Here is a 259999-nt window from a genome sequence, read left to right on the forward strand (position 1 = left end):
ACTTGTTTGTCTATTTCCCCACCCGACCGCACTAATTTTGGATCATCTGCTCTTTTGCAGGACCGTCACAAGACTTCATGCAACAAAAACCAGAGGGCAATAGTCCAGACATTTAAGGAAGTTAAGAAAAGAAAGGAGATGAAAGCTACAGATCCACCTTACAGCCAGTTCTTTGCGTTCACGCCCACTGGGTGCATCTCACGTGCTCTGGAAAAGGTCGGCAGATGACACGATGCCATCGTTGCTCTTTTTTTTATATACAGAAATCATAAACACACACAAACACACAAATCCCAATCTGTACTTCTCAAACAAAAGGAGGGGGAAAATACCCACCGCTACTTAACGGAACGCATTCTCTTGTGCAAAATGTTCCCCTGGCCACTGCTACTCATGTGCATTTCCACTTGCTGACGGTCTCTGTACATACACGCTTGTGCGCACACACACGCACACATACAAATATTCATAAAGGCTTCCTTCCGACAGCTAAGCTGGTGAGAAAGTCCAACCTATGTACAGTGAATCAGAGAGATGCTGGATCCAGTGCCGGCAAGAGACAGCCACGGTAGTCGCCTCTATCTTGACGTGTCCATATTCTCGTCCATAAAATTATTGCAATGTTCTATGACTTTCCTAGAAAGGAATCAAGAAAGAGTTGCAGGACATGGCAAAGGTGGGGTTCCTTACAACAAGAGAGGCTATAGATGGGAGAGAAAGGGCGGGGTGCCATTTATTTTAAAAATGGACAACCAGTTTTGTAGCACCCCATCCTCTAGGTCAGTGATGGCGAACCTATGGCACGGGTGCCAGAGGTGGCACTCGGAGCCCTCTCTGTGGGCACGCGCACACAGAGTTCGTCATGTGGGGGGCGCAAAATCACCCTCACACACACACACACACCTAGGCTGGCCTGGGCCACTGAGCACGACGGGCCTGGTGCCTGTGCTCCAGATGGCTGCTGCCCGAGGGGGGAGGGGGCGCGGAGAGGAGGCAGAGATGCTAGAGAGGCACAGAGCGGTGCGCGCAGGACTTGCTGGAGGCTAGAGCAGGCTGGGCCTTGCTCGAGCGGATGGGGCGGAGGAAGAGGGAGCCAACCAGTTTTTTCTAAACTAAAACCTCGGCATTCAGGTTAAATTGCTGGGTTGGCACTTTGAGATAAATAAGTGGGTTTTGGGTTGCAATTTGGGCACTCGGTCTCAAATAGGTTTGCCATCACTGCTCTAGGTTACTTACAAAATAAAGTTTACGGGACATTACAAGATATAAACAGAGAAGGCAGCAAAGAGCTATGGGAGCAACAAGGATACTAAAAAGTTTCAAAAAATTTCAACACATGAAAAAGAAGAAAGCCAGCTCCAGATACGGGGGTGGGGAAGAGTCCTCCTTCAGATGCTGTCCTCTTGCTTCGAGATACAGAGGAGGACAATAACCTGAATTGGCGGAGGTCTTCACACCCTTCTCTGGTTCCCCTTCACCACCAAAAGAAACCTTTTATCAAGGAACCCCGCATTTGATTCAAACAGTGAACTAAGTGTAAGAAACAGAACTGTGCTTATTTTGCAAAGTTGTGAACATTATATGTCCGGTGCTCCAAATTAGGAATGTGTCATGCTTAGTCTTACGTCGGCCTGACCATAATTCTCCCCCTGATGGAAGGTGGGCACGGTTGTCTGTCTCTTCCCCCACCCACCACCACCCCTCTTTCAAAAGCTGTCCTGGGAATCTACATTCCATTGTTGCTGTGAGACACCTGGGGTTGTTTCCTGTGTGGGCTGGCATAGAGAACCTTCCTAAGACGGGAGGCTGCAGCGTTTGGGACTCTTTAGTTTGGAGAGGAGACGTCTGAGGGGGGATATGGTTGAAGTCTATAAAATTATGCATGGGGTACAAAATGTCGACAGAGAGAAATTTTTCTCTCTTTCTCACAATACTAGAACCAGGGGGCATCCATTGAAAATGCTGGGGGGAAGAATTAGGTCTAATAAAAGGAAACACTTCTTCACGCAACGTGTGATTGGTGTTTGGAATATGCTGCCACAGGAGGTGGTGATGGCCACTAACCGGGATAGCTTTAAAAGGGGCTTGGACAGATTTATGGAGGAGAAGTCGATCTATGGCTACCAATCTTGATCCTCCTTGATCTGAGATTGCAAAGGCCTTAGCAGACCAGGTGCTCGGGAGAAGCAGCAACAAAAGGCCACTGCAATCACATCCTGCAGGTGAGCTCCCAGAAAGCACCTGGTGGGCCACTGCGAGTAGCAGAGTGCTGGACTAGATGGACTCTGGTCTGATCCAGCAGGCTTGTTCTTACATTCTTAGGGTAGAGATAAGGGACCCCAGCCGCATTCCTTTCTAGCTGAGAGGGAAGAGTTGCATTCCTCTGAGAAGGGGTGTGTGGCTTGGAGTGGGGCGGCTAGTCATTGCTTTCTATACCCTGTTTCCCCGCGAATAAGCCCTACCCCAAAAATAAGCTCTAGCATGATTTTTCGGGATTTTTGGAGGATGCTTGAAATATAAGCCCTACTCCAAAAATAAGCCCTAGTTACAGATTCCCTGGCGCAGCTAATCTGATCATGTGGGGGGCCCAAAATCATGGAAAAAAATAAGACATCCCCTGAAAATAAGCCTTAACACATCTTTGGGAGCAAAAATTAATATAAGACCCTGTCTTATTTTCGGGGAAACAGGGGTATTTGTAGAGGGATTTTGGAAAGGTTTTCTCAATGTCCGATGGCTTATTTTACCTGAACTGCTGTTTCTGAATAGGGGCTTTTGCAAAACAGAAGTACTTTTGTATCGTCGAAGGCTTTCATGGTTGAATTCAACTGGTTGTGGTGGGTTTTCCGGGCCGTGTGGCCGTGGTCTGGTAGATCTTGTTCCTAATGTTTTGCCTGCATCTGTGACTGGCATCTTCAGAGGTGTATCACAGAGGGAAGTCTGTTACACACTGTGTCTCTGTGATGCACCTCTGAAGATGCCAGCCACAGATGCAGGCGAAAAGGTAGGAACAAGATCTACCAGACCGCAGCCACACAGCCCGGAAAACCCACCAGAACCAGAAGAGCTTTGTTTGAACAGTCCCGGGGTCCTAACAGACTGCCATCTAATTGTGGGGCTTTGCTTCTGCAGTGTAGTATTCTGCAATCCAAAGCAGCTTTCATGACATCTATGCTGCTCCTGTTCACCTTACTGGGAAAACACCATGCCATGATGGCTACTAAAGCCCTGGTTGTCTTGGCGTTTGTGCATATCCCCTGCAGGCACACTACATCAGCCACATGGGCAGTACAGCCTCAGCTCAGAACACGAAGCCAGGCTTCGGAGCATAAGTCACACGGGGCGGTACAACTATGACCGCAAAGACTTCTCCAACCTCACCAATGTGTGCTTTCAGGGTGCAGGATGGCGACAGACGCGCAGTCCCAAGGAGTGTTATCAGAGGCCCTAATCACTGGAGGTTTCTGACAGTGAACACACAGAACAGCTGCACTTCCACTGATTATGTTCCTCCCTGTATTCAATAAAACCAAATAAATAAATGGAGTGCCAGACTTGTCCTAAGAGAGCCTACCTTCCCATTTCCTTGGTTTCTGGTCGTGCCGAAGTCATTTTAATCATGTCCCGCAGGAGGAGGAGCCCACCCTCTTTGATCAGTAGAGGGCAGTATTTGTCTGCTGTAAAACGGGGGAGGGAAAAAAAGATGGTTGGATGTATTGTCGAAGGCTTTCACAGCACCCAGATGGTTGGATTTTCATTTGCTCCTAATCCTGTTAGGTTTTAACCACCACCACCACCACCACCTGATGTTGTTTGGGCCTGAAAGGGGGAAGGAGTGTGTGGTACCGTATATACTTGAGTATAAGCCGACCCGATTATAAGCCGAGGCACCTAATTTTACCACAAAAAACTGGGAAGCTTATTGAGTATAAGCCTAGGGTGGGAAATGAAGCAGCTACTGGTAAATGTCAAAAATAAAAATAGATACCAATAAAATTACATTAATTGAGGCATCAGTAGGTTAAATGTTTTTGAATATTTATTTCAAAGAAAAACAGTAAACTGGCTTTGTAAGAGGAAAAGAGGGTCAACAAGAACAATATGGCGTCAACAATGACTTTAAAAGTACAAAAACCTTAGCTCAATCAGCAACCAAGCTAAAACACAAGAGTTAAAATCCTTCAAAACGTTTGCCAAACTTTGTAAAGACACCCTACCTGTTGCTAGGCCCTGAAACACACGACTGAGCATACTAAATTCCATTTAGAAACTACCGTATATACTGGAGTATAAGCCAACCCAAATATAAGCAGAGAGGGGCCTTTTCAGCATTAAAATGTGCTGAAAAGGTTGGCTTATACTCGAGTGTGCACGGTAATCTCCATGCACCAGGTCTGATTTTTGGAGCTCCACGAGAAGGAGCTCTGTGCAGGAGTCAAGAAAAAGAGCCAGGGCAGTGCAGTGGTTGGAGCGTCAGGTTAGGATCTGAGAGACTCAGGTTCGAATCCCTGCTCTGCCATGGAAGCTGGCCTGGGTGACTGAGGGATGGTCACACAGTCTCACCCTAATATAACTCACAACAAAACGTGACAATGAAACGGATGACAAGAGAATGGTGCAAGCCACTCTGGGTCTCTACGGTGAGAATGGCGAAAAATAAAGAAAGCAAATTGATAAATACGAAGAGAAGCAGATGGAAGAACCACCACTTGACTATTATTATTGTTGTTGCTATTATTCATCCTCCTCCTCAGCTTCAGAAGGTTCACAGTATACGTTACCTTGTTGCAATCCTGACAACAACTCTATAGGGAAGTCCAGTATTATTACATACTGTTAAAGCTGAGAGAAATGGGCTTTCCCAAAGCTACCTGGTGAGTTTGTAGCAGAGGCGAGATTCAACCCGGGGATTTCCTTACTCTTCCATCAAGTACTCTAAACAGAAACATGAGCTGGCTAAACAGCAAATGGATCTCTCTCCTGCCATTTCCTCCCATGTCAGAGCACACATGACAGTGAGGATTAATATTGGGATAAATAATGATTTAATGTTCATGGGTGTAATGGAGGATAGGAGGGTAGATAAAAAATATAGCTACAGGTATAAAATAATGATCAAAGCAGCACAAGCAACAATAGCTTTAGGCTGGAAAGAAGAAAAAAATGGACAATCCAGAAACGGTTGGAATACATCTGGGAACAAGGGACACTGGACATTTTCGACATAATAACGAAGAATAAACTGCGGCAAGATAAACAGAGCGAAATCGTGAAGATATGGACCATATACGCGGACTGGATGAAAGAAGCTGGAGTCAATGAGGAGAAATGGGAGGAGAAATTACAAAGAACGAACCTACTGTGGTTTGATGGACAAAACTATGAAAAAAATATAGGGGGCGGGGAAAAAAGGGGAAAAATGTATTGTTTGAAAACGAATGAAGAAGTGTGTTAATATAAAATGGAATATTCAAATGATACAATAAAAAATTAAAAAAAGAAAAGAGCACACATGACAAGGAACACAGCGTTGCTGCTGTCAGACTACTGAGATGTCTAATTCAATACTGTGCCAGTCTGCTCACAGTTGCCCTGGGCACAACCCTGGGTAGGTGTGATAATGTCATGTCATGTCATCGTCCTTAAGCAGAAGTTACTGGGGAGTGAATAGGAAGCGGCAGGGGTCTGCAACCTGCGGCTCTCCAGATGTTCATGGACTACAAATCCAATTGGCCATGCTGGCAGGGGCTGATGGGATTTGTAGTCCGTGAACATCTGGAGAGCCGCAGGTTGCAGACCCCTGCAGTAGACGGTGTATTTGGGAGGGGAGGAGACCAGGGGGCGTCCCTCCTCAGAGACACGTTTAACAATCCTGGTTCTAAAGAGGGCCACCACAAGAAAGCTCTCTCTGTACAGACTTACGGTAGACAGAGACAAGGTTGTAGAGCGCCCACGTTGCCCAGTGCTGGCTCACTGGAGAGATACCTTGAGGAATGAGTCGAAGGATTGGCTCGAAGGACCTGCACAGACAAGAATTCACGCACCAATGAACCACAAAAGACGCACCTTGAATTGGGGGACACCATCATGTGGGGAGGGAGGGTGGGCAGAGCACACCTGCCGCATCTCAACAAGGACGAAAAGGGTTAACGATGACACTTTTCAGGCACATTCTTTATCCCACCACGTTCAAAACTATCTTTGGTTTCAGAGACATCTGTCTCAGGCGGTTTCCGCACAGCCAAGGGAGAGACCCTGCATCGGCATTAATCGTGCCGATGCAGGGTCTGGGGCCGTTCGCACAAACGGCCCCATGGGATGCGCAGATGTGAGCAAGCTCCGCACAGCCGCGTATTCCCCTCCCCTCCCCAGCCCCAAACACCTCGTTACCTTCTGCTGGCAGCCGCGTCGCTCTGCCGTCGCTCTGAGGAGGGAAGGTGACACCCCCCCAATGGCCACAGCGACAGCTGAAGCACCGGAGACCAGGGGGCGTCCCTCCTCAGAGCGACGATAGAGTGACGCGGCTGCCAGCAGAAGGTAACGAGGCGTTTGGGGCCGGGGAGGGGAGGGGAAAACACTAGCTTCCACCCACTGCCGTTCGCATGGCAGTGGATGGAAGCCGGCGTTTGCAGGAAAACTCGCTCCCCAAACGAGTTTTGAATACACCGTTTTGGCGGGCACAGAGCGCTGCTGCATTGATTTGGCAGCGGCGCCTGTGCGAAGGGTCCCTGCCCAAATGCCGTTTTACCGGGCTGAAGCCGTTGCTTTCAGCCCGTGCAGAAACCGCCTCAGAGTTTATCACAATTGGTGGAGTTAATGAATTGTTTCTGGTGTACCTTCTTTGTGAGTTTCCCAGACGGATCTGGTGTACTTGTTTTAAGCAAGAGCGAGTATTCAAGCCCACTTAACACAGGTCAGGGATTGAACTGTGGCTTGGTGGGAAGGACATACGCTTTGCGCGCTGTAGGTCCCACACTCATTCATCAGCATCCCAAGGAGCAGGTGATCCCCCAGTACTCTGAGAAGCAGTGGCGTAGTGGTTAAGAGCAGGTGTACTCTAATCTGGAGGAACCGGGTTTGATTTCCCGCTGCGCTGCTTGAGCTGTGGAGGCTTATCAGGGGAATTCAGATTAGCCTGTACACTCTGAGACACGCCAGCTGGGTGTCAGGCCTGTGCCATTCCAGGCCTGGCCATTCGCAAGTCCGCAGTCCAGCTACAGATGGCCCGGCCATTATCATCGCTCAAGGCTACGGGGGCCTCCCTCTTTTGCTTGCTGCACCTAGTGCAATAGAGCTTAACCGTTTCTCCTTATCTGCATTCTTGGAGGAGTAAACTGTCTGTACCAAACAATGCTGCTATTCTCACTGTCCTTTCACATGCTGAAATTATGGGAATGCGAGGTTGGGGGGGACACCAGGGGTTGAACTAAACTGTAAAGTATATACCAGGGGTCAGGGAGCCAAACCCCTCAGTTTCGGCTACCTGAACCTGGGATGACACAGTGCCAATAAAGCTCTCGAAATCTTCCTGAGTCTTGTTGATGACTGGAGTAACAGACCCTTGCTTTGGGTGACCTTGGGCTAGTCACAGTTCTTCGGAGCTCTCTCAGCCCCACCTACTTCACAAGGTGTTTGTTGTGAGAGGGGAAGGGAAAGGAATTTGTAAGCCCCTTTGAGTCTCCTTACAGGAGGGAAAGGGGAGATATAAATCCAAAATCTTCTTCTAAGCAATACTGTCTTTAATAGACCAACAGCCTGACAACTTGAGCCGGCTACCTGAAACCAACTTCCGCCGGGATCGAACTCAGGTCATGAGCAGAACCTTGACTGGAATACTGCAGCTTACTATGCTGTCCCACAGGACTCGTGACTTACTGGAAGGCAGTTTTAATTACTTGTGCCATACTTGTGACAAGATGCAAGACAGACTCCAATGCTTTGAAAATAAAAAAAAATCAGAGGACTATGGAGGTACTAATATTATTTTTTTGTAAAAAAAGAAGAGGCTGCAGAAGTCAGCCTGCCCCTGACAAAAATTCAGTGGTAGAAAGATTCACTCTTAGGAGCTAGATCCCACAGCAGCTAAACAGACTCCCTTTTCACAGCGGTGACCCAATTCCTGTTCACCTGTAATTAATGTTTCTTCTGGAGTCCACGTCCCAGCGTTGAATTGCTGCCCACATCCTGTCTACAACTTCCTCTCTGCGTGGCTCAGCAATCGCCCAGGCATCCGGTCCATCGAACATGATGTGGGAGAGGACCCCGCAGGCGTTGTAGGACACCTCGATCCCGTCCGCTTCGCTGTCCAACAGGTTGCTGTCACAAAACATGCCACCAAAAGTCAACAACTGCTTGGGTTAGGCAGGACCCCACCCTGTACCGGTAAATGTGAGATGCATGTATCCCAGGGCTCTTACAGGGAGAGATTCAGGTGGGTCTTGGTCTGAAGGAGCAGAAAAACATTTGGGTCCAGTAGCACCAAGTTATATTCAGGTTCGGTTCTGTCGTTCCCCCCTGCAATACCCACCCTCGGGTGCAGAGATCTGTTTATTGAACACAATCAAGAGGGTACAGCAACCAGCAATTTATTGCTGGAACTAAAGTTCAAAACAGCAGGTTGTATCTGGTCAGGTTGCACGGGGTCAATTTCAATTGTAATGACCCAAGGACATGGACAAGTTGCTTGTGGGGTTGCGCCTGACCGCCTGACCTTTGAATCATTGCCCACTGTGGCTAATTACATCTAGCCGGGGAGGATTGGCTGGGTGGGTCCAGGAGGTGGTGAATGCCTCCCTGGGGCATGGGAAGATGCGCTGCATCAACCGCTTGTATTATCAGTATGCCAACAAACATTAAAGTGCAAACAGTGAAAAAGTGCAAAAAACAACTGTGCAATATTCTCATGCAACTCTATACGATATGGCACATCAATAACAATAGCAGCTCTTTGGTGTCGTCTTCAAACAGTCCTTTTAATTAGTCCGTATACATACTAGGACGAAACCTTTCTCTTGAAGACTATCAACCGATTCAACATACTGCGTTCCCTGTATTCCGTCAAACTGACTTGCTTTACGTATTATAGATAAGCGGACTGGTCTTGGCCAAGTCCGATAGTCACAATTAATGGATTGCGCTACTGTCACCGTTTTCGGTTCAATCTTCTTTAAGGTGATATTCTCACACCCATTCTTTTTCCATTCAATATCCCCTTAAAGAATTATCCCAACCAAGACTGACGAATTAATCATAATCTGAAGAAGATTGAATCGAAAACGGTGACAGTAGCGCAATCCGTTAATTGTGACTATCGGACTTGGCCAAGACCAGTCCGCTTATCTTCATGCAACAAAATCAGTTGTGACGGAATACTAACGCAGCATGTTGCTCGGTTGATAGTCTTCAACCGAAAGATTAGATCACAAATGCGTACTCTGGACTAATTAAAAGGACTGTTTGAAGACGACACCAAAGAGCTGCTAACAAACCAGTCTGATAATGTCATATCTACTAGAAGTAGCTACTGAGAATATTACACAATTTTGCAACTATTTAAATGTTTGCACTTCAATGTTTGCTGGCATACTGATAATACAAGCGGTTGATGCAGCGTGTTTGTTTCTTGAGTAATTGTGTACGTTGCATCCATTGAGAAATTGATGCTATGAATGGGAAGATGCCTCAGACCTTGCAGGGGACAGTGGTGGGCACCCTCCTGAAGAGGTCAACAACTACCACCAAGTAGCCAACATCTGCTTTTGGGGGAAGGTCCTGGATGGGGGGTAGCAGCACAGTTGCAGGCACACTTGGAGGAAACTGATTTTCTAGATCCATGACAGTTGGGGTTCAGGCAGGGATTCGAGACAAAAACAGCCTTGGTAGCCCGGACAGATGAACCTCCTCAGGGAAAAGGACAGAGCGGTCACTTGTCCCTGTTGGTGCTTCTAGAACTTTCAATGGCCTTTGATACTTTTGACCACAGTATCGTTCCGGAGCGGCTGCAGGGGTTAGGACTGGGGTACTGCAGTGGTTCTCATCCTACCTCAGTGGCAGGCTCCAGAAAGTAGAAATGGGGGGCAGGTGCTCAGGGCCCTGGGAACTCTCTTGTGGAGTCCTCAGGGCTTGGACTAGTCTCCTATGTTATTCAACATTCATTCATTCATTCATTCATTCATTCATTCAACTTAAAGGCCGCCTCATTCCCGAAGGGCTCGAGGCGGCTCACAACACAGCTGTTCTTCAAGACAGCAAATCAAAACAACATAAAAACTTAAACCTATTAAACCTATTAAACCACATAAAAACTTAAACCTATTAACCAATTAACCAATTAAAACATCTACATGAAGCCACTGGGGAAGGTTTACAGCAGCTAGTTTTCGGACCATAACAGCCTTCCACAATAAAATGAGCCAAGTAACTTAATGCAAAGGGGAGAGAGATGGAAGAGGAGGAAATAAATGTGGCCGGGAATTGCATCAACCCAGAGATGGCCGTCCTAGGAGCCAACCATTGGGGTCCTGACCAGTGGCTGAGAGGAAGAAGGGCCACGTTGGCAATGTCTGGAGCACCACGGATCTGAATGGAGAGAGCGCTTTCTGCAACCATCTCCCGATGTTTGATGTCAGATATGGAGCTTATAAGACTTAACACGCCGCTGCCATCAGATCAGAGGAGAACACAATTCAAGCAACCAACGCATGTAAAAACGTCAGCAGAGGCTGCTTTCAGTTCTTTACGCTCCATAAGGGATGCACCCACCTGAACACACTGATGAACTGTGAGGTCATCAGCTGGGGGCGGAGTTCTTGCACCTCCGCCACATTCCCCAGAAGGCCCAGCATATTGCGGTGCAGCTCCTGTTTGTTTGGGAACTCCTGAGAAAAGACAACAGAGGACACACGTTTGGCTACAGAAAAAGGGGCAGCAGGATGAACAGCTGGTGTTGCGTAACAGCTCAGAGAAGCCTTGACGGGGGAGTAGAGTCTAGGTCAGTGATGGCGAACCTATGGCACGGGTGCCAGAGGTGGCACTCGGAGCCCTCTCTGTGGGCACGCGCACAGAGAGTTCGTCATGTGGGGGGTGGAAAATCACTCCCCCCCACACACACACACATCTAGGCTGGCCTGGGCCACTGAGCACAACGTGTGGGCACCGCAGTGAGCAGGGAGGACTCGGCTGGCGGGCCTGGTGCTTGGTGCCTGTGCTCCGGGTGGCTGTTGCCTGAAAGGGGGGCGCAGAGGAGGCAGAGATGCTAGAGAGGCACAGAGTGGTGCACGCGGGACTTGCTGCAGGCTAGAGCAGGCTGGTCCCTGCTCGAGCGGGTGGGGCAGAGGAAGAGGGAGACAACCGTTTTTTTCTAAACTAAAACCTCAGCATTCAGGTTAAATTGCCAGGTTGGCACTTTGCGATAAATAAGTGGGGTTTGGGTTGCAATTTGGGCAGGCGGTCTCAAATAGGTTCGCCATCACTGGTCTATGTCTTGCATGTGGGACGTTTCTGCTTAGGGCTGAGGCTCATTAGGAGAGCATCCACTTGGCAAACGGAAGGCCCCCAGGTTCAATCCCCAACATCTCCGGTTGAAAGGATCAGGTGAGATGAAAGACTCGCACCAGAGACCTGAAGACTTACTCCCTGACCGTTTCCGCACGGATGGAAAACAGCACCCTAGGGATGGTCAAAACACCGTCCCTGGGGTGCTGTTTGCACAGCTGGTGCTCGCTCCCCACAACTGGCGCAAAGACGCCACTTTTGAACTTCGCTCCCTGAGCGAGGTTTTTCAAAAGTGGTGTCTTTCCGCCGGCACAGTGTGAAGCACGCCGGCATGAGGGTGCTGCTTTTGGCCCCTCTGGTTGCCCGTTTACTTACCTCTCCTCCCTGCGCAGCTCTGGATGGCTGGAGGGACACGCCCACGCTGCCCTCCGGCCCCCAGAGGACAGAGGGAAGTGTGGGCATGTCCCTCCAGCCGTCCAGAGATGCACAGGGAGGAGAGGTGAGTAAACGGGACGACCCATGGACGACTCCATGTGGAGCCACCTCTGCGAGTCGCCGCAGCTTCGGGGCCACCCACATGTTATCGTGCGAGCAGTCCCGAAGCTCCACCGGCATGAATTATGCCGGCAGAGAGCCGTTTCCTGCCGCTGTGCAGAAACGGCCCCAGTCTCAGTAGTCATCTCTGATCTTGATGGATTGCAAAGCCTGGATCGGTATAAGGCAGCTTCCTGACCTTCCTGGTCCAATCCCTGGCATTTCCAGCTGGGACCACCAGAACAACAACAACAACCACCTTTATTTGGCATTTAAAAATAGGTTCTAGAGTGTTGCCAGACATTTTTTAAATACAATTCAAGAGTACATTCAAAGCACAGACAGGAAGACTATATAGCAGTATACATTACTTAGAAAGTTCTGACACTTGTAAAAGAAATTTTGCTACTTTTTCCAAGAGCACGACATCTGTGTTGCTTAACAGAAGCTCCACAACAGAGCAGTCAGAGTCTCCTTCAGATTTGTCTACGGCCAGCCTGGGAGAGAAATTCCTGATGCCCACATATCTCGGACAGTCAAAAATAATGTGAGCAAGAGTCTCCACTTGGTTTTTACAGTGTGGACAAACCCGATCCTGGAGAGGGATGGATAAGTAGCGATGGGAAGGTATTGGATCTGGCCCTTGTGAGCACCAGAACCTGCTTGTGCTTCAGGGTCATTGTGTGAGGCTCCTTACCCTCCATACGACTCCTTTCTCAGCAGTGAGGTCTTACTGAACTCACTAGATGTCCCATCTGCCACCATCCTAACCCATTTGCAAAAAACAAGGAAATTAAGAATAGGGGGTTGCCATAACATAAAGAAGCACAAATAAGCCTACAAACATTTGAAAACACCTCATAACTGCAGCATACTGTTACCATTTTGGCTTTGTGCCTCAGAAAGAATGCTTTAGCAAAGGGCTATTCTACCTTAAGCTGCAGGTTTTGGACAAGATGGCCAGTTTCGATTCCCTGCCCTGGGAAGGGCACACCTGTTCTCCAGCCCACAAAGGATATGCAAAAGCCAGCCAATTAGCCAGCCAATCAGGAGTCCTATTCTCCCCAGCTAATGCCTCCCTGTTCCACTACCGGAGAACTATCCAACCTTAATCGGAATTGGAATACCCTGGAGTTGTAAATTCATCAACTCCACCTAAATCTAATCAAAAACTGGATGCTCCCTGACTCTGACTTATCAAACCATCATCAACTGTATTGATTTCTCTCGAGAACTGAAACTCTGTTTTGTCCAGGAAAATTGGCTCTGTAAACATTGCCAGAGGGTCAAATTTTCCTATATCTGGCCTAGCCAAACGTAAGCCCCTGGCCCAACATTTTCTGGACTACCTTCGGTTCAGTAACTCTGCACCTGACGTCAACTTTTTCTGCATTTGACGCAGGTGTTAGACCAGTGGTGGCGAACCTATGGCACGGGTGCCAGAGGTGGCACTCAGAGCCCTCTCTGTGGGCACGCGCAAACAGAGGCCCCCCCCCCCCCCCCCCCCGGCCACATCTAGGCTGGCCTGGGCCGCTGGGCTCGATTATTAGCATTAAACCTAAGACCTAGTTTTGGGGAAGCAGTGTAGGTAACCCTGTTAAGTGCTATTAAATCCCACTGATTTTCATGCGAAGAACTAAAGCATGATCCTTTTCCTGGGAGTAAGCTCGGTTGCTGGCAATGGGGCTTGCTTCTGAGAAAACCCTCCTAGGGTCGTGATTCACCCATTGGAAGAGTTGCACGGCTGCTTCAAAGCAAAGCCACCAACTACCACCAAGCCTACTCCTGAGTAATGCACGCCTCGGAGCCCACCGTTTTTTCTAAACTAAAACCTCAGAATTCAGGTTAAATTGCCGTGTGGGCCCTTTGCGATAAATAAGTGGGTTTTGGGTTGCAGTTTGGGCACTCCGTCTCGAAAAGGTTCACCATCACTGTGTTAGACCCTTCCTCCTTGGACCTTTCTCTTCTGGATCTGGTAAATAATCACTTTAACCTCTGCTACTCCCATGCCTCCTTCACCTCTATCAAAATCTTAGGCTCCTTAGAATTCTCTGTGTATGTGTGTGTCCTTGCCAAATTGTGTGTATAAATTCATTGTTTTATTGTATAAACTTTGTTGGAGATCCCATAGCCTGTCCTTTCACAGCGTTAAGGTCTGATACTGCTAATGCCCTAAGCTAAAACGGGACAGACCCCCCACCCCACTAATTTGGGTGAGAATATGCTCACTTTTTTTACCCACAATAAGAACTACTAGCCCGCAAACTTCACGCACCTTCAAGCACTCCAAGAACAGTTTCATGCCGCTATAGTTGAGAAACATTTCACAGTTGTCGGGGGTCTCGTCTGTGATGTTCCACAAGGCGCTCCAGGAGAATTCCATCACCTGATCGCACTGCCAGAGCAGAGGAAAGGAAACATTAGGAACAAGCCACAGATGCCACAGATGCAGGTGAAACGTTAGGAACAAGATCTACCAGACCCTGACCACAGCCTTGAAACTCACAACAACCAGTTAAAACCTGAAGTTTGAAGTTCGGGAGGCCAGCAAGATGGACTGGACATGTGGGTTGCCTCAACCAAAAGCCAGGTGGAACAGGCCCTGGTCCCTGCTGACAGAGAGGACCACCAGGCTGGAGCCAGGGCCGAGAAAGTGCTGGCTCTGGTTGAGGCTAGTCAAATGTCATGGCTCAGTTGAATCTCTGGCCCACCAATTACTACACTGTCTCAGATTCAAGGAAATCAGATCCAAGTATGTGAATCTTACTCCTTTACATTTACCTGAACTCCCCGATTTAATTAGATTATACTGCTTGTTGGACAATCCTGATCCTTCTCTTCTCTGTATGACTTTCTTCTGTATGACTTCCAGACTTTCTTCTGGAAATTACTAAACGCCAGTAGATTTCCTTCAACCTAACATTTATTTCCTGTATTGTATATGCTTTTTAATCCGTTTTTTATTATTGTTGTACTGTTGTCTATGCCAATAAAGGCTTGCTAAAGGATAGTCAAATGTCCTTGGGGTCAGGGACCACCAAGAGGTTACTTTAAGGATGTCTTGGACTCAAATTCCATTTGACTGCTACATAAGAACCTAAGAAAGAGCCTGTTGGATCAAACCAGAGTCCATCTAGTCCAGCTCTCTGCTACTCGCAGTGGCCCACCAGGTGCCTTTGGGAGCTCACGTGCAGGATGGGAATGCAAGGGCCTTCTGCAGGCTAACATGGCTACTCCACGGGACACAGAATGCCACTACTTGCCCACCCAGTCACAAAACAAGCCACAACCTTCCTTCATCTCACCCTAAACAGAGATGGGCCTGAACCAGCTACCAGCCTCTGAGCCACAGCGGGCCAGATGCCTGGATTCTACTCCGAGCCCTTTGGGGGAGGGAGACCGTCTTACCGTTTTGTCCACCAACTTCTTCTGAATCAGCTTCAGCATCGTCTGTTGGCAAGAGAGAAGCAAAAACAACATGAGAGTTCACAAAGGGTAGCAGAGAAAATGAAGGTCACTTGGCAGTCACCAAGGAAACAGCACAGGACATCATGGACACTGCTTTGACCAGAGGGTTCTTTGAAGTGAAGCTACACAAACCAACGGTGTCCTTTGAACAAACACTCCAAATCCAAATCCAAAACCTTTATTAGGCATAAAACCGGAGTGTGTCATGAGTTCCAAATACAATAAAAAGATCATTATTTCACAACTTGCAGTACACAGAGTAAAAATGTAGCAACAGCTTCAGAGATTTCAGCATTAGAGTTATTTAGAAGCTTAGCCATTTTTATCTTATCAGAAAGGAGCATAAATCCTGTTGGTAATACAGTTCTCAAATCAGTTCTGATGTTGTTGTATTTTGAACAGTGAAGTAGAATATGAGAAAGTGAATCAGTTGTATTAGGACAGAAACGACGGCAACGCTCATTTTGTGGGATATTAGAGAAGCGACCTTGAAGATGTACTGACAGAAAAGAGTTGCACCTTGCTCTAGTCATGACCCATCTGCAATTGTAATTAACAAGATGTTCCAGGTATCTAGCAGGGCTAGATTTCTGAGGGATAATCCCAAAGAATATTGGAGAGCAAGAGCTTTGCGCTTTGCTCAGGAGAAATTGATATTCTTGATCGAATAATCTAGACTTTAAGCGATGGTAAATCTCCGGAGCAGTGAGCATTTGTAGGGCCTCCCAAGAGAACAAACACTCAACGCAGTTCAATTCACTCTAATGCTGTTCACAGAACCTCCAGTTCACTTTCAGTGGCACAATCAACAGAACGAGATGATTTCTTGTTCTTAACAAAGAGAGATCTCTGGAGATATCTTAATAGCACAAAAGGAGCAGTAAATGCAAATAGGGCCTGATTGTGGTTTCCAACAGCTGCTGGATTATGTGTGCGACAAAAACCCTATACCAGGGGTGGCCAACCTACGGCGCTCCAGATGTTCATGGACTACAATTCCCACCATCCCCTGCCAGCCCTGCCCTATACAAACCACGCCAAAATGTAGCGATCGTTTGAGCTGCTGCCTCTGGATCAACACTAACCATGACAAAGCCCATCTTGCCGACCATTTCCTTATGGTCATTGTCCACCTGGCACACCAGGGCGTTGCAAAGGTGCACAGCGATGCGCTGGATGGACTCGTCCTGCCGGGTCGGGTTGAGGATATTCAAGAGCAGGTCATTGACGCGACGGTACTGGAATTCCAACTCCTCCGGGATGCTGAAGTTGCAGAGGGTCAAGCAGCAGTTGCGTTGCACCTGGGAAAGGGAACCAAAGGCGACTGATGCCTGGGTTGGCCAAAAGGATCATCCTATTGACACTGATGCTTTCTGTCAGGGTCCCGTGGGCCCTACAATCCCAGCAGCGCCTACCACACAAGCGCAGGAATTGGTAGAAATCATTTAATGTAATCATTTCATCAGTAGAACTCATTTAATCAGTAATTAATCTAAAGGAGATCAAAAGGAGCCCAGGGCAGCTGTTGGCTGCCGATGGTTCTGCCTACCTAGGGCTTAAAATAATATTACTTAGGTACAGGTTGGAAAACATAGGGGCTAAAACATCCCTGTTTTATCCCCCACAAATCAAATCAAGTCCCTTTATTGGAATGAACTGGATTCCCACAATAAGGGAACTTCCTTTGTTAAAGAGCCTGTCCAGCCCACTCTGGCCTGAGCACAAACTGCGGTTTCAGCAAGCTTCAGCCAAAGTCAATCCCTGTCCCCAGAATCAAAGGCTGCAGACAGGCCCACAAAGGCCACACATATAGGGCCTCTGGTGCTTTTGAAGGCTCAGGTTTCCTCTGAGCAGGTAAGGCTCTCATAAGCAGCCTAGCTCGGTCATGGCTGGCAACATCCAACCACTGTACTGCGCTCTAGGCCAGGGGTCTGCAACCTGCGGCTCTCCAGATGTTCATGGACTACAATTCCCATCAGCCCCTGCCACCATGGTTGCAGACCCCTGCAGGCGAAGCTGTCTTAGGGATTTGCAATGAGTTCAAAATGCTGCTGCCGCATCACTTCCTGGAGATGTGTGCAGCTCAAGTCACAGCTGACCTCTGGCAACCCCCTAGGTCAGTGGTGGTGAACCTATGGCACTCCAGATGTTCATGGACTACAATTCCCATCAGCCCCTGCCAGCATGGCCAATTGGTAGGGGCTAATGGGAATTGTAGTCCATGAACATCTGACGTGCCGTAGGTTCGCCACCACGGCCCTAGGTCTTTCAAGGCAAGAGACATACAAACCCACTGTCTACCTCTGAATAGTGAGCCCGGATTCCTTGGGGGTCTCCCATCCAAGTACTAACCAGGGCCGATTCTGCTTAGCTTCCATAACCTGACTACACTGGGCTAGCCTGGGCCATCCAGGTGAGGGCGGCGTTACGTAAATGGACACCTGGGTAGGTTTTACGTGTTTGGAGATATGTTGTGAGCCACCCTGAGCCCAAAAGGAGTGGGCAGATTAAATCTAATCTGATAAAATAAAATAAATACAAATACAAATAAAATGTGTGTGTAAGTGTTGCAACCTTCACACAGGTTTCCACTTTGGGCTCTGGGCCTAATTCAAAGTGCTGCTTTTAAAGCCTGAAACCACAGGTGTCAAACTCGCAGCCCTCCAGATGTTCATGAACTACAATTCCCATCGGCCCTTGCCAGTATAGCCAATGCTCATTTGGGAGGGACTAAGGGGAATTGTAGTTCGTGAACATCTGGAGGGCCATGAGTGTGACACTCCTGCCTTAAACAATGGGGGTCCAGGATACACCAAAGGTTGCCTTTTGCCATGCAAACCGACCAGACTTTTAAGCTCTTCCTCAGGGGTTTGGCTTTGTGGGCCTCCCTTATGTGAGATGCACTGGGTGACGACACAGGCTCCTTTGGAAGTCCCTCCCCAGGGAGGCCCCGTGGCCCTTTCCATGACAGCCTCCGGGCAGCTGATGAAAATACTATTCCAGAGGGCATTTGGTTGTAACGCCCGCCTGGAACTGCTCTTGAATTTTTTTACATCATTGTTGCCTCTGGGGATTTTTTTGCTCTTGGTTCTGGTGGTTCTTATTTTATCGGTCAAGATCTATCACAACTGCCCAAAGAATTGGCCGTTGCGAGACTAACGGAAGGTTGTCGCAAGATCACACCCAAAGTTTCGTATTTTAACGGCGCAGGACTGCATCGGATGTAGGGTTGAGATTCCAGAAGGGAACGTCCCCTCCCGGAAGAACGTGGCACCGTTCAGCGGCGCGCTCACCGTCACTTCCTGGTACGACTCCATGCCGTTCAGCACCACTTGGATGACTTGCCGCCGCAATTTGATGCTCTGCTCCGTGCGGTATTCTGCGCTGGTGAGGTAGAAGAGGGCGGCGCTTCCTGTCACCTGGATGTTTTTGTCGTATTTGTGACACTTGAGGGCAGTGATCACCAACTGCAAAAAAAAAGGCACAATGCTCTACTAAGGGTGTGCACTTTAAACAACCAAATGCACCCAAAGTCTAAACAAAAGTTATGCCTTGATTAAATCAGACCAGCGTCCACATTGTCCAGTATTCTTTTTCCAACAGTGGCCAGCCAGATGTTTCTGGGAGGGCCTTTAAGAAAGAGCTGTTTCACCAGGCTTATTGTTGAGGGAAGCAATGGTATCCATCTGTCGGCCTTCTTTCTCCTTCTCCCTCTCCTCTTCTCTTCCCTTTTCCCCTCCATAATATGAGTGTGAATGCTGTGTTTTTGAGGGGGGGTACTCTTTTAAATTTTAATTGTTATCCCCTTAGAAGAGATTATTGCGCCGGATACAAGGGTCTGCAACCTGCGGCTCTCCAGATGTTCATGGACTACAAATCCCATCAGCCCCTGCCAGCATGGCCAATTGGCTGATGGGATTTGTAGTCCATGAACATCTTCCCCCCCCCCACCCCCCCCCCCCCCCACCCCCCCCCCCCCCCACCCCCCCCCCCCCCCACCCCCCCCCCCCCCCACCCCCCCCCCCCCCCACCCCCCCCCCCCCCCACCCCCCCCCCCCCCCACCCCCCCCCCCCCCCACCCCCCCCCCCCCCCACCCCCCCCCCCCCCCACCCCCCCCCCCCCCCACCCCCCCCCCCCCCCACCCCCCCCCCCCCCCACCCCCCCCCCCCCCCACCCCCCCCCCCCCCCACCCCCCCCCCCCCCCACCCCCCCCCCCCCCCACCCCCCCCCCCCCCCACCCCCCCCCCCCCCCACCCCCCCCCCCCCCCACCCCCCCCCCCCCCCACCCCCCCCCCCCCCCACCCCCCCCCCCCCCCACCCCCCCCCCCCCCCACCCCCCCCCCCCCCCACCCCCCCCCCCCCCCACCCCCCCCCCCCCCCACCCCCCCCCCCCCCCACCCCCCCCCCCCCCCACCCCCCCCCCCCCCCACCCCCCCCCCCCCCCACCCCCCCCCCCCCCCACCCCCCCCCCCCCCCACCCCCCCCCCCCCCCACCCCCCCCCCCCCCCACCCCCCCCCCCCCCCACCCCCCCCCCCCCCCACCCCCCCCCCCCCCCACCCCCCCCCCCCCCCACCCCCCCCCCCCCCCACCCCCCCCCCCCCCCACCCCCCCCCCCCCCCACCCCCCCCCCCCCCCACCCCCCCCCCCCCCCACCCCCCCCCCCCCCCACCCCCCCCCCCCCCCACCCCCCCCCCCCCCCACCCCCCCCCCCCCCCACCCCCCCCCCCCCCCACCCCCCCCCCCCCCCACCCCCCCCCCCCCCCACCCCCCCCCCCCCCCACCCCCCCCCCCCCCCACCCCCCCCCCCCCCCACCCCCCCCCCCCCCCACCCCCCCCCCCCCCCACCCCCCCCCCCCCCCACCCCCCCCCCCCCCCACCCCCCCCCCCCCCCACCCCCCCCCCCCCCCACCCCCCCCCCCCCCCACCCCCCCCCCCCCCCACCCCCCCCCCCCCCCACCCCCCCCCCCCCCCACCCCCCCCCCCCCCCACCCCCCCCCCCCCCCACCCCCCCCCCCCCCCACCCCCCCCCCCCCCCACCCCCCCCCCCCCCCACCCCCCCCCCCCCCCACCCCCCCCCCCCCCCACCCCCCCCCCCCCCCACCCCCCCCCCCCCCCACCCCCCCCCCCCCCCACCCCCCCCCCCCCCCACCCCCCCCCCCCCCCACCCCCCCCCCCCCCCACCCCCCCCCCCCCCCACCCCCCCCCCCCCCCACCCCCCCCCCCCCCCACCCCCCCCCCCCCCCACCCCCCCCCCCCCCCACCCCCCCCCCCCCCCACCCCCCCCCCCCCCCACCCCCCCCCCCCCCCACCCCCCCCCCCCCCCACCCCCCCCCCCCCCCACCCCCCCCCCCCCCCACCCCCCCCCCCCCCCACCCCCCCCCCCCCCCACCCCCCCCCCCCCCCACCCCCCCCCCCCCCCACCCCCCCCCCCCCCCACCCCCCCCCCCCCCCACCCCCCCCCCCCCCCACCCCCCCCCCCCCCCACCCCCCCCCCCCCCCACCCCCCCCCCCCCCCACCCCCCCCCCCCCCCACCCCCCCCCCCCCCCACCCCCCCCCCCCCCCACCCCCCCCCCCCCCCACCCCCCCCCCCCCCCACCCCCCCCCCCCCCCACCCCCCCCCCCCCCCACCCCCCCCCCCCCCCACCCCCCCCCCCCCCCACCCCCCCCCCCCCCCACCCCCCCCCCCCCCCACCCCCCCCCCCCCCCACCCCCCCCCCCCCCCACCCCCCCCCCCCCCCACCCCCCCCCCCCCCCACCCCCCCCCCCCCCCACCCCCCCCCCCCCCCACCCCCCCCCCCCCCCACCCCCCCCCCCCCCCACCCCCCCCCCCCCCCACCCCCCCCCCCCCCCACCCCCCCCCCCCCCCACCCCCCCCCCCCCCCACCCCCCCCCCCCCCCACCCCCCCCCCCCCCCACCCCCCCCCCCCCCCACCCCCCCCCCCCCCCACCCCCCCCCCCCCCCACCCCCCCCCCCCCCCACCCCCCCCCCCCCCCACCCCCCCCCCCCCCCACCCCCCCCCCCCCCCACCCCCCCCCCCCCCCACCCCCCCCCCCCCCCACCCCCCCCCCCCCCCACCCCCCCCCCCCCCCACCCCCCCCCCCCCCCACCCCCCCCCCCCCCCACCCCCCCCCCCCCCCACCCCCCCCCCCCCCCACCCCCCCCCCCCCCCACCCCCCCCCCCCCCCACCCCCCCCCCCCCCCACCCCCCCCCCCCCCCACCCCCCCCCCCCCCCACCCCCCCCCCCCCCCACCCCCCCCCCCCCCCACCCCCCCCCCCCCCCACCCCCCCCCCCCCCCACCCCCCCCCCCCCCCACCCCCCCCCCCCCCCACCCCCCCCCCCCCCCACCCCCCCCCCCCCCCACCCCCCCCCCCCCCCACCCCCCCCCCCCCCCACCCCCCCCCCCCCCCACCCCCCCCCCCCCCCACCCCCCCCCCCCCCCACCCCCCCCCCCCCCCACCCCCCCCCCCCCCCACCCCCCCCCCCCCCCACCCCCCCCCCCCCCCACCCCCCCCCCCCCCCACCCCCCCCCCCCCCCACCCCCCCCCCCCCCCACCCCCCCCCCCCCCCACCCCCCCCCCCCCCCACCCCCCCCCCCCCCCACCCCCCCCCCCCCCCACCCCCCCCCCCCCCCACCCCCCCCCCCCCCCACCCCCCCCCCCCCCCACCCCCCCCCCCCCCCACCCCCCCCCCCCCCCACCCCCCCCCCCCCCCACCCCCCCCCCCCCCCACCCCCCCCCCCCCCCACCCCCCCCCCCCCCCACCCCCCCCCCCCCCCACCCCCCCCCCCCCCCACCCCCCCCCCCCCCCACCCCCCCCCCCCCCCACCCCCCCCCCCCCCCACCCCCCCCCCCCCCCACCCCCCCCCCCCCCCACCCCCCCCCCCCCCCACCCCCCCCCCCCCCCACCCCCCCCCCCCCCCACCCCCCCCCCCCCCCACCCCCCCCCCCCCCCACCCCCCCCCCCCCCCACCCCCCCCCCCCCCCACCCCCCCCCCCCCCCACCCCCCCCCCCCCCCACCCCCCCCCCCCCCCACCCCCCCCCCCCCCCACCCCCCCCCCCCCCCACCCCCCCCCCCCCCCACCCCCCCCCCCCCCCACCCCCCCCCCCCCCCACCCCCCCCCCCCCCCACCCCCCCCCCCCCCCACCCCCCCCCCCCCCCACCCCCCCCCCCCCCCACCCCCCCCCCCCCCCACCCCCCCCCCCCCCCACCCCCCCCCCCCCCCACCCCCCCCCCCCCCCACCCCCCCCCCCCCCCACCCCCCCCCCCCCCCACCCCCCCCCCCCCCCACCCCCCCCCCCCCCCACCCCCCCCCCCCCCCACCCCCCCCCCCCCCCACCCCCCCCCCCCCCCACCCCCCCCCCCCCCCACCCCCCCCCCCCCCCACCCCCCCCCCCCCCCACCCCCCCCCCCCCCCACCCCCCCCCCCCCCCACCCCCCCCCCCCCCCACCCCCCCCCCCCCCCACCCCCCCCCCCCCCCACCCCCCCCCCCCCCCACCCCCCCCCCCCCCCACCCCCCCCCCCCCCCACCCCCCCCCCCCCCCACCCCCCCCCCCCCCCACCCCCCCCCCCCCCCACCCCCCCCCCCCCCCACCCCCCCCCCCCCCCACCCCCCCCCCCCCCCACCCCCCCCCCCCCCCACCCCCCCCCCCCCCCACCCCCCCCCCCCCCCACCCCCCCCCCCCCCCACCCCCCCCCCCCCCCACCCCCCCCCCCCCCCACCCCCCCCCCCCCCCACCCCCCCCCCCCCCCACCCCCCCCCCCCCCCACCCCCCCCCCCCCCCACCCCCCCCCCCCCCCACCCCCCCCCCCCCCCACCCCCCCCCCCCCCCACCCCCCCCCCCCCCCACCCCCCCCCCCCCCCACCCCCCCCCCCCCCCACCCCCCCCCCCCCCCACCCCCCCCCCCCCCCACCCCCCCCCCCCCCCACCCCCCCCCCCCCCCACCCCCCCCCCCCCCCACCCCCCCCCCCCCCCACCCCCCCCCCCCCCCACCCCCCCCCCCCCCCACCCCCCCCCCCCCCCACCCCCCCCCCCCCCCACCCCCCCCCCCCCCCACCCCCCCCCCCCCCCACCCCCCCCCCCCCCCACCCCCCCCCCCCCCCACCCCCCCCCCCCCCCACCCCCCCCCCCCCCCACCCCCCCCCCCCCCCACCCCCCCCCCCCCCCACCCCCCCCCCCCCCCACCCCCCCCCCCCCCCACCCCCCCCCCCCCCCACCCCCCCCCCCCCCCACCCCCCCCCCCCCCCACCCCCCCCCCCCCCCACCCCCCCCCCCCCCCACCCCCCCCCCCCCCCACCCCCCCCCCCCCCCACCCCCCCCCCCCCCCACCCCCCCCCCCCCCCACCCCCCCCCCCCCCCACCCCCCCCCCCCCCCACCCCCCCCCCCCCCCACCCCCCCCCCCCCCCACCCCCCCCCCCCCCCACCCCCCCCCCCCCCCACCCCCCCCCCCCCCCACCCCCCCCCCCCCCCACCCCCCCCCCCCCCCACCCCCCCCCCCCCCCACCCCCCCCCCCCCCCACCCCCCCCCCCCCCCACCCCCCCCCCCCCCCACCCCCCCCCCCCCCCACCCCCCCCCCCCCCCACCCCCCCCCCCCCCCACCCCCCCCCCCCCCCACCCCCCCCCCCCCCCACCCCCCCCCCCCCCCACCCCCCCCCCCCCCCACCCCCCCCCCCCCCCACCCCCCCCCCCCCCCACCCCCCCCCCCCCCCACCCCCCCCCCCCCCCACCCCCCCCCCCCCCCACCCCCCCCCCCCCCCACCCCCCCCCCCCCCCACCCCCCCCCCCCCCCACCCCCCCCCCCCCCCACCCCCCCCCCCCCCCACCCCCCCCCCCCCCCACCCCCCCCCCCCCCCACCCCCCCCCCCCCCCACCCCCCCCCCCCCCCACCCCCCCCCCCCCCCACCCCCCCCCCCCCCCACCCCCCCCCCCCCCCACCCCCCCCCCCCCCCACCCCCCCCCCCCCCCACCCCCCCCCCCCCCCACCCCCCCCCCCCCCCACCCCCCCCCCCCCCCACCCCCCCCCCCCCCCACCCCCCCCCCCCCCCACCCCCCCCCCCCCCCACCCCCCCCCCCCCCCACCCCCCCCCCCCCCCACCCCCCCCCCCCCCCACCCCCCCCCCCCCCCACCCCCCCCCCCCCCCACCCCCCCCCCCCCCCACCCCCCCCCCCCCCCACCCCCCCCCCCCCCCACCCCCCCCCCCCCCCACCCCCCCCCCCCCCCACCCCCCCCCCCCCCCACCCCCCCCCCCCCCCACCCCCCCCCCCCCCCACCCCCCCCCCCCCCCACCCCCCCCCCCCCCCACCCCCCCCCCCCCCCACCCCCCCCCCCCCCCACCCCCCCCCCCCCCCACCCCCCCCCCCCCCCACCCCCCCCCCCCCCCACCCCCCCCCCCCCCCACCCCCCCCCCCCCCCACCCCCCCCCCCCCCCACCCCCCCCCCCCCCCACCCCCCCCCCCCCCCACCCCCCCCCCCCCCCACCCCCCCCCCCCCCCACCCCCCCCCCCCCCCACCCCCCCCCCCCCCCACCCCCCCCCCCCCCCACCCCCCCCCCCCCCCACCCCCCCCCCCCCCCACCCCCCCCCCCCCCCACCCCCCCCCCCCCCCACCCCCCCCCCCCCCCACCCCCCCCCCCCCCCACCCCCCCCCCCCCCCACCCCCCCCCCCCCCCACCCCCCCCCCCCCCCACCCCCCCCCCCCCCCACCCCCCCCCCCCCCCACCCCCCCCCCCCCCCACCCCCCCCCCCCCCCACCCCCCCCCCCCCCCACCCCCCCCCCCCCCCACCCCCCCCCCCCCCCACCCCCCCCCCCCCCCACCCCCCCCCCCCCCCACCCCCCCCCCCCCCCACCCCCCCCCCCCCCCACCCCCCCCCCCCCCCACCCCCCCCCCCCCCCACCCCCCCCCCCCCCCACCCCCCCCCCCCCCCACCCCCCCCCCCCCCCACCCCCCCCCCCCCCCACCCCCCCCCCCCCCCACCCCCCCCCCCCCCCACCCCCCCCCCCCCCCACCCCCCCCCCCCCCCACCCCCCCCCCCCCCCACCCCCCCCCCCCCCCACCCCCCCCCCCCCCCACCCCCCCCCCCCCCCACCCCCCCCCCCCCCCACCCCCCCCCCCCCCCACCCCCCCCCCCCCCCACCCCCCCCCCCCCCCACCCCCCCCCCCCCCCACCCCCCCCCCCCCCCACCCCCCCCCCCCCCCACCCCCCCCCCCCCCCACCCCCCCCCCCCCCCACCCCCCCCCCCCCCCACCCCCCCCCCCCCCCACCCCCCCCCCCCCCCACCCCCCCCCCCCCCCACCCCCCCCCCCCCCCACCCCCCCCCCCCCCCACCCCCCCCCCCCCCCACCCCCCCCCCCCCCCACCCCCCCCCCCCCCCACCCCCCCCCCCCCCCACCCCCCCCCCCCCCCACCCCCCCCCCCCCCCACCCCCCCCCCCCCCCACCCCCCCCCCCCCCCACCCCCCCCCCCCCCCACCCCCCCCCCCCCCCACCCCCCCCCCCCCCCACCCCCCCCCCCCCCCACCCCCCCCCCCCCCCACCCCCCCCCCCCCCCACCCCCCCCCCCCCCCACCCCCCCCCCCCCCCACCCCCCCCCCCCCCCACCCCCCCCCCCCCCCACCCCCCCCCCCCCCCACCCCCCCCCCCCCCCACCCCCCCCCCCCCCCACCCCCCCCCCCCCCCACCCCCCCCCCCCCCCACCCCCCCCCCCCCCCACCCCCCCCCCCCCCCACCCCCCCCCCCCCCCACCCCCCCCCCCCCCCACCCCCCCCCCCCCCCACCCCCCCCCCCCCCCACCCCCCCCCCCCCCCACCCCCCCCCCCCCCCACCCCCCCCCCCCCCCACCCCCCCCCCCCCCCACCCCCCCCCCCCCCCACCCCCCCCCCCCCCCACCCCCCCCCCCCCCCACCCCCCCCCCCCCCCACCCCCCCCCCCCCCCACCCCCCCCCCCCCCCACCCCCCCCCCCCCCCACCCCCCCCCCCCCCCACCCCCCCCCCCCCCCACCCCCCCCCCCCCCCACCCCCCCCCCCCCCCACCCCCCCCCCCCCCCACCCCCCCCCCCCCCCACCCCCCCCCCCCCCCACCCCCCCCCCCCCCCACCCCCCCCCCCCCCCACCCCCCCCCCCCCCCACCCCCCCCCCCCCCCACCCCCCCCCCCCCCCACCCCCCCCCCCCCCCACCCCCCCCCCCCCCCACCCCCCCCCCCCCCCACCCCCCCCCCCCCCCACCCCCCCCCCCCCCCACCCCCCCCCCCCCCCACCCCCCCCCCCCCCCACCCCCCCCCCCCCCCACCCCCCCCCCCCCCCACCCCCCCCCCCCCCCACCCCCCCCCCCCCCCACCCCCCCCCCCCCCCACCCCCCCCCCCCCCCACCCCCCCCCCCCCCCACCCCCCCCCCCCCCCACCCCCCCCCCCCCCCACCCCCCCCCCCCCCCACCCCCCCCCCCCCCCACCCCCCCCCCCCCCCACCCCCCCCCCCCCCCACCCCCCCCCCCCCCCACCCCCCCCCCCCCCCACCCCCCCCCCCCCCCACCCCCCCCCCCCCCCACCCCCCCCCCCCCCCACCCCCCCCCCCCCCCACCCCCCCCCCCCCCCACCCCCCCCCCCCCCCACCCCCCCCCCCCCCCACCCCCCCCCCCCCCCACCCCCCCCCCCCCCCACCCCCCCCCCCCCCCACCCCCCCCCCCCCCCACCCCCCCCCCCCCCCACCCCCCCCCCCCCCCACCCCCCCCCCCCCCCACCCCCCCCCCCCCCCACCCCCCCCCCCCCCCACCCCCCCCCCCCCCCACCCCCCCCCCCCCCCACCCCCCCCCCCCCCCACCCCCCCCCCCCCCCACCCCCCCCCCCCCCCACCCCCCCCCCCCCCCACCCCCCCCCCCCCCCACCCCCCCCCCCCCCCACCCCCCCCCCCCCCCACCCCCCCCCCCCCCCACCCCCCCCCCCCCCCACCCCCCCCCCCCCCCACCCCCCCCCCCCCCCACCCCCCCCCCCCCCCACCCCCCCCCCCCCCCACCCCCCCCCCCCCCCACCCCCCCCCCCCCCCACCCCCCCCCCCCCCCACCCCCCCCCCCCCCCACCCCCCCCCCCCCCCACCCCCCCCCCCCCCCACCCCCCCCCCCCCCCACCCCCCCCCCCCCCCACCCCCCCCCCCCCCCACCCCCCCCCCCCCCCACCCCCCCCCCCCCCCACCCCCCCCCCCCCCCACCCCCCCCCCCCCCCACCCCCCCCCCCCCCCACCCCCCCCCCCCCCCACCCCCCCCCCCCCCCACCCCCCCCCCCCCCCACCCCCCCCCCCCCCCACCCCCCCCCCCCCCCACCCCCCCCCCCCCCCACCCCCCCCCCCCCCCACCCCCCCCCCCCCCCACCCCCCCCCCCCCCCACCCCCCCCCCCCCCCACCCCCCCCCCCCCCCACCCCCCCCCCCCCCCACCCCCCCCCCCCCCCACCCCCCCCCCCCCCCACCCCCCCCCCCCCCCACCCCCCCCCCCCCCCACCCCCCCCCCCCCCCACCCCCCCCCCCCCCCACCCCCCCCCCCCCCCACCCCCCCCCCCCCCCACCCCCCCCCCCCCCCACCCCCCCCCCCCCCCACCCCCCCCCCCCCCCACCCCCCCCCCCCCCCACCCCCCCCCCCCCCCACCCCCCCCCCCCCCCACCCCCCCCCCCCCCCACCCCCCCCCCCCCCCACCCCCCCCCCCCCCCACCCCCCCCCCCCCCCACCCCCCCCCCCCCCCACCCCCCCCCCCCCCCACCCCCCCCCCCCCCCACCCCCCCCCCCCCCCACCCCCCCCCCCCCCCACCCCCCCCCCCCCCCACCCCCCCCCCCCCCCACCCCCCCCCCCCCCCACCCCCCCCCCCCCCCACCCCCCCCCCCCCCCACCCCCCCCCCCCCCCACCCCCCCCCCCCCCCACCCCCCCCCCCCCCCACCCCCCCCCCCCCCCACCCCCCCCCCCCCCCACCCCCCCCCCCCCCCACCCCCCCCCCCCCCCACCCCCCCCCCCCCCCACCCCCCCCCCCCCCCACCCCCCCCCCCCCCCACCCCCCCCCCCCCCCACCCCCCCCCCCCCCCACCCCCCCCCCCCCCCACCCCCCCCCCCCCCCACCCCCCCCCCCCCCCACCCCCCCCCCCCCCCACCCCCCCCCCCCCCCACCCCCCCCCCCCCCCACCCCCCCCCCCCCCCACCCCCCCCCCCCCCCACCCCCCCCCCCCCCCACCCCCCCCCCCCCCCACCCCCCCCCCCCCCCACCCCCCCCCCCCCCCACCCCCCCCCCCCCCCACCCCCCCCCCCCCCCACCCCCCCCCCCCCCCACCCCCCCCCCCCCCCACCCCCCCCCCCCCCCACCCCCCCCCCCCCCCACCCCCCCCCCCCCCCACCCCCCCCCCCCCCCACCCCCCCCCCCCCCCACCCCCCCCCCCCCCCACCCCCCCCCCCCCCCACCCCCCCCCCCCCCCACCCCCCCCCCCCCCCACCCCCCCCCCCCCCCACCCCCCCCCCCCCCCACCCCCCCCCCCCCCCACCCCCCCCCCCCCCCACCCCCCCCCCCCCCCACCCCCCCCCCCCCCCACCCCCCCCCCCCCCCACCCCCCCCCCCCCCCACCCCCCCCCCCCCCCACCCCCCCCCCCCCCCACCCCCCCCCCCCCCCACCCCCCCCCCCCCCCACCCCCCCCCCCCCCCACCCCCCCCCCCCCCCACCCCCCCCCCCCCCCACCCCCCCCCCCCCCCACCCCCCCCCCCCCCCACCCCCCCCCCCCCCCACCCCCCCCCCCCCCCACCCCCCCCCCCCCCCACCCCCCCCCCCCCCCACCCCCCCCCCCCCCCACCCCCCCCCCCCCCCACCCCCCCCCCCCCCCACCCCCCCCCCCCCCCACCCCCCCCCCCCCCCACCCCCCCCCCCCCCCACCCCCCCCCCCCCCCACCCCCCCCCCCCCCCACCCCCCCCCCCCCCCACCCCCCCCCCCCCCCACCCCCCCCCCCCCCCACCCCCCCCCCCCCCCACCCCCCCCCCCCCCCACCCCCCCCCCCCCCCACCCCCCCCCCCCCCCACCCCCCCCCCCCCCCACCCCCCCCCCCCCCCACCCCCCCCCCCCCCCACCCCCCCCCCCCCCCACCCCCCCCCCCCCCCACCCCCCCCCCCCCCCACCCCCCCCCCCCCCCACCCCCCCCCCCCCCCACCCCCCCCCCCCCCCACCCCCCCCCCCCCCCACCCCCCCCCCCCCCCACCCCCCCCCCCCCCCACCCCCCCCCCCCCCCACCCCCCCCCCCCCCCACCCCCCCCCCCCCCCACCCCCCCCCCCCCCCACCCCCCCCCCCCCCCACCCCCCCCCCCCCCCACCCCCCCCCCCCCCCACCCCCCCCCCCCCCCACCCCCCCCCCCCCCCACCCCCCCCCCCCCCCACCCCCCCCCCCCCCCACCCCCCCCCCCCCCCACCCCCCCCCCCCCCCACCCCCCCCCCCCCCCACCCCCCCCCCCCCCCACCCCCCCCCCCCCCCACCCCCCCCCCCCCCCACCCCCCCCCCCCCCCACCCCCCCCCCCCCCCACCCCCCCCCCCCCCCACCCCCCCCCCCCCCCACCCCCCCCCCCCCCCACCCCCCCCCCCCCCCACCCCCCCCCCCCCCCACCCCCCCCCCCCCCCACCCCCCCCCCCCCCCACCCCCCCCCCCCCCCACCCCCCCCCCCCCCCACCCCCCCCCCCCCCCACCCCCCCCCCCCCCCACCCCCCCCCCCCCCCACCCCCCCCCCCCCCCACCCCCCCCCCCCCCCACCCCCCCCCCCCCCCACCCCCCCCCCCCCCCACCCCCCCCCCCCCCCACCCCCCCCCCCCCCCACCCCCCCCCCCCCCCACCCCCCCCCCCCCCCACCCCCCCCCCCCCCCACCCCCCCCCCCCCCCACCCCCCCCCCCCCCCACCCCCCCCCCCCCCCACCCCCCCCCCCCCCCACCCCCCCCCCCCCCCACCCCCCCCCCCCCCCACCCCCCCCCCCCCCCACCCCCCCCCCCCCCCACCCCCCCCCCCCCCCACCCCCCCCCCCCCCCACCCCCCCCCCCCCCCACCCCCCCCCCCCCCCACCCCCCCCCCCCCCCACCCCCCCCCCCCCCCACCCCCCCCCCCCCCCACCCCCCCCCCCCCCCACCCCCCCCCCCCCCCACCCCCCCCCCCCCCCACCCCCCCCCCCCCCCACCCCCCCCCCCCCCCACCCCCCCCCCCCCCCACCCCCCCCCCCCCCCACCCCCCCCCCCCCCCACCCCCCCCCCCCCCCACCCCCCCCCCCCCCCACCCCCCCCCCCCCCCACCCCCCCCCCCCCCCACCCCCCCCCCCCCCCACCCCCCCCCCCCCCCACCCCCCCCCCCCCCCACCCCCCCCCCCCCCCACCCCCCCCCCCCCCCACCCCCCCCCCCCCCCACCCCCCCCCCCCCCCACCCCCCCCCCCCCCCACCCCCCCCCCCCCCCACCCCCCCCCCCCCCCACCCCCCCCCCCCCCCACCCCCCCCCCCCCCCACCCCCCCCCCCCCCCACCCCCCCCCCCCCCCACCCCCCCCCCCCCCCACCCCCCCCCCCCCCCACCCCCCCCCCCCCCCACCCCCCCCCCCCCCCACCCCCCCCCCCCCCCACCCCCCCCCCCCCCCACCCCCCCCCCCCCCCACCCCCCCCCCCCCCCACCCCCCCCCCCCCCCACCCCCCCCCCCCCCCACCCCCCCCCCCCCCCACCCCCCCCCCCCCCCACCCCCCCCCCCCCCCACCCCCCCCCCCCCCCACCCCCCCCCCCCCCCACCCCCCCCCCCCCCCACCCCCCCCCCCCCCCACCCCCCCCCCCCCCCACCCCCCCCCCCCCCCACCCCCCCCCCCCCCCACCCCCCCCCCCCCCCACCCCCCCCCCCCCCCACCCCCCCCCCCCCCCACCCCCCCCCCCCCCCACCCCCCCCCCCCCCCACCCCCCCCCCCCCCCACCCCCCCCCCCCCCCACCCCCCCCCCCCCCCACCCCCCCCCCCCCCCACCCCCCCCCCCCCCCACCCCCCCCCCCCCCCACCCCCCCCCCCCCCCACCCCCCCCCCCCCCCACCCCCCCCCCCCCCCACCCCCCCCCCCCCCCACCCCCCCCCCCCCCCACCCCCCCCCCCCCCCACCCCCCCCCCCCCCCACCCCCCCCCCCCCCCACCCCCCCCCCCCCCCACCCCCCCCCCCCCCCACCCCCCCCCCCCCCCACCCCCCCCCCCCCCCACCCCCCCCCCCCCCCACCCCCCCCCCCCCCCACCCCCCCCCCCCCCCACCCCCCCCCCCCCCCACCCCCCCCCCCCCCCACCCCCCCCCCCCCCCACCCCCCCCCCCCCCCACCCCCCCCCCCCCCCACCCCCCCCCCCCCCCACCCCCCCCCCCCCCCACCCCCCCCCCCCCCCACCCCCCCCCCCCCCCACCCCCCCCCCCCCCCACCCCCCCCCCCCCCCACCCCCCCCCCCCCCCACCCCCCCCCCCCCCCACCCCCCCCCCCCCCCACCCCCCCCCCCCCCCACCCCCCCCCCCCCCCACCCCCCCCCCCCCCCACCCCCCCCCCCCCCCACCCCCCCCCCCCCCCACCCCCCCCCCCCCCCACCCCCCCCCCCCCCCACCCCCCCCCCCCCCCACCCCCCCCCCCCCCCACCCCCCCCCCCCCCCACCCCCCCCCCCCCCCACCCCCCCCCCCCCCCACCCCCCCCCCCCCCCACCCCCCCCCCCCCCCACCCCCCCCCCCCCCCACCCCCCCCCCCCCCCACCCCCCCCCCCCCCCACCCCCCCCCCCCCCCACCCCCCCCCCCCCCCACCCCCCCCCCCCCCCACCCCCCCCCCCCCCCACCCCCCCCCCCCCCCACCCCCCCCCCCCCCCACCCCCCCCCCCCCCCACCCCCCCCCCCCCCCACCCCCCCCCCCCCCCACCCCCCCCCCCCCCCACCCCCCCCCCCCCCCACCCCCCCCCCCCCCCACCCCCCCCCCCCCCCACCCCCCCCCCCCCCCACCCCCCCCCCCCCCCACCCCCCCCCCCCCCCACCCCCCCCCCCCCCCACCCCCCCCCCCCCCCACCCCCCCCCCCCCCCACCCCCCCCCCCCCCCACCCCCCCCCCCCCCCACCCCCCCCCCCCCCCACCCCCCCCCCCCCCCACCCCCCCCCCCCCCCACCCCCCCCCCCCCCCACCCCCCCCCCCCCCCACCCCCCCCCCCCCCCACCCCCCCCCCCCCCCACCCCCCCCCCCCCCCACCCCCCCCCCCCCCCACCCCCCCCCCCCCCCACCCCCCCCCCCCCCCACCCCCCCCCCCCCCCACCCCCCCCCCCCCCCACCCCCCCCCCCCCCCACCCCCCCCCCCCCCCACCCCCCCCCCCCCCCACCCCCCCCCCCCCCCACCCCCCCCCCCCCCCACCCCCCCCCCCCCCCACCCCCCCCCCCCCCCACCCCCCCCCCCCCCCACCCCCCCCCCCCCCCACCCCCCCCCCCCCCCACCCCCCCCCCCCCCCACCCCCCCCCCCCCCCACCCCCCCCCCCCCCCACCCCCCCCCCCCCCCACCCCCCCCCCCCCCCACCCCCCCCCCCCCCCACCCCCCCCCCCCCCCACCCCCCCCCCCCCCCACCCCCCCCCCCCCCCACCCCCCCCCCCCCCCACCCCCCCCCCCCCCCACCCCCCCCCCCCCCCACCCCCCCCCCCCCCCACCCCCCCCCCCCCCCACCCCCCCCCCCCCCCACCCCCCCCCCCCCCCACCCCCCCCCCCCCCCACCCCCCCCCCCCCCCACCCCCCCCCCCCCCCACCCCCCCCCCCCCCCACCCCCCCCCCCCCCCACCCCCCCCCCCCCCCACCCCCCCCCCCCCCCACCCCCCCCCCCCCCCACCCCCCCCCCCCCCCACCCCCCCCCCCCCCCACCCCCCCCCCCCCCCACCCCCCCCCCCCCCCACCCCCCCCCCCCCCCACCCCCCCCCCCCCCCACCCCCCCCCCCCCCCACCCCCCCCCCCCCCCACCCCCCCCCCCCCCCACCCCCCCCCCCCCCCACCCCCCCCCCCCCCCACCCCCCCCCCCCCCCACCCCCCCCCCCCCCCACCCCCCCCCCCCCCCACCCCCCCCCCCCCCCACCCCCCCCCCCCCCCACCCCCCCCCCCCCCCACCCCCCCCCCCCCCCACCCCCCCCCCCCCCCACCCCCCCCCCCCCCCACCCCCCCCCCCCCCCACCCCCCCCCCCCCCCACCCCCCCCCCCCCCCACCCCCCCCCCCCCCCACCCCCCCCCCCCCCCACCCCCCCCCCCCCCCACCCCCCCCCCCCCCCACCCCCCCCCCCCCCCACCCCCCCCCCCCCCCACCCCCCCCCCCCCCCACCCCCCCCCCCCCCCACCCCCCCCCCCCCCCACCCCCCCCCCCCCCCACCCCCCCCCCCCCCCACCCCCCCCCCCCCCCACCCCCCCCCCCCCCCACCCCCCCCCCCCCCCACCCCCCCCCCCCCCCACCCCCCCCCCCCCCCACCCCCCCCCCCCCCCACCCCCCCCCCCCCCCACCCCCCCCCCCCCCCACCCCCCCCCCCCCCCACCCCCCCCCCCCCCCACCCCCCCCCCCCCCCACCCCCCCCCCCCCCCACCCCCCCCCCCCCCCACCCCCCCCCCCCCCCACCCCCCCCCCCCCCCACCCCCCCCCCCCCCCACCCCCCCCCCCCCCCACCCCCCCCCCCCCCCACCCCCCCCCCCCCCCACCCCCCCCCCCCCCCACCCCCCCCCCCCCCCACCCCCCCCCCCCCCCACCCCCCCCCCCCCCCACCCCCCCCCCCCCCCACCCCCCCCCCCCCCCACCCCCCCCCCCCCCCACCCCCCCCCCCCCCCACCCCCCCCCCCCCCCACCCCCCCCCCCCCCCACCCCCCCCCCCCCCCACCCCCCCCCCCCCCCACCCCCCCCCCCCCCCACCCCCCCCCCCCCCCACCCCCCCCCCCCCCCACCCCCCCCCCCCCCCACCCCCCCCCCCCCCCACCCCCCCCCCCCCCCACCCCCCCCCCCCCCCACCCCCCCCCCCCCCCACCCCCCCCCCCCCCCACCCCCCCCCCCCCCCACCCCCCCCCCCCCCCACCCCCCCCCCCCCCCACCCCCCCCCCCCCCCACCCCCCCCCCCCCCCACCCCCCCCCCCCCCCACCCCCCCCCCCCCCCACCCCCCCCCCCCCCCACCCCCCCCCCCCCCCACCCCCCCCCCCCCCCACCCCCCCCCCCCCCCACCCCCCCCCCCCCCCACCCCCCCCCCCCCCCACCCCCCCCCCCCCCCACCCCCCCCCCCCCCCACCCCCCCCCCCCCCCACCCCCCCCCCCCCCCACCCCCCCCCCCCCCCACCCCCCCCCCCCCCCACCCCCCCCCCCCCCCACCCCCCCCCCCCCCCACCCCCCCCCCCCCCCACCCCCCCCCCCCCCCACCCCCCCCCCCCCCCACCCCCCCCCCCCCCCACCCCCCCCCCCCCCCACCCCCCCCCCCCCCCACCCCCCCCCCCCCCCACCCCCCCCCCCCCCCACCCCCCCCCCCCCCCACCCCCCCCCCCCCCCACCCCCCCCCCCCCCCACCCCCCCCCCCCCCCACCCCCCCCCCCCCCCACCCCCCCCCCCCCCCACCCCCCCCCCCCCCCACCCCCCCCCCCCCCCACCCCCCCCCCCCCCCACCCCCCCCCCCCCCCACCCCCCCCCCCCCCCACCCCCCCCCCCCCCCACCCCCCCCCCCCCCCACCCCCCCCCCCCCCCACCCCCCCCCCCCCCCACCCCCCCCCCCCCCCACCCCCCCCCCCCCCCACCCCCCCCCCCCCCCACCCCCCCCCCCCCCCACCCCCCCCCCCCCCCACCCCCCCCCCCCCCCACCCCCCCCCCCCCCCACCCCCCCCCCCCCCCACCCCCCCCCCCCCCCACCCCCCCCCCCCCCCACCCCCCCCCCCCCCCACCCCCCCCCCCCCCCACCCCCCCCCCCCCCCACCCCCCCCCCCCCCCACCCCCCCCCCCCCCCACCCCCCCCCCCCCCCACCCCCCCCCCCCCCCACCCCCCCCCCCCCCCACCCCCCCCCCCCCCCACCCCCCCCCCCCCCCACCCCCCCCCCCCCCCACCCCCCCCCCCCCCCACCCCCCCCCCCCCCCACCCCCCCCCCCCCCCACCCCCCCCCCCCCCCACCCCCCCCCCCCCCCACCCCCCCCCCCCCCCACCCCCCCCCCCCCCCACCCCCCCCCCCCCCCACCCCCCCCCCCCCCCACCCCCCCCCCCCCCCACCCCCCCCCCCCCCCACCCCCCCCCCCCCCCACCCCCCCCCCCCCCCACCCCCCCCCCCCCCCACCCCCCCCCCCCCCCACCCCCCCCCCCCCCCACCCCCCCCCCCCCCCACCCCCCCCCCCCCCCACCCCCCCCCCCCCCCACCCCCCCCCCCCCCCACCCCCCCCCCCCCCCACCCCCCCCCCCCCCCACCCCCCCCCCCCCCCACCCCCCCCCCCCCCCACCCCCCCCCCCCCCCACCCCCCCCCCCCCCCACCCCCCCCCCCCCCCACCCCCCCCCCCCCCCACCCCCCCCCCCCCCCACCCCCCCCCCCCCCCACCCCCCCCCCCCCCCACCCCCCCCCCCCCCCACCCCCCCCCCCCCCCACCCCCCCCCCCCCCCACCCCCCCCCCCCCCCACCCCCCCCCCCCCCCACCCCCCCCCCCCCCCACCCCCCCCCCCCCCCACCCCCCCCCCCCCCCACCCCCCCCCCCCCCCACCCCCCCCCCCCCCCACCCCCCCCCCCCCCCACCCCCCCCCCCCCCCACCCCCCCCCCCCCCCACCCCCCCCCCCCCCCACCCCCCCCCCCCCCCACCCCCCCCCCCCCCCACCCCCCCCCCCCCCCACCCCCCCCCCCCCCCACCCCCCCCCCCCCCCACCCCCCCCCCCCCCCACCCCCCCCCCCCCCCACCCCCCCCCCCCCCCACCCCCCCCCCCCCCCACCCCCCCCCCCCCCCACCCCCCCCCCCCCCCACCCCCCCCCCCCCCCACCCCCCCCCCCCCCCACCCCCCCCCCCCCCCACCCCCCCCCCCCCCCACCCCCCCCCCCCCCCACCCCCCCCCCCCCCCACCCCCCCCCCCCCCCACCCCCCCCCCCCCCCACCCCCCCCCCCCCCCACCCCCCCCCCCCCCCACCCCCCCCCCCCCCCACCCCCCCCCCCCCCCACCCCCCCCCCCCCCCACCCCCCCCCCCCCCCACCCCCCCCCCCCCCCACCCCCCCCCCCCCCCACCCCCCCCCCCCCCCACCCCCCCCCCCCCCCACCCCCCCCCCCCCCCACCCCCCCCCCCCCCCACCCCCCCCCCCCCCCACCCCCCCCCCCCCCCACCCCCCCCCCCCCCCACCCCCCCCCCCCCCCACCCCCCCCCCCCCCCACCCCCCCCCCCCCCCACCCCCCCCCCCCCCCACCCCCCCCCCCCCCCACCCCCCCCCCCCCCCACCCCCCCCCCCCCCCACCCCCCCCCCCCCCCACCCCCCCCCCCCCCCACCCCCCCCCCCCCCCACCCCCCCCCCCCCCCACCCCCCCCCCCCCCCACCCCCCCCCCCCCCCACCCCCCCCCCCCCCCACCCCCCCCCCCCCCCACCCCCCCCCCCCCCCACCCCCCCCCCCCCCCACCCCCCCCCCCCCCCACCCCCCCCCCCCCCCACCCCCCCCCCCCCCCACCCCCCCCCCCCCCCACCCCCCCCCCCCCCCACCCCCCCCCCCCCCCACCCCCCCCCCCCCCCACCCCCCCCCCCCCCCACCCCCCCCCCCCCCCACCCCCCCCCCCCCCCACCCCCCCCCCCCCCCACCCCCCCCCCCCCCCACCCCCCCCCCCCCCCACCCCCCCCCCCCCCCACCCCCCCCCCCCCCCACCCCCCCCCCCCCCCACCCCCCCCCCCCCCCACCCCCCCCCCCCCCCACCCCCCCCCCCCCCCACCCCCCCCCCCCCCCACCCCCCCCCCCCCCCACCCCCCCCCCCCCCCACCCCCCCCCCCCCCCACCCCCCCCCCCCCCCACCCCCCCCCCCCCCCACCCCCCCCCCCCCCCACCCCCCCCCCCCCCCACCCCCCCCCCCCCCCACCCCCCCCCCCCCCCACCCCCCCCCCCCCCCACCCCCCCCCCCCCCCACCCCCCCCCCCCCCCACCCCCCCCCCCCCCCACCCCCCCCCCCCCCCACCCCCCCCCCCCCCCACCCCCCCCCCCCCCCACCCCCCCCCCCCCCCACCCCCCCCCCCCCCCACCCCCCCCCCCCCCCACCCCCCCCCCCCCCCACCCCCCCCCCCCCCCACCCCCCCCCCCCCCCACCCCCCCCCCCCCCCACCCCCCCCCCCCCCCACCCCCCCCCCCCCCCACCCCCCCCCCCCCCCACCCCCCCCCCCCCCCACCCCCCCCCCCCCCCACCCCCCCCCCCCCCCACCCCCCCCCCCCCCCACCCCCCCCCCCCCCCACCCCCCCCCCCCCCCACCCCCCCCCCCCCCCACCCCCCCCCCCCCCCACCCCCCCCCCCCCCCACCCCCCCCCCCCCCCACCCCCCCCCCCCCCCACCCCCCCCCCCCCCCACCCCCCCCCCCCCCCACCCCCCCCCCCCCCCACCCCCCCCCCCCCCCACCCCCCCCCCCCCCCACCCCCCCCCCCCCCCACCCCCCCCCCCCCCCACCCCCCCCCCCCCCCACCCCCCCCCCCCCCCACCCCCCCCCCCCCCCACCCCCCCCCCCCCCCACCCCCCCCCCCCCCCACCCCCCCCCCCCCCCACCCCCCCCCCCCCCCACCCCCCCCCCCCCCCACCCCCCCCCCCCCCCACCCCCCCCCCCCCCCACCCCCCCCCCCCCCCACCCCCCCCCCCCCCCACCCCCCCCCCCCCCCACCCCCCCCCCCCCCCACCCCCCCCCCCCCCCACCCCCCCCCCCCCCCACCCCCCCCCCCCCCCACCCCCCCCCCCCCCCACCCCCCCCCCCCCCCACCCCCCCCCCCCCCCACCCCCCCCCCCCCCCACCCCCCCCCCCCCCCACCCCCCCCCCCCCCCACCCCCCCCCCCCCCCACCCCCCCCCCCCCCCACCCCCCCCCCCCCCCACCCCCCCCCCCCCCCACCCCCCCCCCCCCCCACCCCCCCCCCCCCCCACCCCCCCCCCCCCCCACCCCCCCCCCCCCCCACCCCCCCCCCCCCCCACCCCCCCCCCCCCCCACCCCCCCCCCCCCCCACCCCCCCCCCCCCCCACCCCCCCCCCCCCCCACCCCCCCCCCCCCCCACCCCCCCCCCCCCCCACCCCCCCCCCCCCCCACCCCCCCCCCCCCCCACCCCCCCCCCCCCCCACCCCCCCCCCCCCCCACCCCCCCCCCCCCCCACCCCCCCCCCCCCCCACCCCCCCCCCCCCCCACCCCCCCCCCCCCCCACCCCCCCCCCCCCCCACCCCCCCCCCCCCCCACCCCCCCCCCCCCCCACCCCCCCCCCCCCCCACCCCCCCCCCCCCCCACCCCCCCCCCCCCCCACCCCCCCCCCCCCCCACCCCCCCCCCCCCCCACCCCCCCCCCCCCCCACCCCCCCCCCCCCCCACCCCCCCCCCCCCCCACCCCCCCCCCCCCCCACCCCCCCCCCCCCCCACCCCCCCCCCCCCCCACCCCCCCCCCCCCCCACCCCCCCCCCCCCCCACCCCCCCCCCCCCCCACCCCCCCCCCCCCCCACCCCCCCCCCCCCCCACCCCCCCCCCCCCCCACCCCCCCCCCCCCCCACCCCCCCCCCCCCCCACCCCCCCCCCCCCCCACCCCCCCCCCCCCCCACCCCCCCCCCCCCCCACCCCCCCCCCCCCCCACCCCCCCCCCCCCCCACCCCCCCCCCCCCCCACCCCCCCCCCCCCCCACCCCCCCCCCCCCCCACCCCCCCCCCCCCCCACCCCCCCCCCCCCCCACCCCCCCCCCCCCCCACCCCCCCCCCCCCCCACCCCCCCCCCCCCCCACCCCCCCCCCCCCCCACCCCCCCCCCCCCCCACCCCCCCCCCCCCCCACCCCCCCCCCCCCCCACCCCCCCCCCCCCCCACCCCCCCCCCCCCCCACCCCCCCCCCCCCCCACCCCCCCCCCCCCCCACCCCCCCCCCCCCCCACCCCCCCCCCCCCCCACCCCCCCCCCCCCCCACCCCCCCCCCCCCCCACCCCCCCCCCCCCCCACCCCCCCCCCCCCCCACCCCCCCCCCCCCCCACCCCCCCCCCCCCCCACCCCCCCCCCCCCCCACCCCCCCCCCCCCCCACCCCCCCCCCCCCCCACCCCCCCCCCCCCCCACCCCCCCCCCCCCCCACCCCCCCCCCCCCCCACCCCCCCCCCCCCCCACCCCCCCCCCCCCCCACCCCCCCCCCCCCCCACCCCCCCCCCCCCCCACCCCCCCCCCCCCCCACCCCCCCCCCCCCCCACCCCCCCCCCCCCCCACCCCCCCCCCCCCCCACCCCCCCCCCCCCCCACCCCCCCCCCCCCCCACCCCCCCCCCCCCCCACCCCCCCCCCCCCCCACCCCCCCCCCCCCCCACCCCCCCCCCCCCCCACCCCCCCCCCCCCCCACCCCCCCCCCCCCCCACCCCCCCCCCCCCCCACCCCCCCCCCCCCCCACCCCCCCCCCCCCCCACCCCCCCCCCCCCCCACCCCCCCCCCCCCCCACCCCCCCCCCCCCCCACCCCCCCCCCCCCCCACCCCCCCCCCCCCCCACCCCCCCCCCCCCCCACCCCCCCCCCCCCCCACCCCCCCCCCCCCCCACCCCCCCCCCCCCCCACCCCCCCCCCCCCCCACCCCCCCCCCCCCCCACCCCCCCCCCCCCCCACCCCCCCCCCCCCCCACCCCCCCCCCCCCCCACCCCCCCCCCCCCCCACCCCCCCCCCCCCCCACCCCCCCCCCCCCCCACCCCCCCCCCCCCCCACCCCCCCCCCCCCCCACCCCCCCCCCCCCCCACCCCCCCCCCCCCCCACCCCCCCCCCCCCCCACCCCCCCCCCCCCCCACCCCCCCCCCCCCCCACCCCCCCCCCCCCCCACCCCCCCCCCCCCCCACCCCCCCCCCCCCCCACCCCCCCCCCCCCCCACCCCCCCCCCCCCCCACCCCCCCCCCCCCCCACCCCCCCCCCCCCCCACCCCCCCCCCCCCCCACCCCCCCCCCCCCCCACCCCCCCCCCCCCCCACCCCCCCCCCCCCCCACCCCCCCCCCCCCCCACCCCCCCCCCCCCCCACCCCCCCCCCCCCCCACCCCCCCCCCCCCCCACCCCCCCCCCCCCCCACCCCCCCCCCCCCCCACCCCCCCCCCCCCCCACCCCCCCCCCCCCCCACCCCCCCCCCCCCCCACCCCCCCCCCCCCCCACCCCCCCCCCCCCCCACCCCCCCCCCCCCCCACCCCCCCCCCCCCCCACCCCCCCCCCCCCCCACCCCCCCCCCCCCCCACCCCCCCCCCCCCCCACCCCCCCCCCCCCCCACCCCCCCCCCCCCCCACCCCCCCCCCCCCCCACCCCCCCCCCCCCCCACCCCCCCCCCCCCCCACCCCCCCCCCCCCCCACCCCCCCCCCCCCCCACCCCCCCCCCCCCCCACCCCCCCCCCCCCCCACCCCCCCCCCCCCCCACCCCCCCCCCCCCCCACCCCCCCCCCCCCCCACCCCCCCCCCCCCCCACCCCCCCCCCCCCCCACCCCCCCCCCCCCCCACCCCCCCCCCCCCCCACCCCCCCCCCCCCCCACCCCCCCCCCCCCCCACCCCCCCCCCCCCCCACCCCCCCCCCCCCCCACCCCCCCCCCCCCCCACCCCCCCCCCCCCCCACCCCCCCCCCCCCCCACCCCCCCCCCCCCCCACCCCCCCCCCCCCCCACCCCCCCCCCCCCCCACCCCCCCCCCCCCCCACCCCCCCCCCCCCCCACCCCCCCCCCCCCCCACCCCCCCCCCCCCCCACCCCCCCCCCCCCCCACCCCCCCCCCCCCCCACCCCCCCCCCCCCCCACCCCCCCCCCCCCCCACCCCCCCCCCCCCCCACCCCCCCCCCCCCCCACCCCCCCCCCCCCCCACCCCCCCCCCCCCCCACCCCCCCCCCCCCCCACCCCCCCCCCCCCCCACCCCCCCCCCCCCCCACCCCCCCCCCCCCCCACCCCCCCCCCCCCCCACCCCCCCCCCCCCCCACCCCCCCCCCCCCCCACCCCCCCCCCCCCCCACCCCCCCCCCCCCCCACCCCCCCCCCCCCCCACCCCCCCCCCCCCCCACCCCCCCCCCCCCCCACCCCCCCCCCCCCCCACCCCCCCCCCCCCCCACCCCCCCCCCCCCCCACCCCCCCCCCCCCCCACCCCCCCCCCCCCCCACCCCCCCCCCCCCCCACCCCCCCCCCCCCCCACCCCCCCCCCCCCCCACCCCCCCCCCCCCCCACCCCCCCCCCCCCCCACCCCCCCCCCCCCCCACCCCCCCCCCCCCCCACCCCCCCCCCCCCCCACCCCCCCCCCCCCCCACCCCCCCCCCCCCCCACCCCCCCCCCCCCCCACCCCCCCCCCCCCCCACCCCCCCCCCCCCCCACCCCCCCCCCCCCCCACCCCCCCCCCCCCCCACCCCCCCCCCCCCCCACCCCCCCCCCCCCCCACCCCCCCCCCCCCCCACCCCCCCCCCCCCCCACCCCCCCCCCCCCCCACCCCCCCCCCCCCCCACCCCCCCCCCCCCCCACCCCCCCCCCCCCCCACCCCCCCCCCCCCCCACCCCCCCCCCCCCCCACCCCCCCCCCCCCCCACCCCCCCCCCCCCCCACCCCCCCCCCCCCCCACCCCCCCCCCCCCCCACCCCCCCCCCCCCCCACCCCCCCCCCCCCCCACCCCCCCCCCCCCCCACCCCCCCCCCCCCCCACCCCCCCCCCCCCCCACCCCCCCCCCCCCCCACCCCCCCCCCCCCCCACCCCCCCCCCCCCCCACCCCCCCCCCCCCCCACCCCCCCCCCCCCCCACCCCCCCCCCCCCCCACCCCCCCCCCCCCCCACCCCCCCCCCCCCCCACCCCCCCCCCCCCCCACCCCCCCCCCCCCCCACCCCCCCCCCCCCCCACCCCCCCCCCCCCCCACCCCCCCCCCCCCCCACCCCCCCCCCCCCCCACCCCCCCCCCCCCCCACCCCCCCCCCCCCCCACCCCCCCCCCCCCCCACCCCCCCCCCCCCCCACCCCCCCCCCCCCCCACCCCCCCCCCCCCCCACCCCCCCCCCCCCCCACCCCCCCCCCCCCCCACCCCCCCCCCCCCCCACCCCCCCCCCCCCCCACCCCCCCCCCCCCCCACCCCCCCCCCCCCCCACCCCCCCCCCCCCCCACCCCCCCCCCCCCCCACCCCCCCCCCCCCCCACCCCCCCCCCCCCCCACCCCCCCCCCCCCCCACCCCCCCCCCCCCCCACCCCCCCCCCCCCCCACCCCCCCCCCCCCCCACCCCCCCCCCCCCCCACCCCCCCCCCCCCCCACCCCCCCCCCCCCCCACCCCCCCCCCCCCCCACCCCCCCCCCCCCCCACCCCCCCCCCCCCCCACCCCCCCCCCCCCCCACCCCCCCCCCCCCCCACCCCCCCCCCCCCCCACCCCCCCCCCCCCCCACCCCCCCCCCCCCCCACCCCCCCCCCCCCCCACCCCCCCCCCCCCCCACCCCCCCCCCCCCCCACCCCCCCCCCCCCCCACCCCCCCCCCCCCCCACCCCCCCCCCCCCCCACCCCCCCCCCCCCCCACCCCCCCCCCCCCCCACCCCCCCCCCCCCCCACCCCCCCCCCCCCCCACCCCCCCCCCCCCCCACCCCCCCCCCCCCCCACCCCCCCCCCCCCCCACCCCCCCCCCCCCCCACCCCCCCCCCCCCCCACCCCCCCCCCCCCCCACCCCCCCCCCCCCCCACCCCCCCCCCCCCCCACCCCCCCCCCCCCCCACCCCCCCCCCCCCCCACCCCCCCCCCCCCCCACCCCCCCCCCCCCCCACCCCCCCCCCCCCCCACCCCCCCCCCCCCCCACCCCCCCCCCCCCCCACCCCCCCCCCCCCCCACCCCCCCCCCCCCCCACCCCCCCCCCCCCCCACCCCCCCCCCCCCCCACCCCCCCCCCCCCCCACCCCCCCCCCCCCCCACCCCCCCCCCCCCCCACCCCCCCCCCCCCCCACCCCCCCCCCCCCCCACCCCCCCCCCCCCCCACCCCCCCCCCCCCCCACCCCCCCCCCCCCCCACCCCCCCCCCCCCCCACCCCCCCCCCCCCCCACCCCCCCCCCCCCCCACCCCCCCCCCCCCCCACCCCCCCCCCCCCCCACCCCCCCCCCCCCCCACCCCCCCCCCCCCCCACCCCCCCCCCCCCCCACCCCCCCCCCCCCCCACCCCCCCCCCCCCCCACCCCCCCCCCCCCCCACCCCCCCCCCCCCCCACCCCCCCCCCCCCCCACCCCCCCCCCCCCCCACCCCCCCCCCCCCCCACCCCCCCCCCCCCCCACCCCCCCCCCCCCCCACCCCCCCCCCCCCCCACCCCCCCCCCCCCCCACCCCCCCCCCCCCCCACCCCCCCCCCCCCCCACCCCCCCCCCCCCCCACCCCCCCCCCCCCCCACCCCCCCCCCCCCCCACCCCCCCCCCCCCCCACCCCCCCCCCCCCCCACCCCCCCCCCCCCCCACCCCCCCCCCCCCCCACCCCCCCCCCCCCCCACCCCCCCCCCCCCCCACCCCCCCCCCCCCCCACCCCCCCCCCCCCCCACCCCCCCCCCCCCCCACCCCCCCCCCCCCCCACCCCCCCCCCCCCCCACCCCCCCCCCCCCCCACCCCCCCCCCCCCCCACCCCCCCCCCCCCCCACCCCCCCCCCCCCCCACCCCCCCCCCCCCCCACCCCCCCCCCCCCCCACCCCCCCCCCCCCCCACCCCCCCCCCCCCCCACCCCCCCCCCCCCCCACCCCCCCCCCCCCCCACCCCCCCCCCCCCCCACCCCCCCCCCCCCCCACCCCCCCCCCCCCCCACCCCCCCCCCCCCCCACCCCCCCCCCCCCCCACCCCCCCCCCCCCCCACCCCCCCCCCCCCCCACCCCCCCCCCCCCCCACCCCCCCCCCCCCCCACCCCCCCCCCCCCCCACCCCCCCCCCCCCCCACCCCCCCCCCCCCCCACCCCCCCCCCCCCCCACCCCCCCCCCCCCCCACCCCCCCCCCCCCCCACCCCCCCCCCCCCCCACCCCCCCCCCCCCCCACCCCCCCCCCCCCCCACCCCCCCCCCCCCCCACCCCCCCCCCCCCCCACCCCCCCCCCCCCCCACCCCCCCCCCCCCCCACCCCCCCCCCCCCCCACCCCCCCCCCCCCCCACCCCCCCCCCCCCCCACCCCCCCCCCCCCCCACCCCCCCCCCCCCCCACCCCCCCCCCCCCCCACCCCCCCCCCCCCCCACCCCCCCCCCCCCCCACCCCCCCCCCCCCCCACCCCCCCCCCCCCCCACCCCCCCCCCCCCCCACCCCCCCCCCCCCCCACCCCCCCCCCCCCCCACCCCCCCCCCCCCCCACCCCCCCCCCCCCCCACCCCCCCCCCCCCCCACCCCCCCCCCCCCCCACCCCCCCCCCCCCCCACCCCCCCCCCCCCCCACCCCCCCCCCCCCCCACCCCCCCCCCCCCCCACCCCCCCCCCCCCCCACCCCCCCCCCCCCCCACCCCCCCCCCCCCCCACCCCCCCCCCCCCCCACCCCCCCCCCCCCCCACCCCCCCCCCCCCCCACCCCCCCCCCCCCCCACCCCCCCCCCCCCCCACCCCCCCCCCCCCCCACCCCCCCCCCCCCCCACCCCCCCCCCCCCCCACCCCCCCCCCCCCCCACCCCCCCCCCCCCCCACCCCCCCCCCCCCCCACCCCCCCCCCCCCCCACCCCCCCCCCCCCCCACCCCCCCCCCCCCCCACCCCCCCCCCCCCCCACCCCCCCCCCCCCCCACCCCCCCCCCCCCCCACCCCCCCCCCCCCCCACCCCCCCCCCCCCCCACCCCCCCCCCCCCCCACCCCCCCCCCCCCCCACCCCCCCCCCCCCCCACCCCCCCCCCCCCCCACCCCCCCCCCCCCCCACCCCCCCCCCCCCCCACCCCCCCCCCCCCCCACCCCCCCCCCCCCCCACCCCCCCCCCCCCCCACCCCCCCCCCCCCCCACCCCCCCCCCCCCCCACCCCCCCCCCCCCCCACCCCCCCCCCCCCCCACCCCCCCCCCCCCCCACCCCCCCCCCCCCCCACCCCCCCCCCCCCCCACCCCCCCCCCCCCCCACCCCCCCCCCCCCCCACCCCCCCCCCCCCCCACCCCCCCCCCCCCCCACCCCCCCCCCCCCCCACCCCCCCCCCCCCCCACCCCCCCCCCCCCCCACCCCCCCCCCCCCCCACCCCCCCCCCCCCCCACCCCCCCCCCCCCCCACCCCCCCCCCCCCCCACCCCCCCCCCCCCCCACCCCCCCCCCCCCCCACCCCCCCCCCCCCCCACCCCCCCCCCCCCCCACCCCCCCCCCCCCCCACCCCCCCCCCCCCCCACCCCCCCCCCCCCCCACCCCCCCCCCCCCCCACCCCCCCCCCCCCCCACCCCCCCCCCCCCCCACCCCCCCCCCCCCCCACCCCCCCCCCCCCCCACCCCCCCCCCCCCCCACCCCCCCCCCCCCCCACCCCCCCCCCCCCCCACCCCCCCCCCCCCCCACCCCCCCCCCCCCCCACCCCCCCCCCCCCCCACCCCCCCCCCCCCCCACCCCCCCCCCCCCCCACCCCCCCCCCCCCCCACCCCCCCCCCCCCCCACCCCCCCCCCCCCCCACCCCCCCCCCCCCCCACCCCCCCCCCCCCCCACCCCCCCCCCCCCCCACCCCCCCCCCCCCCCACCCCCCCCCCCCCCCACCCCCCCCCCCCCCCACCCCCCCCCCCCCCCACCCCCCCCCCCCCCCACCCCCCCCCCCCCCCACCCCCCCCCCCCCCCACCCCCCCCCCCCCCCACCCCCCCCCCCCCCCACCCCCCCCCCCCCCCACCCCCCCCCCCCCCCACCCCCCCCCCCCCCCACCCCCCCCCCCCCCCACCCCCCCCCCCCCCCACCCCCCCCCCCCCCCACCCCCCCCCCCCCCCACCCCCCCCCCCCCCCACCCCCCCCCCCCCCCACCCCCCCCCCCCCCCACCCCCCCCCCCCCCCACCCCCCCCCCCCCCCACCCCCCCCCCCCCCCACCCCCCCCCCCCCCCACCCCCCCCCCCCCCCACCCCCCCCCCCCCCCACCCCCCCCCCCCCCCACCCCCCCCCCCCCCCACCCCCCCCCCCCCCCACCCCCCCCCCCCCCCACCCCCCCCCCCCCCCACCCCCCCCCCCCCCCACCCCCCCCCCCCCCCACCCCCCCCCCCCCCCACCCCCCCCCCCCCCCACCCCCCCCCCCCCCCACCCCCCCCCCCCCCCACCCCCCCCCCCCCCCACCCCCCCCCCCCCCCACCCCCCCCCCCCCCCACCCCCCCCCCCCCCCACCCCCCCCCCCCCCCACCCCCCCCCCCCCCCACCCCCCCCCCCCCCCACCCCCCCCCCCCCCCACCCCCCCCCCCCCCCACCCCCCCCCCCCCCCACCCCCCCCCCCCCCCACCCCCCCCCCCCCCCACCCCCCCCCCCCCCCACCCCCCCCCCCCCCCACCCCCCCCCCCCCCCACCCCCCCCCCCCCCCACCCCCCCCCCCCCCCACCCCCCCCCCCCCCCACCCCCCCCCCCCCCCACCCCCCCCCCCCCCCACCCCCCCCCCCCCCCACCCCCCCCCCCCCCCACCCCCCCCCCCCCCCACCCCCCCCCCCCCCCACCCCCCCCCCCCCCCACCCCCCCCCCCCCCCACCCCCCCCCCCCCCCACCCCCCCCCCCCCCCACCCCCCCCCCCCCCCACCCCCCCCCCCCCCCACCCCCCCCCCCCCCCACCCCCCCCCCCCCCCACCCCCCCCCCCCCCCACCCCCCCCCCCCCCCACCCCCCCCCCCCCCCACCCCCCCCCCCCCCCACCCCCCCCCCCCCCCACCCCCCCCCCCCCCCACCCCCCCCCCCCCCCACCCCCCCCCCCCCCCACCCCCCCCCCCCCCCACCCCCCCCCCCCCCCACCCCCCCCCCCCCCCACCCCCCCCCCCCCCCACCCCCCCCCCCCCCCACCCCCCCCCCCCCCCACCCCCCCCCCCCCCCACCCCCCCCCCCCCCCACCCCCCCCCCCCCCCACCCCCCCCCCCCCCCACCCCCCCCCCCCCCCACCCCCCCCCCCCCCCACCCCCCCCCCCCCCCACCCCCCCCCCCCCCCACCCCCCCCCCCCCCCACCCCCCCCCCCCCCCACCCCCCCCCCCCCCCACCCCCCCCCCCCCCCACCCCCCCCCCCCCCCACCCCCCCCCCCCCCCACCCCCCCCCCCCCCCACCCCCCCCCCCCCCCACCCCCCCCCCCCCCCACCCCCCCCCCCCCCCACCCCCCCCCCCCCCCACCCCCCCCCCCCCCCACCCCCCCCCCCCCCCACCCCCCCCCCCCCCCACCCCCCCCCCCCCCCACCCCCCCCCCCCCCCACCCCCCCCCCCCCCCACCCCCCCCCCCCCCCACCCCCCCCCCCCCCCACCCCCCCCCCCCCCCACCCCCCCCCCCCCCCACCCCCCCCCCCCCCCACCCCCCCCCCCCCCCACCCCCCCCCCCCCCCACCCCCCCCCCCCCCCACCCCCCCCCCCCCCCACCCCCCCCCCCCCCCACCCCCCCCCCCCCCCACCCCCCCCCCCCCCCACCCCCCCCCCCCCCCACCCCCCCCCCCCCCCACCCCCCCCCCCCCCCACCCCCCCCCCCCCCCACCCCCCCCCCCCCCCACCCCCCCCCCCCCCCACCCCCCCCCCCCCCCACCCCCCCCCCCCCCCACCCCCCCCCCCCCCCACCCCCCCCCCCCCCCACCCCCCCCCCCCCCCACCCCCCCCCCCCCCCACCCCCCCCCCCCCCCACCCCCCCCCCCCCCCACCCCCCCCCCCCCCCACCCCCCCCCCCCCCCACCCCCCCCCCCCCCCACCCCCCCCCCCCCCCACCCCCCCCCCCCCCCACCCCCCCCCCCCCCCACCCCCCCCCCCCCCCACCCCCCCCCCCCCCCACCCCCCCCCCCCCCCACCCCCCCCCCCCCCCACCCCCCCCCCCCCCCACCCCCCCCCCCCCCCACCCCCCCCCCCCCCCACCCCCCCCCCCCCCCACCCCCCCCCCCCCCCACCCCCCCCCCCCCCCACCCCCCCCCCCCCCCACCCCCCCCCCCCCCCACCCCCCCCCCCCCCCACCCCCCCCCCCCCCCACCCCCCCCCCCCCCCACCCCCCCCCCCCCCCACCCCCCCCCCCCCCCACCCCCCCCCCCCCCCACCCCCCCCCCCCCCCACCCCCCCCCCCCCCCACCCCCCCCCCCCCCCACCCCCCCCCCCCCCCACCCCCCCCCCCCCCCACCCCCCCCCCCCCCCACCCCCCCCCCCCCCCACCCCCCCCCCCCCCCACCCCCCCCCCCCCCCACCCCCCCCCCCCCCCACCCCCCCCCCCCCCCACCCCCCCCCCCCCCCACCCCCCCCCCCCCCCACCCCCCCCCCCCCCCACCCCCCCCCCCCCCCACCCCCCCCCCCCCCCACCCCCCCCCCCCCCCACCCCCCCCCCCCCCCACCCCCCCCCCCCCCCACCCCCCCCCCCCCCCACCCCCCCCCCCCCCCACCCCCCCCCCCCCCCACCCCCCCCCCCCCCCACCCCCCCCCCCCCCCACCCCCCCCCCCCCCCACCCCCCCCCCCCCCCACCCCCCCCCCCCCCCACCCCCCCCCCCCCCCACCCCCCCCCCCCCCCACCCCCCCCCCCCCCCACCCCCCCCCCCCCCCACCCCCCCCCCCCCCCACCCCCCCCCCCCCCCACCCCCCCCCCCCCCCACCCCCCCCCCCCCCCACCCCCCCCCCCCCCCACCCCCCCCCCCCCCCACCCCCCCCCCCCCCCACCCCCCCCCCCCCCCACCCCCCCCCCCCCCCACCCCCCCCCCCCCCCACCCCCCCCCCCCCCCACCCCATTCTTTCTTTCTTTCTTTCTTTCTTTCTTTCTTTCTTTCTTTCTTTCCAGCAATCTCCTGGGATCCTGAAAGCTCTGATTCCACCTCCCAATCCACCCCTTCCAAGTGGCTGCTGAGCACCTCCTTTTGTGCTTGCTGTTTTAGACTCAGCCTAACAATCACACTTGCAAAAAAAGAGCTTTGCACAAAACCCTGTCTGTCCACACACACACAAATTTGTTTTGCATGAACTGCATTCGATAGCTTTGAAAACGGTGTGCAGAATTTTCAGCAGGAGCTCAAGCACTGCCTGAACAGCACGACTGGAAATGTGGAATACAAATATCTTCCATGAATCAAGTGAACAGGTCTCAGGGAAAGGGATTTGCCAGTACAGTCCTTTCCAGGGAGTTTGATTTAGAGCTGCCTGGACTCACTCCCTCACAACCCGCTCAGCGGCAATTAGTAGATCTCATATTCCCACATGCAGCAGGTGGAATCCCTGAGATCAGGTTACCAGCCCGACCTTGCAAGTGATTCCAAGACTGGGACATATTCTGATTCATGAGTAGATTCCAGTGTGTGGCTGGAGCCCCTCCCCCTAAGCAGGTCGCTTAGATCCAGCTTCAGCATCCTTGCAAAGGGCCTGGGGGATGTCAGTGCCCACCTGTCTCAGCAGGTGAATTCCAACGTTGAGGAGCCAGAGGACATTTTCAACAGATTTTACCATAGATGGTCAACGCACCTTTGCAACTGCCGGGTCCCAGGAAGGGGGTATCAATAATCTCCCCCTCCCCTGAGAGCGCAGCAGAGTGGATCTTGCTGGATCCCAGGTTGCACCAACGATCTCTTGCCTTCCCGTACACCAAACATGCACATTCTCCCACCCCACCACATCAGTCACTCACCTGGCTACCCTCCTCCCTGGCTGAGAAGAAAAGTGTCCGGGTTGGAGTTGGTTCCGGTTCCGGGAGGAGTCCCCAGTTTCCACCGGGATTCGTTCCCCCCCTCTTTCGCACGCCAGCATCAGCTTCAACAGAATCAGCAGCCGCTGTCAACAAATCAAGACGTCACTTCCGGCAGCCGGCCACCCATCGAGACACACGGAACCAAATTAGTCCGACTTCCCCTGGGAAACGAGAGCTGCGACACGAGAGTTCCGGTGTCTGGGGAAGGCCCCTGATTCACCCCTCTCCCCACCCCATACCCTCCTCCCCCGGATTGTAAAGGGCTTCTATGTTGCCCCAGCACCGAGGATCATGAAGCTGCTCAATCCTTGCATGTAGGAAATGAGAAATATAATGCAAACATCTTCATTACCACACATGGCACTTTTTATTTTACAAAAAAAAAGAAGACAAAACTGTTTTCGGCCATGGTTTCAAAGCAGTTACTGGAAATTCTTTTAAAAAGCAAAAGCGCAGGCAAATGGCTGATCATGTTTAAACTATACAATTGTATACAAAGTATACAATATCTTTGAAAAGGAAGATTATAACTGCAGCCACCTATGAGTATTGCATGCTTCACTTTCCTTATTTATGAGGACACCCACCCATCCCTACTTTTGACCTTTGGTTGGGGGCGGGGGTGTGCGCGTGTGTGCTTTTGTTACCGCCAGGAAAATAAACAACATATTTTCCTGAGTCAAGTTGCCTGACTACACTGGCTCCATGCCCGGATGTGGAGACTTGTGTAGTTCAGAGGCCTCTATAAGGCTCACAGAAAACGTATATGTATGATGTATTGTCGAAGGCTTTCACGGCCGGAATCACTTGGGTGCTGTGTGGTTTCCGGGCTGTATGGCCGTGTTCTAGCAGCATTCTCTCCTGACGTTTCGCCTGCATCTGTGCCAGCCACACGTCAGCGAAACGTCAGGAGAGAATGCTGCTAGAACACGGCCATACAGCCCGGAAACCACACAGCACCCAAACGTATATGTATGGTTGTGCCAATGCTATATGGTTTCCCTCTTGCTTACGCCCTTTCTAGATGTAATAAAAGCCCCTCTTTAGTTGAATTTATGACGTGCCTGCTGTTTAGGATTTTAGTTTGACCAAGTTCTCCAGTTAGTTTAAGGTTCTGTTATTGTTAACTTAGGAAAGTCTTGCCTATAAGTATATGTATTTATCCCTTAAGGTTTCCCTAAAGTTTAAGTTTAGAAATGTTATTTTTGAAATTTGTGTCTGTTAGCAAAAGCAATAACCTGTAAAGTCTGATATTAAGGGACAAGAAAGTTGGCTCTGGAATACAGTTTAGACCAATGCCCAGCCGACTCTTTGACAAGGACAAAGACCCTCTGTGGACTTGCAAATCGAATCTGTTGCTAGCACCCAAAGGTTCCCAGTCGTTGGAGGACGTGCAGGGACCACCATTGGACAGTTTGAACTCTTCTTTGTTGCAACGATGTGAGGCGGGAGCCTCAGGGTATTACTAAAGGAAACAGCCATCTGATAAAGGAAATAGCTGGGTGCGGTAGGGAGCCCACCTGGATTTTCTGAATGGACTTTATCTGCTCTCCCTTCAGCACCATTGCGAGATCTCGCGGGAAGACAGCTGGCAGCGGGATTTTGTAATCCCATTCAGAAGTTGGAACTGTATCTTGCTTTTGTGTTGTTTGTTTTCTTATTGATGTTTGGTGAGGGACTTGCCCCCTCACCTCCCCTTTTCCCTGCCCCTCTGCCCCTTTTGAAGTTTGGGAATAAAAGTTCTTGCACTGGGTTGCAAGAGCGCGATTCTCCTGACCGAGCTGTGACCATCACCTGCAAATAAAATCCTTTTGCTTTGAAGAACATCGGCTTCCTGCGCCTCATTACGTTGCTGAGCTGAAATCACTTATTGTTACCCGAGCAGCAGCGGTAACACTTTGTTAGTGTGAATTTCTGCACTTCTGATTGTTCACCCGGTTCTGTTTTTACCAGAGCCTCCAGAAACCAAATCTCAGATCTGGGTAAAAGATGCATATTGTTTTCAGCACATCACAGTTGAAAAAGACACCTCAGGCAGTTATAGCGTGTGAAGTAGAAAAGTTTTAATGGGGCTTGCCTCAAAAGGGAAAAATTGAGATAGAGATTTAGCAGGGGCAGGAGCCATAAAATAGGAGGGAGTGAAAAGTAGGGAGAGTTGGAAGGAATATATGTATCTGCGTTACAAAGGTTTTTAAGGCTTCTTAGACTTATTGTGGTTTGTAGCTTGGTTTGTACTATACACAGATAACGGTAAGCCACCTCTTTGTGGTATGCTGGTACTGTTACTTTAAGGACAATTTCCAGAGATTCTTTAGACAGCAGATTGAGGTCTTGTGACCATAATTGGAGGAGGAGTTAGAGTTACTGAAGCCTATTGGCTGTTGTGTTCCAATAAATTATTTACTTCCTAAAGACATAACACTCTTGCCTTAAATCAGACTAGGTCTGGGACATCCAGGTCCAATCTTCATTCTGCCATAAAAGCTTGCTGGTTTCCTTTGAGCCAGATGCACATTTGCGGTTTAACCTACCTCACAGGGTTGTTGTCAAGATAAAACAGTGAAGATGAAAACCATGTCAGTGGTTCTGGCCCCTCATTAATTTATTCAATTCATTCATTCAAATGCTTAACTTTCTTAGAATGGCATACCCAATTAATCAAGTAGTGGCCTTTAAAAATAATACCTTACTTTGAGTTCTTAGAAAACCCTCAGATGACAAGCACCATCCTAAATGAAGCATTCTTTCCTGTATGGATAGATATGGGGGATGCTTCTTCTAAAAAGAGAGATATTAAACCAGTGGTTCTCAACCTGGGGGTCGGGATCCCTTTGGGGGTCAAACGACCCTTTCACAGGGGTTGCCTAAGACTCTCTGCATCAGTGTTCTCCATCTGTAAAATGGATGAATGTTAGGGTTGGAGGTCACCACAACATGAGGAACTGTATTAAAGGGTCGCGGCATTAGGAAGGTTGAGAGATGCTGCCTATCGCTTGCATACATCTTTTTAAAACAAAAGAATACCTTTTTGCTTTAAATGCATAATTGTGTGATTAACCAACCAATTCATATACCAGCCAGTGTGCGGCAGGGGTGAAAATGTTAGTCCAAGGAGTCTTTGCTGGAAAACTCCCCTAATCCAAGGGTTTCCTGGAAAACACCCTGGCACCCTTGGAACCAGTTGCCACTACTCAGGATCTTCTGATAATATCTAGACCAGCTATTCCCAACCAGGGTTCTGTGGTACCCTGGGGTGCCGTGAGCATGTCCCAGGGGTACCGGGCAACGCTACCGGCCCCCCTCACTTTTGCAGCATCTCCCACCTGCACCAGCAAGGATATGGAGCTGGCCCAGGGGGCAGGGCCTGCCGCAAGGTCAGCAGCCCCTTCCCACCCTCCCCCGTGCTTCCCTTCACGCTGGGAGGGGAAGGTGTGGGGTGGCAAGCAGGAGAACTGGAAGGGGAAGGTGCAGGGGGAGGACGGCATGGGTACCATGAGATATGAAGAGTGAGGTCAAGGGTACCGTGATGTCGAAAAGGTTGGAAAACACTGATCTAGACTGACTCTGTGACCTCCTGTCCATAAGGTCCAGCTGCTCAGAACTAGAGCAGCAAGCAATGATAGACGGCTGTTTCTTGATCAGCGAGGTTATTTATTCAAGCCAAAAAGCAGAATACATGTGATCACATGTGGTGTCTGAAGATCTGGGTTCAGAGGCACTTGATCAGAGCTTGCATACACTTTTTCTAATTGATTATTGAAGGCGTATCTTTGCAGTTTCATCCTACCTTCTACTCCTTCCCGCCCCTATCTTATTTGGCACACAGTTTCCGAGTCTGCAGAAGCCAAATAGCATCATAATACTTATTTTGCCAATAATTTTAGCATAGTAACTTATTGGAAGTGAAACAAACAAAATGTGCTCATTAAAAAGCTTTGCAGAGGAAATGGCAAAAGGGAGGAAACCTTGATAAGGCCACTTGGAATACGAAGCCAGCTGCATATCAAATCTTGGAAGATTGTCAAAGTAACTTAACAAAGATCCTTGGCTTCTCTCCTGAGAAGGCTGAGACATGAAACTGAGATTAAGGCCACTTTTATATGTACCTGGGGGACCAGGGTTGCTAGGAGATCCAGGAAGGTATTCAGGCTGCTTTTATAAGCCAATCCAGAGGACCCAAAAAAGCACCCTTGGAACCAGTAAGGACCTTGTGTACTAGAAGAGCCAAGGACTTCATATCAGAAAACATATTGTAGCCAAGACTATTTTCAGACAGGATAGGAGTAACTATTCTCCCTTCTATAAGCAGCTGCAACATGTAACAGTCTTTCCTTTAAGCGTGTCAGGATAACCGAGTTAATAATATTTTAAAGCTAAAAATATATGAGCTCCACAACTCTTCAATTTAACTATTTGAGTCCATGTTATCAACTACTAGAGCATAAAGGAAGGGAGTGGGTAGAAACCCTAGAATATACCTTATAAACTAAACCAGTAGTACCTGCGTGTCTACATGTGGGCAAGGAAGGAAGATAAATATCCCAGAGAAATAAATTGTACTAAGCAAACCCCACTCCCACAAAATCTGTATTAAAAGGTTTCTTATAAAAGAGGAGAATGTGGCAGAAAAGGATGTTTCACTGGTTAGATTTTTTTAAATGGTGGGAAAAGGACAAGAACAAAATGCAGGAAAGGCACAAAACAACAGCACAGAGAGATTCAAATCAAAAACAGTACAGTAGAACTAAGCCAAGCACACAGAGGTTCCTCATAGCATGTGCAGAGTTTATTGGAGCAACAAGTCATTGTAGGAACCCAATCTCCTGCTGAAGGCTAAAAACTGAAGACAAGGGGAAATCTCTCATGCTATTAAATTTATGATAAATAGAATTGGACCCAAGCCTTTCCAACAGTGCCAAGGTGCTTCAGCAAATCTCAAGCAAAGCTGCATCGCTGATGTCACAGGCTGCTTTTACAAATCACAGGTGTATAAAATACTGTCCCACCTCCATCAAGCACCAGGCTCTGAACTTCCATGACAAATATGTGGTCTTATCCAGACTGGATTGTCCTTAGTTCAAAAGGGGTTAAGTCTGCCAGGATGATCCAATGTGGAATGAAAATGAATGGGTCACTCTAATGGAACTTCCAAATGGTCCAAGATCCTGGTCTCTTTAGATAGCACTCTCGCCCTGGTAAGGTATTAGGGTTTTTGTCACAAACTCTTCCCAGTTATCATCTAGCTGAGAACAGCAAAGCACCCTTCCAACCTGGCTGGATCAATAGATCACTGGTCATTCCATCCCTGATAAACTGTTAAATTATATGTTCTTACTGACTTTTAATTGCTATCTATTGCTTGTGGGGGGTGATGTCTGATAAGCAGAACAAAATACAACTCACCACTTACTTGAGAATAAAACCCACTGAGCAAATTGGGTTATTTCTGAATAAAGTTCCTATAGCATGGGATGATTGACATACTTTGTCCTCAGACACTATTAAGGAAAAACAATAGAGTTCGTAGCCATTTTGTTCTGTAGCTGAACTGGTCTGCAAAACAGCTGCAGAAACATTTCCTACCTTCTCACCTTTTATTATTAATTTTTTTGTGCTGACCTTCCAGGGGATGAGTTCTGGAGAACGTGAAAGCAGTTGGTCTCAGTCAAGGGGTATCTACATAACTTTTGTTATTGTTTTCTGTGTATGCAGCTGGAATTGTCTGTTTTATACAGTGTGACGTACTCTGTTATTTCTTTTAATCTGTGGAATTGAATTAACCCGATGATGGCTGTCTAAAGACCTGTGTAAAGATTCTAGGGCAACAGCTTTATACCCTTTGTTTGAGCCTGAGCCTTTTCAAGTGTTATGTATGCCTAAGATCACTAAGACAAGATCACTAAGATCACTAAGAATTGGCCTATCAGTTAATCTCTTTTCTGCAGAGCTGAGGTCGTTTCAAGATCGGCGCTTATCGAGCGGCCTGGGGACGGCAAAAACGCCATTCCCAGGCCGACATTCATTAATAGGGCGCAGCTGTTGCGCAGTCACATTTCCCTCGCGCCGCCCGCCCGTCCCCACGCCGGCGTTTCCCCAGTGCGCTCGGAAGCGCACTTGTTGGGGAAACGCCGGCTGGAAGCCGTTGCTGTGCGAACGGCAGCGGCTTCCCAGCGCTTCCCCCCCCCTTGCTCCCTGCTTACCTTGTCCACTGGAGCAGGCGCGCAGGGCCAGGGGGGCATGTCCCCAGGCCTCGGCGACGCGCTGGAGGCCTGGGGACACGCCGGTCGGCCAGGTGCCGGCGCTCCGCGGGGCCGGCTGCCCGACTCTTTCTAGGACCGTCCGTGCGGACGGTCCTAGCGTCGTCGGGTCGGCGTCGAGTATGCCGACCCGGCCGCTTCCGCATTCGTGCGGAAACGGCCTGAGATTCTTGCAAAGCTGATTGCTTGATTTGGAAGCATTACATTCTGTCTCTCTCTGATAAATAATACTCAAAATAGTCTAATACAAACATCTAAAATGCAAATCAACAGCCAGAAGTTGCTTAAGACTTTACCTGTCAAAAACTTGAAATCTATTTTGTTACATCATATGTACTTATGTAAAAGAAGAGTTTGGGTTTATACCCTGCCAGATAAGAGTCTACTGGCTGCTCATGTGGACGGGTGGGGAATCAAACCTAGTTCTCCCAATTAGAGTTCACTGCTCTTAACTACTGCGCCACACTGGCTCTTATCCCTAACATTTGCAAATAGTCCTGCCCTCCTACAAAATTACTCAGGCAGTATACAAATTAAAAACTGTAAATGTGTAAAGAACAAATGGATGCAAATTACCAACAACAGCACCATATTTAGAGGGTATTGGATGCAACGAGGTGAATTCATTTGTTGTGGTTTTAATGGTTTTAAAGTCTGTTATTGTTATGTATTGTTGAAGGCTTTCATGGCCGGAATTATGTTATTATTATGTCTGTGTTTTCTGTTAGCCATCCTGTGGCCTACTAGACAGGGGCAAAATAGAACTATAAATAATAAGACAAACAAACAAACAAATAAATAAATAAACATTGATCTGACCTGGGGATACACCCAGGAAATTTTCATTGTGTAATTGGGCCCTCGCTAGGTAACTTTGAGGTAGTTCCTCTCTTAGGCTAAGCTACCTGACAAGATTGTTGTGAGAATAAAATGTAGAAGGAAGAACCATGCATACCTAAGAGCATAAGAACATAAGAACAAGCCTGGTGGATCAGACCAGAGTCCATCTAGTCCAGCTCTCTGCTACTCGCAGTGGCCCACCAGGTGCCTTTGGGAGCTCACATGCAGGATGTGAAAGCAATGGCCTTAAGAACATAAGAACAAGCCAGCTGGATCAGACCAGAGTCCATCTAGTCCAGCGCTCTGCTACTCGCAGTGGCCCACCAGGTGCCTTTGGGAGCTCACATGCAGGATGTGAAAGCAATGGCCTTAAGAACATAAGAACAAGCCAGCTGGATCAGACCAGAGTCCATCTAGTCCAGCTCTCTGCTACTCGCAGTGGCCCACCAGGTGCCTTTGGGAGCTCACATGCAGGATGTGAAAGCAATGGCCTTAAGAACATAAGAACAAGCCAGCTGGATCAGACCAGAGTCCATCTAGTCCGGCTCTCAGCTACTCGCAGTGGCCCACCAGGTGCCTTTGGGAGCTCACGTGCAGGATGTGAAAGCAATGGCCTTAAGAACATAAGAACAAGCCAGCTGGATCAGACCAGAGTCCATCTAGTCCAGCTCTCTGCTACTCACAGTGGCCCAACAGGTGCCTTTGGGAGTTCACATCCTTGAGTTCCCTGATGAAAAGGAAACATAAAAATATAATATGGATAACGTTCATATTTCAAGTGCCACAAGTCATGGGTGTATCAGACTAAAATTGTTACCCGCTGCCAGGGTAACAATTAATGCTGCTGAACTGAAGCAGTACCAACGGGGCGGCCGCGAAACCCGGCCCGGCAAGAAGAGAGGGATTCCCAATGGAAATAAGGACAGACACAAGAATCTTGAAGCAGGAACACTTTACTAAAAACGAACACCCCCCAAAGGCACATGCAACACAATTTATAGGGGAAAAATTCAAACCTATAGGGCCATGGTGGCAAACCACGGCCAATTGGCCATGCTGGCAGGGACTGATGGGAATTGTAGTCCATAACATCTGGAGTGCCAAAGGTTCGCCACCACCGCTTATAGGAGGAGGAAAAATAATAAAAAAGTTCAATTTTCTCATTGATGGGAGGCAGATGCAGGGGTGGAGCCGGGGTCATCTCCGCTGTGGGTGATCTCATAGGTGGCCCAAGGCTTGGACCTTATCAGTTTGATCCCATCAGGAAACAAAAGGTGGTAGCCACTGCTAAAGGTGTTCTTCCTGGGTGTGGTTGGTAAAAGCAGTCACAAGTCCTGCACTCTTTTGTGATGTTTCATGAGTCTTTTGTGTTCAAACTGCAGGGCCATTAAAGCGGAGGGTTTAGCTCCATGAGCCAAGCCTGGATGCCCCCATAGTCATGTACACAATGGGGACCTTAAGGAAATTAAAAAAAAAACCCCTAACTACACTACCTAAGTAAATATGGCTAAATAAAATAATAATAAAAGTTAATATAAAATCAATAAAATAAAGGTGTGAAATAAACTCTTCAGGAATGTTGGTTAGCTTGTATTTTGGCCCTATGAATGTTTTGGTACTTTTCTTCAGCTTTATTCGAATTTGTTTTATATTAACAATGCATGGCTTGTACCACGGTCGGCTGCTGGCCTTGTTTTAGCAGAGCAAATCCAGCTTCTGCATCTTCTGCTTCTGTTGGTCGCCTGAGATGTGTTTGCAATTAACAAATGGTTGTCTTCTCGGGATTCTGTAAGTTGCTCTACTGCTTCATTTTGTTCCGATAATATTTGATACTGCTTTCCCCCCCTACTTTTGTTTTCCAGTGACTTATGATTATCAGCACATCTTGTTTTGGTGTGTGTGTGTGTTCTGCTGATTTTGCTGTGGATCTCTGAAGAGGGTGGGTACATTTTAGTCTGGTGTCTGAGCTGTGACCATTCCCTCTTGACCATTCCTATGTTTAGCTTCTTGACGGAGTTTAGACCCTTGGGGATGGGGCGGTCTACAAATCTAAACAATAGATAGATAGATAGATAGACGGACGGACGGACGGACGGACAGAAGATAAGATGATAGATAGATAGATAGATAGATAGATAGATAGATAGGAACATAAGAACAAGCCAGCTGGATCAGACCAGGGTCCATCTAGTGCGGCTCTCAGCTACTCGCAGTGGCCCACCAGGTGCCTTTGGGAGCTCACGTGCAGGATGTGAAAGCAATGGCCTTTAAGAACATAAGCAAGAACAAGCCAGCTGGATCAGACCAGAGTCCATCTAGTCCAGCTCTCTGCTACTCACAGTGGCCCAACAGGTGCCTTTGGGAGTTCACATCCTTGAGTTCCCTGATGAAAAGGAAACATAAAAATATGGCCATGGATAACGCTCATATTTCAAGCGCCACAAGTCGCGGTGGTGAGTCAGACTAAAATTGTTACCCGCTGCCAGGGTAACAATTAATGCTGCTGAACTGAAGCAGTACCAACGGGGCGGCCGCGAAACCCGGCCCGGCAAGAAGAGAGGGATTCCCAATGGAAATAAGGACAGACACAAGAATCTTGAAGCAGGAACACTTTACTAAAAACGAACACCCCCCAAAGGCACATGCAACACAATTTATAGGGGAAAAATTCAAACCTATAGGGCCATGGTGGCAAACCACGGCCAATTGGCCATGCTGGCAGGGACTGATGGGAATTGTAGTCCATAACATCTGGAGTGCCAAAGGTTCGCCACCATGGGCCGATGTGTGTGTGTGTGGGGGGGGGGTGATTTCCCTCCCACATGATGAACTCTGTGCATGCCCAGAGGGCTCTGAGTGCCACCTCTGGCACCCGTGCCACAGCTTCGCTATCACTGTCCTAGAGAGCATGAAATGAACATGTCGGAGAGGGCGGGCGCGTGAGGGACTCTCCTCACAGGCCGAGGCGGGCGGGCCTGCGACTGCCTCAGGCGGCGAAACGTTACCGCTTCCTCCCCCAACCCCCCCTGGAGGCGCCGTCGGCCTCTCCCCGGTCCCCTCAGGGCGGGCCTGGAAGCGCGGCCTGTGAGGCTGTAGGCACAGAAGGAAAAGAGTGAAAGTAAGAAGGAAATAGAAAGTGGTAGAAAGTGAGAGAAAGTGAGAGAAAGAGAAAGAGAAAAAGGAAATTGTCTATTGTCTCTTCCCAGCCGCTATTGTCTCTTCCCACATTCCAAAGAAAAGATACTTTTACTTAGCAATGAGCTGAGAAAGTGTGTGTGTAGAAAAATAACTGACAAAGCAGAATTAAAGCAAAGAAAGAGAGTCAAGCCATGTGAGAAACTATATTCTTAAGAATGCTATTTAACAATGTAGCGCCATGATGGGAATATTGAAACGTCATGAATTGACAGGGTTTGGCTTTGCAACATTTATGATGCATCAGCTGTCTTTATCCTATAAGAACTGTGACTTTTGTATACTCAGGGCGACTCCTCTGATTCCATAACAGACCCTCTGAGGGTTTGGAATAAAAATTATTTATTTAATTAGCCCTTGTCGGCTCAAGCTTATTAGCTAACTATTAGTAAACACGTTACTCTGTGGTAACAAGGCCAGGCCAGGCCAGGCCAGGCAGCCGGGCTCCTCCTCCTCCTCCTCCTCCCGCTTTATCTCACTGATCGACTCCCTTCAGCCAGGCAGGGTTTCCGCCCGCGGCCCTATTCGAGGGCTCCTGTCGGGCTGGGCGCCGCCAGGGGAGGAGGAGGAGGAGGAGGAAGAAGAAGAAGAAGAGGCGGCCGCTCCTGCCTCAGGAGGAGGAGGAGGAGGAGGATCCATCATGTCGAGTCTCCACAAGAGCAGGTGGGGCGGGCGAGGAAGGGGCGAAGGGTTTGTTGGGGTCCCCCCCCCACACAGCCCCTTCCCTTTATGGCGGGGGGAGGGGGCGTCCAGGGGGGGGGGGAAATAGGCCCTTCTTTCTCACGAGGAGTCCCACCCTGTTTTCTGGAGAAAACAAGACCCCCCCCCCCGCTATGTTTCTTCTCCTTTTTATGGAGGGTTTTTTTTTCTTTCCTGGCATTTCTCCCTCCTTCCTTCGTGGGCCCCGATCCTCCCCCCCCCCCTCGGCTGCTTCTCGTTTCCCTTTGAAAATCGATTTGCTTCTGACCCTGAAGCCCCCCCCCTTTTTTTTTTTATTTAACAGCTTCCCCTGTCCTTGATTCTCTTTACTCTGCTGCTCCTCTCCCTGGCTGATTCCGCATGGGCCAACAACAGCAGTGCGAAAACGGCGTGAAAACGGTGTAACAGGGGTTTGAACTGGTGTAAAAGGGTTTACGCTGTTTTCACACTGTTTTTGGCCCATGTGGGATCAGCCCCTGCTTCCCTTCATTCTTTCCCTCTCGCTGTGTCCCTTAACTCTTTCCCTTCCTCTATATCAGGGGTAGGGAACCTGCGGCTCTCAAGATGTTCAGGAACTACAATTCCCATCAGCCTCTGTCAGCATGGCCAATTGGCCATGCTGGTAGGGGCTGATGGGAATTGTAGTTCCTGAACATCTGGAGAGCCACAGGTTCCCTACCCCTGCTCTATATCCATTCACTGTTTTCTTCTTCATATTTGCACCCTCACTTCTATTACCCCCCCCCCCGAGCCCTTCGGGGGTAGGGTGGTCTATCAAATTGAATTAATAATAATAATAATAATAATAATAATAATAATAATAATAATACCATTGCAACGATTGCAATGAATGGTAGCTTCTGCCAACCGCAACTTTCCCATTTAAAAATGGTTTTCATTGCTGATCTGGTTTCATCCCTCCTCCCCCGCACCCCATCTACTTTCTGCCCTCTGTTTTTGTACCTGCAGCTCCGCCTCCCCCACATTTTCATGTGAAGGGGCACTTGTTTTCTGTGTGTGGGGGGGTCCTCCTTAAGAGGAAGGTAAAAAGATCTCATCATCAAATGAAACTTCGGATCACCCCCAACTAGGACACTCTATATCAATCTATCTTTCGCAGGATATAAGGTTGCCAGTTCTGGGTTGGGGAATTACTGGAGATTTGGAGGTAAATTCCGGGGGGTTGGGGAGGAGAGCGATCTCAGTGGGGTACAATGGCATGGAATCCACCCTCCAGTGCACCCGTTTTCTGGTGGGGTTTTGATCCCTGTAGTCTGCAGATCAGTTGTAATTCCCAGGGATTTCCTCAGCTGGAAGCGGGCAACTCTAGCAAAACTCTAGTAAAATATGATGAAAGCCCCCCACACACACACAATTGGCCATGCTGGAAGGGGCTGATGGGAATTGTAGTCCATAACATCTGGAGTGCCAAAGGTTCGCCACCAATCCTTTTTGTCCCACTTCTCTATTTGAGAGGGTTTCTCTTGATTTGAATGAGCTTTTCATAATGGCCTTTTCTCTCATTATGGAGTGCACAGGTTGAGTTTGGAGTCCCCAACCTGTGTCCAATATTGAGAGCCCCCATGTATCTCCGAGGCTGCAGTTCCCTTGGCTGCAGTGCCCAGTGTGGTTTGTACATGCTGAAGGAGGGACTTCAGTCTTCTGGCCCTGCACCATTTTTCATCCCAACCCGTAGTGGTCCGGGGGGGGGGGGGGGGGGGGGCGTTGTTTGGTCACTTGCGATAACTCACACAGGCGCTGAAAAATTTTCCCAACCGGCTAAACAACACCAGGATAATTTCTGGTCAGGAAATGGTGTGGCAAATGCAGGACCCTCTTCTGCAGTGGCGTAGGAGCAGCAGTGGCGTAGGAGGTTAAGAGCTCGTGTATCTAATCTGGAGGAACCGGGTTTGATTCCCAGCTCTGCCACCTGAGCTGTGGAGGCTTATCTGGGGAATTCAGATTAGCCTGTACACTCCAAAACACACCAGCTGGGTGACCTTGGGCTAGTCACAGCTTCTGGGAGCTCCCTCAGCCCCACCTACCTCACAGGGTGTTTGTTGTGAGGGGGGAAGGGCAAGGAGATTGTCAGCCCCTTTGAGTCTCCTGCAGGAGAGAAAGGGGGGATATAAATCCAAACTCTTCCTCTCCTCCTCCTCCCCCTTCTTCTTCTTCTTCGGTACTTCAGTTGTGATTCGAATGGGCACCGCGTGCAAGGAAATTGAGCAGTACCCATCTTGGATCTTGTAAGGTTTGGGAGAACAGTTTGAGTATAAAAATGTTCCAAGTCGCATGTGATTGTTACACAGGACATAAAGTGGGGACCATCCTGGGTCCTCTGTAATATGTGAAGAGGTGTGTGTGGGGTGGGGGGATTGAATCTGTTTTGCTTAGACTCTAGCCACATTCTAGACAGCAAAATATTCTCCCTCTTTTATCACACAGGAAATCTCTGTACATAGGCAGCCCCCCTCCCCCCAATTGTTTTTAACTGCTTTCTGAATAAAACAGTTTCCCTGTTCTGTAACTCCTCCCATAAACTTGTGACTCTTTGCAAAAGCATGATTAAATCTCTCCTTTCTTGCCCCATCGTGAAACTGGTGGAAGTTTGCACAAGTGGACACGCACTCCTGTACATTGCTGAGCCTCTTTTTGGCCACTCACCAGTGTTAAACCACACAGTGGTGGCGAATTGGCCATGCTGGCAAGGGCTGATGGGAATTGTAGTCCATGAACATCTGGAGTGACATAGGTTCGCCACCATGGTCCTAAGGTCTGAGGAGTCTCTTCTACTTCTTTCCCCGTTCCCTTCCATAACAAAGGTTAAAGCAAAAGTTGAGGGGCACAAGTGACAAACCCCCAATTCTCTTGCAAAGTCTAAAGGGATTATCATACATCTAACAGCACTGGTTTGGTCCCTTTCCCTCACCTGTTTTCACATCTGTATCACACCCGTCCTGCATCTAGCTCGTGATGGTGGGCATCAGCGTTCTCCCGGGCTATCCTGGTGATATCTGTGAGGTAGTTGAATGGAACGATTGTGATGGGTCCAGGATCCAGTCAGCTCTGAGGCTGATGAGTCCAGCGAGTTTTGAGATTGAGTAGGGATTTTGAACCCTGGTCCCTCTGATCATGATTGAACATGTCACCTGCGACAATGACTGTATTGCTCTTTGCTACAGGAGATAAACCAATTTGGGACTCTTTGGTTGACTGTCAGGTCCAGGATTTTCTCTCTCACTGCTGGTGCTGAAGTAACCTAACAAATCATGAAAGATAGCTTTATCACCAGTTGCTGCTCATGTTAGTGGTCACTGTGCTGCTTTTGAATACATTTGAACTGCGCATGGAGTTGTTTTAGACTGGACCGCTTGCATTTTTTGGCATAGGAGGTTAAGAGCTCATGTATCTAATCTGGAGGAACCGGGTTTGATTCCCCGCTCTGCCACCTGAGCTGTGGTGGCTTATCAGGGGAATTCAGATTAGCCTGTGCACTCCCACACATACCAGCTGGGTGACCTTGGGCTAGTCACAACTTCTGAAGCTCTCTCAGCCCCACCTACCTCACAGGGTGTTTGTTGTGAGGGGGGAAGGGCAAGGAAATTGTAAGCCCCTTTGAGTCTCCTGCAGGAGAGAAAGGGGGGATATAAATCCAAACTCTTCTTCTTTTGTCTCTCTTGTTTGTTTATTATATTTGTATGGCGCCCTTCCCCTTGCGTGCTCTGGGCGGCTTCCAACAGATAAAATGCAATAAATAACAAAAATTAAAAACTATTAAACATCCTAGCCCTAAAGTAGATGGCGACTAAAATCTCAACTTATTAGGATCTGCTCTCATAGCATAACTGTGCGGGGGAGAGGGCAGGAGAGAGAGAGAGGTTAAAATTGGTGGGAATCGTTGTTAAACCGCTGCTGCCTCTGAGCATAGAAAAACAGCTCCCTCTTTCCAGCCCTGCAGAACTGCATCAAGTCCCACAGGGTCTGGGACTCATCAGACAGATCATTCCATCAGGCTGGGGCCAGGGCTGAGATCTCCCTGGCCCTGGTTGAAGCCAACCAGACCTCTTTTGGGCCAGAGACCACCAGCAGACTGTTATTCACTTATAGGTTATTTCTCTGTATGCTTGTGTAGAGTGAGGCTAACACTTCAGGCATCTGACAAAATGCCAACACAGAACTGATTTGCTGGCTGGCCCCTGGTGAACCTTAACCTTTAGTTTTATAACCTGTTCCCATAAAACTGTTTCATCCACAGACAGCTCTCCCTGCAGATTTCTAAAATAGCTATTTGTGTTTCTCCCTCCCCCCCCCCCCTTATTCTACAATGCCATTTGCTAGTCTGTTGAACTGTAACTTTTTAACCTTCTCTGTGCTTACTATTACTGACTAGAAGTGTGTCTGGGGTTGAAATCCCCTTTTAGTTTCTACACTGTAGGAAGATTCCAGGGGGAGAGAACTGTTGGTATCATGCAGCAAAAATTCCGGCAGTGTATTTAGCATGCCCCTGTCGGCTGGAGTTGATGTTATTGTTGAAGGTTTGTTAGCGACTTCCGTATCTAAAATGTTGTGGAACGGAGGAAACAACAGAAGGAGGGGGAATCTCTCCTCAAATTCCAATGAACCTTCCTTCCTGTTCTATGAAGACATGCTTTCTCCACGGCAACTGATTGACCACTGTGTGAAGCAGTATGTTGGACTACATGGACTGTGGGTCCGATCCAGCAGATTTCACTCATGATTTTAGGTGCTGAATTTGCTGGTGCTGAAACACTTTGGAGATGCTTCCCAGTGTTTGATAAGAGCTCAGAGCGTTTCTGGTGCTAAATGCTGCGCTAAGCAAATTCAGTGTGACTACCCAGAGAAAACAAAGGTCACGGTGGGTAACCATGTTAGTCTGGGAGAGCCAGCGTGGTATAGCGGTTAAGAGCAGTGCACTCTAAACTGGAGAACTGGGTTTGATTTCCTGGTCTTCCATGTGAGTGGTGGTTTCTTATCTGGTAAACTGGGTTTGTTTCTCTGCTCCTATACATGGTGGGTTCTTATCTGGTAAACTGGGTTTTTTTCTCTGCTCCTATACATGGTGGGTTCTTGTCTGGTAAACTGGGTTTGTTTCTCTGCTCTTATACATGGTGGGTTCTTATCTGGTAAACTGGGTTTGTTTCTCTGCTCCTATACATGGTAGGAGTTCTTATCTGGTAAACTGGGTTTTTTTCTCTGCTCCTATACATGGTGGGTTGCTTGCCCGAGTAAACTTCGGGTTTTGTTTCTCCGTTCTTTCCTATACATGGTGGGTTCTTATCTGGTAAACTGGGTTTGTTTCTCTGCTCTTATACATGGTGGGTTCTTATCTGGTAAACTGGGTTTGTTTCTCTGCTCCTATACATGGTGGGTTCTTATCTGGTAAACTGGGTTTTTTTCTCTGCTCCTATACATGGTGGGTTCTTGTCTGGTAAACTGGGTTTGTTTCTCTGCTCTTATACATGGTGGGTTCTTATCTGGTAAACTGGGTTTGTTTCTCTGCTCTTATACATGGTGGGTTCTTATCTGGTAAACTGGGTTTGTTTCTCTGCTCCTATACATGGTGGGTTCTTGTCTGGTAAACTGGGTTTGTTTCTCTCTTGCCATGGTGGACCTCTGGTAAAACTTTGGAACACATAGTGGAGTTCTTATCTAGTAAGCTTTGGAACGTTTCTCTGCTCTTATACATGGTGGGTTCTTATCTGGTAAACTGGGTTTGTTTCTCTGCTCTTATACATGGTGGGTTCTTATCTGGTAAACTGGGTTTGTTTCTCTGCTCTTATACATGGTGGGTTCTTATCTGGTAAACTGGGTTTGTTTCTCTGCTCCTATACATGGTGGGTTCTTATCTGGTAAACTGGGTTTGTTTCTCTGCTCCTGTACATGAAACCTGCTGGGTTCTCTTGTGCCAGCCCTTGCAAGGTGTCTGTTGTGGGGAGAGGAAGGGTTTGCACTTTAAGACTTCTTACAGGAGAGAAAAGCAGGGTATGGATCCAAACTCTTCTCTCTGTAGCTGCAGAAAAGAGCAAGAGTCTGATGGCACCTTAAAGACTAACAACATTTCTAGTAAAGTTTAATCTCCCTTCTTCAGATAAGACAGAGTGTGAATCTACCTATTTTTAAGCAGAGAAGAGTGAATTCAGACATCCAATAGCAATAGCACATAAATGTCAATAGCAGAAGTCTGTTTCACACAGAAATAGTCTTTCCTCTGCGATACACCTCTGAAGATGCCAGCCACAGATGCAGGCAAAACATTAGGAACAAGATCCACCAGACCACGGCCACACAGCCCAGAAAACCCACCAGAACCAGTTGAATCCGGCTGTGAAAGCCTTCGACAATACAATAGCAGGCATGTTTGGGTTAGGTGTGATATGCAAAGGGATGGTAGGCATGGAGAAATCAGCATTGCTAATGAGGGGAATCCTAAGTCTCCATTCAGTTCAGGATTCTGCAATCTTGTAATTCTGCAATCTGCAGGCTTGTAATTCTGCAACCTGTCTTTCTAATCTCCCTTTGTAATCCCTTTGTAAGAGAACTGCTATTCTTGAAAGGTTAACTCTCCCCCCCACCCCCCCGGCTTTTTTTAATGTTTTGGTTCTTGATGTCAGACTTGTGTCCATTAAATTTTTGTTGTAGGGACTGGCCTTTGTGTCCAGTGGAAGGGCGTTGCTGACATGTGATGGTATGAATCACATTAGAACAGGGGTCTGCAACCTGCGGCTCTCCAGATGTTCATGGACTACAATTCCCATCAGCTGCATCAGGCTGATGGGATTTGTAGTCCATGAACCTCTGGAGAGCTGCAGGTTGCAGACCCCTGCATTAGAAGATGAGCAGGAGTGTGAGCCTGAGATAGTATGGCTGGGGCCAGGGAAGATGTTGCAAGGATCTATAAAGAGCAAAGGTGGCACCTTGGTGTCATGAGTAGCCCCTGTTTCACCTTCTGCTCAGGACCTGGGCACCTGTTTCTGTTCAGAACCCCACCCCCTTTCCTTTTCTCAAACCCATTATCAGCTTGTTTGCTACCTGCTATTTCAGTTCTCTCAGTAGTGTGGAATGTAAGTTGTTTTGACCTTAGCTGGGGAAGGCGGTTTCTCCTTCCAGCAGACCGTGGGACTGGAGGGGTGCCATCCCCCCTTGGAAATTGGTCAGTGGGGTGAGGTGACAGGATGTAGAGGTGACATGGGGTGAGTGCAATATTGGCTATGCTTAGTTCTGGCTTAGTTCTGTCAATAGAAGTCTAAATGCTAATTTCCTGATGCTGTTTCATAATAAAGAAATCAACTGGTACCAGAGTCTTTTATTGAACAGTCCAGGGTGTGATGCCTGGTTTGTTGGTACCAAACTCCGCATGAGGTCCATGTACAAAAGAGGACAAGTGGTAGTTGCTCGTGGGTCAGGCTTCCCTCAGCTCCTTGTTCATATATGTTGCTACAATTACTCTTCAGTGATTCCATGACGGAGGAGGAATTGCTGCATTTCATGAGAACTAAATCTCTCTCTTGGTCCCAAAGCAAGGGGTCATTGCAGACTTCTTCTCCTAAATCCTTTCAGATGGGTGTTTCACCCCCTTGTTAGTCTTCAAGAAAATTAAGAAAGATCTGGTGAGAACTTGAGATGTTGAAGCTGACCTTGTACTTGTGTCTATTTCATTTTTTCATTTCATAACCTTTATTGGCATAAGGCTTGTGTCTATTTGTTCCCGTGGTCTGCCTAGTACTTGCCTTTGTTCTGATCAAAGCCCTGATATGAGCTACATGTTTACAATAAGTTTGACTCTGTTTCGAATGTCCTTGATGGTGTGTGTAAGTGGGAGGGATTAATCTTTGAGCACCATCCAAGTCTGGGTTTTATCCTGGGAAGATAGGTAGACATGAAAGAAGGCTTACGTGTTTTTTGCCAAAAGCATAAACATGCCGAATAATGGTGACTGGTAATTTAAAGCTTCCAGTGAAGAATGTTGTTGGATTTTTTTGCCCAAATGTTCACCTATTGACTTGGCAATTCATGCTTCTGTTCTTTACATTTTTATTTGTGATCCCTTTCCTGTAGGATTGCAGAATTTCAGGAGATCCTTCGTGAGCCCAAGATTGTGCTTCAGAAGCTCCGCAAACTATGCTTTAGCGGTAAGTGACTTTGGCAAATTCTTGTTCTTCCGGGCAGCGGCACAGCTCAGGTTTCAGTGCTTGCTCTAAGGCTGGGTTGATCACTTGCCAGGAGATATGAGTTGCAACTGTTTTATCTTCACAAAGATGAATAATTTAATCAGAACGAAACAGCTTTTCTGGGGAAGCTAGCATTTCACCAACCCCCCAAAAAAGCCCCAACCTCTCAAAGGTTTGGAGATAAGTAACTGTAGTTTGCCTTGGCCAATACAGATGTGGGTGAGATGCATTGGCATGTATAGAAAACAGTTATCTGATGGCTTTACAGTTATCTGATGGCAGGTCTTTTTTTCCCCTCTGAAAAGGCCCTTTGCCCACCACTGTGGGTTTCTCCCCTCTCCAGAATATACAAAACATATGCGAGATAATTGGCCTGACTTATTCTTTAGAAACACAGTAATGTAAGAGCTAAAAGGGCACCCCAAGAGCATGCAGCTAATTGTAAGATCAGCAAGCAGGAGTGTTGTGTCAGACAAACTGCTTAAATAAATAAATGAATAGGGTGTGCCTGGCATCCATTAAAAAGGTGAATCTGGGACATCTGTGTAGCAGCATGCCACAATCGATGCCAGGGAGAGTGACTATTTGCATTGTTTCCATTGCCAAACCTGATTAGTGGGAAAGATTCACCTGGTGAAATGTGGGCATCTGATTCTATTGTTCCTTAGAAGACATTATTTCAATAACCAGGGAATTGGTGTCTGTACCCTTATTATTTCTCCCCCCACCCCCGCCCCTCATTTACTCTGCAAAGATAAAACACCAATCTGTTCTCAAGCCTTTACTTAATCTGAATAATACATTTTGAGAAGGGAATTATAGGCTGACTAAATACTTTGCTCGCCTTGCTGTAAAAACTATTGCAAGTAGTAAATATTTCGATATTGACCTTATGAATAACTGTTTCACTTACTTCCCCCACCTCCAGCACACACATGTAGAAGAGTGTTAATAGGGAATCTTGAACTAATCTGTGCAGGGTGCCAGCATTCCCCAGAGGCCGTCCTTGCTATCACCGAGTTACTACTTCTATAAATATTTAACCCCCAAACTTATAAGCGTAAGGCCTTACACCAAATTTAATCTCTGTTTCTCATGGTTCTTTGCAGATGTGAATGTGTTCCTTACTCTGCTGAGTTTACATCTGAGAGCAAGCCAGGGTGATGACATGGCTAGTTTTCTGGACTTAGGCTCATTCTGCACATGCAGAATAATGCACTTTGAAACTGCTTTCAGTGCTCTTTGAAGCTGTTCGGAATGGCAAAATCCACTTGCAAACAGTTGTGAAAGTGGTTTGAAAACGCATTATTTTGCGTGTGCGGAAGGGGCCATAGATCAGTACGGCTGTTGTTTTACTGCCTTGTTCAGCCATGAAACTGGCTCGGTGGCCTCTTTCCTCATAAACTACTTCAATGTGTTTCTATGAGGATAAAAAATGAGGTATCAGTGTATGCTGCCCTGAGTTCCTTGGTTGTAGGGTGCGACCGCACTTGGAGTCCTGTGTCCAGTTCTGGTCGCCACATCTCAAAAAGGATATCGAAGAGATAGAAAAAGTGCAGAGAAGGGCAACGTGGATGATTGAGGGACTGGAGCACCTTCCTTATGAGGAGAGGCTGCAGCGTTTGGGACTCTTTAGTTTGGAGAGGAGACGTCTGAGGGGGGATATGATTGAAGTCTATAAAATTATGCCTGGGGTAGAAAATGTTGACAGAGAGAAATTTTTCTCTCTTTCTCACAATACTAGAACCAGGGGGCATTCATTGAAAATGCTGGGGGGGAAGAATTAGGACTAATAAAAGGAAACACTTCTTCACGCAACGTGTGATTGGTGTTCGCTGTTTTCAGTTTTTCGCTGACCGTCACCGGACAGATTACCAGTGAACACCGAAGTACCACTGTATATTGCTAAGCATGTCAACAGATTATTATCATAACCTCCTTCTAAAAGGATTGTTAACCTACTGAAACTTTTCATCCCTATTAGTCATGGCAGTTGTTGCGCAGTGGTGCTTGAAAAGGCCAGGTGTACCCATCCCTAATTGACTCCATTTTGTTTGTATCCCAGGGATCCCTTTTGAGGGTGGATTGCGCTGTCTCTGCTGGAAGGTGAGTCTCAGTGGGGAGTGTTGCTTTGTTCTCTTTGAATTTTTGAAAGCTTGGTGATGGGGGTGGGGTCCCCCTGATTTCTGAGTGATTTACGAAGTTCTGAACTGATCCTCAGAACCAATCCCATTTTATAGGTGAGGCGGCCAGAGGAGTGCCTGGCCCGAACGGCCTATGCTTGGATGCCTAGAATCTGCATGCAACTCTGTATTACTCATCTAGAAAACCAGATTTGTTGCCCTTCAGCATCCATCTGATGAACATGATTGCAGTCAGATATTTCAGTGCCATGATTTATAAACTGTGGTCTGATCAATTGTTGAGGTACTTCTTCTGACATCTGAATGTGGACAGCCCTACTAAACGGGGGTTGTTGGTTGGCACCAAACCAGGATTTTACACTAGAGTTTTTAGCTGGAATTTTAATCACTTTCTACAGACTGTGGTTTGTTGTGACAAGTTAACTTCATAAACTCCAGTTTGTTGAGTAGCACCATGCTTTCTGGTGACAGACACAGAAGGGTAATGAAGATCTTTCCTGCTGGGAGGCAGGGGAAAGGGCGGAAGCAGACAAACTAGAGTTTGCAAAACAAATCATGTTTGGTTATGCCCAATTGTTGTGATAAACTAGGTTGTGCAAACCGTGGTGCGTTGTGATAGTTGCATTTAGTTCTTGTGTGTGTGGTTCTCCCTGCACAGATCCTCTTGAACTACCTCCCTGTGGAGAGCACCTTATGGAGTTCCCTACTGAAAAAGCAGAGGTGAGTTGTTGCTTTCTGCAGGCTCCATTCTCTTTTTGCATACAAAAGTCCTTTCCGCACGGGCGGATTATGGCGCCCTGGGGACGGCAAAAACGCCGTCCCCAGGGAGCCATTCGCACAGGGGGCACAGCTGCTTCGCAGCCGCACCACCCTCACCCCGCCCGAGCGGCGCAAAGCCGCCGTTTCCCAACCTCGCTTGGGAAGCGAGGTTTATGGGGCCCTCCCCCCCTTCCGCCCTCTACCTACTGTGTCTGTGGCCGTGCGGCGTGTCGCTGAGGCCTGGGGACACGCCCCCCTGCCCTGCGACACCGGAGCACTCACGCAGGGCAAGGGGGGCGTGTCCCCAGGCCTCGGTGATGCGCCGGACGGCCATGGACACGGTAGGTCGGCCGGGTGACAGCGCTCCGTGGCGCTGTCTTCCCGGCTGTTTCTGGGGCCGTTCGTGCGAACGGTCCCAGGGGGGTTAAGTCAGCATGGAATACGCTGACCCAACCCCCATCGTCGCTGTGCAGAAACGGCCAAATTGTCAACTTTTCTTCTTGGAGCTCAGTACTGAGGATATCACACCAGATTCTTAAGTAAAACCTCTGCCACAGTGTTAATTTTGTCCTTAACCCCAGATGTTGAGCAGTAAACTTCAGGGCATCTTTTAGAATTTCTAGTTTATTCTTTTAATCTGTTAATGAAATGTAAACCTAAAACTTCAGTAAAGCGTTGTGGGTTTTTTAAAAAAAGAATTAGGCTGTGTGGCTTGAGGAAAGTTAACATAAAAATAGTTAGAAGGAAAGGTCATTTTGTAGCATTTTGTTTGAACAACATCAGATACTAGAAATCTGAAGTACAGCTGATTGCCCAAAGTATAGGGGTCCACTCTGAGCCAGCAGTATACCAGGACATCGAAGAGCAACTCTTCGTCCTAAATCCTCCTTTGCTGTAGCCGCACAGGATGTCATAGGAATGGAGAGCAAATGATAATGAAGGGGGGGCAGCAATTGGTGTAATTGCTCGGGTACTTCATTCCGCACATGCAGAATAATGCACTTTCAAACTGCTTTCAGTGCTCTTTGAAGCTGTGCGGAATGGTAAAATCCACTTGCAAACAGTTGTGAAAGTGGTTTGAAAACGCATTATTTTGCGTGTGCGGAAGGGGCCCCAGAGATGTACAATGGCATGAGCAAAAGGACACTTGGCCTGTGGGCCTGCATGAAGTCACGCCAACATTATATCTGCCACGGGTCAGTATATCTGAAAACAAAATGGCCTGCTGTTTGCACACCACGATGAATGTTGTACGCCCTTCTTTTGAACTTACTGACAGCTGTGCTTTTGGGGGCTAATGGATCTAGGCCAGAATGTTGGCCACAAAGAACATAAGCCTCGACTCTCCATCTGTCAGCCCGCTAAACTGCAGGTGGTTTTAGTTTCTTATTTGTATCGGGTTCCTTTAGTGCTCTTGTTTCAAGTAGGTTCTGACCAGTTTCTAAGCTTAGTACAGCATATGGTACAGAGTGTGGTACCCCGAGTATTTTGTAGAGGAAGCCAGATTGTATTCTTTCAACTGAGTTGTTCCATGCAGCTATCCATAGGGGAACTCCATAGAGAAGTTGCTGAACTACCTTGGCGTTGAAAACCTTTACAGCTGCAGGGACATATCCCCTTCCCCTGGAATGAAAAAAACTTACCACCGCTGAAGCAGTGTGATAGCTTCCTTTTATAGCAGTGTCTCTGTGTCTGGCCCAAGTGGCTTTGTGATGAAAGGTTAGGCCTAAATATTTAAAGGACTTGGAGTGTTCAACCTTAATCCCATTGATAAGCCATCTGGAAGGCTTAAACACATTGGAAAAAATGACAATTTTTGATTTTTCTGGGTTTAAGGATAGGAAGTTAGATGTACAGTACTCCATAGTTTTTCTGAAAAGTCTTTTAAGACCCATTTGAGACCTAGAGCTCAGTATCACGTCATCAGCGTAAAGTAGGAGTGGTATGGGTTTGTTTGAAAGAACTGGGCTATGTGAGTTAACATCTGACAATGCGTGTACCAGATCATTAATAAATAAGTTAAACAAGACTGGAGCCAATACACAGCCCTGCTTAACACCTTTCACAATGGGAATCCTTGAGGCAGTGCTCTTGGAAAAAGTAGCAAAATTTCTTTTACAAGTGTCAGAACTTTCTAAGTAATGTCCAATGCTAGATACAGTTTATCTGTCTGTGTTTTGAATGTACTTTTGATTTGTACTTCAGAAATGTCTGTAACGCTCTGGAGCCTATTTTAATATGCCTAATAAAGGTTGTTGTATTGTGGGTTCCTTTAGAAGCCTTTGGGTCATGGTCCTACATAATCTGCTTTGAGTTTGCCGCTCCGTCATGAGATGTGGTGTGGGCATGTCAGTCTAATGACACTGCTTTCTTGCTTTCAGGATGAATTTATATTGTACTGTCGTTCTTAATTCCTGTTTCTAAGGCCAATCTGCATCTGTGATGCCCCTAAGGCAGTGGTGGTGAACCTTTGGCACTCCAGATGTTATGGACTACAATTCCTATCAGCCCCTGCCAGCATAGCCAATTGGCCATGCTGGCAGGGGCTAATGGGAATTGTAATCCATAACATCTGGAGTGCCAAAGGTTCGCCACCACGGCCCTAAGGCATTTGTCTTCGCTGTAGTACAAACTGTTCTGCTAATGCAAAGCTTTGGAGTGGCTCTTGACCATCTTGTTGGCAGTTAAAGCAGTTTCAGGAAGGATATGGAAATCAGTTAATGCTGCTCAGTATTTAGAGTGATTGTGGGTGAGTTAACACAATCTTCTTCAAGAGAAGGGAGTCAGTGGCTTTGACCAGTAGAAATGACTGTGAAACAAAGGCAGTATAGTTACACCAGGCATTTTGAACTGTGGCCGCCAGATTCCAGTCCAGAAAAAGCAGTGTGCAGTCCTTTGGCACACCCTGTACAAGTGATGAGAGGGCCTCTCTTTACATTATCTCTTGCAAGATGCTGCACTGTAAAGAGATAGCCCCCCCACCCCCCGTGGTATGATAGGGCAGAATGGAAAAAGTAGTTTGAGCATGTGTGACCCAGACAACTCCCCCTTCCAGCAACCCAGTATTTTGAATCAGCCTGGAGAATAATTAGAAGAAGAAGAAGAGTTTGGATTTATATCCCCCCTTTCTCTCCTGTAGGAGACTCAAAGGGGCTTACAATCTCCTTGCCCTTTTCCCCTCACAACAAACACCCTGTGAGGTAGGTGGGGTTGAGAGAGCTCAGAAGAACTGTGACTACTACTCCAAGGGCACAAAGCTGGCATGTGTGGGAGTGCACAAGTTAATCTGATTTCCCCAGATAAACCTCCACAGCTCAAGCAGCAGAGCGGGGAATCAAACCCGGTTCTGCCAGATTAGAATGCACCTGCTCTTAACCGCTATGCCACTGCTGTTCCTGGCAATTACCAGTTTATATTGGTGCATTGGCCAGCTCACTTCCAACATGGCACCTTGCTTCATTTAAACAGTGTGGAGTTTCAACCATTGTGTCAGGACTGAGCTGTTCTGTGCTTGGCAGACTGACTTGGAGAGAACTATTGATAATGGATTCTGTCATGGAAGATGCTATCGCTACAGTAAAGGGAAGTCACATATGACTGTGAAAAGCATCTTTGCCTTTTGATCTCCTGAAGGGAGGACAGGAAGCCATACAAAGGTGCCAGGATGAAACTTCAAAGGCCTAAGTTACCTCGTGGCCTGAACAGAGTTTTCCTGAGAAGGCGAAAACAAAGGATTTTGAATTCCATCTTGAGACGTGGTTAGAGAAGCATCCCGGAATGGGGACAAAAAACCAAAAGGAATGTAACCAGCTGAGCAACCTCCGTGCATTTAAGTTTTATTTCTTTTATTTCTGTTTTTCAATAAAAAATCGTTGAGACCTCAGCTGGTTGGAGTTATTGGAGAAAAGAACCCAGGTCTTTACTGAAACAAGCATTGGCTCTCCCAGGCTTGCTTTCATGATAGATTCAAATGTGTTATGTGTTGTCGTTCCTCCTGCCCACCCCCACACTTCTGCTTTCTGTTTTGTTTTCTCTCTAAAGAGAGCTGTATGCCCAGTTCTTGAAGGAAATGATCATACAGCCTGGGATCGCCAAAGCCAACCTTGGGGTCTCCAGGGAGGATGTAACCTTAGAAGACCATGTAAGTTATGATCCCGTTCACTTTAGTTTAATGTAGGACTCAATTTTACAATTAATTCTATGATACTGATATGGCACCCGGTTGAAGCATATAGAATGTAATGTCATTTTAATTTTTTTGCACTTGGGAAGATTAGAGACCCAAATGTCACTCTTATTAGTTTTTTATTAGTTTTTTCCCCCCTTAAAACAGTACAAAATTGCTGCTCGATCGTGTCTGTCTTGTGCACAGTGCTAGTGTAGAATCGTACAGATTAAAAGTATACCTTTTGGCTTCTCATCTTGGGACGGTTCACGCAGTCAAGAGTTTCTTCTACAGAGAGCGCCAAGGAGATGGTGAGGTGGAGAAAAGCTGGGTTCAGATTTCCCCTTGGCTTGCTGGGGAGACCTTGGGCCAGCCACCGTGTCTTGACCTAACCTAGAAGAAGAAGAAGAGTTTGGATTTATATCCCTCGTTTCTCTCCTTGTAGGAGACTCAAAGGGGCTGACAATCTCCTTGCCCTTCCCCCCCTCACAACAAACACCCTGTGAGGTGGGTGGAGCTGAGAGAGCTCCGAGAAGCTGTGACTAGCCCAAGGTCACCCAGCTGGCGTGTGTGGGAGTGTACAGGCTAATCTGAATTCCCCAGATAAACCTCTACAACTCAGGCGGCAGAGCTGGAAATCAAACCCGGTTCCTCCAGATTAGATACATGAGCTCTTAACCTCCTACTCCACTGCTGCTCCTACCTCACAGGGCTATTGTAAAAGGGGGAAGATAAGCTAATTTCCTAACTTCAGCTTGAGGTATCTTGCTGTCTGGTTGCAAACTTTGAAGAAAGTGACTTCCTACTTGTCCCTTGCTTTCTTATTGACAGCAGCAAGTCTCTTCCTTTCTCTTCTTGCACTGCAAAGGCCACTGCAACTCTGGCCCTATATGAATGAGCAAGTCTGTATTATATTGAGAGCCAGGCATAATCATATGTCTGGCAGGGCTCTCCCAGATGCAGGTACAACTCCCTGACCACCATGTCTTCAGTGCTAGCGGCATCCTTTTCCCTCCGCTTTGAACAGCTGCTGAGGGGCTGCGGCAATCTGGGTGACTCACCTAGTGACAGGTTGACACTCAGGAAAGAGTTCCTGGGAGTGATCGGGATGCAGGATGCATATTTGCTGCTGAAGCCTTTCCTTGCTGTAAGGCAGGGGTCTGAAACCTGTGGCTCTCCAGATGTTCATGTGGCAGCAGTGGCGTAGTGGCTAAGAGCAGGTGCACTCTGATCTGGAGGAACCGGGTTTGATTCCCAGCTCTGCCGCTTGAGTTGTGGAGGCTTCTCTGGGGAATTCAGATTAGCCTGTGCACTCTCACACATGCCAGCTGGGTGACCTTGGGCTAGTCACAGCTTCTCGGAGCTCTCTCAGCCCCACTCACCTCACAGGGTGTTTGTTGTGAGGGGGGAAGGGCAAGGAGATTGTCAGCCCCTTTGAGTCTCCTTACAGGAGAGAAAGGGGGGATATAAATCCAAACTCTTCTTCTTCTTCTTCTTCATGGACTACAAATCCCTGCTGGCAGGGGCTGATGGGATTTTAGTCCATGAACATCTGGAGAGCCACAGGTTGCAGACCTGTAAGGGCACTGATGATGTTTACAGACCCAGAGTCTGACTCAGGGTGAGGCAGCTTCCCATGACAATCTTCTCTGCATTGTGCCTCTTTGAAACGCTCTTGTGCAGCCACTGAACCCGAATCCAGACAGCCGGTGGAACACTTACTTCAAAGACAACGAAGTGCTGCTGCAGATAGACAAGGATGTCAGGTGAGTGGGAAAAAGACCTGGGGATCAATGGCAGGGTGCGGGACTTTTCTGCCACCTGCAGCCTCAGAATATTGAATCCCACTGTCAGAATTTGTCTGGCTATAAACAACCCGACTGAGTACTCTAGGCCCCTTCCGCACATGCAAAATAATGCATTTTCAAACCACTTTCACAACTGTTTGCAAGTGGATTTTGCCATTCCACACAGCTTCAAAGAGCACTGAAAGCAGTTTGAAAGTGCATTATTCTGCATGTGCGGAATGAGCCTAGTTCTGGCATCCACTGTTCTTTTTTTAAAACAGGAGGCTCTACCCTGATATGGCGTTCTTCCAACGCCCAACCGAATACCCCTGCCTGTTGATCCTGGACCCTCAGAATGAGTTTGAGACCCTTCGCAAGCGAGTGGAGCAGACCACACTCAAGTCGCAGACCGTGGCACGAAACCGGAGCGGCGTTACCAACGTAAGAAGCACCTTCAGTTGCAGACAGCTGCGCAGCAGTAAGGTGGATGAAGGGGCAGAGAGATGAGTTCTGTTTTGGAAAACTGGCCAGGGGGTACTTGGATGGCTGGTTTCCTCATGTGCAGTTTCTCCTCATTGCCCCAGAACTGAGAGAATTCAGTGCAAGGCCATCTTGGGGGCGGGGTCCTACCTAGGCAAACACATGCAAAACTTGAGCCTTCCAGGAGGAGTGCTTTTTGTGCTTCAAATGTGTCACTATATATGAAAAAGGAAAATCAGGGAGTTGAAACGAAGTACAAAGCAGAAACGTAAAAGTTTTGGCTTTTTGGGATGGCAAACATGAGAGATGCTGAACCTACCTGAGGTAGCAGGTAATGATTTGAGAAATTTGTGCTCTAATTTGTTCCTCTTGAGCAGCAGGGGCATGGCTGGTATGTGTCGCCGTATTGTCTAAAACCCACAAACATCACCTTCTCAACAACAAGTTTCATATGGAAATTCTGTATTTTTGATATAATCTTATTTTATTTGTTTTATTTATTCATTCATTCATTTTTGAGTTTTTTATACCGCCATACCCCCGAAGGGCTCTGGGTGGTGAACAACAAATTAAACAACATACAATTAAAATCCATTTAAAATAAACGCAGCGGTTATCTGGGGAACCAGATTAGCATGCGCACTCCAACACGCGTCAGCGGGGTGACCTTGGGCTACTCGCAGTTCTTCAGAGCTCTCTCAGCCCCACCCACCTCACAGGGTGTTTGTTGGGGGTGCAGGAGAAGGGAAAGGAGATTATAAGCCCCTTTGAGTCTCCTTACAGGAGAGAAAGGAGGGATATAAGTCTTCCTCTTTCTCCTCTTCCTCCTCCTCCTGTAAATGTACCAATTTATGCCAAATAAAGGCTAAAGAAAGAATGTTCTTTCAAGCAGGCATTTGCAAATTTCATATGGTTCGATAGGCCACGTCTTTCAAACAGAGGAGTGTTTTTTTGTCTTGTTAACAAACATAGCCCACACAGTCTTGTAACTGCTTAAAGAATTCACATGTCTATTGTGATGTGAAAATACCAGGGCCTAAAAACTCATTGTTGCATACTCTTCTCCTGCCCCCTTTGCTTTCCTAGGTGAGTTCCCCTCATAAAACATCTGCGCCTCATTCACTGAATGAGTACGAAGTTCTGCCCAATGGCTGTGAGGCTCACTGGGAAGTGGTGGAGCGAATCCTGTTCATCTATGCTAAGCTGAATCCAGGGATAGCCTATGTCCAAGGGATGAACGAAATAGTCGGCCCGCTGTACTACACTTTTGCTACAGACTCCAACAGCGACTGGAAAGGTAAGAGGACCAACTTCCTGCTTGGCATGTTTTTGAATAAGGTGCTTCCAGATTTGATAACATTAGATCTAAATACACCAGTGTACATTTTTTCTTCCAATCTGGGCTGCCTGATCTGACCAGGCTATCTCTATTGTTAAACAACTCAGACCCCGGTCTTTGTGAAGAGATCGCCAGTTTCATTGCGGAGATAGTTGAGAGTTCTCAGTAGAACGTACTTGTTGTGCTCCCCGTGGGGCCTTTTATTTACTATGAATATATCAAGACTGCTGGCCACATTATTTAATGACTACTGGTATTCTGTGTCTACTAATTGAGCTTAGGAACTGAAGATTTATGGTTTAGCTCACTGTGTATTTTTTCCTAACTAGTAGTATTATTTATCCCATGCTAGATTTGGAAATCTATAACACCTTACAATCAGTCCACTTCCTCAATATGTCGGGAAACAGTTCTTTTAGAAACCAACCTAAGACCCCTGATAACCAAACCCAAGCAAGTGCGGAGGACTTATAGAAAAATGTTGCAGTCTCATTATCAGGTGTCACTTTTTATATGAACTTTAAAAAAATAAGCACTTGAGGATTGTAGCTTTTGGTGATCACGTTTGGACTTTATATTGATAAGAGCTGGAATTACAAACATATGGGAACAACTTGTATGTGTATATATTTGATGCGTTCTAGTTTTTTAAATTGATAAATGTTTTACTGTAATTTACAATGCCAATAAAGGCTTTACTACTACTACTACTGAATAAGGTGCTTGCATCTGAAAACTGACAGTGTCCCTTTATTATTGAAATATATTATTTATTAAAGCACAGTTATTTACCTTTCCTCCAAGTACGCTGGAAGTACCCTGTTTCCCCTAATATAAGACATCCCCGAAAAATAAGACATAGTAGAGGTTTTGCTGAAGTGCGAAATATAAGGCATCCCCCGAAAGTAAGACGTAGCAGAGTTTTTGTTTGGAAGCATGTCCGACAAACAGAACACAGGAAAAATAAGACATCCCCTGAAAATAAGACATAGCACATCTTTGGGAGCAAAAATTAATATAAGACACTGTCTTATATTCGGGGAAACACGGTAAATGTATACACCTTCAATGGATAAAGATTAAAATAAGTGAAAAACGACCTGGGAAAGAAGATGCGCACACTTATGCCTACAGATTATAATCCCATGTGTTATTTACAGAGCACCAAAATAATAAGAAGAGTTGGGATTTATATCCCCCTTTACTCTCCTGTAAGGAAACTCAAAGGGGCTAACAATCTCCTTTCCCTTTCCTCCACCCACAACAAACACCCTGTGAAGTAGGTGGGCTGAGAGATCTCTGAGAAGCTGTGACTAGCCCAAGGTTACCCAGCTGGCGTGTGTGGGAGTGCACAGGCTAATCTGAATTCCCCAGATAAGCCTCCACAGCTCAAGCGGCAGAGCGGGGAATCAAACCCGGTTCCTCCAGATTAGAGTGCACCTGCTCTTAACCACTTCGCCACTGCTGCTCCTAAGTTACAATTGTCCACTTCTTTTTGGCAAAAAGCCCTTTGAAAAAGTACTACCCCACAGTAGTTTGTGAATGCTGGGTAAGGGGAAAATACTCTTCCCCGTTTCTCTGGCTTTCTGGGCCACAGAATCAGTTCTTCAACCAAATAGATGCATAAGTAGCCTGTAAATTAATGAGCCTCTCTAAGAGCAAAACCGATTGGAGAAACTCAAATGTCATGTGGGATTGTATGTGGGAGAGCCAGTCCTTCAGGTAGGTAGGTTCCAAATTGCAAAGGGCTTTAAAGGTAATAACCAGCAACTTAAATTGAGCCCAGAAACAAACCATTGAAGCAGTTTTAGAATGAGAATAATCTGTTTGTAGATGATTTTCCTGATCTGGAAACGAATAACTTCCTTTTGCACTGGAGGAAGTTACCAAACAGTCATTAAGGGCAGCCCCGTGAAGAATACATTATAGTAGTCTGAAAAGGAAGTTGTAGGATGAATTGGCATGGCTAGGCAAGTCCAGACGAGGCAGTGTCCATTTCATCTATCGTGTAAGTCACAGAATACTACTCTTTGTTTCCTGCACAGAACATGCAGAAGCGGATACCTTCTTCTGTTTTACCAACCTCATGTCTGAGATCAGGGACAACTTCATCAAAAGCCTGGATGACTCTCAGTGCGGCATCACATACAAAATGGAGAAGGTCTACTCCACTTTGAAGGAGAAAGATATGGAGCTTTACATGAAATTGGTAAGGAGTTATGCCAACACCTCCCTCTGTGGTTTTCACACTTCAGTTCAGATGTTACACCATTTGCAGGCCACTATTTGCATTATGTCTACACCAGATTTTTGATTGCTTCTCTCAGTTAAGGGTCAGGGGACGTGCCTTTGCTGTCTCAGAAGACTGTCGGGACATTCTCCAATTCTCACTGCGCTGTCAGTGTTTGGAGGATCCTCTACTGCAGTGGTGGCGAACCTTTGGCACGGGTGCCAGAAGTGGCACTCACCTGCTCTGTGGGCACGCACAGAGTGCCCCCCCCCCCACATCTAGACTGGCCTGGGCCACTGGGCTCGGTTATTAGCATTAAACCTAAGAGCTAGTTTTGGGGAAGCAGTGTAGGCAACCCTGTTAAGTGTTGTTAAACCCCACTGATTTTCATGTGAAGAACTAAAGTGCGATCCTTTACCTGGGAGTAAGCTCGGTTGCTGGCAATGGGGCTTGTTTTTGAGTAAACCTTCCTAGGGTCGTGATTCACTCGTTGGAAGAGTTGCATGGTTGCTTCAAAGCAAAGCCACCGACTACCACCAAGCTTACTCCCGAGTAACGCACACCTCTGAGCCAACCATTTTTTCTAAACTAAAACCTCAGTATTCAGGTTAAATTGCTGTGTTGGCACTTTGCGACACATAAGTGGGTTTTGGGTTGCAATTTGGGCACTCGGTCTCGAAAAGGTTCACCATCACTGCTCTACTGGAATGCTTTTTTAAAAGTATCTGAGCTTATGCGCAATTGAAAATTGACTGCTCATTCCGTTCTGCCTGATAAAAAGAGTTCTGAGCCACTTTAAAACTTCGCATCCTCCAAGATGCGTTCTACGAAAAGCATTCTTGTCCTCTTGGGTTTCTTCCTGACTGCGCAGAACTATTCTCCGCAAGCTATTCTGGAAGCCGTTAAACCAAGTTTCCATTTAGCCACTGCACCGCTTGAGAGGAAGCTTGCGGTTTTCAACCAGCAGCATTTCCTTCCCCTCAAGCTTTGAGAGAATAGTTTTGCAGATCGCCGTACTCTTCTCAGCGTGGCAAAAAACCAGCCTGGGGGTCAATTCAAATGACATTTGCGTCTTTAGAGCATAGAGAAAGCCTGCAGCCACACGCTTTGGGTGGAAGCCCTTCAGTGCAAACTCTGCACATTCCATTGTTCGTTAGGTTAAACTTGCCATCTCGATTGTGGAGCTTCCCCTTAGCTAGAAGGGAGCATCGATGAGCACTGCATTGCACATGCAGTAAGGGGGGGGGGGCGAATAGATTGCACCACTTCAGACAGCAGGTGGAGGACCACATGCTGGAATAGCTGATGGATGAGACAGATGGAGCTCCGAGGGGATACCAAGGCTAGGAAGAAAACCTACCCTGCCAGATAACCCTTGGAAGACATGGTGTCCTTTGCAACGTGAATGCATCTTGATTGGCTAAACAGGAGCAGCAGTGGTGTAGGAGGTTAAGAGCTCGTGTATCTAATCGGGAGGAACCGGGTTTGATTCCCAGCTCCGCCGCCTGAGCTGTGGAGGCTTATCTGGGGAATTCAGATTAGCCTGGGCACTCCCACACACGCCAGCTGGGTGACCTTGGGCTAGTCACAGCTTCTCGGAGCTCTTTCAGCCCCACCTACCTCACAGGGTGTTTGTTGTGGTGGGGGGGGGGGAAGGGCAAGGAGATTGTCAGCCCCTTTGAGTCTCCTGCAGGAGAGAAAGGGGGGGATATAAATCCAAACTCCTCCTCTTCTCCTTCTCCTTCTCTGCTAAGCTGCTTGTTTCAGACCCCGAGGTTTGAATGTGTTGAGGCCTTTTTACACGCATTGTAGAGGGAGACCTAAGAAGAAGCAGTCCCTTCTGTGTGTACTTGTGTGTGAGTGAGTGAGATAGAGAGAGAGATGAAGGAAGATAGCATCTTTTGTACTCATACACTCATCTGATTCTCCCTTTCCATGTTTCCTTTTCTTAGTCTGCATCCTAGTCCTTTAAACTGTAGTCAAAGACTAGCAATAAAATTATATTAGTTAACTAGAACCCATTGCCTGGGTTCCTGCCCAGTTTGCCTTGCTGGGGGCATGCGACGAAAACACACCCCTAGTTTGCTGTACTTCCTGGCAGCAGACTAGAGAAGAAGGGGGTCAGTGATCGGGGGGGGGGGGCAAACTACCTGAGGGAAGGCTCTCAATCCTGCTGGACGGGGAGTTGGGGAGTGTGAGGAGTTTCTTCATGGATGAGCAGATCTCCTCCCCCCAAGTTGACTTCTGTCCTGGCCTCCGTGCAGGACAGCCTCTCTCTTTCTGGAGGCCATTTGCCTGAATGGCGAGTGAGAGTAGCCTGCTGGGTTGCTGGGGCTGAAGTGACACACTCCCTGCAGGTAGAAATCCAGCACAGCAAGGAAAACGGGTTTAAACTTTCTTCATGCTTTGCTGGGTTTGTTTTGTTGGTGTTTGATTGTCTTAATGCAAAGGAACGTTCACATCTGGAATACATTCCCCCTGGTCCATTTCCGGCACTTGATCCTCCTGTATGATCCTCGGCCTCACATAATCTTGTGGCCAAACTGAATAAGTGGAGCTCCCCTCAGAGACAGTTCCTGGGATTTGAAACACAAAAGCGACCTTACAGAGAAATCCCCCCCAGTGTTTTGTTGTATATTAAACACACTGAAAACCCTTAAAAGATAAAAGCAGCAAGATAACCAATATACGTATTATATATATAGGCCCAGCAAAAAAAGAAATACATACATACACACATACACACACACACACATACATACACACACACATACATACATACATATACACATACATACATACACATACACATACATACATATACACATACATACATATACACATACATACAAATACACATACATACACATACATACATACATACATACATACATACACACATACATACACATACACACATACATACATACACACATACATACATACACACATACACACACATACATACACATACACACATACATACATACATACATATACACATACATACATACATATATATACACATACACATACATATACACATACACATACATACATATACACATACATACATACATATATATACACATACCTACATACACACATACATACATACATACATACATATACACACATACACATACATACATATACACATACATACATACACACATACACACACACACATACACATACATACATATACACTCTCTCTCTCTCTCTCTCTCTCTCTCTATATATATATATATATATATATATAGAGAGAGAGAGAGAGAGAGAGAGAGAGAGCTGTCAAATCACAGCTGACTTATGGCAACCTCTTGGTGTTTTCAAGATAAGAAAGGTTCAGAATTTGTTTGCCAGGCCTGCCCCTGTATGGGCTGAGAGCGTTCCTTGAAAGCTGTGATTGGCCCAGGGTCACCCAGCAGGCTTCATTTGGAGGAATGGGGAGTCAAACCCGGTTCTTCAGATTAGAGTCTGCATCTCTTAACCAGTACACCACACAGCAAGATAACAAAGAGATCTTAAATACGTTATAAGAGCAAGAATGATCTGCATCCAGTGCCTAAGCACTAGCAATGGTGGCACCAGGCAAAATGGCTAGGCCCAGAGGGGAGAGTGCGAAAAAGCTTCTCCTTGAAATCGTGTGTGTGTTGTGTTCCCTCGCCCCTGTTTTAAGCAAACTGACTCAGTGACTTAGAACATAAGAACCTAAGAAAGAGCCAGCTGGATCAGACCAGAGTCCATCTCGTCCAGCACTCTGCTACTCTCAGTGGCCCCCCAGGTGCCTTTGGGAGCTCACATGCAGGATGTGGAAGCAAGGGCCTTCCGTTGCTGCTGCTGCTGCTCCCGAGCACCTGGTTTGCTAAGGCATTTGCAATTTCAGATCAAGGAGGATCAATATTGGCAGCCATAGATCGACTTCTCCTCCATAAATCTGTCCAAGCCCCTTTTAAAGCTATCCAGCTTAGTGGCCATCAGCACTTCCTGTGGCAGCATATTCCGAACACCAATCACACGTTGCGTGAAGAAGTGTTTCCTTTTATTAGTCCTAATTCTTCCCCCCAGCATTTTCAGTGTATGCTCCCGGTTTGATCTTTCTGTCTGCTGCTTCTCTCTCCAACAGCAAGAACAGAACATCAAGCCACAGTTCTTCGCCTTCCGCTGGCTGACGCTGCTGCTGTCCCAGGAGTTTCTGCTGCCAGACGTCATCCGCATCTGGGATTCCCTCTTTGCCGATGACAGCCGTTTCGACTTCCTGCTGCTAGTCTGCTGCGCCATGTTGATGTGAGCAGTTGCGGGCTTTGTGTGGATGGCACTTTAGCCTTCTGGGGGCAGTTAAGGGTACAATTCTTAGCTGAATAACTCCGAAGGCTAGAAGTGCTCATCGTCATGGTTAGCTTGGGAATGTCTGGAGACTTCTGGCTTGCTGCTTCGGGAAATTCAGAGCTAGACTCAGTGGATTTTGATCTGGTCCAACGGGGCGATTTTGACGCAGAGTGCATTAAAAGCTGTCTTAATCTGAATCGGACCATTGGTCCAGCTAGCTTAGCACTGTCTCCTCTAACAGGCCACAGCTCTCCAAAGCATCGGGTCTTCCCCAGCACCTGCATCTCTGAAAACAGAAGGTACCAGGCTGCTTTGCTGTGAGCCACAGCCCTTAGCACCTTTCTTATTAGCTTCTCTTGCACTGAGCTGTGTACGTGTGTGTGAGTTTTGAGCACTGTCCTCCTCTGATGTTGGCAGCTAGCGGCCTTAGGCTCTCTGTTTCTTGGGCTAATAAAGGAGAAGAAGAAGAAGAGTTGGGATTTATCTCCCCACTTTCTCTCCTGTAAGGAGACTCAAAGGGACAGACAAACTCCTTTCCCTTCCCCCCTCAACGATATTCAGATTCTAAATAGTGCCAGCATCCAGCTGCGCTCTTTGCCTTCTATGGAAAAGCATTAAAAAACACAAACAATTTGTTGATCCTATTAAGGTTGATACTTGTTGATACTACTAAGGTTGATGCTACTAAGGTTGATCAAGTGTCTTGACAGTGTATCTCAGTGTCCCATCTGGTGTATTTGCTTAGTGGAAAATTACCAGTGGATCCAGCCTTCCTGGTGTAACCCTCTTTGCAGGGTGGTTGTGAATAAAATGTGGGAAAGAATCACACATGTGCTATTTGGAGGGATGGTGGAATAAAAGGGGAACTCCATTTCATAATTAAGAAGAGAAGAAAAGTTGAATTTATATCCCCCCCTTTCTCTCCTGTAAGGAGACTCAAAGGGGCTTACAAACTCCTTCCCCCTCACAACAGACACCCCATGAGGTGGAGTGGGGCGCAGAGAGAGGAACTCAGAAGAACTCGTGATCTAAAAGCCCAAGGTCACTTAACCAGCATGTATTGGAGGTGCACAAGCTTTTAATCTAGTTCACCAGATAAGCTCTCCACGCATCAAGTGGCGGGCAGGGAACCAAACCCGGTTCTCCAGATTAGAGTGCACCTGCTCTTCACCACTACACCATGCTGGCTAAAGGAGACAGATGGCAGAAGAAAGTACTGATGCTCTTCCTTGGAGCAGCATGTTTTGGAAGTGTGGGAGATGCTTGAATCTTAAAAAAAGGAAGTAGAGAGCTAACACAGTGGAGTGTTAATGCAGTGGAGTGCTAACATAGCCGAAGTCTTTTTTTTCACTCCCGATTTCACCGTATGGCCGCTTCTCAATACGCACTGTTACCATGCTGGGAAGTCAGTCGGTAAATGCATGGCGCCCGATTGACTCCTGAGACCGTTCGCCGCGAATGGTCCTGGAAACTACCCGAGGAAGACAGCGCCATGCGTTAGCGCCCGTCGCCCCGATCGACCTACCTTCCCTCTGCGACCGTCCAGGCATCGCCCGAGAGCCAGGAGACCATCGCCCTGCCCTGGCGTGACGCTGCAGGAGATCACAGGCGGGGGGGAGGCGTGGATCCCCAGGCTCCATGGCGTGCCGGACGGTGCTTGGGGAAGGTAGGTCGGTGGGAAGAGGGAGGGGATAGGCAGTAGCTTCCGGCGCTGCCCGTGCCGCATAACGGCAGCAGTTGAAAGTTCCAGCTGTTTCCCAAAACCTAAACCGAGGGGCGAGGGTTGGGAAAGGAGCAGAGTGACGCCCGGGCTGCCAATGTGGAACAGCTCCCCTGGGGATGGCATTTGTCAGCCGTCCCAGGCGTAATGTTTACACAGCCCGTCTTGCGGAAAGGGCCTATGTTATCCTGATCTGGATAGCCCCAGGCCAGTTTGATCTTAGCAGATCTCAGAATCTAAGCATCCCTGGTTAATATTTGGATGGGCAGCCTCCAAGGAATACCAGGGCCCTGACTCAGAGGCAGGCAATGATAAAACCACCTCTGAATGTCACCTGCCTTGAAAACCTCAAGGGTCTCCATATGTCACCTGCGACTTGATGGAACAACCACCCCTCACCCAAATCCCATGTTCCACATGTTGCTTTTTCTCTAAGCCATCCTTTTTGGTATTGAAGAAGCAAAAATATTTTGCTTTGATATAATAATGTAAGTTTTTTCCCCCCTTCTCTGTCCCCTTAGGCTCATTCGAGACCAATTACTGGAAGGAGATTTTACTCTGAATATGCGGCTTCTACAGGTAAAACACAGCTGGTTTAGCAAAGAGTAGGTCACTCTTAAATGGTCACCTGCGTTGGGTACAGCCATCCTGGGATAGTTGGCCTTGCTACGAAGCAGATCGAAATTACTTTGGGCAGTGAATTCCAGAGCTTGTATCGTTTTTGAACTTCATGCCTTTTTTTTATGGATAATAAATTTTATTAAAGTTTCAGATAGTATATTTGCAATGAACAATCTGTATAGTTTACATTGGTAAAAACATACAAAAGACATACTGAAGGACAAACCAGGACAAATCAGACAAAACATAATGAATCAACATAAAAGACTAATAGCGGTCTCTTTGACCTAGCTATTAGTCTCTATAATGGGTGTATATCCACCCTTCTATATTCTCTTTCCAAAATCCTAGACTTCATGCCTTTTTTTTAAGGAGGCTGTTCTGTCTCTTCGCTTCAGTCCAGTCACCTAAAAATGTCTCCCAGCATGAGTTACCTGATAACTGCCAGCTGTTTCACACTGTTAGTATCAGAAGATAGGCAGTGGTCAAGTCAGCGATCATAACGATGACCGAAAACTGCAGAGGAAAGACTAGCAACTGAGTATAAAAGGCAAATGGTGGGATCCAAAAAGTTTTAAAAACAGGGTCCGGTGGTGGTGGGATTCAGAAACAAGGCGCATACGCCACATACATCCTCCAGTCCCTATTGGGCAGGGGCGGTTTGCTGTAAGTAACCCCTTCGGCACTCAGAAAAAATTAGTAACCACTTCTAGAGAAGTGGTGAGAACTGGTTGGATCCCACCTCTGATATAAAGGCTGGAAGGACAGGAGGAACACTTGCAAAATTGGGAATGCTTATATTGAAGATTTGAGGAGAGAGTGTTTACATTGTATTGTTGAAGGCTTTCACAGCCGGAATCACTGGGGTGCTGTGTGGTTTCCGGGCTGTATGGCCGTGTTCTAGCAGCATTCTCTCCTGATGTTTTGCCTGCATCTGTGGCTGGCAGCCACAGATGCAGACAAAATGTCAGGAGAGAATGCTGATAGAACACGGCCATACAGCCCAGAAACCACACAGCACCCATAAGAACATAAGAACAAGCCAGCTGGATCAGACCAGAGTCCATCTAGCCCTAGAAATTGCCTTGCTAACGAAAAGAGGTTCCAACCTCCCACGCATACAGACGGGAGGTTGAACAACTAACTTCGATGGTGCCACTGGAACAATCTAGAACTGAACACACTTTAAAACCCGGTGAAATGGTGGTAGATTTCAGGAGAAACCCTCCCATCCTACCTCCCTCTCACAATACTAGACAAACACAGTATCCAACTTGAGTAAGAGACCTTTAAATTTCCTAGGCTCCATCATCATCTCATGACCCTAAAATGGTCACCTAACATCAAAAAATGTCATCAAAAAAAGCACAACAAAGAATGTTCTTTCTAAGCTTCAACTCAGGAAGCTCAAGACTACCCAAGGAGCTGCTGACACAGTTCTTGTAGAGGGAATCATTGAGTCTGTCATCTGCACCTCTATAACTGTATTGGTTTGGTTCCCTCTAATTTGCCACAACCCAACAAGATGCGACATACAGAGACTTTCAGAGAAGGGAATAATCAGAGACTACCGGAAAAGCAATTAAGCTGCCTAACCTGGCCTTCCATTGAGGAGGACCTGTATACTGCTTGGTCCAAAAAAAAGGGCTGTGAAAATATTTCACTGACCCATCGTGATCCTGGACATAAACTGTTCCCAACTCTTACTTACCCTCTAAACGTCATTTCACAGAGCACACTGCACACCAAGACAACTAGACATAAAGACAGTTTTTCTCCCGAATGCCAGCCAGCTTCTGCTAAACAAATGAATTCCCCTAGCAATAATGTCAGAACTATTTATTATATATTTATTATATAATTACTGCACTACTTTTTTTTTTTCATCATTCCTATTACCCATCTCCCTCCTCCACTCCTATGACTGTATGATGACTATAACCTTGTGCTGACATTTCATTTCATTTTATTTTTTATGATTTTACGTTTTATGTTTCGACATATTATTGATTGTTTCCTGATTGCTTACTAATAGACCTATATGACAATCCTTTAAGTGTTGTACCATACGATTCTTGACAAATGTATTTTTCTTTTATGTACACTGAGAGCATATGCACCGGGGACAAATTCCTTGTGTGTCCAATCACACTTGGCCAATAAAGATTCTATTCTATTCTATTCTATTCTATTCTATTCTATTCTATTCATGTGAGTCCTCATTGTGTGTCCTTTGTTTTAAATGCAGGATTACCCGATCTCAGACGTCCATCTGATTTTGAAGAAGGCAAAAGACCTTCAAGATTCCAAGTAGTTCCTCGTTCCCCAGGATTTGTGTTACGTTGAAGAGAGACTGCATGACAGTTGGGCGGTATAGATGGAAACTGCTGATGCATCTGTGGAGTGCCTGGCATTGAGTTCCGGCTGTCTGCCACGGGGAAAAGACTTCTCCTGCTCAATTAATTCGTGAAAGGTTGACCTTCTGTTTCGTCAAGCTCTGCGCTCTGGATTTCTTAGCTCTCATCTGTTGAAATGACTCCCATGTTGAGCGAAAGATTTTTTTCCCCCCAAGTCTCTAGGTGTGGAGACATCAAGAGAAAGCTACATATTTCTCAGTCTTATGTGGAATCAACAGCAGCAAACAGTGTTATGGGAGTCAGCTCACAGGCGCAACGTGTTCTGGAACATCCATGGGATAGGCCAGGAGCCAGTGGCTTTTGACTGGCTGAGTGGGCATCTTCTGTCTGAGGAGCTGCAGGAAATCACGCCCTTGTAAAACATTTTGATGCAGAGATCTTGCTGCCCCTGAGCTTTAGAAGCAGAGGCTGACCAGGACTGGATTCCCCCAAGCAAAACTGTTGCCCTTTATTGCCTTTGATGTATCTTGTCTTCTGTTTCATCGTTGGCTCTTCTTGGAAGGCAGTTGTGGGCCAAATGGATCTGGACCAGCCTTATCACTCACTGCCTTAGAGCAAAAAACACCGTACCGTTGAGAATGTTTGAGCTACCTGTTGCCTGTAGCGTTGGCCCTGTGGATCACTCACCAGAATGGCAGCTTTAAAGGGAAGGCCGGAGATCGGATTGATGTAACTATGTTGTCTTTTATTTCGATGCCACACGGAGTGGGCAGAGAATCAATCACCTTTTCAAAAAGTTACTCCTGTGCCTCAGATTTGCAGGGCATTAGTCCAAGATTCTTTCATGTTTTTCTGTTAAGATGATGGCCAGGTGACGGTCATAAATGCAGATTCTGTCTCTCCAGAACCTCCTCTTGAGGGCGTTTGGGAGTACAGCCATCACCTAGAGGGTAGGCCTAGAACCTAGATTGTACGCTGAGCTTAAATGGGCTGGTGTTAGAGCTGCTATGCAGCATGTGGATGTCTCAAAACACTAGCACATAGTAGTACCTCTCCCCCTAAACCCAAAAAGCCTAGGAGAAATTCTGTGGTGTTTAAAAAACTTCCTTGACATACACCTGTCAGGGTCCTTGGCAGCCATTCCACATCATTTCTCTTGTTATCTGTTAATCGAAGTAATTTCCAAGAATCGGTAAAAAGCACTAAATCTATTTATATAAAGAGCAGGTGTTTTGAGACGATGACCATCAGTTTAGAGCAGCCCTGTTTCCTTTTGCCCGACTTCATTTCTGTGTCATTGTCTGAGACAGCCTGAACCTTTTATGTCTTAATATGTTGATCTAAGAGATCACACCTGTTGTGTCGTCTTCCAGACTTGCTTTCCTGCTTCCAATGTTTCTCTCCTCGGATAAAGGTTGGAAAAGCTTAAGGAAATTATTGAAGATCAAGGGCTTGATTCACACCCTGACCTTGTGCGTGGAGTTATTGAGAGCTTAGCCTCTGCTCGCTCTGACAAGCCTTCGGCTGCAGACAAGATGGCAGCTCTTTTCAGAGAGGTGAAGGTTTAAGGATCAGAGGCACTCTGACGTTTCAGAAATACTGTTTACCCTGTCAGAATAGTGGAACAAGAGAAAATAATTTCTATACCAAGGGAAGTGAGACCTCTCTTTGCAGTGTGGGGCATAGGGATTTCTATGTGTCCAGCCACCAATAGTGGGCTCTGTTACCAAAGCTCTGCTATTCCTATGTAGTTAAAAGACACCAAGCGGGGGTTTCTTGGTGGGTTAAAATCCCTGCAGATACTGGCTATCCCTTCAGTTTGTAAGTGTGGAGGGAGTCAGAATTAACAGTTGTAGCCACAGAGATTGTCAGCATGAGTTCTGAAGCATTTGATTTATGGGAGAAACGTTCAGTAGACAGAATGATTGATCAGGAATGACTTTCTAGATCTCTAACGGCCTGTTCTTTGTTGAAAGTGCAAAGAGGACCCTTTTTGAGAGAAGTTGGGAGGGCCGGATGGCTCTCAGCCAGGTGCCTGAATTTGGAGTTTTCCCTAGGCTGACAAGGCATGGAGACCAATCACCCGCCTGCAGACATTAATCAGTCTGGAGCTGCCTATATTCTGAGAGTGTCAACCGGAGTCTCGGATATGTGCCTTATATCCTGGATGCTTTCCCATGGGAGGAAAAAATAAAACTTTGCATCATGAACACTAGTTTGTAAAGGGGAATGGCTGTAGCGTAGCACTTTCTCCCTGACGTGCTAGTTCTTTGTCAGGATGGAGTTTTGTGTAGGGGAGAGCTCTGTGTTGTGAGCCACCACCTGCAGCCTCCAGCGGTACAGCTCAGCCTCTATTGACAACTAGGTCAGTTGGGAGAGTGTTGGTGCTTCACCTTGTTATTCTCAGAGTGTGATGATACCTACGAGAAAATGAGCAGCTAGCGAGATCTCTTGGTGATCTCAGCAAAGGTAGTGAACCCGTTTCCTCTTTCTGCTGAAATCCGATTTCTGCTAGAAATATTTCAAGTTCCCGGATAGGAGATCCATGCCCTATTCCACTTTATGCTTCTCTTCCACTGCATTCTTTCAGTTATTAAATTCCCTGAATCAGGGAGAATTTCCTACTTTGCTTCTAAGTCTGTGGCTGAAGAGTGGATCTGGTAAAATCATGTCATTAGAACTTTTGCTTTGCACCCCCAAATTCTGAGATGCCATGGCAAAACCTGTTGTAGAAATGCTTGCGGTGATGCTCTTGTGCAGGTTGTCTGTGTCGAAGCTCAGTTCCTCCTCATGGCATCCCATTCCAATTTTGCAGCCAAGTTATTTGCGACACGGACCTGAGGCTGTGTCCTGGCGAAACGTCAGGGGCCATAAATGAAATGGTCTTTCTGACTTGTTGCACAGCAAGCCTTCATTCAGAAGACAATCCTTAACCACAATAGCTGGAATGGATCTCTAAGCGCACAACTCTCAGTAGGAAACAAAACTTACAAACGGGGCCTGCACAGAAGTCATATTTGGTTCCAATCACAAGGCACAGGAACTACTTTGGTGGTTTAAGAAACGTGTGTTTACAGAGAGCAAAGGGAAGGAAAGCGGGCAAATTCAGAAGATGGATTCAGAAGAAACCTTGGCCCCAACTAAATAGCCGACTCCGACCTTTGAATGGCTGCTAAGGAGACGAGGAGCAGCTACCAAGAAAGGGTTTCCTCTTCATTTTGGATTAGAAATGTAGGGAATGACTTGGCCCAGCTGAGTGGAGAGATTTTTGCACTAGCCCCTTCAGCATTTGGTTTTGGGTTGAGGACAAATTCCAGAGGGTGTCTGAAGGCTAATCGTATTTCATTTTAAAATCTTTGTTCTGTTGGGTAGCTGCTTTGGGTTGGGTTGTGAGAAGCTGGAGGGTGTATTTTCAACATTTAGAGACATCATTCGATGACTTTAATGTCACCAGAAAACGGCAGGGCAATAAGAGTGGGAAATGACTAAATTATTTGAATCTGGTCAAGTGGTTTCTAAAAGGATATGTTTTAAATAACAGAAGTGTCTGCTTTTTACTTCAGGAGGCTATTGTTGGAGTTCTCTAAGCTTGTGAAAGGGTTAGGTTTGTGTGTCCCCCTTCAGATATTGCTTTGAGATTCCCCATGGGTGTGTTTGTACAGTGGCTTGACACACCTTGTCTCGTGGAAAGACAGAAGCTCAGTTGTGACCAAAAATGGCCCTCTTCTTGCTGTGGAATGCTCACTTGTAGGTCTGCTCCCAAAGAACCACTCCCACAGTGGGGCATTCCACGAGAGAAGGGTAACAGTGCAGTTAATTTTCTGTCTTTTGAAGACAGACATAGTCCACTTCAGATGGGGAAACACTCAGAGCACACAAGCATTTTTCATCTGTTTGCAAATCTTCCTGGCTTTGCTTTGTTTATGTCTTTTCTTAAAAACCACCAGTGCTAACTAACTGGGACGTAAGATGCTTTAGTAATCATGGCTGATGTAAAATCTGACGCAACTCCAGAACTTGCTTTGCTGTGGGAACAGGTGTGGTGAGCAAGCATTCAAGAAGAACCAAATTATTCTTGCCTTCACTGTCCCCTGTTTAGCTAGTATTGCACAGTGCCTTGTGAAGTTTCTGGCTGGGAAGAGGCCAAAGGCTGACATTTCTGGGCCTCTTGATCCACTCGCTTTGCCCTTCCGGCTCTGACAAAACGTGATCACTGCCGCTGTTACAGACTTTCCCCCCTGCCTTCTCCCCTGGGAGGAGATGAAATTTAAACCCAAAGAGAAAGGAGAGTGAATTTGCTGCCTTCTGAATCAAGGAAGAATTACCTTAAATCTGTTGCTGCCACTGCTGCCCATCTTTGGCTGGTGGGAACACTTGGACACTGATACTAGAGCCATTAAGATCAGTTGGTACCCGATAGTCACAGGGTGGGGAAGGGGCTGCAAGTGCTGATGGCAACCCGATTAAACAGGAACATGGAGCCTTTGGCTGCCTTGATAGGAGGAAGGAGACCTTGGGACTGCCACCCTCTAGCTCCGTGGTGGTGAACCTATGGCACCCCAGATGTTCATGGACTACAATTCCATGTGTACCTACCAGCATGGCAGGGGCTGATAGAATGTAATAATCTAGTATAAATTCCTCCCTAGAAGAACTGTCCAGGATTCAATCACCGAATGGAATAAAAACTCAGGTGTTTCTGCAAGACACGGATGAGGTATCCAAGAATAATGTTCAGTCCATCAGGACTTCTTTTCTGAAATGCTGTGGGAGGGAATTATGGGTCTCCCTGGACAGTTTTTCCCCCCCAAAATGTTTTTTTCTTCTGCTTGAAGAACAAGGATTCTGTTGTTCACAGTACAAGTTCAGCAAATATCTTTCAGGGTTGCTTCTACAGCAGGCCTGCTTTCCATCGCTTCAGCCTATCTGATTGCACTTCCCAATTTGGAGTTTGTAAAAGGTGCTACTGTGAACATTTTAAGAAGTCTTAATAACTGTCACATCTGGAACAGAAAGAAATGTAGTTAGAGCATTTAAGGTCAATGGTGACGCCAGACTTGTGGTGTGTGCTCGTTGCATCTAATTTGTGTGTGGTTACATTGGTGGGGGAAAGGGTAATAGGAACAGCCGAACTTATTTATTTTATAGAAGGATGTGAAGCCTGGCGTGGAAACATTGGCTCAGGTGTGAGCTCTCAGGCATTGTAATTTGTGTGAGAAACATTCCACAAGCAGAATTACTGATCAGGAATGATGTTTCCAGGTCGCCAACTCTCGCCTCTTTGTTTAAGGTGTAATGAAAGGGTGTAAAGGGAAACGGTTTTGAGAGAAACCAGGGGAGCCTGCTGGGTGTCAGCCGGGTGCATGGATCTGAGTTTTTCCTTGAGTAACAAGGCACGGGGACAAATCACCCACCTTTAGAAGTTAACGAATTGTGTGTCTCAGGGAGGTGGCAATTTGCAGTCCGTAGGAGTAACAAGATAACAGTGCATTTTATTGAGTAAAGATATTTTGCAGGCAATAGTTTGGGCTGTTTAGATGCTCACCGGCGGGGCTGAAGGGTGAATCCTTTTATACGACAGAAGTTGTTCTGGGGTGTGTGTTTTGTGTTTGCTAAACTTGTAGCTTTTGTTTCTGTTATTGATGAACCACAATACTGTCAGGAATTCTGCTTTATCCTTGCAGCCTCCCTTCTTTTTGTTTGAAATAAACATCTTCCTTTATAAGTGGCGTTTTCTTTTTTTTTTTTTTTTTGGGGGGGGGGGGGAGCTTCTGTCCAATACATGAGCAGTGGACAGAACAGTAGAATTCCTACGCCAGGTGTTGCTTTGGGAAGGAGGAAATAGCAACACCGGCTTCCTTTTCCTGGAGTAGGAAATATGTCTGCAAGGGGAGAAGAAGAGGAGGACCACCTCCCCCCAAAAGTACATAAGAACATAAGAACAAGCCAGCTGGATCAGACCAGAGTCCATCTAGTCCAACTCTTTGCTACTCGCAGTGGCCCACCAGGTGCCTTTGGGAGCTCACGTGCAGGATGTGAAAGCAAGGGCCTTCTGCTGCTGCTGCCCCTGAGCACCTGGTCAAGTACCACAGGCTGGAATTCTCAGAAAGGCCCATTACAGCAATGCCAATTGTGGCTGCTAAAAAATGGGATTAGCAACATAAATAGAAAAGAGAGCATAAACCAGGAAAGCCCTCATTAGGTGTGTGCACCTTTCAAGCTGTTTTATCTGTGCTTGCTTTGGTATAACTGTTCCAGCAGCAAAGCAAGCGTTGGACTTGCAATGGAGGGGAAGTCTTTTTGAGCTGCCTTGGGAAGCTGTAGGGGTTAGGAGGTTCCTGGGCACTTTTAACTGTTTACACAGAAATTAGAGACACTTGTCTGTCCAGAGGAGGAAAAAAATCTCCAATTGCTAGTCATGTGTATGCACACGCTGTTAAATCAGAGCTGATTTGTGGTGACCCTGTAGGATTCTCAAGGCAGGAAACATTGGGCGGTACTTTACTGTTGCCTGGCTTCATGTGGCAGAATGGGGAATCGAACCCAGTTCTCCAGACTTGCCATTCCTAACTGCTACACCACACTGGCTCCTGCTAGCAATGTAGAGCTTCATTATTTGAAACAATCAGAATAACAAGTTTGGAGCACGATTTGCTGGACACTGACTCTTTTGGAGTTTTGATGTCTGGTGTAGACCAGCCTCTTCACTGGTCTTCCCTACTGGGAATAATATAATAAAACATGGTTAATATGTGTTTTCCAATTAGAAATATTTAAAATTTAGTATAGTATTTATTTATTTATGTGTTGACAGCCAGTCATAACATACATAGATTAGCATGGATACCATATGATTGTAGGGCCCCAGGGCAACTGCCCAGCGTGCCCATGTTAAAACAGACTTCTTGTAACCTGCGCTGAGACTATTGTAAAGGGCAGGAAATAAATATAATAATTATATTATTTATATAATAAATTATCATTATTAATATATTTGTATAATATTTATTGTATCAATAAAATAATAGTAATAAATATTATTGTATTTGTATAAGTTAATATCATCATTAATATAATCGTTAATATTTATTACTTTTATTTAAATAATTATACAAATATATTGTTGAAGGCTTTCGGCGGAATCCTTGGGTGCTATTATTGGACTTTTCGGGCTGTATGTACGATGTTCTAGCATTCTCTCCTGACGTTTCACCTGCATCTGTGGCTGGCATCTTCAGAGGATCTTCTGAAGATGCCAGCCTGGGCTCTGACAACGTCAGGAGAAATGCTAAATTCTCAACCATATACAACTGGCTCCACAACTTCATCCAAATTATACAAATAGTTAAATAATATGTATATACATAAGAGTAAATACTATACATACTATATTGCATAGTATATAATTATAGTATTATTTGTATAATAAATTATCATTATTATATATTTATTGATATAGATCAATAACTATAATATAATAACAAATATAAATTGTTATTTGTTATATTAAAGGGCAGGAAATAAATATAATAATTATATTATGTATATAATAAATTATCATTATTAATATATTTGTATAATATTTATTGTATCAATAAAATAAATTAACAGTAATAAATATTGTATTTGTATAAGTTAATATCATCAATACAGTCATTAATATTTATTACTTTTATTTAAATAATTATACAAATAGTTAAATAATATTTATATACATAATAGTAAATACTATGCATACTATATAGCATACTATATGATTATTATAGTACTATTTATATAATAAATTATCATTATATATTTATTGATATAGATCAATAACTATAATATAATAACAAATATAATAACACATAACAAATTTTATATTAAGAAATATTAACAAATAACAGTATATTACTTGTACAATAAACTTACTGCTAGTGTTATTATTAGCCATTCCCGGCCCCGCGGTTTCTCCCTGAGCTCCGAGGGAGGCCCCACCAGAGAGAGACTTGCTCGCTCCTGGGAGCCGTCGCCCTTTTAAGGCGGCCCGGGGACGAGGCCGGCGAACGTTCCAAGGTGGTCTCCTTTTGCCCGGAAGGCGGAAGGTGGCTTCGGGGGCGGCGGCCGGGATGGCGCGGCGCTTGTGGGGGAGCCGCTGGGGGGCGGCGGCGGCCTCGCTGGCCGTGGGGCTGGGGCTGGGCGCGGGGCTGGCCGGGAGCAGCCGGAGGCCGGAGAGGTGGCCGCTGCCGCTGCCGGGGGTGCCGGTGGCCTCCGCTGCTGCGGCTCCGCTGCTGCCCCCTGTGCCGGCGGCGGCGGGGGCTGAGCAGCCGTGGCCGGTGGCCAAGTACGGGCTGCCGGGGGTGGCGCAGGTGCGGGCGCGGGGCTCCTACGTGCTCTGCTACGACCCGCGCAGCCGGAGCGCCCTGTGGGTGCTGGAGCGGCTCAGCGCGGCCGGCTCCCGCGCCGCCTCCTCCTCCTCCTCCCCCACCGCCGACCGCGCCGCTTGCGACTTCCGCGAGGACGAGTCCGTGCACGAGTACCACCGCGCCAGCAACGCCGACTACCGCGGCAGCGGCTTCGACCGGGGCCACCTGGCCGCCGCCGCCAACCACAAGGGCAGCCAGCAGGCCATGAGCGACACCTTCTACCTGAGCAACGTCGCCCCCCAGGTAAGGAAAGAAGCCCCGCCCCACGCCCTGCAAAAGCAACCAGGCATTCGGTGGTGCAGCTGCAAGCCGTAACAGCGTTGCATAAAACCGTATTACCCCAGGCTCCATTCCCTGCAGCCCAGGACCACTGCAATATATAGGAACCCAACAATTAAAATAGGCCAACATGAGCAATATACAGCAATTGAAATTCTGTCTAAGAACAGTAAAAGAACTGTAGCATCCTGCTGAGCTAAATCACCTTATTATTATTAAACACATTAATACAGTTATTAGTAATACAGTTATTAGTAAACAAATTAACCACAAGCCTTAACAACACAGCATAAACCTGCATTAACACTTGTTTTTATTTATTTATTTTTTTCGATTTATAGACCGCACCATCCCCAAGGGGCTCTGGGCGGTGAACAACATCAATATATATACAGATAAATAGAGGTCCACAATAGTTTTGTTCTCTGCAGCCAAGGGGCATTGCAACATGGGACCCCAATAATTTAAATACACCAACATAAGCACTACACAGAAATTAAAAGTTTATATAAGAATAGTAAATCAGCCATAACATCCTACTGAGCTATATCACCTGCAGGCCCAGTTATTATTTAACAAATCAATGCATTCGTTCATTGTAGAAGTACATTTGGAGCGGGGATTTTTTGCAACCCAAGCAAAGAAAGACATTTTGTAAGTGATTATGGCGCCAGTGTCCCATAGCAGAAAAGCGAGTTTGTCAGAAACGGATGGTAAATTTTGACCCATAAGCCATTTCATTATGGATTCGATCCTTGGTTCAGGGTACAGCTCCCTCTTCCCCTTTCTCCTCCATCAGACTAAAAACTCTGCACATTTAATGCAGTATAAAAGTAAATATTTATCCAGTGTTTTAGCCACAGGCCTTAAGAACAGAGCATAAAACCATATTACTGTATGCTTTATTATCTGCACCCAAAGGCCATTACAATACAGAACCCTAGCAATTAAAATAAACTAATGTAAGCATTAAACAGCAATTAAAACTCTATATAAGAACAATAAAACCGCTGTAACATTCCACTGAGCTATATGACCTGCAGGCCCAGTTATTATTTGACAAATTAATACATACCATAATTGCTTATTTACGGTCAACAACCAGTATATAAAACCCCGTCTTACCATAATATACCAGCAACAGAGGAATAAAATACATTGATTAGTACATACATTAAAAATTAAACACCATTATAAGAAGTACATATGGAGCCCTACTTAAAACTCTGACTTTCAGCAAATTAATCTAAGCATTAAAACCAGTGGTGGGATCCAGAAATTTTAGTAACAGGTTCCCATGGTGGTGGGATTCAAACTGTGGCGTAGCGCCAGTGGGGCTGGGTGGGGCACGACGGGGGCGTGGCCGGGCATTCCGGGTGAGGGCATTCCCTGAAGTGAGGGCTGTGGCAAGGAGAAGCGCGCCAGCCGCTGCATGCCGGAATCCTTAGGCGGGGGAAAACGAATGCACGCAGGCGCAGGCTGCCACACATGCCGGTGCACCTCCTGCTAGACTGCTTCCAGTTCTGCGCGCTACTGCTGAGAGGAGGGGTGTAACTAAGGCAAAAATCATGTGGCAAAATCACCCATTAGTAACCCCCTCTCGGCACACACCGATAATTAGTAACCTACTCTCGGGAACCTGTGAGAACCTGCTGGATCCCACCTCTGATTAAAACTGTATCGTATTTTAAAATTTCCCATCCCTTACCGTTCGACCGCCAGGTGACTCTTTTTATCTTTACAAATTAAGGAACAAAAGCGAGCCCTTGCACCTGTTATTCTTTGATCCCGACCCATGCTAATATCTTTGTCATTCAAGCCAAGCGGGCCCGCCAGGACTGCACTGAGGATTTCCTTGCGAAACTTTTCATAAATAGGACATCTAAAAAAATATTTGATCTAGGGAATCTATTTCACCAAGAGGACAGGGGCAAAGCCTCTTTTTATAGGGAATTTTCTTATATTTACCCTCTAGATATGGGAAATTCCTGGAGATTTGGGGATGGGACCTGAGGAAGAAGAACTGACCTTGGTAGTCTCCCTCTACAGAGCAACCCTGGACTTTCTTGGTGATCTCCCATTCAACATTACCTTGCCGGCAGCTGGAAAGTTTCCTCTGCTTGGAGCATGAACAATTTTAAATATTTTGAAACTTATCACAAACTCGATACAACAAATCTTTTAGTAACTTTGGAAGTGGGCTTAGAAGAGGAGAGATCCTTAAGACACTTGGGAAGAGGAGCGATCCTATTCTCTGCTCCTTCGTAGCCTCATCCCTGCAAGGACATCAGGGAAAGAACCTCTGGAGTAATTTGAGCCCCATAAGAACATAAGAACAAGCCAGCTGGATCAGACCAGAGTCCATCTAGTCCAGCTCTCTGCTACTCGCAGTGGCCCACCAGGTGCCTTTGGGAGCTCACCTGCAGGAGGTGAAAGCAATGGCCTTCTGCTGCTGCTGCTCCTGAGCACCTGGACTGTTAAGGCATTTGCAATCTCAGATCAAAGAGGATCAAGATTGGTAGCCAGAGATCGACTTCTCCTCTATAAATCTGTCCAAGCCCCTTTGAAAGCTATCCTGGTTAGCAGCCATCACTACCTCCTGTGGCAGCCTATTCCAAACACCAATCACACGTTGCGTGAAGAAGTGTTTCCTTTTATTAGTCCTAATTCTTCCCCCCAGCATTTTCAATGAATTCCCCCTGGTTCTAGTATTGTGAGAAAGAGAGAAAAATGTCTCTCTGTCAACATTTTCTACCCCCTGCATAATTTTATAGACTTCAATCATATCCCCTCTCAGACGTCTCCTCTCCAAACTAAAAAGTTCCAAACGCTGCAGCCTCTCCTCATAGGGAAGGTGTTCCAGTCCCTCAATCATCCTCGTTGCCCTTCTCTGCACTTTTTCTATCTCTTCAATATCCTTTTTGAGATGTGGCGACCAGAACTGGACACAGGACTCCAAGTGCTTTATATAAGGGCATGACAATCTTTGCAGTTTTATTCTCCATTCCTTTCCTAATTATAGCTGAGCTATCTTTTATGTTTATTGCTACTTTTTTGTTTATTACTATACCACCTGCAGTGGTATCGTCCATTTCATCCTCTAAGCCAGTGTTTCCCAACCTTTTCGACGTCGCGGTACCCGTGACCTCGCCCTTCATATCTCAGGCTACCCTTGAAGTTCATTTGATTTTGGGTTTTTTGCATTTTTAGGGGTTTTTTTTTGTTTTTTGGCCTGCAGGTGGGGAGAGTGGCAAGCAGGGGGAGGGGAGGCAGCGTTGACAGCCGTGTTGTTTGTTTGCCTAAATTTGGCATGGATTGGGGGGATTTAGAGGAAGCGCTCCCTTTAAATAAGTCGCCATCTGCAAATTTTAAATTGTTTACATTCTATGAATTTAATATTGTTATAGATTGTTTTTACATTTGTATTTATATGCTGTTGATGTACACCGCCCTGAGCCCTCCGGGGGAGGGCGGTTTAAAAATGGAAATCAATCAATCAATCAATCAATCTACACCCCCCCAATCCACGCCGAATTTAGGCAAATAAAACAATGCTGTTTTTCAGTGTTGTTTAAAAAGAACCCATGAGGCTTCCAACCCCCCCCCCCTTCAAAATCCATTTGATTCCAGTTGGGGGGGGGTAGGCGGTAGCATTGTCATGGTACCCCTGGGATGGCTCATGGCACCCCAGGGTACCGCAGAACCCTGGTTGGGAATCACTGCTCTAATCCTTCCACACCTTGTAGACTAGCTCTATATCTTTACCTTCTCTTAAGCCATATTGCACTTTTGATGCTCAGCCAGACTGTTTGGGAATTTATTTTGCTTCTAGAATCCTCATCTGAATCAGAACGCTTGGAATAATCTGGAGAAATACTGCAGGAGTTTAACCAAATATAACGAGAATGTCTACGTCTGCACTGGACCACTATTTCTACCCAGGTAAAATTGACTTAAATTGACAAGAGCAGCAGTGGCGTAGGAGGTTAAGAGCTCTTGTATCTAATCTGGAGGAACCAGGTTTGATTCCCAGCTCTGCCGCCTGAGCTGTGGAGGCTTATCTGGGGAATTCAGATTAGCCTGGGCACTCCCACACACGCCAGCTGGGTGACCTTGGGCTAGTCACAGCTTCTCGGAGCTCTCTCAGCCCCACCTGCCTCACAGGGGGTTTGTTGTGAGGTGGGGAGGGGTAAGGAGACTGTCAGCCCCTTTGAGTCTCCTGCAGGAGAGAAAGGGGGGATATAAATCCAAACTCTTCTTCTTCTTCTTCTTCTTCTTAAAACTCATAATTTATAAAGGGATCGCATCAGTTGCAGTCTTGTAGAATTGCCCACAATGCAAAAGCTTCAGCAGACCCAGGAAATCTTCTTTTGCACCTGATAAGGCAGATAGCTGAGGTTAATGAACAAGCTTAAAACTGTACCTTATCAAATAACTCATTTTAAAAAATTACTTCATTTATTACTTTACCCCAGTGGAGACCGCAGTTAGTTTGGATTATTCTTCTCTTTTCCGTTTTATCCTCACAACAACTATGTCAGGTAGGTTAGGCTGAGAGCGTGACTGGCCCAAGTTCACTAAGCAAGTTTCCATGGCAGAGTAGAGATTCGAACTTGGGTCACCCAGATGCTACTTCCAAATTCTAACCTCTGCACCCCAATGGCTTTCAAAGCTGCTCGGAGGTTCCTGAAAACATTTGCAGAGGCGAACTTGAAGTCTTGTTCTATAGGGTCAGTGATTATGACTCTGCCTCATACATCCGAGGGCAAAGCATAATTGTTCAGCTGCAAGAGAAACTTTGCATAGGGGAGAAACATGTTATCTGGGAACATGTGTTATCTGGGAACATGAGAAACATGTTATCTGGGAACATGAGAAACATGTTATCTGGGAACACTTCATCGTAAAATTGTTGTCTTTGTCTATAACGATTTGAAATAAATAAATATTTGTTCAGTGGAATTACCATGAAGGATTTCTGTGTTTCACTGTTCCTGTGCGTGAAAAAGGGACTTGTGTTCTGATTAGTACTAGATGGATTCCAAATTACTGCTGGCTTTTACATCATTGAAGCATCATTGAAACTGAAATCCTCTTTGCACTGAACACCGTCTAATTTAAGAAGCAAGCCTTTATTGGCATAGACAACAGTACAACAATAATAAAAAACAGATTAAAAAGCATATACAATACAGGAAATACATGTTAGGTCGAAGGAAATCTACTGGCATTTAGTAATTTCCAGGAGAAAGTCGGCCACTATCATACAGAGAGAAGGATCAGGATTGTCCAACAAGTAGTGTAATCTAAATAAATTGGGGAGATGGGGTAAATGTAAAGGAGTAAGATTCACATTCTGGTACTTGGATCTGATTTCCTTGAATCTGAGACAGTGTAGTAATTGGTGGGCCAGAGATTCAACTGAGCCATCGTTACATGGGCACAATCTTTTAGCCTTTTCTTGCTTATTAAATCTGCCATGTAACAAGGCAGAAGGCATAACATTAAACCTGGCGAGCAAACACCGTCTAATTGATTTTGTCTACACAACACCTTTTGTATTCTGGTTCATGACTGTTTCAGACAGCAAACTCTGGGGATTGTGTATTGGGCTTTGAGACCTCTTTTTCTTTAATGCCACCTTCTGTGTCTTTCTCTCTCTTTTTTTTAACTGAAAGTCCAGAAGGAGTCTGGGGAATGTGAACACTACAGTTATCGCTTCCACATTGCACACACACACCCCGCCCCAAGTCATCTGGAAATCTGTGTAAATGTTTTTGGCATTTCCTTTGTACCAAAGAATAAGTCTGATTTTTTTCTTTTTCTTTTCTTATAAATTAAAAAAAAGAAATTATTATTTGTGGTATTAAAAGATAAAATATGTTGATAACACACAACACTATACCTACATTTTATGCATTTCTGAGTTTCTAAACTTTTTCTGTGTCGCCTGAAGCTTCCACAAAATTCCCATTTAATTTCTTAGGCCGGCTCGTAATAGATCAAAACCGCGATGGGGAAAGTTGCGCTGCGGAAGCGATAACCGTACTTTGGTGACAAGTGACGGGGCTGGAATGCACACCCGTGGATTTTAGAACAGGTTGGCAGTTGGATCTAGAAGATTCGTAGTTCTCGCTGTCATCACATCTCTTGCCTTCTGCTCCCGGTCCATATTTGCAACCATCTTGCCCACTGCACTGCAAATGCAACTTCCCCACTTTCCTTTGAATCCCATTTATAGTTAATGGGTCTAAAAGGAACCCCCAAGAATTGTTGTGAGGGGCTTTGAGTAGGGGACTCACTGGGAAGGCGCAGACCCCTTTGTCTTTCTCTGTCTCCAGAAGTGCTTCCTGTTGGGAAACTGATCCAGCCTTTCCTGGCAGGAGTGGCCCCTTCATTAGGCTACGGCAGGGGCCTGCAACCTGCGGCTCTCCAGATGTTCATGGACTACAATTCCCATCAGCCCCTGCCAGCTGATGGGATTTGTAGTCCATGAACATCTGGAGAACCACAGGTTGCAGACCCCTGGGTTACGGGGCTCATCAGGTGTCTGGTCAAGGGACCCTTCCATTTGAGCTATAATATTTTTGATTAAAAAACACCTCTGTTCAGAATTACAATCATATACAGGCTGTTTACGGGGGGGCTTTGAAATTAGATGAGTCCATCCCTCTCACTCAGGGGTGCTAGAACCATATTCTGACAGCTGTGAGAATTCTGCGCATGTGACTTCTCACCTGCTTTTGTCCGTGCAGGATGGAGGCCGATGGGAAGATGTATGTGAAGTACCAGGTGATCGGCAAAAACCACGTGGCCGTCCCTACTCACTTTTTCAAAGTGCTGATCCTGGAGAAACCCAGCGGAGAGCTTGAGCTGCGCTCTTACGTCATGCCCAACTGCCCCGTGGACGAGAAGCTCCCGCTGGAGCGATTTCTGGTGCCCATCGAGAGCATCGAGCGGGCGTCGGGGCTGCTTTTCGTCCCCAACATCCTGAAGAGGACGAGCAACCTGAAAGCTATCACAGCCGGAAGCAAGACCTAATCTTCCTCGTGGTTTTGACAGGAGTCTGCCTGCCGTTGCTGCGGAACTAAAAAGTTTGCTATCGCACTTCCTTGGAATTAATTTTCTGTCCAGCTGCCCTTCAGGGAGGCCTTGTGACACAGCCTGATTGCTGGTCCCAGATCTGCTTGGGACCAGTTTGGGCGCCAGCAGGGATCTTCCTTCTGGCCTACGACAGTCGAGTCAGTTGCTGGGATTCCCTATCAGGGAGGTGTCCAGGGTTTTATGATTGTAGAGGCTGTACCCTGGCTGGATCCACCACATAACAGCCAGTAGCTCTTTCTCACTGGAAGGTGGCTGAAAACAAGCTAGCTTTTAGTGGCCAACAGCAGGGCAGAACCAGATGCCATGAGAGACGTGCACAGTTCTTAATCTCCATTGGGTTTTTCTTGAAAGACAAACTGAAGTTAATCCCAAAACCACATATGTTTAGAAAGTTGCCCGTTTTATTAAAATAACTCTACAATATCATATTTTATCATGCCAGACATTCATTTTTTAAAATTCCATCTTCCTTGGAAGTCTGCAGGGTAGACCATAGAATTATTAATGTTGTTCCTGCTTTACATATGTAGACATGTTCAGAACTGGAATTTTCTCCTAAGACTCCACAGCCTCCGCCAACCTTGCAGCTCACCCAATTCCTCCTCTGCGTTTGGGTGCTCCAAATGAAGTTGTTTTCACCCTACAAGTCCATTTTGTTCTGCTTCTTGACCCTTATCAGGCGGTGGGAATCATGTTCAAGCAATTTGGGGGATTTAAGTCCCCCAGTCACCTTTTTTAGTTTAGTCACCAAGAGCAATTGGGGGGCCAGTCGAGAAGTGTTCAGTTTGTTACATCTGGTTGGTGCCTTTTATTCAGCTGCTGCTGCTTTTCTTTGCTTTTCTCGTCAATCCGGGGTCTCAGCGCTGATAGAGAGATGAGTATTGCTTCCTAAAAGGGAACACAAAACAGCAGCCTTAAGACATTCATCAGTATGACAGACATGCCTAGTGCTTGTCCCCAGCTAAGACCCAGAAGAAGAAGAGTTTGGATTTATATCCCCCTTTCTCTCCTGCAGGAGACTCAAAGGGGCTGACAATCTCCTTGCCCTTCCCCCCTCACAACAAACACCCTGTGAGGTAGGTGGGGCTGAGAGAGCTCCAAGAAGCTGTGACTAGCCCAAGGTCACCCAGCTGGCGTGTGGGGGTGTACAGGCTAATCTGAATTCCCCACATAAGCCACCACAGCTCAGGCGGCAGAGCTGGGAATCAAACCCGGTTCCTCCAGATTAGATACACGAGCTCTTAACCTCCTACGCCACTGCTGCTCTTGGCATTTAAAGCAAACAGCTGCCAAACATCTTGAAGGTTGCTTGGAAGGGGGGAGGGTCTCCTCACCATGCAGAAATCTGAGTTACATGGTCTGTCTCTGTCTCCCCCTCCCCCCAAATCATGGGAAATATAGCCAAATACGCACTCTTTCAAGGAAGGAGAAACACAATACATCTAGTTTGTGCAGCATAAAAGACATGGGTCGAACCATAGCCAGTATTGAGAGTTAGGTGGGGGTGTCTTTTGCCTTTAAGAAGCAACCAATGCAGTCGATGGACAGTTGCTTCTGGGCAGAACAGTTCTAGACTTGATAGGGAATAAATTTTGGACTTTGCCGCCGGTGGATGTAATAATGGCCACAGCTGTGGGTGGCTTTTCATGAAAGCCAGCCTTATCTGCAGCTATCAGCTGGGAGGCACAGGAAGGCGGTTTAGAGCAGCCTGGTAGGAATTGAGGTCAAGCCCACAATGCGTACTGAGGAATGGGCCAAAATCCTCCAGCTTCGTGGTGAGATCTGCAACCTGTGGCTCTCCAGATGTTCATGGACTACAGTTCCCATCACAGGGTGTTTGTTGGCCATGCTGGCAGGGGCTGATGGGAACTGTAGTCCATGAACATCTGGAGAGCCACAGGTTGCAGACCCCTGATTCTCCAGATCTGTCTCAGGGGAAGGCTTACGGATGTTCTTTAAGCCAGAGTGCGCCGCTCGGAGCCCCAAGGAAGAACTCCACCCTTGCAGATAACACTTTAGCCCACCTCCACTGAAGAAGAAGAAGAAGAGTTTGGATTTATATCCCCCCCTTTCTCTCCTGCAGGAGACTCAAAGGGGCTTACAATCTCCTTGCCCTTCCCCCCTCACAACAACCACCCTGTGAGGTGGGTGGGGCTGAGAGAGCTCCGAGAAGCTGTGACTAGCCCAAGGTCACCCAGCTGGCATGTGTGGGAGTGTACAGGCTAATCTGAATTCCCCAGATAAGCCTCCACAGCTCAGGTGGCAGAGCTGGGAATCAAACCCGGTTCCTCCAGATTAGATACACGAGCTCTTAACCTCCCACGCCACTGCTGCTCAGAAGTCAGCAGAGTGGTGTTACACGAATTAATGTCTCTCCCTCTGTTCCCTCACTTGCACTATGGGACTATGATCCCATCCTGTTTTTTTAACAGCTATAATAAAGCTCATTGAGGGAAACAATATTGCAGAAGCACAGAATATCAACAAGATGCTTTGAACACTGCCAAAGCAATCAGTGCCTCCAAAGCATTTATGAATAAATGCTTGCTAAGTATCTGTTGCCCTGACATAGATTGCCCCAGGCTAACCAGATCTCAGAAGCTAAGCAGGGTGGACTCTGGCAAGTATTTGGATGGGAGACCACCAAGGAAGACAAGGTCATGCTGTGAAGCCAGGCAATGGCAAAACCACCTCTGAATGCCTCTTTGACTTGAAAAGGCCACCAGATGTCACCATAAATCAGATGTGACTAGATAGCATCATCTATTTTTTTTAAAAGCATTTGCTAAGACTATCCAAATGGCCCACTCTATACAGCAGTGAAGGCGAACCTTTTCGAGACCGAGTGCCCAAACTGCAACCAAAAACCCACTTATTTATCGCAAAGTGCCAACACGGCAATTTAGCCTGAATACTGAGGTTTTAGTTAAGAAAAAATGGTTGGCTCCAAGGCATGCGTTACTTGAGAGTAAGCTTGATGGTAGTTGTTGGCTTTGCTTTGAAGCAACCATGCAACTCTTCGAATGGGTGAATCACGACCCTAGGAGGGTTTACTCAGAAGCTAGCCCCATTGCCAGCAACCGAGCTTACTCCCAGGTAAAGGATTGTGCTTTAGTTCTTTGCATGAAAATCAGTGGGGCTTAACAGGGTTACCTACACTGCTTCCCCAAAACTAGGTCTTAGGTTTAATGCTAATAATCGAGCCCAGCAGCCCAGGCCAGCCTAGATGTGTGTGTGTGGGGGAGTGATTTTCCACCCCCCACATGATGAACTCTGTGCGTGCCCACAGAGAGGGCTCTGAGTGCCACCTCTGGCACCCGTGCCATAGGTTCGCCATCACTGCTATACAGCCTCACAACATCAAGTTTTATCACGAGCCCTTCTGGAGACAGAGATGAAATTCTTCCACGTCCATCCCAAGTCCGTGAGCGAGAGTAGGACAGACAACGCCATACCTCAGTCCTGATGGTGCGGCTCCCTTGCCCCGGACAGGTGTTCAGATACAGGTCAAACACCGTGCTTGGATCTGAGACCTCCAAGTTTGGGTCAGCATCCACACCGGCTTCTAGGCCTTGCAGGCCGCCAAAAACGATCAGAGCGTGGCTGGGAAACAGAAGAAACCTGGGCTCACTGTGGTTCCCGGCTTGGGTTGCCAAGTCCTCCTAGGCCACCAGTGTGTGTGTGTGGGGGGGGGGCGGGGGGGCGGATGAGGGGTTACAGTTGCCAAACTCAGGTTGGGAAACTCCTGGAGATTGGGGAGGTGGACAATGCCATAGACCCCGCCCTCCAAAGCAGCCCTTTTCTCCAGGGGATCTCTACTGTAAGGAATCAGCAAGGTCCAGTCCAAAAGTAACCTTAATAGTTCTTTAATGAGCTGGCTTTCATGATCAACTCTACAGGCAATGCAGAATCTAACCCCCCCCCCCCCTTGTCGGGCAGCTGCTTTTACGGGCCTCTCTTCCTGCCAAGAACTGGACATAAACAATTACTCATTCCCACAAACCAGCTGTCAGGAGGCCTGTATTTAGGGATTTTGCTTGTGCTGCACTGTGTATCATTGGAGGGTGGTTGGTAGGGGTTAATACTGTTTCTAACTGTCTCTTTCTAGCTACTGAAGAATGTATGCTGAGGCCAGGTGGCGTCAAGGTCACTGGCTACTCATCCTACTGTTATCTCTATGCACTTACTCTTGGCGGTCTTTCCCAGGCTGGGGGGGGGGGGGGGGGAACTGCCAGTTCTTTTGTTATTGCTGTTTGAGCGGGAATCTCCAGTCTTGGCTTTGCCAAGGTAGACCCCGGATCAATAAAGCTGCTGTTTTTCAACAAGAGTCTTTGTGGATTTATTGGGGTTCTGACACCAGCAGAAGTTTCACACAGACAGAAAGCAAGGTTAAGCAAGCGATAACACCTGCGCTGGGCAAGCAGCCCAACCCGCTGGAGGAATCTCCTCCAAGGCCGAACCAACAACTCTAACTAAATCACAACCTTACATCTACAGTTTGGAGATGAGCTTTAATTTCAGGAGATCCCTAGATCCCACCTGAAGGCTGACGTCCCTATTCCGAGCACATGGCAGAGGACCCCCCTCCCGCCCCCTGGGATGGTGGGCTTTTGACTAGAGGCAGTGGAGAAAACAGGCCACAAGGGAAACCACCTTCGCTGCCCCCTCTAGGCACCCATTTGCCCAGAGCAGTGGTGGGATCCAAAAATTTGAGTAACAGGTTCCCATGGTGGTGGGATTCAAACTGTGGCATAGCGCCAATGGGGCTGGGCGGGGCACGACGGGGGCGTGGCCGGGCATTCCGGGGGCAAGGCATTCCTGGGAGTGGCTGTGGCAAGGACGCAGCCGCTGCGCCGGTCCTTGGGCGGGAAACGAATGCACGCAGGCGCAGGCTGCCACGCACGCCGGTGCACCTCCTGCTAGACGGCTTCAAGTTCTGCGCGCTACTGCTGAGAGGAGGGGCGTAGCTAAGGCAAAAATCACGGGGCAAAATCACCAATTAGTGACCCGCTCTTGGCATACACAAATAATTAGTAACCTACTCTCGGGAACCTGCTGGATCCCACCTCTGGCCCAGAGGCTTTCTTGCTCATTTCAGCTCTGCTGGTCCCAAAAGGGTGAAAAAACTGTGAGGGAAATTTTGCTCCCTGATGTGGTAGTTCTGAGATTGGGTGGACAGAACAGAGCCACAATTGGGAGGGAGGGAGGGTGGGAAATGCATCTTTGGTCTTGGGACGGAGCCATGAGGGAAGGGTTCACATATGGTTTGTGCCTCATAAAACTCTACAGCCGGCACTGGAGGAAAGGAGGCTCGCTGGACATATGGAGGCTTCTGCTCTGCTTGGAGACAGTATGTGAAACACCATCGAAAACCAATGAGCCCAGCTGGTTACCTGAAAGGAGGCAGGGGGGCCTGGTCCACTGAGATCCCCCGCTCAGACGTCCCGATGGAGAGATCGTAGCCTTCTTTGAAAGGGCATTCCGCGAACACGGCACCTGCAGAAAAGGGACAGAAGCCATCAAATCCTTTATCAATCATCTTATGCGCCTGAGGTAGCAGCTCGAGAGTCACTGAAGCTGGAGTAAAGCTTCTTAGTGTTGGGGGGCACAGCGCCCGGGAGGCTCCCAAGTACGGCAGCCATTCTGCTTGGAAAAGGGTCTCCCACGTGCAACTGACCTTTCCTTCCCAAATGTGGTTTCGGAGAAAACTGCTGACATTGCAGACCCTCTGGCTCCAATGTGTGTACGTGCAAATACCAAATCCTCTGCTCAGACCCCCGTGCTCTTTGCCCTGTCCATTGTATTGTGTTTCCCCTGCCTGCCTGCCTGCCTTGTTTGTTTTTCCTCTTGTAAACTGTCAATAAAAGGGCTTGGGGGGAAACGGGATGGCAGAGTTGCCCCCTGCATCTCTCACTTGCCGAAACGACATGCTGTCTCCGTTGCTGTGAGACAACATCTTAGGATGGAGAAAGGCTTCAATACACAACCATGTCAGCTTCCCCTAAAAATATCTGGGTGTTTTCCCCCGCTGGGGAAGTAAAGAAAGGTGGTGTGTGTGTGCATGCCCAAAGTCACTACCCCACACTTCAGGAACCTTGACATTGCTTAGCCGGCTCACACCTTCTTATTATGACACATACTGTAATTTGGAAGAAAGCAGCAAGTGAAACAAAGACGTGCACTTACTCAAACAGGAAGCTAAGCGAACGCTGTAGCCCCAGTAAAGGCCCGAAACGGTTCGGGGCTTGTGTGACGACACTACTGTGCCCTTCCATGTTCTGCTGTCTGGAACAAGAAGTGAGTGGATCAGTGCTAAAAAAAACCCACCAGAACATGTCCCCAGAGACCCACCAGCACCACCTCTTCCCCAACAGAGTTCATGGTGCATTTATTGTTATTTATTACAATATATATATATATGTAAACCTTTATTAGGCATAGAATCCATATAACAGCCAACATTGTCCAAACAAGTATCCCATACATGAGAACCATCGCAGGTAATCATTTCAAAGTTTCTATAAGGAACCTCGCTACAAAAGTTAAAATCTCGGAGGCGGAATTGTTTAGTAGAAACGTAATCTTCCCCACAGCAGAGTATTCATTAAAGATTACAGGACAAAGAGCAAAAAGTCTGGTCCTAGATCCCTCGTATTTGGGGCAGTTGAGCAATATATGTTCCATGGTTTGAATCGCTGTGATACAATGAGGACATTTCCGCTCCTGCACGTCGATTTTTTGGAACCTTCCTTGTAGCACAGAGCAAGGGAAGGAGTTACATCGAGCCCTAGTGATTATCCATCTATGCTTGGGCTCCTGAAGTAAACTCAAATAATCTGCCATGTGATTGATTTTAAATTTGATATTAAAAAAGAGGGGGGAGCAATTGCTTCTCGCCTTGTCCTGCAGAACTTGAAACTCTTGATCTAGCAGTCGCCTTTTTAATTGAGAGAAGATTTCAGAAGCAGGCAGCATTTGCAAGGCTTCCTTATTACAATATTTATATCCTGCTTTTCAGTACAGGAAATACTGTCAAAGTGGTTTTAATGGTCAAACTCTCAGTTGCGATCCATTTTAAAAAATCACATAAAAACCAACAGAGCAGCAATCCAGCCCTCAAAAGACATGAGGAATCCAGACAATCCAGTCAGCTATTGGGAGCGTGTGACCCTGACAGCAATTTAACTGGCTACCAATCAGCTCTCTAGCCCAATTCGGAGTGTTGATTTTGACATTTAAAGGCCTATGTGAATTGGAATTGGGTTTGTCGAAGGCTTTCGCGGCCGGAATCACTGGGGTGCTGTCTGGTTTCCGGGCTGTATGGCCGTGTTCTAGCAGCATTCTCTCCTGACGTTTCGCCTGCATCTGTGGCTGGCATCTTCAGAGGATCTGATGGTAGGCCCCCCCCCACCCCCCGCCTCCCCCCCCCCCCCACCCCACCCCCCGCTCCCCCCCCCCCCCCCCCCCCCCCCCCCCCCCCCCCCCCCACCCCCCCCCCCCCCAACCCCCCCACCCCACCCACCCCCCCCCCCCCCCACCCCCCCCCCCCCCCACCCCCCCCCCCCCCCACCCCCCCCCCCCCCCACCCCCCCCCCCCCCCACCCCCCCCCCCCCCCACCCCCCCCCCCCCCCACCCCCCCCCCCCCCCACCCCCCCCCCCCCCCACCCCCCCCCCCCCCCACCCCCCCCCCCCCCCACCCCCCCCCCCCCCCACCCCCCCCCCCCCCCACCCCCCCCCCCCCCCACCCCCCCCCCCCCCCACCCCCCCCCCCCCCCACCCCCCCCCCCCCCCACCCCCCCCCCCCCCCACCCCCCCCCCCCCCCACCCCCCCCCCCCCCCACCCCCCCCCCCCCCCACCCCCCCCCCCCCCCACCCCCCCCCCCCCCCACCCCCCCCCCCCCCCACCCCCCCCCCCCCCCACCCCCCCCCCCCCCCACCCCCCCCCCCCCCCACCCCCCCCCCCCCCCACCCCCCCCCCCCCCCACCCCCCCCCCCCCCCACCCCCCCCCCCCCCCACCCCCCCCCCCCCCCACCCCCCCCCCCCCCCACCCCCCCCCCCCCCCACCCCCCCCCCCCCCCACCCCCCCCCCCCCCCACCCCCCCCCCCCCCCACCCCCCCCCCCCCCCACCCCCCCCCCCCCCCACCCCCCCCCCCCCCCACCCCCCCCCCCCCCCACCCCCCCCCCCCCCCACCCCCCCCCCCCCCCACCCCCCCCCCCCCCCACCCCCCCCCCCCCCCACCCCCCCCCCCCCCCACCCCCCCCCCCCCCCACCCCCCCCCCCCCCCACCCCCCCCCCCCCCCACCCCCCCCCCCCCCCACCCCCCCCCCCCCCCACCCCCCCCCCCCCCCACCCCCCCCCCCCCCCACCCCCCCCCCCCCCCACCCCCCCCCCCCCCCACCCCCCCCCCCCCCCACCCCCCCCCCCCCCCACCCCCCCCCCCCCCCACCCCCCCCCCCCCCCACCCCCCCCCCCCCCCACCCCCCCCCCCCCCCACCCCCCCCCCCCCCCACCCCCCCCCCCCCCCACCCCCCCCCCCCCCCACCCCCCCCCCCCCCCACCCCCCCCCCCCCCCACCCCCCCCCCCCCCCACCCCCCCCCCCCCCCACCCCCCCCCCCCCCCACCCCCCCCCCCCCCCACCCCCCCCCCCCCCCACCCCCCCCCCCCCCCACCCCCCCCCCCCCCCACCCCCCCCCCCCCCCACCCCCCCCCCCCCCCACCCCCCCCCCCCCCCACCCCCCCCCCCCCCCACCCCCCCCCCCCCCCACCCCCCCCCCCCCCCACCCCCCCCCCCCCCCACCCCCCCCCCCCCCCACCCCCCCCCCCCCCCACCCCCCCCCCCCCCCACCCCCCCCCCCCCCCACCCCCCCCCCCCCCCACCCCCCCCCCCCCCCACCCCCCCCCCCCCCCACCCCCCCCCCCCCCCACCCCCCCCCCCCCCCACCCCCCCCCCCCCCCACCCCCCCCCCCCCCCACCCCCCCCCCCCCCCACCCCCCCCCCCCCCCACCCCCCCCCCCCCCCACCCCCCCCCCCCCCCACCCCCCCCCCCCCCCACCCCCCCCCCCCCCCACCCCCCCCCCCCCCCACCCCCCCCCCCCCCCACCCCCCCCCCCCCCCACCCCCCCCCCCCCCCACCCCCCCCCCCCCCCACCCCCCCCCCCCCCCACCCCCCCCCCCCCCCACCCCCCCCCCCCCCCACCCCCCCCCCCCCCCACCCCCCCCCCCCCCCACCCCCCCCCCCCCCCACCCCCCCCCCCCCCCACCCCCCCCCCCCCCCACCCCCCCCCCCCCCCACCCCCCCCCCCCCCCACCCCCCCCCCCCCCCACCCCCCCCCCCCCCCACCCCCCCCCCCCCCCACCCCCCCCCCCCCCCACCCCCCCCCCCCCCCACCCCCCCCCCCCCCCACCCCCCCCCCCCCCCACCCCCCCCCCCCCCCACCCCCCCCCCCCCCCACCCCCCCCCCCCCCCACCCCCCCCCCCCCCCACCCCCCCCCCCCCCCACCCCCCCCCCCCCCCACCCCCCCCCCCCCCCACCCCCCCCCCCCCCCACCCCCCCCCCCCCCCACCCCCCCCCCCCCCCACCCCCCCCCCCCCCCACCCCCCCCCCCCCCCACCCCCCCCCCCCCCCACCCCCCCCCCCCCCCACCCCCCCCCCCCCCCACCCCCCCCCCCCCCCACCCCCCCCCCCCCCCACCCCCCCCCCCCCCCACCCCCCCCCCCCCCCACCCCCCCCCCCCCCCACCCCCCCCCCCCCCCACCCCCCCCCCCCCCCACCCCCCCCCCCCCCCACCCCCCCCCCCCCCCACCCCCCCCCCCCCCCACCCCCCCCCCCCCCCACCCCCCCCCCCCCCCACCCCCCCCCCCCCCCACCCCCCCCCCCCCCCACCCCCCCCCCCCCCCACCCCCCCCCCCCCCCACCCCCCCCCCCCCCCACCCCCCCCCCCCCCCACCCCCCCCCCCCCCCACCCCCCCCCCCCCCCACCCCCCCCCCCCCCCACCCCCCCCCCCCCCCACCCCCCCCCCCCCCCACCCCCCCCCCCCCCCACCCCCCCCCCCCCCCACCCCCCCCCCCCCCCACCCCCCCCCCCCCCCACCCCCCCCCCCCCCCACCCCCCCCCCCCCCCACCCCCCCCCCCCCCCACCCCCCCCCCCCCCCACCCCCCCCCCCCCCCACCCCCCCCCCCCCCCACCCCCCCCCCCCCCCACCCCCCCCCCCCCCCACCCCCCCCCCCCCCCACCCCCCCCCCCCCCCACCCCCCCCCCCCCCCACCCCCCCCCCCCCCCACCCCCCCCCCCCCCCACCCCCCCCCCCCCCCACCCCCCCCCCCCCCCACCCCCCCCCCCCCCCACCCCCCCCCCCCCCCACCCCCCCCCCCCCCCACCCCCCCCCCCCCCCACCCCCCCCCCCCCCCACCCCCCCCCCCCCCCACCCCCCCCCCCCCCCACCCCCCCCCCCCCCCACCCCCCCCCCCCCCCACCCCCCCCCCCCCCCACCCCCCCCCCCCCCCACCCCCCCCCCCCCCCACCCCCCCCCCCCCCCACCCCCCCCCCCCCCCACCCCCCCCCCCCCCCACCCCCCCCCCCCCCCACCCCCCCCCCCCCCCACCCCCCCCCCCCCCCACCCCCCCCCCCCCCCACCCCCCCCCCCCCCCACCCCCCCCCCCCCCCACCCCCCCCCCCCCCCACCCCCCCCCCCCCCCACCCCCCCCCCCCCCCACCCCCCCCCCCCCCCACCCCCCCCCCCCCCCACCCCCCCCCCCCCCCACCCCCCCCCCCCCCCACCCCCCCCCCCCCCCACCCCCCCCCCCCCCCACCCCCCCCCCCCCCCACCCCCCCCCCCCCCCACCCCCCCCCCCCCCCACCCCCCCCCCCCCCCACCCCCCCCCCCCCCCACCCCCCCCCCCCCCCACCCCCCCCCCCCCCCACCCCCCCCCCCCCCCACCCCCCCCCCCCCCCACCCCCCCCCCCCCCCACCCCCCCCCCCCCCCACCCCCCCCCCCCCCCACCCCCCCCCCCCCCCACCCCCCCCCCCCCCCACCCCCCCCCCCCCCCACCCCCCCCCCCCCCCACCCCCCCCCCCCCCCACCCCCCCCCCCCCCCACCCCCCCCCCCCCCCACCCCCCCCCCCCCCCACCCCCCCCCCCCCCCACCCCCCCCCCCCCCCACCCCCCCCCCCCCCCACCCCCCCCCCCCCCCACCCCCCCCCCCCCCCACCCCCCCCCCCCCCCACCCCCCCCCCCCCCCACCCCCCCCCCCCCCCACCCCCCCCCCCCCCCACCCCCCCCCCCCCCCACCCCCCCCCCCCCCCACCCCCCCCCCCCCCCACCCCCCCCCCCCCCCACCCCCCCCCCCCCCCACCCCCCCCCCCCCCCACCCCCCCCCCCCCCCACCCCCCCCCCCCCCCACCCCCCCCCCCCCCCACCCCCCCCCCCCCCCACCCCCCCCCCCCCCCACCCCCCCCCCCCCCCACCCCCCCCCCCCCCCACCCCCCCCCCCCCCCACCCCCCCCCCCCCCCACCCCCCCCCCCCCCCACCCCCCCCCCCCCCCACCCCCCCCCCCCCCCACCCCCCCCCCCCCCCACCCCCCCCCCCCCCCACCCCCCCCCCCCCCCACCCCCCCCCCCCCCCACCCCCCCCCCCCCCCACCCCCCCCCCCCCCCACCCCCCCCCCCCCCCACCCCCCCCCCCCCCCACCCCCCCCCCCCCCCACCCCCCCCCCCCCCCACCCCCCCCCCCCCCCACCCCCCCCCCCCCCCACCCCCCCCCCCCCCCACCCCCCCCCCCCCCCACCCCCCCCCCCCCCCACCCCCCCCCCCCCCCACCCCCCCCCCCCCCCACCCCCCCCCCCCCCCACCCCCCCCCCCCCCCACCCCCCCCCCCCCCCACCCCCCCCCCCCCCCACCCCCCCCCCCCCCCACCCCCCCCCCCCCCCACCCCCCCCCCCCCCCACCCCCCCCCCCCCCCACCCCCCCCCCCCCCCACCCCCCCCCCCCCCCACCCCCCCCCCCCCCCACCCCCCCCCCCCCCCACCCCCCCCCCCCCCCACCCCCCCCCCCCCCCACCCCCCCCCCCCCCCACCCCCCCCCCCCCCCACCCCCCCCCCCCCCCACCCCCCCCCCCCCCCACCCCCCCCCCCCCCCACCCCCCCCCCCCCCCACCCCCCCCCCCCCCCACCCCCCCCCCCCCCCACCCCCCCCCCCCCCCACCCCCCCCCCCCCCCACCCCCCCCCCCCCCCACCCCCCCCCCCCCCCCCCCCCCCCCCCCCCCACCCCCCCCCCCCCCCCCCCCCCCCCCCCCCCACCCGACCCCCCCCCCCCCACCCCCCCCCCCCCCCACCCCCCACCCCCCCCACCCCCCCCCCCCCCCGACACCCCCCCCCCCCCCCACCCCCCCCCCCCCCAATTAACTGGAAGGAAGAGAATTTATGGCGGGGGTCCCCAACCTTTTTGAGCCTGTGGGCCCCTCAGGAATTCTGACATAGGGTGGTTGGTGGTCACAACCACAAAATGGCCGCCTAGAGAGGCGGAGCCAGTCCAAAATGGCCACCCTGGGAGGTGGAGCCAGGATTGCCAGGCCTCCTGCTATGATAAGAAACCTTCTGCCAGCAAGCCCTGCTGCCCACCTGCTGCTCTGAGTGGTGGTGAGAGAAAAATAAAGAACAATAACATTAGTACATCACCTCTGGGTTAAACCAGGACTGTGGTGACAGGGCAGCTCCAACAATCAGAGGAAACTCTATGGTTTTACCAGGGGCGTAATGCCCATTGGGCAAGGTGGGCAGCTGCCCAGGGCACCACCTTGTGGAGGGCATCAAAATGCAGGGTTCGTTTTTGGGTATTTTAGTAGTTTTCCATTTTTGGCCTGCAGGGGGTGCAGTTTGTAGGCTAGCGATACCAAAATTTCAGAGTATCATCAGGAGACTGTCCTTATGCCACCCCCCAAGTTTGGTGCAGTTTGGTTCAGGGGGGCCAAAGTTATGGGCCATCATAACTGTTGCCCCCATCTCCTATTAGCTCCCATTGGAAACAATAGGGGATGGGGCACCCCCTTTGGGAGTCCATAACTTTGGACTCCTTGAACCAAACCTCACTAAACTTGGGGGGTAGCATAAGGACAGTCTCCTGAGGACACGCTGAAATTGTGGTGTTGATATGTCTAAAAATGCACCCTCTGCATGCATCAATGTCCTGGTGCAAAAAAAATTTGGTCATGGTGGAGTGGCTGCCCATGGGGGGGTGGGGGGATCCAACTCAGGTTTTGCCCAGAGCTACAGTTTGCCTCGTTACGCCCCTGGGTTTTACCATGGTCTGGTGATTCGTGGAGCCTCCGTTGTCACTTCTGGGTTTTACCAGGAGGTGACCTAGCAATGTCACTCCCCCGTGTCCAGGTCCCAGCTCTCCTACCCGTTGCCAGGCTCAGCAAAACTCAGCAGAGCCAACTACATAAACAAAGGAAGTCCAAGTGCCGCAGGGGATAAGACTAATCTACTGGGAAAGAGGAGTGAGGGAGAATAAAGCCAACACTGTAGTGGCAGCTGCCCAAAAACAAAGTTATTTTAATCTGCAGATCTCCAACAGCCAATCAGAAGCCCTCCCCCACTTTTTCTACAAACAAGTGCTTGGAAAGGTATGGTTGGGTGCCACTATGCCCATGGTGGCGAACCTATGGCACTCCAGATGTTCATGGACTACAATTCCCATCAGCCCCTGCCAGCATGGCCAATTGACCGTGCCATAGGTTCGCCACCACTGCACTATGCGGACCCATGATTTTTGGCACAGCGAGGAACCAGAGGTTGCTTTCTGGCACGAGGTGATCTCTAAGGAATTATTACGGCCAATTTCTGCTACAAAACATGGCATCCTTGCAGTTTCCCAACGGCAGTGCCCATACCCCAAAACAACCCCGTGTCTGCCCAGTGAGATAGCAGCCTTCCGCACAACTAGGATACAGGTGGTGGTAGACAGTCACGGATCAGCAAATGGGCAGAGGGGATAGGAAGGGAGAATCACAAGCAAGAGACAGCAGGCAAGTTGGGCCACGGATGAAAGAATGTATGAAATAACTGAAAAGGAACGAGCCTAGAGAAGGGACCTCAGCTGACCATCAGGAGGAGCTCCAAACTGGGAGGGGCTCGCAACAGGGCCACTTGGGCGGAAGCAAAAGCAGGGAGGAGGCCAGGGTCGGAGAAAGCTCCTTATGCCCATGGAGCAAAACAGGAGCACAAACCCGAACTGCTGGCATTGTGCCCACTGTCCATGGTGGAGACCGGGTAAAGTCTAGGACAGTGGTGGCGAACCTTTGGCACTCCAGATGTTATCGACTACAATTCCCGTCAGTCCTTGCCAGCATAGCCAATTGGCCATGCTGGCAGGGGCTGATGGGAATTGTAGTCCATAACATCTGGAGTGCCAAAGGTTCGCCACCACTGGTCTAGGACAGGGGTAGGGAACCTTTCTCACCCAAAGAGCCATTTGGACCCGTTTTCCACAGAAAAGAAAACACTTGGGAGCCGCAAATACTTTTTTGACATTTAAAATGGTGCAGTGAACGTGATTCAAAATGCAGACTGGGTGTGCAGCAGAAATCCCAGTATTGTTTATCTCTGATATTTAAAAAAACAAAACAAAAAAAACTTTTTTGCAGGGATTCCCTAGTCTGCAACCCTCAGTAGATCCATTTGGTATCGTGACTCTGTTCAAAGGTGATTGCAGCAGTTTACAAACAGAGAATCAACTTGACCCACAAATTCGCCTACATTTCCCATCCCCCTTCTTCTCTCTGCTTCCAAGCCCCATATGTCCTCTCCTCCCAGCTTCCCTGTCACTCCTTCTCCATCGCTTAGCCTGGATATGCCTGGGGCCCAGTTTCACATCATACCCCCGGGACCCACATTTCTGGACCTATTCACTAAATCCTTAAGATCTCCACCTCACCAGGTAGGGCCTCAGTGCCCCAAACCTGCCCCATCTTTGGTGGAAGAGACCAGCTGCTTTGATCCAAACACCTAATAGACAAATTTGGGGGAGGAGGAAAGGCGATTCTGGGTCTTTAGACATGGGGGGAGCTGGAACGGAAGGCTGAGATTTCCCACCGTTTGACTCCTCGCCGCTTCGCTTTAAATGCCAGCACAGCTATTGTCCAGAATCTCCTTGATTTTTATTTCACTTTTTTGTCAAAGGCGCCATGCCAAAGCCTCCCGGACCGCCCCTCCTTTCTCCTTCTCTCTTCCCCGGATCTTCCACCTTTAGCCTTCCGCCTCTCGACGCTTCTGCTGGTAGGTCGCCTCACCCTGCCTGCGGCTCGAATAACTCCAGATCCTAAGTGGGCCAGCATGCGTTGCTGCGGGCGGTGCCCCCCCTCTAGGCTCCCACTTAATCTCTATGCCACGCAGCCTCCCGGCTCTGGGGCTCCTGGGGCCACCGGGGCTTTTCTCTGGAGCGGGGCCTCGGCTCCTCCCCGAGTCGGGTTGCTTACTGTAGTCGACGGGGAAGCGCCGCCGCCAGTCTATCTTTGCAGCCGCCCCTCACCCGGGCACGCACGGCTCCTCCTGGCAGATCGCAGCAGCAGCGGTAGCAACAGGTGCGCGCCAGGCCTGGGCTCAACAACCAAACTGCGCCCACCTCCGCTGGCCCGTTTTATCTCCTCCTCCCCGCACCAGACTGGTGAAGGTTGGTCCGGACGGGGGACTGTCCAGAACCTGGTGATTGGCAGCGGCCGCGGCTCCCCCCACTCCTCATTGGCTGACCAGCCACGGAGCCGCGGTACAACGACAAAAGAGCCGCATGCGGCTCTGGAGCCGCAGGTTGCCGACCCCTGGTCTAGGACAATGGGTAAAGTCTAGGACAATTGCTGACGCCATCTTTATTAAATTTACCGCTGTGTTTTACATTTAATTTTAATGGGGTTTTGTTTGTATATGCTGTATGAGGAAATTATGTTGTGCACCGCCCAGAGCCCTTCAGGGATAGGGCGGTATACAAAACCCATGAATGAATGAATGAATGAATGAATGAATGAATGAATGAATGAATGAATGAATGAATGAATGAATGAATGAATGAATGAATGAATGAATGAATGAATGACGGCTTTAAGCCTTACCTGCAAACTGCAGATCCTGGTGTTTGGGGAAAAAAGATTTCCTTAGGTATCTGTTCATAAAGAAAACAAGAAAGCCACATTCTGTTCATTTGGGGCAATCAAAACAAGGAAAGGACTGGAGTAGCATTCTTTCAGAACTGAAAGATTTGGGACTTTTAGTTTGAAGAGAAGACCACTGGAAAGAGGGAGGAGATTTGATACAGGTGTATAAAATTATGCACGGCATGGAGGATTTTCCCTCCCTGTCCTGTATAACAGGAAATTAAAACCAACAAATGCAATTGATGGGCAGTCAGTTCACGACCAACAATCCATGTACCATGGAACAGATGGAACTCACTGCCACAAGATGCATTTGCAGCTGCTAGCTTAGATGGCGTTGAAAAGAGATGAGACAACTTCATGGAGGACAGATCCACTAAGTGGCTATCAGCCATGATTGCTAGATGAAACCTCCATGTTCAGAGGCAGTATTTGCTAGGAAAAGTATTTGCTAGGAAACGGACTGCATCAAGGACTATTATTTTCATGCCCCACCTGCAGACTTCCAGAGGCATCTAGCTGAGCACCACAGCAAAAAGACCAGATGAACCGTTAATCTGGACCAGATTATGTGAATAGGCATAGCTACCAAGATCATCCGGTAAACCAACCAAACCTTTGAAACAGCATCAATTCCGTGAGTTCTGCAGGGCCTGTAAGACGGAGCTGTTCCGCCGGGCCTTTGGAGGGACCGGCCGCTGATGGTGCTCCCCCCCCCCCCATTTCCTTTGGCTTTTTACACCTGGGCCTCTTATCATCTTATGGGACTCGCCGCCCCTCCCTCTTAGGAGAGGATTTTTTAAAAATGGGGTTGTCGGACGCCACTTATAATTTTTATATCTTTTCTATCTAGTTTTCATTGTTTTATCGCTGCTTTTATAGGTTTTAGCTATTTTATGATTGTCCTATGACTGTACTACAACTGTATGTTGTGCACCGCCCGGAGCCCTTCGGGGATATGGCGGTATGAAAGTCTAAAGAATAAATAAATAAATAAATTCTCCGTCCCTTTCCAAGATGCTGATTTCTTACTCTTTTCGCCCTGAACAATCTGCACAAGATCCCTCAGCAATATTGAAACTATTCAGATTTTTTCACAGCTCTCCTGTGAGACTCACTGTGGACACTCCAGATACTGCAAAATCCGGGCCAGTTGAACACAGGCATGCCCTCTCTTCTTGATCCCCTCAAATTCTCCTTCGACAGTCCTGAAAGGAAAAAAAACAGAACAAACCTTTCAAACCGTGAGCCGTTTACACACTTGTGGCCTCCTTCTCATTCAGCGTACATTCCCTTTGGGTTGGATCCTCAGTTCTGCACACATTTTCCCCTCTTCAGAACTTCAGAACTTACTGCTCTTCAGATCAGACTCTCCATGCAGTTTTCCAAACCAGTTAAAGTGTGACTTTTTGGTCGATTCCGCACTTGCGTTATCGACCTAAGTTCGAGCTGCGTTCGACCTATGCGTGTCTCGCGCACAACCCCCTGGATCAACTCTGAGCCTTGTACCAGCTTCACTCGCGTGTAACCGTCAAATTTCCAACTCCAGTTGGGAACTACTCCTTTTTCAGGGAACGATGCTCGAACTTAGCTCGATTCCAGTAAAGTGCAGAATCTCTGGTGCCAGGAGTCCCCCATTCAGCCTATCACAGCTGAGTGTTTCGGGCATGCGTACAGCTGGCCAATCAAAAAACGCCACCTTCGTCCCTCCATTCCTGTGGCAGTTTTTTTTATAACGTGTGTGGGGATAGACGGAACATGGCCGTAGACCAGTAGCCAATCAGAACGAAGTGGCGAAGAGGCACAGGATGATTCCGCCCTCTGAGTTGGGATCAAGCTGGTGGCAGTGGGGAACAACAATGGCTTCGACCTAGGTTAGTACCCTTCTCAGGGAACTGGGTCGAACCTATTTTACTCGTGTGCGGAATCGCCCTTTGTCTCCCTCTGCAGGGAGAGCAGAGCTTCCTTTGGGTTTCCTGCTCCTCCCCCCTGTCCCCAATGACAAAACACCAGTTGGCATTTCAGAAGGAGCAGTGTGGGTTCTTTATGATTCTTTTAATTGTAATCAACGTAGGTCTCATGCGGGAGTGCTAAACCACTGAAATGCCCCTCCCCCCCCCCAAAAAAAAGGGGGTAAGCAATCTCCCCCATTGAAAGTTGCAGAAACAAGGAAGAATGCCAGGAAGGCAAAATGGTGGCTTGGCAGGAATATGGTGTAAATGAAAAGAAACGCTGGAAAACCCCACTGTGGAGCAAACAACCCCGGTGCAAGTTCTGCACGCACAAAGATCCACAGGTTCTCTGTTCCACCCAAAGGCTTCTGGATTGCTTCCCTCTGTGGAGACCATTGTATGAGAAAACACCTAGCTCCACATTTTATCTGGCACAGGACCAAATGTGACTGATTTGGTAGAGAAATATTGTTATTATTTAATCTTAATTATACAACATGCTTTCATGATTAAAGAACTACGTGTATATTACACTGAAATACTTTCAACAATCAGATAAGATGGGGTATTATTACCATCACTGGGGCAGGGTGAAGAGAAACAGCTGGTCCCAGGTTATCCAGTTCGTGGCAGAGATTATGTTCAAACCTAAGACTTGCTAATTATTTTTTTATTTGTAGGGAATGCGATAGAAAAATATAGGCCCAGTTCATCCAGAAGTCACCATCTGACTGTAGTGGCTATCAGTTCTAACAAGTCAGGCCCCGGGCCCATTCCAGCCCAGCCTCTCTGCATGCTCTCTCTCCCCATTTCCAACCGATGGGAATTCTTCTTATATCACAAGAATCAACGAAGTTGTACAGCAATGATTACAATGATATACTCATAGATAAGTCGACCAAGATATAAGTCGAGGCACCTAATTTTACCACAAAAAACTGGGAAAACTTATTGACTCGCATATAAGTCGAGGGTGGGAAATGCAGCAGCTACTGGTAAATTTCAAAAATAGAAATAGATACCAATAAAATTACATTAATTGAAGCTTCAGTAGGTTAAATGTTTTTGAATATTTATTTCAAAGAAAAACACTAAACTAGCTCTGTAAGTGGAAAAGAGGGTCAACAAAAACAATATGGTCTCAACAATAACTTTAAAAGTACAAAAAATGTAGTCCCATCTACTTTTAGCTCCCATTGGAAACAATGGGGGTTGGGGCACCCATTTTGGGGATCCATAACTTTGGACCCCCTGAACCAAACATCACCAAACCTGGCTGGTATCAGCAAGAGATTATCCTGATGATACCACCCAGGTCTGGTGAAGTTTGGTTCAAGGGGTCCAAAGTTATGGACCCTCAAAATGTAGCCCCATCTACTATTAGCTCCCATTGGGGCACCCCTTTTGGAGGTCCATAACTTTGGACCCCCTGAACCAAACTTTACCAAACTTGGCAGGTATCATCAGAAGTGTCACCTGATAATATTCTGAAATTGTGGTGCTACTAGCCTAAAAACTGCGCCCCCTGGAGGCTGACAAAGTAAAAACCCTAAAAAAATTTAACAGCTGACTCGTGTATAAGTCGAGGGGGGCTTTTTCAGCACAAAAAAATGTGCTGAAAAACTCGACTTATACACGAGTATATATGGTAACTTATTCTCCTGATGTTGCAAGAAAAAACTCCCACACTGCCAGAAAAAGAGCAAGTCACCAGAAGTGAAAAAAGAGGGTGTGAAACAGTGTTTTCTGATCATTGCATCACATTGCCAGGAACCAGCAGATGTTATGGTCAGCTGGAGAGTTCTGTCCACGCAGAGCCTCTTTTCAGGCCTGCTCTATACCATGGGCAACAGATCCTGTTTCCACTCTTGTGTTCCACGCAAAAACAACCTAACGGAAGTGAAAACTGGTACAGGGGCTGGGGCCGAGGGTCACCTCAGTAACCAAACACAGCGAGTTCTCACTTTGGATCTTCTCCTTGTTCATCGAACACCACAATCTCGTCCACGCAGAAGATGGTGCAGGCCCTGGCAATCTGGCCAGCGAGGTAAGTTCGTAGCTCTGGTGACTGCGCGTTGTTGAGAATGGAGCCCGGAAGGGCAACACTGACCGTATAGTGACGCCCTAAAAAAAGAAAGAAAAGGCATTAAGATTGCAAAGGCAGAATCTGCCAAAAATGATTCCTAGACTCTAGTACATAAACAGCCGTTTGGATCAGTCACCCGAACATCATTCAGTCTAGCAGTCCATTCTAGGCTATTATTTAATTATTTGGAAAAATATATTGAAGCACAATGTTATCTCGCTACATACGTCATTAGATGTGTTGCGTGTTTTGGCTGTTTTCTCTTTCATTTATCTGTTACATGAGGTTTTTTATTTTTTTAAAAAAAGTGCATGTTTATATTTTGAAATCTTTGGGGAGACCCACTTTGGAGGGGGGTTTTTTTGTGAAGAAGAAGAGTTTGGATTTATATCCCCTCTTTCTCTCCTGCAGGAGACTCAAAGGGGCTGACAATCTCCTTGCCCTTCCCCCCTCACAACGAACACCCTGTGAGGTGGGTGGGGCTGAGAGAGCTCCAAAGAACTGGGCTAGCCCAAGGTCACCCAGCTGGCGTTTGTGGGAGTGCACAGGCTAACCTGAATTCCCCAGAGAAGCCTCCACAGCTCAGGCAGCAGAGCTGGGAATCAAACCCGGTTCCTCCAGATTAGATACACGAGCTCTTAACCTCCTATGCCACTGCTGCTCCCTGCCTCAAGGAGCATCTATATATTTAATTCCAGGGCTGGGGCGAGGGGGAACCATGCCTGGGGCACGCGTGCACCCTGTGCCCCTGCCACACCCCCGCACCAGCGCACGCCCGGTGCATTGCGTGCCCCCCTGGCGCTACGCCACTGTCTAATTCCCATATGTATCCTGTCTGTGGATACTTAAATCTGCAGATAGGGAGCATACTCGCTCCAACAGAAAAATTTGCTGACCCAATCTCTCTCTCAATATTTCTCATATCATGTATCACCTGACCCCCTGCTTTTCTTTGCTGGCAATGCAAGCGATTGAATCCAGGACCATCTGCACGCACAACATCTTCCTCTGAGCTGCCGCCCCTTCCCTAAACAATCTGGTACTCGATCCAACTTCTACCACGTTCACAGAAAGAGCTACCTTTGTCTTCCTCGGGCTTCGCCTCTTCTTTCTGTTTCTCCACCAGCTCCTGCATTCTCTTCTTTTCCAATTTTCTCAGCAGCTTTATCTCCTTCCATTTTTTCTTCTCCTCCTTTTCTGGAACAGGTAAAGAAAGGATGCAGGAAACATGTCAAGGTAAAAAGGGCAGGTACCACTGCTGGGATTTAAACATTACTCAAAAGGTAGAGGATGCTGGAATTATTGGGAATCAAGAAATCAAAGACTGCTTTTTTTCCCCAAAGGTCAAATGCTCTCGCTAAGCACATCCAACCTCCCACAAATCTGTCATCCATGGTTCTGCATAATCCCCATTTGCCAGCAGCCGTCTGTGCTACCGTGTTTCCCCGAATATAAGACAGTGTCTTATATTAATTTTTGCTCCCAATGATGCGCTATGTCTTATTTTCAGGGGATGTCTTATATTTCTGTATTCAGTTCGTCAGGCATGCTTCCAAACAAAAACTTTGCTACGTCTTACTTTTGGGGGATGCCTTATATTTCGCACTTCAGCAAAACCTCGACTACGTCTTATTTTCCGGGGATGTCTTATATTCAGGGAAACAGGGTAGCACCTATGCAAGCAGCCATCTCCCGCATTATGTAGCAGTGAGTTGCACAAGTTATTTCTGCACTGAACAAACCATGTTTTTGCCTGCCTACCAATTTCATGGGAAGCCTTTCCCCATAAGTTTGGCAGTTTGAGAAAAGGAAAACAAGTTCTCTTCAACCACTTTCTCCACATCATCTATTGTTTTATACGCCCTGACCATGTTCCCCATTTGTCTTATTATCAAACCAAGAATCCCCAAACTCTTTCGCTTCTCCTTACTGGGAAGGAGAAAATAATTCAACCACTGGAATATTTGGAATGCCTTTTTCTGCATCTCTTCCCATTCTCTCCCACACTAGCACCACAGCACATTCAACATTTTTTTCTCTCTTTCTCACAATACTAGAACCAGGGGGCATCCATTGAAAATGCTGGGGGGAAGAATTAGGACTAATAAAAGGAAACACTTCTTCACACAACGTGTGATTGGTGTTTGGAATATGCTGCCACAGGAGGTGGTGATGGCCACTAACCTGGATAGCTTTAAAAGGGGCTTGGACAGATTTATGGAGGAGAAGTCGATCTATGGCTACCAATCTTGATCTTCCTTGATCTCAGATTGCAAATGCCTTAGCAGTCCAGGTGCTCGGGAGCAGCAGCAGCAGCAGCAGCAGCAGAAGGCCATTGCTTTCACATCCTGCACGTGAGCTCCCAAAGGCACCTGGTGGGCCACTGCGAGTAGCAGAGTGCTGGACTAGATGGACTCTGGTCTGATCCAGCCGGCTTGTTCTTATGTTCTTAACAGCAGGTGTTTTCCAAAACTTTAGTAAAAATATACTCAAAAGCAGAGATGTGGAGCAAAAAATTTCCCAATTCTAAAGAGTCACTGATAAAATTAACAACAATGAATAAGTATCACAGCCAAGAGAAGGTTAGGAAAGTCTGGCAGTTTCATAGCTGCAATGAAAGTATTACATGATAAGCCCTAGGAACTGTGAGAGAACTTGTCTGTTCTATTGCTCCGTAAATGGCCGTTGGGAAGAATAAAACCACAAAGACACGTAACAATCCCAATTTAAAAAAAACCCAGTTATTCACGTAGGCTGCACAGATCAGAACAAACCCAAAGCTAACATTCCCTCACATGGTAGAACGGATATTACAAGATACAGTATAAGTCTTCCAACACTTATAACTAAACATAAACAACCACATAGTCCATTCTTTCTTGAACTCATCCAGGAGGATATGCCAGGAACATCCTTGTGTACACTAGTTGACATTTTATTTACAAGGAGAAACGAAAGGCAGAGATGGGAGCGGGCAACTCATAATAGAGAGCCAATACACCCATTAGAAGCCTCAAAGAATTGTTGGAACTGTGATTGAACATACTAACAGTCCATACTGAGGAAGACGCACGAAAAACGTTCTCTACGCACGAAACGTTTTTATGTAGAACCTACAGAAGTGGAATATGGACAATATGAAACTGAAGCTTTGTCTCTGAAAAAAGAATCGGCAGGAATTGAATGGACTAAGTGGTTGTTTATGTTTAGAAGAAGAAGAAGAAGAGTTTGGATTTATATCCCCCCTTTCTCTCCTGCAGGAGACTCAAAGGGGCTGACAATCTCCTTGCCCTTCCCCCCTCACAACAAACACCCTGTGAGGTGGGTGGGGCTGAGAGAGCTCCGAGAAGCTGTGACTAGCCCAAGGTCACCCAGCTGGCGTGTGGGAGTGTACAGGCTAATCTGAATTCCCCAGATAAGCCTCCACAGCTCAGGCAGCAGAGCTGGGAATCAAACCCGGTTCCTCCAGATTAGATACACGAGCTCTTAACCTCCTACGCCACTGCTGCTCTCCTTAGTTATAAGTGTTTAGTTATAAGTGTTGGAAGGCTTATACTGTATCTTGAAGAACTCTGTCAGAGAAATGGAGGAAATGTAAATACAAATAGAAGTGTTAAGTTGATTAATTATATGTCAGATCAATATATAAGATTGGATACAGTCAGAGTGCAATGTGTGGATTTCTTAGTATTTAGGCTAGTGTTGACATTGCACTCTTAGAGATAGTGGGAACGGATATTACAGTCACCAATCTGATATGGAACTAACCAGTAAAGAAAATGACGCCATGGAAAGTGAAGGTCCCCAGCTCCTCCAGAGATACATTATATAGACAGGTGGACAACTCCCTCCAAGGAATACCAAGCATAATTCTTGGGCTGCGCTAAAATTAAGCATGTCAACATTTTTCTATGCCTTTGTTTCCCCCCTTAAATTAATGTAAGGGAACAACAGTAATTATTAAAATAAAATGTAATCAAGTCACAGCCATCTCATGGCAAGGCAAGAGACATTTGCCATTACTCGCCTCTGCGTAGCAACCTTGGACTTCTTTGGTGGTCTCTCACTCAAGTACTAACTTTGGCTGACCCTGCTCTGTTTGAATGGAACATTTAAACCACAATTGATTTGGTTTTTTTCCCAGATATTTCAGAGCATGCATTGGTTATGACCGGGACTCAAAATTAAACATTGGGTACACTGACATTTTATTTACAAAATATAAACATGTTCAATTAATTCATGCTCCATTTATCAGAAGATTTTCAGGAATATTTTCTGATGTCATTCTTCTGGAAAACCCCCATCACTGCCCAAAAGGATGTTTCCGGGTTTTGAACGTGCCAAATGGTGGAATTACCACCTTGAACCAAAGAGGCTTGCTTTTGACAAATTCAGGTGGCCGTTTTAGGAAGATTTACGAGGCAGAAGATATCCAGGGCCCCCAAAAGCTGCCTTACTTCCTTGCTTCCATTTCCGCCAGTCAATCTTCCTTTCTTCACCCTAGAGAAGAAAGATGGAGTTAGAAATTGCAGCAACTAGTGTACACAAGGGGATTCCTGGCATATCCTCCTGGATGAGTTCAAGAAAGAACGTCCACTGCAAAGCTCTACAACCCTCGGCATTGAAGCCACCTTTGCAGGGATCCATCAAGCGTGTTGGTTGTAGACAGAGATGGGATCCAGCAGGTTCTCACAGGTTCCCGAGAGTAGGTTACTAATTATTTGTGTGCCGAGAGGGGGTTACTAATTGGTGATTTTGCCATGTGATTTTTGCCTTAGTTACACCCCTCCTCTCAGCAGTAGCGCGCAGAACTGGAAGCAGTCTAGCAGGAGGTGCACCGGCGTGCGTGGCAGCCTGCGCCTGCGTGCATTCGTTTCCCGCCCAAGGACCGGCACAGCGGCTGCGTCCTTGCCACAGCCCCACCCAGGAATGCCCCGCCCCCGGAATGCTCGGCCACGCCCCCGTCGTGCCCCGCCCAGCCCCAGTGGCGCTAAGCCACAGTTTGAATCCCACCACCATGGGAACCTGCTACTAAAAATTTTGGATCCCACCACTGGTTGTAGAGTTTTGCTGTGGATTATCTTTCTTGAACACTTCTCAGTGGCTTAGCACCCGCTCTGAATGCAGAACATTCCCAGTTCAGTCCTTGGCATCCCCAGTAGATGGAACTGGCAAAGATCTTTTGGACTCAGTTCCTGGAGCCTCAGCCAGTCAGAGAAAACAATCTTGAGGGGTATACATTAGTGGAAGCTTCACACAAAACACACACCTTCCTCCACATGGCATGGTCTCCCATTATTCAAAGTTTTTTGCACATGGAAGTTATCTATCTTAGTCAGATTCATACTCTGTCTGCAACCCTGATCTTATAAAGGATCTGGTATTCTGAGTATCCTTGGATAAGATCCTGTGTCCACATTCAATCTTTGGCAGTGGTCATAGAATTAAGAGCAGTGGTGCAGCAGTTGGAGCAGCAGTGGCATAGTGGTTAAGGGCAGGGGTACTCTAATCTGGAGGAACTGGGTTTGATTCCCAGCTCTGCCGCTTAAGCTGTGGAGGCTTATCTGGGGAATTCAGAGTAGCCTGTGCACTCCAACACGCATCAGCTGGATGACCTTGGGCTAGTCACAGCTTCTGGGAGCTCTCTCAGCCCCACCTACCTCCCAGGGTGTTTGTTGTGAGGGGGAAAGGAGTTTGTAAGCCCCTTTGAGTCTCCTTACAGGAGAGAAAGGGGGGATATAAATCCAACTTTTCTGCTCTTCTTAATTATGAAATGGAGTTCCCCTTTTATTCCACTGTCCCTCCAAATAGCACATGTGTGATTCTTTCCCACATTTTATTCACAACCACCCTGCAAAGAGGGTTACACCAGGAAGGCTGGGTCCACTGGTAATTTTCCACTAAGCAAATACACCAGATGGGACACTGAGATACACTGTCAAGACACTTGATCAACCTTAGTAGCATCAACCTTACCGTGTTTCCCCGAAAATAAGATAGTGTCTTATATTAATTTTTTCTCCCAAAGATGCGCTATGTCTTATTTTCGGGGGATATTTCTGTGTTCTGTTCGTCAGGCATGCTTCCAAACAAAAACTTACTTTTAGGGAATGCCTTATATTTCCCACTTCAGCAAAACCTCTACTACGTCTTATTTTTCGGGGATGTCTTATATTCGGGGAAACAGGGTAGTATCAACAAATTGTTTGTGTTTTTTAATGCTTTTCCATAGAAGGCAAAGAGCGCAGCTGGATGCTGGCACTATTTAGAATCTGAATATTTGGCCTACCCTTCACACAAGATGCTTATAAGGAAAGGTCTTAAGATCATGGCCTGAAACACCTAATTTTGCCTCTCCTCTCTCAATACCAGCTGCTATTGGGTAGACAAGAACGTGAAAAGTTGCTGCATTCAACCCTGCTTGTGGGCTTCTCCAAAGGTACCTTGCTGGACGCTGTTAGAAGAAGAGTTTGGATTTACATCCCCCCTTTCTCTCCTGCAGGAGACTCAAAGGGGCTGAAAATCTCCTTGCCCTTCCCCCCTCACAACAAACACCCTGTGAGGTAGGTGGGGCTGAGAGAGCTCCAAGAAGCTGTGACTAGCCCAAGGTCACCCAGCTGGCGTGGGTGGGAGTGCACAGGCTAATCTGAATTCCCCAGATAAGCCTCCACAGCTCAGGCGGCAGAGCGGGGAATCAGACCCGGTTCCTCCAGATTAGATACACGAGCTTTTAACCTCCCACGCCACCGCTGCTCCCTGGAGAAAACAGAACACTGGGTATGGCTGCCAGGACTCCACTGGCCACCAGCAAGGGGACTGGGGGGTAGAGTTGCCAGTTCCTAGAGATTTGGAGGGATGAAGGCTGGGGAAGGGTACAATGTCACAGAGCCCACCTTCTAAAGCATTCATTTCCTCCAAGGCAACAGATCTCCGTAGTCTGGAGATCAGTTGCAATTCTGTGGGATCCCTAGGTCCCACCTGGAGGCTGACAGCCCTAACACTGGGCCTTGAGGGGCACCTTGATCTCTTAAGAACATAAGAACGAGACTGCTGGATCAGACCAGAGTCAATCTAATCCAGCACTCTGCTACTCGCAGTGGCCCACCAGGTGCCTTTGGGAGCTCACCTGCAGGATGTGAAAGCAAGGGCCTGCTGCTGCTCCCGAGCACCTGGTCTGCACATAGGTGTCAAACTCGGGGCCCTCCAGATGTTATGGACTACAGTTCCCATCATCCCCTGCCAGCATGATGCTGGCAGGGGATGATGGGAACTGTAGTCCATAACATCTGGAGGGCCGCGAGTTTGACACCTGTGTGCTAAGGCATTTGCAATCTCAGATCAAGATTGGTAGCCAGAGATTGACTTCTCCTCCATAAATCTGTCCAAGCCCCTTTTAAAGCTATCCAGGTGAGTGGCCATCACCACCTCCTGTGGCAGCATATTCCAAACACCAATCACACGTGGCGTGAAGAAGTGTTTCCTTTTATTAGTCCTGATTCTTCCGCCCAGCATTTTCAACGGATGCCCCCTGGTTCTAGTATTGTGAGAAAGAGAGAAAAATTTCTCTCTGTCCACATTTTCTACCCCATGCATAATTTTATAGACTTCAATCATATCCCCCCTCAGACGTCTCCTCTCCAAACTAAAGAGTCCCAAACGCTGCAGCCTCTCCTCATAAGGAAGGTGCTCCAGTCCCTCAATCGTCCTCGTTGCCCTTCTCTGCACTTTTTTCTATCTCTTCGATATCCTTTTTTGAGATGTGGCGACCAGAAGTGAACACAGGACTCCAAGTGCGGTCACACCACGGCTTTATCTTCAGGTCCCTCAGCTGGTCCCCCCCCCCCCTTCATTTCCACGTTAGTTCACCTTTGCAAAGCAGAAACGGGAAAGGGGGCGCGTCCAGCCTGCTTGTGCAGCTCTCGCAAGCAAAGGGGTTCTCGCCTCTTCTGGTCTTAAGAACATTTCTGAACTCGTTCAAGGCGCCCAGCTGAGAGTAAAGCCACATCTGGTCGCCACATCTGAGAGTAAAGCCTCCATGTCCCAGGCCAGTCTACCTCGGAAGACCGACCAAGCAGAAGCCAGGCTGTGAGCCCACTGGAGACTAGCCTGGCGATGCACCCCTTTGACCCAGCCAGGGCGACATTCCCACGTGCCAGCCGCAGCGCTTCCCCCTGACCCAGCCGCCCTTGGGATCCGTTAACCCCTCGCCCGCCGGCTTCCTCCCCTCCTCCCCGACCCACGTGTACCTCCCGCGCGCGCCTCTCGCCGCTCCTCTCCGCCATGTTCCCCGGGCAACTTCCGCCTCGCTCGCCTGACTGCTTCTGATTGGACCAAAAGACCTGGGCGGAGCCACAGCGGGGAGGACAGGGGAGGGGGGCGTGTCCTCTTTGGCAAGCTTCTGTTTGCGCAGCTCTTGCAAGCAAAGGGGTTCTTGCTGCTTGGCTGGGTCTGCGTAAGGGGGGGGGGGCAGGGCCCCTTTCCCCCCCCCCCCCATCACCCATGAATTCTATTTATTGCATTCATTTATTATCAGGACATTTCAACCTTGCAGGATGTCTTCTGCTCCACATAGAAAAAAAGAACCAAAAAAAAAAAGGGTAACGAGGATGGTTGAAGGATTGGAGCACCTTCCTTAGGAGGAGAGGCTGCAGCGTTTGGGACTCTTTAGTTTGGAGAGGAGACGGCTGAGGGGGGATATGATTGAAGTCTATAAAATTATGCATGGGGTAGAAAACGTTGACAGAGAGACATTTTTTCTCTCTTTCTCACAATACTAGAACCAGGGGGCATTCATTGAAAATGCTGCGGGGGAGAATTAGGACTAATAAAAGGAAACACTTCTTCACGCAACGTGTGATTGGTGTTTGGAAGATGCTGCCACAGGAGGGGGTGATGGCCACTGACCTGGATAGCTTTAAAAGGAGCTTGGACAGATTTATGAAGTCGATGTATGGTTACCAAGCTTGATCCTCTTTGATCTGAGATTGTAAATGCCTTAGCAGACCAGGTGATCGGGAGCAACAGGCGCAGAAGGCCCTTGCTTTCACCTCCTGCACGTGAGCTCCCAAAGGCACCTGGTGGGCCACTGCGAGTAGCAGAGAGCTGGACCAGATGGACTCTGCTCTGATCCAGCTGGCTTGTTCTTATGCTCTTATGCACTTTCCCCTCTCCTCCTGCCTTTATCCAGGCATTGATAGAAGAAATATAGCAGCCCCAAAAGAGGAGTCAAGGCTTCCAGAGATTGGGTCACTGGGACAGGCTTGGACAGATTTATGGAGGCGAAGTCGCTCTATGGCTGCCAATCTTGATCCTCCTTGATCTGAGTCTGGAGGTGACGGTTGCATGTTTAGGGGTGCCACCATAATCCAGAACCACATAGTCACACACACACAGAGGCTGTTACTAGATAATTCCACACAATATGTTTCTATAAAATGTTTCTATAAAATGTTTTACGATGACATCTGCTTTTCAGTTTATGTATCTCTCAGGCTCAAGCATACCAAGTTTTACATAGGATTATAACTCAAGAGCAAAAAATACACAAACTAGGTTCCTCTTTGGGTTCTCATGCAACTGTAGTGCAGCAATCATCCCTGGAATAAGTAAAGCTCGTCTGCCTTTGCTGGCCCTGATGGGGCTCAAAGACTGAATCTTCTGAATAAATCGGACCATCCCACTGGCTGTGTTAGGTCCCACCAGCTGCCTGAATGGGCTGAAACAGACGACAGGGGACCGAATGCATCTCATAGCCAAATGTGCAGACTTGCACAGTCTCAAAGCCCGCCTTGATTCTGTTTTTCTATGTCCTATGACAATGATGGCGAACCTATGGCATGGGTGCCAGAGGTGGCACTCAGAGACCTCTCTGTGGTCACACACAAACAGAGTCCCCCCCGCCCCCACACACATCTAGGCTGGCCTGGGCTGCTGGGTTCTATTATTAGCATTAAACCTAAGACCTAGTTTTGGGGAAGCAGTGTAGGTAACCCTGTTAAGCGCTGTTAAACCCTACTGATTTTCATGCGAAGAACAAAAGTGCAGTCCTTTACCTGGGAGTAAGCTCTGTTGCTGGCAATGGGTCTTGCTTCTGAGTAAACTCTCCCAGGGTTGTGATTCACCCGTTGGAACAGTTGCACGGTTGCTTCAAAGCAAAGCCACCAACTACCACCAAGCTTACTCCTGAGTAACACACACCTCGGAGCAAACCATTTTTTCTAAACTAAAACCTCAGCATTCAGGTTAAATTGCCGTGTTGACACTTTGCGATAAATAAGTGGGTTTTGGGTTGCAATTTGGGCCCTTGGTCCCAAAAAGATTCACCATCACTGTCCTATAGAGAGCAGCAGTGGTGTAGGAGGTTAAGAGCTCGTGTATCTAATCTGGAGGAACCGGGTTTGATTCCCAGCTCTGCCGCCTGAGCTGTGGAGGCTTCTCTGGGGAATTCAGATTAGCCTGTACACTCCCACCCACGCCAGCTGGGTGACCTTGGGCTAGTCACAGTTCTTCGGAGCTCTCTCAGCCCCACCTAACTCACAGGGTGTTTGTTGGGAAGGGGGGAAAGGCAAGGAGATTGTCAGCCCCTTTGAGTCTCCTGCAGGAGAGAAAGGGGGGATATAAATCCAAACTCCTCCTCCTCCTCCTCTTCTTCTTCTTCTATGAATACACAAGACAAATCCACCTTTTTGAAATAACGCTTCCTTTATTGGCAATCAGTGCTACAGTTTTCTTGACTTCTTTCCTAGAGTGCAGCATCATCAAATCAGGAGGACCACAGGACCGACAGGAGTCCCCCGTGCACTTAACCCTGAGCCGGCAACGTGGAGGACAGGATCACCTTCATCAGGACTCCCTGGTCCAAACGCATTCCTCCCAACACAGGCACTCAAACTGCGCAACACAGCTCTCCTAGAGCTCCCGGAAGGAGTCTGTGCGTGTGCAAACTGCGTGTGCGTGTGTAGGAAGGGTGAGACTCGGAGGCCTGGCCCTATTTCTCCTGCTTTGCCAAGTCTTGTGTGGAAAGCTAACGTCCATCCTACCCTTTAGGGACAGGGGACAAATGACACTAAGAAGCAAAGAGGGTGACCCTCCTCGCCTATGATGGGGAAGCTCGTATCTGACCACAGGGCCAAAAAAAAAAGGACTCAGCAGCATAGAATAATTACAAGGCCACTTCCAGGACGGTTCATAAAAGAATGTGGGGGGAGGTGGGGGGACACACACTGCTCTGATTGAAGCAGGCCCAAGGAAGGCTCTGTAAGGACTTCCTCCTGTAAGAGAGCCGAACATTAAAAGAGGCTATTTCACACCTCTTTCACAACTGCACGAAGGAAGTCCAATGAGGTGCATCGAGCCCTCTGCTTGAAACCCTCCCCACTGAAAGCGATGCCCTGAAATCAAAACAAGAACAACAAATTCTTCTCAACGGGCCTGAGAGTTTCACAATTCTGGAGAACCGGAAGGAAAGAATCGCCCGTCAAATCAGTTCTCGGGGATGATTTCTCCCACGCGGACAGGAGGGCAGAGCCCTTGGATATCCCGTGGCGCAGTTCGGCAGTGGGAAACTTTGCCGAGAGCTCTCCGACTCGTGCCAAAGCTCCAGCGACAAAGACTGCGGAAAAGGAGCCACTTTATTGACCAGGTTTCTCCTGACTCCACTTTTGCAAGATGTCGGCTGCGGCGTCTAGAGTGGCGTCCTCCTAAGAAGGAAGCAAAAGTCATAACATGACCCATTCATTGGAATCCCTGAGATCCTGAACCCAGTACTTTTTGCATGAGAAGGTTTTTGTCCCGCCAAAGATACAGCAGCAGCAGCTGTGCAAGTAGTGCGTATGTGTGCGCATACACACTGATGTCCATGATGTGAACAAGGCCAGGAGAAACATGCAAGAAGTTATATGGCAGGATATTTGATTGTACATTTCTGTGTACATTGTTCTCTTGAACAAGATGCCTGGACTCAGCCCTGGGCCCCTGCAATGCACACCATCAACAAACATTTTCTCCCTGAAAGCGTTACACAGAATGTCACATCCCTATGTAGGCATATGAAGAAGAAGAAGAAGAGGAAGAAGAAGAAGAAGAAGAAGAAGAAGAAGAAGAAGAAGAAGAAGAAGAAGAAGAAGAAGAAGAAGAAGAAGAAGAAGAAGAAGAAGAAGAACAACAACAACAACAACAACAACAACAACAACAACAACAACAACAGGAAGAGGGACTGAGGAGAGAGGAGAGAGGGAAGAGGAAGAGGAAGAAGAGGAGGAGGAGGAGTTTGGATTTATATCCCCCCTTTCTCTCCTGCAGGAGACTCAAATGGGCTGACAATATCCTTGCCCTTCCCCCCTCACAACAAACACCCTGTGAGGTGGGTGGGGCTGAGAGAGCTCAGAGGAACTGTGACTAGCCCAAGGTCACCCAGCTGGCGTGTGTGGGAGTATACAGGCTAATCTGAATTCCCCAGATAAACCTCCACAGCTCAGGCGGCAGAGCTGGGAATCAAACCCGGTTCCTCCAGATTAGATACACGAGCTCTTAACCTCCTACGCCACTGCTTTATATCTCCCCTTTTTCTCCTGCAAGGAGACTCAAAGGGGCTGACAATCTCCTTGCCCTTCCCCCCTCACAACAAACACCCTGTGAGGTAGGTGGGGCTGAGAGAGCTCCGTAGAGCTGTGACTAGCCCAAGGTCACCCAGCTGACGTGTGTGGGAGTGCCCAGGCTAATCTGAATTCCCCAGAGAAGCCTCCACAGCTCAGGCGGCAGAGCTGGGAATCAAACCCGGTTCCTCCAGATTAGAATGCACCTGCTCTTAACCACAACGCCACTGCTGCTCTTAAACTATTAAGCTGGCAGGTGCCGTTAAGTGCTGTTAAACCAGTCAAATTATGGCTACCGGTTAAACTACCCTTCATGAAATTTGTCTAATCCCTTTTTAAGGCCATCTAAAGCAAGCGACAATCAGATAAATTACGCATTCTATAAAGCATTTGCTTTTGTCTGTCCTGAATCTACTGCCTATTAACTTCTTCGCCCCTCCCCCTCCCCAGTCCTACCATTTTAGGAGAAGGGGGGGGCAATTGCTCGCTAACCACTTTCTGCACACTGTTTATTCTTTATGGCTCCCCACCATGTGTGCGTGTGTGTTTGCGTGCGTGCGTGTGTGTGTGTAAGGTGCATCAAACCTGGAGGGCTTCCAAGGTTAGAGACCATCAGAGGTGGGTTGCCTTTGCCTTCCTCCACGGAGCCTTCCTTGCTGTTCCCCCATCGAAATACTTCCGAGATTAGACGGGATTGGACTTATTGGAGCAGCAGTGGCGTAGGAGGTGAAGAGCTCGTGTCTCTCATCTGGAGGAACCGGGTTTGATTCCCAGCTCTGCCGCCTGAGCTGTGGAGGCTTCTCTGGGGAATTCAGATTAGCCTGGGCACTCCCACACACGCCAGCTGGGTGACCTTGGGCTAGTCACAGCTCTACGGAGCTCTCTCAGCCCCACCTACCTCACAGGGTGTTTGTTGTGAGGGGGGAAGGGCAAGGAGATTGTCAGCCCCTTTGAGTCTCCTTGCAGGAGAAAAAAGGGGAGATATAAAGCAGTGGCGTAGGAGGTGAAGAGCTCGTGTATCTAATCTGGAGGAACCGGGTTTGATTCCCAGCTCTGCCGCCTGAGCTGTGGAGGTTTATCTGGGGAATTCCGATTAGCCTGTGCACTCCCACACACGCCAGCTGGGTGACCTTGGGCTAGTCACAGCTTCTGAGACTCTCTCAGTACCCTCACAGGAGTTGATGGGGAAGGGCAAGGAGATTGTCAGCCCCTTTGAGTCTCCTGCAGGAGAGAAAGGGGGGATATAAACCCAAACTCTTCTTCTTCTTCTCTTATTTAACAGGGGTCTGCAGCCTGCGGCTCTCCAGATGTTCATGAACTACAATTCCCATCAGCCCCTGCCAGCAATTGGCCATGCTGGTAGGGACTGATGGGAATTGTAGTTCATGAACATCTGGAGAGCTGCAGGTTGCAGACCCCTGGAGTACATCGTGCTGCTGCCCTTACCTATCCTTATGTAATGCTCACAAAATGGCCGCTCATATCGAGCCAGGATGGCCTGTGGCGTGGCTGCCTCTGGATCAGCCCAAGGTTACCTCAAATATGACCACTGGGGAGATGTTGTGCCTCGGTAGGAGCCTCTGCTTTGCACGCAGAAGACCCCCTGGGATCTCCTGTCAAAAGAGGTTGGTATGATGGGAGAGGCCTTCTGTCCCAGAGGCCCCTGCCAGTCAGAGTAAACAGTACCAAAAAAGATGGCCTAGCTTGGCATAAGGCAGCTTTGGATAAGGCAGCTGCAGCGTTTGGGACTCTTTAGTTTGGAGAGGAGACGTCTGAGGGGGGATATGATTGAAGTCTATAAAATTATGCATGGGGCAGAAAATGTTGGCAGAGAGAAATTTTTCTCTCTTCCTCACAATACTAGAAAATTCCTCACAATCCATTGAAAATGCTGGGGGGGGAAGAATTAGGACTAATAAAAGGAAACACTTCTTCACGCAACGTGTGATTGGTGTTTGGAATATGCTGCCACAGGAGGTGGTGATGGCCACTAACCTGGATAGCTTTAAAAGGGGCTGGGACAGATTGATGGAGGAGAAGTCGATTTATGGCTCCCAATCTCGATCCTCCTTGATCTGAGATTGCAAATGCCTTAGCAGACCAGGTGCTCGGGAGCAACAGCCGCAGAAGGCCATTGCTTTCACCTTCATGTGAGCTCCCAAAGGCACCTGTTGGGCCACTGCGAGTAGCAGAGTGCTGGACTAGATGCACTCTGGTCTGATCCAGCAGGCGCTTTCTGATGGTCTCATGTTCTTATGTACTTTCCCCCCTCCTCCTGCCTTTATGCTGGCATTGATAGAAGAAATATAGCAGCCCCAAAGGAGGAGTCAAGGCTTCGAAGGACTGGGTCACTGGGACAGGATGTCCCTCCTTCCCTCTTCAGGTCCCTCAGCTGGTCCCCAACCCCCCTCTTCTTGAATTTTCCCCTGTTAGTTCACCTTTGCAAAGCAGAAACGGATGTAATGATCAAAGTTCTTCTTTTGTGGAGGGCTGTAGAAGGCAGAGACCGGGATGGCTGCTAGACCCTGCGGAGGTGGAAAGTGAGATGTGAGGAGAGATTCCACTTCCCCCTCTCTTCCTTCTGGCCTCCCACCTCCACTGCCGCCTCTTGCTTGGCACGCGCCCCTTCCTGGGCCAGCTCTCGCAGGCTTTGCAGGAGGAGGAGGCGGCAGTGCACAACCCTGCTCACTTTGCTGCTGCCAGAGTCTCTAGCCTCATGGACAGAACCAGCTGGGTCGGCCGGGGACCTTGCGTGACTCTTGAAAGGAGGAGGCGGCGGCAGCACCTGGCTTGCCTCGCTGCTGCTGGAGTCTCTTGCCTGCCTACTGTAAGGGTGGGGGCTAGTGCGCTCACCCAGACGTCTCGTCCTTGGCACCTTTCTTGTACTGGGCTCACTGCCCGGAGTATTGACCTTGCTATGCTTATGTTTATCATGTATGTTTGAAGCTTACTTTTGCTTTTCCTGTGTGAAACTTTGCTTGGGAATGGGGCAAGGGGGAGGGGCAGTATCTTCGTCTGTAAAAAAGACAGTTCTAGCCGAGGGGGGCCAGTTCTCGCATGGCGTGTACTGAGACCGTTGAAGCTTTGGAATAAATGAACTGATTTAAGTTGCTTTGTTTCAAGTTCTTTGAAGTTCCTTACACCTACCTGCTGGAGTCCTGCCTTTGAAATGTTTACAAATGGTCTGCACTTCTCTCCTGAAGAATGTGCCCTTGGCTAAGCGTAGCCACCCGCCATCTTGACCCTGCAGAATTTGGCTTACAGTCAGTGGTGGGATCCAAAAAATTTAGTAACAGGTTCCCATGGTGGTGGGAGTCAAACTGTGGTGTAGCGCCAATGGGCCTGGGCAGGGCACGACGGGGGCGTGGCCGGGCATTCCGGGGGCGTGGCTTTCCTGGGCGGGGCTGTGTCAAGGACGCAGCCGCTGCGCCGGTCCTTGGGTGGGAAACGAATGCACGCAGGCGCAGGCTGCCATGCATGCCAGTGCACCTCCTGCTAGACTGCTTCACGTTCTGCATGCTACTGCTGAGAGGAGGGGCGTAACTAAGGCAAAAATCACGTGGCAAAATCACCCATTAGTAACCCCCTCTCGGCACACACAAATAATTAGTAGCCTACTCTCGGGAACCTGTGAGAACCTGCTGGATCCCACCTCTGCTTACAGTCCTGTCACTGTCATTTACCAACTCAGTGGCAAAACACAAGAGTAAGGCCTTACTCCTCCAGCATCTCAGGAAATGAAGGTGAGAAGAGACCCCACGTGACTGTCAGCATCTTGCTTGCAACTTCGTACTTGGAACTGAACACAGAGAGATGCTTGGTGGAGCCAAGAAGAGGAGCTCTAGCTCAGTTGGAATACACCCATTTTGCATCCAGGAGGCCTCAGGTTCAAGCCCCGACATCGCCAACTGTGGGGCTGGACAAGATTCCAAGACCCCCAGAGCCACAAAGATAATATCACCGAGCTGGATAGACCGGTGGTCCCACTAGCAGGAGTCGGCTTCGTTCTGGTGCTCACCGAAAAATCAAAATGGCATAGACTTCCCTCAGTATGGGGCAATAACTGAAATGTATTTGTTTGTTTGTTATATTTTTAGAGCACCCTCCTCGGGAGGCTCAGAGCAGTATACATCAGTATAAATCTCTCAATAAAACAGCATAATAATAGTTAAAATTAGCAACCTAACACATTAGTAACTACTATTGATAGTGACTTCTCCTCCCCAAAACTTTTAGTAACAGGTTCCCATGGTGGTGGGATTTCAAACTGTGGCGTAGCGCCAATGGGGCTGGGTGGGGCACCACGGAGTTATTGGCGGCGGCGGGCATTCTGGGGGCCGGAACGCATTTGCTGGGCGGGGCACAAACGGCAAGGGATGCAGCAGCTGCTTGTCGGTCCTTGGGCGGGAAACGAATGCACGCAGGGGCAGGCTGCCACGCACGCCGGTGCACCTCCTGCTAGACTGCTTCAAGTTCTGTGCACCACTGCTGAGAGGAGGGGCGTAACGAAGGCAAAAATCATGTGGCAAAATCACCAATTAGTAACCCCCTCTCGGCACACACAAATAATTAGTAACCTACTCTCGGGAACCTGTGAGAACCTGCTGGATCCCACCTCTGGCCCAATGCCATTTATGGCCTTAAAGGTCAAAACCAATACTTTGAAAATGGCCTGGAACTCGATAAGCAGCCACTGCATGTGGTATAGAACCGGAGTAATCCAGTCCCAACTAGATGTTCCCGTAAGCAATCTGGCCGCCGCACGCTGTACGAGTTTTAGTTTCCGGATCACCGTCAAAGGTTCACCAGGCTTTCATGTCGGCCAGCATCTCAGGCAGGGCCGATCCTAATCATGGGCACTGACCTTGTTCTTGATCATCCACTTCACAAAGCGAAAGTCATAGGGTTCCTCGGAGTCCTGAAGGTCAGGCACCGGAGCTTCTAAAAGAAAGCATGAAAACTCTCAGCAACAAAGTCGGTCGTGATGCAGACTCAGGTTCGAATCCTCACTCTGCCGCACAAGGTTGCCGGGTGACCTTGCGGCTGTCGCACAATGCCAGCCTTGCCTCCTTCACAGGATGGTGGCTGTGAGGATGAAGCGAATCAAGGGGAAAAGACAGTGTGAGCCACTTGGCACCCACAAGGGGGAGTAAAGCAAAGTATAAGTAGCTGGATAAAGGAAGCAAATTTCTTCATGCAAGGTTTATTGCCTCTCTGTAGACCAGAAGTGGACTTTCTAATGGAGGCCAAGAAAGATGGTTTTGTCAGGGTAGAGCATAGGTGTCAAACTCGCAGCCCTCCAGATGTTATGGACTACGGTTCCCATCATCCCCTGCCAGCATCATGCCTCAAGTGTAAGGTGACCAGATTTTCACCTTTTTAAAGCAGGAAGCGCACGCCTGAAACAGGAGCGCCCCAGAAGGCACCCCCCCCCCCCCCCACCCCCCCCCCCCCCCCCCCCCCCCCCCCCCCCCCCCCCCCCACCCCCACCCCCCCCCCCCCCCACCCCCCCCCCCCCCCACCCCCCCCCCCCCCCACCCCCCCCCCCCCCCACCCCCCCCCACACACCCCCCACCCCCCCCCCCCCCCACCCCCCCCCCCCCCCACCCCCCCCCCCCCCCACCCCCCCCCCCCCCCCCCCCCCCCCCCCCCCACCCCCCCCCCCCCCCACCCCCCCCCCCCCCCACCCCCCCCCCCCCCCACCCCCCCCCCCCCCCACCCCCCCCCCCCCCCACCCCCCCCCCCCCCCACCCCCCCCCCCCCCCACCCCCCCCCCCCCCCACCCCCCCCCCCCCCCACCCCCCCCCCCCCCCACCCCCCCCCCCCCCCACCCCCCCCCCCCCCCACCCCCCCCCCCCCCCACCCCCCCCCCCCCCCACCCCCCCCCCCCCCCACCCCCCCCCCCCCCCACCCCCCCCCCCCCCCACCCCCCCCCCCCCCCACCCCCCCCCCCCCCCACCCCCCCCCCCCCCCACCCCCCCCCCCCCCCACCCCCCCCCCCCCCCACCCCCCCCCCCCCCCACCCCCCCCCCCCCCCACCCCCCCCCCCCCCCACCCCCCCCCCCCCCCACCCCCCCCCCCCCCCACCCCCCCCCCCCCCCACCCCCCCCCCCCCCCACCCCCCCCCCCCCCCACCCCCCCCCCCCCCCACCCCCCCCCCCCCCCACCCCCCCCCCCCCCCACCCCCCCCCCCCCCCACCCCCCCCCCCCCCCACCCCCCCCCCCCCCCACCCCCCCCCCCCCCCACCCCCCCCCCCCCCCACCCCCCCCCCCCCCCACCCCCCCCCCCCCCCACCCCCCCCCCCCCCCACCCCCCCCCCCCCCCACCCCCCCCCCCCCCCACCCCCCCCCCCCCCCACCCCCCCCCCCCCCCACCCCCCCCCCCCCCCACCCCCCCCCCCCCCCACCCCCCCCCCCCCCCACCCCCCCCCCCCCCCACCCCCCCCCCCCCCCACCCCCCCCCCCCCCCACCCCCCCCCCCCCCCACCCCCCCCCCCCCCCACCCCCCCCCCCCCCCACCCCCCCCCCCCCCCACCCCCCCCCCCCCCCACCCCCCCCCCCCCCCACCCCCCCCCCCCCCCACCCCCCCCCCCCCCCACCCCCCCCCCCCCCCACCCCCCCCCCCCCCCACCCCCCCCCCCCCCCACCCCCCCCCCCCCCCACCCCCCCCCCCCCCCACCCCCCCCCCCCCCCACCCCCCCCCCCCCCCACCCCCCCCCCCCCCCACCCCCCCCCCCCCCCACCCCCCCCCCCCCCCACCCCCCCCCCCCCCCACCCCCCCCCCCCCCCACCCCCCCCCCCCCCCACCCCCCCCCCCCCCCACCCCCCCCCCCCCCCACCCCCCCCCCCCCCCACCCCCCCCCCCCCCCACCCCCCCCCCCCCCCACCCCCCCCCCCCCCCACCCCCCCCCCCCCCCACCCCCCCCCCCCCCCACCCCCCCCCCCCCCCACCCCCCCCCCCCCCCACCCCCCCCCCCCCCCACCCCCCCCCCCCCCCACCCCCCCCCCCCCCCACCCCCCCCCCCCCCCACCCCCCCCCCCCCCCACCCCCCCCCCCCCCCACCCCCCCCCCCCCCCACCCCCCCCCCCCCCCACCCCCCCCCCCCCCCACCCCCCCCCCCCCCCACCCCCCCCCCCCCCCACCCCCCCCCCCCCCCACCCCCCCCCCCCCCCACCCCCCCCCCCCCCCACCCCCCCCCCCCCCCACCCCCCCCCCCCCCCACCCCCCCCCCCCCCCACCCCCCCCCCCCCCCACCCCCCCCCCCCCCCACCCCCCCCCCCCCCCACCCCCCCCCCCCCCCACCCCCCCCCCCCCCCACCCCCCCCCCCCCCCACCCCCCCCCCCCCCCACCCCCCCCCCCCCCCACCCCCCCCCCCCCCCACCCCCCCCCCCCCCCACCCCCCCCCCCCCCCACCCCCCCCCCCCCCCACCCCCCCCCCCCCCCACCCCCCCCCCCCCCCACCCCCCCCCCCCCCCACCCCCCCCCCCCCCCACCCCCCCCCCCCCCCACCCCCCCCCCCCCCCACCCCCCCCCCCCCCCACCCCCCCCCCCCCCCACCCCCCCCCCCCCCCACCCCCCCCCCCCCCCACCCCCCCCCCCCCCCACCCCCCCCCCCCCCCACCCCCCCCCCCCCCCACCCCCCCCCCCCCCCACCCCCCCCCCCCCCCACCCCCCCCCCCCCCCACCCCCCCCCCCCCCCACCCCCCCCCCCCCCCACCCCCCCCCCCCCCCACCCCCCCCCCCCCCCACCCCCCCCCCCCCCCACCCCCCCCCCCCCCCACCCCCCCCCCCCCCCACCCCCCCCCCCCCCCACCCCCCCCCCCCCCCACCCCCCCCCCCCCCCACCCCCCCCCCCCCCCACCCCCCCCCCCCCCCACCCCCCCCCCCCCCCACCCCCCCCCCCCCCCACCCCCCCCCCCCCCCACCCCCCCCCCCCCCCACCCCCCCCCCCCCCCACCCCCCCCCCCCCCCACCCCCCCCCCCCCCCACCCCCCCCCCCCCCCACCCCCCCCCCCCCCCACCCCCCCCCCCCCCCACCCCCCCCCCCCCCCACCCCCCCCCCCCCCCACCCCCCCCCCCCCCCACCCCCCCCCCCCCCCACCCCCCCCCCCCCCCACCCCCCCCCCCCCCCACCCCCCCCCCCCCCCACCCCCCCCCCCCCCCACCCCCCCCCCCCCCCACCCCCCCCCCCCCCCACCCCCCCCCCCCCCCACCCCCCCCCCCCCCCACCCCCCCCCCCCCCCACCCCCCCCCCCCCCCACCCCCCCCCCCCCCCACCCCCCCCCCCCCCCACCCCCCCCCCCCCCCACCCCCCCCCCCCCCCACCCCCCCCCCCCCCCACCCCCCCCCCCCCCCACCCCCCCCCCCCCCCACCCCCCCCCCCCCCCACCCCCCCCCCCCCCCACCCCCCCCCCCCCCCACCCCCCCCCCCCCCCACCCCCCCCCCCCCCCACCCCCCCCCCCCCCCACCCCCCCCCCCCCCCACCCCCCCCCCCCCCCACCCCCCCCCCCCCCCACCCCCCCCCCCCCCCACCCCCCCCCCCCCCCACCCCCCCCCCCCCCCACCCCCCCCCCCCCCCACCCCCCCCCCCCCCCACCCCCCCCCCCCCCCACCCCCCCCCCCCCCCACCCCCCCCCCCCCCCACCCCCCCCCCCCCCCACCCCCCCCCCCCCCCACCCCCCCCCCCCCCCACCCCCCCCCCCCCCCACCCCCCCCCCCCCCCACCCCCCCCCCCCCCCACCCCCCCCCCCCCCCACCCCCCCCCCCCCCCACCCCCCCCCCCCCCCACCCCCCCCCCCCCCCACCCCCCCCCCCCCCCACCCCCCCCCCCCCCCACCCCCCCCCCCCCCCACCCCCCCCCCCCCCCACCCCCCCCCCCCCCCACCCCCCCCCCCCCCCACCCCCCCCCCCCCCCACCCCCCCCCCCCCCCACCCCCCCCCCCCCCCACCCCCCCCCCCCCCCACCCCCCCCCCCCCCCACCCCCCCCCCCCCCCACCCCCCCCCCCCCCCACCCCCCCCCCCCCCCACCCCCCCCCCCCCCCACCCCCCCCCCCCCCCACCCCCCCCCCCCCCCACCCCCCCCCCCCCCCACCCCCCCCCCCCCCCACCCCCCCCCCCCCCCACCCCCCCCCCCCCCCACCCCCCCCCCCCCCCACCCCCCCCCCCCCCCACCCCCCCCCCCCCCCACCCCCCCCCCCCCCCACCCCCCCCCCCCCCCACCCCCCCCCCCCCCCACCCCCCCCCCCCCCCACCCCCCCCCCCCCCCACCCCCCCCCCCCCCCACCCCCCCCCCCCCCCACCCCCCCCCCCCCCCACCCCCCCCCCCCCCCACCCCCCCCCCCCCCCACCCCCCCCCCCCCCCACCCCCCCCCCCCCCCACCCCCCCCCCCCCCCACCCCCCCCCCCCCCCACCCCCCCCCCCCCCCACCCCCCCCCCCCCCCACCCCCCCCCCCCCCCACCCCCCCCCCCCCCCACCCCCCCCCCCCCCCACCCCCCCCCCCCCCCACCCCCCCCCCCCCCCACCCCCCCCCCCCCCCACCCCCCCCCCCCCCCACCCCCCCCCCCCCCCACCCCCCCCCCCCCCCACCCCCCCCCCCCCCCACCCCCCCCCCCCCCCACCCCCCCCCCCCCCCACCCCCCCCCCCCCCCACCCCCCCCCCCCCCCACCCCCCCCCCCCCCCACCCCCCCCCCCCCCCACCCCCCCCCCCCCCCACCCCCCCCCCCCCCCACCCCCCCCCCCCCCCACCCCCCCCCCCCCCCACCCCCCCCCCCCCCCACCCCCCCCCCCCCCCACCCCCCCCCCCCCCCACCCCCCCCCCCCCCCACCCCCCCCCCCCCCCACCCCCCCCCCCCCCCACCCCCCCCCCCCCCCACCCCCCCCCCCCCCCACCCCCCCCCCCCCCCACCCCCCCCCCCCCCCACCCCCCCCCCCCCCCACCCCCCCCCCCCCCCACCCCCCCCCCCCCCCACCCCCCCCCCCCCCCACCCCCCCCCCCCCCCACCCCCCCCCCCCCCCACCCCCCCCCCCCCCCACCCCCCCCCCCCCCCACCCCCCCCCCCCCCCACCCCCCCCCCCCCCCACCCCCCCCCCCCCCCACCCCCCCCCCCCCCCACCCCCCCCCCCCCCCACCCCCCCCCCCCCCCACCCCCCCCCCCCCCCACCCCCCCCCCCCCCCACCCCCCCCCCCCCCCACCCCCCCCCCCCCCCACCCCCCCCCCCCCCCACCCCCCCCCCCCCCCACCCCCCCCCCCCCCCACCCCCCCCCCCCCCCACCCCCCCCCCCCCCCACCCCCCCCCCCCCCCACCCCCCCCCCCCCCCACCCCCCCCCCCCCCCACCCCCCCCCCCCCCCACCCCCCCCCCCCCCCACCCCCCCCCCCCCCCACCCCCCCCCCCCCCCACCCCCCCCCCCCCCCACCCCCCCCCCCCCCCACCCCCCCCCCCCCCCACCCCCCCCCCCCCCCACCCCCCCCCCCCCCCACCCCCCCCCCCCCCCACCCCCCCCCCCCCCCACCCCCCCCCCCCCCCACCCCCCCCCCCCCCCACCCCCCCCCCCCCCCACCCCCCCCCCCCCCCACCCCCCCCCCCCCCCACCCCCCCCCCCCCCCACCCCCCCCCCCCCCCACCCCCCCCCCCCCCCACCCCCCCCCCCCCCCACCCCCCCCCCCCCCCACCCCCCCCCCCCCCCACCCCCCCCCCCCCCCACCCCCCCCCCCCCCCACCCCCCCCCCCCCCCACCCCCCCCCCCCCCCACCCCCCCCCCCCCCCACCCCCCCCCCCCCCCACCCCCCCCCCCCCCCACCCCCCCCCCCCCCCACCCCCCCCCCCCCCCACCCCCCCCCCCCCCCACCCCCCCCCCCCCCCACCCCCCCCCCCCCCCACCCCCCCCCCCCCCCACCCCCCCCCCCCCCCACCCCCCCCCCCCCCCACCCCCCCCCCCCCCCACCCCCCCCCCCCCCCACCCCCCCCCCCCCCCACCCCCCCCCCCCCCCACCCCCCCCCCCCCCCACCCCCCCCCCCCCCCACCCCCCCCCCCCCCCACCCCCCCCCCCCCCCACCCCCCCCCCCCCCCACCCCCCCCCCCCCCCACCCCCCCCCCCCCCCACCCCCCCCCCCCCCCACCCCCCCCCCCCCCCACCCCCCCCCCCCCCCACCCCCCCCCCCCCCCACCCCCCCCCCCCCCCACCCCCCCCCCCCCCCACCCCCCCCCCCCCCCACCCCCCCCCCCCCCCACCCCCCCCCCCCCCCACCCCCCCCCCCCCCCACCCCCCCCCCCCCCCACCCCCCCCCCCCCCCACCCCCCCCCCCCCCCACCCCCCCCCCCCCCCACCCCCCCCCCCCCCCACCCCCCCCCCCCCCCACCCCCCCCCCCCCCCACCCCCCCCCCCCCCCACCCCCCCCCCCCCCCACCCCCCCCCCCCCCCACCCCCCCCCCCCCCCACCCCCCCCCCCCCCCACCCCCCCCCCCCCCCACCCCCCCCCCCCCCCACCCCCCCCCCCCCCCACCCCCCCCCCCCCCCACCCCCCCCCCCCCCCACCCCCCCCCCCCCCCACCCCCCCCCCCCCCCACCCCCCCCCCCCCCCACCCCCCCCCCCCCCCACCCCCCCCCCCCCCCACCCCCCCCCCCCCCCACCCCCCCCCCCCCCCACCCCCCCCCCCCCCCACCCCCCCCCCCCCCCACCCCCCCCCCCCCCCACCCCCCCCCCCCCCCACCCCCCCCCCCCCCCACCCCCCCCCCCCCCCACCCCCCCCCCCCCCCACCCCCCCCCCCCCCCACCCCCCCCCCCCCCCACCCCCCCCCCCCCCCACCCCCCCCCCCCCCCACCCCCCCCCCCCCCCACCCCCCCCCCCCCCCACCCCCCCCCCCCCCCACCCCCCCCCCCCCCCACCCCCCCCCCCCCCCACCCCCCCCCCCCCCCACCCCCCCCCCCCCCCACCCCCCCCCCCCCCCACCCCCCCCCCCCCCCACCCCCCCCCCCCCCCACCCCCCCCCCCCCCCACCCCCCCCCCCCCCCACCCCCCCCCCCCCCCACCCCCCCCCCCCCCCACCCCCCCCCCCCCCCACCCCCCCCCCCCCCCACCCCCCCCCCCCCCCACCCCCCCCCCCCCCCACCCCCCCCCCCCCCCACCCCCCCCCCCCCCCACCCCCCCCCCCCCCCACCCCCCCCCCCCCCCACCCCCCCCCCCCCCCACCCCCCCCCCCCCCCACCCCCCCCCCCCCCCACCCCCCCCCCCCCCCACCCCCCCCCCCCCCCACCCCCCCCCCCCCCCACCCCCCCCCCCCCCCACCCCCCCCCCCCCCCACCCCCCCCCCCCCCCACCCCCCCCCCCCCCCACCCCCCCCCCCCCCCACCCCCCCCCCCCCCCACCCCCCCCCCCCCCCACCCCCCCCCCCCCCCACCCCCCCCCCCCCCCACCCCCCCCCCCCCCCACCCCCCCCCCCCCCCACCCCCCCCCCCCCCCACCCCCCCCCCCCCCCACCCCCCCCCCCCCCCACCCCCCCCCCCCCCCACCCCCCCCCCCCCCCACCCCCCCCCCCCCCCACCCCCCCCCCCCCCCACCCCCCCCCCCCCCCACCCCCCCCCCCCCCCACCCCCCCCCCCCCCCACCCCCCCCCCCCCCCACCCCCCCCCCCCCCCACCCCCCCCCCCCCCCACCCCCCCCCCCCCCCACCCCCCCCCCCCCCCACCCCCCCCCCCCCCCACCCCCCCCCCCCCCCACCCCCCCCCCCCCCCACCCCCCCCCCCCCCCACCCCCCCCCCCCCCCACCCCCCCCCCCCCCCACCCCCCCCCCCCCCCACCCCCCCCCCCCCCCACCCCCCCCCCCCCCCACCCCCCCCCCCCCCCACCCCCCCCCCCCCCCACCCCCCCCCCCCCCCACCCCCCCCCCCCCCCACCCCCCCCCCCCCCCACCCCCCCCCCCCCCCACCCCCCCCCCCCCCCACCCCCCCCCCCCCCCACCCCCCCCCCCCCCCACCCCCCCCCCCCCCCACCCCCCCCCCCCCCCACCCCCCCCCCCCCCCACCCCCCCCCCCCCCCACCCCCCCCCCCCCCCACCCCCCCCCCCCCCCACCCCCCCCCCCCCCCACCCCCCCCCCCCCCCACCCCCCCCCCCCCCCACCCCCCCCCCCCCCCACCCCCCCCCCCCCCCACCCCCCCCCCCCCCCACCCCCCCCCCCCCCCACCCCCCCCCCCCCCCACCCCCCCCCCCCCCCACCCCCCCCCCCCCCCACCCCCCCCCCCCCCCACCCCCCCCCCCCCCCACCCCCCCCCCCCCCCACCCCCCCCCCCCCCCACCCCCCCCCCCCCCCACCCCCCCCCCCCCCCACCCCCCCCCCCCCCCACCCCCCCCCCCCCCCACCCCCCCCCCCCCCCACCCCCCCCCCCCCCCACCCCCCCCCCCCCCCACCCCCCCCCCCCCCCACCCCCCCCCCCCCCCACCCCCCCCCCCCCCCACCCCCCCCCCCCCCCACCCCCCCCCCCCCCCACCCCCCCCCCCCCCCACCCCCCCCCCCCCCCACCCCCCCCCCCCCCCACCCCCCCCCCCCCCCACCCCCCCCCCCCCCCACCCCCCCCCCCCCCCACCCCCCCCCCCCCCCACCCCCCCCCCCCCCCACCCCCCCCCCCCCCCACCCCCCCCCCCCCCCACCCCCCCCCCCCCCCACCCCCCCCCCCCCCCACCCCCCCCCCCCCCCACCCCCCCCCCCCCCCACCCCCCCCCCCCCCCACCCCCCCCCCCCCCCACCCCCCCCCCCCCCCACCCCCCCCCCCCCCCACCCCCCCCCCCCCCCACCCCCCCCCCCCCCCACCCCCCCCCCCCCCCACCCCCCCCCCCCCCCACCCCCCCCCCCCCCCACCCCCCCCCCCCCCCACCCCCCCCCCCCCCCACCCCCCCCCCCCCCCACCCCCCCCCCCCCCCACCCCCCCCCCCCCCCACCCCCCCCCCCCCCCACCCCCCCCCCCCCCCACCCCCCCCCCCCCCCACCCCCCCCCCCCCCCACCCCCCCCCCCCCCCACCCCCCCCCCCCCCCACCCCCCCCCCCCCCCACCCCCCCCCCCCCCCACCCCCCCCCCCCCCCACCCCCCCCCCCCCCCACCCCCCCCCCCCCCCACCCCCCCCCCCCCCCACCCCCCCCCCCCCCCACCCCCCCCCCCCCCCACCCCCCCCCCCCCCCACCCCCCCCCCCCCCCACCCCCCCCCCCCCCCACCCCCCCCCCCCCCCACCCCCCCCCCCCCCCACCCCCCCCCCCCCCCACCCCCCCCCCCCCCCACCCCCCCCCCCCCCCACCCCCCCCCCCCCCCACCCCCCCCCCCCCCCACCCCCCCCCCCCCCCACCCCCCCCCCCCCCCACCCCCCCCCCCCCCCACCCCCCCCCCCCCCCACCCCCCCCCCCCCCCACCCCCCCCCCCCCCCACCCCCCCCCCCCCCCACCCCCCCCCCCCCCCACCCCCCCCCCCCCCCACCCCCCCCCCCCCCCACCCCCCCCCCCCCCCACCCCCCCCCCCCCCCACCCCCCCCCCCCCCCACCCCCCCCCCCCCCCACCCCCCCCCCCCCCCACCCCCCCCCCCCCCCACCCCCCCCCCCCCCCACCCCCCCCCCCCCCCACCCCCCCCCCCCCCCACCCCCCCCCCCCCCCACCCCCCCCCCCCCCCACCCCCCCCCCCCCCCACCCCCCCCCCCCCCCACCCCCCCCCCCCCCCACCCCCCCCCCCCCCCACCCCCCCCCCCCCCCACCCCCCCCCCCCCCCACCCCCCCCCCCCCCCACCCCCCCCCCCCCCCACCCCCCCCCCCCCCCACCCCCCCCCCCCCCCACCCCCCCCCCCCCCCACCCCCCCCCCCCCCCACCCCCCCCCCCCCCCACCCCCCCCCCCCCCCACCCCCCCCCCCCCCCACCCCCCCCCCCCCCCACCCCCCCCCCCCCCCACCCCCCCCCCCCCCCACCCCCCCCCCCCCCCACCCCCCCCCCCCCCCACCCCCCCCCCCCCCCACCCCCCCCCCCCCCCACCCCCCCCCCCCCCCACCCCCCCCCCCCCCCACCCCCCCCCCCCCCCACCCCCCCCCCCCCCCACCCCCCCCCCCCCCCACCCCCCCCCCCCCCCACCCCCCCCCCCCCCCACCCCCCCCCCCCCCCACCCCCCCCCCCCCCCACCCCCCCCCCCCCCCACCCCCCCCCCCCCCCACCCCCCCCCCCCCCCACCCCCCCCCCCCCCCACCCCCCCCCCCCCCCACCCCCCCCCGCCCCCACCCCCCCCCCCCCCCACCCCCCCCCCCCCCCCCCCCCCCCCCCCCCCACCCCCCCCCCCCCCAACCCCCCACCCCACCCCCACTCCCCCCCCACACATCCCACACCCCCACCCCCACCCACCCCACCCCCCCCCCTACCCCCCACACCCCCCCCCTCCCCCCCCCCCCCCCAACCCCCCCCCCCCCACCTGGCTAAGCCTTAAATAGAGATATATGTTGGTATCAATAAAGAATGTGCGAAGTTTATGATTCTCCTCCTTATCCCCCCTCAAACATTGTGAACCCCTTTAGAATAAAGATTGTGTTAACTCTTAAATATAAACCCCTGCATGTAACCTAGATAGAGCTTTCATCCCATTTCTATGATGTGTGATATAGCTTGAAAGTTATGTTGTAGATTCCTTGATATTATACTGAAATTGTTTTGCTTGTTACCCATGTGTGTATGTAGTAAAAATGTATTGCTGGTGTTATCTCTCCCCAATATATAAGCATGTTGTTATAAGGTTAAGAGATTCTATGGAGTTACTTTAAGTGATAGACAAGAAAAGAAATGGATTAGAAATATTCTTCTTACTTTATTGTATGAATAGAAGAAGCCTCTTAGGATTTTAGTTGTAACAAGGAAGTAGGTCAGAAAATGCAAAGTAAGGACAACTCCTCCTTACAATCTGATAAGTTTGTCAACCTCAACAAAAGACCTTTTGGACTTACAAGGTGTGCCTTGGCCGTTTGGAGGACATCACCCTACTTCCCATTGGACTATTTGAATTTTCACTGAAGAGGGTCTCAAGACCCATTGGACTATTGACTTTTCCACTTCTAGGATCTCAAGATTCATTGGCAGCCTTTTCTTTAAGGACTTGTCCCATCAATAAAAAAAACAAAGACTGTCTTCCTGCTCTTTGTTTTTTAGATTGTCTGTGATATTATGTAGCAGGGGACTGCCCCCTTCCCCCTCTGATTGGGTGAAAGAACTGTATAAAAAGGGCTGTGTTTCGTTCTGTACTGGGCAGTCTGGCCTGGAAAGAGCTTGAAATCACAATAAAGAACCTCTGCTCTGAAGGCAGCCTGCCTCTGCATCTGCTCACTGCTGCCAAAGCTGAAATCACCCTGAAATCACTATCACTCATTGCTGACAAAGCAGAAATTACTCTGAAATCACTTTCTAGTTACCCCTGGCAGTGGGTAACAACATTGCTAAGGACCAGGGCCTAGGACAGTGGTGGCGAACCTATGGCACGGGTGCCAGAGGTGGCACTCAGAGCCCTCTCTGTGGGCACGCGCAAACAGAGTTCCCCCCCCTCATCTAGGCTGGCCTGGGCTGCTGGGCTCCATTATTAGCATTAAACCTGGTCAAGTTTGGGAAACGGTGTGGAAGTAACCCTGTTGGCTGTAAGTACTGATTTTCATGCAAAGAACCAAAGCATAATCCCTTTACCTGGGAGTAAGCTCAGTTGCTGGCAATGGGGCTTGCTTCTGAGTAAACCCTCCTAGGGTCGTGATTCACATGTTGGAAGAGATGCACGGTTGCTTCAAAGCAAACCCACCGACTACCACCAAGCTTACTCCTGAGTAACGCACGCCTCAGAACCAACCGGTTTTTCTAAATTAAAACCACAGTATTCAGATTAAATTGCCGTGTTGGCACTTTGTGATAAATAAGTGGGTTTTGGGTTGCAATTTGGGCACTCGGTCTCAAAAAGGTTCGCCATCACTGGCCTAGGAGCCTGGCCGGCTACTGCTGTCTTCATCTGAAGACCCACTCTGTTTTCTGAAATAAGGAGCTCACACAGACCACAATGTGGAAAACCCACAACAGCCAAGGAGGTGGCCATTCAAGATGGCGCCTTTCCTGTGGTGTCATTGTTGATGACCATAAGCAGAGATTCATCTGGGGTGAAATGTGCTGAGTTTCTGACGACTCTAAAAACGTGTCAGAAGATGACGATGCTTCTTCCAACTTTTCCAAGCAGTCTTCTCTGGAACGTTTTTCCTCCTGAGGACAATCCTCCATCTCCTCGGGAGAAAACAGTGTGGCCTGCCTAGTCATACGTTCCAGCCTTCTCATTGGCATCATTGCCACTATGATATTTTGTTGGATTTTTCTACCGCTGGCTTAAAAAAAATACCTTATCGCCTTATCATTAAAAACAGTATGGCGGCTTCTTCCCTTGCTTGGAGCTTTACCCTAACCTTTCCCAGTGGGATCCAAAAATTTTAGTAACAGGTTCCCATGGTGGTGGGATTCAAACAGTGGCGTAGCGCCAATTATTATTATTATTTATTCGATTTGGTAAACCGCCCTACCCCCAAAGGGCTCAAATTTATTCGATTTGGTAAACCGCCCTACCCCCAATGGGGCTGGGTGGGGCACGACAGGGGCGTGGCCGGGCATGACGGGGGTGGGGCGTTAATAATTTCTCTGTTACTGTAAAAAACTCTTACTGTAAAAAAAAAAAGTTCCTAATTTCCAGCTGGTATCTTTCTCTCCATAATTTAAACTCATTATAGCAGGTCCTATCGTCTACTGCCAACAGAAACAACGACTTCTCCTCTAATTGACTGCCTGTCAAATACTTCATACTTTCAAATACTTAATTTTGTTTCTAGAAATCAAAAGGAGGATACTTTCCTTACACGAGGAACTTTACCATATTTCTAAAACATGTTTTGAAAACTGCCCAACAGGGAGAATTATCCCGTTTTCTACCTTCGCTAACCAGCCACATAGGAAACAACAGGACTTTATGGTTTTTGGACCTAATGGAATTTCTAATGGAAAAGCAGACCCCATTAGTTACCCCCTCTTGGCACACACAAATAATTAGTAACCCACTCTCGGGAACTGTTGAGAACCGGCTGGATCCCACCTCTGCCTTTCCCCTGTCCTGTTGTCAGGTGAGCAAGCCCTTGCCCACTCTCTGTGGGCACTGTTTTCACAGCAGGAAGAACCCATCACTATGTAATGAAATACCAGCCACAGATGTCCTAATACCGGTAATAAATACAATATTTTAATGAAGTTTACGAAAGCAAGCTGAGTCTGTTGCTTTGAACGATGGCATTACTGATTTGATTTTCTTTCTCCTTTGTTCCTGTGCCTGTGTTTGGGTGGGAACAGTTTGACTGCCAGCCGGTGCCCGAGGGGCATGCTTCGGAGATCTGGGCTGTCTTTATCGTGCAAGCTTCTGAAAAGAAATAACCCTCTTGGATTCGGCTTGTGCTATTCGAAGGTACTGAATTTTTGTTATTCATTTAATTCATTTATCCCAGTAGTACGATCCAAAAATTTTAGTAACAGGTTCCCATGGTGGTGGGATTCAAACTGTGGCATAGCCAGTGGTGGGATCCAAAATTTTAGTAACAGGTTCCCATGGGGGTGGGATTCAAACAGTGGCGTAGCCAGTGGTGGGATCCAAAATTTCAGTAACAGGTTCCCATGGTGGTGGGATTCAAACTGTGGCGTAGCCAGTGGTGGGATCCAAAATTTTAGTAACAGGTTCCCATGGGGGTGGGATTCAAACTGTGGCGTAGCCAGTGGTGGGATCCAAAAATGTTAGTAACAGGTTCCCATGGGGGTGGGATTCAAACAGTGGCATAGCCAGTGGTGGGATCCAAAATTTCAGTAACAGGTTCCCATGGTGGTGGGATTCAAACTGTGGCGTAGCGCCAATGCGGCTGGGCGGGGCACGACAGGGGCGTGGCCGGGCATTCCGGGGGCGGGGCATTAATAATTTCTCTGTTACTGTAAAAAACTCTTACTGTAAAAGAAAAGTTCCTAATTTCCAGCTGGTATCTTTCTGTCCATCATTTAAACTTATTATGGCAAGTCCTATCGTCTGCTGCCAACAGAAACAACGACTTCTCCTCTAATTGACTGCCTGTCAAATACTTAATGCTTTCAAATACTTAATTTTGTTTCTAGAAATCTAAAGAAGGAGACTTTCCTTACACGAGGAACTTGACCCTATTTCTAAAACATGTTTTTAAAACAGCCCAACAGGGAGAATTATCTCCCGTTTTCTACCTTCTCTAACCGGCCACATAGGAAACAACAGGACTTCATGATTTTTGGACCTAATGGAATTTCTAACGGAAAAGCGGACCCAATTAGTAACCCCCTCTCGGCACACACAGATAATTAGTAACCCATTCTCGGGAACTGGTGAGAACCTGCTGGATCCCACCTCTGGTCTGGGGAGAGACTTAAATGGGGTATAATGTCGTAATGTCTTATCTTCGAAAGCAGCCATGTTCTCCAGGTGAAGTGATCTTTGTTGCCTGGAGATCGGTTGTAATTCCAGATAATCTCCAGCCACCACTTGGAAATTGCCAGCCCTAATTATGCCCCACTGAACTCCCTTCTTTTCCCACACCCTGCCTTCCCCAGGTTCCAGGCCCCAAGCCTCCAGGGATTTCCCAAACTGGAGCTGGCAACTCTACCTATGAGCAAAGTTAGGCTGAGTGTATGACAGGCCCAAAGTCACCCAGCCTTCCGTGGCTGTGTGGGGATTTGAACCCGGGTCTCCCAGATCCCAGCCGGACATTCTCACTCAGCGCTCCTCACACTTTTCCTGGCACATTTGCCAGGATGTGGCCAGGTGGGGCTTCCGATTGGCCAATAAAAATTTGGTTGGGGCGGGGTGTGTTTACCGGTGAAAGGAGCCTTGATTCTCAAGCTCAGGGGGAGGGAACCTGCAGCTCGAGAGCCGCATGCGGCTCTTCTGCCTATACACTCTTGGCTCCCGCAGGCAGACAGCTAGCCCCATCCTTGCCTGCATACCTGCAGGTAGCAGGGCTGAGGTGCACCTCTTCTCCCGTGGCCACCCGGCGCCCTTGGATTTTCCCTCTTGCCTGCCCCATTGGAGTGAGGCGAGGTGCTTTGAGTGGCCGACAGGAATGAAGCCATGGCCCATCCCCTTCTCCATGCTTACACAGGCAGCAGGTAGGCGCATCCATATGCTTCTCAGAATGGTGAGTAAAAAAAACCAATATATATAGTGTTATGTTTGTTTTAAAGGGCAAAAATTATTTGCGGCTCCAAGTGTTTTCTTTTCCTGTGGAAAACGGGTCCAAATGGCTCTTTGAGTGTTAAAGGTTCCCTACCCCTGCTCAAGCTGATACCCTTAAGGTCTTGTTGGTCTTTAAGATCCTGCTGGACTCAAATCCGGCTGTTCCGGGGGTGGCAGAGGGGGGGCATTTTGTATGGTGCACTGGAAACCTGCCTTGCCCATACCCTTAATGGGAATCTTTGCTGAAAACCCCAGAGGCGCCGGGAAGAGCGTTTCCACCAACAGGTGACTAAAGTCTCCGAATAATAAAAGCCCCTCTGAATGCTGGCAAGCACCGTGCCAAGTGCAGAAGTGGGAGATCAATAAAGCGGATTTGAAGGCCCTGACCTTAGAACAGCTATTGATCGTTTTTCTCCCTTCTCTCTCTCCCTTCCTTCCTTTTTCTAGACAAAAATGTCGACCGTGTCGAAAGCTCGAAGGCTGGAAGGCGTGGACAAGAACATATGGTACAGTCTTGCTGAAGTTTGCTCCTCGGGTAGTGCAGAGTTTGCTGCCGGGCATGGCTCTTGCATCACCAGTGCTGTTCCAGGCTTCTCCAGTCCACACACACACCCCGCCCACCCCCACCCCCCAGCACTGGCCTGTTCCCTCACATTGGCCAAAGATTTTGCCTTGTGCTTTTCAGAAAAAACCTTGTGGTTTTTCCCTGCATGAACAGTGTGGCTTGGGGCCAATTCCTTGGGGCTTGGGGCCAAGGAGCAGCAGTGGCGTAGGAGGTTAAGAGCTCGTGTATTTAATCTGGAGGAACCGGGTTTGATTCTCCGCTCTGCCGCCTGAGCTGTGGAGGCTTCTCTGGGGAATTCAGATTAGCCTGTACACTCCCACACACGTCAGCTGGGTGACCTTGGGCTAGTCACAGCTTCTCGGAACTCTCTCAGCCCCACCTACCTCACAGGGTGTTTGTTGTGAGGGGGGAAGGGCAAGGAGATTGTCAGCCCCTTTGAGTCTCCTGCAGGAGAGAAAGGGAGGATATAAATCCAAACTCTTCTTCTTCTTCTTCCTGATGTTAGCTCTTCACTCTTGCCCTTCCAGCTGTGGTGGTGTCGGCAGGCCTGAACATGAGGTGGGGGCGGGGGAAAGGTATATTCTACCAGGAACCGGGAAGTTCAAGGGTCACAGTCTTCCCTCTGTGATACACCTCTGAAGATGCCAGCCACAGATGCAGGCGAAACGTTAGGAACAATGTGACCCACTGCCATGGGGCAACTTGAATAGCGATTTCAGTGATTTCAGCTTAGCAGCCAATGAAATTGAAGCCACAAAATTCAAGTTGAAAAAATAAAATAAAGTTTTAATGCGGTCGAACAGAGTTTCGTTCAGCAAGAAGCGCCTCCGCCTCCCGCAGTGCTTGGGACAAGCTGTCCCGGATGTCCCCGTGGGCGCTACGCCTCTGCATGGAGGATAGGGTATCAGTGGGTATTAGCTGTGGTGACTAACGGGAACCTCCACATTCAGATGCGGTCAGCCTTTGAATTCCAGGGCCAGGAGGCAACATCAAAGGAAAATCTTGACTTGTATGCCTTTGTATGTATGTAGTTGGCCCCCTAGAGCAGTGATGACGAACCTTTTCGAGACCGAGTGCCCAAACTGCAACCCAAAACCCACTTATTTATCGCAAAGTGCCGACACAGCAATTTAACCTGAATACTGAGATTTTAGTTTAGAAAAAACGGTTGGCTCCGAGGCGTGCTTTACTCAGGAGTAAGCTTGGTGCTAGTTGGTAGATTTGCTTTTAAGCAACCGTGCAACTCTTCCAATGGGTGAATCACGACCCTAGGAGGGTTTACTCAGAAGCAAGCCCCATTGCCAGCAACTGAGCTTACTCCCAGGTAAAGGGTCGCACTTTAGTTCTTTGCATGAAAATCAGTGGGGTTTAACAGCGCTTAACACTGTTTCCCCAAAACTAGGTCCTAGGTTTAATGCTAATAATCGAGCCCAGCGGCCCAGGCCAGCCTAGATGTGTGAAGGGGGCACTCCGTTTGTGCGTGCCCACAGAGAGGGCTCTGAGTGGCACCCGTGCCATAGGTTCGCCACCACTGCCCTAGAGTAATTTGCTGACCGCTGTATGAGATGGTATGATGAACTAGATGGATCACTGGTCTGATCCACAGGGCTGTACTTAGGTTCTTTTGTGCTACTTTGACCTTATGTGCTACTTTGGCCTGGCCTTCAATTCTAGGTGTAAAGAATTCTGCCTTGTCCTTATGGCCAGTATAGTTGAGTACTCAGTCACTTCTGATAAAATGCAACAGAATTGGATGTCTTTGGATGAGGCCTTCTGTTGTCTCTGCATGAGTTACTGCCTCCTTCCCATCAAGAGGTTTACCCACAAACTGATGTATAGAAAACACAGGAACCCCCTCCTATGTTGGGGGGCATAGAGTCCAGAAGGCCATGGAAGGCCAAAAGGCCATGGAAATTTACCCAGGACAGGAAGATGCCCAAATAAGGCACTTCAAACGTTGTGGGGACCGCATGGCAAGGAGGGAAGTTTTCTTGGAGACTAAGAACAAAGACCTAGGTGATTCACAACACAACACACACAAGCCTTTATTGGCATATAAAACGGGACAAAGTTTTAAAACAAAACAAGGTTAAGAAATACAGTTAAAATTGCTAAAATTACTAATTTCCAGTATAAAATTTGCAACAGTTTCACAAAAGAGCACATCAGAGCTGTTCAGGAGATTGGGTATCTTATAACACTCATGCCACTGAGAACATTTCAAGAAAATGGAATTCATGTATTTCATGCGTATCTTATTGTATTTGCAGGGCATAGAAACAAAGAGATGTGGTCAAGGTTTCGAACAAGCTAGCTAGTCCATATCACATGAACAAACTCGTTTTGAGAACGCTCCACATTCTCCCTAAATCTTCCCTCCAGGCAGAGGCTGATGGCAGCACATTACATCTTGCAGTAGCCAAGGCTCTCCTCTGGGCGGGATTTATCAGCAGATCTAAGATATGCTGCCATAATTCCACACTCGCATGGGATTAATAATGTAGTTCCGGAGCAACAGGTTGTCTTGGCAGCAAGGAGTCAAATTCATAGAAAAATCAAGATCCAAAGAGCCTATTCTTAACTAGTCTGAAGGCTTCCACCTTTGTGAGCATAAGAAGTGATTCCAGGGGGAAACCAGTAGCTTCAACCTTTCTAAAGATCAAAGTATACCATTCTGAAATAAAAGTGATCCTGATAACAGAGAGGGTAGATATAGCTATTGGATCCCCACTAGAAAATGTATATGGCAGCCAATATTTTATGGCCCTTTATCCATGCCAAGGGTTTCTAGAGTTAGTTTGGACCCATCTCAATGCACAATAACGCAGCATAAGGCACTACATCTAGGGGAGCTCCCATTAGTTTCCTCGAAGGAATTTGGAAATGTAATAAATTAAAATGATTTTATTTATTGCCGAAATCCAAATGGGGGGAACCGTTGTGAGCAGTAGCAAGGAGCCAATCCTAGCCCTCAAAACCTTCAAAGCCAAAGCGAGGAATGTATTGGATTGCCTTTACTATAAAAAAAAAAAAGCAATACTATTGCCATGTCCCTGTTGGTATGTGCCGAAGGTAGTTACTGCTAGTCGCTGTGAGGACCATGACAAATTATACCTATAGTAAATGCGTCTCACCAAGGAATTGGAAATATTTGACCTGCTCAATTTTTTGTGTGACCCCTTAATTCGCCAGGGACATGGGTCATTTCCAACTCCTTAGCAAAAATGAGAACTTTAGTTTTAGTGATACATAGTTAATTTCCAGTCCTGTTCTTCTTCGCGATGATAATTAGCAAAACTGTACATTGTTAGGCGCTTTACAGGCCAATTACTGGACAAGGACAATAACTTACTTCGCATCATCTGCATACAACATTAAAGGAACATGGGGTAAGATGTAATTTAGGACTATGCCCATTCACAGACACATTCAAAGCATGAGGTAAATCATTTGAGGGAATAAATTCGAAATAAAGTAGAGAGCCAGTATGCAACCTTTGTTTTTAACCCCACGAGGAGTACCTAATTCTGCTGGTTAACTGGACCTTCCCCAGAGCATCTAACTTGACAGAACAGGTGTTCGTATATAACTGTTTGATCAGGAATAGAAGTCTGGGGTCAACATTCAATGACTTCATCTTGTCCCACAGGAGATTTCTTGTCACAGTATCAAAGGCTCCTTTTAGGTCAATAAAAGGAGAAAAGAAGTTAGAAGCCTTAGTAGTAGCATACTTATTTACCAGATGGGAGAGTACTAAACAGTGATCCAAGGTTGACTTATTTTCTACAAAATCCTGCTTGCTCAGGTCCAATGATTTTAGTTTGATCCAGCCAAGTTTGCAATCTAATCAATAATAATTTTGAATAGAGCTTTCCAATTACCGATAGTAGACTAATTGGCCGGTAATTGGAAGTATCAGTAGGGTCTCCCTTTTTGTAGATTGGTACTAATACGGCTAATCGCCAGCTGTTTGGGATAACACCTGTGTTATTAATGATGGTAAACACTGCCGCCAGGAGAGGGGTCCACCACTCCAGATCTGATTTCAAAATCTCCGGGATAATTGAATCTGGACCAGCCGCTTTCCCATGACTCTATCATGGGCTAAGCTAAGAGGAGCACCTCTGGGCTGGATGTCCCGAGAGATCCATAAGAATGTATTCAGCTGAGCAATCTCCGTAACTGCATTTTATTTTATTTCTTTTATTTCTGTTTTCAATAAACTTTTGAGAACTCAGCTGGTTGGAGTTATTGGAGAAAGGACCCAGAATTTTTACTGAAACAAGCTTGACTCTCCCAGGCTTGGTTTCATGGTAATTATATATCAGTGATGGCGAACCTATGGCACGGGTGCCAGAGGTGGCACTCAGAGCCCTCTCTGTGGGCACGCACAAACAGAGTTCATCATGTGGGGGGGGAAATCGCCCCCCCCCCCCACACATCTAGGCTGGCCTGGGCTGCTGGGCTCGATTATTAGCATTAAACCTAAGACCTAGTTTTGGGGAAGCAGTGTAGGTAACCCTGTTAAGCGCTGTTAAACCCCACTGATTTTCATGCAAAGAACTAAAGCGCGATCCTTTACCTGGGAGTGAACTCGGTTGGTGGCAATGGGGCTTGTTTCTGAGTAAACTCTCCTAGGGTCGTGATTCACCGTTCGAAGAGTTGCATGGTTGCTTCAGAGCAAAGCCAATGACTACCACCAAGCTTACTCCCGAGTAACGCGTGCCTCGGAGCCAACCATTTTTTCTAAACTAAAACCTCAGCATTCAGGTTAAATTGCCGGGTTGGCGCTTTGCGATAAATAAGTGGGTTTTGGGTTGCAGTTTGGGCACTCGGTCTTGAAAAGGTTCGCCATCACTGTTATATATCTATTAAAACTATATTTAAAAAAATAATTGTTATCTGTCCCTCTTGCTACACCTGGGCCCCTCCAAACTAGGCCCTGTTTTTATCTTTGCAGAAAGTGGGAGGGTCTCACTATAATTTTCTTTCTCTCTTGTATTCTCTTCTCCTTAGGGTGGAGTTTGTAAAACTGGCTTCGACATACAAGACGGTGAACCTCGGCCAGGGATTCCCTAACTTCCCCCCGCCAGCCTTTGTGACGGAAGCATTAATGGAGGTGGTCAGCGAAAAAGATCCCATGATGCATCAGTATACCCGTGCCTTTGTGAGTGAGTCCGTCCTCCTCCTCTCTGACAGGCTCTGTGCTCTGAAACAGTTGCTGTAATGGCTGAACACGGGCCTGGTTCACACTCGGGAATGTGGTGGCAACGCGGTGGCGGTGGATTTGCACCACTGGAGATGGCCAGTAGAGGGTTAAATTTTGGAATGCTCCCTTTGGTTTTAGAAATTTTCCTGCAAGTAGAAAATGAGCACAGCAAACGCTCCTCCCAACCCAAGCTGTGCTGGTTTCAAGGAGTTCTTCATGCACAAGCAAATTCAGAGCCGGGTTTCCTCAACTGCTGTGTGAAGTGGCATAGCCCATTTGGGGCTCTTTTTCCTCATTCTCCTGCACGTGGGGCTGAGAGAGCTCCGAAAAGCTGTGACTAGCCCAAGGTCACCCTGCTGGCATGTGTGGGAGTTCACAGGCTAATCTGAATTCCCCAGATAAGCCTCCACAGCTCAGGCGGCAGAGCTGGGAATCAAACCCGGTTCCTCCAGATTAGAGTGCACCTGCTCTTAGCCACTACGCCACTGCTGCTCCTCCCCTTCTCTCTCTTCCTCCTTTCCCCTTTCCTATTCTTTCCTATCTCTTTCCCCTTTCCCCTTTCCTATTCTTCCCTTTCCCTGGTTCCCATTTCCCTCCCTTTGATTTTCTTCTATTATTGGTAATTATTATTGGTAATTATTATTGGTAATTATTATTGGTAATTATTCTTCTATTATTGGTAATAATTCTGAAACTAATAATGGATTTACTATGAGACTGGGGCCATCAAGTTAGACTGAAGCCAAATGAAATGCAAAACGAGCTACAGAACCTAAATTTTAAATTGTTTTAAATTGTGTTTATATTTTTGTTTTATTAAGGTTGGAATCTGCCCTGAGCCCAAAAAGGCAGGAGCAGAATTTAAATCTGTCTGTCTGTCTGTCTGTCTGTCTGTCTGTCTGTCTGTCTGTCTGTCTGTCTGTCATCCATCCATCCATCCATCCATCCATCCATCCATCCATCCATCCATCCATCCATCCATCCATCCATCCATCCATCCATCCATCCATCCATCCATCCATCCATCTATCCATCTATCCATCCATCTATCCATCTATCCATCTATCCATCTATCCATCTATCCATCTATCCATCTATCCATCTATCCATCTATCCATCTATCCATCTATCTATCTATCTATCTATCTATCTATCTATCTATCTATCTATCTATCTATCTATCTATCTATCCATCTATCTATCTATCTATCTATCTATCTATCTATCTATCTATCTATCTATCTATCTATCTATCTATCTATCTATCTATCTATCTATCTAATGAATGTATGAATGAGGAGAGAAATCAGGCTTCTCAGAAGAAGGATGGGTAAATACCAAATGGGTAAAATAAATCCCCTTCCAGCTAGTCTGTGCCACATTCATGTAAATTCTGTTGGTGTGCGTGTGGGGAGGATTCTCCAGTTGTGCTTGCTTCTAGCTAGCATTGCTTGTCTGAAGACCTGCTCTGTTTCTCCAGGGACACCCAGCTCTGGTGACGGTCCTGGCCAAATTCTTTGGGAAGTTACTAGGACGAGAACTCGACCCTCTGAATAACGTGCTGGTGACCGTAGGCGCTTACGAGGCCCTCTTCTGCTGTTTTCAAGCTCTGGTGGATGATGGAGATGAGGTACCTAATCTCTTGCCCTCAGAAAGACAGGATTTTTTCTAAGGTAGCTCTGAATGACAAAATTGAGACTGTTCTGCTACAGGAAGTGGCTTAGCAAAAGTTCAGTTTCTCTACAGGTAAGTACCTTGTGTGACCCAGTCTTCCTAGTCACCCTGATCCATATTAAAGGCTTCAGCATTTCCCTGCCCCACCTATGTTGTCTCTAGCCTAGTCCACTGTAATCCTTTGTGCCAAATAGGGAGGCATACTGTCCGCCATTTTTTTTCTATAGTAATTTTTATTTTAAAACTTCAAAACATAAAAAATCAGGCTATACACTGTACATATCAAGTATATTGCAACATTATGTTTCAACACTCCATGTATAATGAATTTATAAATTAAATACAAACAACGAATTCAATCTAATCTCTCTTTATCTTCCTACTAAAGCTATATATCTACCATTCTTATCATATATTCTAATTTCTTAATATTCTACAGAAAAAAATATGTACTGACTCTCTCATTAATATACCTTGTCCAACACTCCTGATTTTTACTGCCCACCTTTTAAGAACCCTGACAGTTGTTAATAGTGTTAACTGTGGTCTGATGTGGTCCGATGTGGTTAATAGTGTTAACTGTGGTCTATGGCTACCAATCTTGATCCTCCTTGATCTCAGATTGCAAATGCCTTAGCAGACCAGGTACTCGGGAGCAGCAGCAGCAGCAGAAGGCCATTGCTTTCACATCCTGCACGGTAGCTCCCAAAGGCACCTGGTGGGCCACTGCGAGTAGCAGAGTGCTGGACTAGATGGACTCTGGTCTGATCCAGCAGGCTAGTTCTTATGTTCTTATGTTTGTACTCTCTCCATTTAGATTATCTTCAAGACTGGCCCTGAGCCCTCCGGGGGAGGGCGGTATATAAATATAATAAATGAATGAATGAATGAATGAATGAATGAATGAATGAATGAATGAATGAATGAATGAATGAATGAATGAATGAATGAATAAGAAACAGCTCTCTTTGCAGAGGCAGGAGCCGAAACTCCATCTGTGATATGGCTTGTCCTGTTGTCTCTTGGCTTCTGAACTGCTGCACACTGTCTTGTGTGTGTGTGTCTTTTTTAGGTGATTATAATTGAGCCGTTCTTCGACTGCTATGAACTGATGGTGAAAATGGCTGGTGGGACTCCGGTGTTCATTCCACTGAAACCAGTAAGTGAACAGAGACTGTAGTTTAGGAAAGAAAAGAAGATGGCAGCAAGGAAAGATGGTTCCATGGGTCGTGTCCAGTGGTGGGATCCAAAATTTTTAGTAACAGGTTCCCTCGCCAGCCCCCCCTCAGCAAAGGGGGCAGAGACGTACCTAGGCAAACCTGAGCCCTGGGCAAAACCTGAGTTGGATCCCCCCCCCCCCTTGGGCAGCCACCCCACCGCAACCCCAAAAATTTTTTTGTACCAGGTCATTTCTAAATCATCATCCCATTATAGAAAATGCCCCAACTCACAAATCTGAACACAGCAATGGTGAAACACACAGTTTCTTTGATAGAGACTGGTGAGATAAAAGGTACGGAAAGGCTGAGAACCCATGAATTGCAGGACCTGAAAGGGATTACCCCGGTTCAGGGAGTGACATTATTAGTCGCAATTGCTATATGGGACCTTCACGTTCAAAGGCAGGATGCCTCTCGGGGAGGCGAGGGCGTGGGGATGGAAAAGCAGACCCTATTAGTAACCCCCTCTCGGGAAATAATTAGGAACCCACTCTCGGGAACTGGTGAGAACCTGCTGGATCCCACCTCTGAATACGGGAAAGGCTGCAGCTGGCAAATCAACCACAGCTGATCAAAGGAGTGAAGAGTCACAGAGGAGATTTTGTGACTTTATATGTCAACAAAGATCTAAGTGTCCCCAAACTGAGAATGTGTGCTTTCCTACAAAGTGTGGCCCCATGTAAAAGGCTGGCTCCTCATTCTCTGATTTGATACAGACTCTTTTAATAATCCTAATTCAAATACCTCCATTGGCATACAGAAAATAAGCTAAGATCGATACGCGTTAAAATTACGAGGTCACAAAGAAAAAGAAAAGTTCAATAAATGAACAGGTCAGCTGATTCCAAGTTTTCTCAGGGCTTTGTTTTTAGTATCGGTGAGAGAAATTCCGCAGCAGAGCCAGGAAGTACTGAGTCTTTGTTTGACAGATGAAAAGAAAGTTGCTTCTTTTTATGGTACTTAAAAGCTATTTTGGCTTGTATTGCTTGGGGTGATCAATTTCTCTCGCAGAGGTGGAAAATTTGGTCACATTTGATTATTAAAAGTTTTTAAAAGTACTTCTGATCATCAAATGTGACACACGTGCCAATTTTCAAAAACAAATCACCTGTGATTTTACAACTACCAAGGGTGTTGAAACTAAACAGCTGCAGGTGAGATCAGTTTTGATGGGAATAATTATAAAAGTCTCCACCTTTTGGCTTTTATCCTGGAACACTGGGATACATTTCCAAACATTTTTTAAAAAACAGGAAGCAAAATAACAGCAACAGGCCAAATTTGCTGTTTGGAATTACTTCCAACGAAGAAGAGTAGCTGTACTGTGATGCCGAGGCTAACCCCTGGTTTTCTCCGATTGAAAATAAAATTGTATCTATCGGTTTGTCTCTCGAATCACTCTACTCTCTTTCCTGCTCAGAAGCGTACAAATGACTCAAAGACCGACTCTTAGATTGGGAATTTGCTGAACTGTATCTAGCAGCTAAAAGAACTTGCTCTCCCACACAATTTTTAATTCCATTTGAGCAGGGTCGTATGGCCCACTACTTATATTTTCTAGCTAGCCCCTGCTCAAGGAGAGCCTTCACAATTGCTAGATTCAATGTTATGCCATCTGCCTTACTACATGGCAGGTTTAATAACCTGGAAAAATCTAAAAGGTTGTGTAGCTGTAATTCTAAGGTAGTGGAAACATTGGCTCACCAGCTATTACATTGCACTAAATTTGCTAAAATTAGATCTAAATATGTCAATCTACACCCTCTTTTCCAATCTGAGTTAACAGATTTGATTAGATTATTTCTCTTGTTGAATAATTCTGACTCTGTTTTTTTTTGTGAAGAGGTTGCAAGCTTTGTTATGGAAATAATTCAGAGCCAGTAATAATATGCATATATCTGAGGTTATCCTTTTTGCCTTATAAAAATTTTATGTTTGTTGTGTTTTGTTGATGTTGTTCTATGTATGCCAATAAAGGCTTTGCTTTGCTTTGCTTTGTACTGTGATGCAGGGCTGGGGGGGAGGAGGGGGGGGAAAGAATCCCTCCCATTTGCCCCCGCATACACCTCGCCCTGGAACGAGGAACAATAGGGGAGGAAGCTACCGCCCACACGCTGGCATCCGTGTCTTCATGGAACATTTGCAAATATTTGACCACAGTTAAATAACAGACTGCCAATGGACCACGTTGCCACACTTATTAACCACACCACCGCAACCGGAAGAATCCTTGGCATAGCTATTTCCCTGTGTGTTTCAAGCACATACTTTACTAATTTTTTTTTAAAAATAAATATTTATACCCCACCCTTTCCCAACCGGGTCAGGCTCAGGGTGGCTTAGTCATCTTTACAAGAACCTTTACAAGGGCACTAGTATTACCTCCATACACAGGAATCGGGCAGAACATGAGTCAGATCCTTGGTCTACCCCAGTGGTGGCAAACCTATGGCACAGGTGCCAGAGGTGGCACTCAGAGCCCTTTCTGTGGGCACGCGCAGAGTGCCCCCCCCCCCCACATCTAGACTGGCCTGGGCCACTGGGCTCGATTATTAGCATTAAACCTAAGATCAAGTTTTGAGGACGCAGTGTAGGTTAAGCGCTGTTAAGCGCTGTTAAACCCCACTGATTTTCATGCAAAGAACTAAAGCGCGATCCTTTACCTGGGAGTAAGCTCGGTTGCTGGCAATGGGGCTTGCTTCTGTGTAAACCCTCCTAGGGTCATGATTCACCCATTGGAAGAGTTGCACAGTTGCTTCAAAGCAAAGCCATCGACTACCACCAAGCGACTACCACCAAGCTTACTCCTGAGTAACGCATGCTAAAACCTCAGTATTCAGGTTAAATGGCCATGTTGGCACTTTGCGATAAACAAGTGGGTTTGGGGTTAAGAACATAAGAACATAAGAACAAGCCAGCTGGATCAGACCAAAGTCCATCTAGTCCAGCTCTCTGCTACTCGCAGTGGCCCACCAGGTGCCTTTGGGAGCTCACATGTAGGATGTGAACGCAATGGCCTTCTGTGGCTGTTGCTCCCGATCACCTGGTCTGCTAAGGCATTTGCAATTCGGGTCTGTTAAGGGTTGCAATTCGGGCACAATCTCGAAAAGGTTTGCCATCACTGGTCTACCCTGTTTCCCCGAATATAAGACATCCCCTGAAAATAAGACGTAGTAGAGGTTTTGCTGAAGTGCGAAATATAAGGCATCCCCCGAAAGTAAGACATAGCACATCTTTGGGAGCAAAAATTAATATAAGACACTGTCTTATTTTCGGGGGAAACACGGTATCAAGGTTACCGTCATATTCCCTGACAGCTGCTCTCCAGGGATTTCATGTTAAGATCTTTCCTATCATCTACTCCCTGATAATTTTTAACCAGAGATGCCAGGGATTGAACCTGGAGCCTTCTGCATGCAAAGCAGGTACTTGCAAGGAGTTCAACACATTAATCTGCCTTTTACAGAGTCATTCTCTTGACCTATCGAAGTCAGTCAGTCTTGTTTCCTCTGGCCGACAGCCGCGCTCTAGGGCCTCAAGCACAGTACAAGTCTTTTGCATCAGTGATTACCTGATGCTTTTCACTGGAGGTCAGAGGTGGGATCCAGCAGGTTCTCACCAGTTCCTGAGAGCGGGTTACTAGTTATTTGTGTGTGCCGAGAGGGGGTTACTAATTGGGTCCGCTTTTCCATCTCCATGCCCTCGACTCCCCGAGAGGCAGACTGCCTTTGAACGTGAAGGTTCCATATAGCAATTGCAACTAATAATGTCACTCCCTGAACTGGGTTAATCCCTTTCAGGTACTGCAATTCATGGATTCTCAGCCTTTCGTGCCTTTTATCTCACCAGTCTCTATCAAAGAACCCGTGTGTTTCACCATTGCTGTGTTCAGATTTGTGAGTTGGGGCATTTTCTATAATGTGATGATGGTTTAGAAATGACCTGGTGCAAAAACATTTTGGGGAGGTCGTGGTGGGGTGGCTGCCCATGGGGGGGGGGGGGCAATCCAACTCAGGTTTTCCCCAGGGCTCAAGTTTGCCTAGGTACGCCTCTGCCCCCTTTGCTGAGGGGGGGCTGGCGAGGGAACCTGTTACTAAAAATTTTTGATCCCACCTCTGCTGGAGGAGCCTTTCAGTCCTAAACTAGACGTCACAAGTAAAACCCAAACCTTGTCACACGTAGCAACTCATATAAAATTAGATTTGCCAGCCTCCAGGAAATCTCCCACTATTAGGTACAACTGATCTCCAAGCGACAGAGATCAGTTAAACGGGAACGAATGGCTACTTTGGAAGGTGGACTCAATGGCATTTTACCCCACTGAAATCCTTCTCCTTTCTAAACCCTGACCTCATCTGGCTCCATCCGCAAAATCGCCAGTTATTTCCCAACCCGGAGCTGGCAACCCTAGATAAAAAAGTACTCCATGTAGCTCTGGAGTACAGTGGGGGAAGAGGAGAGGCTTCCAGCTTCCCTAGCACGCCTTTTTCACCAGCAGAAACAGCTGCAATGAAGGGGGAGGAACAAACAAACTGCTCTTTGTGGCTGTTTCCACTGGCAAAAATGGCCTAGTAGAGAACCAGAAAGTCCACGACCCCCCTGCAGAGTTCCAGAGCCCAATAGGGGGCTTTTTAGGTGAGTAAACTCACTTTATACCTTGTGTGTGACAGCAAATCAGGTTGGGCACCTGCGTCCAGCCTGATGTCACTTATTATTTCTAGTCCGGCTCTCAGATGCGCTGTAGATAACAGGTTTGGCATACTCTGTATTACAGACCAAGGCTGAGAGAACAGATTCCCAAAGGCCAATGAACATGGGGAAATCTGAATTACGGATTTTCTGGCTCACAGTCTGCTCTTAGCCACTATAGCAGGGGTGGGCAATTATTTTTTCCATGGGGCCGCATAAGAAACAGAAAATATTGTGGAGGGCCGGGCCAAAAGGCTGAACTCAGTTCTGCATAATAGGGGCTGATAAGTGACAGACAGGTGCACAGATCAACTTGGAATCAGTGGCAACAGTTCTGCACACAACACTATTTGGCACAAAGAATCACAGGCTTAACCTACCTGCATAGTTGTCCACAGTGACAATCAAGCAAGTGGGGAGACTTAAGTCCCTTGACCTACTTTTTTCACCGACTGGTGCTTTTGAAAGCCCCGCAGAAGCCGGTTGCCTTGGCTGCCGGCTTCTGCGGGGCTTTCAAAGGCGCCTCGCTCCCCAGCAAGGCAGGGGGGCCAGTCAGGGTCATCCGGCGGGCCGGATGTGGCCCGCGGGCCGTATAATGCCCAGGTCTGCACTAGAGGAAAGACTAGATGTTTGTTGTAGGGAAACGAAAGGAAGGAGTTTGCAAGCCGCTTTGAGACTCCTTACAGGAGAGAATTTGCATTGCATTGCCTGTTCGTTTCATCCACTACCAGCAGGTAGAGCTAAACTTAGCAGAAAGCAAAGAAATACTTGGGGTAAAAGAATAGTAACTTCGTCAATGGCTTTTAAGAGGGTGGAAAATAAGGCCTCCCCCACCCCCAATGTGGTTGGTTAAGTCCACTTTGTTTAATCCGCTTGCAAAAGCCAGAGTGTAACTCAATATTAAGCCAGCTCCGCAGTCTTACAAAAGACAAGTTTGCAAATCCAAGAAACTGAATCCAGGCAGCATCAGATACAGCCTGTTTCTCATAAGCTTTGGCAAGCATTTCCTGTACTTTAGCAAACACTTCCATTTGGGCCAAAAAAAATATTTTTTTTTCTGTAAGACATTAGTCTTAAATATGCTATAAAAAGGGAATATGCTCAAGAACGCCCTGTCCCATTAGGTAGTACAACGGTGGCAGAATACACCACAATCATTTGCCTGTCAATTCTTTATACGCGTTCCTGCCTAAGTTTAAAACCAGCATAATGAAAACCAACTAAGGCAAATTTGCCAGAGAGTTACTAGACCTCACCTGACAATCAGGCTGCCTCTGAGGATGAGTATACCTGGTCCTTAGTTACTTGTCTTTTAAGGCGAAGGACTCATCCTTATCCAATTTTACATAAAGAAGAAGAGTTGGATTTATATCCCCCCCTTCTCTCCTGTAAGGAGACTCAAAGGGGCTGACAAACTCCTTGCCCTTCCCCCCCCTCACAACAAACGCCCTGTGAGGTGAGTGGGGCTGAGAGAGCTCCGTAGAGCTGTGACTAGCCCAAGGTCACCCAGCTGGCGTATGTGGGAGTGCACAGGCTAATCTGAATTCCCCAGATAAGCCTCCACAGCTCGGGCGGCAGAGCGGGGAATCAAACCCGGTTCCTCCAAATTAGAATGCACCTGCTCTTAACCACTACGCCACTGCTGTGGAAGCTGGCAACAGTGCTAAATTAAAACAACTGAGGCAAAGGCACCATCAGGAATGACTGACCCTCAACTTCTCGGGAGTAAGCGTTTCTCTTTCTCTACTTGCCCTATGCTTTGCTGCCTTACAGACAACACCAGAATACAGATCCGTACGGGCAACTCTTTAGAAATAAACCAGCATGCCCCAGGAATTTTGTTTTTGCCACAATCTCCATACAAACAACAGACACGAGTCTGTTGAATGCCTTAACTATATGAACAAAGGAAAGGAGAACAGAAAATAGGTCCCAGACCATTGAAACGTAGAAAGTCAAAAGGTCTACTTTGCAATGAGGTGATCAGTCTACATCTGGGCTGTATCACTTCAGGAGTGGACTCACAGTACGTCTCCATTTAAAAATCCCTGCACATAGAAGGACAGGGTTTCAGGGTAAAGTTGTGAGCTACCTTTCTATACAAAGGTGATTTTTAAATACACACACGCACGCACAAATATAGACATTTCAGACACCTGAGGCCACGCAACCCAGATGGAGGCTGGTCACTGGGACAAAGACTGAGCAAAGTGATAGACTGATTATTTCCTCTCTCACACTGTGGCTTTTTGGCCTCACCACTAACGGATTTTCTTTCTTTGTACTGTTGCATATCTATCGCTTCCTGTATGTGACAAAATGTGCTTTATTTCTTTAGGATAATTCTAAGCCAGCTCTTCAAAGTCCTGCTCTAGGTGGCTTACAATTAAAGCAAAAGTGGTGGGATCCAAAATTTTTAGTAACAGGTTCCCATGGTGGTGGGATTCAAACAGTGGCGTAGCGTAATGGGACACAGGCGGGGCACAACTGCTTAGTGAGGGCATTCCGGGGGCGGGGCATTAATAATTTCTCTGTTACTGTAAAAAACTCTTACTGTAAAAAAAAAGTTCCTAATTTCCAGCTGGCATCTTTCTGTCCATAATTTAAACTCATTAGATCAAGTCCTATCGTCTGCTGCCAACAGAAACAGCTACTTCTCCTCTAATTGACTGCCTGTCAAATACTTAATACTTTCAAATACTTAATTTTGTTTCTAGAAATCAAAAGAAGGACACTTTCCTCAAACAAGGGACTTTATCATATTTCTAAAACATGTTTTTAAAATAGCCCAACAGGGAGAATTATCCCGTTTTCTACCTTCGCTCACCAGCCACATAGGAAACGACAGGACTTTATGATTTTTGGACCAAATGGAATTTCTAACGGAAAAGCAGACCCAATTACTAACCCCCTCTCGGCACACACAAATAATTAGTAACCCACTCTCGGGAACTGGTGAGAACCTGTTGGATCCCACCTCTGAAGCAAACTCATTTGAAGATGCTTTGAAGATACAGCAGGAGCTCGTGGCTTTTAAAAGACAAAACAGACCATTGATTAAAAATGAAACAAAAAGCAAACTTGCACAGTGAGCCAAAGCTCCTTAGATAACTTCTGGACTTCTAGAACATCACAGGCTAAGCTAGGGGTCCTCAACCTGTGTAAGAGAATAAAACCAGCCCTGCAGCGGCAGCTGCCGTTGAAACGACATTGTTTTAATCTGCCAGGCCAACTGGATTTCCAATGGCTGCTCGGAAGCCCCCATGGGGCCCCACCCCACTTTAAAAAAACACTTGGCAACCACCAGAAAAGGTGTTGGCAGACATCACACTGGGGACCCCTGGGGCTACGATCTTTCTCTTTTGTGGTGGTCTACAGAACAAAGACTTGCAGGAAAAGGCATGCCATGAGCTAAAAATCATTGACTTCCTGTTTTCTCAAAGAGCCCAAGATAGTTTACCACTGTCAGAGGAGGGATCCAGCAGGTTCTCACAGGTTCCCGAGAGTAGGTTACTAATTATTTGCATGTGCCAAGAGGGATTTTTGCCTTAGTTACGCCCCTCCTCTCAGCAGTAGCGCACAGAACTTGAAGCCGTCTAGCAGGAGGTGCACCGGCATGCGTGTCAGCCTGCGCCTGCGTGCATTCGTTTCCCGTCCAAGGACCGGCGCAGCGGCTGCGACCTTGCCACAGCCCCGCCCAGGAATGCCCCACCCCCAGAATGCCCGGTCACACCCCCGTCGTGCCCCGCCCAGCCCCATGCCACAGTTTGAATCCCACCACCATGGGAACCTGTTACTAAAATTTTTGGATCCCACCACTGACCACTTCCCCCCCAACAACCCTGCAAAGTAGGTTAGGCTGAGACAATGAGTGACCCGGGATGCCCCCAATAATGGGCACATTATTCATCTGACTCTGGAATTTCATGATCTGAATGCCAAACAGGTCACCCGAGGCTGAGCCTTAAATAGAGCAATTGCGTATGTAGATCGGGTTTTTAAGGCAAGGGACGTTCAGAGGTGGTTTGTCATTGCTGCTTCTGCAGTGGTGGCGAACCTATGGCACTCCAGATCTTCATGGACTACAATTCCCATCAGTTCCTGCCAGCATGGCCAATTGGGAATTGTAGTCCATGAACATCTGGAGTGCCATCGGTTCGCCACCACGGAGGGCCTGTCCTCCTTAGCTTTTGAAATCTGACAAGATCAGGGTAGCCTGGGCAGACAGAGCAGCTGGAGAGAGAAAATGTGGATCGCAGCTACAATGCTGTGTAAAAGGCGGATTAGCTCCTTCCCCAAATGAAAATGCATATGCACACACAGTTCAAATCCCAGTAGATTTCAGATTTCAAGGCCTTACCCTTTGGCACAGCGCGGGGATCTGAACTGAGGCCTTTCTTTTTTGCATCCCCTTTTATCCGGCTGGCTGATTTGGAGGCAAGTCTTTTTCCAAGGAGCCATGCCAGACGTACAGAGCTGCTTTAAGACTCTGGCTACACCAGGCCGCCTATGACTCACCCCTGGGTCTCCAGCTGCCCTTAGACACAACAGCAAGTCTCAAAGGAAGGTTATCGCAGCGGAGGCCCAAAACAGCTGGCTTAAAAGCAGGGATGACTACGGAGGCAACACCACAATTTTATATTCAGAGGAAAAGGGCAGCAGCAAATGCAAACAAATAGCAAAGAAAGGCATTTGGGGGGGAAGCTGGCTTCACTTACTAAACCACTCCAGCTGTCTTTCACGTTTGAGAATCCACCTTCTGCACCCAGAGTTAAAGTTTGCTCTCTGGGCTGTGATTCCCCCGCCCACTGCTGCTAGATTACTTCCTGGGTGGTGACCGAGCAGTGCTGTGACCAATCCCGACAAAGAAGGGAAGGGTTTCCCGGAGAAGGGAGGGAATGGCCCAGCTCCTATATACCAAAAGCCTGTTCCGCCCCAAAGCTCTTTATTATGAGCTTGCTGAAGCCAAAGCTGCAAAGAATCTTGCGGCAGGTGAACGATGTCTTTGATAAAGCAAACCCCAAATTGCAAAGCATTTGTCAGAAACACATATACATACTTATATGTATATGCACACGGTGGTGCACATGAACTGTATATGCACATGGGGCTGCCAAGTCACGACACAGCCAATTTATGGCAACCTCCAGCACTTTCAAAGCAGAGGTGGTTTGCCACTGGCTGCCTTCGTATAGCAGCCCTGACCTTTGAGGGTGGCCTCCCATCCAAATACTAGCCAGGGCTGACCCTGTTTAGCAGCCAAGATCTGATGAGATCAGACTAGCCCAGGCCACCCACCTATATCCTGAGCGTGCTTCATCAAACGCATGAGGATATAGGCAGAATCAGAGGTGGGATCCAGCAGGTTCTCACAGGTTCCCGAGAGTAGGTTACTAATTATTTGTGTGTGCCGAGAGGGGGTTATTAATTGGGGATTTTGCCACATGATTTTTGCCTTAGTTACGCCTCTCCTCTCAGCAGTAGCGCGCAGAACTTGAAGTAGACTAGCAGGAGGTGCACAGGCGTGCGCCTGCGTGCATTCGTTTCCCGCCCAAGGACCGGCGCAGCGGCTGCGTCCCTGCCACAGCCCCGCCCAGGAATGCCCCGCCCCTGGAATGCCAGGCCACGCCCCCATCATGCCCCGCCCAGCCCCATTGCCGTTACGCGACAGTTTAAACCCCACCACCATGGGAACCTGTTACTAAAATTTTTGGATCCCACCACTGGGCAGAATGCATATGGTCCTGATTCTGCGGGCTCTTGTGCTGTGATTCCAAGAACACTTCCAGCCCGATCCCAAGGGGGGGGGGGGCAGTAGAGCAGCATCTGGGGGTGGCACTGCTGCACTGCCTCCAACAGGGCAAGTGGCAATGTGGGCGCCAGGGGAGAAGGTGAAAACCTTTACTTTCTTTGGGGACCCCACAGTGCAAAATGGCATGCCACCTTTTTCGGTGGCATAAGTCCGCACTGCTGGGAGGGGGCGTCCTTGACCGAAGTCAGCTCTGGCTCCAGGAATGCCCCCCTCCACTCCAGCGCGGGCATTTGCAACGGTGCCGAGCAGTGATGGGATCCAAAAATTTTAGTAACAGGTTCCCATGGTGGTGGGATTCAAACTGTGGCGTAGCGCCAATGGGGCTGGGTGGGACACGATGGGGGCGTGGCCGGACATTCCGGGGGCGGGGCATTCCTGGGCGGGGCTGTGGCAAGGACGCAGCCGCTGCGCCGGTCCTTGGGCGGGAAACGAATGCACGCAGGCGCAGGCTGCCACGTACGCCGGTGCACCTCCTGCTAGACTGCTTCCAGTTCAGCGCGCTAGTGCTGAGAGGAGGGGCGCAACTAAGGCAAAAATCACGTGGCAAAATCACCAATTAGTCACCCCCTCTCGGCACACACCAATAATTAGTAACCTACTTTCGGGAACCTGTGAGAACCTGCTGGATCCCACCTCCGGTGCCGAGCCACCATAGGGCTCAGCTTCCAAGTTTGGGAGCTGTGGCAGCTAGCTGCCAGGGTGAGCCCCTTGGTACCCACGTCTGTGCCATTTTTCACAACGCTGGTGTCACAGATGCCACTACAACCTTTCCGCCACTTCCTCTGTGGCTTCAGCCCCCACCCCTTTGGACTCTTAGAAGCAGTGGAAATGACTCCCAGTAAATGAATTTGTAATTGCGCTATTATTAGTGACATTCTTGCAAACCACAATTTAGTTAGATTTTCCTGTAGAAACGCATGGTTTTAAGTTCTGGTAATTTCAAGCACATAAACACTTCAGGCAAGCTCATCTATTGTAATGAGATTGTAATAAATGCCTTTCAATTCTCCTTTATGAATATTTCAGTCTTTTAATGTTCAGGTCAACATTCGGTGATGGAGCAGACCAATAAAAAGGATGTTGAATGAATCAGACACAGCATTAAAAAGCCTGTTTTATTGATGCGAAATACACCCACACACCAAAATAACATTGGACTCTGATATAATCAGAGGCTGGCAAGGATGTTACTGTAATAGAAGAATAAACATTTACCTGCTTAAAGGCCTTGACATTGGAAAGCCAATGTCATAATAATGCACCGGAGCCTTAGAAATGTACTTTCCTGTTTGTGGATGCCAATTCTGGAAAATTATCCTTCTGGACTTCTTTCTTTTTTTAAATAACAAATCATTTCCAGCTTGGAATGGCACCCAATAACTATTTTCTTTGTGGCTTATTGGTAGAATTGGGTTCTCAACTTTCAATTTATTTATTATATAATAATAGTATTTCTTATATAAAGTAATGTGATCAAAAATCAAAGAATCCCTATGTAACACAATAAATTGTGAAAACACAGAGCAGAGATTTATTGCGGAAACCACCGTAGCTGTGCACTGCTATTCACTATTGCTATTCATAGCCCACTTTCCTGACATGATTAGAGTCTCTGCTTCCATCTAGTTTTTTCATCAGTAGTAAGTACATCTTTCCCTCCCGGACAAAATTTAGTTTTAGAATGACTGTGGGGCCAGATTTAGACTAGGTCCTGGAGAACTCACTCCACAACAATAATTGCTGGGTGATTTTGGAGGCCTGTTGCTCTCTCTCAGCCCAGACTCCTTTGCAGGGTTGTTGTGAGGATTGAACAGAGGAGGAAGATCCTGACCTCTGTGGAAGAAGAGCAGAGTTAAAAGGAAATAAGTGGATAATTTTGAAATCTCATGGTACGACTAGGCATCATTTTTGTAAAGAGAAAAAAAAAAGCACTCAAGCTGTAATTATTAATGGCATAATATCAAGACAATTCAGACAATAATTAGCTAGGACTTCAGTCCTGTTGAACCGCAGATGTATGGTCTGAGAAATTCCTCGAGGATTTCCCTTTTCCTGCTACATATTGAATTTTGTGTTTCTTTCCATGTTGGATGCCATTTTAGTGTTTTGGTGAGATGTTTAATACATTATAATATGACCTTCCAGAACATGCAATAGGTTTGAGCTTCAAATGAGGTAATGTTACCACGATTTGCCAGGTAACAATAAGCGATTTCAGCTCAGCAACTTAATGAGAAGAAGAAGAAGAGTTTGGATTTATATCCCCCCTTTCTCTCCTGCAGGAGACTCAAAGGGACTTACAATCTCCTTGCCCTTCCCCCCTCACAACAAACACCCTGTGAGGTAGGTGGGGCTGAGAGAGCTCCGAAGAACTGTAACTAGCCCAAGGTCACCCAGCTGGCATGTGTGGGAGTGTACAGGCTAATCTGAATTCCCCAGATAAGCCTCCACAGCTCAAGCGGCAGAGCAGGGAATCAAACCCAGTTCCTCCAGATTAGATACACGAACTCTTAACCTCCTACACCACTGAGGAGCAGGAAGCCGATGTTCTTCAAGCAGGGAGGTTCTTTATTGGCAAGTGATTTCCTGGCACAGCTCAGCAAAAAGGACCCCCACATGGCTGTGCATCAGCCCCTTTTATACATTTCCCCAGTAACCCAGAAACGGGGTGTGGGGCAGTCCCACCCCCATAGTGCAAAAACCAGGAAGGGGGCGGTCTCCTTCCATCTAATACAGGGAAAATATCCTAGAACACCAAAGGGAGAAAGCTATCCTTTTGCACATGCTGATGAGATCAAATCCCAGAAGAAAAGGTTGCACCTTCTTGCCTGAGGTGGTTCCTTGGGAGTGTTAGACAGAGACAAGTTTAAGTGATCCAATGAATTCTTGGATCCTGAAAGTAAAAATGTGAACAGTCCAATGAGCTTCTGGATCCTGAGAGTAAAACTTCAAACAGTCCAATAGCAAAACAGGGTGACATCTTCCAACATTCAGTCCACACCCTGAGTCCATCCTTTGTTAGTCAAAAGGCCCTTTTGTTGGTGGAGATGGGATTACCTGGGTGTTGGTCCAAACTGAATTCCAGGACTAATTTCCTTGGGCCTTAATATCAGCTGTTACAAGCTGCTGCTTTTTCCAACAGATACAGATATCTAAAATAACATTTCTAAACTTAAACATTAGAGGAAATCTTAAAGAACCTCCAATACAGTACAAGCCCATATACATATAAGCAAGAGTATCCTAAATTAACAGTAACAAAACCTTAAATCAACTGGAGAACCTAGCTAAAATATAATCCTGAACATTTGGCATATAATAAATCCAACACTGAGGGGCTTACATTACATCTTAAAAGGGACAAAGGCAAGAAGGAAACCATGTGAAACATCAGCACATTCATATATACACGTTCTTTCCAGGCCTTACGGAGACTTTTGAACAACACTGGTCTCTTTGCTCTGATCCTTAGCCAGTGTAGTTCAGCAATAGGCTCAGGAAAATATTTTCCTATTTTCCTGGAGGTAACAAAACAAAGGACAAAGTTTGCCTTGATTGCAACAAGGGATACTGCTTAATTTTCCCCCAAAGATGTGAATGGCAAACGTTCATTTATGCTGGGGGCTGTGATGTTAATGGTTATAATAGGGTCATTATATTGCCATCTCCAGATTAGGAAATTCTGGGAGATTTGGGAATGGAGCTTGTGGAGGGTGGGGGTTGGGAAGGCGAGGGACCACTCCAGGGTCCACCAGTTGACATTTTCTCTGTAGCCCATAGATCTATTATCATTCCAGGGGATTGCCTGGCAGCAGCAGTGGCGTAGTGGCTAAGAGCAGTGGCTAAGAGCAGGTGCTCTCTGATCTGGAGGAACCGGGTTTGATTCCCAGCTCTGCCGCTTGAGCTGTGGAGGCTTATCTGGGGAATTCAGATCAGCCTGTGCACTCCCACCCATGCCAGCTGGGTGACCTGGGGCTAGTCACAGCTTCTCGGAGCTCTCTCAGCCCCACCCACCTCACAGGGTGTTTGTTGTGAGCGGAGAAGGGAAAGGAGATTGTAAACCCCTTTGAGTCTCCTACAGGAGAGAAAGGGGGGATATAAATCCAAACTCCTCCTCCTCCTCCTCCTCTTCTTCTTCTTCCTCCTCCTCTTCCTCTTCTTCTTGGGCTTTATATACAAAACATTCCAGGCTCCTTGGAGAGCTGTTAACAGTTAGCAGAGACCAAAATGGGCAACGAAAGACCAATGGTCTGACTCCTTACAATTTTCTCTCCATGCTAGTGACTGGACACCATCTTTCTAAGAGAAAATGGGAAGCTGTCAAATACGCTTTGACTAAAGGATTGTGAATTTGCAGAGGCAGCAGCGCCTGAAACCTTAGCCACTACCCCCTTCTGCCAACTTTTGAACTGCAGTGCCCTCTTAACAGCATTTTGTTCTGCAGCAAGAGCCATGATTAGCTCATGCTATGGTAAGCTATATTTTCCACAATTCTCTGCTTTTCTCTGACCAGTTGCGTAGCCTACTGAGGAATGAGGATCTAGCATTCTTGCTGCCCTTACAGTGCAGTTCTAAGCAGTTACTTCAGTCTATATACACTGAAATTAATGGGCTTAGACAGGAGTAACTCTGTTTAGGATTGCGTTGTTAGAATGCTGACAGCAGAAGAGAATCAGTAAAAAAAAAAGGGGGGGGGAGGGAAAGCACAGGGAAATTGACCAGACAATCCTCTGAATTTATAAAACCAGAAAAGTTTGCATTTGTTGTACATATAGTTTCCAGCAGACGTGAGATCCAGCAGATTCTCACAGGTTCCTGAGAGTAGGTTACTAATTATTTTATTATTATTTATTGCTTTTAGAGGGGTTTACTAATTAAGATTGATTTTTTGCCATTGATTTTTTTGCCTTAGTTATGCCTCTCCTCTCAGCAGTAGCGCGCAGAGCTTGAAGCAGTCTAGCAGGAGGTGCACCGGCGCGTGGCAGCCTGCGCCTGCGTGCATTTGTTTTCCGCCCAAGGACCGGTGCAGCGGCTGCGTCCTTGCCACAGCCCCGCCCAGGAATGCCCCGCCCCCGGAATGCCCGCCCACGCCTCCGGAATGCCCCGTCCAGCCCCGTTGGCGCTATGCCACAGTTTGAATCCCACCACCATGGGAACCTGTTACTAAAATTTTTGGATCCCACCACTGGTTTCCAGGTTGTTCCACACTGCCTTTCCCCTCAAGTCTGCAGCCTGGATTTTGCTTTCTTTGCCCCTTGCCAAATGGGTCATTTCAAAAAGAACTGCTCTTTTTATTGTTTTGCTGCTATTACCACTGCCAGCATTTGTGTTCTTTACTGAATGGAATTTGTAAACTGGTTTAAAAAGAAAACTTTGTGGCCTTCTGAAGAATCCTTTGTTTAGGCAGTGTATCTACATATTCTAATTGTATTGTTTGGCACCGTAACGGGTAACTGAAACAAAATGGTAATCCTCTAAAAAGTTTATTTTGTAATGATTTTTGTAAGTAGCTTATTTATTTGTTTGTTTAAAGTTGAAAAGACTGAAACGTTTTATTTCACCCACAGGACTGCAATTCTAACGATATGGAGTCAGTCCCATTGACTAGCATGAGTAGACCTATTTAGGGCCGTTCTCTACATCCTGCAACGTGGCCGGCTCACGCTTTTCTTGAACTGATTGTGCCCTTTTCCAACATGGCGCCTCTTCTGTCCTCCCGTCCACAACAAAGATGGCTGCTCGCCGGTTTAGCAAGCTCCGCTGATAGAATGAAACACAGGGAAAGAAAAAAAAAATGCCCAACTGATCCTGCCCTTTTCCAAAATGGCCACCGGCACTTCAACTAATTCATCTCGGGCGAACATTTTTGCCCTTCTCAAATATGGCGCTGCAAAACTCGTCCGCCCCATTCTCACTCAACATAGCGCCGGCTAGCGGCGAGGAAAGCGAGGGCCGGGGATGCCCATGCCGGCTGGGTGAGGTCACTTCCGGGGTGGGGCCGCCCGGAGTGGTGCAGTGAGGGACAAACAAAAGAAGCCGAAGCTCCGGGGACAGAACCGCGAAGGCGCCGCCAGGTGGGTGTGGTGGGAAAAGGGGGTGCTCTGAGGGGGGTCCCTGGGGAGGAGATCTTGCCGCTGACCGGGGACAGAAGGGGTTAAAAAGGGGGATCTGAGCAAGGGGCGCTGGAGAGCCTGGAGGACTTCATTGACTGGGGAACGCGTGTCAGGGGGCACGTGAGTAGACACCAGTTTGCGAGTTTCTGGAAGGGACTGCTGTTTGAGGCTGGCAAGAACGTCCCTGCCCTTCTGTGTTGCCTACTCAGGCTGGTCCTCTGCAATACAAATGGGGGGGGGCACAGTGCAAATTGGGGGGGGGGGGCTCTGAGTATCCTGGAGGACCAGCAACTTAAGTTTATGTATCAAGTCGTGGGAGGGGGAGAGAAGCTGTGTACTGGGTGTGTGTGTGTGTGGGGGGGGGTAATAGGAGGTGTCCCCCCCCACCACCTGCTGTTCCTTGGGTTATGGGAAAGAGTTGGAAGCTTGTATTGGGGCACAAGGGGTTGTGGGTCCTGATTTGGGGCAAGAGCTGGGGGGGGTGGGTAGAGACTCCATTGAAGGAAAGGGGCCCAATCTGGGGCACTTATGTGTGGACCATTCCAAGAGACCTATAGGTATGGACTCGCCCCCATGGAGGTGGCTGCACGGAAGGGGGGAAAGGGAGCTGGGGGGGAGGGGTCTCCCCAAAATTGTTTTTGTGTTTTTTTAAACCAAGGAATAGTGGGCTTGTCTGGACAACATGGCAGCAGCTGGGGCAGAGAGGGATTTCGGGGCTTTTGGCGTTGGGACGGGCAACAGAAAGATTGGGGTAGTGGTGGCGAATCTTTGGCCCTCCAGAGGTTGTGGACTACAATTCCCATCAGCCCCTGCCCCAATTCCCAATTGGCCATGCTGGCAGGGGCTGATGGGAACTGTAGTCCGTAACATCTGGAGTGCCAAAGGTCCGCCACCACGGGTGGGGGGGGGATAAAGGTGATCTCCTTGGTTCCAGTGAGCCCCCAGAGGTGATTGGGGCAGTGGGGTGGCCAAGGAAGGGCTTGGAGGACTGTACACAAAAAGTACTGTACCCCAAAGGGTGCTGTTGGGGGTGTCTTTGCTCCCCTTTCCTCTTTTCTAATCTTGGCCACTAATAGCGAGAGGAAGGGTGCCGGAGAAGGAAAACGACAGCATGGTGAGGAGGGCATCTGCGAATGGGCTCTGGAGGAGCTAAAGCAGAGGTCTTCAAACTATGGCCGTCCAGATGTTCATGGACTACAATTCCCATCAACCCCTGCCAGCATGGCCAAGTGGTAGGGCTCATGGGAGTTGTAGTCTATGAACATCTGGAGGGCCATAGTTTGAAGACCCCTGAGCTAAAGGGTGCATATTGGGGGCGGGGGGGATCAGGACGTTCCCTTGCTGGGCACTCCTTGGCATGGTAGAGAAAAGGGGTGCCGCTCTGCTTGATGCCTAGGCAGACGGGCGACAGACACAAGGTCCCATAAGTGCCGGCAAGTCACAACTGGCTTATGGGGACCCCCCCCCCCCGGGTTTTCCAGGCAAGAAGCAGAGGTGCTTTGCCAATGCTTGCCTTTGATCCAGCTGCCCTAGTCTTTCTTCGTGGTCCTAATATGGGGGGGGGGGCTTTAAAAGTTGGGGATGGGGACCAGCTGTCCTCCAAACCCTGCCTTGGTAACTTGCGATTGGGTGGTGGGAGTGAAGGCAGATGTAAGAGGGAAAGAGAGTTTCAGTAAAAGCCTGGAACCCACGCATGTCCCCAAAATGGAACAATTAAGAGGGAAAGAGGCTGCAGGGAAAAGCCAACTCTGGGGCGTCTTAAGGCCAGGCGGTCTTTTGGAGGAGGAATTCTTTCAAGGGAGGGAGGGGGGCCCTTTGGCACACTTGTCGGTGGCAACTTCGGGGGCTGCTGACCCAGTGAAGGAAACGGGGCCTGGGGGCGGACTGGAGTTGGCAGGGAGAAGATAGGAAGCAGATTGGTCTGATGCACGCAGAGCCCGTGAGTCAGGATGTGAGCAACCGCAAGCCGGCTGGAGAAGGAGCCCGGGCTATGATACTAGTCCCTGTTTATTTATTTGTGGCTGCCATGGGAATAGAGGGGGTGGCGCCCGAGAGGGGGGGTGGAAGAGAGGGGGGCATGGAGGTCAGCTGACCGAGAACGTGGGGGGGGGGCTGCAGACGGGGGTGCCACGGGGGGAGGGAGGCTCCATGTTTATGGGAGAAGCAAGAAGTGGGAGTAGGAAGAGGGGAGTAAATGCCACCAGGAGGAGGCAGAGCAGAGGAGGCAGAGGCGAGGACGGAGATGGAGGAGGTGGGTTTGCTGCGGGGGACTTTGAGGAGGGAGAGGATGGTATTTCGCTTTTAAATCTGTCTCCCTCCCCCTCTTGCATTAAAAGCGCCAACAATAGTTTGCTGTGTTCCTGGATGCCTCGCAGCCATTTGGCTCTCTTCTTGCTTTTTGGGTATGGTTTATCCCGGCCTCCCAGCCCCGGGGGCAGCGGTTGCCGTAACAACTGGGTTTGTGTATGTGTGCTGTAGATGCCTCGGCTCCCTGAAGGGTTATGGCGTGGTTCCATTTGCAGGGGGGGAGGGGGTCATCTGGGGTTACTATCTCCTTGCAGCGCAGAGGAGGAAAAACTACATGCGAACAGGATGCCGGTCGTGGCAATGGCAGGAAGCTGGCTTCGGGCAGGGATGGATGAAATGCCAGCCTGCGTTTTTGGAAATTCGCATTGAGCTCTTCGTTTTTGTGTCTCGCGGCTAGCCGAGGAGAAGGATACGGCCGCTTGCGCTGCTCTATCGAAATCGGGTGTCTTGCGTTTGGCTGCTGTGAAATGCGCCTCGCTTTAGGTGGTTCGCAAGCAGGAAGAAGGAAAACCAGCCAGTGAGAAAGTGTTGTCGTAATAATTCAGTAGTCAAGCACGAGCTTTTAAGAAGAAGAAGAGTTTGGATTTATATCCCCCCTTTCTCTCCTGTAGGAGACTCAAAGGGGCTTACAATCTCTTTGCCTTTCCCCCCTCACAACAAACACCCTGTGAGGAAGCTGGGCCTGAGAGAGCTCCGAGAAGCTGTGACTAGCCCAAGGGCACCCAGCTGGCGTGTGTGGGAGTGTACAGGCTAATCTGAATTCCCCAGATAAGCCTCCACAGCTCAGGCGGCAGAGCGGGGAATCAAACCTGGTTCCTCCAGATTAGATACACGAGCTCTTAACCTCCTACGCCACTGCTGCTTTAAGGTTTATAAAAGATGGTAAGGAGAAATGGGGAGAGTGATACTTACCGTGCTAAGCCAGAAGGGAACTGCTCAGTAAAATGAGGAAAGAAACCATTCGTCTGTACAATGTGGAGGTTGTGTCACAAGGTGTGGTGGCTTATGAAGAGGTGAGGCAAATTCACGAAGGAGAAACCTATCGATGACTCTTGGCCAAGTCAGCCAAATACCCTGTTTCCCCGAATATAAGACATCCCCGGAAAATAAGACATAGTAGAGGTTTTGCTGAAGTGCGAAATATAAGGCATCCCCCAAAAGTAATACGTAGCAAAGTTTTTGTTTGGAAGTGTGTCCAACGAACAGAACACAGAAACATAAGACATCCCCTGAAAATAAGACCTAGCACATCTTTGGGAGCAAAAATTAATATAAGACACTGTCTTATTTTCGGGGAAACACGGGTAGTGAACTTCCATGTTCAGAGGCAGTCTATCTCTGATTGGCAGGTGCTTGAGCGCGGCTGCTTATGAGCTTTCCACAAGCATCCTGGTTTAGAAACGGAATGCCGGAGCAGATGGACTTTTGGTCCGATCCAGTCGTTTTGATGTTTGTTGTGGAATTTTGAATAGAGACTTCATCGTCTGTTTTAGCTGTAGTTGAGAGCGTGCACGTGATCCAGTAACTCAGTAGTGTGTTTAATTTGCCACCTGCTCTTATTTAAAGTCACTGCGTGGGTAACGATGGCTTCTCAAGCTCCATTCTCACGAGCAAGAGTGCCTGGGCAAATTTCTGCAGGTGGTGGACTCCAGCTCCGAATGTTTCTTTGTAGACATTTACCAGGGCATCATTGTGGTTCAAGGTGGCTTACAATAATAAAGGCCCCTTCCGCACATGCAAAATAATGCGTTTTCAAACCACTTTCACAACTGTTTGCAAGTGGATTTTGCTATTCCGCACAGCTTCAAAGAGCACTGAAAGCAGTTTGAAAGGACACTATTCTGCATGTGCGGAATGAGCCAAAGACATTTTCAGTTTACAACCCAAAATAAACCTGAAATTTCTCCCCTGCCCCTTAAAAGATGCCTACCATTCAACCCCCGTTGAAGGTCTTGGCGCACAAGCTAGTGTGGCAGAGATCTGACCAAAGGTCTGTCCACTTTCTCCACACTTCTGCAGTTCAGGATTCTGTTTGCAGGAAATGTTTACCACACAGGAGCATTCCACAGTGTGGCCTTTCACGATCCTCTGTCCCGCTTCCTTGCGCTTCCTCATTTGGCACCTCATTTGGCACGCGTGAACCATGCCTTGATCAGTTATTTGCTCCGTTCGCTCACGTGGAATGTGAGGTTGCAGAGTCCACACCTACAGCCACCTGCTGTGCTTTGTGACCTCAGCTACATCTAAATGACCGGTTGAAGAACCATAATTGACTAGGAAGCCCTTGCAGGTATTAAAACTCATCCCACGTGTCACGTTAGGCCCATTACAGCAAATAGCTGCGTTGCGAAAGGTGTTCACTGGTGCTGATAAGGGGCTAATGCCACGCTTCCTTAGGGGAAAGTAGTTGGAGTGAAGGCTTTGGCAATCGGTTGGAGCTTGAGTTTGGATTTACCTGCAGCTTCCGTGGGTTTTGGAATAAGCATGACAAGGAAATGGATCGAGGTGAATTGAAGTGCCCCGGCTTTTTTTGTGCAGCACGTAGCTTGAGTTGCTTGTTCGAGACATCTACTTGGGCTACCCTTGAAGAGGATCTAGTGAGTGCAGAACTCTGTGGCTGAGCTGCTGGTTAGGAAAACATTACAAATGTATAAATAATATAGCTGAACCATAGCTAAAACCGATGGACTGATGAAGCCTCTATTTAAAATTCCACAAGAAACATCAAAACAACTCTATTGGGTCCATGGGACCCCACTATTTCAGCAGTTTCTCTGGCTACCAACTCACTCCCAAGCGTAATTCAGGGTTTGGCCTTTAATGCCCTACCTGGCTTGGGACCTGGGTATCTGAAGGACTATCCCAGTGGTGGCGAACCTATGGCACGGGTGCCAGAGGTGGCACTCAGAGCCCTCTCTGTGGGCACGCACAAACAGAGTCGCCTCCTCCACCACCACCACCACCCCACCATCTAGGCTGGCCTGGGCTGCTAGGCTCAATTATTAGCATTAAACCTAAGACCTAGTTTTGGGGAAGCAGTGTAGGTAACCCTGTTAAGCGCTGTTAAACCCCACTGATTTTCATGCAAAGAACTAAAGTGTGATCCTTTACCTGGGAGTAAGCTTGGTTGCTGGCAACGGGGCTTGCTTCTGAGTAAACCCTCCTATCCACCGACTACCACCACTCTTACTCCCGAGTAATGCACGTCTCAGAGCCAACCGGTTTTTCTAAACTAAAAGCTCAGTATTCAGGTTAAATTGCCGTGTTGGCACTTTGCAATAAATAAGTGGGTTTGGGGTTGCAATTTGGGCACTCGGTCTTGAAAAGGTTCGCCATCACTGGACTATCCCCTCCTACATGTTCCTGCCCGGGATTTAAGATCACAGGGAGAGGTCCGTCGATAAAAAAACGCTTGTCTGATGAGTACATGAGACAGGGTCTTTTCAGTGACAGCCCCATGATCATGCAACAACCTCCCCAGTGAGGTGGGCCTGCCCCCCCTCCCCACTTTCGATCTTTAGGAGGCAGTTGAAGCTGGTTTTATTTTAATTGCATTTGGTTAAGCTTACAAAACCACCCTGAATTACAGTTTTAAAATGCTGGTTTTTAGGTTCTGATGTACGTGATTTTAATGTATTTTGCATTGTAAGCAGCCTTGAGCTCTGTAAGGAAGAGAGGCAGCTAATAAATGTTTTAAATGAATGTAGAGCGAACAAAGTCATCGGGCACCTTTTTGCCTCTCCAGTATGGCCGCACGGGAGGTAAGCCCACAAGTACCTGTTACTGCATACCTGCTGTTAGTCATCGATGACTTGAAAAGGGGACAAACCATCTTTTTGTAATGTTTTCCTGCCTGGTCATCTGGAGGCAATTCTTTCTCAGGATCGGTGACCAGGCAAGTTCCTGTTTACAAGCCTGATGCATGGCACCACCCACACTGGACTGGGTGGCTGGCTCTTGTTGCAGAAAGATGAACGAGATTGTCATGTGAAAAAGGCAAACTCTATGCTGGGGATAATTAGGAAAGGAGTTGATAATAAAACTGCAAGGATTGTCATGCCCTTATATAAAGCCGTGGTGCGTCCGCACTTGGAGTACTGTGTTCAGTTCTGGTCGCCACATCTCAAAATAGGATATCGAAGAGATAGAAAAAGTGCAGAGAAGGGCAACGAGGATGATTGAGGAACTGGAGCACCTTCCCTATGAGGAGAGGCTGCAGCGTTTGGGACTCTTTAGTTTGGCGAGGAGACGTCTGAGGGGGGATATGATTGAAGTCTATAAAATTATGCATGGGGTAGAAAATGTTGACACAGAGAAATTTTTCTCTCTTTCTCACAATACTAGAACCAGGGGGCATTCATTGAAAATGCTGGAGGGAAGAATAAGGACTAATAAAAGGAAACACTTCTTCACGCAATGTGTGATTGGTGTTTGGAATATGCTGCCACAGGAGGTGGTGATGGCCACTAACCTGGATAGCTTTAAAAAGGGCGTAGACAGATTTATGGAGGAGAAGTCGATCTCTGGCTACCAATCTTGATCCTCCTTGATCTGAGATTGCAGATGCCTTAGCAGACCAGGTGCTCGGGAGCAGCAGCAGCAGAAGGCCCTTGCTTTCACCTCCTGCAGGTGAGCTCCCAAAGGCACTTGGTGGGCCACTGCGAGTAGCAGAGTGCTGGACTAGATGGACTCTGCTCTGATCCAGCTGGCTTGTTTTTATGTTCTTATGTCAAAATGAGGGATTTCAGAAGTGATGGCCATGTCGTTACTTTCAGGGTTTTGTTGTATGTTTAAACCTTGATTCTTCTACGTCTGGGAACTCGTTGGGTTTGTAATTTTTCTTTTTAATTGTCTTTGGAAATGAGTGCGCCAGTGATTCTGGAGGTGGGAAGGGAAGGATGGCTGGTGCCTTTCAGAAATGCATGGCACTACCCACACATCTGATTGCAAAAGTAGCCTAGCTTCCTAAATCTGAGAAAACTGCCAACTGTTGCATCTTGATTAATGTCTGGGTTTGCATTTTAGTTTAATTTGGGTATTTATTCCTCTGCAGTGGGGGCCAAAAGTGGCCAACGTCCTGCATTTTGTCTTCACAAACCACCCCCACCACACTGTAAAACAGCTGAGGGTATGTGACTGTGTGCATGGCTTCAGAATGCCCTTCATCATTGTGCGACACTTGCTCTTGGCTGTTTATTATTATTATTATTATTATTATTATTATTATTATTATTATTATTATTATTATTATTATTATTATTATTATTATTAATATTAATATTAATTAGGTTTATAGACCGCCCTCCCCCGAAGGGCTCAGGGCGGTGAACAGCATATAAATAGAGCACATATATCAGATTAAAATCCGTTAAATATCAATTAATACAGGCTCTAATAAATATAAACCCTACCCCATTAAAATGCAGCATTATTAAAATTAACACAAAAGATGGCACCTACTATCAATTCCCTCAAAAACCCCAAGGGGAGGGGCGGTAGGATCCACTTGATGTTATAAAGAGAAAAGGGGGGGCATCAACGGCTAGTCTCCCCAAAGGCCCGGCGGAACAGCTCAGTCTTGCAGGCCCTGCGGAACTCATTAAGATTCCACAGGGCCCGGACAGCTGGTGGAAGAACGTTCTACCAGGCCGGGGCCAGAGCTGTAAAGGCTCTGGCCCAGGTGGAGGCCAGCCACATCATTTGAGGGGCCAGGGATCACCAGTAGGTTGGCCTCTGCCGAGCGCAGAGACCGATTCGGGACATATGGGGTAAGACGGTCCCGCAGAAGAGTTGGATTTATATCCCCCTCTTCAGTGACGTAGGTATAGATTTTTATGGGGGGGGCGGTTCAGGGCGAGGCCACACCCCCACCTGCCTCTGGGGGCGTGGCCACGCCTCCCCAAGCCATGCCCATGGCCTCAGTGCTTATCAAAAGCAGCTCTCCGAGGCAAGGGATGGCAGACTCCTGTGACCTGCCCCCCCCCCCTCCGGCTGGGCTCCCCAGCTTGCAGCTGGCAGTCCCTTCTCTCTCCCCTCCAGGCAGAGGGGTAGCTTGGGAACATGGAGCCCAGTGCAAAATCTGAGGTTTGCGCGCGCACCCCCCCCCCCCCATGGGTGGCTGCTGTGACGCTGGAATCCACCCCCAAACAGCATCACTTTCAACGGTGTTTAAATTAGGGAGCCCAGATTCTCCTTTTAAATCCATTTTAAAGGGAGAATCTGGGGTCCCCAGTAAAAATAACATTGAAAGTGATGGTGTTTTGGGGTGGATTCTCCCCCACCCTGAAACAGCATCACTTTCAACGTTTGAACTGGGGACCTCAGATTCTCACTTTAAATCCATGCCAAAGGGGGTGGATTTAAAAAGAGAATCGGGAAATTTGGGGGGTGCCTGCTGTCAGGGGTACAATTGTTAAGCTAGCAGCACCACACTTGCTGCTGATACCACCCAGGTTTGGTGAAGTTTGTTTCAGGGGATCCAAAGTTATGGACTCTCAAAGGTGTAGCCCCATCTCCTATTAGCTCCCATTGGAAACAATGGGGGATGAAGGCACACAATCCAAACAATGGGGGATGGAGGACTTTGGGAGTCCGTAACTTTGGACCCCCTGAACCAACCTTCACCAAACCTGGGTGGTATCAGCAGCAGACTATTCTGACAATACCACCTAGGTTTAGTGAAGTTTGATTTAGGAGGTCCAAAGATATGGGCGCTCAAAAGGGTAGCCCCATCTACTATTAGCTCCCATTGGAAACAATGGGGTATGGGGCACCCCTTTTGGGGGTCCATAACTTTGGACCCCCTGAACGAAACTTCACCAAACTTGTCTGGCAACATCAGGAGTGTCACCTGACGATAGCCTGAATGTTTGGTGCTGTTAGCCTAAAAACTGCGCCCCCTGCAGGCCAAAAACAAAAAAAACACTTTAAAATTCAAAAACCCACAAGCAGGGGGCGGAGCTTCGGACATGCAATGGGGGTTGAACCCGAGAACCCCCCCTTACCTACGTCCCTGCCCCTTTTCTCTCCTATAAGGAGACTCAAAGGGGCTTACAAACTCCTTTCCCTTCCCCCCTCACAACAAGCACCCTGTCAGGTAGGTGGGGCTGAGAGAGCTCCGAAGAACTGTGACTAGCCCAGGGTCACCCAGCTGGCGCGTGTTGGCGTGCACAGGCTAATCTGAATTCCCCAGATAAGCCTCCACAGCTCAAGCGGCAGAGCGGGGAATCAAACCCGGTTCCTCCAGATCAGAGTACACCTGCTCTTAACCACTACACCATTGCTGCTCTCTTCAGTAATGGGGTTCTGTAAAAACAATATCAGCGTTGCAGGAGGGTTTGCATATTATTTCAAAGCTTGCTTTCCTTTCTTTTCCTATCGTCCAACCCAGAAAGCGGAAAAGGGTAGAACTTTCCAGCTGGTAAGTCTCGTGGCCTCCCCTGGCACCTGCTTGCCAAGGGGCATTTCCAAAAGATTTGTTGTGTCTCTGTTGTTGGCCTTTGCCCGTCCTTTGCTTCCCCAGTAATAGGGACTGAAACTGTAAGACCTTTTACGAGGATGATGATTACAGAACTTCTTTGGACCCTTAAGCAAAGCACTTAAGGAGCAGCAGTGGCGTAGGAGGTTAAGAGCAGGTGCACTCTGATCTGGAGGAACCGGGTTTGATTCTCCGCTCTGCCGCCTGAGCCGTGGAGGCTTATCTGGGGAATTCAGATTAGCCTGTACACTCCCACACACGCCAGCTGGGTGACCTTGGGCTAGTCACAGTTCTTCTGAGCTCTCTCAGTCCCACCCACCTCACAGGGTGTTTGTTGTGAGGGGGAAAGGGCAAGGAGATTGTCAGCCCCTTTGAGTCTCCTGCAGGAGAGAAAGGGGGGATATAAATCCAAACTCCTCTTCTTCTTCTTCTTCTTCTTCTTAAATAGTTGGATGATTGAAGTCTATAAAATTATGCATGGGGTAGAAAATGTCGACAGAGATAAATTTTTCTCACAATGCTAGAACAAGGGGGCATACATTGAAAATGCTGGGGGGGGGAAGAATTAGGACTAATAAAAGGAAACATTTCTTCACACAACGTGTGATTGGTGTCTGGAATATAGTACCACAGGAGGTGGTGATGGCCACTAACCTGGATACCTTTAAAAGGGGCTTGGACAGATTTATGGAGGAGAAGTCGATCTCTGTCTGCCAATCTTGATCCTCCTTGATCTGAGATTGCAAATGCCTTCACAGACCAGGTGCTCAGGAGCAGCAGCAGCAGAAGACCCTTGCTATCACATCCTGTATGTGAGCTCCCAAAGGCACCTGGTGGGCCACTGCAAGTAGCAGAGAGCTGGACTAGATGGACTCTGGTCTGATCCAGCAGGCTTGTTCTTATGTTCTTAAGGCCATTGCTTTCACCTCCTGCATGTGAGCTCCCAAAGGCACCTGGTGGGCCACTGCAAGTAGCAGAGAGCTGGACTAGATGGACTCTGGTCTGATCCAGCAGGCTTGTTCTTATGTTCTTAAGGCCATTGCTTTCACCTCCTGCAGGTGAGCTCCCAAAGGCACCTGGTGGGCCACTGCGAGGAGCAGAGTGCTGGACTAGATGGACTCTGGTCTGATCCAGCAGGCTCTTTCTTATGTTCTTAAGGCCATTGCTTTCACCTCCTGCATGTGAGCTCCCAAAGGCACCTGGTGGGCCACTGTGAGTAGCAGAGTGCTGGACCAGACAGACTCTGGTCTGATCCAGCAGGCTAGTTCTTATGTTCTTATGATGAAAATTGATCTTGTTATGCTTCAGGAGGCGGTGTTGCTGGCCAGAAATGCCAGGCATTTCAGGATGAGGTATTGGCATTTTAAAGTCGGTATTGTGTGTTTATTTCAGGGAAGCTGCTCCCATGGCTTGTGGGGAATGTGTCCCTTCAGCACCGGCTCTGGATCCAGCTCTCGGAAACAGTGTCCGCCAGCCGCACAGAAGCCTGAAGTGCAGATAACAGACGCCAACCACAGGGTGAGGGGCCTGCGTCCTATTCTCAACGGGCACCCGGGGGACAATGTTTTGGGTAATGTGGCTTTTTGTTCATTTAATGCAAAAGCAAGGAGGGAGAAGGCCAAATGGAAAAAGCCCGCGAGGCAAAAGGATGAAGGGGGGTGGGGGTGGGGAAGCGTTCCTGCATCTCATTACTGCTTAGGCATGCCTCGAATCGGACACGAGCGTGGAGAACTGCAGAGTGTTTGGTTGTGCAACTTGGAGAGGGGCTTCCTGGATTCAGCCTCTTAGAAGGCCCTCCTCAAGTTGCTGGTTTCGCAATACTGGATTCTCTCAGTGCTTCAGACAGCAGTATCCGTTTGTGAGCGTTTCCTCCAACAAGGACTCTTTCTGCTCACCTTTATACCCTTCACTATGTGATTCATGTGTCCTTTTCCCCTCGAGAACATCCAGTCCACTCCAGATATCTGCCTTTGGGGCTTCCTTTTTCAGTGTTTTTTTTTTTTTTACAGTAATCTTACAACACTGAATCTCTGAGCAATGGGCTTGGACTGCCTCCCCTCCCCGGCTCCTCTGGGGGAACAGAAGGCCTTCCCTATCGTCCTTTTTTTTAATTGTCTCTGGACTCTTTTGTCTTCCCCTTTCCTCCTGTGTGCGTCTGCCTCTTGCAGCCACAGCCCGAGCCTCCCCAAGGGATGTCCAGCCTTGTAATTTCAAGAGTAATAGGGTCATGATTCAATTAAAGCGCTGACTTAATTAACCAACTGCAGGTTCTCTGTTCAACCGCTCTGATGGATACTCTGGTAATAGAATACCGTTCTGTTTTGAAAGCGGGATTATTGCTGTCAGATGTATCGGGCGAGAGAGGTCTAGCAGTCTGCTTCTGCAAATAACTGACCGAGCCAGTCTTTTCCTTGAAACAGATGGTTGCAGCTAGAAATTCAGCTAGTGTCAAGGAACTCTGCTGACCTTCAGGTTTTTAGAAGAAGAAGAAGAGTTTGGATTTATATCCCCCCTTTCTCTCCTATAGGAGACTCAAAGGGGCTGACAATCTCCTTGCCCTTCCCCCCTCACAACAAACATTCTGTGAGGTAAGTGGGGCTGAGAGAGCTCCGGAAAGCTGTGACTGACCCAAAGGTCACTTAACTGGCATGTGTTGGGAGTGCTGAAGGCCAATCTGGTCTTGCCCAGATAAGCCTCTGTCAGAAGGACGAGGTAGAAGGCACCAGGAATCAAACCTGGTTCCTCCAGATCAGAGTGCACCTGCTCTTAGCCACTACGCCACTGCTGCTCTTAGGTGCTGCATTAACTGGACTGGGGGTTAAAACTGCTCATCACAAACTATTCCTGTGGCAAAGAAGCATGGTTGTATATGGAATGCTATTAACACCTGACGGGAAAGGCACTTTGTAGCAAAGTAGTACTGGGTTTGTCTCCTCTGCCTCCCTGTATTGAGATGTTGGATCAACAGCTTTCAAACATTTGGGCTTCAATCAGAGGTGGGATCCAGCCGGTTCTCACCAGTTCCCGAGAGTGGGTGACTAATTATTTGTGTGTGCCAAGAGGGGGTTACTAATTGGGTCTGCTTTTCCGTTAGAAATTCCATTAGGTCCAAAAATCATAAAGTCCTGTTGTTTCCTATGTGGCTGGTTAGCGAAGGTAGAAAACGGGATAATTCTCCCTGTTGGGCTGTTTTAAAAACATGTTTTAGAAATATGGTAAAGTTCCTTGTTTCAGGAAAGTCTCCTCCTTTTGATTTCTAGAAACAAAATTAAGTATTTGAAAGTGTTAAGTGTTTGACAGGCAGTCAATTAGAGGAGAAGTCGTTGTTTCTGTTGGCAGCAGACGATAGGACTTGCTAGAATGAGTTTAAATTATGGACAGAAAGATACCAGCTGGAAATTAGAAACTTTTTTTTTTACAGAAAGAGTTTTTTACAGTAACAGATAAATTATTAATGCCCCGCCCCCGGAATGCCCGGCCACGCCCCCATCGTGCCCCGCTCAGCCCCATTGGCGCTACGCCACTGTTTGAATCCCACCACCATGGGAACCTGTTACTAAAATTTTTGGATCCCACCACTGGCTTCAAAGACTCCTCCCCTCTCTGAGTTGTCTGCAGAGAAACCCTTCATATGGCAGAGGACAAGGCAATGTGTTCTGTTTGTTTATTTATACCCTGCCTTTCTCTCCCATGGGGACCAAAGCAGTTTACATCATTTTCCTCTCCTCCATTTGATGATCAAAACAAATAACGAAAGGTAGCTTAGAACCGGAGGCCCAAATTTAAACTGACGAACTGGCAATTCAAATACATAAAGATGCTTCTGAATGCGACACTCTTAACCACAGCCCCACACTGGCTCTCCATTTTGGCATGTTCTAAAGTACACGCATTCGCCATTTTTCAAAGAAAACCCATCAGGCGTTACTGTTCTTAAGAACATAAGAACATAAGAACAAGCCAGCTGGATCAGACCAGAGTCCATCTAGTCCAGCTCTCTGCTACTCGCAGTGGCCCACCAGGTGCCTTTGGGAGCTCACCTGCAGGAGGTGAAAGCAAGGGCCTTCTGCTGCTGCTGCTGCTCCTGAGCACCTGGACTGTTCAGGCCTTTGCAATCTCAGATCAAGGAGGATCAAGGTTGGTAGCCAGAGATCGACTTCTCCTCCATAAATCTGTCCAAGCCCCTTTTAAAGCTATCCAGGTTAGTGGCCACCACCACCTCCTGTGGCAGCAGATTCCAAACACCAATCTCACGTTGCGTGAAGAAGTGTTTCCTTTTATTAGTCCTAATTCTTCAGACTGAAGAGTCCTTAAAGCTTTTAAGAGACCCACTGTGATTGCTTGGAACCTTTCAGTTTGAATGAGAATCTCACCTTTTTCAGAATGTCAACCCTCCCCCCCTTTCTAGGTGGTGACGGATAGCTTAGAGCTCTTCCCCTTGCTGTCAGAGGGAAGGTGGCGGGTTCACGTCACAATTGCTAGACTTTAGAATGTCAGTGGCATTTGTGCTCTAGAACACCCTGGCTCTGAGAAAAGCGGAGAGAAATAGGTGAGCGTGCGGATCTACCGAACCACGATGCTTTTATTCCACCTTTTTTTCTGTGGAGTGCAAAATGGCCAGCAGTTTATCTTCCTAATAACACTGCGAGAGAAGCTGATTGGGCATATGAGCTGGGCTGGGATTTGTACCCAGATCTCCCTGATCCTGGGGTAACCTCACTACAAGATGCTTGTTCGTACAGCATGAAATATTCTTCTTCCTCCTTTAACTGGTTTTATAGCATTCCTTCCCCTGTCCTTTCTTCCAGTTTTCTTGCAAGCTTTCTAGTTCTCTGACAAATGCAGAACAGGGCCCCGGTAGTCTTCAGCGTTCCAATCACTTCCTGTCCCTTTTTCCCATACACAGTTTGGACCGGTTCTTTGCTCAGGATATCTGTTTTAAAGAAGAAGAGGAGTTTTGGATTTATATCCCCCCCCTTTTCTCTCCTGTAGGAGACTCAAAGGGACTTACAAACTCCTTTCCCTCCCCCCCACCACAAACACCCTTTGAGGTAGGTGGGGCTGAGAGAGCTCAGAAGAACTGTGACTAGCCCAAGGTCACCCAGCTGGCGTGCGTTGGAGTGCCCAGGCTAATCTGAATTCCCCAGATAAGCCTCCACAGCTCAAGCGGCAGAGTGGGGAATCGAACCCGGTTCCTCCAGATTAGAGTACACCTGCTCTTAACCACTACACCAGTGCTGCTCCTAAAGCAAGCACTAAGGATTCCTGTAGTTCTTCAGATTTGGTGGAGGCTTTCAAAGGCTTTTGTAACCAAAGGGTCTGCCCTTTAGGTTGCAGCCAGACTGTTGTTGTTGTTGCTGCTGCTGCGGCAGAGGAGTGTGGCTGTCCTTCTAGAATTAAAGGAACAGGGTAAAACGTAGTCCGCCTTTGCTTTGTGGGGGCCTGGCTGTAGTGGGTGGGAACTTCAGAGCAGCGGGACTGTAGGCAGGAGAACTGGGTTTGATTCTCCACATGGAGCCTGCTGACTGAAACTCTCTCAGGCCCTTGCAGAAGCAGGCAAACGGCAAACTGCCTCAGAACATCTCTTGCCTTCACAAGCCTGTGCCGCCATAGCTCTTTGGGCTTCTGAAGCTGAGTGGTAGCGGCCTTTGGTTTGGTTCCCAGCTCTGCCACTTGAGTTGTGGAGGCTTCTCTGGGGAATTCAGATTAGCCTGTGCACTCCCACCAGCTGGAACCTTGGAGGCTGATCTGAAACTCCTCAGAGCTCTCTCAGCCCCACCTACCTCACCAGGGTGTTTGTTGGCTGAAGGAACTTCAAGGAGATTGTCCAGCCAGGAGTCTCCTTACAGGAGAGAAAGGGGGGATATAAATCCAAACTCCTCCTGCTCCTTCTCCTCCTTCTCCTCCTTCTCCTCCTTCTCCTCCTTCTCCTCCTTCTCCTTCTCCTTCTCCTTCTTCTTCTTCTCCTTCTCCTTCTTCTTCTTCTTCTTCTTCTTCTTCTTCTTCTTCTTCTTCTTCTTCTTCTTCTTCTTCTTCTTCTTCTTCTTCTTCTTCTTCTTCTTCTTCTTCTTCAAAAGGACTTTCCCAACATCTGTGCTGGAGCCTGGTTGTAACGCCTAAGAAGGTGAAGTCAATGGGGTGAAAAACTTGGAGGATGCTCACCATATCTGAGGACAAGAGGGGATTTTCCACTGAGGCCCCTGAGGGCAGTGTGTTAAAGGAAGGTCCCTGCTTTTACAGTGTGTCACATGGCCAAGTTGCTTGGCCAGTCAGAAGTTTGTTGCGCAGGCCTGTTTCACTCTTGCTGTTGAGTCTAGAGCGTGGCCAACCATCGTGCCCGCTTGGGGAAGTTCTTGTCCCGGTGCAGAGAGCAGCGTAGCAGCCGGCTAACCTTCATGCACTTCACATCTAAGCGTTTCCCTGCCTCCTGTAAGCACCTGTGATGTCTCTCTAGTTATGGGATGTCTGTCCTTGACAGCACCTGTGTCCTCTCCAGCTAAAGTGCCAACGCCAGGCTTTGAGTAGGAAACGTGGGATGTGGTGACTTTGCACCTTCATAATTCATCCGCGGGCGCTGGCTGGCTGGCTTGTTTTTTCCATTGCGTTATTGCGACAAAAGTGCTTGTGGCCACATTGCTGCTGCAACATCTCACCCCCTTCTCAAGAAGCAAAATCTGCGCCCCACCCCCCTTGTGCCGGGGGGCTTGTGGGTCTTCTGTCTGGAATTTTCTTAAGAGAGGCAAAGGACAATTCAGTGCTCTAATTGGCTTCCTTGGAAAAGGCTGTCTTTGATGACAAAGTGACATGAAAAGTGGTCGCCGGAGCACCGTCGGTCTCTTTTGCTCACACGCAGATTCTCTTTCCAAGGAGCTTTGGATCTGTATGCACCCCTTTAATCTTAACTTTGTGGGTTAGATGAGAGCTTACCGAGTGAGCTTGATGGCCGAGTGTGGATATGTTCCCAGGTTTCCTAGATCCGCTTCCAACACTCTAGCCCAGTGATGGCGAACCTTTTCGAGACCCAAGTGCCCAAACTGCAACCCAAAACCCACTTATTTATCACAAAGTGCCAACGCAGCAACTTAACCTGAATGCTGGGTTTTTAATTCAGAAAAAAACGGTTGGCTATGATGTGCGCGTTACTCGGGAGTAAGCTTGGTGGTAGTCGGTGGCTTTGCTTTGAAGCAACTGTGCAACGCTTCCAACGGGTGAATCACGACCCTAGGAGGGTTTACTCAGAAGCAAGCCCCATTGTAACAACCCAGACCTCTGAGGTATGAGATGGGTAACTGGAGTTCTTCCCGCGAAAATCGATCCAGGGGTTTAACAGCGCTTAACAGGGTTACCTACACTGCTTCTCCAAAACTAGGTCTTAGGTTTAATGCTAAATCTCCCTGAAATAATTACACTATTATCACACTGGGGGCCTGGTGGGGGAAGGGGGAGGGGTGTGGGGGGAGAGGGAAGTAAAACTTTCACTTTCCGAAACCCAATAAACCCACCACCACAAAATAGAAGTAAAAAGAAGAAGAGGAGTTTGGATTTTTATCCCCCCCTTTCTCTCCTGCAGGAGACTCAAAAGGGCTCTGAAATCTTCAACGCCTTCCTCCCTCACAACTCGCTTACCCTGTGAAGTAGGGTAGAACTGAGAGAGCTCCAAGAAGCTGTGACCTTAGCCCAAGGTCACCCAGCTGGCGTGTGTGGGAGTGCCCAGGCTAATCTGAATTCCCCAGATAAGCCTCCACAGCTCAGGCGGCAGAGCTGGGAATCAAACCCGGTTCCTCCAGATTAGATACACGAGCTCTTAACCTCTTACGCCTAAGCAAGAATGCTGTGCGAGGGGTGGGATAACTTCAGGAAAGCTAAATTGGTGGAGCAGCCATCTGATGTGCGGTTTTTCATACGTATGTCCACAGCACTTGACTTCTCACAAAAATGCAGCAGGAACAGAAAAATAAAAGCAGTTCTAGCAAAGACCTTGGTGTGCTTTTTAAAAAATCCTAAATGCATCTCAGTTCCTCCTCCCTAGGCTTGATCTGCCCAGGCGATTGGCAAAAAACTTGGGTCTGAGCGTTTCCCCGGTGTTTGGAAAGGCACACGTTTTGTTTGTTCAGTCCCTCAAGCAACAGCAGCCAGCCTACTCCAGCAGGTCCTGCATGCACCCGCAGCTCTGCCCCTGCGCTGTTCCAGCGTCTCTGCCCCACCCCGTCGAGCAGGGGCCAGCCTGCTCTAGCCTTCAGCAAGTCCTGCACGCACCAGTCTGCGTCTCTCTAGCATCTCCACCTCCTCTGCCTCTGCCCCCTCCCCCCCAGGCAGCAGCCACCCAGAGCACAGGCAGCAGGCCCGCCAGCCGAGTCCTCCCTGCTCACCATGGTGTGAGCATGTCGGGCCCAGCGACCCAGGCCAGCCTAGATGTGTGTGTGTGGGTGGGATTTTCTGCCCCCCCCCATGACGAGGGCTCTGAGTGCCACCTCTGGCACGTGTGCCATATGTTCTCCATCACTGCTTTAGCCACTCCGCTTTTTCTTCTTCCATGACTTCTACACATGAAGAGCCCTTATGCTGAATCAAACTATCTGTCCATCAAGTCGGTCTTTCTCCAAGTTCCCAGGAAGCAGCCTTTTCACATCATGTACTCCCTGATCCTTTTAACCAGAGATGCCTGGGATCAAATCTGGGACCTGGGAGGAGGAGGAATTGCAACCCCTTCTGCATTGGTTTTCGCTCCCCATGTTATGACAAAACTAGCAGCAAAGCCCATTGCAGAGGAGATGCAATGGGCTCTAGCAAAGGGTGGCGGAGCAGGCATTTCTCCTTGCAGTGGGCTGTACTGGGGCTGTAGTGCCCCCCTTTCTCCACCAGCAGGGGCGGACTGTTGGAGTGTGGGAGAGACGAGAGGGTTTCTGCAGGCCTGGGGAGTGGCGGGTGCCAAGGTGGTGCTGCTCCATTGGCCGGGATGGGCTGCTAGGGCTTGTTCTTGGGTTGGGGGAAGGCGGGCAAGGGAGGGGATGGAATGTTGCTCACTGATTGGTGGGGGGGGTTCGTCGTCGCAACATTCCATCCCTAAGGGATTTATGGGTTAGGATGGGCAACGGTTCAGAATCAGTGGGTGATAATTAAACATCAGTTGGTTCCAAAGTTCAAAAGCGCAGAGATTCCTGATGTGTTTCGAGCGTAGGCTAGCCAAAGGTTCAACAGAGAAGAAGCCATTAAAGAATTCAATGCATTTTGTGAGGGTTACTCTCTTGCACCCCCAAAGATGATTCCACGTTTGAATTGTAAAGGAAATCATTTCAGAATCTATACAACTGCTTTGGGGATGGATGTGTGTGTGTGTGTGTGGGGGGGGATTCTGATTGAATTCTGGTAGGAGAGCAGCAGTGGCATAGTGGTTAAGAGCAAGGGTGCTCTAATTTGGAAGAACTGGGTTTGATTCTCCGCTCTGCCGCCTGAGCTGTGGAGGCCTATCTGGGGAATTCAGATTAGCCTGTGCACTCCCACACACGCCAGCTGGGTGAGCTTGGGCTAGTCACAATTCTTCTTCTGGAGGCGGAGACCATCTTGGACAGGTGATTTTGCACCTCGATCTCCGGGAGGCAGGAACTTGAAATTGTTAACTTCCTGTCTTGTCCTTGATCTCCATTTTGAGTCAGTATTTTTCCTGCCTCAAAAAGGAGAGCAAGGACCTTCAGCCGCTCCTTGTGGAGATTAGGGTTTGGAACCTCTGTCTTGTCCCGTTTTCTGTAAAATCTGTTTGTGTGAGCTCTCTCAGCCCCACTGCTGCTCAAAGGATGGAAGGGGTTCAAACCTTGAAGAAGAGTAGTAATAGTAGTATTTTGGATTTATACCCCACCTTTCTCTCCTGTAAGGAGACTCAAGGTGGCTTACAAGCTCCTTTCCCTTCCTCTCCTCACAACAAACACCTTCTGAGGTAGGTGGGGCTGAGAGAGTTCCAAAGAACTGTGACTAGCCCAAGGTCACCCAGCAGGAATGTAGGAGTGGGGAAACACATCTGCAGCCGTATCTAGCTGACCACTTGCCTGCTGCCTGCTGGGTCTTCTTCTCGGTTCCCTTGCACGCTAGACATTGCTTCTTCCAGTAGCAAATGCGCCATGTCAGGTGCTCTTTACCTTTCTGGTTGATGAAATGAGTGAGGAAAGCCACACCGTACGTCTTTTCCTAGCTTGACTGGTGTGAGTTTGTGGATATGTCGGTGCCGCACCTGGTATCCACATTGAGATTAGAAATTAAGAACTGTCCGCTTGGAAATTCAGTCACAATATTGGTGTGGTCAAGTTATATTGTAGGCAGGGCCTCGGCTGTTTCACACTGAGACCCACGGCCACGCCAGTTCTGGTGTGCTCCTTGTTCTCTTCCATTATATTTCCAGTCCCTTCTCTCCTGAGATGAGCCTATATCAGTGGTGGCGAACCTTTGGCACTCCAGATGTTATGGACTACAATTCCCATCAGCCCCCGCCAGCATGGCCAATTGGCCATGCCCCCCCCCCCCCCCCCACCCCCCCCCCCCCTCCCCCCCGCCCCCCCCCCCCCCCCCAACAGCCCCCCCCCCCCCCCCCCCCCCCCCCCCCCCACCCCCCCCACCCCACCCCCCCCTCCCCCCCGCGACCCCCCCCCCCCCCCCCCCCCCCCCCCGCCCCCCCCCCCCCCCCCCACCCCCCCCCCCCCCCCCCCCCCCCCCCCCCCATCCCCCCCCCCCCCCCACCCCCCCCCCCCCCCACCCCCCCCCCCCCCCACCCCCCCCCCCCCCCACCCCCCCCCCCCCCCACCCCCCCCCCCCCCCACCCCCCCCCCCCCCCACCCCCCCCCCCCCCCACCCCCCCCCCCCCCCACCCCCCCCCCCCCCCACCCCCCCCCCCCCCCACCCCCCCCCCCCCCCACCCCCCCCCCCCCCCACCCCCCCCCCCCCCCACCCCCCCCCCCCCCCACCCCCCCCCCCCCCCACCCCCCCCCCCCCCCACCCCCCCCCCCCCCCACCCCCCCCCCCCCCCACCCCCCCCCCCCCCCACCCCCCCCCCCCCCCACCCCCCCCCCCCCCCACCCCCCCCCCCCCCCACCCCCCCCCCCCCCCACCCCCCCCCCCCCCCACCCCCCCCCCCCCCCACCCCCCCCCCCCCCCACCCCCCCCCCCCCCCACCCCCCCCCCCCCCCACCCCCCCCCCCCCCCACCCCCCCCCCCCCCCACCCCCCCCCCCCCCCACCCCCCCCCCCCCCCACCCCCCCCCCCCCCCACCCCCCCCCCCCCCCACCCCCCCCCCCCCCCACCCCCCCCCCCCCCCACCCCCCCCCCCCCCCACCCCCCCCCCCCCCCACCCCCCCCCCCCCCCACCCCCCCCCCCCCCCACCCCCCCCCCCCCCCACCCCCCCCCCCCCCCACCCCCCCCCCCCCCCACCCCCCCCCCCCCCCACCCCCCCCCCCCCCCACCCCCCCCCCCCCCCACCCCCCCCCCCCCCCACCCCCCCCCCCCCCCACCCCCCCCCCCCCCCACCCCCCCCCCCCCCCACCCCCCCCCCCCCCCACCCCCCCCCCCCCCCACCCCCCCCCCCCCCCACCCCCCCCCCCCCCCACCCCCCCCCCCCCCCACCCCCCCCCCCCCCCACCCCCCCCCCCCCCCACCCCCCCCCCCCCCCACCCCCCCCCCCCCCCACCCCCCCCCCCCCCCACCCCCCCCCCCCCCCACCCCCCCCCCCCCCCACCCCCCCCCCCCCCCACCCCCCCCCCCCCCCACCCCCCCCCCCCCCCACCCCCCCCCCCCCCCACCCCCCCCCCCCCCCACCCCCCCCCCCCCCCACCCCCCCCCCCCCCCACCCCCCCCCCCCCCCACCCCCCCCCCCCCCCACCCCCCCCCCCCCCCACCCCCCCCCCCCCCCACCCCCCCCCCCCCCCACCCCCCCCCCCCCCCACCCCCCCCCCCCCCCACCCCCCCCCCCCCCCACCCCCCCCCCCCCCCACCCCCCCCCCCCCCCACCCCCCCCCCCCCCCACCCCCCCCCCCCCCCACCCCCCCCCCCCCCCACCCCCCCCCCCCCCCACCCCCCCCCCCCCCCACCCCCCCCCCCCCCCACCCCCCCCCCCCCCCACCCCCCCCCCCCCCCACCCCCCCCCCCCCCCACCCCCCCCCCCCCCCACCCCCCCCCCCCCCCACCCCCCCCCCCCCCCACCCCCCCCCCCCCCCACCCCCCCCCCCCCCCACCCCCCCCCCCCCCCACCCCCCCCCCCCCCCACCCCCCCCCCCCCCCACCCCCCCCCCCCCCCACCCCCCCCCCCCCCCACCCCCCCCCCCCCCCACCCCCCCCCCCCCCCACCCCCCCCCCCCCCCACCCCCCCCCCCCCCCACCCCCCCCCCCCCCCACCCCCCCCCCCCCCCACCCCCCCCCCCCCCCACCCCCCCCCCCCCCCACCCCCCCCCCCCCCCACCCCCCCCCCCCCCCACCCCCCCCCCCCCCCACCCCCCCCCCCCCCCACCCCCCCCCCCCCCCACCCCCCCCCCCCCCCACCCCCCCCCCCCCCCACCCCCCCCCCCCCCCACCCCCCCCCCCCCCCACCCCCCCCCCCCCCCACCCCCCCCCCCCCCCACCCCCCCCCCCCCCCACCCCCCCCCCCCCCCACCCCCCCCCCCCCCCACCCCCCCCCCCCCCCACCCCCCCCCCCCCCCACCCCCCCCCCCCCCCACCCCCCCCCCCCCCCACCCCCCCCCCCCCCCACCCCCCCCCCCCCCCACCCCCCCCCCCCCCCACCCCCCCCCCCCCCCACCCCCCCCCCCCCCCACCCCCCCCCCCCCCCACCCCCCCCCCCCCCCACCCCCCCCCCCCCCCACCCCCCCCCCCCCCCACCCCCCCCCCCCCCCACCCCCCCCCCCCCCCACCCCCCCCCCCCCCCACCCCCCCCCCCCCCCACCCCCCCCCCCCCCCACCCCCCCCCCCCCCCACCCCCCCCCCCCCCCACCCCCCCCCCCCCCCACCCCCCCCCCCCCCCACCCCCCCCCCCCCCCACCCCCCCCCCCCCCCACCCCCCCCCCCCCCCACCCCCCCCCCCCCCCACCCCCCCCCCCCCCCACCCCCCCCCCCCCCCACCCCCCCCCCCCCCCACCCCCCCCCCCCCCCACCCCCCCCCCCCCCCACCCCCCCCCCCCCCCACCCCCCCCCCCCCCCACCCCCCCCCCCCCCCACCCCCCCCCCCCCCCACCCCCCCCCCCCCCCACCCCCCCCCCCCCCCACCCCCCCCCCCCCCCACCCCCCCCCCCCCCCACCCCCCCCCCCCCCCACCCCCCCCCCCCCCCACCCCCCCCCCCCCCCACCCCCCCCCCCCCCCACCCCCCCCCCCCCCCACCCCCCCCCCCCCCCACCCCCCCCCCCCCCCACCCCCCCCCCCCCCCACCCCCCCCCCCCCCCACCCCCCCCCCCCCCCACCCCCCCCCCCCCCCACCCCCCCCCCCCCCCACCCCCCCCCCCCCCCACCCCCCCCCCCCCCCACCCCCCCCCCCCCCCACCCCCCCCCCCCCCCACCCCCCCCCCCCCCCACCCCCCCCCCCCCCCACCCCCCCCCCCCCCCACCCCCCCCCCCCCCCACCCCCCCCCCCCCCCACCCCCCCCCCCCCCCACCCCCCCCCCCCCCCACCCCCCCCCCCCCCCACCCCCCCCCCCCCCCACCCCCCCCCCCCCCCACCCCCCCCCCCCCCCACCCCCCCCCCCCCCCACCCCCCCCCCCCCCCACCCCCCCCCCCCCCCACCCCCCCCCCCCCCCACCCCCCCCCCCCCCCACCCCCCCCCCCCCCCACCCCCCCCCCCCCCCACCCCCCCCCCCCCCCACCCCCCCCCCCCCCCACCCCCCCCCCCCCCCACCCCCCCCCCCCCCCACCCCCCCCCCCCCCCACCCCCCCCCCCCCCCACCCCCCCCCCCCCCCACCCCCCCCCCCCCCCACCCCCCCCCCCCCCCACCCCCCCCCCCCCCCACCCCCCCCCCCCCCCACCCCCCCCCCCCCCCACCCCCCCCCCCCCCCACCCCCCCCCCCCCCCACCCCCCCCCCCCCCCACCCCCCCCCCCCCCCACCCCCCCCCCCCCCCACCCCCCCCCCCCCCCACCCCCCCCCCCCCCCACCCCCCCCCCCCCCCACCCCCCCCCCCCCCCACCCCCCCCCCCCCCCACCCCCCCCCCCCCCCACCCCCCCCCCCCCCCACCCCCCCCCCCCCCCACCCCCCCCCCCCCCCACCCCCCCCCCCCCCCACCCCCCCCCCCCCCCACCCCCCCCCCCCCCCACCCCCCCCCCCCCCCACCCCCCCCCCCCCCCACCCCCCCCCCCCCCCACCCCCCCCCCCCCCCACCCCCCCCCCCCCCCACCCCCCCCCCCCCCCACCCCCCCCCCCCCCCACCCCCCCCCCCCCCCACCCCCCCCCCCCCCCACCCCCCCCCCCCCCCACCCCCCCCCCCCCCCACCCCCCCCCCCCCCCACCCCCCCCCCCCCCCACCCCCCCCCCCCCCCACCCCCCCCCCCCCCCACCCCCCCCCCCCCCCACCCCCCCCCCCCCCCACCCCCCCCCCCCCCCACCCCCCCCCCCCCCCACCCCCCCCCCCCCCCACCCCCCCCCCCCCCCACCCCCCCCCCCCCCCACCCCCCCCCCCCCCCACCCCCCCCCCCCCCCACCCCCCCCCCCCCCCACCCCCCCCCCCCCCCACCCCCCCCCCCCCCCACCCCCCCCCCCCCCCACCCCCCCCCCCCCCCACCCCCCCCCCCCCCCACCCCCCCCCCCCCCCACCCCCCCCCCCCCCCACCCCCCCCCCCCCCCACCCCCCCCCCCCCCCACCCCCCCCCCCCCCCACCCCCCCCCCCCCCCACCCCCCCCCCCCCCCACCCCCCCCCCCCCCCACCCCCCCCCCCCCCCACCCCCCCCCCCCCCCACCCCCCCCCCCCCCCACCCCCCCCCCCCCCCACCCCCCCCCCCCCCCACCCCCCCCCCCCCCCACCCCCCCCCCCCCCCACCCCCCCCCCCCCCCACCCCCCCCCCCCCCCACCCCCCCCCCCCCCCACCCCCCCCCCCCCCCACCCCCCCCCCCCCCCACCCCCCCCCCCCCCCACCCCCCCCCCCCCCCACCCCCCCCCCCCCCCACCCCCCCCCCCCCCCACCCCCCCCCCCCCCCACCCCCCCCCCCCCCCACCCCCCCCCCCCCCCACCCCCCCCCCCCCCCACCCCCCCCCCCCCCCACCCCCCCCCCCCCCCACCCCCCCCCCCCCCCACCCCCCCCCCCCCCCACCCCCCCCCCCCCCCACCCCCCCCCCCCCCCACCCCCCCCCCCCCCCACCCCCCCCCCCCCCCACCCCCCCCCCCCCCCACCCCCCCCCCCCCCCACCCCCCCCCCCCCCCACCCCCCCCCCCCCCCACCCCCCCCCCCCCCCACCCCCCCCCCCCCCCACCCCCCCCCCCCCCCACCCCCCCCCCCCCCCACCCCCCCCCCCCCCCACCCCCCCCCCCCCCCACCCCCCCCCCCCCCCACCCCCCCCCCCCCCCACCCCCCCCCCCCCCCACCCCCCCCCCCCCCCACCCCCCCCCCCCCCCACCCCCCCCCCCCCCCACCCCCCCCCCCCCCCACCCCCCCCCCCCCCCACCCCCCCCCCCCCCCACCCCCCCCCCCCCCCACCCCCCCCCCCCCCCACCCCCCCCCCCCCCCACCCCCCCCCCCCCCCACCCCCCCCCCCCCCCACCCCCCCCCCCCCCCACCCCCCCCCCCCCCCACCCCCCCCCCCCCCCACCCCCCCCCCCCCCCACCCCCCCCCCCCCCCACCCCCCCCCCCCCCCACCCCCCCCCCCCCCCACCCCCCCCCCCCCCCACCCCCCCCCCCCCCCACCCCCCCCCCCCCCCACCCCCCCCCCCCCCCACCCCCCCCCCCCCCCACCCCCCCCCCCCCCCACCCCCCCCCCCCCCCACCCCCCCCCCCCCCCACCCCCCCCCCCCCCCACCCCCCCCCCCCCCCACCCCCCCCCCCCCCCACCCCCCCCCCCCCCCACCCCCCCCCCCCCCCACCCCCCCCCCCCCCCACCCCCCCCCCCCCCCACCCCCCCCCCCCCCCACCCCCCCCCCCCCCCACCCCCCCCCCCCCCCACCCCCCCCCCCCCCCACCCCCCCCCCCCCCCACCCCCCCCCCCCCCCACCCCCCCCCCCCCCCACCCCCCCCCCCCCCCACCCCCCCCCCCCCCCACCCCCCCCCCCCCCCACCCCCCCCCCCCCCCACCCCCCCCCCCCCCCACCCCCCCCCCCCCCCACCCCCCCCCCCCCCCACCCCCCCCCCCCCCCACCCCCCCCCCCCCCCACCCCCCCCCCCCCCCACCCCCCCCCCCCCCCACCCCCCCCCCCCCCCACCCCCCCCCCCCCCCACCCCCCCCCCCCCCCACCCCCCCCCCCCCCCACCCCCCCCCCCCCCCACCCCCCCCCCCCCCCACCCCCCCCCCCCCCCACCCCCCCCCCCCCCCACCCCCCCCCCCCCCCACCCCCCCCCCCCCCCACCCCCCCCCCCCCCCACCCCCCCCCCCCCCCACCCCCCCCCCCCCCCACCCCCCCCCCCCCCCACCCCCCCCCCCCCCCACCCCCCCCCCCCCCCACCCCCCCCCCCCCCCACCCCCCCCCCCCCCCACCCCCCCCCCCCCCCACCCCCCCCCCCCCCCACCCCCCCCCCCCCCCACCCCCCCCCCCCCCCACCCCCCCCCCCCCCCACCCCCCCCCCCCCCCACCCCCCCCCCCCCCCACCCCCCCCCCCCCCCACCCCCCCCCCCCCCCACCCCCCCCCCCCCCCACCCCCCCCCCCCCCCACCCCCCCCCCCCCCCACCCCCCCCCCCCCCCACCCCCCCCCCCCCCCACCCCCCCCCCCCCCCACCCCCCCCCCCCCCCACCCCCCCCCCCCCCCACCCCCCCCCCCCCCCACCCCCCCCCCCCCCCACCCCCCCCCCCCCCCACCCCCCCCCCCCCCCACCCCCCCCCCCCCCCACCCCCCCCCCCCCCCACCCCCCCCCCCCCCCACCCCCCCCCCCCCCCACCCCCCCCCCCCCCCACCCCCCCCCCCCCCCACCCCCCCCCCCCCCCACCCCCCCCCCCCCCCACCCCCCCCCCCCCCCACCCCCCCCCCCCCCCACCCCCCCCCCCCCCCACCCCCCCCCCCCCCCACCCCCCCCCCCCCCCACCCCCCCCCCCCCCCACCCCCCCCCCCCCCCACCCCCCCCCCCCCCCACCCCCCCCCCCCCCCACCCCCCCCCCCCCCCACCCCCCCCCCCCCCCACCCCCCCCCCCCCCCACCCCCCCCCCCCCCCACCCCCCCCCCCCCCCACCCCCCCCCCCCCCCACCCCCCCCCCCCCCCACCCCCCCCCCCCCCCACCCCCCCCCCCCCCCACCCCCCCCCCCCCCCACCCCCCCCCCCCCCCACCCCCCCCCCCCCCCACCCCCCCCCCCCCCCACCCCCCCCCCCCCCCACCCCCCCCCCCCCCCACCCCCCCCCCCCCCCACCCCCCCCCCCCCCCACCCCCCCCCCCCCCCACCCCCCCCCCCCCCCACCCCCCCCCCCCCCCACCCCCCCCCCCCCCCACCCCCCCCCCCCCCCACCCCCCCCCCCCCCCACCCCCCCCCCCCCCCACCCCCCCCCCCCCCCACCCCCCCCCCCCCCCACCCCCCCCCCCCCCCACCCCCCCCCCCCCCCACCCCCCCCCCCCCCCACCCCCCCCCCCCCCCACCCCCCCCCCCCCCCACCCCCCCCCCCCCCCACCCCCCCCCCCCCCCACCCCCCCCCCCCCCCACCCCCCCCCCCCCCCACCCCCCCCCCCCCCCACCCCCCCCCCCCCCCACCCCCCCCCCCCCCCACCCCCCCCCCCCCCCACCCCCCCCCCCCCCCACCCCCCCCCCCCCCCACCCCCCCCCCCCCCCACCCCCCCCCCCCCCCACCCCCCCCCCCCCCCACCCCCCCCCCCCCCCACCCCCCCCCCCCCCCACCCCCCCCCCCCCCCACCCCCCCCCCCCCCCACCCCCCCCCCCCCCCACCCCCCCCCCCCCCCACCCCCCCCCCCCCCCACCCCCCCCCCCCCCCACCCCCCCCCCCCCCCACCCCCCCCCCCCCCCACCCCCCCCCCCCCCCACCCCCCCCCCCCCCCACCCCCCCCCCCCCCCACCCCCCCCCCCCCCCACCCCCCCCCCCCCCCACCCCCCCCCCCCCCCACCCCCCCCCCCCCCCACCCCCCCCCCCCCCCACCCCCCCCCCCCCCCACCCCCCCCCCCCCCCACCCCCCCCCCCCCCCACCCCCCCCCCCCCCCACCCCCCCCCCCCCCCACCCCCCCCCCCCCCCACCCCCCCCCCCCCCCACCCCCCCCCCCCCCCACCCCCCCCCCCCCCCACCCCCCCCCCCCCCCACCCCCCCCCCCCCCCACCCCCCCCCCCCCCCACCCCCCCCCCCCCCCACCCCCCCCCCCCCCCACCCCCCCCCCCCCCCACCCCCCCCCCCCCCCACCCCCCCCCCCCCCCACCCCCCCCCCCCCCCACCCCCCCCCCCCCCCACCCCCCCCCCCCCCCACCCCCCCCCCCCCCCACCCCCCCCCCCCCCCACCCCCCCCCCCCCCCACCCCCCCCCCCCCCCACCCCCCCCCCCCCCCACCCCCCCCCCCCCCCACCCCCCCCCCCCCCCACCCCCCCCCCCCCCCACCCCCCCCCCCCCCCACCCCCCCCCCCCCCCACCCCCCCCCCCCCCCACCCCCCCCCCCCCCCACCCCCCCCCCCCCCCACCCCCCCCCCCCCCCACCCCCCCCCCCCCCCACCCCCCCCCCCCCCCACCCCCCCCCCCCCCCACCCCCCCCCCCCCCCACCCCCCCCCCCCCCCACCCCCCCCCCCCCCCACCCCCCCCCCCCCCCACCCCCCCCCCCCCCCACCCCCCCCCCCCCCCACCCCCCCCCCCCCCCACCCCCCCCCCCCCCCACCCCCCCCCCCCCCCACCCCCCCCCCCCCCCACCCCCCCCCCCCCCCACCCCCCCCCCCCCCCACCCCCCCCCCCCCCCACCCCCCCCCCCCCCCACCCCCCCCCCCCCCCACCCCCCCCCCCCCCCACCCCCCCCCCCCCCCACCCCCCCCCCCCCCCACCCCCCCCCCCCCCCACCCCCCCCCCCCCCCACCCCCCCCCCCCCCCACCCCCCCCCCCCCCCACCCCCCCCCCCCCCCACCCCCCCCCCCCCCCACCCCCCCCCCCCCCCACCCCCCCCCCCCCCCACCCCCCCCCCCCCCCACCCCCCCCCCCCCCCACCCCCCCCCCCCCCCACCCCCCCCCCCCCCCACCCCCCCCCCCCCCCACCCCCCCCCCCCCCCACCCCCCCCCCCCCCCACCCCCCCCCCCCCCCACCCCCCCCCCCCCCCACCCCCCCCCCCCCCCACCCCCCCCCCCCCCCACCCCCCCCCCCCCCCACCCCCCCCCCCCCCCACCCCCCCCCCCCCCCACCCCCCCCCCCCCCCACCCCCCCCCCCCCCCACCCCCCCCCCCCCCCACCCCCCCCCCCCCCCACCCCCCCCCCCCCCCACCCCCCCCCCCCCCCACCCCCCCCCCCCCCCACCCCCCCCCCCCCCCACCCCCCCCCCCCCCCACCCCCCCCCCCCCCCACCCCCCCCCCCCCCCACCCCCCCCCCCCCCCACCCCCCCCCCCCCCCACCCCCCCCCCCCCCCACCCCCCCCCCCCCCCACCCCCCCCCCCCCCCACCCCCCCCCCCCCCCACCCCCCCCCCCCCCCACCCCCCCCCCCCCCCACCCCCCCCCCCCCCCACCCCCCCCCCCCCCCACCCCCCCCCCCCCCCACCCCCCCCCCCCCCCACCCCCCCCCCCCCCCACCCCCCCCCCCCCCCACCCCCCCCCCCCCCCACCCCCCCCCCCCCCCACCCCCCCCCCCCCCCACCCCCCCCCCCCCCCACCCCCCCCCCCCCCCACCCCCCCCCCCCCCCACCCCCCCCCCCCCCCACCCCCCCCCCCCCCCACCCCCCCCCCCCCCCACCCCCCCCCCCCCCCACCCCCCCCCCCCCCCACCCCCCCCCCCCCCCACCCCCCCCCCCCCCCACCCCCCCCCCCCCCCACCCCCCCCCCCCCCCACCCCCCCCCCCCCCCACCCCCCCCCCCCCCCACCCCCCCCCCCCCCCACCCCCCCCCCCCCCCACCCCCCCCCCCCCCCACCCCCCCCCCCCCCCACCCCCCCCCCCCCCCACCCCCCCCCCCCCCCACCCCCCCCCCCCCCCACCCCCCCCCCCCCCCACCCCCCCCCCCCCCCACCCCCCCCCCCCCCCACCCCCCCCCCCCCCCACCCCCCCCCCCCCCCACCCCCCCCCCCCCCCACCCCCCCCCCCCCCCACCCCCCCCCCCCCCCACCCCCCCCCCCCCCCACCCCCCCCCCCCCCCACCCCCCCCCCCCCCCACCCCCCCCCCCCCCCACCCCCCCCCCCCCCCACCCCCCCCCCCCCCCACCCCCCCCCCCCCCCAAGGAAACACTTCTTCACGCAACGTGTGATTGGTGTTTGGAATATGCTGCCACAGGAGGTGGTGATGGCCACTAACCTGGATAGCTTTAAAAGGGGCTTGGACAGATTTATGGAGGAGAAGTCAATCTATGGCTCCCAATCTTGATCCTCTTTGATCTGAGATTGCAAATGCCTTAACAGACCAGGTGCTCAGGAGCAACAGCAGCAGAAGGCCACTGCTTTCACATCCTGCCTGTGAGCTCCCAAAGGCACCTGGTGGGCCACTGCGAGTAGCAGAGAGCTGGACTAGATGGACTCTGGTCTGATCCAGCAGGCTAGTTCTTATGTTCTTAAAAAAGGCTGCTGGAAAAGGTAGCCGCAGAGCCGGCCTGCAAAGCACCTGAATGGTGTTGCCACCTCTGTTGACATTTCTGGTGGGCAGGTGTGATTGTCAGTGAGTCTTGGCCGACAGTTTGGCCAGCTGGCTCGAAGAACACTGCTCTTCTCTGTCCCAGGGTTTGCTCACTTTTTCCTGATTGGCCTTTCCCTCCTCCCATTTTCCTCCCAAACACAAAAAGCCTGAAGATATTTCTGTCCTGGTACAGCTGCGGTTCATCCTTTTCCCAGCTATCCTTTCCCCCATCAAAGGTTCCCTGCTTTCCTCTTGTCACTGCAGATTTAACAAAATAGTGCCCTGCAGGCCATGCAGTGCTTCTGGGTGTAGCAACGCAGGGGTCACGCTTGACTCCCTGCCCCCCGCCCCTCCATCTCCTCAAGATGCTCTAATGACCAGAGGCTGTGCTTCTTGGATTTATGACCCCTGCTGATCTACTTCACAGCCTTTCTTGGACTCCTGTGTTTAGCAAAGAAGCGTTGAAAGCAAAGTAGTTATTTTTAAAACAGATGTTGGGTACCCTTTCATTTCTGTCTATAAATACCGCAGCGAAGATGTTAAGTGACAAGAACTGGAACCCGAGTAAGCAGAAGCTTGGCTTACTCTAAAGGCTATCTGGGCAGAGATGTGGATACAGCGGAGCATGACTTGGTGTCTCTGCTGCATAAAAGACAGCTAATCTGTGCAGGCAAATGAAACCACTTTAGCATGATCACTCACAGCAAACCACCTAGCCCAGGGGTCTGCGGCTCTCCAGATGTTCATGGACTACAGTTCCCATCAGCCCCTGCCAGCATGGCCATCTCGAGAGCCGCAGGTTGCAGACCCCTGACCTGGCCCCTATCAGGTGACTTCTGCTCCCTATCTTCACTTTTTAGAAAATAAAAACCAAAGAAGGGGGCTGACGTTAGCCAGAAGTAACATCCTGCCCTCAGCGGTACTGGAAAGCAAATAGAAGAAAATTCTTTTCAACCAGAGCTTTCAACACCGCCCAGAGCCCCTAGGAGATGGGGTGGTCTACAAATCTAAACAATAAATAAATAAATAAATAAGCTGGTGTGCCTGCTCTTTAAATGAAGTGGATACTTTAGGACATAAATTCTATATACAACAAATTCGGAAACGAATTATTAGGATTTATATTGGCTGGCCGGGCGGGGAAAGATAACAAATGGAAAATAGACCGTTTACTTTTGGGAATGGACCAACGGGTCTCTAGATCTGTATCCCAATTTTGCCTTTTGATCAACAAATTTAGAAAACCAGGAGGGTGGTGGGATAGAGGACCTTTTGTGCTATTTGGCGCCCCCTCCTTCCCTTTTTATCATCTGCGGCCTTTTACATCTTGGGCCCTTTCCTTTCCCTCCTCAGAGGGACCTTTAGACTGCCAGACGTGATGTTTTGTCTTAAATGGTTTTAAAGTGACATTTAGAGCCCAAATTTTATTATATTGTATGTATTTATTGAATGTGCTCTTCTTGTTATTTTAGATTATATTAGTAGTTGTACACTGCCAAGAGCCCTCCAGGGGTGGGCAGTATAAAAGTCGAATAGATAGATAGATGGATAGATGGATGATGGATGAAGGATGGATGGATGAAGGATGGATGATAGATAGATAGATAGAGAGATAGAGATAGACAGAGAGAGAGAGATAGGTAGATAGATAGATATTGATAGATATTGATAGATATAGGTAGATATAGGTAGATATAGGTAGATAGATAGGTAGATATTGATAGATATTGAGAGAGAGAGAGAGAGAGAGAGGTAGATAGAGATAGGTAGATATTGATAGATAGATATTGATAGATAGATATTGATAGATATTGATAGATATTGATAGATATTGATAGATATTGATAGATAGATATAGATAGATGATAGATAGATATTGATAGATAGATAGATAGATAGATATTGATAGATAGATATTGATAGATATAGATAGATATAGATAGATAGATATAGATAGATAGATAGATAGATATTGATAGATAGATAGATATTGATAGATAGATATAGATAGATAGATATAGATATTGATAGATAGATAGATATTGATAGATAGATAGATATTGATAGGTATAGAGAGAGAGAGAGAGAGAGAGAGAGAGAGTGAGAGTGCTTTGATACTGACTATTTGGGTGTTTTAAAAATTGGAATATTCTTTTAAAAAAAATTATTGAGGTTTTATGCTGTATCGTGACTTTTTGAATCTATGTCCCTCTTCATGGTTTCCATCCAATGAGTCATTGGCCTACCCCCGTGGTGGTGAACCTTTGGCACTCTAGATGTTCATGGACGACAATTCCCATCAGCCAATTGGCCATTCTGGCAGGGGCTGATGGGAATTGTAGTCCATAACATCTGGAGTGCCAAAGGTTCGCCACCATGGGCCCTACCCTGTTTCCGTTTACCACTGACCATTCCGAGTAGCATCTCTTTTTCCAGAGAATTTGCCCTCATCACATAGCCAAAATAAGCAATTAAGCAGAAGTAGGTCCTGGTTAGTACTTGATGGGAGACTACCATGGAAGTCCAGGAGTGCTATGCAGAAGCAGGTGATGACAAACCACCTCTGATCCTTCCTTGCCTTGACAAGCTGTGGGGTTGCCTGAGCCCTTCGGGGATAGGGCGGTATACCAAATTTAATAAATAAATAAATGTCAGCTCTGACTGGATGGCATTTTCCACCACCACGACCACGTGCTCTACAAATTTGTCTCATTTTTTATAAAAAATAGTTATAAGAAGAAGAGGAGTTTGGATTTATATCCCCCCTTTCTCTCTTGCAGGAGACTCAAAGGGGCTGACAATCTCCTTGCCCTCCCCCCCTCACAACAAACACCCTGTGAGGTAGGTGGGGCTGAGAGAGCTCCGAGAAGCTGTGACTAGCCCCAGGTCACCCAGCTGGCATGTGTGGGAGTGCACAGGCTAATCTGAATTCCCCAGATAAGCCTCCACAGCTCAGGCGGCAGAGCAGGGAATCAAACCCGGTTCCTCCAGATTAGATACACGAGCTCTTCACCTCCTACGCCACTTACGCCTCCTATTCCACTGTTTTATAGGAAACATTTATAAGAAACATTTGCAAGTTTGTTTGTTTGTTTGTTTTATTATATTTTTGGACCGCCCTCCCCAGAAGGCTCAGGGCAGTATGCGACATTATTAAATAATGCAATAAAACCCATAAAGAATGTATTATAATAATATGTTATATTTTTATAAGAAAATGTTATATAAGACATTTGTGAAATGTCTGTTTTATAAGAAAATGACCTTAGCCTAATAGCCATCATGTTGAGTAAGCTTCACAGATGTCGTGCTGGAGGCAAGCAGAGGTCCGCCTGTTCTGTCCAAATCATATCCAACAGATGCCTCTGATGTTTGCCCAACCATTTTCTTCATATTATGATCTTTTCCGAAGAAAGTCTGGCATTTTCCCAAGAAAACTATAATGCAGTTTCTAAGCAGCCGATGACTAATTTTCTCTAAACCTCTGTTTGATGCAGTTCTTTGTAAGAAGGTGGACTGAGCATTCAAACGCTTGCAGGCACGGCCAAGAGTGACTTGAATCTAGATTTGTTTTTCTCCCCTCCCAAGTGATTGTTGAATTTCACTTTCTGGTCCCCGGGGTTAACAGTGTTGGAGCCACTTAGAAGCGAGCTCTGGCCCACAAAGGTTTATACTGGAATAAGATGTTGCTAGGCACCTCAAGATCCCTGTTTATTAAGGGACCGTCTTCTGTGTTTGTCTGATTTTAGGCTGATTTAAGGAGCTGACCTAGATGGCCAGATTTCAGAAAACTAAACAGGGTCAGCCCTTGTTAGCACTTGGATGGGGCACCACCAAGAAAATCCAGGATTGCTCTGCAGAACCAAGCAGAGGCAAATCACTTCGGATCATCTCTTGCCTTGAAAACTTTAAGGCACAGGTGTCAAACTCGCGGCCCTCCAGATGTTCATGAACTACAATTCCCATCAGCCCTTGCCAATGCTCATGTTGGGAGGGATTGATGGGAATTGTAGTTCATGAACATCTGGAGGGCCGCTAGTTTGACACCCCTGCCCTAAGAGGTCGCCGTAAGTCGGATGAGACTAGGCAGCAAAAAAGAAAGAAGTCTATACAGCCTTTTCTTTCTTTCTGCAAAGCAAGGAAGTCTCTGTGTCTCTTGTTTGTGTATTACTGGTTGATAGCTTCTGTTTGTCAATTACCTCGTGTTCAGTTCTAGCCCACCCACCCTTTTACACCAAGGTTTATGTTCAGTCACACTTCAAAAAGGGTTCTGACCCAGTGGTGGGATCCAAAAATTTTAGTTACAGGTTCCCATGGTGGTGGGATTCAAACTGTGGCGTAGCGCTAATGGGGCTGGGCGGGGCATGATGGGGGCGAGGTCGGGCATTCCGGGGCGAGGCTGTGGCAGGGACGCAGCTGCTGCGCCGGTCCTTGGGCGGGAAACGAATGCACGCAGGCGCAGGCTGCCACGCACACCGGTGCACCTCCTGCTAGACTGCTTCAAGTTCTGCGCGTTACTGCTGAGAGGAGGGGCGTCACTAAGGTAAAAGTCATGTGACAAAATCACCAATTAGTAACCCCCTCTTGGCACACACAAATAATGAGTCACCTACTCTCGGGAACCTGTGAGAACCTGCTGGATCCCACCTCTGGTCTGACCCTTTCCCCTGTCAAATATTTTGAAGTAAAAAGCTGAATCTGAAACAAGGTGCTAACGTGATGTTTGTGTGGGCATTAGGTCTGTAATTGTGGTTTCTCTCCAGATAGCCTATGGATCTCGCCCAATTCCCATCGGCTGATGGGAATTGTAGTCCATGAACATCTGGAGAGCCACAGGTTGCAGACCCCTGGTGTATACACTCTGTGCTTGAGTGCAGGGAAACGTTGAGAAGCAACTCCGAGGAAGCAAAGATCACTGACCTCAAGGAATGCTTCCTACCACCGTTACTCGTTTCTGTCACCGTAATTAGATTGGGAACCAGTTGCCACTCCTGCTTTGCAGGTAGACTGCTCCTTTTGATGCATCCTAACATTCTCAGCCTAAGCTACCTTGCAGGATCGTTAGGAGGATAGAATGGAGGAGAGGGGAATGATATAAGCTGTTTTGGGTTCCCCTCGGGGAGGAAGGCATGGCATGAATGGAGAAAAGACATAAATATTTTTGTGTACTAACATATGTCATTTTGATAGCATCTCCTAATCCTTTTTTCCCCCCTGGGGAAGGAAAGGGGCGGGGAAAAGAGGGTTGCTCTCTAGCCAGGCACTCTGCTTTAGTGTGCAATTTGCGCTTCTTGGGTGCAGTGCGTTTGCATTCATGTTTATTTCACTGTACCCTGGTTTCGTTCCCCAGTGTTTTGTTCAGTTTGCATTTGTAGTGCTGCCCTTCAAAATGCTTACCATTCTTCCTAGCTGGTTATATTTTTAACAAAACAGTTAAGTGCCCTGCCTATTCTTTCCCAGGGCAATTAATTAAGACTCTGAACTTCCTGAAGCACAAAAACAAACTGTTTTGGAACTCTGGAGGGGAGGGGGGGCAGCTTTCCCATCTGACGGCATCTTCGTTGTCACAATTGATGTGTTTCAGTAAGTGGCAGCTCCTCCAGATTAGCAGCTGTGTGTGGGCACTGGTCCCTCTTTTCATTTTCTAAGCTACCTATAAGCAAAAACTGTTGATACCAACAGCAATCACACATTTATCTGTTTCTCAACAGGCACATCCTTCTTTCCCTTTGTACCTAGTGGTGGCGAACCTACGGCACTGCAGATGTTCATGGACTACAATTCCCATCAGCCCCTGCCAGCACGGCCAATTGGCCACGCTGGCAGGGGCTGATGGGAATTGTAGTCCATGAATATCTGGAGAGCCACAGGTTGCAGACCCAATTGGCCATGCTGGCAGGGGCTGATGGGAATTGTAGTGCATGAACATCTGGAGTGCCGTAGGTTCGCCACCACGGTTAGGTATTCCTGAAGGTTTTGTCTCCATAGCATCCAGAGAAATGCAAAGCTCCTTTGCATGGAGCATTTTGTGAGTCAGGAGGAGTTCCTTTGGGAAAAAAAATCAGGGGGAGAGGGGTTCTCTTAACTTTGCTGGATATTTTCCCAGACCTTCATATCTTTACTTGCAATTTGATAGATACAGATACCTTTATTGGCATACATCAAATAGGTCAAGATCACAACTCTTTGAAATCGGTATGTTAAAAAAGGAAAAACATTCAATAATAGTTCAGATGGTTTTGAATTTTAACAGGCCTTCCTTGTTCGTATCAGCGAGAGAAATTTGGCAATGGAGTTGGTAGGCACTGAGTCTTTATCTGTCAATCTGATATAAGTGTGGGCTTTTATGAGTGCTTAATTGTGGTGTGTGGGGGTGAGGGAGAGATTTGAGTTCCATTCTATTACATTATTATTCACCCATTTTTCCAAAGAGCTCAGCCCAGCATACATGGTGTTCCCTTTTGCATTTTATCATCCCAACAACCATGAGAGGTAGCTGAGGCTGACAGCAACTGGCCTAAGGCGGCTCAGTGAGTTTCATGGCTGACTTGGGATTTAACCGCTCTGAGCCCTTCGGGGGTAGGACGGTCTACCAAATTGAATAAATAAATAAATAAACATCTGCTCATCCCAGCTCAACCTCTTCTGTGCCACGCTGACCTGCCAACCCAAGGCCCTTTTGGAAATAAGCTCATTAAAACAATTTAAGAACACGTCGTAGGTGAAGGCGGGGGCATGTTTTAAAGCAGGTGTGCTCTGCTTTTGTTAACTATTTTCTCAGGGGAATAATCAGAGAGGCTTGTGAAATGGATTAGAAAACAATTAAATTTTCAAAAACATGGGCAATCGGTATCTAAAAAGCTTCTCAGAAGCAGTGTGATAGGGCTCCTGTAAGATAATCCATGGAAAACCCACAGATTACGAGCCATGAGAAAACAAAACCACCAGAGTAAAACTAAAGTAAAGAGACTGTAGATAAGACGCAACGATTTGGCACCATAAAAGGAACCTTCAGGACTGTTGACAGAAGCCCAGCAGAAAAGTCCGGATGCTTTGTCCCCCTTTAGGCAACTGACCCAGCTAAGGGTACCTCTGTGGAAGGGAATTCCATAACATCTGTCCACAGGTTGCCATGAAGCTCCCCAGCTGACCTCGGGGCAGTCACAGCATAAGCTACTGCGCAGGATGGTTGTGATGATGAAATGAAGAAGGGAGCGCCATGCTAGAGTAGCCACCCTGCAGGTAGCGGCTGAAGATATCCCGCTGTTACAGCCACTGTCCTGGTGGCAGAGACCAGTTCACCTGGAGAAAATGAATGTTTTAGAAGGCAGACTGTATGGCAGTGGTTCTCAACCTTCCTAATGCCACGACCCTTTGATACAGTTCCTCATGTTGTGGTGACCCTCAACCAGAGGTGGGATCCAGCAGGTTCTCACCAGTTCCCGAGAGTGGGTTACTAATTATTTGTGTGTGCCGAGAGGGGGTTACTAATTGGGTCTGCTTTTCCGTTAGAAATTCCATTAGAAAGTCCAAAAATCATCAAGTCCTGTTGTTTCCTATGTGGCTGGTTAGCGAAGGTAGAAAATGGGATAATTCTCCCAGTTGGGCTGTTTTAAAGACATGTTTTAGAAATATGGTAAAGTTCCCTGTTTAAGGAAAGTATCCTTCTTTTGATTTCTAGAAACAAAATTAAGTATTTGAAAGTATTAAGTATTTGTCAGGCCGTCAATTAGAGGAGAAGTAGTTGTTTCTGTTGGCAGTAGACAATAGGACTTGCTATAATGAGTTTAAATTATGGACAGAAAGAGACCAGCTGGAAATTAGGAACTTTTTTTTTACAGTAAGAGTTTTTTACAGTAACAGGGAAATTATGAATGCCCCGCCCCCGCAATGCCCGGCCACGCCCCCGTCATGCCCCGCCCAGCCCCATTGGCGCTACGCCACTGTTTGAATCCCACCACCATGGGAACCTGTTACTAAAAATTTTGGATCCCACCACTGCCCCCAACCCTAATATTTATCCATTTTACAGATGAAGAACACTGATGCAGAGAGTCTTAGGCGACCCCTGTGAAAGGGTCGTTTGACCCCCAAAGGGGTCGCGACCCCCAGGTTGAGAACCGCTGCTATATGGCATTGTACCCTGCTAGACCTCATCCCTCCCCAAATCCTGCCTTCCTCAGGCTCCACCTAACCCCACCCCCACCCCCACATCTCCAGGTATTTCCCAACCAGGAGCCTGCAACCCTTCGCCAGGCACATTTCCCTGAACTCTCTGATCGGCAGACGGGACAATAAGGTTCTAGACCAGGGGTCTTCCACCTGTTTGAGCCCGTGAGCACCTTTGTAATTCCAACACAGTGTGGTGGGTGGGAACACAAAATGGCTGTTACAGGAGGTAGAACCGGCCACAAATGGCTGCTCCAATTTACCTCTAGTGAAGTTCCTTAGACTGTGGTGGCAGCCACTGTCAGGGTAACATTTAAAAAACCTTCACAGCCAATCGGAAAAAGTGTTGCTGGGGAAAAGTCCTAGCTGCGTTCTGAAATATTTGGGGGGTGCCATGGTTCCCATGAGCGCCACGTTGGGAACCCCTGAACTAGATATATCAGCCACAGAGAAGATCTTGTTCTTAAAGAGAGCCTGTTCTGCGAGCATGTATTCCTCGGACTTGGGGTGGATTAAGCTTGAAGGACAGCTGTGGATTGCAGGGGCACAACCAGAGGTGGGATCCAGCAGGTTCTCACAGGTTCCCGAGAGTAGGTGACTCATTATTTGTGTGTGCCGAGAGGGGGTTACTAACTGGTGATTTTGCCACGTGATTGTTGCCTTAGTTACGTCCCTCCTCCTCCTCAGCAGTAGCGCGCAGAACTTGAAGCAGTCTAGCAGGAGGTGCACCGGCGTGCGTGGCAGCCTGCGCCTGCGGGCATTCGTTTCCCGCCCAAGGACTGCCGCAGCGGCTGCGTCCTTGCCACAGCCCCGCCCTGGAATGCCTGGCCACGCCCCCATCATGCCCCGCCCAGCCCCATTGGCGCTATGCCACAGTTTGAATCCCACCACCATGGGAACCTGTTACTAAAATTTTTGGATCCCACCACTGGGCACAACCACAAATCAATTCTGCCGGGCTTCCTTTCCTTTTCCTTTTTATTTGTTCTTGGAAGTGTTCCTCCCCTCGCTGGGTATGTATTTGGTTGGGGTGCCATAATAGTGCTACTTTGGTTTATAAGTATTGTATGATTGTATTATTTGAAGTGACTGATGTAAACCGCTCTGAGCTTGTTTCAACAGGGAGAGCAGTCTAGAAGCTTAATAAATAATAGCAACAGCATTATTAAAAACATATCCTCCAATGAGCACGCCTTTAAAGGCGTTGAGAAGATTTGCCTTGAATGGCTCATCTGTACAAAAGCAGTAGTTTAAAGTACGTTAAGAAGAAAACCCACGTTAAAGACCCTGGAGTGTTATGCTTTAAAAGGGGCTTGGACAGATTTATGGAGGAAGAAGAAGAAGAAGAGTTTGGATTTATATTCCTCCTTTCTCTCCTGAAGGAGACTCAAAGGGGTTTACAATCTCCTTGCCCTTCCCCCCTCGCAACAAACACCCTGTGAGGTGGGTGGGGCTGAGAAAGCTCCGAAAAGCTGTGACTAGCCCAAGGTCACCCAGCCCGCGTGTGTGGGAGTGCCCAGGCTAATCTGAATTCCCCAGATAAGCCTCCACAGCTCAAGCGGCAGAGCTGGGAATCAAACCCGATTCCTCCAGATTAGAGTGCACCTGCTCTTAGCCACTGCTCTTAGCCACTACACCACTGCTGCTCCCCGTTCGTTGGCTACCAATCTTGATCCTCCTTGATCTGAGATTGCAAATGCCTTAGCAGACCAGGTGCTCGGGAGCAGCGGGAGCAGCAGCAGCAGCAGCTGAAGGCCATTGCTTTCACATCCTGCAGGTGAGCTCCCAAAGGCACCTGGTGGGCCACTGCGAGTAGCAAAGTGCGGGACTAGATGGGCTCTGATCTGATCCAGCAGGCTCTTTCTTAGGTTCCTATGTTTGAGGGACTGTGAATGCAGGACCAGGAGGGTGTGGGTCACTGGCTCCCAGGAAGACGGGTGGCGGCCATTTTGTAAACTGCAAAATGGTTCCCAGAGTCTTCTCCAACTCCATTATGCTGAAACCCTGCAATTTGTGTCTGGAATAGCTGCCGTTTGCCACAGAGGTCTGGATCGGAGAATTGCTGCTTCTGTTTTTCTCAAATGGATCTGTTTTGAATCCCAGTAAAGGAGCTTTCTGCCAGGTGGGAGCGGCCTTCAGAGTATTTTTTTTAACTTGATTTTAATCTCTCTTGACTTTTCCTCCTCTTGTTGAGATAATTGAAATAAAAAGAAATAAACAGCTAATGTTTGGGAGTTATATAACTGCAATTGACATACAGAGGTCCATGTTACTTTATCCCTGTTGCTTATTGTACTGTAAAGAACACTGTCAACAGTAGTGTGATAGAAGAGGAAGGGATTTTAGGATGTTGGTTTGATTGTTTGCTTTCTTTCTTGGATCGTCTTCATCGCACTCAACTCTCTGCCACCTCTTATTAAGCGAGTCTCCGTTTTCAATGACAGTTTGCATGATATTTGCTGCTGCCAGTGAGCCATGGAATCAACTTCCCATCTATTCGACTGTCAGGCAAGGAGCATGCAAGAACACATGCAAGCATTTGCGACTTCTGCAAGATGACCCTGCGTCAGGAGCACCCAGTTTTCCTGCTTCACCTTCCGTTTTGCGAGGCTTCACCTGGACTTCCCAGCCCTGGAGCGGAGGACGGATTCAGGTGTGCCGTTTAGGGGCTGCTGCGGTGCACCCAGGGAGGTTCTGATGGATATCTGTCGAGGCTAGCGGATGTACAACTCCTTGTAAGCCTCCACGAAATTCCTTGGGTTAATTGCTGCAAACAGTTTCAGGTGGAGGTTCTGGAAAGCTGTGTGTCCGCACCCATGTGGTGTGGTATCTGTTTGCAGCTATTGTAGTTTCAGTGGAGGTTTGACGGTTGAATCTCACTTTCTAGTCTTGGGCCTCCAGTGGCTGGGGAAAGCTACTGTGAATACAGAAACACAATAACATCTGGAGGGGATTTGAGTCGATAAAGAGCCAGTCAGGGCCAGAGGTCCACTATCCCGGCTCCCCCTGCGTTTATGTGTGTGTAAAAAGCCGTCAAGTCACAGCTGACTTGTGGTGACTCCAGAGGGTTTGTAAGCCAAGAGATGAATGAAGGTGATTTGCTATTGCTAGCCTTTGCATAACAACCTTGGACTTCCTTTGTGATCTCTCATTCAAATACTGACCCGGGCTGACCTTCCTTAGGTTCAGAGATCTGGACATAGCACACTAGTTTAGGTGACCAAGGTCAGGACGTTTGCATATCTCATTTTCTTCTTCCTCGTTCTTTCTCAGAGTGGGGTAAGAGTGGTGAACTCTAATCTGGTGAACTGGGTTTGATTCCCCACTCCTCCATGTGAAGCCTGCTGGGTGACCTTGGGCTAATCACAGTTCTCTCAGAACTCTCTCGATCCCACCTACTCACAAGATGTCTGCTGTGGGAAGGGGAATGGAACGTGATTGTAAATCATGTTGAAACTCCTTAAAGGTGTTATTATTTATCAGACTTGATATCCTGCTCTTCCCAGCTAACGGCTGGGCTCAGAGTGCCTAACAGATATGAAAATGAATAATCTGTAACAATTCAACAATTAAAATAGCAATAAAATATTAATTATCAGTTCCTGATGGCATCACGACAATTCTTTAAAACAGTTTACCAGAGTGCCGGCAGGGGAAAATCCCATCTCTCTCCGATTTAACCCTGTGCCCCAATATAATAGGGCAGTGGTGGCGAGCCTATGGCACGTGTGCCAGAGGTGGCACTCAGAGCCCTCTCTGTGGGCACATGCGCACAGAGTTCGTCATGTGGGGGGAGTGGAAAATTGCCCCCCACACACACACATCTAGGCTGGCCTTGCTTCTGAGTAAACCCTCCTAGGGTCGTGATTCACCGTTCGAAGCGTTGCACGGTTGCTTCACCAAGCTTACTCCCGAGTAATGCACACCTCGGAGCAAACTGTTTTTTCTAAACGAAAACCTCAGTATTCAGGTTAAATTGCCGTGTTGGCACTTTGTGATAAATAAGTGGGTTTTGGGTTGCAGTTTGGGCACTCGGTCTTGAAAAGGTTCGCCATCACTGTAATAGGGGATGGGGGAGGGGGGGAGAAAAGGAGGAGGGGTAGATCCGGAGGCCAGCAAGTTCGAAACCATGTAGCTGCCTCAACTGAAGGCCCGGTGCATCATCTCCATCTTGCAGGCCCTGCAGAACTGAACTCTGTTACGGTAGACAAAAGTAGGGTATAAAAACCAACACTACTACTTCTCTTCTTTTGGAAAAATTTGGAGCTGTAGTTCGGTTCTTTGGCACTCCTCTTCAAATCTGGCTGCTAGCACGACTGATTCAATTGAGTGGTACTTCTTGGGCAGCCTAGCCTACATGTTTTTACTTGGCCTGAACTAACATTTGGTCCAGGTAGAACCATGTACTCTTGCAACTCAGAGTAGAATCCTAGAACCTTGTTCTGCATGCCGTGACTCACAAGCTGTTGGAAACTACTTGGAGCAGCCGAAGGTGGAAAGTAACTAATAAGAGCGCTAAGCGGGAGTGGAACTGAAGTGCAAAACTGGGCAAGTAGGCGGGAGGAAGAGTGATCTCTCACAAATTATCAGTTCAAGAATAATCTCTGTCAAATTAGCAGACATTTTAGGAAGCTTCTATTGTGTGCTCTTATCTCAGTTGGAGTCGGCTGCCTGGCTGTTTCCTCCCCCTGCCTCATCCCTGGTTTATCAGCCAGCGACATGCTTAGCCTGACTGTATTTTTGACCTTCCTGTCTGAAAATGAAAGCAGTTTTTTTGTTGGTAATGTTTTCTTCTTCTGTGCTTTGTTTTTTTTCCCCTCCTCTGTTTCCAGGTGAGCCATGATTCCTGTCACAGAGCTGCGTTACTTTGCCGACACCCAGCCAGCGTACCGCATCCTGAAGCCGTGGTGGGACGTCTTTACGGATTACATCTCTATCGTAATGCTGATGATTGCAGTATTCGGCGGGACACTGCAGGTCACCCAGGATAAAATGATTTGCTTGCCTTGCAAATGGATTACCAAAGATGCTTGCAACGATTCTTCCAGGGACTGGGCGCCTGCAAGTGCAGACACTAGTTTCTCTAATTCTTCTGTGGTGTCGTCTACGAACACCGGGCCAACAGGGATCAAATATGAACTCGACAGGCACCAGTATAACTACGTGGACGCCGTGTGCTATGAAAACCGCCTTCATTGGTTTGCCAAGTATTTCCCTTACCTGGTGCTTCTACACACGCTCATCTTTCTGGCTTGCAGCAACTTCTGGTTCAAGTTTCCGAGGACCAGCTCCAAGTTGGAGCATTTTGTCTCCATCCTGTTGAAGTGCTTTGATTCGCCTTGGACTACAAGGGCTCTGTCCGAGACCGTAGTGGAGGAGAGCGACCCCAAGCCGGCCTTTGGGAAAATGAACGGTTCCATGGACAAGAAATCCTCCACCGTCAGCGAGGACGTGGAGGCCACCGCTCCGATGCTGCAGAGGACGAAATCTCGGATCGAGCAAGGGATAGTAGACCGGACGGAGAACGGCGTTTTGGACAAGAAAGAGGGCGAGCAGGCCAAAGCTCTGTTTGAGAAGGTCAAAAAGTTCCGCACCCACGTGGAAGAAGGGGACATAGTTTACCGCCTCTACATGAGGCAAACCATCATAAAAGTGATCAAGTTCATTCTCATCATTTGCTACACTGTCTATTACGTCAATAACATTACCTTTGACGTCGACTGCAAAGTGGACATAGAGAGCCTGACCGGTTACCGCATGTACCGTTGTGCTCACCCTCTGGCGACTCTCTTCAAGATCCTGGCTTCCTTCTACATCAGCCTGGTGATCTTCTATGGCCTGATTTGCATGTACACCCTGTGGTGGATGCTCCGGCGGTCCCTCAAGAAGTACTCCTTCGAGTCCATCCGAGAGGAGAGCAGCTACAGCGACATCCCCGACGTCAAAAACGACTTTGCGTTCATGCTGCATCTCATTGACCAGTACGACCCTCTCTACTCCAAGCGCTTTGCGGTCTTCCTCTCGGAAGTCAGTGAGAACAAGTTGAGGCAGTTGAACCTCAACAACGAATGGACCTTGGAAAAACTGCGCCAAAGGATCACCAAGAACTCCCAAGACAAGCTGGAGCTCCATCTCTTTATGCTAAGCGGCATCCCGGACACCGTCTTTGACCTCATCGAGCTCGAAGTCTTAAAGCTGGAGCTGATTCCCGATGTCACCATCCCGCCTAGCATCGCCCAGCTCACCAGCCTCAAGGAGTTATGGCTGTACCACACGGCAGCCAAAATAGAGGCCCCGGCCCTTGCCTTCTTAAGGGAGAACTTAAAATCCCTGCACATCAAGTTCACAGACATCAAGGAGATACCACTGTGGATTTATAGCTTAAAGACTTTGGAGGAGCTCCATCTGACGGGAAACCTGAGTGCTGAAAACAACCGCTATATCGTCATCGATGGCCTCCGAGAACTGAAAAGGCTCAAGGTGCTGCGACTGAAGAGCAACTTGACCAAGCTGCCGCAGGTGGTGACGGACGTTGGGGTGCACCTCCAGAAGCTCTCCATCAACAACGAGGGCACCAAGCTCATCGTCCTCAACAGCCTCAAGAAGATGGTCAACCTGACGGATCTGGAGCTCATCCGCTGCGACCTGGAACGCATCCCTCACTCCATCTTCAGCCTCCACAACCTCCAAGAGATCGACCTCAAAGACAATAACCTCAAGACCATCGAGGAGATCATCAGCTTCCAGCACTTGCACCGTCTCACTTGCCTTAAGCTGTGGTACAACCATATCGCCTACATCCCCATGCAAATCGGGAACCTCACCAACCTGGAGCGCCTTTACCTGAACCGCAACAAGATTGAGAAGATCCCCACCCAGCTCTTCTATTGCCGGAAGCTTCGATACTTGGACCTCAGCCACAATCTCTTGACTTCCATACCGGCAGACATTGGCCTGCTGCAGAACCTACAAAATCTAGCTGTGACGGCCAACAGGGTGAGTAAAGAGAAGGGAGGGGCACCTTCTTACCTGACAAGGGGAATCCCCAGGTGTGGCTGCTCCTAAGAGCTTTGGGAACCTGCAGCCGCTGCATGCAGTTGATGGCTTTTTCCCACGTGATGTCTCAAGCCGAGGGCAAATGGACGAAATCGTGTGTGAGAATGGGGAAGGTGCTCTTGAAGTTCATAATAACTTTCCAGGGGCTGTTTCATGCTATGATGATTGAGGCTGAGATCAAGCTTGGGAGAGCCACACTTATCTCACCCCAATCACGGGTTCTTTTCCTTCCAATGACTCCAGACCAGCTGAGTTCTCAAAGGTTTATTGAAAAACAGAAATCAAAGAAATAAAACATAAATGCAATTACAGAGATTGCTCAGCTGAACACGTTCTTAGGTTCTGTTGGGACCTCCCGCCAAGAGGTGCTTCTCTTAGCTTAGCTCATGGTAGAATCGCCTTGGTCTTTGTTCTTAGTCTCCAAGAAAACTTCCCTCCTTGCCTTGCGGTTGCCCAAAGCCTTTGAAGTGCCTTATTTGGGCATCTTCCTGTCCTGGGTACATTTCCATGGCCTTTTGGTTTCCCCATCCTGCGATCAAAGACCATTTTAACATGTAGGTGTGATGCTGCTAGCTTTACAGCACTATTCCATCACACATACATTAGCCTATTACTGAGGAATCCTATAAAAAGAAGCCTCCCAAACTCTGTCGTGGCTGCCAGTTTACAAAGTGCCACAAGTGGATGCACCAGACTAGTCATCTCTTCCTTCTAACTCAGTTTCCCTTGTGGCAGTGTAGCGCCTCACTTTTTTCTACTGTCAGATGGAAATCCTTGTTCCTTTGAGCATTGACTCCTGTTGGCTGCTTTCTGTGGTATATAAAAAAAGCCAAATTGTGTGTAATGTATATGACAGAGGAACAAGACAGCGCGTCACACACTGAAGACAGAGGATCAATATATTCAATAAATGTATTTATATATATTATTATAATTGTCCAGTTACTGAATCCAATGATTGTACATCCAGTTTTTTGAAAAACAAGTAAAATATTTTTTCAACAACAGAAGTTCATTTTTGAGATATATAATCCATATCTTCTATATGGAACTTTCTATATGGAATATAACCATCCCAATTGAAAGATATTGAAAAAATGAACTATTTTCGTTCAGTAGATATTGAAGATATGGATCATATATCTCAAAAATGAACTTCTGTTGTTGAAAAAATATTTTACTTGTTTTTCAAAAAACTGGATGTACAATCATTGGATTCAGTAACTGGACAATTATAATAATACCTCTCGCTTCCATTTTATTGAATATAATAATCCTCCGTCTTCAGTGTGTGTACTGTATCTATTTCTCTACTTTCTGTAGTAACCAGCGGGAGGCAAGAGCGACTGATGCCAGAGAAAACAAGGGAGAGAAGGCATTTCCTATTCCCTTTGGTGAAACACTGTGCTGGGTTACAAGGATGAATATGGGGCAGTGTTGGTTCTTCCCTTTGCTAGATCCCAATACACTGAGAGATCTAGAAAAGGGATCTACTGCAGCTTTGGAACTGTCAGCCGTTGGGAGGTGCTGTTTTGCATGGAGCCCTAGAAGGAGGATAAATGCACGAACCAGCCATATGTTACGAAAGCTTTTATTAGTAGGAAAGGAAACATTCAGACTGATAAAGGTTCCAAAAAATCTGTCATCTTGTTGAGTCTTGGCACTCTCCACCCTCCTTTTGTAAGCCTGTTCCTAGTTCTTATGACTAGAGCAGGGGTCTGAAACCTGTTGCTCACAAGATGTTCAGCATGGCCATGGTGGCAGGGGCTGATGGGAATTGTAGTCCGTGAACATCTGGAGAGCCACAGGTTGCAGACCCCTGGACTAGAGCAGTGGTGGCGAACCTATGGCGCGGGTGCCAGAGGTGGCACTCAGACCCCTCTCTGTGGGCACACGCAAACAGAGTGCCTCCCCCACACATCTAGGCTGGCCTGTGCCGCTGGGCTCAATTATTAGCATTAAACCTAAGACCTAGTTTTGGGAAAGCAGTGTAGGTATCCCTGTTAAGCACTGCTAAACCCCACTGATTTTCATGGGAAAAACTAAAGCACGATCCTTTACCTGGGAGTAAGCTCGGTTGCTGGCAATGGGGCTTGCTTCTGAGTAAACCCTCCTAGGATCGTGATTCACCTGTTGGAAGAGTTGCACGGTTGCTTCAAAGCAAAGCCACCGACTACCACCAAGCTTACTCCCGAGTAACGCACGCCTCGGAGCCAACCATTTTTTCGAAACTAAAACCTCAGTATTCAGGTTAAATTGCCGTGTTGGCACTTTGTGATAAATAAGTGGGTTTTGGGTTGCAATTTGGGCACTTGGTCTCGAAAAGGTTCGCCATCACTGTCCTAGAGGAAGAAACCTGGAAATTCGGAAAATAACGTGGATGGGGGAACATTCGGGGGGGTCATTCCCGTCGCTAAACCTGGCTGAGGGCACTGCATTTCAGCTTGATTGCTGGGAGGCAGAAAGCATACGGGTGAGTGGGAAGAGCCTTGGTAGAGCATCTGCTTGGCGTTCAACCCTAGGCATCTCCAGTTCAACCCTAGGCATCTCCAGTTGAGAGTTACCTGGTCATAGGTGTTGTGAAAAACCTTAGTCTGAGATACTGACGAGCCGCTGCCCGTCTGAGCAGGCAATTCTGACCTTCGTGGACCAGTGAGCTAATTTGGTGTACAGCAGCTTCATCCGTCCATATGTGTTTTGATGTGAGGGTGGTGGACTATGATCTGAGGAGCATACTTGCTCAAGCCCAGTGCCTCTCTGGTTGATTCCACACTTGGGTTATCGACCTAAGTTGAACTCGCGTTCAACCATTAAGGTGCTCCAGCTACAACCACTGGGATCTGAAAATGTGGTTTTGTACCAGCTTTGCCCCATGTAATAGCGGTCAAATTTCCGACTCCGGTTGGGAACTACTACTACTTTTCAAGGGAACCAGCTCGAACTCGAAGCTTCGATTCCAGTAAAGTGCGGAATCTCTGGTGCCAGGAGTCCCCCATTCAGCCAATCACAGCTGAGTGTTTCGGGCATGCGTACAGCTGGCCAATCAAAAAACGCCACCTTCGTCCCTCCATTCCTGTGGCAGTTTTTTTTTATAACGTGTGGGGATAGAGGGAACATGGCCGTAGAACCGTAGCCAATCGGAACGGAGCGGCAAAAAGGCACAGGATGATTCCGCCTTCCGAGCTGGGATCAAGCTGGTTGCAGTGGGGAACAACAATGGCTTCGACCTAGGCTAGTACCCTTCTCAGGGAACTGGGTCGAACCTATTTTACTCGTGTGCGGAATCGCCCTCTGTCTCTCCCCCACACCCTAGCCCTCCTGTTTGCTACTAAAAGGATCTTTTGGGAAATAGAGTGTGCTTGCACACCCGCAACACACATACAGCTGTTTGCTGATCAAAGATATCACTCCAGTCGATTTCTGCCTCCCCTATTTGAAGCTCTCAAGTGCCCAGCCCGCTTTACTCCTACAAACTCTTTGCAATCTGAGCCGTCCTAATTCCTCAATCAACTACAGTTGCTTCAGTAGCATAGCCCTTTGTCATCTGGATTTGACAGGTTTTCCGAGCGGTGGCCTAAAACCACAGAGCTTTGTGTACCTTTTTACGTGGTCGTTTACGTGGTTGGGAGCTTGCAACACAAAGAAGAAGAAGATTGGATTTATATCCCCCTTTCTCTCCTGTAGAAGACTCAAAGGGGCTTACAATCTCCTCGCCCTTCCCCCCTCACAACAAACACCCTGTGAGGTGGGTCGGGCTGAGAGAGCTCAGAAGAACGGTGACTATCCCAAGATCACCCAGCCGGCGTGTGTTGGAGTGCCCAGGCTAATCTGAATTCCCCAGATAAGCCTCCACAGCTCAGGCGGCAGAGCGGGGGATCAAACCCGGTTCCTCCAGATTAGAGTGGACCTGCTCTTAACCACTACGCCACTGCTGCTCCTAGACAGGATGGTAGCTACTAGACAGCGTGAGCCTAGAATTATTCTTGGCATATTTGCTTGCTAATGCAAAAGTAAACATGTACTGCATGGCCTCCTGAGTCTTGTTGGGTTCTAAATACATAGGATTCAATGTACAGCGGCTCCACCGTGAGGCTAGAGCTGGGTAGTTTTTACAGACAGGGAGAGAGAATAATTATCAGCACTGTGGCGGGGGAGCCAGGACTTAATTTGACCCGGAAGTTGGATTTGGGAGCCGAATCCTCAGGCTGGGTGCTACGACCTGAACGGCAGTCTGTTGGGGGACGTGTGAGCTTTAGATTTTGGGCGCTGAGCAGGGGCTTGGATTAGAGGGCCTATCAGGAAGGCCCTTGCAGAAGGCAACACAACCCCAGCTTAGCTGTAGCTCCTGTAAGCTCCTGTTGAAATAAATACCGTTCATCATCGTACTTGCGTTGTATTTTGCCAGGACAGACTATCCTGGGTACCCTTTTGCCCCATCCAACATCACTATTTAGTGCAGGGGTGTCCAACTCTGGCACCCCAAATGTCCATGGACTATGATTCCCATCAGCCCCTGCCAGCGTGGCCAAAATGGCCATGCTGGCAGGGGTTGATGGGAATTATAGTCCATGAACATCTGGGGTGCCAGAGTTGGACACCCCTGATTTAGTGTAATGCAGAGGTGGGATCCAGCAGGTTCTCACAGGTTCCCGAGAGTAGGTTACTAATTATTTGTGTGTGCCGAGAGGGGGTTACTAATTGGGGATTTTGCCACGTGATTTTTTGCCATAGTTACGCCCTCCTCTCAGCAGTAGCGCGCAGAAGCTGGAAGCAGTCTAGCAGGAGATGCACCGGCGTGCATGGCAGCCTGCGCCTGCGTGCATTCGTTTCCCGTCCAAGGACAGGCACAGCGGCTGCGACCTTGCCACAGCCCCGCCCAGGAATGCCCCGCCCCAGGAATGCCTGGCCACGCCCCCATCATGCCCCGCCCAGCCCCATTGGCGCTATGCCACAGTTTGAATCCCACCACCATGGGAACCTGTTGCTAAAATTTTTGGATCCCACCACTGGTGTAATGTTAAATGCATCCCTGTATCCTTAACTTCTCCGCTACTGGATTTATATCTGGTTGCACTCTCTAAAATTAATATATATCTGGTTGCACTCTCTAAAATTAATATCCGGCTTTGCTAATATCAGGACTGCCATGTTTCTCTTCTGTGTTGTAACTCTGTGTTCTGACCGGCTTTGGAGACCTATCTAAGTAATTGCTGGCTCTTATCTTTTCCAAGGGAGGTGCCTGTTAATTCTTTATCTCAGTATGCTTTGTGCCAAAGATCTTGGGTGCACAAAACTCATTTAGCATGCAGAGGGTGGATTTTGGGGTAAAATTGTCACCTTGGGATAGTGGCATCTTCCAAACAGACGCAACTGTCCCAAAGTTGCATCTTCCAAACAGTTGCACCTTCCAAACAGATGCAACTGTCCAAACAGATCACCCCCTTTGCCGACAGACTCTTTTCCTTTTCTCTCTCCGCTGCTTTGCTTGTTTGAGCACCTGCAATTCCAAAATGAGCTTGCTCTTCTGAGGTTTTCACATTGTTTCACACTGTTGTTTGCAGCTCTTATACATGGACCAGTGAGGCTCCCTGCATTTGAAAAGTTTTTGGCTGGGGACGGAGGCATAGCTGGGCCATACTACGCCCGGTGCGCGCTCTGCATTTTCTGCCCCCCTCCCCACCCCCGGCAGCGCCCCGCCCCGCTACACACTTACCTTAGTTCAGCTTGAAAGTGCAGACTGGAAAAAGCGGCCTGTTCACTTGAGGCTGAAAATGACCTGGTGGGAACTACACTTCCCATGAGACCTGGGGGCTCGCAAGGTCTCCTGGGAAGTGTAGTTCCCACCAGGCTGTTTTCAGCCTCAGAATCTTCGAACAGAACGCTTTCTTCTCACTCTCAGGCTGAACTAAGGAAAATGTAATATTGAAGTACGAGGAACGAGGATACGCTTTCGGGGGAGGGGTGATTTTCCACACACACCCAGGCGCACACCCAGTGCAGTGCGCACCTCCTCCCCCAGTAGCTCCGCCTCTGGCTGGGGAAAATGTAACTTAAACAAATAGAGTAGCACACTTTCTCTAGGGCAGTGATGGCGAACCTTTTCAAGACCAAGAATTACCCAAATTTTTTAGCCCCAAACCATATTTATGTAAAGGGCCAGCAAACTAGTTTAGCCTGAATGCTGGAGTTTTAGTTTAGAAAAATGGGTGGACTCGAAGGGTGTGCGTTACTTTCGGGGTAAAGCGGTGGTAGTCGGTGGCTTTGCTTTGAAACAACCGTGCAATTCTTCCAATGGGTGAATCGACCTAGGAGGTTCACTCAGAAGCAAGCCATTACCAGCAACGAGGCTTACTCCCCAGGTAAAGGATTATGGCTGTAGTTTATGTAACATGTGAAATCGAGTAGAGGTTTAACAGCACTTATCAGGTTACCTACAGCTTTTCCCAAAACTAGGTCTTAGGTTTAAAGCTAATAATCGAGGAGCCAGCAGGCGGCCCAGGCCAATTGTTCTTCACGGTGCTAGTGACTCTGTTTGTCGCTTGCCCATCTGAGCACTTGGGAGCTCTAATGCCACCTCTGGCACCCGTGCCATTGGTTCGCCACCACTGCTCTAGGGGGAAAGAATAAAGAGTTAGAATAAACTTTAAGGTATTTTTGCTTTGTTCTTAAATGATCAAGGGCTGTCAGTCAGATGTAGTGATGGCAAAGCTGAGGTTGGGAGGTGATTTGTCGTGGCCTGCCGCTGCTTAGCAGCCCGGGACCCCCTTGGTGATCTCCCACCCAAGCAGGTAACACATTAACCTCCTAGCTTCCATGATCTGATGAGACTGAGCTGGCCAGGGCCATCCAAATCAAAACGTTATTAGAAAAAAACATTATTCACTAGAACAGTGTTTACCAACCTTTTCGATGTCACGGTATCCTTGACTTCACTCTTCATATCTCCGCAGTACCCTGCCATCCCCACCTTCCTCCCAATTGCCCTCTTGCCTTCCCTCCCAGGATGAAGGAATAGCAGGGGAGGTAACTACTGACCTTGTGGCAGGCCTGCCTGAAACCAGCTCCATGTCATGCTGGCTGACGGGGTACCACCAGCGAGGGTTGCCAAATTCTTCCCGCAGTCCCTAGGGGACATGCTCCGGCAGTTCGAAGGGGCACCACGGAACCCTGGTTGAAAATCACTGCATTAGAAGATGAGGTGGCGATTGGGCTAGACCCGTGGTGGCGAACCTTTGGCACTCCAGATGTTATGGACTACAATTCCCATCAGCCCTGCCACTTGGCCATGCTGGCAGGGACTGATGGGAATTGTAGTCCATAACATCTGGAGTGCCAAAGGTTCGCTACCACTGGACTAGACTATACTATTCTTCATCCCAGTCTTGCCAGATCTGGGAAGCTAAGCAAGGTTAGTGCTTGGATAAGAGACCACCAAGGAAGATTTTGGAGAGGCAGGCAGTGGTAAACCACCTCCGATAGTCTCTAACCTTGAAAACCCTGTGGACTTGATGCACTTTACACACACACACATGCACACATACGGTGGAGATTCATAAAGAATAAACAGTGTGGATAAAGTGGTTAGAGAGCAATTTTTCCTCCTCCTAAATTGGTAGGACTTGGGGGGCCCTGATGAAGTTAATAGGTAGTAGATTTAGGACAGACAGAAGCTAATGCTTTGTAGACTGCATAATTTGTCTGTTGGTCACTTGCTTGGATGGCCTTCAAAAGGGATTAGACAAATTTCTTGAAGGGTAATTTCATCAGTAGCCATTAGCCATTGTAATGAAATGAAACCTCCATGTTCTAAGGCAGCATGCTTCTGAATTCCACTTGATGGGGGCGGGAAGCATGATGACATGTTCTCTGTGGCCAGGTAGGGTTGCTAGGCACTGCCTGGCAATAGGTGGGAGGTGCAGAAAATGTGGGCTGTTTCAGGGGGCCCAACAGTGTCCCCGGTGTAATGATGACACTTCTGGCATGATCCAGACACAATGGTATCACACTGGATGCAATGCAGTAGCATTCACCCAAACTTTATGGTTTAACCATAGAGTCTTGATGACATTATTTCTGGGCTGTGCTGGAAGCAATATCATGTCAGGGACACTAAATGAGTCCCCCGTTAACCTGGAGCATTTTCCAGGAGCATTTCCTCTCACTTCAGTATGTGCGCTGAGCGGAAGCGGGAGATTTCTTACCAGCAGGAAGAGCTGTGGGAAATCTACTAACGCCAGGTTACCGAGGCAGGAACACTGTGAAAAAAACAGTGCAGGGGTAAATGGGCCATTGGTCTAACTAACCCAGCAGGATTGTTCTTATGGTGCTGTGGCTCTTCTTTCCCTTCCATCTGAACACAGGACCACCTTGGGGTGGTGGCAAGCACAAGCGTGGTCAGGTCACAGTCCAGTAGGTCAAGGCAGGCGGCAGCCAAAGTGTAGTCAGGTCACAGTCCAATGGGTCAAGGACAATTGAGGAGCAGGCTAGGAATCAATGCAGAAGCAGGCACACAGCGGCGACAGGTAACACGCTTGTTGCACCCAGGCAGAAGCAAGCTCACAGCAAGGCTTACTGGTATATAGAGAGCCTTGTTCAGTGGGCTGGGATTCTGTCAGGAGTTAGTCCTCATCAGATGCAAGGACTTCTAATCTCCCCTATCTTGCTGCCGAACCATCACTCCTTCTGTGCTTCTGCAGTAGCAGCCTCTGCTGCTGCCTCCTCTGCATAGCTGGCTCATTACTGGGTTCCCCAGGAGGATCTGCAGGCTCCTCCACCTGTATGTCATCAGGCAGGGAAGGCCTGGGCGTCGGCTCTGCTGCCTAGTCTTCCCCAGGAGCAGCCAACTCTGTGTCCTCAGGTTCTGCCTCAGAGTCCTCTGTGTCCTGGTAAGTCGCCAGGGGCTGGCTCGTGACGGTGGGGCCACCTTTAGGTTGTCCTCTCTTCTTTCTCCACTCTGTTTTTATCCAGTGAAGCTGTTCCTGACTGCCTCAGTTGTGAGGAGCAATGAGAGAGGGTGGGACATGATCTAGCACCGGATCCAAAAGCACAGATTTTTTTCACCAGTTGATGAACAACACGAGTCTTTCTGTGGAGAGGGTTGCTGAATGTTATTGAGCACAAAAGCAGATGGGGCAAACTTTTTAAGACTTTGCAATCAAATAGAAGGCTGCGTGTTTCCTCGCTGGCAAGAACTCAGTTCACACAAGGGTAATAGAAGAGACAGATTTTCTACAGCTACTGGGCAGGGCTTCTTCTTTTTTTGCGTATCAAAAGTCCTTGAAAGTCTAAGCTTTGTGGCCTTTGTCTCTCTCTTTTTAGTCTCCACATAGAGGATTTATTTACCAGCCTGATGGGAATGCTAAAAGCGGCATGTCTTTTTCTTTCCGCCTTCTCCTGCTCTGCTGGGCCTCCAATGAAACAGCTAACAAGTCTCTGCTCCCTGCAGGCATGGGAGAAATGACCACAACTTGTTATTTTTTTATTATTATTTACTTGATACCTTGCTTTACTTCCCAGTGGGCACAGTCACTGGATCTGAGGGACTCTGCCTTGGTGTAAGCATAAGCATAAGCATTTTTATTGTCATTGTGCACGCACAATGAAAATTTACAGCAGCATTCCTCGATGGACACAATTTCAGACTCATACCCCATCCTCACTTTCCCCTTCCTCCACCCATCCCTACACAGCCCCAAACACATCCACACGAAGCCGCGGAGTTCAGCATAGCCACAGCTCTAGAGTAGAAGCTGTCATCTTAGCACCTCTTTTGTCCCTAGTTTTGGTAGACCACCTGCTTGCTCGATCTGCCAGATGGTAACAGTTCAAAAAGAGAGTGTGCTGGATGAGACGGGTCTCTCAGAATATTTTGGACTTTTGGGTAAGCAAGGGTAAACAGTCGCAGCAAGGAAATGCACAAAGTAAATGGAAGTAGCACCTTCAAAACAGGCATTTATTTCAGTTTGCAGCCAAGTTGCAGCCAGTGACGAAGGGGATCAACAAGACCTACAGTGGCCACATGTTTAGGAACTCTCTTTGATGCAAAACCTGGAGTCTGCGTGTCTGTAGCCTGGTACTAGTGGAAAAGCACCACCAATTCACATCTGACTTACGGCAACCCCATAGAGTTTTCAAGGCAAGAGACATTCGTAGGTGGTTTGCCACTGCCCGCCTCTCTGCATGGGCTGAGAGAGTTCTGAGAGAACTGTTGCTGGCCCAAGATCCTCCAGCAGGCTTCATGTGGAGGAGTGCGGAAGGGGACCTGGTTCTTCCTATTAGAGCATAGGTGTCAAACTCGCGGCCCTCCAGATGTTATGGACTACAGTTCCCATCATCCCCTGCCAGCATCAAGCTGGCGGGCGATGATGGGAATTGTAGTCCATAACATCTGGAAGGACACCTGTGTATTAGAGTCTGTTGCTGTTAGCCACAGTACCACACTGATTCATAGAATAGCCTGGTGGCCTATAGCAAAAAAGAATTGCTGGCAGCTGAGTAGGCAGAGAAGCTTTTCTGCTGGCTCCTTCTCTTCCCCCCCCCTGCCCCCCCCTGCTGTAAGGCCAAAGGTGGCTACTTGTGCATAAGTGGACTATAAGAGCAGCAGTGGCATAGTGGCTAAGAGCAGGTGCACTCTGATCTGGAGGAACCGGGTTTGATTCCCAGCTCTGCTGCCTGAGTTGTTCAGGCTCCTCTGGGGAATTCAGATTAGCCTATGCACTCCCATACATGCCAGCTGGGTGACCTTGGGCTAGTCACAGCTTTCCGGAGCTGTCTCAGCCCCACCTACGTCACATGGTGTTTGTTGTGGGGGGGAAGGGCAAGGAGATTGTAAGCCCCTTTGAGTCTCCTATAGGAGAGAAAGGGGGGATATAAATCCAAACTCTTCTTCTTCTTCTATAAGGGTTATTTTTTTTTGGCCGGGGGGGGGGGGGGATTGCTTTGCAAGTTTAAAAGTGCTGGGTCATAGTAGATTTTCGTGAGAAGTTGCCTGATGGATGGTTGTTGTGGATTTTCCGGGCTGTGTCCAGCAATCAACGTGTCCAGCAATCAATGTTTTTCATCAAGGGTTCAATATAGAGATAGAAAGGGTACAAACGCTGTATAAGAGGCATAATATTACAAAAGAACATTGTAACTTGATCAAAGAAATCTCTTCACATAAATCATTGATTACAAAATGTGCTGATAAAGGAAGAAGAAGAAGAAGAAGAGTTTGGATTTATATCCCCCCTTTCTCTCCTGCAGGAGACTCAAAGGGGCTGACGATCTCCTTGCCCTTCCCCCCTCACAACAAACACCCTGTGAGGTGGGTGGGGCTGAGAGAGCTCCGAGAAGCTGTGACTAGCCCAAGGTCACCCAGCTGGCGTGTGTGGGAGTGCACAGGCTAATCTGAATTCCCCAGATAAGCCTCCACAGCTCAGGCGGCAGAGCTGGGAATCAAACCCGGTTCCTCCAGATTAGATATATGAGCTCTTAACCTCCTACGCCACTGCTAAAGGAGGGAAAATAATGATCATGGATAAGGAAAATTAACAAACAATTGTCTGTTACCAAAGTTTACAAACAATTGGAGAATTGTTTCGTCTGAGGCGAAACGTTAGAAACAAGATCTTCCAGACCACGGGAAACCCACAACAACCAGTTGAATCCAGCCATGAAAGCCTTCGACAACACATTGTCCGATGGATGTTTGTCCCTCAGAGAAATACATAGAAATAATATTCTGTAAACTGGGGGTTGGTTGAGTAGGAGAGTTTGATAAGAGCAGTAGATAAAGTTGCAGATGTGTTTACTGAAGGGCCGGGACTAATTGCAGACTTCAGCCGTCATTTCTGCATTTCTCCATGTGTAGATCATCCTGGCTACAGCCGACTGTCAGTGGAAAACTAATGTTTGTTTCTCAGGAATGGTCTTGCAACAGCGGGAAGACTATGCAGATGTATCCTGTCGCAAGACTGTGCCGTTCACGTTTTCAGATTCTCTGGCCAAGGACCCTTTCCCGCCATAATGAAGTTGCACTATTTAAGGTTCTCCTTTGGAATCGCTTTATTTGAAGTGCAGCAGCAAGCCTTTCTTAGAGTAGCAGTGGCGTAGGAGGTTAAGAGCTCGTGTATCTAATCTGGAGGAACCGGGTTGGATTCCCAGCTCTGCCGCCTGAGCTGTGGAGGCTTATCTGGGGAATTCAGATTAGCCTGGGCACTCCCACACACGCCAGCTGGGTGACCTTGGGCTAGTCACAGCTTCTCGGAGCTCTCTCAGCCCCACCCACCTCACAGGGTGTTTGTTGTGAGCGGGGGAAGGGCAAGGAGGTTGTAAGCCCCTTTGAGTCTCCTGCAGGAGAGAAAGGGGGGATATAAATCCAAACTCCTCTTCCTCTTCCTCTTCCTCTTCCTCCTCCTCCTCCTCTTCCTCCTCTTCCCCCTCTTCCTCCTCCTCCTCCTCCTCCTCCTTCTTCTTCTTCTTCTTCTTCTTCTTCCCCACCTGCCTCACAGGTGCCTGTTGTGGGGGCGGGGGAGGGGGAGGGGTGATTCTAAGCTGCTTTAAGACTCCTGAAGGTAGAGAAAAGGAGGGCATAAAAGCCAACTCTTCTTCTTCTTCCAGTGTGAATGAGCCATAGTGCAGCCATGTCAGGGGAGGTCAAGGAAAGATCTCAGGGTGTTTGTTGTGGGGGGGAAGGGCAAGGAGATTGTAAGCCCCTTTGAGTCTCCTGCAGGAGAGAAAGGGGGGATATAAATCCAAACTCTTCTTCTTCTTCTTCTTAGCATAGACAACAATACAACAGAAAAATCAGTAAAGAACTAATTTTAAAAAAACATAAACATACAATACAGGAAATAAATGTTAAGTGAAAGGAAATCTACTGGCATTAAAAAATTTCCAAGTCTGCCACTATCATACAGAGAGAAGGATCAGGATTGTCCAGCAAGTAGTGTAATCTAAATAAATCGGGGAGATCAGGTAAGTGTAAAGGAGTAAGATTCACATCCTTGGATCTGATTTCCTTAAATCTGGGACAGTGTAATAATTGGTGGGCCGGAGATTCAACTGAGCCAGCATGACCAAGGAGCAGAGCTAGTTCCTTCAGCTGTGAGCTGAGTCTCTTGTGGTTTCTTGGAAATGTGTTGATCTGATTAGCTCCAGGACAACAGAGATGCCACTGGGATAGCCATGGCTACAGTGGACCGTCTTCAAGTCAACAGGCTTATCCCCCCCCCTCCCTGCACCCCCCCAGGTCTGTTCTGTTTTCTGCAGCTGTTTGTTTCTCTGGCATGGCTCTTTTGAAAACAAATTCTGGCAGCCATATGCTGCACACAGACGTCGAGGATCGGCCTGCACAGATTGTCCGCTCGTGGAGTGTTAGAACCTTAACAGCTAATTTTCTTTCATTTTTTTGAGAGCGTACAACTGTGGTTGAGTTTCTGGGCCCTTTGTTCGCTGGATAGCTGCCGTTGCCTCTTAACAACGGAGTCATGACATTGTCTGTCTCACGACTATACTACCCTGTTTCCCCAAAAATAAGACCTACTCTGAAAATAAGCCCTAGCATGATCTTTCGGGATTTTTGGAGGATGCTTGAAATATAAGCCCTACTCCCAAAATAAGCCCCAGTTACAGATTCCCCGGCGCAGCTGATCTGGTCACGTGGGGGGCACAAAATCATGGGGAAAAATAAGACATTCCCTGAATATAAGCCCTAGCGCACCTTTTGGAACAAAAATTAATATAAGACCCTGTCTTATATTCGGGGAAACGTGGTGTGTATCACTGCCATTATTTATTTTCAGGGTTGTAGTGGGCTTGTCAAGGCAAGAAATGTTCAAGGGTGGTGGTTTGCCACTGCTTGCCTCTGCATAGCAGCTGTGGTCTTCCTTGGTGGTCTCCCATCCAAGTATTAACCAGGGCTGACCCTGCTTAGCTTGCAGATCTGACGAGATCAGGCCAGCCTGGGCCATCCGGGACAGGGCTTGCATAACATCCATCCATGCTCCTGCAAATGGAGCCTAGATAAGAACATAAGAACTAGCCTGCTGGATCAGACCAGAGTCCAGCTAGTCCAGCTCTCTGCAACTCACAGTGGCCCACCAAGTGCCTTTGGGAGTTCACCTGCAGGATGTGAAAGCAAGGGCCTTCTGCTTCTGCTCCTGAGCACCTGGTCTGCTAAGGCATTTGCAATCTGAGATCAAGGAGGATCAAGATTGGTAGCCAGAGATCGACTTCTCCTCCATAAATCTGTCCAAGCCCTTTTTAAACCTATCCAGGTTAGTGGCCATCACCACCTCCTGTGGCAGCATATTCCAAACACCAATCACACGTTGCGTGAAGAAGTGTTTCCTTTTATTAGTCCTAATTCTTCCCCCCAGCATTTTCAATGAATGCCCCCTGGTTCTAGTATTGTGAGAAAGACCACGGCCACACAACCTGCAAAATCCACAACAGCCAGTTGATCCCAGCCATGAAAGCCTTTGCCAGTCAAGTACTTTGCAAAATTTAAAAGTTGCTGAATAAACGATAGTACCGTATGTGTAACTTGGACAGTGAGAAGCATGTTACTGTATCCGCAATAGTAGGGTTGCAAACTTGTAGAAGGAGTCAGGAAAACCTCAGGAGTTAGAAGTGGGAGGTGAGTGGTGTAGTAGTGCACCGCTGACCCAGCAGTGCCGTAGTAGAGCGCGCGGCACACCCCGCTCCTGCGGCCCTTCTGGTCGCACCGCACCCCCATTCCTCATCCCCCATGAGTCACGGGTCATGAACTGTCTGGCTCAATTACCGGGCGCAGGGACAATAGCTCTGCCCCCAGGTAAGGATTAGGCGCTTCCGGACGCGATAAGCTCCCTCTCTGCACGTAGCCAGATGAGATCATGCATCACATGATGATCTCCCGGTCTTCCCCCCCCCCCCCCCCCCCCCCCCCCACCCCCCCCCCCCCCCCCCCCCCCGGTCCCCCCCCACCCCCCCCCCCACCCCCTCCCCCCCCCCCCCCCGTCCCCCCCCCCCCCGCCCCCCCGGGCCCCCGCGCCCCCCCCCTCCTCACCCCCCCCCGCCCCCCCGCCCCCCCCCCCCCCCACGCCCCCCCCCCCCCCCCCGCCGCCCGCCCCCCCCCCCCCCCCCCCCCCCCCCCCCCCCCCCCGCCCCCCCACCCCCCCCCCCCCCCACCCCCCCCCCCCCCCCCCCCCCCCCCCCCCCACCCCCCCCCCCCCCCACCCCCCCCCCCCCCCACCCCCCCCCCCCCCCACCCCCCCCCCCCCCCACCCCCCCCCCCCCCCACCCCCCCCCCCCCCCACCCCCCCCCCCCCCCACCCCCCCCCCCCCCCACCCCCCCCCCCCCCCACCCCCCCCCCCCCCCACCCCCCCCCCCCCCCACCCCCCCCCCCCCCCACCCCCCCCCCCCCCCACCCCCCCCCCCCCCCACCCCCCCCCCCCCCCACCCCCCCCCCCCCCCACCCCCCCCCCCCCCCACCCCCCCCCCCCCCCACCCCCCCCCCCCCCCACCCCCCCCCCCCCCCACCCCCCCCCCCCCCCACCCCCCCCCCCCCCCACCCCCCCCCCCCCCCACCCCCCCCCCCCCCCACCCCCCCCCCCCCCCACCCCCCCCCCCCCCCACCCCCCCCCCCCCCCACCCCCCCCCCCCCCCACCCCCCCCCCCCCCCACCCCCCCCCCCCCCCACCCCCCCCCCCCCCCACCCCCCCCCCCCCCCACCCCCCCCCCCCCCCACCCCCCCCCCCCCCCACCCCCCCCCCCCCCCACCCCCCCCCCCCCCCACCCCCCCCCCCCCCCACCCCCCCCCCCCCCCACCCCCCCCCCCCCCCACCCCCCCCCCCCCCCACCCCCCCCCCCCCCCACCCCCCCCCCCCCCCACCCCCCCCCCCCCCCACCCCCCCCCCCCCCCACCCCCCCCCCCCCCCACCCCCCCCCCCCCCCACCCCCCCCCCCCCCCACCCCCCCCCCCCCCCACCCCCCCCCCCCCCCACCCCCCCCCCCCCCCACCCCCCCCCCCCCCCACCCCCCCCCCCCCCCACCCCCCCCCCCCCCCACCCCCCCCCCCCCCCACCCCCCCCCCCCCCCACCCCCCCCCCCCCCCACCCCCCCCCCCCCCCACCCCCCCCCCCCCCCACCCCCCCCCCCCCCCACCCCCCCCCCCCCCCACCCCCCCCCCCCCCCACCCCCCCCCCCCCCCACCCCCCCCCCCCCCCACCCCCCCCCCCCCCCACCCCCCCCCCCCCCCACCCCCCCCCCCCCCCACCCCCCCCCCCCCCCACCCCCCCCCCCCCCCACCCCCCCCCCCCCCCACCCCCCCCCCCCCCCACCCCCCCCCCCCCCCACCCCCCCCCCCCCCCACCCCCCCCCCCCCCCACCCCCCCCCCCCCCCACCCCCCCCCCCCCCCACCCCCCCCCCCCCCCACCCCCCCCCCCCCCCACCCCCCCCCCCCCCCACCCCCCCCCCCCCCCACCCCCCCCCCCCCCCACCCCCCCCCCCCCCCACCCCCCCCCCCCCCCACCCCCCCCCCCCCCCACCCCCCCCCCCCCCCACCCCCCCCCCCCCCCACCCCCCCCCCCCCCCACCCCCCCCCCCCCCCACCCCCCCCCCCCCCCACCCCCCCCCCCCCCCACCCCCCCCCCCCCCCACCCCCCCCCCCCCCCACCCCCCCCCCCCCCCACCCCCCCCCCCCCCCACCCCCCCCCCCCCCCACCCCCCCCCCCCCCCACCCCCCCCCCCCCCCACCCCCCCCCCCCCCCACCCCCCCCCCCCCCCACCCCCCCCCCCCCCCACCCCCCCCCCCCCCCACCCCCCCCCCCCCCCACCCCCCCCCCCCCCCACCCCCCCCCCCCCCCACCCCCCCCCCCCCCCACCCCCCCCCCCCCCCACCCCCCCCCCCCCCCACCCCCCCCCCCCCCCACCCCCCCCCCCCCCCACCCCCCCCCCCCCCCACCCCCCCCCCCCCCCACCCCCCCCCCCCCCCACCCCCCCCCCCCCCCACCCCCCCCCCCCCCCACCCCCCCCCCCCCCCACCCCCCCCCCCCCCCACCCCCCCCCCCCCCCACCCCCCCCCCCCCCCACCCCCCCCCCCCCCCACCCCCCCCCCCCCCCACCCCCCCCCCCCCCCACCCCCCCCCCCCCCCACCCCCCCCCCCCCCCACCCCCCCCCCCCCCCACCCCCCCCCCCCCCCACCCCCCCCCCCCCCCACCCCCCCCCCCCCCCACCCCCCCCCCCCCCCACCCCCCCCCCCCCCCACCCCCCCCCCCCCCCACCCCCCCCCCCCCCCACCCCCCCCCCCCCCCACCCCCCCCCCCCCCCACCCCCCCCCCCCCCCACCCCCCCCCCCCCCCACCCCCCCCCCCCCCCACCCCCCCCCCCCCCCACCCCCCCCCCCCCCCACCCCCCCCCCCCCCCACCCCCCCCCCCCCCCACCCCCCCCCCCCCCCACCCCCCCCCCCCCCCACCCCCCCCCCCCCCCACCCCCCCCCCCCCCCACCCCCCCCCCCCCCCACCCCCCCCCCCCCCCACCCCCCCCCCCCCCCACCCCCCCCCCCCCCCACCCCCCCCCCCCCCCACCCCCCCCCCCCCCCACCCCCCCCCCCCCCCACCCCCCCCCCCCCCCACCCCCCCCCCCCCCCACCCCCCCCCCCCCCCACCCCCCCCCCCCCCCACCCCCCCCCCCCCCCACCCCCCCCCCCCCCCACCCCCCCCCCCCCCCACCCCCCCCCCCCCCCACCCCCCCCCCCCCCCACCCCCCCCCCCCCCCACCCCCCCCCCCCCCCACCCCCCCCCCCCCCCACCCCCCCCCCCCCCCACCCCCCCCCCCCCCCACCCCCCCCCCCCCCCACCCCCCCCCCCCCCCACCCCCCCCCCCCCCCACCCCCCCCCCCCCCCACCCCCCCCCCCCCCCACCCCCCCCCCCCCCCACCCCCCCCCCCCCCCACCCCCCCCCCCCCCCACCCCCCCCCCCCCCCACCCCCCCCCCCCCCCACCCCCCCCCCCCCCCACCCCCCCCCCCCCCCACCCCCCCCCCCCCCCACCCCCCCCCCCCCCCACCCCCCCCCCCCCCCACCCCCCCCCCCCCCCACCCCCCCCCCCCCCCACCCCCCCCCCCCCCCACCCCCCCCCCCCCCCACCCCCCCCCCCCCCCACCCCCCCCCCCCCCCACCCCCCCCCCCCCCCACCCCCCCCCCCCCCCACCCCCCCCCCCCCCCACCCCCCCCCCCCCCCACCCCCCCCCCCCCCCACCCCCCCCCCCCCCCACCCCCCCCCCCCCCCACCCCCCCCCCCCCCCACCCCCCCCCCCCCCCACCCCCCCCCCCCCCCACCCCCCCCCCCCCCCACCCCCCCCCCCCCCCACCCCCCCCCCCCCCCACCCCCCCCCCCCCCCACCCCCCCCCCCCCCCACCCCCCCCCCCCCCCACCCCCCCCCCCCCCCACCCCCCCCCCCCCCCACCCCCCCCCCCCCCCACCCCCCCCCCCCCCCACCCCCCCCCCCCCCCACCCCCCCCCCCCCCCACCCCCCCCCCCCCCCACCCCCCCCCCCCCCCACCCCCCCCCCCCCCCACCCCCCCCCCCCCCCACCCCCCCCCCCCCCCACCCCCCCCCCCCCCCACCCCCCCCCCCCCCCACCCCCCCCCCCCCCCACCCCCCCCCCCCCCCACCCCCCCCCCCCCCCACCCCCCCCCCCCCCCACCCCCCCCCCCCCCCACCCCCCCCCCCCCCCACCCCCCCCCCCCCCCACCCCCCCCCCCCCCCACCCCCCCCCCCCCCCACCCCCCCCCCCCCCCACCCCCCCCCCCCCCCACCCCCCCCCCCCCCCACCCCCCCCCCCCCCCACCCCCCCCCCCCCCCACCCCCCCCCCCCCCCACCCCCCCCCCCCCCCACCCCCCCCCCCCCCCACCCCCCCCCCCCCCCACCCCCCCCCCCCCCCACCCCCCCCCCCCCCCACCCCCCCCCCCCCCCACCCCCCCCCCCCCCCACCCCCCCCCCCCCCCACCCCCCCCCCCCCCCACCCCCCCCCCCCCCCACCCCCCCCCCCCCCCACCCCCCCCCCCCCCCACCCCCCCCCCCCCCCACCCCCCCCCCCCCCCACCCCCCCCCCCCCCCACCCCCCCCCCCCCCCACCCCCCCCCCCCCCCACCCCCCCCCCCCCCCACCCCCCCCCCCCCCCACCCCCCCCCCCCCCCACCCCCCCCCCCCCCCACCCCCCCCCCCCCCCACCCCCCCCCCCCCCCACCCCCCCCCCCCCCCACCCCCCCCCCCCCCCACCCCCCCCCCCCCCCACCCCCCCCCCCCCCCACCCCCCCCCCCCCCCACCCCCCCCCCCCCCCACCCCCCCCCCCCCCCACCCCCCCCCCCCCCCACCCCCCCCCCCCCCCACCCCCCCCCCCCCCCACCCCCCCCCCCCCCCACCCCCCCCCCCCCCCACCCCCCCCCCCCCCCACCCCCCCCCCCCCCCACCCCCCCCCCCCCCCACCCCCCCCCCCCCCCACCCCCCCCCCCCCCCACCCCCCCCCCCCCCCACCCCCCCCCCCCCCCACCCCCCCCCCCCCCCACCCCCCCCCCCCCCCACCCCCCCCCCCCCCCACCCCCCCCCCCCCCCACCCCCCCCCCCCCCCACCCCCCCCCCCCCCCACCCCCCCCCCCCCCCACCCCCCCCCCCCCCCACCCCCCCCCCCCCCCACCCCCCCCCCCCCCCACCCCCCCCCCCCCCCACCCCCCCCCCCCCCCACCCCCCCCCCCCCCCACCCCCCCCCCCCCCCACCCCCCCCCCCCCCCACCCCCCCCCCCCCCCACCCCCCCCCCCCCCCACCCCCCCCCCCCCCCACCCCCCCCCCCCCCCACCCCCCCCCCCCCCCACCCCCCCCCCCCCCCACCCCCCCCCCCCCCCACCCCCCCCCCCCCCCACCCCCCCCCCCCCCCACCCCCCCCCCCCCCCACCCCCCCCCCCCCCCACCCCCCCCCCCCCCCACCCCCCCCCCCCCCCACCCCCCCCCCCCCCCACCCCCCCCCCCCCCCACCCCCCCCCCCCCCCACCCCCCCCCCCCCCCACCCCCCCCCCCCCCCACCCCCCCCCCCCCCCACCCCCCCCCCCCCCCACCCCCCCCCCCCCCCACCCCCCCCCCCCCCCACCCCCCCCCCCCCCCACCCCCCCCCCCCCCCACCCCCCCCCCCCCCCACCCCCCCCCCCCCCCACCCCCCCCCCCCCCCACCCCCCCCCCCCCCCACCCCCCCCCCCCCCCACCCCCCCCCCCCCCCACCCCCCCCCCCCCCCACCCCCCCCCCCCCCCACCCCCCCCCCCCCCCACCCCCCCCCCCCCCCACCCCCCCCCCCCCCCACCCCCCCCCCCCCCCACCCCCCCCCCCCCCCACCCCCCCCCCCCCCCACCCCCCCCCCCCCCCACCCCCCCCCCCCCCCACCCCCCCCCCCCCCCACCCCCCCCCCCCCCCACCCCCCCCCCCCCCCACCCCCCCCCCCCCCCACCCCCCCCCCCCCCCACCCCCCCCCCCCCCCACCCCCCCCCCCCCCCACCCCCCCCCCCCCCCACCCCCCCCCCCCCCCACCCCCCCCCCCCCCCACCCCCCCCCCCCCCCACCCCCCCCCCCCCCCACCCCCCCCCCCCCCCACCCCCCCCCCCCCCCACCCCCCCCCCCCCCCACCCCCCCCCCCCCCCACCCCCCCCCCCCCCCACCCCCCCCCCCCCCCACCCCCCCCCCCCCCCACCCCCCCCCCCCCCCACCCCCCCCCCCCCCCACCCCCCCCCCCCCCCACCCCCCCCCCCCCCCACCCCCCCCCCCCCCCACCCCCCCCCCCCCCCACCCCCCCCCCCCCCCACCCCCCCCCCCCCCCACCCCCCCCCCCCCCCACCCCCCCCCCCCCCCACCCCCCCCCCCCCCCACCCCCCCCCCCCCCCACCCCCCCCCCCCCCCACCCCCCCCCCCCCCCACCCCCCCCCCCCCCCACCCCCCCCCCCCCCCACCCCCCCCCCCCCCCACCCCCCCCCCCCCCCACCCCCCCCCCCCCCCACCCCCCCCCCCCCCCACCCCCCCCCCCCCCCACCCCCCCCCCCCCCCACCCCCCCCCCCCCCCACCCCCCCCCCCCCCCACCCCCCCCCCCCCCCACCCCCCCCCCCCCCCACCCCCCCCCCCCCCCACCCCCCCCCCCCCCCACCCCCCCCCCCCCCCACCCCCCCCCCCCCCCACCCCCCCCCCCCCCCACCCCCCCCCCCCCCCACCCCCCCCCCCCCCCACCCCCCCCCCCCCCCACCCCCCCCCCCCCCCACCCCCCCCCCCCCCCACCCCCCCCCCCCCCCACCCCCCCCCCCCCCCACCCCCCCCCCCCCCCACCCCCCCCCCCCCCCACCCCCCCCCCCCCCCACCCCCCCCCCCCCCCACCCCCCCCCCCCCCCACCCCCCCCCCCCCCCACCCCCCCCCCCCCCCACCCCCCCCCCCCCCCACCCCCCCCCCCCCCCACCCCCCCCCCCCCCCACCCCCCCCCCCCCCCACCCCCCCCCCCCCCCACCCCCCCCCCCCCCCACCCCCCCCCCCCCCCACCCCCCCCCCCCCCCACCCCCCCCCCCCCCCACCCCCCCCCCCCCCCACCCCCCCCCCCCCCCACCCCCCCCCCCCCCCACCCCCCCCCCCCCCCACCCCCCCCCCCCCCCACCCCCCCCCCCCCCCACCCCCCCCCCCCCCCACCCCCCCCCCCCCCCACCCCCCCCCCCCCCCACCCCCCCCCCCCCCCACCCCCCCCCCCCCCCACCCCCCCCCCCCCCCACCCCCCCCCCCCCCCACCCCCCCCCCCCCCCACCCCCCCCCCCCCCCACCCCCCCCCCCCCCCACCCCCCCCCCCCCCCACCCCCCCCCCCCCCCACCCCCCCCCCCCCCCACCCCCCCCCCCCCCCACCCCCCCCCCCCCCCACCCCCCCCCCCCCCCACCCCCCCCCCCCCCCACCCCCCCCCCCCCCCACCCCCCCCCCCCCCCACCCCCCCCCCCCCCCACCCCCCCCCCCCCCCACCCCCCCCCCCCCCCACCCCCCCCCCCCCCCACCCCCCCCCCCCCCCACCCCCCCCCCCCCCCACCCCCCCCCCCCCCCACCCCCCCCCCCCCCCACCCCCCCCCCCCCCCACCCCCCCCCCCCCCCACCCCCCCCCCCCCCCACCCCCCCCCCCCCCCACCCCCCCCCCCCCCCACCCCCCCCCCCCCCCACCCCCCCCCCCCCCCACCCCCCCCCCCCCCCACCCCCCCCCCCCCCCACCCCCCCCCCCCCCCACCCCCCCCCCCCCCCACCCCCCCCCCCCCCCACCCCCCCCCCCCCCCACCCCCCCCCCCCCCCACCCCCCCCCCCCCCCACCCCCCCCCCCCCCCACCCCCCCCCCCCCCCACCCCCCCCCCCCCCCACCCCCCCCCCCCCCCACCCCCCCCCCCCCCCACCCCCCCCCCCCCCCACCCCCCCCCCCCCCCACCCCCCCCCCCCCCCACCCCCCCCCCCCCCCACCCCCCCCCCCCCCCACCCCCCCCCCCCCCCACCCCCCCCCCCCCCCACCCCCCCCCCCCCCCACCCCCCCCCCCCCCCACCCCCCCCCCCCCCCACCCCCCCCCCCCCCCACCCCCCCCCCCCCCCACCCCCCCCCCCCCCCACCCCCCCCCCCCCCCACCCCCCCCCCCCCCCACCCCCCCCCCCCCCCACCCCCCCCCCCCCCCACCCCCCCCCCCCCCCACCCCCCCCCCCCCCCACCCCCCCCCCCCCCCACCCCCCCCCCCCCCCACCCCCCCCCCCCCCCACCCCCCCCCCCCCCCACCCCCCCCCCCCCCCACCCCCCCCCCCCCCCACCCCCCCCCCCCCCCACCCCCCCCCCCCCCCACCCCCCCCCCCCCCCACCCCCCCCCCCCCCCACCCCCCCCCCCCCCCACCCCCCCCCCCCCCCACCCCCCCCCCCCCCCACCCCCCCCCCCCCCCACCCCCCCCCCCCCCCACCCCCCCCCCCCCCCACCCCCCCCCCCCCCCACCCCCCCCCCCCCCCACCCCCCCCCCCCCCCACCCCCCCCCCCCCCCACCCCCCCCCCCCCCCACCCCCCCCCCCCCCCACCCCCCCCCCCCCCCACCCCCCCCCCCCCCCACCCCCCCCCCCCCCCACCCCCCCCCCCCCCCACCCCCCCCCCCCCCCACCCCCCCCCCCCCCCACCCCCCCCCCCCCCCACCCCCCCCCCCCCCCACCCCCCCCCCCCCCCACCCCCCCCCCCCCCCACCCCCCCCCCCCCCCACCCCCCCCCCCCCCCACCCCCCCCCCCCCCCACCCCCCCCCCCCCCCACCCCCCCCCCCCCCCACCCCCCCCCCCCCCCACCCCCCCCCCCCCCCACCCCCCCCCCCCCCCACCCCCCCCCCCCCCCACCCCCCCCCCCCCCCACCCCCCCCCCCCCCCACCCCCCCCCCCCCCCACCCCCCCCCCCCCCCACCCCCCCCCCCCCCCACCCCCCCCCCCCCCCACCCCCCCCCCCCCCCACCCCCCCCCCCCCCCACCCCCCCCCCCCCCCACCCCCCCCCCCCCCCACCCCCCCCCCCCCCCACCCCCCCCCCCCCCCACCCCCCCCCCCCCCCACCCCCCCCCCCCCCCACCCCCCCCCCCCCCCACCCCCCCCCCCCCCCACCCCCCCCCCCCCCCACCCCCCCCCCCCCCCACCCCCCCCCCCCCCCACCCCCCCCCCCCCCCACCCCCCCCCCCCCCCACCCCCCCCCCCCCCCACCCCCCCCCCCCCCCACCCCCCCCCCCCCCCACCCCCCCCCCCCCCCACCCCCCCCCCCCCCCACCCCCCCCCCCCCCCACCCCCCCCCCCCCCCACCCCCCCCCCCCCCCACCCCCCCCCCCCCCCACCCCCCCCCCCCCCCACCCCCCCCCCCCCCCACCCCCCCCCCCCCCCACCCCCCCCCCCCCCCACCCCCCCCCCCCCCCACCCCCCCCCCCCCCCACCCCCCCCCCCCCCCACCCCCCCCCCCCCCCACCCCCCCCCCCCCCCACCCCCCCCCCCCCCCACCCCCCCCCCCCCCCACCCCCCCCCCCCCCCACCCCCCCCCCCCCCCACCCCCCCCCCCCCCCACCCCCCCCCCCCCCCACCCCCCCCCCCCCCCACCCCCCCCCCCCCCCACCCCCCCCCCCCCCCACCCCCCCCCCCCCCCACCCCCCCCCCCCCCCACCCCCCCCCCCCCCCACCCCCCCCCCCCCCCACCCCCCCCCCCCCCCACCCCCCCCCCCCCCCACCCCCCCCCCCCCCCACCCCCCCCCCCCCCCACCCCCCCCCCCCCCCACCCCCCCCCCCCCCCACCCCCCCCCCCCCCCACCCCCCCCCCCCCCCACCCCCCCCCCCCCCCACCCCCCCCCCCCCCCACCCCCCCCCCCCCCCACCCCCCCCCCCCCCCACCCCCCCCCCCCCCCACCCCCCCCCCCCCCCACCCCCCCCCCCCCCCACCCCCCCCCCCCCCCACCCCCCCCCCCCCCCACCCCCCCCCCCCCCCACCCCCCCCCCCCCCCACCCCCCCCCCCCCCCACCCCCCCCCCCCCCCACCCCCCCCCCCCCCCACCCCCCCCCCCCCCCACCCCCCCCCCCCCCCACCCCCCCCCCCCCCCACCCCCCCCCCCCCCCACCCCCCCCCCCCCCCACCCCCCCCCCCCCCCACCCCCCCCCCCCCCCACCCCCCCCCCCCCCCACCCCCCCCCCCCCCCACCCCCCCCCCCCCCCACCCCCCCCCCCCCCCACCCCCCCCCCCCCCCACCCCCCCCCCCCCCCACCCCCCCCCCCCCCCACCCCCCCCCCCCCCCACCCCCCCCCCCCCCCACCCCCCCCCCCCCCCACCCCCCCCCCCCCCCACCCCCCCCCCCCCCCACCCCCCCCCCCCCCCACCCCCCCCCCCCCCCACCCCCCCCCCCCCCCACCCCCCCCCCCCCCCACCCCCCCCCCCCCCCACCCCCCCCCCCCCCCACCCCCCCCCCCCCCCACCCCCCCCCCCCCCCACCCCCCCCCCCCCCCACCCCCCCCCCCCCCCACCCCCCCCCCCCCCCACCCCCCCCCCCCCCCACCCCCCCCCCCCCCCACCCCCCCCCCCCCCCACCCCCCCCCCCCCCCACCCCCCCCCCCCCCCACCCCCCCCCCCCCCCACCCCCCCCCCCCCCCACCCCCCCCCCCCCCCACCCCCCCCCCCCCCCACCCCCCCCCCCCCCCACCCCCCCCCCCCCCCACCCCCCCCCCCCCCCACCCCCCCCCCCCCCCACCCCCCCCCCCCCCCACCCCCCCCCCCCCCCACCCCCCCCCCCCCCCACCCCCCCCCCCCCCCACCCCCCCCCCCCCCCACCCCCCCCCCCCCCCACCCCCCCCCCCCCCCACCCCCCCCCCCCCCCACCCCCCCCCCCCCCCACCCCCCCCCCCCCCCACCCCCCCCCCCCCCCACCCCCCCCCCCCCCCACCCCCCCCCCCCCCCACCCCCCCCCCCCCCCACCCCCCCCCCCCCCCACCCCCCCCCCCCCCCACCCCCCCCCCCCCCCACCCCCCCCCCCCCCCACCCCCCCCCCCCCCCACCCCCCCCCCCCCCCACCCCCCCCCCCCCCCACCCCCCCCCCCCCCCACCCCCCCCCCCCCCCACCCCCCCCCCCCCCCACCCCCCCCCCCCCCCACCCCCCCCCCCCCCCACCCCCCCCCCCCCCCACCCCCCCCCCCCCCCACCCCCCCCCCCCCCCACCCCCCCCCCCCCCCACCCCCCCCCCCCCCCACCCCCCCCCCCCCCCACCCCCCCCCCCCCCCACCCCCCCCCCCCCCCACCCCCCCCCCCCCCCACCCCCCCCCCCCCCCACCCCCCCCCCCCCCCACCCCCCCCCCCCCCCACCCCCCCCCCCCCCCACCCCCCCCCCCCCCCACCCCCCCCCCCCCCCACCCCCCCCCCCCCCCACCCCCCCCCCCCCCCACCCCCCCCCCCCCCCACCCCCCCCCCCCCCCACCCCCCCCCCCCCCCACCCCCCCCCCCCCCCACCCCCCCCCCCCCCCACCCCCCCCCCCCCCCACCCCCCCCCCCCCCCACCCCCCCCCCCCCCCACCCCCCCCCCCCCCCACCCCCCCCCCCCCCCACCCCCCCCCCCCCCCACCCCCCCCCCCCCCCACCCCCCCCCCCCCCCACCCCCCCCCCCCCCCACCCCCCCCCCCCCCCACCCCCCCCCCCCCCCACCCCCCCCCCCCCCCACCCCCCCCCCCCCCCACCCCCCCCCCCCCCCACCCCCCCCCCCCCCCACCCCCCCCCCCCCCCACCCCCCCCCCCCCCCACCCCCCCCCCCCCCCACCCCCCCCCCCCCCCACCCCCCCCCCCCCCCACCCCCCCCCCCCCCCACCCCCCCCCCCCCCCACCCCCCCCCCCCCCCACCCCCCCCCCCCCCCACCCCCCCCCCCCCCCACCCCCCCCCCCCCCCACCCCCCCCCCCCCCCACCCCCCCCCCCCCCCACCCCCCCCCCCCCCCACCCCCCCCCCCCCCCACCCCCCCCCCCCCCCACCCCCCCCCCCCCCCACCCCCCCCCCCCCCCACCCCCCCCCCCCCCCACCCCCCCCCCCCCCCACCCCCCCCCCCCCCCACCCCCCCCCCCCCCCACCCCCCCCCCCCCCCACCCCCCCCCCCCCCCACCCCCCCCCCCCCCCACCCCCCCCCCCCCCCACCCCCCCCCCCCCCCACCCCCCCCCCCCCCCACCCCCCCCCCCCCCCACCCCCCCCCCCCCCCACCCCCCCCCCCCCCCACCCCCCCCCCCCCCCACCCCCCCCCCCCCCCACCCCCCCCCCCCCCCACCCCCCCCCCCCCCCACCCCCCCCCCCCCCCACCCCCCCCCCCCCCCACCCCCCCCCCCCCCCACCCCCCCCCCCCCCCACCCCCCCCCCCCCCCACCCCCCCCCCCCCCCACCCCCCCCCCCCCCCACCCCCCCCCCCCCCCACCCCCCCCCCCCCCCACCCCCCCCCCCCCCCACCCCCCCCCCCCCCCACCCCCCCCCCCCCCCACCCCCCCCCCCCCCCACCCCCCCCCCCCCCCACCCCCCCCCCCCCCCACCCCCCCCCCCCCCCACCCCCCCCCCCCCCCACCCCCCCCCCCCCCCACCCCCCCCCCCCCCCACCCCCCCCCCCCCCCACCCCCCCCCCCCCCCACCCCCCCCCCCCCCCACCCCCCCCCCCCCCCACCCCCCCCCCCCCCCACCCCCCCCCCCCCCCACCCCCCCCCCCCCCCACCCCCCCCCCCCCCCACCCCCCCCCCCCCCCACCCCCCCCCCCCCCCACCCCCCCCCCCCCCCACCCCCCCCCCCCCCCACCCCCCCCCCCCCCCACCCCCCCCCCCCCCCACCCCCCCCCCCCCCCACCCCCCCCCCCCCCCACCCCCCCCCCCCCCCACCCCCCCCCCCCCCCACCCCCCCCCCCCCCCACCCCCCCCCCCCCCCACCCCCCCCCCCCCCCACCCCCCCCCCCCCCCACCCCCCCCCCCCCCCACCCCCCCCCCCCCCCACCCCCCCCCCCCCCCACCCCCCCCCCCCCCCACCCCCCCCCCCCCCCACCCCCCCCCCCCCCCACCCCCCCCCCCCCCCACCCCCCCCCCCCCCCACCCCCCCCCCCCCCCACCCCCCCCCCCCCCCACCCCCCCCCCCCCCCACCCCCCCCCCCCCCCACCCCCCCCCCCCCCCACCCCCCCCCCCCCCCACCCCCCCCCCCCCCCACCCCCCCCCCCCCCCACCCCCCCCCCCCCCCACCCCCCCCCCCCCCCACCCCCCCCCCCCCCCACCCCCCCCCCCCCCCACCCCCCCCCCCCCCCACCCCCCCCCCCCCCCACCCCCCCCCCCCCCCACCCCCCCCCCCCCCCACCCCCCCCCCCCCCCACCCCCCCCCCCCCCCACCCCCCCCCCCCCCCACCCCCCCCCCCCCCCACCCCCCCCCCCCCCCACCCCCCCCCCCCCCCACCCCCCCCCCCCCCCACCCCCCCCCCCCCCCACCCCCCCCCCCCCCCACCCCCCCCCCCCCCCACCCCCCCCCCCCCCCACCCCCCCCCCCCCCCACCCCCCCCCCCCCCCACCCCCCCCCCCCCCCACCCCCCCCCCCCCCCACCCCCCCCCCCCCCCACCCCCCCCCCCCCCCACCCCCCCCCCCCCCCACCCCCCCCCCCCCCCACCCCCCCCCCCCCCCACCCCCCCCCCCCCCCACCCCCCCCCCCCCCCACCCCCCCCCCCCCCCACCCCCCCCCCCCCCCACCCCCCCCCCCCCCCACCCCCCCCCCCCCCCACCCCCCCCCCCCCCCACCCCCCCCCCCCCCCACCCCCCCCCCCCCCCACCCCCCCCCCCCCCCACCCCCCCCCCCCCCCACCCCCCCCCCCCCCCACCCCCCCCCCCCCCCACCCCCCCCCCCCCCCACCCCCCCCCCCCCCCACCCCCCCCCCCCCCCACCCCCCCCCCCCCCCACCCCCCCCCCCCCCCACCCCCCCCCCCCCCCAC

General features: G+C 59.5%; 7 protein-coding genes and 1 long non-coding RNA gene across 9 annotated transcripts in view; 5 read left to right on the forward strand and 3 right to left on the reverse strand.

Annotated features, from left to right (window-relative positions):
- PKN3 (protein kinase N3) overlaps window positions 1-228 on the forward strand; it is an 86611-nt gene extending 86383 nt beyond the window's left edge. The window contains exon 12 of the mRNA XM_048512171.1: window positions 61-228. Coding sequence (XP_048368128.1) covers window positions 61-228 — 168 coding nt within the window. The remainder of the gene's footprint in view (window positions 1-60) is intronic.
- The window catches only part of ZER1 (zyg-11 related cell cycle regulator), a 21262-nt gene extending 2188 nt beyond the window's left edge, over window positions 1-19074 (reverse strand). The window contains exons 1-10 of the mRNA XM_048512172.1: window positions 19063-19074; window positions 18789-18962; window positions 16581-16796; window positions 15436-15477; window positions 14303-14422; window positions 10762-10877; window positions 8128-8316; window positions 5923-6020; window positions 3575-3677; window positions 1-636 (exon numbers count right to left, since the gene is read on the reverse strand). The exon at window positions 1-636 is cut by the window's left edge and continues 2188 nt beyond it. Coding sequence (XP_048368129.1) covers window positions 579-636; window positions 3575-3677; window positions 5923-6020; window positions 8128-8316; window positions 10762-10877; window positions 14303-14422; window positions 15436-15477; window positions 16581-16796; window positions 18789-18962; window positions 19063-19074 — 1128 coding nt within the window. The 3' untranslated portion in view covers window positions 1-578. The remainder of the gene's footprint in view (window positions 637-3574; window positions 3678-5922; window positions 6021-8127; window positions 8317-10761; window positions 10878-14302; window positions 14423-15435; window positions 15478-16580; window positions 16797-18788; window positions 18963-19062) is intronic.
- A 42018-nt stretch (window positions 19075-61092) lies between these two features.
- On the forward strand, window positions 61093-95932 carry TBC1D13 (TBC1 domain family member 13). Of its 2 annotated transcripts, XM_048512740.1 has the most exons (12): window positions 61093-61336; window positions 69449-69522; window positions 71627-71667; window positions 72364-72425; window positions 76506-76605; window positions 78313-78395; window positions 78698-78857; window positions 79983-80193; window positions 82281-82444; window positions 86595-86755; window positions 89039-89096; window positions 91387-95932. In XM_048512740.1, exons 1-12 carry the CDS (start codon window positions 61314-61316, stop codon window positions 91450-91452), a joined length of 1203 nt encoding a protein of 400 aa, XP_048368697.1. In that variant the 5' UTR covers window positions 61093-61313; the 3' UTR covers window positions 91453-95932. The 2 variants fall into 2 exon arrangements, with proteins under 2 accessions (XP_048368697.1, XP_048368698.1); XM_048512741.1 differs by lacking the exon at window positions 89039-89096.
- A 3564-nt stretch (window positions 95933-99496) lies between these two features.
- On the forward strand, window positions 99497-107711 carry ENDOG (endonuclease G). Its single transcript, XM_048512742.1, has 3 exons — window positions 99497-100143; window positions 104012-104121; window positions 106935-107711. Exons 1-3 carry the CDS (start codon window positions 99604-99606, stop codon window positions 107218-107220), a joined length of 936 nt encoding a protein of 311 aa, XP_048368699.1. The 5' UTR covers window positions 99497-99603; the 3' UTR covers window positions 107221-107711.
- Window positions 107667-135608, reverse strand: SPOUT1 (SPOUT domain containing methyltransferase 1). Its single transcript, XM_048512173.1, has 10 exons — window positions 135342-135608; window positions 131933-131975; window positions 128553-128669; window positions 127351-127510; window positions 124553-124642; window positions 123393-123442; window positions 113470-113595; window positions 112677-112779; window positions 110739-110886; window positions 107667-108171 (listed from the first exon to the last, which is right to left on the reverse strand). Exons 1-10 carry the CDS (start codon window positions 135435-135437, stop codon window positions 108064-108066), a joined length of 1041 nt encoding a protein of 346 aa, XP_048368130.1. The 5' UTR covers window positions 135438-135608; the 3' UTR covers window positions 107667-108063.
- A 2549-nt stretch (window positions 135609-138157) lies between these two features.
- Window positions 138158-145016, reverse strand: LOC125441825. The gene is made up of 3 exons (XR_007245912.1): window positions 144933-145016; window positions 142507-142593; window positions 138158-139174 (listed from the first exon to the last, which is right to left on the reverse strand). It is a non-coding gene; the product is annotated as an uncharacterized LOC125441825 (long non-coding RNA).
- A 13435-nt stretch (window positions 145017-158451) lies between these two features.
- Window positions 158452-180352, forward strand: KYAT1 (kynurenine aminotransferase 1). Its single transcript, XM_048512174.1, has 6 exons — window positions 158452-158558; window positions 160785-160843; window positions 165919-166069; window positions 167592-167741; window positions 168858-168948; window positions 180324-180352. Exons 1-6 carry the CDS (start codon window positions 158475-158477, stop codon window positions 180350-180352), a joined length of 564 nt encoding a protein of 187 aa, XP_048368131.1. The 5' UTR covers window positions 158452-158474.
- A 5138-nt stretch (window positions 180353-185490) lies between these two features.
- Window positions 185491-243525, forward strand: LRRC8A (leucine rich repeat containing 8 VRAC subunit A). Its single transcript, XM_048512175.1, has 5 exons — window positions 185491-185580; window positions 196796-196973; window positions 229295-231458; window positions 235581-235763; window positions 243370-243525. Exons 3-5 carry the CDS (start codon window positions 229302-229304, stop codon window positions 243523-243525), a joined length of 2496 nt encoding a protein of 831 aa, XP_048368132.1. The 5' UTR covers window positions 185491-185580; window positions 196796-196973; window positions 229295-229301.
- Window positions 243526-259999: the final 16474 nt, after the last annotated feature.

The sequence above is a fragment of the Sphaerodactylus townsendi genome, linkage group LG12, assembly GCF_021028975.2.
Source record: "Sphaerodactylus townsendi isolate TG3544 linkage group LG12, MPM_Stown_v2.3, whole genome shotgun sequence".
Classification (NCBI taxonomy): Eukaryota; Metazoa; Chordata; class Lepidosauria; order Squamata; family Sphaerodactylidae; genus Sphaerodactylus; species Sphaerodactylus townsendi.

Bases quoted from the DNA above. Each gene is read 5' to 3' on its own strand.
- TBC1D13 (XM_048512740.1), top strand. From the start codon at position 61,314: ATGTCGAGTCTCCACAAGAGCAG. The intron at 69,523-71,626 runs GTAAGTGACTTT...TTTGTATCCCAG, and splicing joins CCGCAAACTATGCTTTAGCG to GGATCCCTTTTGAGGGTGGA. The intron at 78,858-79,982 runs GTAAGAAGCACC...TTGCTTTCCTAG, and splicing joins ACCGGAGCGGCGTTACCAAC to GTGAGTTCCCCTCATAAAAC.
- ENDOG (XM_048512742.1), top strand. From the start codon at position 99,604: ATGGCGCGGCGCTTGTGGGGGAGCCGCTGGGGGGCGGCGGCGGCCTCG. The intron at 100,144-104,011 runs GTAAGGAAAGAA...TTTTGCTTCTAG, and splicing joins TGAGCAACGTCGCCCCCCAG to AATCCTCATCTGAATCAGAA. The intron at 104,122-106,934 runs GTAAAATTGACT...TTGTCCGTGCAG, and splicing joins GGACCACTATTTCTACCCAG to GATGGAGGCCGATGGGAAGA.
- SPOUT1 (XM_048512173.1), bottom strand. From the start codon at position 135,437: ATGTTCTTAAGACCAGAAGAGGCGAGAACCCCTTTGCTTGCGAGAGCT. The intron at 124,643-127,350 runs GTGAGAACTCGC...TTTTCCTTTCAG, and splicing joins GAACAAGGAGAAGATCCAAA to GACTGTCGAAGGAGAATTTG. The intron at 113,596-123,392 runs GTAAGGCTTAAA...GGTTTTTTTTAG, and splicing joins CCAGGATCTGCAGTTTGCAG to CACTGATCCACTCACTTCTT.
- KYAT1 (XM_048512174.1), top strand. From the start codon at position 158,475: ATGCTTCGGAGATCTGGGCTGTCTTTATCGTGCAAGCTTCTGAAAAGA. The intron at 158,559-160,784 runs GTACTGAATTTT...TCCTTTTTCTAG, and splicing joins TCGGCTTGTGCTATTCGAAG to ACAAAAATGTCGACCGTGTC. The intron at 168,949-180,323 runs GTGAACAGAGAC...TTGGACTCTTAG, and splicing joins CATTCCACTGAAACCAGTAA to AAGCAGTGGAAATGACTCCC.
- LRRC8A (XM_048512175.1), top strand. From the start codon at position 229,302: ATGATTCCTGTCACAGAGCTGCGTTACTTTGCCGACACCCAGCCAGCG. The intron at 231,459-235,580 runs GTGAGTAAAGAG...CTAAATACATAG, and splicing joins TAGCTGTGACGGCCAACAGG to GATTCAATGTACAGCGGCTC. The intron at 235,764-243,369 runs GTGAGCTTTAGA...CTCCATGTGTAG, and splicing joins GGCAGTCTGTTGGGGGACGT to ATCATCCTGGCTACAGCCGA.